The sequence below is a fragment of the Mytilus galloprovincialis genome, chromosome 1 (assembly GCF_965363235.1).
Source record: "Mytilus galloprovincialis chromosome 1, xbMytGall1.hap1.1, whole genome shotgun sequence".
Classification (NCBI taxonomy): domain Eukaryota; kingdom Metazoa; phylum Mollusca; class Bivalvia; order Mytilida; family Mytilidae; genus Mytilus; species Mytilus galloprovincialis.
This window is the reverse complement of record NC_134838.1, coordinates 112722231-112960440: the sequence shown is the minus strand read 5'-3', so window position 1 is coordinate 112960440 and position 238210 is coordinate 112722231. Positions and strand designations below refer to the sequence as shown.

General features: G+C 32.5%; 2 protein-coding genes and 1 long non-coding RNA gene across 3 annotated transcripts in view; all 3 read right to left on the bottom strand.

The window, feature by feature from the left end:
• Nucleotides 1–7226: 7226 nt before the first annotated feature.
• LOC143052083 (receptor-type tyrosine-protein phosphatase epsilon-like) lies at nucleotides 7227–116724 on the bottom strand. Its single transcript, XM_076225052.1, has 23 exons — nucleotides 116559–116724; nucleotides 106204–106383; nucleotides 105225–105401; nucleotides 78408–78605; nucleotides 74278–74484; nucleotides 72990–73101; nucleotides 65427–65527; nucleotides 58322–58527; nucleotides 57899–57986; nucleotides 52117–52193; nucleotides 33240–33276; nucleotides 32485–32582; nucleotides 30837–30962; nucleotides 24439–24587; nucleotides 23709–23844; nucleotides 22735–22884; nucleotides 22239–22338; nucleotides 21783–21856; nucleotides 18423–18554; nucleotides 17909–18040; nucleotides 13364–13515; nucleotides 11025–11160; nucleotides 7227–9183 (listed from the first exon to the last, which is right to left on the bottom strand). Exons 2-23 carry the CDS (start codon nucleotides 106292–106294, stop codon nucleotides 9109–9111), a joined length of 2754 nt encoding a protein of 917 aa, XP_076081167.1. The 5' UTR covers nucleotides 106295–106383; nucleotides 116559–116724; the 3' UTR covers nucleotides 7227–9108.
• A 4069-nt stretch (nucleotides 116725–120793) lies between these two features.
• On the bottom strand, nucleotides 120794–227200 carry LOC143055368 (uncharacterized). The gene is made up of 4 exons (XR_012972017.1): nucleotides 227102–227200; nucleotides 181014–181235; nucleotides 133786–133983; nucleotides 120794–120964 (listed from the first exon to the last, which is right to left on the bottom strand). It is a non-coding gene; the product is annotated as an uncharacterized LOC143055368 (long non-coding RNA).
• Nucleotides 227201–237721: 10521 nt separating this feature from the next.
• The window catches only part of LOC143055273 (membrane cofactor protein-like), a 15298-nt gene continuing 14809 nt past the window's right edge, over nucleotides 237722–238210 (bottom strand). Inside the window, exon 6 of the mRNA XM_076228442.1 lies at nucleotides 237722–237944. Within this exon, the coding sequence (XP_076084557.1) occupies nucleotides 237895–237944 (50 nt within the window). The 3' untranslated portion in view covers nucleotides 237722–237894. The remainder of the gene's footprint in view (nucleotides 237945–238210) is intronic.

Here is a 238210-nt window from a genome sequence, read left to right as displayed (position 1 = left end):
TCATGCCGATTATAAGATGCACAGTTTTCAATGCTTTCAACATCTTTCTGTTTGAACCCGTCGACCTGGAACTTATCAATTATTGGTATTATCAATTTTATTTCGAAAACAAAAGTCCCTGGAAAGGAGTATTTTTTAATCAACAGCATTGTCCTTAATGAGTTATAATTAAAGTCGAATTCTTTGATTCGCTGTTTTACGTCATTCCGGCTAACAAATTGAAAACTGTACATGCTGTACCTATACGCCTTATTTTAAGTCCAGAATTATATTATTCGTATTGTCATCTTAGAAAGTCATACTGATTAAAATACTACAATCGGGAACAATGTGACAATGATTGAATTTAGTAGTGTCAACCCTGTGATTACGACCCGTGTATATAGCAAAATCCTAAATACAGCGTTTGGTGGTGCGCCTGTCAGATGCGGAACGTACAGATAAGGTAATAGGTAACAGGTGAATATACTATTGGTATCGGTATCGGATTCGACCCGGAACTTCTTAATTATTGGCAATATTAATTATGTGGGAAACAAAGGGGTCTGGAGTGGTGTAATTTTTAATCAACAGCATTGTACTATATTAGTTAGATATAAAGTTGAATTCTTTGATTCATCGTTTTTACGTGATGACGGCTGATAAATTGGACCTCGTAATTTTAGTATTATAGATGTGACTTGTAAAAATACCTGCAACGTCTTGTCATTCCTTTTTGCTCAATACTTATCTGCTTTCTATCGATCCTAATAATTTAGCACTTTTCAGCTGATTTTTATAGTTTGTTCTTATGTTGTACTGTTACACCACTGTCCCAGGTAATCGGACGGATTGGTGCCAACAAACAAATGTAATTCCGCATCAAACTGTATATGCCTGTCTCAAATCTTGAACTGACATTAAGTGGTTGGTTGTCGTAATTTGCTGTATATCATGTTTATTTTTCCTACATTGTTTTGTGTATAATAAAAAATGTTAGTTTTCTCGTTTGAATTGCTTTACATTTGTTATTTTGGAACCTCTGAAAGATAATTATGCAATATGTATTTTGCTCATTGATGAAAGATTTATAGTCTGCAGTCAAAATCAAACTTATTGACTTTTTATAGATATAACAAGACTCATGCTAATGAAATCAATCTCTAATAATGAAAATGAGAGATAACAATGATAAATTTTGGCTTTTGTATTGCTACTTGAACAAATATCAACATTTCCTATCTTGTAAAGCCTATGATCAACATAGAAAAAGCTGTTCCCACAGTATTGTATATTTATGTTTAAAAAGGTAACTTTATTTGTTTAGTAGATCTAATATCATCCATTGTTCACCTTATAAGTCTTTGTCAATATGCACTTTTTAATGTTTGTGCAGATTTTATCTTTGTTTTGAATAAAGAGATACTTAGCATCAGTGAAGGTTCATCCTATCCAGTATTACAGACAAAATTTCACATCAAATTTCTTTGCACACATGATAATAAGCATCGCTGGAAGTTAACCAATCACATTTTCATCCCTGTTTCCAAGCTTGAATATCCATGTCACCTCAAGATTAATAAATGCTTTACATGTATGAAACGTAGGATACATTGTTCGTATGCAACCATGTGATACTATATATATATATAGGTAAGTTTGGTGGTATTACAACTATATGTATTTTTCTAAAAATAAAACAAAAAAACGTTGAAAATTATTATATTGATACTCGGACTAATGTCCCTTATTTTTCGTGTCTGTTAATATCAATAAAGGTAAAAAAAAATAATTAAGATGTGTGAAGCCAGAATTAAATCAGCAGAAAACACGTAATATGCACATTCGTTAATTATCCATTTTTAGATGGTGACGTTCCCTTGTTGCCATCTTACGGTGTTAATATATCTCAACTTGTACGATTCGCTCGTGTATGTAACAATGTTTTAGATTTTAACGAGAGAAATTTATGTATTACTGAAAAATTATTACACCAGGGTTTTCGATATCACAAACTAGTCAAAACATTTACTAAATTTTATCATCGGTATAAGGACTCATTCGTAAATATAGCTCAACATGCAGACTTCTTATACGTTTAGGTATTTCACATCCAATTTTTTATGGAAATATTCTTTATAAAGCACAAAGGTGTCAGTATTCACCTCAAAAACTAACAAAACCTTTGAATAGACTTATTAAGAAGGGATATAGTTACGATACTGTTGTCAGGTCATTAGAGATTGCATATTTTGGCGTTAATATTGATTCACTTATAGGGTATTTGCATCGGAACTAAACACATTTATTCAAAAACCAGTTGTTGGCATGCCACAGGTTATGTTCTTTTCATATATGTTATGATGGTATGACGGGACGGATTGTGTCTGATGTTCATATGATGAAATCAAAATCTTTCAGTTAGTTTAATTGAAGTCTGGAGCTGGCATGTCAGTTAACTGCTAGTAGTCTGTTGTTACTTATGTATTATTGTCTTTTGTTTATTTTCTTTGGTTACATCTTCTGACATCAGACTCGATCTTCTCTTAAACTGAATTGTAATGTGCGTATTGTTATGCGTTTACTTTTCTACATTGGCTAGAGGTATAGGGGGAGGGTTGAGATCTCACAAACATACTTAACCCCACCGCATTTTTGCGCCTGTCCCAAGTCAGGAGCCTCTGGCCTTTGTTAGTCTTGTATTATTTTAATTTTAGTTTCTTGTGTACAATTTGGAAATTAGTATGGCGTTCATTATCACTGAACTAGTATATATTTGTTAAGGGGCCAGTTAGAGGACGCATCCGGGTGCGGGAATTTCTCGCTACATTGAAGACCTGTTGGTGACCTTCTGCTGTTGTGTTTTCTATGGTCGGGTTGTTGTCTCTTTGATACATTCCCCATTTCCATTCTCAATTTTACATGTATTAATAACAGATTCCAATGGACCTGCAGTTTCGTATCTGTTAGTCAACAATAAGTTTCAGCAAAACAACTTGTTCTCTTTAAGTCTCTTCATCCTTTTTCATCATTTATCTGGTATCACTTATGCTCCAATTTCTTTCATTAATTCCGTTCGTTGACTGAAATCTATTTTAACAAATGAGTGCTTATATTAATTAGTTATTTGCCTCTTCCTTCATCGGACCTTAGCCCCAAGATGCAGCACTACTTGTTTACTGATTACCTGTTCTTCTTATTGTAGCATAAATCTTTTTACGGAATGTTGATTTTTTTATCCAAAGTCACAAGACTCGTCGTTCATTTATGCATCTTTAAACTAAATTAGCGCTCAAAAAATGAAATTTTATTCCCTTATTCCCTCAATAATTAAAGTAGGTAATCAGTGGGTTTTTGGCTAATTTAGCCTCAACGCTTGACTTTGAAGTAGTTTGGATTACATTGTTATACTACTTACAGTGACTTTTGTTTTATCCTCTTCCCTTTCTTATAGACATACAGCTAAAGTAGTATTCATTATACTGACAACTGTGACTCAGATCAGAGATTGATTTTCTTTTTAATTTAGATAAGAGATTATTGTGATAGCTGTTATACTTATAAGCAAAATCATTCAGCTTGAAAAAAAAATTTATCCTCATGTTTTCAATCAAACTTTTCAAACAGTTTAAGGATAGTTTTGCGATCTTTAAAATCATAAGATATAATTAAAAGGCCATGTTTTTGTTAAAAAGACTCATTATATTGTATCAGATGTGTTTTTGTTTAAGCGTAAACAAGAGCGGGGTGTTACTGTCACTGTGAGACGCGTGACAATTATATCAGTGACACAAATTATTGATATAAAGAAAAATTAAAATGATGTACGCTCCCACTATTATTGCATTTTTTTCAGATCTCTCAAAGAATCCAAATCATTTTTGTGAAGTGTCGTTCCCTTTGAAATAATAAACAAACAGCTCAAGGGAATAATGATTATTCAATTAAAAGTAATTTTATAAATTACATGAAAGGGTTTGTGTTGCTCAGTCGTTGTATTGATTTGTTTTTGTACGTTTTTTATCTTTCGTCGTAATAATTTTTTACCATGGTGTTGTGTGTTTTTATTGGAATTATACATATTATTTTTAAATGCCTAAATTGGTGACTTCTTTTTTGGTTTTACAAACACGATAAGTATCCCATGTGTTTCTGTAAAATATTGACATTTGTAAAAAACAATTTCTTTAATCTATAACAGTGAATATTTGCATCTCATTTTCTCATATATCCCAGCAAACTTGACACTTAGGATGCTACCGAAACTAGGAAACTTGATACTTAGGATACTACCGAAACTAGGAAGTATCCTCTAAATTGTTTCATCGAAATTGTCTACTTCAAACTACAATGAATTACAAATATGCAGATTTCCAATTGTCAAGCATCAGTAGTATAACATTATCACTATGGTATGGGGTTCATTTAGCTTAGTTAATACGTTACGTTAATTCATGTTCACACAATGTGGACTTCATTACCAAGGGAGTGATCCTTGCATAAAACTGATCCATCAGAGATATATGAAGAACGACTAACATGGACTCCTTAAAGTCATATAAACGAGTGACTTATGAAAAATTATGTTTATTCAATTCTTGAACCAATGGATGTATAAATCATAAACTTAGTCTTATGTGCACGATTGTATCACTTTTTACGCAACTATATCGTATAATTGTCATTTTTTTCTCTCTGTTTGTTATGAAGTGAAAATATGGCAGTTACTTAAATTTCGTGTTTTGAAGCCGAAGTTTACCGAAGCATGGATATTGAGCACGTGTTTAACATGTGCAATCAGGAAATAGCTTATTTTAATGACAGATCCATGCGTATTGCGATCACCGGAGGTCACTTTGCATACGGAAAATATGTCTTGATCCATTGCAATTAGACCAATTTGATTACGTTGATTTTTAATCTTTTAATGCATTTGTGAGATATGTACATTGGTTGACTATAGTAGCCTCAAGTTTATGCAAACTAAAAAATAAAATGAATAAAAAACAGATTCGTCAACGAATTATTGCTATCATTCCTACAAGCTGCAAACATAAACCGAATACACCTCAAAATTTAAGCATGCAATTAATTTAACAGTATAAAGATGGGTAAATAGAAATGAAACTTATTACTAAAAAAAGGGAATACTAGAAGTTCGCTGAAATTGATGCGTAAAATGAGTTGAATCTGAATGTTACAATACTAAAATGATACCTACGATTAAACAAATATTACAGATAAATAATCGTTTATAACAATTGTAATAATTAGATATAAGAAGATGTGGTATGAATGCCAATGAGACAACTCCCGATCCATGTCACAGTTTGCAAAAGTAATCCATAATAGTTCAAAGTACGCTCTTCAACATGGAGCATTGGTTTAAACGTTTCGTCCCCGAGGGGATCACCAGCCCAGTAGTCTGGCGTACTAAATTATAATCCAGGTACCTTTGATAACTATTTACACCACTGGGTCGATGCCACTGCTGGTTGACGTTTCGTCCCCGAGGGTATCACCAGCCAAGAAGTCAACACTTCGGTGTTGACATGAATATCAATAATGTGGTCATTTTTATAAATTTCCTGTGTACAAAAATTAGAATTTTTCGAAAAAAAATAAGGTTTTACTTATCGCAGGCATTGATTACCTTAGTCGTATTTGGCACACATTTTGGAATTTTGGATCATCAATGCTCTTCTAATTTGTACTTGTTTGGCTTGATAAATATTTTGATCGTCACTGATGAGTCTTATGTAGACGAAACGCGTGTCTAGCGTAATAAATTATAATCCTGGTACCTTTGATAACTATTTACACCAAACAGCAAGCTATCAAGGGTTCAACAATTCGTTTCAAATTTTATTTTTTTAAGTTTAAGGCACTCGTGCTTATTTTGCACTTTTTAAAGAATTGTTGGACCCTTTTATTACCTGAATTAGTTACTTACAACCGAAGGCTCCACCTTTCCGACAATTGTGGACTTTTCAAATCCCGTTTGCTGATTACACGTTTGCCGTTTCAACTTATTGATACATCAATAGCTTGCAAATATTTATGTACATCATGCAAAAATCCATCAAGAAAAGCGTTTCGGACACACTAAAAGTTTTATTTCCATTGATCTCTTAATAATGTTTGCTTTCATTATAATTTGAATGATTTCTTAAGTTATTCATATCATGCGAATTTATGCACTCAACACAGCCAGTCTAGGTGGAACGAAATGTTGGTATAATTTAAAATTGTTGCATTTTGAGTGTATGTACTAGTAGCGTTATCATATGCATTGTCTTATAGAATCAACAAATAACGCCAAAAAATAATCGTTAGTGTTGAGAAAAGTATCTTTTATGTTTAGTTTTCTAGTAAACAATCATCCATATAGCTTTCTTTGAATTGAGACACCTCACACAATCTTATACGACTGATGATGGTTTATTAGATGTCACAAGACAAAGGAATATGCTGTTTTGAGAGAGCGATTCAGTAATCACGTATGATATTGTATGGCCTTCATCTCTTTACAGGTATCTATACACGACAAGTATGTACCCACAATGTCAAGTTTTAAATCGCTCTACCCAAGTTTATGGAGTTTTTTCTTACGTTGTATTCTTTCACCATTGTTCAGGTTAAGGGTTGGTTAAAGGCTAACAGATGGTTAACTCAAATTATTTACGTGTCTGCGCCTATGCATGTATATTGTAATTTGGCGGTTTATACTGAAGGCGGGCTGTTATTAATCAGGGATATGGTTCTTCTTGGTTTTAATTGTTTTACATTTTGACATCGTAGGGACTTAAAAATATAAGTATACAGTATGGGATTTGCTGATCATTGAAGACCGTTCGTTGATTGTACACATTTACACGTAAGTAGTCATACCATATTTGCATACACGTATCTTTTATCATAGAGCTGCAATCAGCAACATCATAAGCTTGGTTACTTGACTTTTATTGATATAAGGGAAGACACATAAATGAGTTTCGTTACTTGGGACAGTCGGAGAAACATGTTGATGTATATTTAAATCCGTTGTTCTTGTGATGATTTGGTCTTGTATCGTTGTTTTGTTTTATACTATTGTTTGTCCGTTTGTCTTTTTCTTTTTAAGACAAAGCGAGTATTTGTGACTTATGAAATTGAATGTCCCCCTCGTTTCCATTTGAATGGAACATAAAAAAAAACAACATTGAAATCGGATATAATAAAAGATATTGTAAGGATTTTTTGCAGGTCTACATGTTATTATGGTATAAAAATGATTTTACACATCAAAAATGTAATTTTCTTCACATAAAAAAAGTACATAAATTTGTATTTTGTAAATTTTTTTATTAATTATCAAAGTAAGTACTGATTAAGTCGTTTAAGCAGATAAGTTTACTCGAAAAATCATTCATTGCATTCCCTTGTGTGTAAATGATTGCGAATGAAATATTGCATATCTTATGAATATTGTTCAATTCAATGGAAATTAACAAAGCAACTATGTTGGGATACAATATGAATCTTATAACTAGCTAAACACTATAGTACGTCATTCTGGTTATATGTATAAAATCGCATACAAAAAAATGAGTGAGTAAACATGTGATTTTGTTTAGTGAGGGAATGTAAAATTACTTTTTGGCAAGGACAGAAAACTTTCATTTGTCTAGGTTTACGGTGCAAAGTTTGTTTCTCAATTTTTCTAAAGGAAAAATCATAGCTGGATTGTAAAATATATTAATAGGATGTCATTGCACGTATTGGATATACAATTGGGTAGAGTTTTAAGCTTCAAATATTTTTATATGTTGATATTTTGTTAGGATGCCCATATTGTTAAAAAAAAGTGTGTGTCGGATAGTTGGAAACAATAAACGGGTTATAAATTTCATGAGCAATACTAGTTGAAACATATATGCTTAAAGTGGATTAGGAAACAAGTTTTTCGACTAATAATAATCCCTTTACACTTTGCGGATACGAGTGCTGCCTTGTAGCGGCATTAGCCTGCTCTTTGTCGAAATCTGAAAGGGTGTCATTAACGTGCAAGTGAAATGGCTCTCTTTCAACACGGGTCAGCCATTTATCGTCCCCTTCCGACGGACTATCATCGTTTCTTCAAGACCATACTCACAAATGGTATCCATAAGTATACTTTTCCCCATTTTAGTAAATAAGTATTATTCAAAGAAAGTATCCGTAATAACAAAAAATTGACTTAAAAGAACTAATTTAATATAATGAATATGCTACAAAATTACTTTGAATGAATATAATCTTATTAACATCTCGATTTATATTCATAAAAGATTATACGTGCTGAAATGAGCAATATACTTCAAATAATTGAAATAACAAAACACTCTTATTTTTTAACCGAATTGTAAAACTTGTCTCTTTAAATACGCAATATAACCTACGATATTTGAAGAAAAAAAGTAGACTTCCCTTCAACTATAAAATTACATGACTAATATCACTCTGATTTGTGTGTTGATTTTGTATGGAAGTTTTAATAGAGGAGAAGCCCTTTCATTTACAATTGATTTCATGAAATGTTTGTATATTGCCTAATGTAATATTATCGCAGCACATCATTTATGACTTTTGACACGTTTGAACATTATTTTCCAATTATCTTTGAGGCACAATTTAAAGTTTCATGTAAATTGCACATGTTTGCAAATTAGCTTTCAACAGCAATGTGTAGCCCAGAAAAACATGTACTGGTATGACAGCATATAAAAATGTAAAATATCTTCTTTAAGGTACATTTTTTAGATTTTGTAATGTTCACTTTTATTTCAGTTCAAGAACTAAGTATGTAATTATGAAAATGGACGACATCTATAAGCTAAGCGATGTGTCACACAAACGTTGAAGTTATACGTTTATGTCACTTTTCCTCGTTCGTTTGTGAGGAATCTTTTCAACAGAATTAGAGTTCTATTGGTTTTGCATTCAATTATAGATGAATGAGCTATTTAAGCTTGCCCTAAATGAATAATTATGACACTGATGATAGAAAAAATAGTACGAATTAAGGTAGCAAATCATTGCACTTATGAAGATATATACATAAAAGTAGAATCAATATTATGCACGTTCTAAGATTTACAAGTTCGAAGTTCACTGGAAATTTGAGTAAGTCTCAAACTCCGTCAGGTATTCTATAACTGCTTCGTATATGAACTGAAACTGTTCCTGAAAAAGAAAGTAAACTAAATAAACATATGGCCTCATTACTACCTGTTAAAAGTCTTCAATTAGTTAATGTTTCAAATTTTTAAAGCTTATAACCAATAAACCAAATAATAGTATTATTCACGTATTTGTTCGTACTTTCTGCATATACCCTTTTTTTTTTATCAGGAACGCTCAATTCTAAATATTTGAAAGACAAGGCATAAATACGTAAAGAGATTAGTGACCAAAAAGGACACCAAAATACCTATTTATTAATCATGTCAGTACTGTATGTTTTATTCCAAGGTCTGTTATGCTGGTTTCGAATCAAAAGCAAATAAGGCCGTGTTCACATTGACCTAAACTCGGTGTTGTGTAAGTGTAACTCACACGTAAACTAAACAAAATTACGTTCCCATTAATAAAACTCAATGTTTACATGTAGTGTAAATCATGTTTTGTCTACATGCAGTCGATACTCGATGTAGGCCTTGTGTAGATTAAGTGTACACAAAACTAGGCATTTAAAACATTAGTTTCACCATGCATATTTAAGGAAGAAACGATTTTTTTTAATAAAATTGATATTTATAGCAATTCTTTATGAAGTTCTTTACAGAAATATTTGTCTCAACTTGATATATTTATTTGTTTTGTTTAGAAATAAAACTTAACGTAGCTTTATTAAGCCCTTATCAAGACTCAAATCAGCATCATTGCCAAACACATAATTCATTTGAAAATTAAGGTCTTTCCGAATCGACTTGACTTACACAGAAATATTTGCCACTGGTCTTTACTCAAACAACGATTCACTCATAAATGCATTACTTAAAAAGTGTGAGGTAAATGTATTGTTTGTCTAGTATCTGGGATCCGTGAAATTACACTTAAAAAGTAAAAAAAAAGAAACATTACCCCTTCCTTTGCCAAATACTTCTTGGAGAAGAAATACCATTTGAACAAACAGAAAAGATAGAAATATAGTGATCCCTAATATATCCTTCTTCGTCTGTAAGCACGCTGTTGCAGCCTACGTTTTCTAATGTTTAATCGAGACATCTTTAGTATCTTTAAACTACTGCAAATCATCAAAATGGCTTTCATAAAGAAGCAACCACTTAACTTAAAAAAAAGGGGGGGGCATTTTGTTTAATTATCAGAATTTTGCCGCTCAAACGTTTTATTCCGGTTTTTTTTTCGATGCTGGTAATCAACTTTTTTCTCTTCAACATTTAACACTATAATGTGTGGGGAAACTCTTGATTCAGAATATTTTTTATCATCTGTAGAACCAGAATTGTTTTCTTTATCCAAATTGGGGTTCGGAATATTTCCATCCCCCCTATTTAGAGTCAAATGGTCGTTCCCTTGCTGCTAGAAAAGTTGTCCGAAAACGTTTCATTCGATTCTACGTAATAAACATTTTTAAATGACATAGAGTTTACAAATGTGAACAAATCTTATGTACAGGTAATTAAACAAGGTGTATAGATGTGAACAAATTTAATGTGAAACCAATGTCCAGTTCATTAAACTAATTGTAAACAAGTTTACTGTACATGGAATTTGGTGTGAACACGGCCTAATATTCAAAAGAAGTGTTTAGACATAAACAAATAACGTAGATAACTTCTGTCTTGAAAGCAAAGAGAACAACAAAAAAGGATAAAACCGCGTTTATTAATTCAAACAGTGTTTTCTTTAAATTCATTCTTTTTGTTCAAATTATGAACTTTGTATAACTTGATTCATATGTCAATTACAATTTGAGTTTGTGTCGTATTTGTTTTTACGAATAAGGAAGATATGTTTCAATGAAACTAGCTAACTTAATAGTATATGTTAGTTATACTCACGTAGTTTGGAATGATCTGTGGTCTTCTATTTCTCATCTGTTTGATAATGTGTTGTATGTCGACATCTTGTTCTATTCTCAGTCGTTCTATAACAGTCGCCAACACACAGTATAGTCCACTCTTGTCACAACCATTTCTAAGCGTATAAAATTAAAATCAAACTTTTTAAAAGACTGTAGAAAGGATGTTTTAAAGGTGAAAATACTACAGAAAAGGTTGTTCGTGATGCATGTTTTTACCATTTTAAGAATCTGAATACTGATGAAAATGATGTTGATGTTTATTTTGTCTGAAAAAAATAGTTTGTATGATACTGTTATAAATCAGTCAATGAGTGGACAAGAAATTGTTTATGCAATTAAATCTTTTTACAAAAAACACAAAGCATGTGATGACCGTATGCTATTGAATGATTTTTTTAATCATGCTACGAGTAAACTTAGGCCTGTCTTTGTTAACATTTTTGATTTGATCCCGAGTCTTGGTCACAGGGTTTTATCTGCCCATTTTATGAAAAGTAAAGTGATCGTGCAAATGTTGATAATTATCAAAGGATTTCCACTGTGACCATATTTATAATTTAAAATGTCTGAATTATTGTATCTAATTAGTATAGATTGTCTGTTTTTTTGCGAGATACGTTGAATTTGCCGATGTAGAATTTGAAACCCGTTTTTTTCAAAAGTAAGGATTTAGTATAAATGGTTAAATATTTCACAGTGATATCTTACCATAGCTTTGTTTAACCTTGTTTATTTACTTTTGACCTCAAATATTTATCCCTATAAATAACTTTACGATATGCATTCAGGTATCGCATCTCAAATTTATTCGTTCATAGTGTGATAATCTACGTTTTTTGATTGAGTTAAGCCATTAAATTGATTTTTTATCGTATGTTTTTCTATGTTGTAATATTATATTATTGTGTCAGTAAAAGGGAGTAGGTTTGGTACCATTAAAACATTTAGTCCGGCTGCATATGTTTGCACCTGTCCCAAGTCAGGTTTCTGATGTATAGTAGTTGTTGTTTGTTTATGTAATTTATTTGGATTGAGAGTTGTTTCATTGGCACTCACACTACATCTTCCTATACTTAGTTAATTGACTAGATGTAAGGAAAAGAAATTGGACCCTTAGAGAGAAACCCAATCTTGCGTATGATAATATCCCCAGGGTAATCGTCCCTTACTGAATCAATCTGATTTTTCTTATCAACTTGCTTATCGGTTATTTTATCATTACCATACAACTTAAACTTACTTACACAAATAAAAATGCAAGAAGATACTAGATGATTTTGTAAAAAAAAATCTGATTTTGGCCAAAAAGGATTTTTGTTTTCTGATATCTGTAGGCCATTATATTTTTTAAACTTTGAAGGTTATAAATAAACTGTTATCACAGATATATGTCTCGCCTGTTTGTAATTTTGATGAGATAAATTAAAAAAGCTAACTTTAACATGTAAGTTATGCAAATATTCAAAGTCGATAAACCATGACTGAAGGTACATGGCTAAACAATTTCCATGAAAATGAGATGTACCAATGCTATTACAACTTCATACACACCATTGACAAGTCATCCCCTTTAAACAAACCTAAACATAAACATTAACTTGTAAATTATGTTAAGGTTTCAAAGTCAATGAACCATGATGAGGTTGAGGGGCTATGTAATCTCCATGGAAACGATAATTACAAATGTTAATAAATTTGCATAAAAATATCATTGACTTAGCATTAGCAGTTCATCTCAAACTGATCTAGACACAAACTAATACATGTAAACTCAGCAAAAGTTTCAAAGTGAAAAGACCATGACTAAGGTAGCAGAGCCAAATAATCTCCATGGAATTGAGATATACCAATGCTTACACAACTGCATTACCAATATCATTGACAAAACTCTAGTGGTTCTCCATAAAATGACCTAATTACAAACGAAAACATGTTAACTAAGTAAACGTTTCAGAGCCAACAGACGATGATGAGGGGCAGGGTAATTTAGTTTTCACGGAAATGTGTGACTGCTAATACAACTGCATACCAAATATTATTGACAAACCGCTTGTGATTCACCATAAAATATACATAATCACAAACATAAGCATTGCTGACTCCGACGCCAACGCCACCAGAAACCTAAATCTTGCTTTTTGACTCCGTCAAGTCAAGACAAATATTGATGGTTAAAGAATAAAATTGAAAGAATTAAAGAACATTGTTTCTTGCAATGTTTGAAAAGTCATAAATATAACGATGACATTTTTCCGAATTTGCATTTTAACAGATACTTCATGCTTTCCCGCTAATGTATTGCCTATAATAACTTACAAACAGTGAACGAGGACAGGACCAGCTCCTCTGTTATTACTATGTTCATCTTCTGTAGCAGACAGGAATGACAACATGTCGTTTGCAGATCCAGGAACTATCATATTTTCTTCCCAAAACTTCGCTTTAAATAATTTTACCTGTCTCACCTTCTGAAAATATTTTGTATATATATATATCACAGAGGTAATTCATTCAATGAATAAAGTTTTTTCGAGGTCAGTTAGATGCTTTAAAACGAAAGGATGAGTTAAAATTATAAGAATCATTATTTCGTCCATTTAAGTGCACATAACACGAAATTGCCAATCGTTTCATAGTTTGTGAACTTTCACCATAAAAATATTAATGCAATGATTAATGATGTTAATTAAATCACCGTTATTATCAGGGTTTTATATGTTCACCTTTGCAAACTTTTGATACCAGGTGTTCTTAATGAGAATACTTTTTAACCTAAACTGCACCTACGGGAAGTCGTTTTATGTACTGGTCAAATAAAACGTTTACAATGTCGAAAAATCTCATGTATACAAATTAACTGTTTAAGAATATGCGTATAGGCGAAAAAGATTTTCGGGTAGAATGGCGTCGCAAAAATAACCGGTTTGAAGCACATAAGCACATTAGAAAGTTAGAAACATAATACCAGAAGAAAATTTTATCTTAATTTTTAATACAACAAATGGAAGTTGTTAACGATGTTTACTGGCTATACAGCCTTTGCACGACGTCGGTGTTGAATCAAGGTGAATTATATATGTTTACTATAATTCAGTTTAGTATCACTACAAACCATTAAAGTCTGAAATGGCCTATATCTGTACTCGACTGTACTGATTTTTACTCGACCAGTCTGAATTGGTCTGACTTTTACTTGACATTACTCGACCCCAGTCTGAACCGTACTTGACTGTACTGAATCGTACTTGACCCTTATCTTTGCCGTTGAAAATAGTCTGAACTATTACTCGACCAGTCTGAAACAGTCTGAACCCCATTCTCGACATGTACTCGACCTATTTTTCCAGTCTAAACCATACTTAACCCAAGGATTGAACAATACTCGATCAGTCTGAACCATACTAGACCAAAAAACCTCTACTTTTTTAACTGTTAAAATAAATTACTTTTTAACTGACATATATAACAACAGCCAACAAAATTTATAAAAAAATTAACCTTATAAAAGAAATATGTCTCTGATTATATTTAGGATAAAAAAAAATATATTATATATAAGTTCTATCAAAAAGGGATACAATTAAATAAATAAATAAAATTGTTTTTCTGATTAGTGGTGAAATATAAAGTATAACCTCTGCTTGGGGGAAAACTCATAAATAAGATCACACCTGGTCAGAGGTATTAAATTCAAAATAACATTGATTCAAAATTGCAACATCCTGTTTAAATTAAATAACAAGGCCTTTCGAATATAAATGTATGTACTAGATAAGTAATACACGAATTTAAGAAAATAGGGCTTTCTTTTTACCTGTAAAACACACATGTACTGAGGTAATTAGAATATATTAAAGTGCTTTATGTATGCCATGTTAATTTGACAAAAAAATACTTAAATTAATTGAAATTTTTTTTTACTGTTACTTTGGAAAACATTTCCTTTTTTAAAAAGGTTATCAAGGATTGCTATGGAAATTATATTATCATGATTATATTAAATTCTTGGTTTAATAAAACAAAACAATTAAGCTCTCATTTTTTTAAAAATTTATTAAGTTGTTTTCTATACTATTTTATATATATCTTAATAAAAAAAACATTCACTGCATTATTACCTGAACTCAACTGACGCCATAAATCTATACTAGGCTTAAGTTAATGGTGAAAATAATCCATAAAATACTTATGAAATATTCATAACATTTTGAATATTATTGAAAATATGAGTCACAATTAATTTTTTTAGATTATTTGATCAGCTTGTTTTATTTATATTTTAAAAGTTGATATATATATTATTATGTAAGAGTTGAAGATTATTGTGAAATTTTAATTTCAATACTGTATTGAATACATTTTTAATTTCAAGTTGTTGTTCAAATTTCATTTTTATTAAAAAAAATCCTAAATTGATAAAATTCAGTTGATAGATACAAAGAATAGGTCTAGGTTGGTTAAGACTTGGTCGAGTATGGTTCAGACTGGGTCGAGTACGGTTCAGACTAGGTCGAGTACTGTTCAGACTAGGTCGAGTACGGTTCAGACTCGTATAAAATGGTTAAGTACTGGTCAAGTACACATTCAGACTGTTAAGTATGGTTCAGACTACAGTCGAGTATTATCAAGTAAATATCAGACGAATTAAGACTGGTCGAGTAAAAATCAGTACGGTCGAGTACAGATATAGGCCATTTCAGACTTTTAATGGTTTGTAGTGTATAATAATACAGTAATTCTCTTCAACTATGTACTTGTTCGGCTTTATAACTATTTTGATCTGATAATTATAGGGATATAAGAAAGCAAGTTATAATTTGTGTTAATGACGATAAAGGAGAAATTTCTCATAAAATATTAGATAAACTTAAAAAGAAACAAAATTGGATCGCTGATTTATGTTCTCTTCGAAAAGCTTTACCCAAAAGTTGGATCAAAACATTAAAGAGTAATATATCAAAACATACTAAATTCTACATAAACAAGACATTGAAATATTTTGTAATGGATTGTATTACAATCTAGACAAAATTAAGTTTAAAGAAATTTATAATATTATAATCAGGTCAAATAAAGAGCTTCCAGTAGGTTTTTGCTCATGGAAAAACCAACTATCAGGCGAAAATGTTATTTATTTCATTAAGAAAATTTATCTTTTACCTTTCTTTTTTTAAAAGATAATAGATTACAAATGTTCAGATGGAAACTACTGCATAATATTTTAGCTATTAACCATAATCTGTATCGCTGGCAGGTAGTTAATAGTAAAAACTGTGAGCTATTTTTCAAATCTGATAGCTATAATCATTTGTTCTTTGAATGCACATGGGTAAAAAAATATTGGACATTACTACACAAAATATTTATGTATCTTAATATTGGTCAACATGTTTTTTTGTCTGAAAAATCTTTAAATGGGGTATAAAATTGAAGACGTTGATAATATGTACTTAAACGTATTATAACGATATCTCCAGGCAATTTTTATGTAGCAAAACCAATTGTCATCCAGCTCAAGCGTTTGCCGTGCGTATACCTTTACGCTACACGCACGTAATACATACGTTACAAGCGCTTTGAAAACGCTACAGATAAGTTTCGGTACGATTATGGCACGTTGTATACGCTTTAGGCTCGTTCGACTTTAACTAAAACGTATGCGGGTGTGTTTGTCACAAACGCCCCATAACTAAATCTCCCACACACACCTAGAGCACGGATTACCGTCCTAGATACGACCGGGACGCGTCTCAAATACGTTCAAGAGACTTTTTTCCTTCGTAGCGTCCATTCCATCTGCGTTAGACATACGTCATGCATTAGCCATCATAAGGTACTTGAACGCTATACGCTGGTGTGTGACGCCGGTATCATGTAAACGAATCGCGCGTCTGGCGTATCAAATTATAATCCTGGTACTGTGAAAATACTTTAATTCGTGGGTATCAATTTTTGTGGTTTGAGAAATATCTACATGTTCGTGGGTTTTTTAATTCGTGGATTTAAGTTTTTTAGAAAGAAAACAAAAGAAAAATTGAAGCCTTTTGAAACGACGGTTACACTTAGTCTGGATTTAAGGAAATTTCAAAGTAAACATTGACCCGTGTAAATCGTAGTGACATCACTAATTAACCTAAGATAAAGTGATCAACAGATTAAAGACCATCAAATCTGTTAATTACGTCATAAACATGTCAACTAAAGAAAACGTGCCATAAACCACATCGAGTAATGGCAGAACCATATTAAGTTATGACAAAACTATATCAAGTCAATACGAAACCATATCATGTAATATCGCAATATCATTATGTAATGACTATGCCATATTGAGTTATATCAAAACATCATTACGTAATGTCCAAATCATATTATGTAAAGACAAACTATCATCAAGTAATAATAGAACAACATAACGTTATATCAGAGTTCCACATAAGACAGTTGTGGCGTTCCATATCGGTCCTACGGAGTATTGGATATTAACTTTTCATGAATATAAAAAAGAAGATGTGGTATGATTGCCAATGAGACAACTATCTACAAAAGATGAAGGCCATACTGGTATATCATTAGAATTATTAGTTTTTAAAAAAATGTCCAAATATAGAACGTTCAAACATATGAATGGTTTTGTTGTTGTGAATACCCCTTTAAAAATAGATTAAATCACAATTACAAAAATTATCAGTAGAATGAAAATGCTAAACAATAATGTAATTTAACAGCTTTCCTCAACAAAAAAGGTATAAAAAATCAAATGAAAACATTAAAAAAGTTGAAATGCATATACACATTCTTAATGTAATAAATATGATATAACTTGCTTTGCATCTTCATATGATTCATAATTGGACGTACCTGGTTTTTGTATTTGCATGTAAGATCCAAACAAGTATACATGTTTCCATCACTTGTATTCGTTCTCGTTATGTTAAATGGACCAAACGTCACATCTTTATTACCTTCTGGCCAGTATACATTTGATAATTTCTGATTTAAAAAAAAATACCACGCTTAGTGTTATTTTCCTTCAAATGACATTTTTGAAAAATAATCTGTGATTGATTTGTCTAAAAATGACTAAATTAAACGCTCAAATTAATAGTTAGAAATAGTAAAATAAAGTAGATTTTCATTTGTTTTTACTTGCAATAACAAATATATTATTATCAAGCAATTTCATCTTTTAAAAGTTAAATAGTTATCAAAGATACCAGGCTTATAATTTGATACACCAGATGCGCGTTTCGTCCACATCAGGCTCATCAGTGACGCTCAGATCAAAATAGCCAGAAAGCCAAACAAGTATAAAGTAGAAGAGTATTGATGACTCTTGAGCATTGAGGATGTTAACGAAAATATGACAACATACCCCTTTTTGAATCTCCTTGTTAAGCATGACAATAGTTGGAATTTCGTAGTCATATACAAGTCTCCACAAATCAACAACAGTCGTCTCCAAAGGCATTTGTGTCACAATAAATGTCTGATTGTTTCTGTATCCCTATAATAATTAAAAATACATATATATTGTTTAAGGATGTACTTAGGTGAGGTTAAGAAAAAATGAAGAAATTAAGAAATTAAAAAGGATACTATAAGCTGGTAGAGCATCAATTAAGGATAAAGATAAGCTAAAAATATTGATAGGTCATGGACTTCCTTTTCGAGATATTTGAGATTTAAAATATGGCGGGAAAAGGCTGATTCGGACTTTTACCTTATATTTGCATTGGTATTATTTGGGTCTCAAAACAAAAGAAAAAAAATTAAGAATCTTCTAAAATTTTGGTAAATGACCTTTCATGAGCTATTTAGTCTTATATGAAAAAATAAATGGGTGTTATGGGGCAAAATATTATACATTGTATTGTATGGAAAAACACCAAGGAGTCCGAACATTTGACACACATTTCAAAACCTTACCTAAGTACATCCTTAAGTAGGTGTGTTAGCGTTCAGGTTTTAATATTTAGACAATGAAAACTTTTACGTTCATTACCATTTCTGTAGACCTGTGTTTCTCATTAGCGAATTAATTCTTAAATTTGGTGCAAATTCGCACGTCTAAAAACCTAGCAAGTGACAGCTAATTGTTTGTTCACATCAGAACTGGGTTGAAATTTTGAAACAAATTCACTTACAAAGCCCTTTATAAACAGGCCACTAACGTAGCACTTCTATATTTTAATGAGCTCTATGCAATAAGTTCAGATACATTAGAATTTTTTTTTCTAGATAGAGACGAGGAACTTTGTAAATGTATTTTGAATGTTGAAGTTCATTCAGAATCACCTCATACTTTTATAAACGTGTTTTATTCAAAACATTACAGGCCCCGAATTCATGTATCCCGTATCGATTAGGATAATAAATGTTAAATACAAGTGTAAAGGGGAAATATTTTGATTTTTGCTACAAGTTTTTCATATGATTACCTAATGAGCTACAAATGATCATATAAGCGTTATAAATGATTGTGATACTTTTTCATTTGCATTAATTTGCTTCTATGACCGTACCGATTATGTTGGTATTACTCAAGTTATTTCACTTGACTGGGCGGAATCTAGCCGGTTCGCTCATAATAAACCAGTCCATCTTAACATAGGTGTTTTAGGATAAACTCATCAATAAAGTGTGCAATCATTGTTTTGTAAATTCATTTGATGACAGTGATAGGTGATTAGAAATCAGTAATAGTTATAACGGCAATCATCCTTATCACACACATCTTCAAATAGACTGTCCTTATGCAAATTAAAACATAAACTCCGCCCGATCAGTTGAAATAACATTGGTAATAACTAGCTCTGTTATCTTAGTTAATTTTTCAAATTCACATTTTTCCAAACGAAAAACAATAAAGTTATTAAAAAGGACAACATCATAAGGAAAGGTTCGTCTTGTTTACGAAAATTATTTAAGACTTCAATCGGCACACGATTCTGTTTTACATTTATTTTGAATTCATAAAGCATAATCTACAAAATATTTCTTCAATAGAAAATCTTTTATAATTGAATATTTGGTTTCATTACAGAAAGTTGCCGATCTCGGCCTTAATAATTCATTAACACGGTACATGCAGTACATGCAAAATACGTGAAGTTATAGACATGCAATACAACAATGTTTAATTATGTTTACATATTATTCGTGTGTTTCCATTTGTAATTCTAAGCTTTGTAATAAAAGTTGATTAATGAATTGATGTATCCATTTTCCTTTTAGAATCAATTAACACTATGTTACTTTCAAGTTTGTTTACAGTTTCTATCATCAAGTTTTTTCCCTCGCACTTGCGCTTTGCGGTTGCCTAAATACTAGAAAGAAGAATCATAGGCATAGTCGATGTATACTGAAAACCAATCGGCGAATTAGAGAATGGGGAGACTAAAGTCCAACAAAAGCAATATAGAGATTTAACTGTTTTTTAATTCTATGTATCGTATAACTATATGCTTGCGTTCAAATTATTGATTCTTACTTTTCAGCACTAATGAATCTACAATTTAGGCTTTAACGCTAAGACCTAGTCAGTTTACAAACCGGTCTGCTAAGATAGAAGTAATTATTTACATCTTTTTGTTCACGTGTTAAATGGCGCTACACAAAAATTAGGTTGTATTCAATTTACCTTAGTTTTAACAGTTTGATTTCGAAGCAAAAGAATCGAATTTATATTTTGTGGGTAAATTTCTACCAACCGTGGTCGAATGTCAGAAAAAAAAATATTCATAATGAAAAGAATTTTTGAAAGTAAGGTTTAGTGCTATAAAACCAGGTTTAATACACCCTTTTCTACATTTGAAAATGCCTGTCCTAAGTCAAGAATATGACTGTTGTTGTCCATTCGTTTGATGTTAAGCGATATATTGTGTTTTATCCTTTGACATTGCCATTTGATTTAGGACTTTCCGTTTTGAATTTTCTTCGGAGTTTAGTATTTTTGTGATTTTACTTTATACGATTGAGAAAATATATCGCTTAAAAGTCTTATAGAGGAATTATTGCAGAATTCGTTTACAAAAAGTATAATAATACAATCCGAGCATGCCGTGTTTTGTAGGTATATATATATATTGTCCGTTTGATGTACTTTTTAAATCGGTGTAAGAATAATCAAAACTGAAAGGGTTATTGAGTATATAATAATTTCATTTCTTTCCCTCAAAAGTGTTTACCTTAAGGAAGATAAACCGAGGAGTGATGTACCTAAATTTGAAATATAAAGTAAACTGAAAAAAAAAAAAAAAAATTTTCAATCTTTAACACACCCCTCCAAATTTCGTGTTCTACTGTATTAATTTTTGTAGACAAGTCGCATCTAAACAGAATCAGATTAATCTGTGGCTTAGCGGCTTATCCAACTTTCCGCCCTGCTGTTATGGTAAAAACCTAAATATGATCCTCATTAAATTGGATCCCATCATAGTCACTAAGAAGGCTAATTTTGGTTCATGTATATGTTTTGGAGTTTAGTGTGACGTTAATTTTCTTTGAACATGTACACAATGTTATTTAGGGGCCAGCTGAAGACCACCTCTGAGTGTGGGATTATTCTCGCTGCGTTGAAGACCCATTGGTGGCCTTCGGCTGTTTTCTGCTCTTGCGGAATTTTTCAAAAGGATTAAACGGATATTTGTAAATTTTATTTTATTTGTATAATCCGCAAAAAATAGTATAATCTTATCAAAGTCTAATATCTACATTAAAAAGAAATACTTACTGGTAGAAATACTGCATTTATATACTCATTACGTCCATCTACAGCTGTCGATAACAGTGGCATCTCTGATCCAACTTTAAATATAACAAGCTAATATTGACATTCAATCTTTAAACCATGACATTTTAATGTGTTCTATCTTTTTTTTCATTCTCAGTTCAGACAATAAGCATATTCGTCACGTTATTTAGTAGACTTGATTTTCAATAACTCATATAATGTTAAGATTCATTAAAAGTTAACTTTGGCTGAAATTAATATGTAAAATTGGTTATAAGCATCCTTTACATTTAACAAGAAACACTAATACAGATAGATTTAATGTTAATACATTTTTATACGTTTAAATATTTTATCGTATGTGTATTACCAAGCCGCAAGCACATTTAAGTACGTTACATGTATTAAAACTAAATAACTTCTTATGATGTGATATTAATTTTTTTTTATTTGCACCTGGGATAATATTGCTATATCTGTTCTTTCCTCTGTTCTCTTCAGATTTCCCCTTACTAAAAGCTTCTTCGTCATGTCGACTTGATATAGAATTCGTTAGCTATAACATAAATGACATAATTTCATAACAAGAAGATCAACTACTTTTTTTTTAAATCAATATAACTTGGTCTCCTGTTCCTTTAATACATAATCAATTATTGAAGCAACTTATCTGACTTCTAGTATATGAACCACTTTTTCAAGGTAATATTTTGATGGTTAAATTTTATTTAGGTAAGACTAAATTTAACCAGAAATATGTATTTAAAGGTGGTGCATATTTCGGCTAACTTGTCAAGATCAACTATAATTGTTAACGCACATTTATTATAATAACGATAAACTAGATAGATTTACTTTAAAGGTGCAAATACAAACTGAACTTAGCATTAAAATTTATTTCTACAATAAATTATCTTTGTAATACATCCATGCAGGGTTGTGGTAGTTTTACCTCATATTCTATTTGCAGCTTGTGCTTTTTCTTGTTATTGTCAAATCGCATCAGGTCTTTATAATTGTTAGGAAAATCCCTGCAAGGAATTCCTGAGTTTGGACACATAAGGGCTTCTAGAACAGCTTCATGCAAGAACAAGTACTGATTCTATAATTTTAGAAGAAAAAAACATTCTTTAGACATGTAATTTACAGTAAACGCATCATCTGAACAAGAATAATGAGTAGATTGATCAGTTTGATCTGGGTCTGTTTTCTAAACATTTTTCTGAAGTGAAACATTAAAGCAGTTTTAAACAAAATGGATTGCATTATGCTATAAAGGTTTCTACATTAAAAGTGCATCTACTGATTACGACTTAAATTAACATTGTCGTGGCTACATAAGGAACAAATAAGGAGTCTACATTTTGCTACCGATTAGATGTCTTCTAGAGAAATCAACAGAATGGAAAGAACAATTACGTTTTCTTTCTTTCTTTAAAAACATGATTAAATATTTATTTCAAATAATGGCTTGTTACAATATCCAGGTTCTTCCTGATGTTGCCTGTTATATTCTACTTTTCTCTCAAGGAAGTAATTAGTTTTAAAAAATCAAATTACATCGAATATATATTATACATAATTTCACTCATAATGTTTATTCATATGTTTTCTTATGGTTGCTAAAACATTACTTATAATTGTCAAACATACTCTTCTATTGAACTCATTAGGAAAAATTGAGAAAACATTGACATTGAACACAAGATACAAAAACTATTGTTTACAGTTTTCCACCTACATAAAAGCTTCTTTGTAGGTAGAATATATTGTAGTTATTTCCATCTAAAAACTTTAAGTTTCTTATTTAACAATTACACCTTGCTAGCTTGTTTCACTTGAACAGACGTATGATATCATGCTGTTGACCTTATTATCAATTTGATCATATTATGTTATGTAGTTTTTTTATTCCATTTTACTAACCGCTGTTTGTACCATATTCACTCTCTGATTTCTCAATATTTCAACACTTCGGAATACTTCAACATAGTTTCTCTGCTTGGCTTCATTTACTATATAATCCAATGCAATATATGTACCGGTACGACCTACCCCTGCACTGAAAGGCAACATACAAAATTTCCAATATTTCCATATATTTAGATTTTGTGTCATGAAAATTCTTTCTTTTTTCGTTATTTACATGCATTTGAAATCGATTTACTGACCAGCTTGCTGTCCAAAAACGAATCAATCCTACACTACTTTACGATAACTCGCATTTATTCGGGAGTTCAGGTTAAAGCAGTAGAAACAGTTGTATTTAAGGAGGTGTTGGCTTGTTTTTTAAGTGCAGTTGTAAAACTTCCAATATGGTTTGGCAGTTACATTTCTCATAGTTCAACTTAGCGTTTTAGATATTGGTTCATGAAGTCATCGTTGAAAGTCTTCAATAATCTATTAAGACGAAGAACAGCAGTTTAACGCTTGATTTTATTCTATTGGTTTTTTAACAGTTTTGCATTCTGGTTTACCCACATTTATATCAAATATTTTTTTTTTATATCAATCAAAATTTTATGTGTTTACAATAATTTAGTAACTGGCATATTGGAACACACATACCAAAACTCTCGATATACTAATTGGACTAATTTTGAATCCAATTATTAGTGGTTTGGTTAGATAAAAACTCTATGGTTATAATGTTTACCTGCAATGAACAACTAGTGGTCCTTTAGCTTCAGTTCTTGTAGTGTTGACCTTATATCGAAAATGGACTAAGGATGAAGCATATTTTGGGACATCTTTGTCTGGCCAGGCAGTAAAGTGGAATTGACATACAGTTTTTGTCTCGTTTTCCTGTGAATATTTAGAAACTATTAGTATACATGTAGTAACTAACTTAAAACAACCTGTTATGGCCAGCTAGTCAAAATAAATAACTCGTTTCAAGAATATGTCAACTCTCATCTACAGATTTGTGTTAACTAATATAACTATTGGAGAATTTATAAGAAGGGGAGTGGTAAATGACAATTTACGCGCGACATTTATGATATCGTTTACTCTTGGATAAAATCATATCTCAAATTTACGTTTGATCACCATCCCGCCCATGTCCGTAAGTAAAATGTAGTTGGATACGAAAGTCCAAACGGTAAACATTTCAAGACCTTACCTAAATTGATTTTTTTTTGCATTTTTTTTTAGGCAAAGTGAGTTCCATGGAAAATTGCATTATCTTTATTTACAAAAGTGTACCTTTTATTGGGTGAATAAAGAAAACGTGTAGAATTTCACAAAGTTTATCTCCGAGATTTGAATAAAATTACTCGATTACAAAGTTTTATAAATATTTCATGAAGATTGAGAAAATTCTTAGTCTTAATTATTATGGCTCAGCATAAATTCACAGTTTACAGTATTCAAACTGTATTGAAAGTCCTAAATACAAAATAATAGGTTCCATGTCACTGCTGGCGGAGTATGTATTCCCCGAAGGTACCACCAGCCCAGATGTCATTACTTCTGTGTTGACATGCATAATCATTGATATGATGTAATTGTAATGTAGCTGTTCAGGGGCGGATCCAGCCATTTTAAAAAGGGGAGGGTTCCCAACCCAGAGTAAAGGGGGGGTGGGGGGTTACAGCTATATGCTCCCCTTCAAATGCATTGATCGGCCAAAAAAAGGGGGTTCCAACCCCCGGAACCCCCCCCTCTGGATCCGCGCCTGCTGTTGACAAAACTTTGAATTATTGAAATACGTAGGCTTTGCTACATCCGGAATAAATTACATTGGCTGTATTTGGAAAATTTGTTAGGAATTTGTGTGCACTTCATTACTTGATTTGCCATTTTAATTTTTTTTATTTTAGCGTCACTGATGAGTCTTTTATAGACGAAACGCATGTCTGGCTCAAATACAAAATTTCAATCCTGGTATCTATGATGAGTTTATTCATAATATATGCAGATGTGTAATTTAAATTGTTTAGAAGTGCTTTTATTTACTCTTCACAGTCATGCAAACTTGTAGATCATTGGTAAATATTGTTGTTGGGGTGTTTTGTCCTGTTGATAATTCGAAAGTAAGCTGTATCTCTGACTGCGGTATTAGAACTTAAGCTAGAAATACAAAAATACCCTCTATACAACTAACAGTAGTATGTTCTATCCTAAATATGTACGTAATGTTCCATACTCAGAGAAACAGCAGAAAAGTTTAGTAAATTTAAGGCCCCCAGTTTGAAAAAAAAGACAAATGCCTATTCCTGTGTCATAAAACAGTTAATTTAACCTGTAAATACTATGATTTTATTATTTTAAGGGTATTTTGTATAGAAAACAATGCATGTGTTTGGAAGTTATGCAACAAACAGTTGTTAGCAGACAGTTCTATAAAAATCTAACCACACAACAGTTGTTTCTGTCTTTTATACCGTCTTCCAAATTAACAAAGAGTGTTACAACTTAATACTGCCTTTTAAAAAACCATTAGCATCGACTTCTGCATTCTCCGTTTAATCTTTTACAATCACATGTTATTTATTTAACGCAGGACTCATGTGCTTGCTGCAGTGATGTCCAGACGAGTTCCCATATAGTTAAGTCGTTTTTTGAAACAATAATTTAGTTGCTAATATGAATCACCTCAAACTTTGCTGAGTTCAAGTTAAGAGTCGAAGTAAACATTAAAAAAGATTTCAGAAAATCAAAAATGGTCTGCATTTGGCGGCATTTTTTTACGACCGCCAGGATTTTCATAAAAACAGTTTTAAATAAACAGCTGCGCCATGAGCGCATGATACGCCCGACGTCTTATATGAAATAATCATAAATAGTTTCTGAGAAAGTTTTAAGCACTAACCATAAATTGTTTTTGAGATACGACGGGAAATGTTAAACCTCCTCCCCCCTCTCTGTTTTTTTTTTTTTTTTACAAAATACTTAATATCACTAAAATAAAATGTTGAATCAAAACCAAAAAGTACATAGTGTGTAAACTTTTAAGCAATAATCATAAAATGTTTATGAGATACGGCGCAAGCAAAAAAGAACTCGCCTTTTTTATAAAATACTCCATAACTCAAAAATAAAATTTTGAATCATCACCAAAATGTATAGAGATCTTTAGATTAATATAAGAAAGAAGTGTGTAGAGTTTAAAGCAATAATTATAAATCATTTTTGAGATACGGCGCGACATGTAAAAAAAACCTCCCCCTCTTTTACAAAATACTCAGTAACTCAAACATAAAATTTTGAATCATCCCCAAAAAGTATACAGATATTAATATTAATATAACTAAGATGTGTGAAGTTTTAAGCAATAATTAAGAATCGTTTTTGAGATACGGTGCGACATGTAATAAAAAACACATCCCTGTTTTAGTTACAAAGTGCCGTAACTCACTCAAAAAGTTTTAATCTTATTTTCACCAAAAAGTATGCAGATCATTTGACCATCATAAGAAACAACTGTATTAAGTTTCATGAAATTTGGATGAGTCGTTCTCAAGTGACGGTGCGACATGTTTACGTCAGATTTCCAAAAACATTAATAGAACACATTGTATACCCAATTGAATTTAGTGGTCTCTTATGAATTGATGCTGCAAACTTTATTCAATTTGAAGATTTGTGAGAGAATGAAATACAATCGGAAAAATCTGAGACACGGTTTTGGAGATCAAACTGTGTTGTGCAAGAATTTACAAAATATTTTGGGATGCTATGAATAACAAAGAAGCTAAATTCATTCAAGTATGGCAACTAATTACATAACAATTAATTATGTAATAATTATGTCATAATGAAATTATCACAATTTGAAAGATTAATCTTTCTTCTTTCTTTTGGTACCTCATTTATAAAATTTAAAAAAAGATGAGTGGAATTACATCAGATTTAAGATGTCAGATTGGGGATGAAAAATCTTTGTATTATGCTATCTTAAGTTTAAACTTTATAAACTTTATTAAGTTCGGGACATACATGTATAAATGTTCAAATATCGCGCACATCCCTATGTTTTTGACATTAGAATACAAAAGTAGTGCTATTAGCTTTCCATTCTATGGTAAAAAACATATATAACTGCAACAGAAATGCAACCTAGAAGATCGTTTTATTGGATAGAACTTAGAAGAGTAATCTTTGGAATATTATATATGCTCCATTTACATTCATTCGCCCCAATAAATAACATACTATACAATGAATCCAATAAAATACAAAAACTACTCATTATACATATTGAGTGTAATTAGATGAGCTGATTGACAATGATTCAGCTAAATTATAAATGACGTGTATGCATACATTTTTACAAGAGTTATTAAAAGTAAATGCAGTAAGAGTTGCCGATTGATATATTTTACACGTTTTATAATGAAACATGAAACATGAAAACTTAATTAAACGCCTATTTCTACATATACAATATGTGTTCAATGGCGTTGTACATAAATGACATATAAAATACAAAAATACTATATAAAAATACAATATGTATGTACTATACCAAAAATTTAAAATATATACTGTGATACAAAAGAAAAAAGTCAGAAAAGTTCAAAATGATTTTCGAAATACAATATTTTTAAACGACATTTAAAAGTATCCAAAGATTCAGAGTTTCTTACATTAGTACCTAGTTCATTCCACAATTTTGGCCCAATAGTACTAAAGCTTCTATCTGAAAAAGTTTTTTTTTGCTATATCGGACTGCATAACAACCAATAGATGACTCTGACGACCTTAATGAACGTTTCGACAATTGAGGATTTAACAAATTGATCAAATATGACGGTGCATTACCTACATGACAGTTGTACATATATGTTAAGATTTTGAATGTAATTCTGGCTTTGATCTAAAGCCAGTGTAAGTCAAACAATGCCTGCTTGGCACTATCATACTTAGAACGTTTTAACACAAGTTTGGCACACATATTCTGTATACGTTGCAAGTTAAATAAATCAGTTTGTGAAATTCCAAAAAAGTATAACATTGCAATAGTCTAAATGTGATATAACCAAAGATAAGACCAAAGCTTCAGTTGCTTCTTTCGATAGATAGGATCTTATGCACTTTATTTTGTAGTAGTTCATCATTGCTGTCTTACATTTTTTAGTAATACGGTCTTTGAAGTTGAGAGTCTCATCCAGAAAAGCCCCTAAGTACCGTATACATATATAATATATATAATCATGGTTTGTGTAATTACTAACGAAGTACCAAATAGGACAACCTTTACTTTCACCTATAACACTAGTTTAAAACGCAACGGATTTTCCTAGTACTATTGTTGAAAACCATCTTCAAGAGAAAGTTCTGGTTTTTTTTCAAAGTTGAAATATATAAAGATATATATAAGTTGTCGATATTTTCGTAATTGAAGAACAGGGATGTGTCTGTTATGAAAATGCATGGGAAAATCCACGAATTTTGACAAACAGAACAAAATAATAAAATATTACTAAGACAACCTCCTTCAAATCAAAGCGCTTTCAATCACAACAGTAACAACAACTTCTAAAACCAATTACGACATTTTATCTTGTTGATAAAGATCCAAAGCAAGTATCAATTTTGGGGAATATCATAAACGAAACGTTGAAATAGTTAGTTTTCGCTGACAAAGTCCACATCTAGAATTCTGAATATAAGTAATATACCGGACAAGATGTTCAGTATCGAAGTGGTCGTTGAAATAAGATGATATCGATTGTTCGTTCTTTTACGAGATTAAATTAAAGTTTCCATATTATTATTTGAACAAGAGGCTCTCATGAGCCTGAATCGCTCGACTGTTATGTTTTGGTTTAAATCTTTCATCAGTGATTATTTTTGCTTTTCAATATATATTAATGAGTGGCTTAAAAATGCCATTTAAATGTTCATTGGATCTGTCATATTTTCTTTTAAAGCAAATAAATGCTTTTTACCCAAATGCTTTATTTAAGCCAAAGTTTCTATGTTTCTGGACATACACGGAAATAAAATACAAAACTTATACAAGCTTTATTTCAGAAGATATTTAAGGGTATACAACAATAACAAAATTGTGTAAAATTGTCCTTTAAGGGCCAATACTACTTAAGGGGGTCAATTGACAATTTTCATTACATGAAATTTTTTTTGTAGATCTTACTTTGCAGAACGTATTTGCTCTCTACAGTCAATATTATTCAATATAATAACCAAAACCTGCAACATTTCCTATAAAAATTAAATTTAGTGGTAACCATGGATTGTTCGGTTAGTCTTAAAATTTTAGGGGTGATAGATCTTGTCTTTTTAAACATGTTAACCCCATGCCAATTTGCTTTTGACTAAATGCTTTAGTTTCAGAGATATCAGCCAAAATAATTCCTTATGACCCCTATGTTCTATTTTGAGCCATGGCGGCCACGTTTGTTGATGGATCAAAGCTTTGGACACAATTTATAAACTAGATAACCTTTAGGACCATTTAATTAAAATTTGAAAGTAGTTGGCTCGGTAGCCTCAGAGGAGAGGATTTTTAAATTTTAGCAAATTTGATGAACAAATTGTGTAAAATCGTCTTTAAAGGAAATCACTTCTTAAGGGGTCAATTGTCACTTTTGGTAATTCAACCTTCTTGTTGATCTTACATTGCTTAACATTATTGTTGTTTACAGTTTTAATCTATCTATAATAATATTCAAGATAATAACAAAAAACGGCAAAATTACCTTAAAACTGCCAATATAGTGGCAGCAACCCAACAATACGTTGCTCGATTCGTCTGAAAATTTCAGGGCTGATAGATTCTGACCAATTAAACAGTTTTAAATAAAAGCATAAGATTTTGAGATATATGCCAATGACTACATTTGACGGCTATGCTCTATTTTTAGCAATGGCGGCCATGTGTGTCGATGGATCCAAAGTTCGGATATAATTCATAAACTAGATACCCTAAAGAACATTTAGTTAAATTTTGAAGGTATTTGGCCCAGTAGTTTTAGAGGAGACGACGGACGCCAATTGATGGCATAAAACTCACATGGGGCCCTTTGGGCCCCGGTGAGCTAACAATATAATCTTAAAAAACAATATAATTTTAATTCAAAGTACCTTTCGTAATTTTAATCTTCTGATCGTGAAATCTGAATACACATCGTTTTTAACCAAAAGTATAGATATCGCTCCAAATGCTGTCATCTGCTGTTCATGATCTGGCCAATACTGAATACATTTTTGCTAAAAATGTATATATATTACTTTTTGAGAAAAAATAACGAAATGAGCATCTGGTGCAGTTAATTTTGCATCGTTAATATTATTTGAACTAAGGGATAATGTTAAAAAGCTAAGAAGGTTGACAACAAGTTTTTTTCGGAATTTCATTTCTCTTGTTTGAACACGACAAGGATAGTTGGTGTCATTGTATTAGGAAGACAGTTATTTATGAATATCAAATAACAACACAAAAAGTAACATTTTTCATATGCAAGAGTTACATCTATGACCGGGCTCAACTATGTGTTCTTTCAATCGATCTGTTTACTATACTCAGATATGTGTCCAATGATATCGGGAGAGGTAAAACTGTTACCCTTTGTTCATACTTGAATCTTTGTCATTTACTCTATATACATGTATGTGCCATTGCGTCATAAAACACAAATACAATATATGAGGCCATGTATTTATTCAAACCTTGTCTTGTTTATACAGTTGGCTTCGAGTTACTTGATGCCTCTTGGGACATACACATATACAGAAGAATGCAGCGGGCTTATAGCTCAACTTTACTCTATATACTTTGGACCGTTGTGTAACAATACAAAAAAAAATAATATAAAGTGCCTGACTCATTTCAGCACATGACACATAATACTAAGCAACAACAACAAAAAGTAAGACAAAAAGAAAAGAGAAAAAAAACAACAAATCTAGTTAACAGTAAACGGGTTGGCCCTCAAAACTTCTTTATTTATTTGACAAACATAAAGAAAAAAGTTTATGACCAATGTGTCGATATTAAAGGAAAAGGTACAGTTGTCACTTTTTTCTCTATACTTGATAATAAAACTAACTGATGATTGCTAAAAGATACAAAGCATAGTTGTTTTCTTTAACTTCATAATGCAAGACATTGTACGTGCCTTTGTAGATGCGTGAACAGAGGGGTTATGGGCTAAAATAAAAATCGGTTTAATAATCTTTTCTAGCATATAAATATTTTTATACTTCCGCTTTCCCGGTTCACTTCACCTTTTGTCTTTGATCCCAAACCATAATTTCAAGACTCCTTAAGTCCTGTCGAACCCCTATATATATAGTTTACATGTATCACATTTTAAGTTTCAATGCCTTAACCCATGGATGTCGATTTAATTCGAATATCAAATTTTTCATAATCACAAATTACTGGAAAAGGTTTTGATATCGTTGACGATAACGGAGGATACAAGCTGGTTCTCGGCGGACTACTACACTTTGTTCATCGTTTGAGTGAAAAGCAATACAAGCGGATTTCAGTTAACAAAGGACAGATAATGACTTTTTGAAAAGGACACAGATTTGAAAAAAATGACATAAATTTGTGACGTACTATAGGATTCGATACAGTTTGAGGAAAGAACACACATTTGAGGGCGGAGTTTAGAGGCTTACATATATATTTATATACAAACTGGCAATTTAACAATTGTTCTTTTTGTTTAATACATACTTTGTTTTGTTTATGCTATTGTCATTAGTCTTTTGTTTAAATTACCTTTCCATTTTCAAACACATTCGTCAGCATTACAATTTTACCACAGTCAAACTGCCAAACCATTCTCCAAAAATCATCGACAGTTTTATCAAGAGGACCTACAAGAATTGCTTGATATTAATTTGTTTTTTTATAAACGGGGTTTTAAAAATTGAACTGTTGCATACTAGTGTCTTGCATAAAATGATAAAATGTGGTATGATTGCTAATGAGACAGCTTTCGGCTAAAGATAAAATAACATATTAAAGTTAACAACAATATAGGTCAATCATATGGCCATCAAAATGAATAAACCCATACCGCAGAGTCAGCTATATTCGGCCCCGATATGACAAATTTAAAACAATCGAACGAAGAACCTATCGGCATGTTGTATGTGCACTAAATAAGGAACCGACAAAACAAATATGATATACATCCACAAGCGACAACTACTAAATAATAGACTCCTGACTTGCAACAGGCACACACATACCTTTTTGGGGGTAAAAGAGGGCGCCTAACTCTTCCCTGTCATGGGACAGGGGTGTAACATATGAACAAACTATACAAATCATTAGAAAAGGACCTAACTCGTCACATCGATACAAAGCAGAAAAAAACAAATAACAAAAATACAGAGCGGACGTGGCAGGGTATTTTCATATCACTAAAACTAAAAAGACACTTAGTTCAGACTTTAGAGTATTCTTAATAACTAACAAAAAATCATAATTATTATAATACATATGATAGTGTCAGATACTTTTCTTACCTTGTGCAGCTATATATTTGCGTACTTGTGCATATCCCTAAAAAAAACATGTTAGCTATTTCATATTATAAAAATCATTTTGTTGGTTTATCAAGATGTCTTTATATTTGTTCTAATCAAAAATAACAAGACAGTGTAGACTACCATAATTTGTAATTTAAAACTTACAGTTTACAAGCAGCGAATGTAAAAACTGATGATACGCTAAAAGTCTTTGTTATTTTTTAATCGTTTGTAATAATTTTGCAATTCCACCTGTGTGTTTTGTAAGTTATACATTTGTTATATGTACTTTTGTAATTTGTATATTTGTGATGTGTATCTTTTTTACTTTTGTACATTTACTATATTCAGTTATATATATTTATCCTGCAATTGGGTGTTCTACTATACAGATACAGCCCTACAGATATCGCTATGCTGTATCTGTATACTATACAGATATCGCTTTAAAGCTCCGCCCACTACCGGACTGAGCATTGGATGAACCTGCGTGACCTCAGAAAGTGTATTGCAGTTGCATTCCAATGACGTGCTCATTGCGAATTTACGATTACTTTTATACGTTCTGTTTGTTTTCAAACATTTCTTGAGCGCATTGAAAATCACACCAATTTTATGATAGCATACACACGGCAGTCTTTTCTACGATGACAACTTGAAAGTGTATGATTGTGTAACAAAAACAATCATGTCAATTTCAGCATGCATGTTTAGTGAATGTCGAGTCTGAAGCGTAGGACAACTCGTACACTCCTGTTTCAAATTGGACAATGTTTTGTTATTTGTTTTTACTGTTGAAATTAGTTGTTATGTTAATAAAATAGATAATTATTCACCTTGAGCGATGTATTAATTATTGTTGACCATTCGGGATTCTTTTTTTGCGAATCCGTCTTCAGCTGAATGTGTGACTACTGTATCGTATTACTACACGGGCCTCAAGGGATGTCAAATCGAAAATAAATTTATGCAAAATATGTGTTTTTGTGTGTTTCAAAACACAAATAATATACAGAATTAATTGCAGGTTAAAGACAATAACTATTTAGTGTCTTTATATATCAGCTGTATTTGTACTCGGCTCGAAACAGGTGTAGTAGCTCGCTAAAAGCTCGCATACACCTTGTTTCCTAGTCCTTGTACAAATAGAGCTGATATTTAAAGACACTAAACAGTTATTGTCTATGTATATTTCTTAATTTTTAGTCGACGTACACATATTTTCATTCCACAAATAATTGTATTTCGGCATTAAGCTCACATGAATAAACCGGCAACATTTTTTTATTACGATACCAGTCGATCACAGATGGTTCCACCGTTGATACTGTCATTGCTAGATAACTCAGTATTTAACAAAGTTGGGACAACCGTTGAATATGTTTGTAAATAGGATATATTTTCAGCACTATTTGCTATACAATGGTGTCCAGTTTTGTGTGTTGTTGAAGCCGGAATGAACCACCTTTAAATTGGTATATTACAAATTCAGAATAACAAATAAACAAAGCGAAAATGTAAAAATTGCAGAAATACGTATTGTATTACATAAATAATGCAATAAAGCGAATAGTTCTACATCAATTGTGCTTTGAAAAAATATCCGTAATAATCCAACGATTTTATCATTCACTGTCTTAATATATAAGAACTCAGGGAAAATGAAAGTCACTTGGCTGTAACTTGTCCGTTGTAGAAATTTTGCTTGGCTGTTGATGTTTCATAATCATGTGTCGACTATATAAGACAACACTCCCGAATCTCTGACACCATATTTAGCGGAGCTATTTGCTCACTATCAAATACAGTTTTAATAAAATTGAGAATGGAAAGAGGGAATGTGTCACAGTGACATCATTTCGACCACAGAGAAGAAACAGCCGAAGGCCAAAAATAGGTCTTCAACACACAGCCAAAGAAATCCCGCACCCGGAGGTACCGGATAATAAAAGAATTTTAATGTAAATTCTAGTTAGGAATTGTTAAGAAACCTTGCAGAAGCCGAAAATGTACACCTTACAATCATAACAACAGACAGTTGTTCTAAAACTTAACGAATCCACGATATGGACTACAAAACTAAATCTTCATCCATGAAATGAGGCAAAGTCGAGTTCAGGTGAAAATATTAATACTTTGAAATGCTTTTTATTGAGGATCTTGACCAATCTAGTTTTTCTCAATACCAAAAACAAATAATAATTATCATATAATTGAAAAATAATTTGAACGTCTTCGTAGCATCAGATCTGTCACGATCCTTTTCACGATCTTCAAAAAGCGGTACGTGATCTTTTACGATCCGAAAAATAAATTTTGGGTAAATATTTCTTTTTTACCAAGTTTCAGATTATGTTGAAAAAAAGTAAGTTTGAGAACCATTTTATTCATTCAAATAGAATGCTCTTATTCGGATAAAAGCTGTTTATTTTATTTGTATTTCTGAATAAAATTATGTTTGTTAAAAAACTTTATGTAATTGAAATGCCGAGAAGCAATCTGCCTTTTGTTGTTTTGTGAAAACTATGTACTTTTAAAACTGGATTTTCTCACATACTGATCATAATGTTAAACCATTTTGACACACAGATTAATTGTGTTGTAAAATAGTCTGTGTAATTAATTAAATTACATTATTGAATGACCTTTCATATGTCTTCTCGATTAAATTTCTTTCACGATCAGTTACCAGAGCTTTCACAATCGTCTCGCAATACTTGATCACCGTTAGATATTCTTTTCGATCATTTCTCTCGTTAAACAGAATGAAACCAGTGATGTTACAATATTGAGTCCGATGTTTACGGTAAAGCGTTCTTTTCCAGAACGGAATATACACCATTTTAAGAAGGATATAATCTATAATGATGAAAAAAAAAGATGTGAAAATGTGGATTTAGTAATAATTATCTAATGTAACTAAAGGATAATGTGCTAAAAACTGTCTTTGCCGCGTAGATACCAAGTTCGTTATAGGATTAGACGAACTCTACGTGTGTTCATTTTTTTTATACTTAAGTGAGAGCTTTTTTTTTCTCACCGTGTAGGAGGTCTCCCTGTGACTTTGAGATGAAGAAGAGCAATAAAAGCACGTTTTTTTTGCTTTTTGTGGTTTTTATTTATTGTGCATGTTCTGATTTTGCCATTGATGGATACTCAATACCGTTTGTATTTCTATTTAAAATCATAAGATATTTATATGGGAACAATTTAGTTATATATAATTATTAGATAAAAATTAAATGATATGATTTTCAAAAGTTCCAAAAAAAGATTGTAGTTCAAATAAATGACAGTTTGTTCGTCCAGTCATGTTAACCTCTTATACCGATTTCAAACTTCAGTGTCACGTCTTGGAAGAAAAAAAAATCTATTTGTTAACAATATCATCATCATAATCACAAAGAAAAAACCGGTCCCACGACCAATTCATCTGAAAGACACGTACCATGTCAGACGCTATACCTCCTGTGAGTTCAATTACAGTTTTGATAAGCTAATTTTAAACAGTATGACATAATTTTACAGAGCTAACGACAATCAATCGTAGATATTATCTGCTAACTACATTTAAAACATGCATGCAGTAAATGAAAATTGAATAGACACATCTATTCTCGTTATTATATATAATTAACAAATTAATTTATCCAACTTTTCGTTGTGATAAGGATTGTTAGATAATCAGTAAACAAACATGCAAATCGAATTTATGTTGGTATTCCTGTTCTCAGTTGTCAGGTATTCCATTCATAAATTGAACATGCATAATGTGACGATGTTGGTGTATATTCGCAATTCTAACATGACGTCCTTCAAACGCTTTGAGTACACACCCCAAAAAATATAGTCAGGGCTGTTCCAATCGCACTCCCACATCATATGCTTTTTATGAATGAGATACCCGACGTCATAGAACATTGACGTATGAATATGAATGGGCGTCAAGTTGGTTACCTATTACCTATTCCCTATTCGTTACCTATTCCCTATTCCCTATTCGTTGCCTATTCGTTACCTATTCCCTATTCCCTATTCGTTGCCTATTCGTTACCTATTCCCTATTCCCTATTCGTTGCCTATTCGTTACCTATTCCCTATTCCCTATTCGTTGCCTATTCGTTACCTATTCCCTATTCCCTATTCGTTGCCTATTCGTTACTTATTCCCTATTCCCTATTCGTTACCTATTCGTTACTTATTTGATTTTTAATATCCTTCCCCCTTTTTAATTATGGCATGGAATAGTTTAATATGGCTGCCGTTACCATGGAAACGGCACAATTGTGAAAAAAATCAGTTTTTGGTTTTTGGTAAACTGTTTGGATATGCTTCAACTCAGAATCATCATATTTATAACAATGTAGGTGCTGACTATATACAGGTGTTGGATGATTTTGGCGATCATTGGAACTACTATGTTGCCATGGAAACTACACCAAAATTTTCAAAATTCTAAAAATGCTCAAAACTTCATGAAACTTCACAGTAATGATGAGCAACATTGGAGTTGGAATTTCCAAAATAGGTCTTGTTACCATGGAAACAATGCAAAAAGGTCAAAAATTTCAAAAATAAGAATTTTCAGCAAACTGGATGAAACTTTACAGGAATGGTAACTGGCATAGGCAGAGTTGGATTTTGAAGTTGGAATTTTCAAAATGGCCGCCCTAACCATGGAAACAGCAAAAATATCAAAAATTTTAAAATGTTCAAACTTAATGAAACTTTGCAAAAATGTTACTAGACATCTGTAGATGCTCTCTTTGACTTTGGAATTGTCAAAATGGCTGCCGCTCACCTGGCAATAGGGGGAAGGGTGTCATCCGTTATTGCTAGCAATTACAAATCTAGTTGTTAATACGCTTATATCTGGTAATAGTTCTAAAATTGTTGAGGTAAAATGATCTTTTTATGACCTATTTATATGTGTTTGTGCTCAACCGATCCTTTTACTTGATGTTCGATACGCATTTGTTCCTTATTTGTTTTTTATACGTTCTACCTTTTAACTGCTTTATGTCCGTATGTTTGAAGATGGATCTTGGTTCGACGGGATGAAATCACCGTGTTAGCGCTTGCAAAAAAAAGAAGATGTGGTATGATTGCCAATGAGACAACACTCCACAATAGACCAACATGACACAGAAATTATCAACTATAGGTCACTGTACGGCCTTCCACAATGAGCATAGCCTAAACCGTGTAGTCACCTATAAAAGGCCCAGACATGACAACCTCACACAATTCAAACAACAAAACTGACGGCCGTATTTCATATACCAAAAAATAAACGGAAATATGTAACACAAAAACAAACGATAACTACTTAATTTCAGGCTCTTGTCTAGGGACAGGCACATACTAACATAATGTGGTGGGGTTAAACATGTAAGCAGGGTCTACATCGTTTCGGAGCATGCTATTACCTTGTTGAATTCGTTCCATAACTCGCTTATAATTCGCTTGTAATACGTGTATCATACGTTGCACCTTTTAAAACATGATTTTTAATTGTTTTGTTGTCTCTGGTGGTAGATTTGGGTTCTTAAAGGTGATATAACTCTATAAGCGCATTTGTACCCGTTCCAGCGCTCGGATAATACCCTGTTACTTATTCGTTCCTGATTCGCTTTTAATGCGCGGGGTATACGTTGCACATTGAAATAAATCGTTTTTTAATTGTGTTTATGTCTCTGGTGGTAAGAATGTGTTCTTAGAGATGAAATGACCCTATTAGCACGCATGTACCCGTTCCAGCGCTCGGTTAATACCCTGTTACCTATTCGTTACCTATTCGTTACCTATTCACTTATAATACGTTTGTTGTACGTTGCACCTTTTAGAAAAGGATTTTTAATTAAGTTCATATCTCTGGTGGTAGTAATGTGTTCTTTTAGATGAAATACCCCTATTAGCGCGTATGTACTCGTTCCAGCGCTCGGATAATACCCTGTTACTGATTCGTTCCCTATTCGCTTTTAATGCGCGGGTTATACGCTGCACCTTGAAATAAATCGTTTTTCAATTGTGCCCATGTCTCTGGTGGTAACAATGTGTTCTTAGAGATGAAATGACTCTATTAGCACGCATGTACCCGTTCCAGCGCTCGCTTTATACCCTGTTACCTATTCGTTACCTATTCACGTATAATACGTTTGTTGTACGTTGCACCTTTCAGAAAAGGATTTTCAATGGTGTCCGTGTCTCTGGTGGTAACAATGTGTTCTTAGAGATGAAATGATCCTATTAGCGCGTATGTACCCGTTCCAGCGCTCGATAATTACCCTGTTACCTATTCGTTACCTATTCACTTATAATACGTTTGTTGTACGTTGCACCTTTTAGAAAAGGATTTTTAATTCAGTTCATGTCTCTGGTGGTAATAATGTGTTCTTTTAGATGAAATACCACTATTAGCGCGTATGTACTCGTTCCAGCGCTCAGTTAATACCCTGCTACTTATTCGTTCCTTATTTGCTTTTAATGCACGAGGTATACGTTGCACCTTGAAATAAATCGTTTTTTTTAATTGTGTTCATGTCTCTGGTGGTAACAATGTGTTCTTCGAGATGAAATGACCCTTTTAGAGCGCATGAACCCGTTCCAGCGCTCGCTTAATACCCTGTTACCTATTCGTTACCTATTCACTTATAATACGTTTGTTGTATGTTGCACCTTTTAGAAAAGGATTTTTAATTGTCTCCATGTCTTTTGTGGTAACAATGTGTTCTTAGAGATGAAATTACCCTATTAGCGCGCATGTACCCGTTCCAGCGCTCGGTAAATACCCTGTTACCTATTCGTAACCTATTCGTTACCTATTCACTTATAATACGTTTGTTGTACGTTGCACTTTTCAGAAAAGGATTTTCAATGGTGTCCGTGTCTCTGGTGGTAACAATGTGTTCTTAGAGATGAAATGACCCTATTAGCGCGCATGTACCCGTTCCAGCGCTCGATAAATACCCTGTTACCTATTCGTTACCTATTCACTTATAATACGTTTGTTGTACGTTGCACCTTTTAGAAAAGGATTTTTAATTCAGTTCATATCTGTGGTGGTAATAATGTGTTCTTTTAGATGAAATACCCCTATTAGCGCGTATGTACTCGTTCCAGCGCTCAGTTAATACCCTGCTTCTTATTCGTTCCTTATTTGCTTTTAATGCACGAGGTATACGTTGCACCTTGAAATAAATCGTTTTTTAATTGTGTTCATGTCTCTGGTGGTAACAATGTGTTCTTAGAGATGAAATGACTCTATTAGAGCGCATGAACCCGTTCCAGCGCTCGTTTAATACCCTGTTCCCTATTCGTTACCTATCGTTACCTATTCACTTATAATACGTTTGTTGTTTGTTCCACCTTTTAGAAAAGGATTTTTAATTATCTCCATGTCTCTTGTGGTAACAATGTGTTCTTAGAGATGAAATGACCCTATTAGCGTGCATGTACCCGTTCCAGCGCTCGATAAATACCCTGTTACCTATTCGTTACCTATTCACTTATATTACGTTTGTTGTACGTTGCATCTTTTAGAAAAGGATTTTTAATTCAGTTCATATCTCTGGTGGTAATAATGTGTTCTTTTAGATGAAATACCCCTATTAGCGCGTATGTACTCGTTCCAGCGCTCAGTTAATACCCTGCTTCTTATTCGTTCCTTATTTGCTTTTAATGCACGAGGTATACGTTGCACCTTGAAATAAATCGTTTTTTAATTGTGTTCATGTCTCTGGTGGTAACAATGTGTTCTTAGAGATGAAATGACCCTATTAGAGCGCATGAACCCGTTCCAGCGCTCGTTTAATACCCTGTTACCTATTCGTTACCTATTCACTTATATTACGTTTGTTGTATGTTGCACCTTTTAGAAAAGGATTTTTAATTGTCTCCATGTCTCTTGTGGTAACAATGTGTTCTTAGAGATGAAATTACCCTATTAGCGTGCATGTACCCGTTCCAGCGCTCGATAAATACCCTGTTACCTATTCTTTACCTATTCACTTATATTACGTTTGTTGTACGTTGCATCTTTTAGAAAAGGATTTTTAATTCAGTTCATATCTCTGGTGGTAATAATGTGTTCTTTTAGATGAAATACCCCTATTAGCGCGTATGTACTCGTTCCAGCGCTCAGTTAATACCCTGCTTCTTATTCGTTCCTTATTTGCTTTTAATGCACGAGGTATACGTTGCACCTTGAAATAAATCGTTTTTTAATTGTGTTCATGTCTCTGGTGGTAACAATGTGTTCTTAGAGATGAAATGACCCTATTAGAGCGCATGAACCCGTTCCAGCGCTCGTTTAATACCCTGTTACCTATTCGTTACCTATTCGTTACCTATTCACTTATAATACGTTTGTTGTATGTTGCACCTTTTAGAAAAGGATTTTTAATTGTCTCCATGTCTCTTGTGGTAACAATGTGTTCTTAGAGATGAAATGACCCTATTAGAGCGCATGAACCCGTTCCAGCGCTCGTTTAATACCCTGTTACCTATTCGTTACCTATTCGTTACCTATTCACTTATAATACGTTTGTTGTATGTTGCACCTTTTAGAAAAGGATTTTTAATTGTCTCCATGTCTCTTGTGGTAACAATGTGTTCTTAGAGATGAAATGACCCTATTAGCGTGCATGTACCCGTTCCAGCGCTAGATAAATACCCTGTTACCTATTCGTTACCTATTCACTTATAATACGTTTGTTGTACGTTGCACCTTTCAGAAAAGGATTTTCCACCAGACATGAACACAATTAAAACACGATTTATTTCAAGTTGCAGCGTATACCCCGCGCATTAAAAGCGAATAGGTAACGAATAGGTAACAAGATTATTTACCGAGCACTGGAATGGGTACATGAGCGCTAATAGGGTAATTTCATCTCTAAGAACACATTGTTATCACCTGAGACATGGACATAATTGAAACTCCTTTTCTAACAGGTGAAACGTATAAAAAAATGTATTATAAGCGAATAGGTAACGAATAGGCAACAGGGTATTAACCGAGCGCTGGAACGGGTACATGCGCGCTAATAGGGTCATTTCATCTCTAAGAACACATTCTTACCACCAGAGACCTGAACACAATTAAAAAACGATTTATTTCAAGGTGCACCGTATACCCCGCGCATTAAAAGCGAATAAGTAACGAATAGGTAACAGGTTATTTACCGAGCGCTGGAACGGGTACATGCGCTCTAATGGGGTCATTTCATCTCTAAGAACACATTGTTACCACCAGAGATATGAATTTAATTGAAAATCCTTTTCTAAAAGGTGCAACGTAGAACAAACGTACTATAAGTGAATAGGTAACGAATAGGTAACGAATAGGTAACAGGGTATTAACCGATCGCTGGAACGAGTACATATGCGCTTATAGGGGTATTTCATCTATAAGAACACATTATTACCACCAGAGATATGAACACAATTGGAAATCCTTTTCTAAAAGGTGCAACGTACAACAAACTTTTTAAAAGCGAATTAGTAACGAATATTTAACAGGGTATTATCCGACCGCTGGAACGGATACAAATGCACTTATAGAGTTATATCACCTCTAAGATCCAAAATCTTTCACCAGAGACAACAAAACAATTGAAAATCATGTTTTAAAAGGTGCAACGTAAGATACACGTATTATAAGCGAATTATAAGCGAGTGATGGAACGAATTAAACAAGGTAATAGCATGCTCCGAAACGATGTACACCCTGCTTACATGTTTAACTCTACCACATTATGTAAGTATGTGCCTGTCCCTAGACAAGAGCCTGAAATTAAGTAGTTATCGTTTGTTTTTGTGTTACATATTTCCGTTTACTTTTTTGTATATGAAATACGGCCGTCAGTTTTGTTGTTTGAATTGTATGAGGTTGTCATGTCTGGGCCATTTATAGGTGACTACACGGTTTGGGCTATGCTCATTGTTCAAGGCCGTACAGTGAACTATAGTTGATAATTTCTGTGTCATTTTGGTCTAATGTGGAGTGTTGTCTCATTGGCAATCATACCACATCTTCGTTTTTTCGCAAGCGCTAACACGGTGATTTCATCCCGTCGAACCAAGATCCATCTTCAAACATACGGACATAAAGCAGTTAAAAGGTAGAACGTATAAAAAACAAGTAAGGAACAAATGCGTATCGAACATGAAGTAAAAGGATCGGTTGAGCACAAACACATATAAATAGGTCATAAAAAGATCATTTTACCTCAACCAATTCAGAACTATTACCATATGTAAGACTATTAACAACTAGATTTGTAATTGCTAGCAATAACGGAAGGCACCCCTTCCCCCTATTACCGGGTGAGCGGCAGCCATTTTGACAATTCCAAAGTCAAAGAGAGCATCTACAGATGTCTAGTAACATTTTTGCAAAGTTTCATTAAGTTTGAACATTTTGAATTTTTGATATTTTTGCTGTTTCCATGGTTACGGCGGCCATTTTGAAAATTCTAACTTCAAAATCCAACTCTGCCTATGCCAGTTACCATTCCTGTAAAGTTTCATCCAGTTTGCTGAAAATTCTTATTTTTGAAATTTTTGACCTTTTTGCATTGTTTCCATGGTAACAAAACCTATTTTGGAAATTCCAACTCCAATGTTGCTCATCATTACTGTGAAGTTTCATGAAGTTTTGAGCATTTTTAGAATTTTGAAAATTTTGGTGTAGTTTCCATGGCAACATAGTAGTTCCAATGATCGCCAAAATCATCCAACACCTGTATATAGTGGGCACCTACATTGTTTTAAAATATGATGATTCTGAGTTGAAGCATATCCAAACAGTTTACCAAAAACCAAAAACTGATTTTTTTCACCATTGTGCCGTTTCCATGGTAACGGCAGCCATATTAAACTATTCCATGCCATAATTAAAAAGGGGGAAGGATATTAAAAAACAAATAAGTAACGAATAGGTAACGAATAGGGAATAGGGAATAGGTAACGAATAGGGAATAGGGAATAGGTAACGAATAGGGAATAGGGAATAGGTAACGAATAGGCAACGAATAGGGAATAGGGAATAGGTAACAAATAGGGAATAGGGAATAGGTAACCAACTTGACGCCCATAGAATATGAGCATTTTACGGGAAAATACACGCTTACCAAAACAAAAATCATGACAACAAGGAAACAAACGATGCTAAATGTGATATAAGTCGATTCTTTCAAAACATATAAGACATTATAAGTATATTATAATTTAAATTCACCCAAAACTATCTAAAAACGTAATTGTAAAAACTTTAAGCATGTCACTAATTCAGTTTACTCCGTTCTTTTACACCAATTTAATATTTAACCATCATTATAAACATAAATTGAAAAATGTGAAGCCCAATATTTCAAAAACAAACATTACATTCACTCTGTGGTATAAGTTTTAACCCTTGTTTTTTTTCTGAAAAAAACACCTTTCCATCAGTTATTGAATACATTTTATATATTTTATTCATCATGTGATTATCATTTTTGTTGTTGTTTTCTTTTTTCCTATCTGTTTCATAAAACGTCATCATTACGTCATATATTATTTGACGTCATTCGACGTCGTAATTGATTTGACGGCATGATAGCGCTATCAAATTTTATGTCCGTAACTCTTTTAGATTTGGAAGGACACATATATACTTAGTCTTGTACTTAATGTTTGCACTACGTTGGTATTTAATAAATAAATAAGTCTACAATTGATTTACTGGCACAAATTGTAAAATTGGCATAAAATAGCATTCTTTTTTTTTATGCACTATTAGCTATTATAAACTTTAGTTTTAGTTTATGTGCAAAAATGTATAGATACTATGGAGTTATTGAAAACCCGTTAGGAGCAGGAATCAGCCAAATAATGAGAAAAGTCTTTAGCGTAAAGTCAGCTACAGAAGCGAACCCCGACAAATTTATAACAATTTAATTTATTAGAAACATATGTGACAGACATGATCCAACGACAACCACTGAATTACAGACTCATGACTTAGGACGTAAACAAAAGGGTATGTTATCTTTATTTTTCCGGTCATTTTTTGTTTGACTAGTGTTGTTACCTTTGAAATATTTGTTGCTGAAAACTAATGTGTAACATAATCTATTTTGTGTTATAGTTTTTTGTATCCTGCCTTTCAACCTTTCAGAACAAGTGTTCTTATTATATATATAATTTTATAACGCGTGGATTGTGATGACCCGAAGTTACACCACATTGGTACTGTATTTATACCAATAAAAGATCAGAGTTTCACATTTTTAACGACAAATTTTTAAATTCCTTTACATTTATTCAATGAAGTAACACCTTGCGATGTTTAAATTTGGGACCAGTAAACATTTTTAAAACTCATATAATGATCTATCATGGCTTTTACAGAAGATTCCAACGAGTATGAAGCTACAGGTAGATTCTTTGGTTAGCTTCCTTGTTAACTCAACCATGAAATGATTATTACCTCAAAATTGGGAGGAGTATAGCACCAATTCATCATCCAATGAAACACTCATATCAATGGCCTGTTTATAATATTATGTTTCATACAAACAGGTTTGCAAATTAAATTTCATTTCTTATAGTTTTTCATTGAATTAAAAAATTCTATGTATTACAATAAATTAGAAGCGGAGTTACGGTTTATGTTTTGTTCAAGGATGGTGTACCCTTGTGTTGATTCAATGCTAAACAAATGGAAATTTTATAGAAAATCAACAGCATTTCCTTTGCACTTTCATAGTTGACAATTTAGTACTTGATATATGGAGGATTTTTTGCAAGCAGTGCTAGCAATGATTTCATTAAAACAAGTTTATAAATTTAGATATTGGTTTAAACAAATATATATATATGGACCAATTCAAGTACACCTTCTAGGGTGCGCTCGAATTTCGTGACTTCGGACGATTTATTTTAATTTACATTTACGGTTGTCTAGGACTAGCACATCATAGAAAATCAAGTGTCTGAGTAATCTATGCTTAAAATTTTATAACAAAAATATCTGTGGATTTTCTACAAAAATCTTGGTTTATTTGCCACAAAATCCCGGTTAACTTTTAAATGCAATAAAACTACAAATAATATTGCTTGATCGAATTGTAAATGTACAAAATGGTCCATCTCTATTATTCATTATCTTTTCTGTTTTTATATTATTGCAGTTTGAAACATTCGTAATTCAAAGGCTACAGAAGGGGTCATTAACCTTATACATACACATAACTGGATTTATAAATGAACTGAGTAATTGATTGAAATAAAATTGACAAATCAAACACACCTACAACATGCGTGTGAATTAGCTTATAATTATCACTACATTTTAAATTTAGATTGAAAACTTATTTTTAAACTGACTTGTAAAACTAGTTTTACACTATTTAATTATGTCACTAGTTCTGATTTGTTCTCTGCTTAACTATTAACTCCACCCAAATGATTGTTGTACCTTACCTTATAAGGTCCAATAATGATTTCATGGTTGAGCTAGCAAGGAAGCTAACCAAAGAATCTACCTATAGCTTCATACTCGTTGGAATCTGCTGTAACAAAAATCTATGTTTTCCTTATTATGCTTCACGTGCTATATACGGTGTTTTTTTTTTTTGGGGGGGGGGGGGGGTGTCGAAAGATGTAATAAAATATCTTTTCTAAATATGTGTAAATATTAGATTGAAGTACGCATATAAATTCGGAAGGGCCCTCTAAGTTATTATTCTATACATATATACATATTGGTGTTTAGAAATAGTATAAATATACTATTGAACAATAGTAATAAAAGAAATTAAGCAGTTATTAACGAAAATATTAGAACCGAACCAAAAAAATAAGAAACAGAAAAAACAAACATGTAAAAATATAGCTAATAGCGCACACCATCCACAGATTACAACATCTGAATGAAAAATACAGGTATGCAAAGATATATTACAGTTAAGAAGGAATTTAAGGGTGATAATTAGTAAGCATGCACCAGGTAAAAATGTGTTTTTGATTTGGATTTGTCATTCGTTAAGCATCAATGTGTTACGATAATGAATATGACAAATAAATTTTGATATGAATAGATATAGGAACATGTGGTATGAGTGCCAATGAGACAACTCTTCATCCGAGTCACAATTTATATAAAAGTAAACCACAATAGGTCAAAGTACATGCTTCAACACGGAGCCTTGGCTGACACCGAACAGCAAGCTAGAACGGGCCCCAAACAATTCTAGTGTAAACAAAAAACCGGAAAAAACAACGGTATAATCTATATAAAAAACGAGAAACACTTATGAACCACACCAACACACGACAACTACTGCACATCAGCATATCATAGAAAAAAATAACAGTAGTAAACACAAGAAATATTTCAAGTGAGGACACTAGCGTCGGTGCAACCATCATCTACACAGGTACGGGAACAAGACGATTACAGTGTATCACTGATGGAGGATATTTACGGAGACAGATACATTTTACAGTAGACATAGCAAAACATTTCACAGCATTGACATATTTTTGGCATTTTTAAACATTTCTATTAAAAAAAAGGATATAAAGTGTGCATGTGTAAACACCATTAATCATGTGTCTTTCTTAAGAAATTAAGGCTGAAAATTAATTGCGTCATAGTATAGTTATCAAAGGTACCAGGATTATAATTTACCTAGTACGCCAGACGCGCGTTTCGTCTACATAAGACTCATCAGTGACGCTCATATCAAAATATTAAGCCAATAAAATGGTTTTGTGTTTAGGTGTGGCGATATTTATGTTAAGGCACATACACCCTTTATAACATTACACCAACTTGAGCATAGTTAATATAATAACACAGCACTATTTAACGCAGATTGTTTCGTATAACTTGCTAATCGTTTGCTTTAAAAAGCTTACATATGCTTTGTTATACCAAAGTATGAGAGCTTACTTCTTACGAATCAAAAATAAGTGCACAAACACTTGCTATTGAAACGGGGTGATACACAGTTTACATAAAGCACTAGCAACTGAAAGTTTCTGTAAATTTTGCGGAGATAACACAGAATAGTGTTCGCGTTTCCTTTTATAATGTCCCCAATATAAAAATCTTCGGGAGAATTTACGTTTAAGTTTTGGTTAAAGTTAATGTTATCAAATCAGTATCATATTTAATTAATCAAAATAAAATTGCTGAGCCAACCAAATTTGTAAATATATGAGATAATCATTCGAATATTTGAAAAAAAGGAGATGTCAGATGTGGTATGATTGGCAATAAGACAACCCTCCACCACAGTTCACATGAAGTGGATGTAAGTGCATTGTAATTACAGGCAACCACCATTTAAAGTTCAAAACAATGCTTAGTGTCAGTAAGTCTACAATAAATAATGGAAGAACTATACAAAAAAAAGACGTGTAGTTATAGATACAGCATATAATAAATTTTCTCTTATTTTGCATTATGTTTTATTTACATTATTTGTCATGTTGTATATGTGTCATGCTTGTTGAAGTACACTTGGAATACGCAGTGACATCTTTTTTATGTGTGCTTTATCCAATGAAATATTTGATTTGATTTTATATCATGTCATATAAATAACGTTATTTAAAAAAAACCAAAAAAAAACCATCTATACTATATGGTTGAAAATTCTTTAATTATTTGAGTTAACATGATGTTATACAAGACTGAATAACAATTTACTGTTTTTGGTATTTTTTACTGAAATTGACCCGTTTCTTGACAATGTTTTGAAATTTAGCTACGCTCAAATGCTTATTTCATATATTTACAAATTTGGTTGGCATCAGCCATTTTTTTTTTATTTATCAAATATGATACTGATTTGATAACCATGATAACATTGACTTAAACCAATTTTAAAAACTTAAAAACATAAATTATCCCGAAGGTTTTTATATTGGGGACATTATAAAAGGAAATGAGTAATATTCTGCGTTATCTCCGCAAAAATTACAGAAACTTTCAGTTGCTAGTGCTTTATGTAAACTGGGTATCACGCCTTTTACAAATAGCAAGTGCTTATTTTTGATTCGGAAGAAGAAAGCTCTCATATTTTGGTAAAACAAAGCATAGGTATGCTTTTTAAAGTCAAACGATTAGCACGTTATACAAAACAATCAGAGTTAAATAGTGCTGTGTTATAAGGTTAACTATGCTCAATGATATAATGTCATAAGGGATGTAACATGTGCCCCAACATAAATATCGCCACACCTAAAAACAAAACCATTTTATTGGCTTAACTATGACGCAATTAATTTTCAGACTTAATTTCTTTAGAAAGACACATTTAAGATTAGTGATGTTTACACATACACACTTTATATCCTTTTTTAAAAATAAATGTTTAAAGATGCCACAAATATGTCAATGCTGTGAAATGTTTTGCTATGTTTACTGTAAAATGTATCTGTCTCTGTAAATATCCTCGGTCAGTAATACACTGTAATCGTCTTGTTCCCTTTTCTGTGTAGATGATGGTTGCACTGACGCTAGTGTCATCACTTTCTAATATTTCTTGTGTTTACTACTACTTTTATTCTGTTCGATCTATGTTGTACTGCTGTTCATTAGTTGTCGTTTGTTGGTGCGGTTCATAAGTGTTTCTCGTTTTTTATATCGATTAGACCGTTTGTTTTTCCGCTTGTGTTTTTTTTTTACACTAGAATTGTTAAAGGCCTTTCATAGCTTGCTGTTCGGTGTCAGCCGAGGGTCCGTGTTGAAGCATGTACTTTGGCCTATCATCTTTTATAAATTGTGACTCGGATGGAGAGTTGTCTTATTGGCACTAATACCACATCTTCTTATATCTATTCATATCAGATTTCATTTGCCATCTTCATTATCATATCACATTGATGCTTGACGAATGACAAATCCAAATCAAACACACATTTTTACCTGCATGCTTACTAATTACCACCATAAAATGTAATATCTTTGCATACCTGTATTTTTATTCAGGTGTTGGAATCTGTGGATGGTGTGCGCTATTAGCTGCTATATTTTTACATGTTTGTTTTTTCTGTTTCTTATTTTTTTGGTTCGGTTCTAAAATGTTTGTTAATAACTGCCTAATTTCTTTGGTTACTATTGTTCAATGGTATATGTATACTATTTGTAAACATCAATATGTATGTATTTATAGAATAAATAATTAGAGGGCCCTTCCGAATTTATATGCATATTTCAATCTAAAATTTACACATATTTAGAAAAGATATTTTATAACATCTTTCGATTTTTATACCTGCCCCAAAAAAAATTATATAGCACGTGAGGTATACTAAAGAAAACATAGATTTTTGTTTAGAGCAGCATGATAGATCATTATATGAGTTTTAAAAATGTTTACTGGTCTCAAATTAAAAGATCGTAATCTGTTTCTTCATTGAATACATATAAATGGATTTAAAAATTTGCCGTTAAAAATGTGAAACTCTGATCTTCTATTGGTATACATACAGTTCCAATGTGGTGTAACTTCGAGTCATCACAATCTACGCGTTATAAAATTATATATATAATAAGAACACTTGCTCTGAAAGGTTGAAAGGCAGGATACAAAAAAATATAACACAAAATATATTAAGTTAGACATAAGTTTTCAGCATTTGTTTAAAATATGTATTTATTGTTGCAAGAACTAAAACCAATAAGAAAATAGATTTGTTTGTATTGCTTAATGATCATTTGTTGATGTTGGTTTTTTCCACTTTAGTTTCATACTATGATTCTTTTTTTATCTTATCAATAAAGCATAAAACTCGTTCATTCTAAAATTTGATAGCGCCGCTATCATGCCTTCAAATCAATAACGACGTCGAATGATATATTAATATTAATATATGAAGTAATGATGACGTTTTATGAAAAAGATAGATTAAAAGAAAACAACAACAAAAATAATACCCCACATGATGAATAAAATATATAAAATGTATTCAATAATTGAAGGAAAGGAGTTTTTTGCTGAAATATTACGAAAGGGAAAATAATATGTTTTTTTTCACACAAAGGACATATATTTCCTTCCCGCAGTAAGCCCCGGATTTACAGTTTGAACATTTTTGTCATACATGATCTTGGTAAACCATGGTGAACTTAAAATTGAATAGATTGCATATCATCGTTAGATATTTAAGTATTTTTTATCTTTTTTTTTAAATCAATGTCCACCAGCCCTCATTTTATGTTAATGCATAATGTAATAGTGTAATCTATATGAAAAAAAAACAATTTAAAGCATGACTTACTGTTCACTTAAACTTTCAAGTAATAAGATAAATACAAATGATAATTTGTCTATATTCTATTTTTATCAAACACAGGATCTTTGAATTATTGATAATCCCTGAAATCATATTAGGGAACTTGTAGAATAATTAAATAAATGTTCAGTGATTATGTAAGATCACTGGTCATTTTCAGGGATTATATATAATCACTATTGATTTTAGTGATTCTACATAATCCCTGAAAAAAATCAGGGATTCTTCATAATCCCTGATTATACAAATCACTTAAACATATACAAAACCAAAAGAAAAGTTAATTTCATCCTGGTTGTATTGTTACATGTATAGTTGACACTTTTCATCAGATGATACTTTGGAAATATTACATGAACACTCTGTTGTATTCTTTATTTACATAAAGACAGATTTGTGAAAATAGACCATATTTTTGTTTCATAAAAAGAATTGGATAAATTAGATACACATATCTTTAATAGTATTTTAGTCTATATTTTGTTGCTGGTAATTTTTGCCATTACATTTTCTTTATATTTTTTATCGCATTTTTTGTATTTTCTGTCTCAATTTTTCTAATTAAAAATCGTCTTACCAGAATAAAAGATGCATTTATATAATCCGAGTTGTGGGATTCTTTTGGCTTGTCAAGTATAACACGTGTTTCATCATCTGTAAATGAATAATTACTGAAGTTTTTACAATATTAAAATATCATATCTTCCTTCATAAAGAAAACGTAAGCCTCGGTCACACCTTACCGGATAGCACGAACGGACGCCTAACGGATGAAAATAAAAGTTGTCCGTTGACAAATTGTTATCCGTTGGGAGTCCGTTGATGTACTGACCGAATAAAACGGACGGATAACGGATGCATAGCGGACATACAATGTACACCGGATATGCAACGTACGAGAGACGGACACGTACCGGACAGAACTGATGTCGATCGTACATCCAACGGACGAGTACCACATAAAACGGACACATAACGGAGGCGGACCGGATAAAACGGATGAACAAGATATACGGAAAAATCAAAGGCGACAATAATAATACATGTAAATCGCATATATATTCAAAATGTTTCTGTGTAACTGGTTTTGGTTTATTCTTCAAAATTCCGCCAAAGGGCAGTGTCTGGCCTGAATAAGAACTGCTTGATTGTGAAGACGTGCCTATACTCTAAGATCGATTATGAATAATAAGAATTCATGTACCTTCAGAAATCTGACATACCAATAATTGGCATTTCTGACGCAAAATTTTCAATTGACATTTATCCGTTTCAGATCCGTTCATCATCCGTTTTATCCCTTATACGTCAGATAGAAGTCCGTTTCTCATCCGTTCAACATCCGTCAACATCCGTTAAACGTCCGGTAGAAGTCCGTTGGTGAATTTATCTTCCAGACCTCCAACGGATGTATAACTGACATGTAACGGATACAAAACAGAAACGAAATGGACGAGTACCGTACAAAACGGACGCCTAACGGACGTTCAACGGACATTTTATCCGTTAGACGTTCGTTCAAAGTTTTGAACATGCTCAAAATATTCCACCGGACAGAACGGACGCCGACGGATAAAACGTACGCTTAACGGACATGCCACGGATATGGACGGACGTCTAACGGATAAGAACGGACGTCTAACGGACATGAACGGAGTGAAAAAAAAGTTATCCGTTAGGCATCCGTTCGAGCTATCCGGTAAGGTGTCTTTAGGCTGATATGCTACCTGTACTTGTAATAAATGATATAGGTTGCATTTCCGTAAATATGGACAATGCAATTCCCCGTAGGAACTACCTTTGCGGTTCAAACTGCCACTTTTACTATGAATTTTCGTTAAAAAACTATATCCTAGAATAGAAAGTTGATATGCACTACTATTTAATTAAAAGGTCAATAGTTATCAAAGGTACCAGGATTATGATATAATACGCCAGACGCGAGTTTCGTCTATATAAGACTCATCAGTGACGCCCAGATCAAAATAGTTATCAAAGCCAAACTTATGTGCCACAGGGACTCGGTTAATAAAACATACCTTTTCTATATATGCACATAGTTTACTTTGTATGCAAATTAGTTTTTCTATAAATACACATAATTTACTTTATATGCATATACTTTTTCCATGCATGTACATTCTTTTCCTATATGTGTACATTTTCTACTTTATATGCACATATTTTACTTTATATGCACATTCTTGTCCTATATAGGAACATATTAGCTCTTCGTAATTGCACATATTTTACTTTATATGCACTCAGTTTACTTTATGTGTACACACGTTTTCTATATGATAATTGCCATTCATATGATACTTTACCGAAAGTGCAATTTATAGAAAATAAAAAAAGACGTTTCAAACATTTCGGATGAAGACTTAAATCATTTAATACTGGACCTAGTTAATACATTGCTTGGTGGTCACGAAAGTATGATTCAAGATTTCACGATTTATTGATAACGGTCAGACACATTATGTCATACATGTGTAGCATGAGGACTCAGATGAAGCTATAAACGAGATCGAAGACATATGCCTTTTAGGGGACTTTAATGTCAGGACAGGTTGTGATGAAGATTTTGTAATTATAGATGTAAATGAACATGTTGATAATAACTTGTCTGAATTTATCGAAAATCCTAATTATTTTCTAGCAGCTCTGTCTATCCCAACTAATCGAAAACATATGGATAAACTGTATGGTAAAAATAGATATGGGAATATGATGTTAAATTTTTGCAAAGGCAACGCTTTTTTTTTAATACTAAATGGAAGACTGGGAAGGGATTAAAATATTGGGCGATTCACATGTATTTTTTTAAGTAAATTATATTTTATTGATAGTTTTGACATTTGTTAGTGGATAAATCAAATACCGGTACCTTATACTGACCTCGTTAACCGTAAGTAGAATATATTAATTAATTTAGAACATACAAACAACTTTTCGTCCAATCAAATTGCTTGAATTTGCCTTCTAATTTTCATAGTACATACTTTTTCCGTGTACGGGCGCGCTACGTTTGCGCGCATTTGGTGATTGAAATGTTAAACGTTTGCGCGCAGCTTTTGATAACATTTGCGCGCAATTATCTCACAGGTAAACGCAGGTAAAAAATGGTATATAATGAAATATAAATAATATAAAAATTCATTAATTTTGAATATATATTTTAATCATATATTGTTCATATTGTATTCTACGAAAAAATATAAAGTGTGCATGATAAATTCTGTTACAACTTAAGGCATGTATGTAACTTCATTGCGAATTTGTTAGGGTGAACAACACCCCGAATAGTGATCTCTTTGAAATTCGTAAATAATCTAAGTTAGTTTGTCAAGTTTTGTCAAGTAACAAACATTTGAAGTTTTTTTTTAGTAGCAAATCGGGGGGAGGGTACATTATTATAATGGATATTATCTGCGTTTTTCCTTTGATCTTTTTCATGATAATTTTCGTATCACTCGAGTAGAGTGAGAATGACAATTATCGCTAGTTTCTAAGGTCCTTAGCAACAGCGTATAAATCCATATAGAGTGTCGGCCAATCAGACAAGTTTAGCCGGAACTATAATAAAAAAAGTTATTGGATGACTTCGCTGAAATGTCAACAGAAATATTCAATATTAGGTCAATGTCAGGAAAATATGAACTTTTTCAATTTGTATGAGGCTGAGAAATTTGGGGTGGGCAAGGTTCTACCGAGCTTTTCCCCAGTTTTGCGCCCAATACAAAAAAAGTTTATATTTTTATGACATTGACCTAATATTGTTTTTGTACTGCAACCTAAATTAATACATTGATAGCTTTCTAAATCGTAACACAAATGTCAAACTTGTCTTAATCAACTTCTACCTCCTCGTGAGTGAGTAGGTGACTTAGACTAACGGAACGGGTACTTTTACTTAAAAATAATTGAATAGATTTATAGATAAATAAGAGTTATTGCCTAAGCTTGTTGTCTCATTGGCAATCATACCACATCTTCTTTTTTATATATTACCTGGGTTTACCTGTGAAATAAATGCGCGCAAATATAGTGGTAATGCATGCAGACGTAATGCACCGCCGTGTACTTATAAACTACGCATGAATGACCACAAGGGTAAGATTTCATTGTATCGCAATAAAGATGTTGAAATAAAAATTGCTACTGGCTATTTAAAAAAAAATTGGTGTTCCAAATTAAACTAAATAGTTTGTAATTAGTACTCAAATTAATTTTTAAACACCCCACTACTTAATCTTTGGATCTAACAATGTTTTTGACAATAAAAGTTTCTTTCAATTAAATAAAAAGTACCAAATATAGTTATTTATAACGTGATAAGAGTACAATGCCATCTAAAATTGTAATCATTTATCTTCCATGTTATTACTTTGTACCCAAAAATAGAGTGAACCATGAAACCTTGTGAAGGGAAATTAAAGCAATTTGATCTATTTCGTCATGAATTGATTGATTATTGATTGCTTAATGTCCAGTGACAGATATTTCATGCATGTAAACTATTCACTAAACTTCCTATGTTTACATACCAGGGGCAGGTCCATTCATTTTTAAAAGGGGTTCCAACCAAAAATAAAAGAGGAGGGAGTCCAAGTGTATGTTCTTATTCTTATTCAAAGCATTGATCATCCAAATAAATAAGCGTTTTCCAACACCCTCTTTTGGGGTCTGCCACTGCAAACTATCTATATGTTTTAAAATTTATCATGTATAGTAAAACACAGCTGTATACCAATAAAACATACACCACGACTACAATCTTTTCATTCTACAGTCAATATCTTACAATGATAATAGTGATTAGATTTACAAAATTACGTAAATAAGCTACATCTAGTTAGCCAAAACATATCAATAGACTAATTACAGGATTACTCAAGTTGTAAATATTTGCTAAATTGGATATTGTATAGAAAGGTTTATACTATGAATATATTATAATTCATAAATGTATATATTACAGATAGAATAAACTAACAAGTACTTACCAAGTGTCGGTTATTGTATAGAAAGGAATATACTATGAAATTTTCATTTATAAATTATAATATATCCAACTAATTGTTAGTTAATTACAAATATACTACACTATAAACATATAAAAATTAAACATGTCATATGATACCACACATCTAAGTGAATGATAAATTCAGCACAACATTGTGTCAATAGGAAAAGCCTGCATTCAGGTACAGGATCCTTTAAAGTTACAGAAATTTAAGAATGTCCGATTTTCTTGTTTTTTAATGTTAGCCAGATAATAAAAATCCTGTGGTTTTATCCATGGTGTGCCATTAAAAAGTTGAGCCCATGTTTCTTTCCATATTTGATAACATTTATTTGAAATGTCATCTTTAAATATCTTATTAAAAAGCCTTGTTATTTTTTTATCTTTTTTTAAAAGAAAAAAGGAACCAATTGTAAATGTATGAAAAAAAAACACAGCTAATTATTTCCCGCCTACAGTTTTATATCTCAAAATCAAGCACTTCATCTTTTTCTTTTTTTTTTAACTCGCATAAACGTTTTATTCCTAACTGTTCCTCTATACAATTATCTTAGTCCGCCGGGAAACAGGCTAAGGGTCCCCATTTAAAAAATTACCCATCTTTCAAGAGAAAGTAGAAGGCTTACAATGTAGTCCTCGTTTTACCTTGAATTTACAATTACTTTCAAAAATATATCCACATAATGTTAGAAGCAGCTAATATTTCAATACCTTAATTTCAATATAGTAAGAAATAAAAATCTCTCACATGATATTTTTACTTACAATTGATGCATGAAATAATGCAACCATATTGCTGATTGTGGCCAAGAATGGTTAAATGTGTCTCATTTGTTTCAGGAGAATATTTTAGTAAAAGATTTATAAAATTACGAGAAAGTATTAAATTTGACTTTAAAGGACAATAACTCCTTATGGGGTCAATTGACACTTTTTGGTGTGTTTGATTTATATGTTGATCTTCTTATTTTGCTTACAATTTTAACAGTTTATCTTTATCTATAATATTATTCAAGATAATAATTAAAAACTGCAAAATTTTCTTGAAATTTCTAATTCAGAGATATAAGACAAAATCTACATTTTACCACTATGTCACACATTTTTTACACTTGATACCCTAATGATGATTGTGGCTAAGTTTGGTTACATTTGGCCCAGTAGAAGATTGTTGTAAAAATTAACGACGACGAACGACGACGACGTCATTCGCCAAATGGTGAGTAAAGCTCACTTGGCCTTTTACATATTTGTACTACAGCATTAAAGAAAAGTAAAAAGCAGAATGTTAAATTTAAAAAAAAAAAAACACTTAATCTTAAATACTTACAAGCATACATATCTTTATACTTATTTTTCAGTCTATTCCCTGGTTTTAAGGCAGCTTCAGTGGACTTTTGAAGTCCACTCTTCAGATTCTGAAAATGAAAAAAAATATAATACTGACACTATACAAACATTGTATCGTCTTTTGACTTTAGTGACTCCCGGTATCCACTGTATAAAATACTGTTTTGATGACTGTCTTATGGTGGTTTTATCAACCTGAATACTTCTTAACTGCATGTTGGGAAGGCCCCCCTCAATTGTTAATAATAACTTGTTTTTGGTATCTATATACATGTATTTTAAATATTGTTATTTATTACACAATGAAAGCTAAAATAAGACAAAAAGTAACAATAGATGCTTTAAATATAGAAATTTTATTTGAAGCGAATATACCATTACTAAACTTTTATGAAATACTTACTTGAAATTCTATTTCTATGTTCCCTTCTTTGCCTCTTCCCATTTCGACATATTTATAAAAGTTGTTAACCTCGATTGCGCCCATAGGTAGCTGTGAACCAACATTGAAAGCATAATAACCGCCGGTCTCAGTATCTTCCTTTATCTCATTGCAGTAAGCGTTGTTTACTGATACCTCATTTTCTGTTTTAGTCTCTTTTTGTAAAACTATGAAAGTAAATAATAAAACAAAAAGCGAATGTAAATTCTTTATAAGGATGCGTGTACTGATAACTTGTGTTTGTATCAATGCTTTAATGGTTATGTGTTTTAATTGCCCTTCTGTTTTAACTGGTAATAAAGTAAGTTAGCAAACATTTTCAGAACGGTTTAATACCTTAAGTATAGATTACCTTAGCTGTATTGCGGAAAAAATTTGTAGGAATTTGATCCGCAAGGCTCCTCAATTTCGTACATTATTTGTCCTTTTTAACTTTTTAGGATTCGATCGTCGCCGATGAGTCTTTTGTAGACGAAACGCGCGTCGGGCGTAAATACAGAATTTTATCTTGGTATCTATGATGAGTTTATTTACAACCACTGGGTCGATGCCACTGCTGGTGGAGTTTTAATTCCCCGAAGGTATTACCAGTCAAGTAGTCAGACCTTCTGTGCTGACACGAATTATCATTGATATGGTCATATTCATAAATTAACTGTTTACAAAACTTGAAATACTAAGGGTTTTCTATCTCAGGAATAGATTACCATAGCTGAATTTGGCAAAACTTTTAGGATTTCGGCCCTCAATGCTCATCAACTTCGTACATTATTTGGCCTTTTTAACTTTTTAGCTCAAAAACAAAAGCATTTAGAGCAACTCTGAGTTGGGTAAAATTGTTTATCAGGTCAAGATCTATCCGCCCTATAATTTTCAGATGAATCAGACAACCCATTGTTGGGTTGCTGCCCCTGAATTTGTAATTTTAAGGAAATTTTGCTGTTTTTGGTCATTATCTTGAATATTATTATAGATAGAGATAAAACTGTAAACAGCAATAATGTTCAGCAAAGTAAGATTTACAAATAAGTCATCATGACTGAAATGGTCAGTTGACCCTTAAGGAGGTATTGCCCTTTTTGGTCAACTTTTATCCATTTTTAGTAAATCTTAGTAATCTTTTTTACAAAATTCTTCTCTTCTGAAACTACTGGGCCAAATTAATCCCAACTTGGCCACAATCATCTTTGGGGCTTAAGTTAAAAAATGTGTCCGGTGACTTTCCCGCCCAACCAAGAAGGCCGCCACGGTTAAAAATAGAACATAGGGTTAAATGCAGTTTTTGGTTTATGACTCAAAAACCAGACATTTAAGGCAAATCTGACGGGGTTGAATTGTTTATCAGGCCAAGATCTATCTGCCCTGAATTTTTCAGAGGGATCGGACAACCGGTTGTTGGATTGCTGTCTCTGAATTGGTAATTTTAAGGAAATTTTGCCTTTTTTTGTTATTATCTTGAATATTATTAAAGATAGAAATAAACTGTAGACAGCAATAATGTACAACAAAGTAAGACCTAAAATGAGTCAACATGACCAAAATGGTCAATTGACCACCTTAGGAGTTATTGTCCTTTATAGTCAATTTTTAACACTTTTCATAAAATTTGTAAATTCTTACTAACATTTTCCACTGAAACTAAACTGGGCAAAGCTCATTATAAATACAGATAATTGTAAGCAGCAAGACTGTTCAGTAAAGTAAGATGTACAAACACATCACCATCACCAAAACACAATTTTGTCATGAATCCATCTGCGTCCTTTGTTTAATATTCACGTAGACTAAGGTGAGCGACACAGGCTCTTTAGAGCCTCTAGTTTGGATTCGAACGTCACTGCTGAGTCTTTTGTAAACTAAACGCACTTCTGGTATCTATGATGAGTTTATTTTTAATACATTCCTATCTAGTATGGTCTAGTGTGGATTGTACGAGTTTGTAAGGTATATGTTGCAATTGAGAAGGGAGAATTGTGTGCTGCTTCTGGTGAAAAATGTATGGTTTTGAAATTGCAGCTCGTTTTAAATTTATTTTTATCTCAATTTACACTTTCCACATAACACTCGACATTGTGGGTAGATGTGCAATTAAGCAATATTGAAAAGGACAAGGTGAAACAAAGAACGTGTATTGTTTCAAAGAGTTATAATGAAGGAATACATTTTTTTCAGATGAAATTTAAGGAATGAAATTATGTGTGAATTATTCAATTGAAAACTGAATCCCAATATTTTCCCAGAGATATGAACACAACGACGCATAATAAATTCGAATTTAAAGAGTGTACTATTAAATGACACTGGTATCTAAATAGTTATCAACGGTAAAAGGATTATATTTTTAAGCTAGAATCGCGTTTCGTTTACATAAGACTCATCAGTGACGCTCAGATCAAAATAGTTTTTAAGTCAAAAAAGTTAAAGAGCATTGAGAACCCAAAATTCCATAACGTTTTGCCAAAGACGACTAAGGTAATCTATATAAAAAAAGATGTGGTATGATTGCCAATGAGATAACTCTCCACAAGTGACCATAATAACACCGAAATTACAAACTATAGGTCACTGTACGGCCTTCAACAATAAGCAAAGCCCATACCGCATAGTCAACTATAAAAGACCTTGAAATGACAATGTTAAACAATTGAAGTGAGAAAACTAACGGCCTTATTTATGTGCAAAAAATGAACGAAAAACAAATATGTAACACATAAACAAACGACAAACACTGAATTACAGGCTGCTGACTTGGGACAGGCATATACTTACATAATGTGGCGGGGATAAACATGTTAGCGGGATCACAAGCCTCCCCTAACCTGGGACAGTGGTATAACAGTACAACATAAGAACGAATGCCTAGTAACTTGTTCACGTCCATAGCGTCGAGCGAAAAGCACCACTGAGTCAATTGTTAGATATGTTTAACCGGTAAATCATTGAGAGAGATAAATTACTTTCCTAAATTTATTTAAAGATAATATATTGTTATGCCGGATCCCCGTAGTTATTCAGTGTTATTTTTAATATGCATGTTCGTTGTTGTTATGATCCCTGATCATAAGTTGGTTATCGAATGTGTTTGATAAGTCAGGAAAGGCTTATTCTTGTACATATAAAACTATTAATTTGTATGATTTAAACCTGTGTTTTATTGTTTTTGAGACAGATAACGTTTATTTTCGTACTGTTGGAAAATGAAAGTAGGCCATAGATTTTTATTTACGGCTGTGACAATGACAATCCCAATACTAAAATAAGGCTTAAGCATAGATATATACTTTAATTCAGTCACGGACGCGCGATATCACGGGTGTGTTCTAGTATACTTTAAATTAAAACAAAAAGTCGAATTTGTTTGATAGACTTTTTTGTACTTGAATGGCGTAGTTTTATTATACAAAATGTATACGTGATATTTCTTGTGGAAGAATTTCCGTTATCTTCTCAAACTCTTCTGGAATGTGCTGCTATTAAAATATAGTCTTCCTGTGCTCTAATAGACGAAATTTGTCGACACTCAGTTCCATATCGTTAAAACGTTAGCCACCGCAAGGCGAACGTATGAGAAAAACCCGTGGTAACAGAATGGGTTACACACGTTCACCGTAAGGATTACGACTACGACAAAATTATAACATCAATTTGCCCGTTATATCCCAAGAATGTTGATATTGTTTGAATTGAAGCGTTCCGCAGACTCAATATGAGAGTTATTTCCCCGTATGCATTGGATATAAGTGATATGCATTTGTGACTGGCCGTAGTGCCTAATAAGTGATAGAGACTTAGGGTTTATTGATTTGAGGTCTTTGTTTTTAAAACACTTGTTCCTCTGTGTAGTATGTTTTACTTTTGTTCACTATTATCAAAATATGCCGTTGTATGTGTGTCCAAAAAGGGTAGTGTACATGACTTAATTAATTGCATTTAAGTTTTTGTTAACAGACTCTGATCATTCTGAATTTGAATAAGAATAATAGAAACGATTAATTTGAATTAAAAATTAGTTTAAAAAGAGATTTTAACTTAATCCTTTTTTTTTACGAAACCAAATACCCTCTCTTAAAAAAAAACCCAAAACACACACACTTAAAACAAATGACTTGTTGGTGAATAATCACGGCTCTGCTGCCACCCATTAGTTATGATTTTGAATTATAGTTCATAATAGGACCTAATCCGGATGCGCAGTAACTGAGTAGAACGTCAGACCAATTTATTTGAATTCTTTCAAAATCCTATCATTTCATTAAAAAAAATTAATACAACAGGTGCTATTGTATTTAGATATTGACTTTAATGATTCCTATTCTCAAAAGTAAAAGGTAACTGTATTAAGCTAGGTCAACATATGGAAATGTTTAATGAATAATATTTTACAAGGAAACTATGAAGACAATTTCACACAAGGAAGCTATTAAACCAAGAGTTCCAAGTGTCGAAATTGAAATCATCCCGTCGTAAGTTTTACATACGCCACCATGAGTTTGTTGACGGTTATGGGACATTGTAACTACAATCTCGTCCCTTTTTAACGAATGTGACCTACCGTTTTCGCTGGATTTGTACTATCATGAGCAACATGATGGTTGCTAGATGTGGAGAAAGATATGCTTACACTTGCGGACCACCCGAGATCACCCAAAGTGTTTTGAAGAGGTTCGTGTTAATCAGTTTTAAGTGTTCTATGTTGTGTTTTTGTTAAACTGTTTGCTTTTCCTATCTTTTTAGCCATTTATTGTTTGATAACCTTAAAAGAAATAATAATTGGCTCACTGCATCTCATAAACTTTTGCAAACAACATATTTTAAGTCATATCAAAGACTCCAAGGATCAGATTGTCTTTTAATAACTGCCTGCACTATAACGATCGGATTGAAATGCTTTTTGACCGATAATTCCACGACTAAAATTTGTAACCTTGATTGTTAAATGTTAAGAAATCTCACAGTTATTGTTTTGAATGTGACTTCAAATCTACAAAACAATATCTAGTCTGAAAGACAAAGAACATTCATCGTATCACTGGCTGTCACACTCAAATATTATTAGTTGCATGGTGTCAGTGACCTAATACGATATATATATACACATGGAAAAAAGTATTGCAACACCAAATTGAAATTGAAATTAAAATAACACTTTTTATTTTTTTGTGATATAATTTGGTAAAATAGAACTTGTTAAACATTATTTAAGTATCACCTGAGTTTAATCAATAAATATCGACTCGATAAGTTTTTATCTGCACATGCAGCTACTGTATCCGTAAACAGCAAAACAGATGTTTTCATCCTCATTGTTTTCAACACTTTAAATGACCAAGTTTTTAAAATTATGTGATTGAGACCTTGTAATGGGTCCTCGACAACTCTAAACTGCAGCAAGATGGCAGATTATCAGCATAAGAGAAGCAGGGATGTCGCTGAAACAACTGCACGTATTTTTGGTCATCACCATTCCACTATAAGTCGTTTTGAGAATAAAAATAAGGCACTAAACGATGTTAAAGACCTTCCGAGATAAAGAAGGCCCCCTATACCATTTGCTAGGGAAAATCAAGCATAATGAAGGTTGGTCAGAAGGAAACCCATTGCATACAATACAATCCTAAAAAGAGAGTGGTGGGCATACAGGAGCCTTTTAACAAGAACTGTTCGAGATCGACTCATCGCTACTGGTTATCGTGCGATAAGACCATTTCGGAGACCTTTGCTTACGAACAGACACACAGTTTTCCGTATCCAATGTAGTGCAGAGCTCGCTAAAGTTGAAAATTAGCATCGTGGAGGAAGATCCATTGTTTCAATGGAATTCGGTTCATCTTCCTTGGACGGATCGTAGCCCGGATTTGAACCATATCGAGCATATATGGGACACTATTGGTCGGAACGTGCGCGAAAGGACACCCCAGTTCAAACACATCATTAAATAAACAATGCCCTTCATCATAAATGGTTGCTGCTACCTTAGCAACAAATTAGTCGATTTTTGGCAGGAATCAGAAGACGTTTAGATGCGGTTATCCGTTTGAATGGAGGCTGCGCACAAAGTACTAATTCTTTGGCGTATAACGATCAACCATGATGTGAACAGTCATCTGAAGATTAATTTTGAAATGTCTGACATTGTAAAGTTCGACTACAGTAAAAGTTGTAAAATGCATTTTTTGTACAAAAAACACTTCATTTTGTTATTAAAATTGTGGTTATATAAATCATTTTTTTTTCAAACATTTTTTGTTCGTTTCAATGCCAATGTTATCATAAACTATGTTTCAATAATATTATACAAATATTTTATTATATTTCATCCAAAAAAAGAGGCTGATTTTTCAAATTTTAAAAAATCAAGGTGTTGCAATACTTTTTTCCATGTGTATATATATATATATATGTTTAGTAAATTCCAATTGGCGCTTGCCGGGTTATATTAAGGACAGGCCTAGCAAAATATTCACTCCATATGGAATTTACTGACCCCATTTATATCGTTTTAAGTCACTAGTACACCGTGTAACGAATTTATCTTACCGACTATCTTCACATGTGGCATTTAGACTAACAACCTATCAAAGTGATAAAGTCTTCAATACTTAGTTTTAAGAACTTACTTCCATTTGTCTATACAAAAACAAATGACAACGTGTTACTTTTGTTTTCAAAGTGAAGTAACTCCTTACTATGGATGCTAATCCTATATGGCAACTAACCATATATTTTGTAGGAGACCCTATATCAAATATATATATAGTCACCACGTGTAGTTCATTAACAAATCATATCCCCACAACTCTATAGGAGGTAAGATAACACAGTATACCAGGAAAACAACGGGGGTGTACATTATAATTATCTTTTAAAATTTCAATTCATCAATAGACATTTTGATGATACGATTTGAGTATAACAAAAACATTCAAACACATTCAAAACAAGTACGTATAAGCTTAATGCCCGCACTTTTATGTTATACTCCTTATATTGAACATTTTACAAAAACTATTCATTTATTCACAGGTCCTATGTCGTTCCGTATTTCAGTGATAAAATTGTACTGTACCTCTTTCCTGGACATGGGAATATAGATGGCTGTCAGTAAGCTCCAATTTAGAATGATTATGCTGCGTGTCGGCTTTGTTCTTCGGAGGAGGAATCTTTTGTCTGCGAACAAGTAACAAAAAAAAAAGATGTATATAATTTAGATGTAGAGAATACTTACATGTTGTGGATTCGATAGGGATATTAGGGAGTCAGTCGTAAGTTGCTAACTCCTTTTTAATCCTTTAACTCTTATAAATAACAATTTTTAACTCATTTCTTGGGAAACTAGTCACTATCAAGCTTTCGCCCCATTTTAATCACTTGCATGACATTGAGATAATCTTATTGTAACTTAAATCTAAAAATATACTGATTATGATTAAGTTCCTGACCAAATGAGTATTTGGACAATACGCGTATGGTCATGACCATATAAGTACAATCTCGTTTAGTTATGTTGAAAATACCGCGGAAGTTACGACGTTGCATTTTACCAATTGTATCTAAGCTCTAAGCTGGTGTCAGTGCGAGTCGTAGCATAAGAACCTCTGAGTATACATGAATTACATGTGAATTATTATGGTTGTGTTCTTTCTATATTATGATTGTTGATTTAACCAACAGGTTATAAACTGATCTAAACAATTATACCATCAAGGTATTTTCTAAATAAGTTTTAGCTGCTCTCAAAGAAGCATGGCTCGTCTGATGAACTCAAAAGTGATACAAGTGAACCGAAACCTTTTTCGTTGTCATATTGTCTGAAACTTAGCATATATGTTGTCTTGCCATAGCTAGAGTCAAAATAAAACTGTTTTTCTCTCTCGACCATTTCGACCTGTCGTATTGGGCATTTGTCGTTTTTCCTGGCCTTTGTAGACTAGTGGTTATTTTATTTCTTACGATTTGGACTTTACTAATGTGTCCATGTTCTTATTTATACAATATATTTTTAACAGAAGAGTAGAGGAGTAGCACCTTGGAACAGCTGCAACTGTAAAATGGTATAGTTATTAAAATAATAAAATAAAAGCATATACTAATTGAATAATTGAACAAAAACATATGTAATAAGTATATAATTTCAATTTGAGAAAATTTAGTTAAAACTCAAAAATAAATTAATAAATAAAACAAGGTTAAAATGACATAACTGCATATATGTATGAGTAGAACAGTTGTTTTCTTGTTTAACGGTTCATTTAGATATTTTTTAATGCTATAATCCTGGTACCTTTGATAACCAACTAACTTATTTTTTGTGTCGACATTATTGTGTTTCGTGCGAAAAAACAATTAAGACAATGCAAAAAATGCTTTTCTTATTATTTTAACCCGTGAGTTAAATGTTTTATTATTTCATTATTCATATACAAATGATTATCAAATGATATATAAGTCAAATTCACTTTTAAAGTTTCTTAATTGATGACACCTTGAAGTGTGCCATTAGCAGTAAAGGTAACTGATAAACATTGATAATATTAATTACCAGGACCATATGAATTCATTCGAATAGGGTTTAGATACTCATATGGTCCGGAACAAATATAATATTGATTATTTTCATTATAGAGAATGACAGAAAAAAAGGAAATCGCCTAAAAATAAAACAAAATGTACTAAACCTTTACATTTTAAAGGTAATAGTTGTAAAAGGGGTAGAATGAAACAACAAGCTGTTATATGAATTTCAAAAAATATTACCCTTGTAAGAAGAAAGACCTTATTGTCCCCCATTACTTCAAGTTAAATGTAGTTTTTTGATAAGTGAGGAGAACGTTTTTGATTCTCTATGTAAGACTGCAAAGTTCCAATTACTTTGTCATTTTAGTAGCCCCCTCCATGGTTTCTTGGAGAATTTTTGAAAGGTCATAACCGGAATTTAATAGAACAATAATACTTCAAGTATAAACAGGGTAATTTTACAAACTACCTGGTTAGAATAGATTATTAAAGATGGGACCAATTACTCAGACAATCATCTACACAATATAGTTCAGACTCATTCAAAATTAACAAAAATAAATAAATACCCTTTGCACATACTACACATTTAATAAATTTGAGAATGAAAATGGGGAATATGTCAAAGTGACAACATCCCGACCAAAGAGCAGTTATAACATTATTTTCATCTCGGTACAATATTCCATTAAAAAGATGGTAAATTTATTAAGGGACTTCATTCGTTGGTACTGGACTAGTATTCTGTAACTTGGAATTCAGTTAGTTGTAAAACTTCTCACATGAAAATAATGCCCCCCCCCCCACCCCCCCAAAAAAAAACGATATCAGATTTATATTAGTATACTTCCCGTTTACTTTCATTAATGCCATATGTCTGCAACATAATTAATAGTTATCCCACAAGGACGCGGCGTGTCAGTGTTATATCACCCCGATGGCCGGAGGCCAGAGGGTGATCTAACACTGATACACCAAGTCCGATTGGGATAACTATTTTACATCCAAGCTGTTTTAGATTAGTCGAAAAACCATTTTCAATTCATAAAATCTAGTTTAGAACGCCAAACAACCATTATAATATACTTTAAATATTACTATATGATGTATACCATTTATGACCCCCGAACACGATGAGTAGATATCAAACAATGTCAACTCGCCCCACTTGCCAATCGGCCCACACTATATCGCCACTTTATGCAAAAATCGCCCCACTCTTGTTTACCGACTCGCCCCACTTTTGAAAGTGTAAAATCAAATTGAACAATCAGTCTGACAACTCACTTATTAACGAAAAAAGTTTAAACCCCACTGAATAAAGGACTGCCAACGCAGCCCACTTATAAAAAGATCTTGCTTCCTTTAAGTATGTTAAATTACTGTTAGTTCGTATCTAGTCGTTCTGGTGTAGTAGTATGTGTCGTGGCTTGATATGCTAAAGGTCTTGTGTTCGAATCCCAGCCGGTACACTGGATTTTTCTACGTGAATTTTGATAGATAGTCTTTTCCGTATAATTAATTATAAGTTTGATAGTGCTTTGACATTCCCGTCAAAATTTTATAGAACAACGGAAAGCATGCATAACAAAGAAACTCAAACTAGGGTGATCTGGTAGGGGTGATCCGGCTCAGATCACCCCTGTTAGAACAAAGGAGCTTGGATGTAATCTAAATTACATCCCAGCTCCTTTTTTCTAACAGGGGTGATCTGAGCCGTAAATTATATCCCAGCTCCTTTGTTCTAACAGGGTTGATATGAGCCGGATCACCCCAGTTTGAGTTTCTTTGTTATGCATGCTTTCCTTTGATGAAGTCAAAAAAAATCTAGAATGTGAAATTAAAGTTTGACCTTGACTTTTATTGCAAGGTCAAGAATACGGGATCTCACAATTAAAGGACCCTAGATCTTTATTGTATATGATTAATGAGTTAATAAAAGAGGGAGGGGAGAAAGTTCTTCTCTAATGACAATGTACAATTTAAACCAAGATTTCTGTGTTACGGAATGTCACAACTAACAATTTAGTAAAAATATGTTGTCGATATTCAAAAAATGGTGAATATGAGGCGGATAGCTATGGTCAAATGTTCATCCGAATCCTGAAGATATAACGAGCAATTTGGTAAATAAATTTGTCTATTATTTTTGCAGTCGCGAAGGAGTAGTGGACACACGAAATCCAGCTTTTTGGAGAGACAATTCTAACGGTTAAGCAGTGTCAGTTTTAAAAGCGTATGGACTGTTCGATATCATATACAAATAAAATTAGAATGTATATGGGGAATGTGTCAAATGACAACAAACCGACCAAATAGCAGAAAACAGCCGCCGAAGGCCATCAATGGGTGGGTCTTCGCCAAAGTGTGAAAATCTCGCTCACCGAGGTGTGCTTCACTGGACCCTAAACAAAAATGAAAACTAGTTTACTGATAATTTACGTCATACTACACTTAAGAAATAATTCATGGGGGCTTGAATATATCGTGATTTTAACACGGGCTGGCCTTTTATGACAAGTATTTTACTTAAAATATCGGCATAAAGGGACAACCCATAGTAAAATCACGATATATTCAAACCCCAATGAATTATTTCGATTCTAATAGGACAAATACGGCAATTCGTTTGCATCGAAGCTCTCTAGGTGGAGGCAAATATGTTCCGTTCCAATAAATAAACGCAATATTAGATTGGCGTAAAAGAACAGAGCAAATTGACCTATTTACAATAACGTATTTAAATAGTTGTGGATGAATTAAAATGATAAATTACTTATATGTCATCTATGTTTTAGAAAAAAGGACTTTTACCACATTTTAGAATTGTTCACTCTAATTAAAAACCGATCTCTCATCGCTCCTGTTTCTGATATGTCGCGTGGGAGATCTAACGAAACCCGCTTTGAGGTCACATGTGAGTGACCTCGTAGGTGTGTCTTTTTCGACCAATGAAATTGAGTCTTCCACGATCTTGGAAGTTTAACGTAAGGCAAAGGGATGTAACTCATTTTATTTACGACGAAATCGCCAGTCATAATAATTCATACACTTTTTTGATTGGCTTATTAATAGGTCGTCAACTCATTTGCATATCTTTATAAATTCATGACTTTTAGTTCACTCACATGTGACCTCAAAGCCGGTTTCGTTAGATCTCCCACGCGACATATCAGAAACAGGAGCGATAAGAGATCGGTTTTTAATTAGATTGAGAATTGTTTGTTTACGTTTCCATATTGTGATGTATTTCGGTTTCACAAGCGTGTTTTTCGCCGTAAAATGCTTATATTATTCCGTCATCGTTCTATGGCGTCGGGAAGCTCATTCATAAAAAAGCATATGATGTGGTAATACGATCGGAACAGTCCAGGAAATATATTCATATTTTACTAAGGGTGTGTACTCAGAGCGTTTGAACGGACGTTATGTTAGAATGCGAAATATATAAATGAACTAAAATTATAAATAAAACAAAGGCCAGAGGATCCTGATTTGGAACAGGAGCAAAAATGCAGAGGGGTGAAGCATGTTTTGTGAGATCTCAACCCTTTCCCTATACCTGTAGCCAATATAGAAAAACAAACACCAAGTATTTAAGTGACATCTTGCGATACAATAATAATGCGCAAGAACAAAATATAGATTGAACAAATGATAATCAGAACAAAAGCAAAAGGTTTTTCAACAGAAAATTTGAAAGACCTAATAATCATTAAAAACTAACTGTCCAGAAAACAATTGAAAGTCTTTTCACCCTAAAAGATCATATTGCTTGCAACCCTAATACAAAAAGACTCTGGTAATCATGTATACATATGAACAAAAAGTAATACTTTTTACTTATGACCTTGACCTAACTTTCAAGGTCGTAAATTATGCAGCTCAAACCAGAAGACAATAGGTCTGTATGTTATATGGTTAATGAATTTTATATAAACCAACGCTTAATTTTAGATATAACAGAAGATAAATTACCAATTAAGTGTCATCGTACCCTTTCAACCAAAATACATGTCTTAAGATTTAGTACAAATGAGCTGCCGATATCTTACACGCTTTTTAAAAGAAGTGAAAATAAGCTAACATCAAATTTAAAAAAAATGACATTGACCTTTGACCTTCACATGATTTTTTTTTGGACCATGGACCTTAAGTCAAAATAACCTATGTCTATATCACTTATGATTTACCAGTAACAAGCGACATCAATTTTTTAACATGTTTACAGGGAAAGTTGTCTCATATGGAGCCTTCGGATATCTGTGGTCCTAATAATGAAGGCATAATGATAAATTTGGTAAAATTGTTTGTCGGTTTCTATAATGGTTACGAAGGAGTAGTGGACACAAGATCAACTGTGTTCGGTGAGATAACTATCATAAGAAAAAAATGTTCGGATAAGCATGATCAGTTTAAAAAGCGTGCAAACTGTTCATTAGTATATACCAAAAATATAGGAAACATCTTAAAAAAAAATGATACTGCCCATGAAAAAAAAATTAGGCGGAAAAAACTAATAATTATAACGCATGCAAAATTTCCTTCAGAGGCAAAGTGGACAAATGGTGGAAAGATCTAATAATGATAAAAACAATATCAATAGGTCTTTCTACAGAAAACTACATAGAAACCATATATATCTTGAATCATTATAAAGTAACCGCTGTATGAGCCGGAAGTTGTATTTTGTAGGACAGAATTAGCACATAATATTTCTTGTTTCAAACAAAAGTAAAGAGTACAGAAAGTATAGATTTTTTTTTTAAATGTGAAATGTGAGCTATCATCTGACACAGAAAATTTTGTAGAACGTAAGTTGGCAATTATTTTTTTTTATTATTATTATAAAGGGAAATATATATAAACCATAAATGTTTCGAAACAGTATGATGTAAGTTTCAGAAGAGAATATTTGTTGATTTGAAGTAGCCAATTATCTCCATTATTTGAAATGAAATACATACAAAGACATAAATGTTTAGAGTCAGTGTTAAACAAGTTTGTATTTAAAAAGTCAGCTGACTTTTTGAAACATGAAGTAGCTGATAATATTCCTTCGATAGAAAAAAAAACATATATAAATTGACTATGTTTGAATATTGGAAAAAAAAATATCGTCTGACACTTTTTTTAAATATTGTTTTTTATGTACATTTTTTTGTAATGAATAAACAGCAGACTATGCATGAATTTTCTTTAGAAAAATTTAAAGGTACCAGTGAGTAAACTACATAGATAACAATAACTATCATTTTTTTAATGGGAAAATAGAACTAAACACTTGTTTCCTTAAAGGAGTCATCTCCCGGCGTATGTTTTTTTTCTTTTGATCTTTTATTCTCTGTAATCGTGAAATATATCGACAAAATATTTGTTTACCAAAATTGTTCTTTTTCTCCTAAGGATGCTTCGGTTAGGGTTTACCAAGTTGTATCTTATGAGAGTTACTTCCCTTTTTAAAACAAGCATAGCTGATATGGTGAATTTACACCATATCATAACACTTTTTGATATGAACTCTATAAGGAGGAAATGTAGGTCGATCTGAAAGATTCGTATGGTAAACGTTGCCTTTTACATGAGTTTCTCTCCCTATATATCTGAAATCCGCATTACTCCTCAAGCAGAACTTCGAAGTATACGGGTATTTCGATTTCAGATCGGTTACCTATGAACTTGAACGTTAAAATCTACTTGGTTCAATGAATAAATCATTTAGTCTTTTGCATTTGGTTAGAAAACAAATGGCCTTATAAAATTTCAACCGGGTTTGACAATATTTCAACAGGAAGTTTACATTTTTACACATATTCATTCAAACTATAGTGCAAGCATTTATAATTGCAATTTTGTCACATAAGACTAAAATGTTATTTTAATTTTTTGCGATATTGAGAAGAAAATTACAAAAAGCGAGTTTAAATTATTGCTATTATACTCATGTGTCATTTCTCGCGATAATAAAAACATGGCAATCTTTTCAATTTACATCGAATACAACAAACCTACACCTGGGACCCAATGATATAGCCAGATTTTTCTTTGTTCAGTTTCAAAAAAACGCAGAACATTTCACTTATAAAACATGGAATTTCAGCACTGATAAACTCACCTTCTCATAAAAATTACAATGACAATTACTATGATGATAATAACGAGAGCAGTTCCAATACCACCACCTACTGCGGGGCCAACCACATTTGATTGCTTGGCATTTTTTACAGCTAGAAAGATAAAATTATAATAATTCGCCAACATATTGTTTTTTCCTTTGAAATTTGATTTATTTTTCAGTTATCCAGTTGAGAAAAACGAATTGATATTTTTTTTTAAACATATTCTTTGTACGCATTACGAGTGTCTTCTCGTTTATTATCATGTTATTGTACAAAGAATTTCAATTAGTAAATTATAAGTTGGATAATGTTTCAATTTCTCCAAAAACCGGGTAGGATATATTTTGGTAATAGGATACGATTTTTGTCCTTTGTTTTCTCAACGGATACACAATTTTTGTATCCTGTTCAGATTGAATTAATATCTAAATTAACTCTTTGATAAACATTTAATTCAAAAATGTGTTTCAGCAAATAAGCATCACATTCAAATGTGTTGTTAATTAGTTAATATTTTTACTTCAATATTTCTATATTAAATCATGATAAAATGATGAATAGTTTTGGTAAATCTAAAAATATTGTCACTTTCAACATTTATTCATTTGTATAAAAAGAAATTGAGTGTCGCAGGAATGCAATACATATCACGGATATGTAGGTGAAGGTCATCAATCTTTGTTTGTTGAATTAATTATTTCAATTCAATTTGTTATCAAGAAAATGCCAATACATGTGTCATCTGACAATAAAGAATAATTAACTGCTTACATCTATTTTATTTTAACGTTGGTGAATAGTTGTCCCATTGCAAATCATTCCACATATCTTTACATTTTATAGATTGGTTAAATAAAACAATGGTAATATTGTTGGAACTTTACTAATTGTTATTATCTAGAAATACACAGTTTTAAACAGTAATGCAACAACAGTATTTAAGATGTCTACATACAAGAACACTTCGAGAGAAAAATTCAAAAGTATACTAATGAAACGCAAATATTAAGACAGAAATAGATCCATATTTCATAGTTATAATCCATGCTCATTATTACTTTCATACAATCCTGTCTAAACTATTAGTTTCAACAAACGATGATAAACGTACCCACTGACGCAACAAAAACATTTTCTTTGAACATCAAATGAAAAAAAGAATCCAACAATGATTATCTATATATATTATTTAATTAAACTGAACAAGTATAGTTAAACAATGACAATATTTTCAAAATTATATAAATTTACTCATGGAGAAATGTTTGATATTTATTTAGTTACCTTGACATACTGGTATATCCCCTTTCCATTTTCCACTGGTCATATTATTTTCGTCGACAACACAATCAATTTCGACAGCTGTCTGATTCTGTAACTCAAAGCCATTAACACAGTCAAAGTTGATATGATCAGGATATCGGTATTCCGTTTTGGTCAGGTCCCAAATTATGTTGTTATCAGAAACATTAGGTAAAAGACAAAGAACACCTACAACATGCAAGATGTTGAAATCAAAATAATAAATGAAACCAAGGACTTATTTATAAGGTTCATCATAACAAATGGACAAAATGTCCGTATTCATCTTAAAAACTTACCAGTGCAATTTGGAAAGTTTTAAAGTCTGGCATCCACTAGATATATATATATATATATATATATAAGAAAGATCAAATCTTTTATGGATTATGCTGGGCATTTTCCTTCGTTCCTGCTGAAGGTGTAAAATAAACTAAGTTGGGATACAACTTTGAGATGCTCCCTCTCGGGTAACAACTGGTTTGTATTATATTGATTTTCCTTAATAACAATGAACACTAGATATCTACACAACTATAGGTGAGTTAAAAGGTTTACGTGAGTGGACAGTATCAAATGCAATTCAGATGTTTGTTTATTTTTACACCTTATGCAGGAGGAAGAATATGCCCTATCATAGTCCAAACACAAATTTATCTTTTTGATATGCAAAATAAATTTAACTTTTATATATCTTGTGGATGCAAGGCCTTATAACTGTCCAACCTGCACAGTTGAGTCTGTACAGAAAGTAGTTTTTCATCATGTGTCGATTCATTAGGACGAACATTAACGATAACAAATACTTTTATTCAATCATTTCCTTACATATAAGTACCTAAGTAGTCCAGTTTGCATACTTAGAGATTTCTGTATATTAAGCCTAACTTTACCAGGGCAAATTATGCTCACGATAGTTTTAAATGCGTATATTTAGATATCCAATACAATTGATTTTACCTGATAAGCATCACTGTATATAGATAATCATTATCGTATATCCGGTTCACTGATAAACACGAGTGACTAACAGGATTTTGTTAGGAAGACGAAGTTGACCTTAAAACGATCGCAGTGACTTTTTATGTCCAAAAATAGGCAAATCGGACATATTTTGACTATATTTAATGACTACTTTAGTTAGGGATTGATTGTAATTAGTGTGGGTTTTTTTTGGTTCAGATAAACATTAATTTTACCTGCTGAAGCCATGCGTAAAATGCAATCGGCAGTTCTTTTCGAAAAAAAAATACTTGTTTAATCGAATAAAACGTCTTAATAGTAAACTTTCCCTTTTTTCCTCATAATAGGCTTTTAAAAAATATTTACAACTGTGTATTCGGAAAATTCTGTGGAAATAGAAGAAATGGCAATTTTTACTTGTCATACCTTTACGTTCATTGATAAAACATATATTTGACTCGTCCAGTGTCTAGTTTGAAGGTCATTTAAGTATCAGATAAAATACAAAGGTAACAAAGAAACAGGCCGGTAACAACCGTTGCCGGATAGTTTTTCTGCCTGCACGAGTAGTCAGGTCCAGGTCCGAGGCGATAGCCGGGGACATTGGCCTGACTACAAGTGCAGAAAAACTATTCGGCTGGTTGTTATCGGCCTGTTTCTTTTGTTACTTTCGTTTTTTATCTGACTTGTACGACGTTTCAATAAAGTAATAATACATTTTGCAAGACTAAACATTTGAGAAACTAAGATTGCCATAAAGCTGTAAATGTAAGTTATAGTATAAAAACAATATGTTTTCATTTCCCTTCAACCGAGATTTTCAAGAAAATAAATCAGGAATCTAATAATTTGATAAAAAAAGAACCATTTCAAGTAAAAGATGAATGTTGTACACATTTAAGACTTTTAAAATGCAACTTCGTAAGAAAGTAAGATATTAAAGAAATATTTTAGTGGTAAGTAGGATAACGTTTGATTTTTATGGATGAAACGGAAAGCGGGGAGGGCGGGAGGGCTTATTCATTTTAAAATAAGCTTTATTTTTGTTGAAAAAATGCAGGATGTGCCATTCCATCCCCCTATCCCCCCTTAAAAAAAATCGTTAAAATCGCGCGTTTGTTTCAAAATACATGAATTTAATATTCAATGATGGGGGGTTCCGGGGGTTGGAACAACCCTTTTTTGGGATGATCAATGCATTTAAATTGGGACATACAGTTGGACCTCCCCCCTGTTTTGTCCTGGATTTGGACCTGGATCTGCCACTGATATAAATTCAATAACAATATAAATGTATCAAAAGAATGAATTTCCTAATTCATTAGTGAATGAAATTTTTATGAAAAAATGAATTTTGTCTTAATATAATATATATTCAGGCATATACTTTAATTTTTTTTTAATTCATGCTCGTCTCTAGATCTGCAAGTGTTGATCGTGATTAAACATGTGTTACTATATGACCCAATCGCAGCTTTCCGTCCAAAATTGATGACATAAGTTGAATGATTTTTTCTAGATTTGCTGCTTATTTGGACGTGTATTACATGCACACTTTTTGTTTATTGGATCAATCGTCTATTGGTGAGTTGATAGAGATTTTATCTTTTGATAAGATTTTATTTTTATTTACTTATTTCCTGTCTTATTTTTATTGAAATATACACGTCAGTATCATCATTTCTTTACTTTCAGCATTGTCCAAAATACTATTCATGTCCATATATTGAAGAAAACATTTATTGACCGAATATTTTGCTCCATAAAGGGGGCGGTATGTTCTTTTTTGAGTATATTAATTTTTTACTTTTCATCGCCATCACCCAAATGTTTTTGTTTAAATTAGCACTATTTACGGTATTCGCAAAATCAGGAATCGTGCAAAACATTAATTTGTCATCTGCTTGAACATAATAATTTTTTTATGCCCCACCTACGATAGTAGAGGGGCATTATGTTTTCTGGTCTGTGCGTCCGTCCGTCCGTCTGTCCGTTCGTTCGTCCGTCCGTCTGTCCGTTCGTTCGTCCGTCCGTCTGTCCGTTCGTCCGTCCGTCTGTCCCGCTTCAGGTTAAAGTTTTTGGTCAAGGTAGTTTTTGATGAAGTTTAAGTCCAATCGACTTCAAACTTAGTACACATGTCCCCTATGATATGATCTTTCTAATTTTAATGCCAAATTAGAGTTTTTACCCCAATTTCACGGTCCACTGAACATGGAAAATGATAGTGCGAGTGGGGCATTCGTGTACTGAGGACACATTCTTGTTTTCTCATAAAATTTGGGATCAAAATATCTTTTTAAGGAGAAAACCATACCCCCGCCCCTTTTGAAGTTAAATGTCTACATGTAATCCCTTAGTGTACTTATATGAATAGTATTTTACTGGAAATGTTTGAAAAAAGATATTGATGCTAACGTAAATATTTTGTTAAAAAAAAGACAGGAAATTAGTCGGTGAACCAAAAAGTTCAAATCTAATTGAACTTTGAAGTGCCAATGAACTCACTGGTCATGCACGAGTGGTTCTATTCATAAAAAGTGTCGATGTAACAACTAAAAAGAGTCCGTGTATCATATAAAAATAGTCCGTGTATCATATAAAAAGAGTCCGTGTAACACCCGTTATTGTACTGTTTTTTTCTATAGATCTCTGTGTGTGTGTGGGGGGGGGGGGGGGGGGGGTGGCACGCGTACTGTAGAATTTGCTCCGATATATTAAATACAAATGTATATTACAGATCAGCATAACTGAAATCTCGAATTAACAAAAATAAAAATTGTATTAAACATGTATTAAAAAACGAAATCAAAACGTTATATATTTATTATATTTTAATATTTAAAAAAAAAATCGTATTAATATCCTGTTTTTAGCTTTTTATTAGTACATGGAATTTATTTTTGCTCACTGAAATTATCAGATGTAATTGTAATGTTGGAAGATAAGTTTTTAGAATGTTTACTACAAAAGTCGTCAAAGATACTAGAGAGAAATTATTTTAAAAAAAGTCTTTTGAAAATATATGTAAATGTAAATGTATAAAAAAATGACCTTTCTCAGATAGTCAATGAAATAAATATTTATTTTAAATCGATTGACTATTTGCTATTTTCAAGAACTTGATTAATATAATACATCTTTCTAAATACCTTCGCATCTTTGTGAACCATAATTCCAGACAGTGCCTTGGGATCCATCTTTGACTATGCATTTAGCGCTACCTGGTCCTTCTAAATTATAGCCATGTTCACACCAAAACTTAACGCTATCCCCGTAATGGTACGTTGCTAACTCCTGAATTTGTCTCGTTGCATGTTCCGGTATTCGTGGATAAGGACATCTTAATGCTACAAAGATAATTATAAACTTAAAGCACTCGCCTCGAATAGGTAAACCGTATATACCAAGTACACATTAAACACTATAGGTTTTTGACATCCATTATATACTTTCTTCTTATTTTCAGCAGAGCCTGAATTATTTCACTTGACTCGGCGGAGTTTAACCAGTTCGCTTATTTTAGACCAGTTCATCTATGGAAAGGTGTTTTAAGATAAACTCATTAATTAAGTGTCAAGTTATGGTCATTAATCCGGTTAAAATTTTCTTGAAAGCGAAATTTAAAAACATGTAAAAATTGTCACATTTTGGAATTTGTGGATATGAAAGTATAAAAGAGGGACGAAAGATACCAGAGGGACAGTCAAACTCATAAATCGAAATAAACTGACAACACCATGGCTAAAAATGAAAAGGAAAAACAGACAAACAATTGTACACATGACACAACATAGAAAACTAAAGAATAAACAATACGAACCCCACCAAAAACTAGGGGTGATCTCAGGTGCTCCGGAAAGATAAGCAGATCCTGCTCCACATGTGGCACGCGTCGTGTTGCTTATGAGATAACACATCCGGTAAATAGTCTAATTCGGTAGGTCAAATTTATGAAAAAGAAGGGGATTGTAGTTATGTCCAGTGCACGATGAATAATCAATATTGTAGACATCGCGATATCTACAATGCTAATACGATTTTGTGTCAACATCGTATACATTGTTTGAACCCATATATATTGTTCACATCGTTGTCATCGTTAACATCGCGATGTATACAATCTTGGAAATATATTGTGTTTACATAGTTTACATTGCCTTAACTATTATCTATTGTTTACATCGTTAACATCGCGGTATCTACAATGTTTACACGAAGTTGTGTCAACACTTTTTATATTGTTTGAACTCTTATATATAGTGTTTACATCGTTGACATCGTAAACATCGTGATGTATACAATGTTAAAAAGTGTTTACATTGTTTACATCGCCATATAAACTATGTTAACACTAGTTTGTGTCAAATTAGAGCTATAACATCACATTTGTCTTAAAGATTTGTTGTTGATAAAAAACAAAAAATGCAAACTGCATACATGTAATCGACAAACTGTATTGAATAATATTTAATGAATAATTTTTGTTTTTTAATATTGTCAACATCACAATGTGAACGATGTAAACAGAAATGTATTGACTCTATATTCAACATAAACACGATGTTGACACAACATTGTTTACATCACGATGTATACCAGTGGCGGATCCAGGGGGGGGGGGGGTTCCGGGGGTGCGCACCCCCCTTTATTTTTGCCGATCAATGCATTTGTATCGGGACATATGTTTTGCACCCCCTCCCCCTGCACCCCCCTTTGCCCTGGGTTAGCACCCCCCTTTCGAAAATTCCTGCATCCGCCCCTGTATACGATGTGAACGATGTTAACACAAAGGTAAAGACTTGGTTCGCAACATCTATACAATGTTGACGATGTAAAAACGATCTTGTAAACATCACGATGTATACGATATGAACGATGTAAACACAAACTTAAAGACTTTTTTACATAAATAAGGCCGTTAGTTTTTTCGTTTGAATTGTTTTACATTGTCTTATCGAGGCCTTTTATAGCTGACTATGCGGTATGGGCTTTGCTCATTGTTTAAGGCCGTACGGTGACCTATAGTTGTTAATGTCTGTGTCCATTTGGTCTTTTGTGGATAGTTGTCTCATTGGCAATCATACCACATCTTCTTTTTTATATTGGTTCACAACATCTACTAGTATACAATGTTGACATTATAAAAACGATATTGTCAACATCACGATGTATACGATGTCAACGATGTAAACATAAAGTTATAGAGTCGATATACAACGTAAACACGATGACGACACGACATTGTTAGCATTACGATTATACGACGTGAACGATATAAACACAACAGTACACAACACATATAGATAGGATACAATGTAAACACATTAACAACACTATAAAGTTGACATTGCGATGTTGACAATATTGACAAAACATCGTGCAGTTATTCCATAATGCCCGTGTCACACTGTCCCGATTTTTTCGCCGATGGCAACACGATTATAGAAATTTTCAAAATCGGAACTGATCGTATTCAGATCGGGCTATTCGTAGTGCCATCTTTACCATCGTAGAACCATCGGCCACTTTTTCTAGCCTTCGGGGACAACTTCGGGAAGGGTTCTAAATTTTTTAACATGTTAAAAAATCCCCGAAGGTGCGTCCGATGTTGAAGGTTCGTATTGAGTTCGTATCACCATCCTCACCATCGTAATGTCACCGGGAATGCATCTTTGAACATCGTATTGCATTCGTGTTTCCATCGTTTCCATCAGGCAGTTTTGACATTACGATGTCTTCACGAATGAATCACGAAGCTACCCGAAGGTCTTACGATGGCAACACGACTTCGTGAAGACCTCGTAATCCCGTCGTGTTGCCATCGAATAAAAGTGAGAAGGCGACAAGATGGAACTACGACAGCAATAAATCCAACTAAATGTAAGTTAATTTTCGCGCTAAAATACATTTAAAGTGCCATGCGCGATATGCACTGGTCATTCAATACGACAGTTAATTAAGAAAGACGTTCACCAAACATGGAGCTCATATCATATGATTCTATGAGAACAAAAAAGGCGACAGCGTTGTTTTTATTAATTCCAATGGAACAAGAAGAGCAGCTATTTCAGGCTCATGACTTACTTTTACAAGTAAAATATTATTTTTTGTCAATTTTTCATATCAAGTAACATAATGAAAATCATAAACGCGCCTCGTACACCAACACTGCAGGTACACGTATATAGGGAACCCAACTTTTTCTTCATTATTCTGATTTTTTATGTATCGTCTGAGTTGTTGTCACACGAATGTTTACTCCATAAACGTTTTGTTTTCTATATGTCATATTTTGCCGCATTTGTTGCTTTCCCCACATCCTTCCTTTTGTCTATATTATTATGATATTCTCCTGGAAAGAGCTCTTTTTGAATAAAAGGGATCAACGAACCCATTACCTTACCTTTAAGATAGATCAGTAAACATGGGCATAATTATGGGTGATTATTTAGACTAGTGCACACATTTTACAGTTCAAACAAGACAATGCCGATCGTGGCATCCCCTCATATGTAACAAATTGGTGACAAATATGGACACTATATTTGTATATGGCACATGCAGAAAATGGTAAATTGAATATGCATATTTGATACATAAACTATTTTTTTAGAAATCAACGAAAACATTCAGTAACTGGAAATACCTTTAATATTGTCTTTAGAACCAGCAGGTAAAAAAATGAGCAACCAATTTCCTGTGTATTATGCTATTTCAAGGAGAAAAAAACAAGTCCATCTGCATGACCTTGGCCTTTGGCCTTGAACGTAAAAAATGTCAGATCATTACAAGGAGGAACAATATACCAAATGTGGTTAAAATCTTTTGAAGCATATTGGTTTTAGAGTGTCCACAAGGGTGATATTATAGGATTAAACACATTTTTCTAGAGGTTATTGATGTGTAAACCGGGGCGATTAACTCACAAACTGAATAAAAGTCCGAAGGACTTTTATGTCAAGTTTGTGAGTAAGAGACCCGGTTTACACATCAATAACCTCTAGAAAAAATGTGTTTAATCCTTATAATTCTTCAGCCAAACATACGCGATTATTAATTTACATGATTTGTTTGATGGCTGCTATATTTTCCATCAAAAGCACAATGGCATGTCGTTACTAAGGAGTACGCCGCCATCTTGACTTTCTAAAAACAATAAATGTCCGACAAATGCAACAGAATCTAAAATGAAATAGCACCTACCTCAAAAAACTTCATTTTAATTAAATATTATCCGAATTTGAAGCGTACACGTAACGAAATAGTCTTTCCCTTGAACATTTTCATTCGTATGACGTCGTGTTTTGCCATGACGTAAATTCGCCAAATCCTTCATGAAATTTCGCGGAATTTTATTTAAATCTTATTTTTATATATTTTCGAAGCTTTTGTGCATTTATTTTATTTCTTTTTTTTTTTTTTTGTTTTTATGCATTAGAATAGAAACAACTGTTATGCAATTGTTGTATAATCTCAATTTGCTGAAAATCCCAGTATCCCTGCAAAAATGTGTATCGCGCATGAATAGATTTCGAAAGTAGTTTCGGAAACATGGTTTATCGAAGTGTAAACCAAGAGAAAAAATCTAATTGACCAATCCAATTCAAGTATTTATAGATATGCAAATGATATAAGAATTATAACAATTTTATCTACACGCAACACATAAATGTACAATATAATATATATTCAATATTGATCAAACAATTTAAAACGCGGGATGCCTTCATCATATAATTTAAATACATCGTAAGCTGTACACGACGTCTTTTAGACCTCGTATGGCCATCGCACCATCGTGTAGCCTTCGTAATCCATCGTGTAGCCATCGTGACCCATCGTGTAGGCTTCGTCTGAGATATAAAGCTTAAATACCCGCCTTCGGTTAACCTTTGTATGTCCATCTTTTGCTATCGTATATAATTTCGGCACCATCGTATAGACTTCGTTATTAATCGTACTTGCTTCGGTCACTTTTTGGTATTTTAACGAGATCGGGACCAACTTCGTACGAACTTACAATTTTCGCATTCGGGTGTCTATCGTATATAAAAATCGGGACAGTGTGACGCGGGCATAACGGTCAACCAACTCGTGATGGCGTCCGAAAAATTAACGAAGAGATGATTTCAACTTCACCATTTGGACTCTTGATTTTTGTGAGCAACAACCCTCTATCAAGAAAATCATGATAGGAAATGCAAGCACGGGAATATCGTATCAATTGGGAGATATATACACCGTATGCAGGTGCTAATGGAATGTTGCTATTGGAAATCTGAAATCATCTCTTTTGTCGTAAAGTTTTGTTTTCAATCGACCCTAATTGTCAATTTCTAGATGTAAGTCAAGGTATGAGGCCGACTTAACTGTATATGTTGTATCCTTTATCTCTAGTTCAATGGGATAGATGCGTTCGACAAAGTCACCACACAAATTTTGAATTATTTAGTGAAAGAACATCATCTATATAGCGGAAAGTAGAGTAAAATTACAGACTGTCTACCCTCTTGGTCTTAATGATAATATCATGGGAATTGGTAATATATCAAGAACCGATTCCGTTAAAATTTTCGATATAGTTTCTAAAACTGTTAGTAAAAACCGTTCTTACGGTCGTAGACAAAATCGCAATCAAATAAAATTTCGGACCAATCATACCAATATTTCGGACCTAATTTCTATTTCAAAAAAAACAACGGCAGACATTTTCTGTTAACAAAGCTATGTTCATTACCGGTTGATAAGTTAAATAAAATTTTGGAGGATTGCAACACAATTTCATATAGCAGTCCTAAGTATGAAATTGTTCAAATTATTATGGCATATTGTTATTCGTAACTGTTTCCCAAAATTGATCGCCCGGTATATTTAACGACCATTCTGTTAAAAAACAAATTCCTGGATATTTTGATAATACAGAGCTCCCTCTTATTCGTTATATTTGCAGGAAATCTACCATGAAATTTGTCTTTAATTATAGCCAATTGCGTAAAGATGTTAATATCAGTGAAAATACACCTCCTTCATGTAATTGTAGTAATTCCGAATACATTTATGGACCCATTTCCCATGTTATAACAGGAGATCTTAACATCGTTCAAGACCGAGAGTTAAACTCATTCCCCAGTAAAGGACCTAAATATCGTGCCCCGTCAATTATTAATTGAATTGAGTGTCGTAATATCATCCACGACTCACTTCGTACTTACTGTTTGCATTGGATAAAACGGGAAAAAACTGACAAAAAATCTTTGGACTCTTTTTTTAATTCAGTAATGAATATAGTTGATATACGTATTCAACATTTTAAAGAACATTTTACTATTAACAATAACCTCAATTAACCTATTTCTCGTATCAAACATAAACTAAAAGAACTAGCCAAGGAATTTGTTTTTGTCCCGGCCGATAAAGCTGCTAATAATATAAAAATAATAAACTTAACATTGAGGTTCTGAAAAAAGAAATCACCAATTCACCAACATTCCAACTGACTCCATTTTCATAAAATGACATCTGTAACAAACATATACTTTTAGCTACCGCTTAACAAGCAGAACCAAATACAATGAAAGTCCCAACTATGTATTGGCTTTCGAAGCTACACAAAACACCTTACAAATATAGATTTATTTCGTCTTCAAGCCATTGTTCCACTACTAAATTGTCTATTCTTCTTACCAGTACATTTGGTACAATCAAAAACAGGATAATAAATTGTTCAAATACGGCCTAATTCGAAAATAGTGGAATTAATTACTTTTGGAGTGTCAAGAACTCGTTGGAAGTACTTGATAAATTGCATGCTTATATTGGTGATTTTGAATCTGTTCAAAGTTTTGATTTTTCTACCCTGTATACCACATTGCCTCACATTCTCATTAAGAAAAAATTCACACACCTAATTAAATGGGCATTTAAAAAGTCAGAATGTTAATATATATGTTCAAACTCTTTTAGGTAACTTTTTAGTAGCAATACACAAAAAAACTATGTCAATTGAACATGCATGCTTTGCTACTTTCTCTGCCCTTGTATATTTACTAGATAACATTTTTGTTCGCTTTGGAGATTTCGTATATCGTTAGGTTATCGGAATTTCAAAGGGGACTTACTGTGCACCATTTACTGTTTTTGTATTGCTATGAGTTACAATTTATTACAAAAATCAGCAAAGACCCATCGAAACAACATCTGATAAACAAATCTAATAATACTTTTAGATATTTGGATTATATTTTGGCTGTCAATAATGACGACTTCAGTATGTATACTAAAGAAATTTATCCTGTCGAACTTACTTTGAATAAAGCTAATACTAACAACGGCCACCGCCCTTTCCTCGATCTTGATATCTATATCACTAACGGAAAGCTTAATACTAAAATTTATGATAAAAGAGATGATTTTTCATTTCCTATCGTTAATTATCCATTTTTAAATGGTGACGTTCCCTTGTCACCATCTTACGGTGTTTATATATCTCAACTTGTACGATTCGCTCGTGTATGTAACAATGTTTTAGATTTTAACGAGAGAAATTTATGTATTACTGAAAAATTATTACACCAGGGTTTTCGATATCACAAACTAGTCAAAACATTTACTAAATTTTATCATCGGTATAAGGACATCATTCGTAAATATAGCTCAACATGCAGACTTCTTATACGTTCAGGTATTTCACATCCAATTTTTTATGGAAATATTCTTTATAAAGCACAAAATGTCAGTATTCACCTCAGAAGCTAACAAAACCTTTAAACAGACTTACACAGGCTATGTTCTTCTCATATATGTTATGATGGTACGATACTAAACCCCTAACACGAAGGATTGGGCCTGATATTCATATGATCAAATCATAATCTTTCAATCAGTTTAATTGAAGTCTGGAGCTGGCATGTCAGTTAACTGCTAGTAGTCTGTTGTTATTTATGTATTATTGTCATTTTGTTTATTTTCTTTGATTACATTTTCTGACATCAGACTCGGACTTCTCTTAAACTGCATTTTAATGTGCCTTAATTGGCCTTTGTTAGTCTTGTATAATATTTAAATTTTAGTTTCTTGTGTACAATTTGCAGTTTAGTATGGCGTTCATTGAACTAGTATATATTTGTTTAGGGTCCAGCTGAAGGACCCCTCCGGATGCGGGAATTTCTCGCTACATTGAAGACCTGTTGGTGACCTTCTGCTGTAGTTTTTTCTATGGTCGGGTTGTTGTCTCTTTGACACATTCCCCATTTCCATTCTCAATTTTATTAAATGATATTGCTAACTTCTTATCTTTCGTCCTTAGAAGTTCCTGTATGAAGTCAGCCTCATTATAATACAGAAATAAGTCGGCAAGGAGAGGGGCACAATTCGTTTCCATTGGAATGTCGATAGTCTGTTAAAAAAACACTTCCTCCGAACGTAACAGATATGTTGTCAATCAAGAAATCAAGCATCTTGATAATGTCAGTTTTAGAGAATGATTTGTTTGAATCAGAGTGATCCTTTACAAAGTAGGATTTATCCCTTCCTACGACAAAATACTTATAAAACAGAAGATGTGGTATGATTACCAATGAGACAGCTGTCCACAAGAGACACATTAATAACTATAGGTCACCGTACGGCCTTCAACAATGAGCAAAGCTCATACCGCATAGTCAGCTATAAAAGACCCCAATATGGCAATGTAAAACAATTCAAATGAGAAAACTAACTGCCTCATTAATGTACAAAAAAATGAACGAAAAACAAATAAGTATCACATAAACAAACAACAACCACTGAATTACAGGCTCCTGACTTGGGACTGGCACATACATAAATAATGTGGCGGGATTAAACATGTTGGCGGGATCCCAACCCTCCCCCAACCGAGAACATAGGTATAACAGTACAACATAAGAACGAACTATAAAAATCAGTTAAAAAGGCTTAACTCATCAGATGGACAAAAATACAATTGGACGTGGCCAAGTACTTGTACATCCCGACAACAAAAATACACTAGGTACAGATCTGAGACTACTTGCAGTTATCTGACAGCTATTTCAAAGCCACTAACAACTAATTAAAAAAGCATGCATCTTAGACTAAACTATTAATCCGTACACATCCAACATTCATTGGATTCAGTGCATATACGTCATGAACAGTCAGAGAAAAACATGACCTTGTGTAATGCCAAATTACAGGTATCGACAGATTGTATCTTCGTTGGCCATTCTTTTTTATGAAACAAAGCAATACCAACTCTTTCCATTTGTCATTTAGTTTGGAATGTGGAATACTTGTTTAACGTGTAGAAAAGTCAAATGTTTTAATACTATTACAAGATAAAAGAGAGTTAAATTGTATGTACTTTAAAACATCTTTAGAATTTTTAAGTATCCACATCCGATTCACGCCACCTCTAGAATAGGAAGTTTCACAATAACTTTGAAGCCCGTATAACTATTACGACAGCAGTTGTAAAATCTGCATGTGTCGTCATTCTATACAGTTTTGGGAACACACATCTTCAAATGGAGTGTCCTGATACAAATTGAAACGTATGATCTGACCGATCAGTTGAAAACTTATTGGTCATACATACAATTGAAAACATATGTCGAGTTTATTTCGATTACAAAACTGTAAAATGGTTCCGACACCCTCGTTTAACTCAGATACTGTGATAATTTATAATCATTTTTTCTTGTCTGATTTCCTAATGATTTATCAAGATTCAAAGATTAAGTTCCTATTTGACAAAGAACAGTTTTCAAAGTTACACCACAAAAACACAAAACACACAAAAGCATTCTTCAGAACCACAATATGTTTACACAGCAAATGATCTTGAAATCAAATCTCCATATGCATTGAAATATACTAAACACACTGAAAAAAATCAAGTTTAAAACTCTTACAAAAGCCACGATTTACAGTTGACGGATTAAAAATATTCATTTTCAGATATAGCTTTCAACTTTCCGACCATCTAGAGTACTCCTCATTGAATAAAAAACATAAGTTTAGTGACGGGCAATATGTATGAAGAAATACAAAATAAAGAGTTATACAAAAAAATATGTATGTCAGTTCAAGTAACCATAAAACAAGAACCGTTAGACACATTCTTAATATTATTTAGAAATAAGATAGGTACTCGTATTATTTATTTATTGATAAAGAAATACAGCAGTTATATAGTTTCATTGGAATATTATCCAACTTGGCAGATGTAACAGGAACGTACCTAGTTAGTTTGCTATGTTTTAAAACACTCAGACTGTAAACTTCTAATGTATGTAGATAATACAACTGTATGTTTTCCCATAAGACACACTTTAATAACCCTTAAAAACTCGGGTAGAGAACTTATATCGTGTATTTATTGGCTTATCGATAATAATCTTTCATCCGATGTGGTAGAAGCGAATGATTTCATTGTTCAAATAAGGGGAAACAAAAACAAATGGGTCAAATTATAAGCGGGTAATAACATGAAACATCTACTTTTAAGCGACTTCTTTACACACAGAGCCAAATATAATAAAAGTTCCAATTATGTACTGGCTTCCGGAGCTGCACAAAACACCTTACAAATATAGATTTAAGCCATTGTTCAACTACTGAACTGTCTATTCTTCTTACGAGTACACTTGGTATAATCAAATACCTGATAATGAATTGTTCAAATAATGCCCATATTGGTGATTTTTTAATTTGTTCAAAGTTTTGATTTTTTTTACCCTATTTACCACTTTGTCTCATTTTCTTATTAACACCTAATTAAATGGAATTCAAAAAGTCAGAAAGCAAATATATATGTTCAAATTTTTATGTCATTTTTTAGTAACAACTAACAAATGAGCTATGTCAATTGAACATGATATGTAGTGTTATGGCCTTATATTTTTTATATTTGTCTACTTATTTCATTTTCATGATTAGTGTTTTATTTCTGTAATGTTTATCCTGTCCCTTCTATACCTGTATATGCCTTTTAATAGCTCCGGACACATTTATCGTCCTTCTTTCGTATAGTCCCTAATGTGGATAGTGGTTTACATTTTGTTCTTACACTTTTCAATGTTATCCTCATATATTTTATGTATAATATAGTGATATGGAGTGAGAATAACAAGTAAAACAGTTTATAGTCTTTTTTTACGTTAAGGTAAATGAGTGATTTGGCCTTGTTTAAAAATGTCAAAAATTATTATTTCTAGATCTGAGTCTGTCAGACTAAAATTGTCCTTAATTTGAGTGACATTGTTTTTTTAATTTTCTATAATTTTGATATGATGTGTCCAGAAAATTAAAACACTACACTTCAAAAATATTTTTTGGATAGAGCAGATGCTTATATTTGTTAAAATAGTGTTGTTGCTTACTGTTATAGATAAATTCACTAAGTCATAATTGTTTTCTCGGACCAATATTTTTTATATGTCTGTCTTGTTTTACTGTCGTCATTTTGTCGGGCTTTTCAATATAGTGTTTATACGAATTCTTAAACTGTTTTATAAATTGTTTATATATTCCGTTATTGTAACTCTTAATTCAATTTTTTTAACAACCCTTTAGGAAAGTTGCAAAGGAAAAGTTTAATCACCAAAACAATACATACCTACTGGAATGAAAAAAATTAATAAAGACTCTGAGAGATGCTCCAGCTTAAAATACATGTCTTGTAAAAATAAGACAAAAACAAAAACATAAATATAGAGACCTCATCAAATTACCAATTAGGACCAGATTTGCAACTGACAAATACATCTTGCAGACAAATAGAGCTAAATTAAATCAAAATGAGGTATCCGCCATCTTCAGAGTCTGCAGCAAAGAGTATGAAACCATTTTACATTTTCTGTTTTTATGTTCAACTTTAGAAACTGAAAGAATGTCTCTTGAAATCTCTCCGAGAAAAATATATCAAAGGACTAGAACTACTAAATATTAATATGCATAATATAGATGTAGACTTCATTCATGTTATTATCAATCAATATCATCTAGTGAACTATTTTTGTGTTTTTACTTTTTACTTTGGAACCTCTCTTACCAGTGAACTATGAGCTTTTATTAACACCCATATAGAGCCTGCTTGTAGAACATTAATATATAAGCTCCATTTGCACAGATACAAACTTTAAGTCAGAAAAGATCTAGAAAAAATAATTTAAGATCATAACCATATTTAATAAAAAAAAAAGTTGTGTGTGGGCTGCAAATCTCATATTTTCTAAGGACTCATTTTTAGATTTTAGTGACGAGAACGTGTGTGATATTGGTGTAAAGATATACCGACAATTGTAAATAGTGTAATCGTTATACATATTCTATTGGTGATTAAATATTGTAATTTATAACATTCTACTGGTGGAGGGATATAATTAACTTCATACTGAAGGTGACTGTGCCTATATTGGCAGAAAATATACAGATACAGATTGGTAATGACTTTCGGCCTCGTTTTTACCCTTTTCATTAACATTTTATAAATCATGATTTTAAAAAATGGAAAGAAAACATTAAACACCAATCCCTCAAGGATATGCACGTGCTCTAGAAGACCTCATTTCAAAACTAAACTCAACCGCCGTCAATCTAAATTCCCTATTAAAATTTAGCAATTTTTAAAATTGTATCAAAGGTGGCAATGCTGCTGCAGCCAGATTATTCAAAGAAATGCACTTGGATTTCCACAAATATTTTCTTGCAATTTCAGAAAATAACAAACCTGTTCGAGATTATCTTATGATAATACTGCAAGATCAACAGTGAACGGGATAGCTTGTTCGCTTTCCTTTTCCTGTGACATTACATGAAAAACCCAACGTCATATTTACCTGGTTACATACACAAAGCCAAAGTGTGGTATACAATATGTAATACAAACAGGACGGGAGTTTTTTTAACCGAACATAGAAACATCTATACCGCTTCCGAAAACCTAAGAAATTCAAAAGTGTAATTAATCAACATTCCGGTGAACACCCCCACAATAACAAATTCATTAGATTTCAACCGCTCGAAACGATCCAGAAACAACAAGGGCAATCGCATAAACAATTTGAAGATTCCCGTAAAATTATCAAACTGTCTTGGATTAAGCTACTTCAAACAGCCTATCCCCTTGGTCTAAATGACAATATACGTAGCCAAGGGAACATATCTACATTTTCTTTTATTGATATTATGAATACTATGGATAAAAGACAACGAAATAATAGGTATCATGGGCAAACGTATCACTCAAAATGAACGAATCAAACATCGTATACAATATACACTTTGTAATCTCCCATCTATATTTAAAAACAATGGTAGGCATCAATTATTATGTAAACTGGGTCAAATACCCAATAGTAAATTACACGATATATTCTAGGAGTGTGACACCATCTCTTTTCTTCAGCCCACTGTATGAATATTTGTGTATAATTGCAACATTTTGACACCATATGCTGTTCCCGCGTATCGACAAACCTGAAGATCATAAACGTCATTTTCTGAAAATTAAATATATTAGCAGAGGTATTGATTTTAACAACTTATCTAGACAGTGTATATTTAAGAAATAATTCATGGAAGATATAGATTGTTGGAAACTTAGACATGGCCGGGGCCGTGATATTCGAATTTTATCCTCAGCGTTAGTGAGGGATAAAATTAACGAATATCACAGCCCCGGTCATGTGTAAATTAACAACAATATATGGCTTCCATGAACTATTTCGATTCTAATAGGACAAATACAGTCATTTAAAAACTGAAGCGAGGGTTGGTATGCTGTGTGTGTTGCTGTTCCTTTTTACTCCCTGTTAGATAAAGCTCAAACACTCAAATAAATCTGTAGCATGCATGGATTATTTCGTGAATAACCGCTAGAAAAAAATCTGTTTCATTCTTTTAATTCTCAAACCCAACAGTAGCCATTTTTAATTTACATGTTTTTCTCGTAAGCTATCGTGAAATCCAAAGTTGACATTTCGTAACTAAGGAGCCGCCGTGTTAACTTGCTGAAATCAGTAAATATGCGAATAATGCAATAGAATAGAGAAAAAATACAAAACCTACCTCAAAAATCAATTTTAATAAACATTATAGGAATTTCGACAGTTAACTTTCAACTCTAGCGTTTTCATTGATATGACGTCATGTTTTGAAATGACTTAAATGCGACAAAAACATCAATAGACTTTCGCTGAATTTTATTTTATTTTTATTTTTGTTGATTTCTCCGAGCTTTTGTGTATTACATCTTATCACGGTGTTGTTTACAAAGCGAAAGAAGCACGTCATATTAGAATTAATGACTTAACCGTTCAAAACTGTATACATCCCTATTTTGATAACATTTATGTCATACACTTAAAAAAAAACAAGCAGAAGTTAAATTTAAATTATACGTCGGTTACACAAGACGTGAATGTAGAAAAATCTCTTGATTCTTATTTAAATAAATGTATGAAGGTGGTAGATAATAGAATATTACATTTTGAAAATAATTAAGAAGTAAATAAAAGAGTACATAATACGCATATTTTCAGAATAAGAAATACACTTCAAGAACTTTCAAAGCGGTTTGTGTTTGTCCCGGCCGACAAAGCAGCCAGTAATATGGTGGTGCTATGACGTAAATACTACACGTGCGTTCTTGAGAATGAAATTTTAAATTCTTCATTCAAGTCCATGCGCTCCACAGAGAGTTATAGTAAACAAAAAATACCATAACCACATCAAATGTTAAGGCTTCTTCTGAACATTTGAAGGTCCCTACTATGTAATGGTTACCTAAACTACAAACATTTAAATATCGATTTATCCCGGCCTGTAGTAAGTGTTCTACAACAAATATGTCAGTGGTTTTAAAAGGACATTAACTACCATCAAAGAGCTTATCATAAACTATTGTAATAAAATATATGAACATAGTTGAATTAACTATTTTTGGAGTGTACATTTTTTTCTAATGTTTTAGACAAATTACGTGCTTTTGATGTCCTTTTGACTCTGTTGACACTTTTGATTTTTTATACTCTTTACACTTCACTTCCACACTATCTTATCAAACAAAAGTTTTCTTATTTAATTGATTGGTCGTTTGGTAAATTTGAATGCAAATATATTTGCTGCAACTCATTTAAAGCCTTCTTCTCTAATGAGAAAGGTAAATATGTTATATACACTTTCTGGAGGTGTTATGAGAAGATTGAAGCTGTTAATTGTCTCCTTGATAATATTTATGTACGTGTCGGCAACAAAGTTTATCGAAAAGTTGTAGGTATGCCTATGGGCACTATTGCGCCCCTTTAATAGCAGACTTGTTTTTTTGTACTGTTATGAATCACAGTTTATGACCAAACTCAGTAAAGACCCGTCGAATTCGCATTGAATTGATAAATTCAACAACACTTACCGTTATCTTGATGATAGTTTTTCGTTAAATAATAAAACACTTTCTCTTTATACTGCTGAAATTTACCCAAAGGAACTTACTTTAAATAAATCAAATTTAAACGGTAATAACTGTCCTTTCCTAGATTTAGATATGTTTGTCTTAAATGGGAAACTCCACACTAAAATTTACGATAAAAGGGACGATGTTTTGTTCCCTATTGTTAATTTTCCATTTTTAGATTGTGATGTTCCTTTGGCACCATCTGATGGTGTTTATATTTCACAGATCGTTCGCTATGCCCGTGTCTGTTTTGAATGTTTTTATTTTAACGAACGTAATCTATGTAATACTGGTAAATTATTAAGCCAGGGATTTCGTTACCATAAATTACTTAAAACCTTTACTAAATTTTTCCGTAGATATCAAATTTGGTTTTGAAATTAAGTTGTACCTTATTTTTAACGGGATAGCACATCTTCAATTTTACGGAAATGTTGTTAACCGTGCGGCCGAAAATTTAGAAACGATCCTTGTAAACTTGTCAATCCGTTAAATAAACTTATTCTAAAAGGTTATCCATTCAACACTGTAATAGGATCATTGAATATTGTTTTTATTGGTATACATATTGATTTTGTTATCAGTAAATTAAAAGCAAACTAAATATTACTTGTATGTTATATGCATATACACATTCATGTATCTACAATCTGTCGAAACATGTATCCTGGCATTGCACAAAGTCATGTTTTTTCTCTGACTGTTTATGACGTCTTTACACGAACTCCATTGGATGTTGGATGTGTACGGATTGATGATTTAGTCTTAGCCGCATGATTTTTTATTAGTTGTTAGAGGCTTTTAACTAGCTATCAGTTAACTGCGAGTACTCTCAGATCTGTACCTATTGTGTTTTTGTTGTTAGGATGTACAAGTACCCGTCAACGTCCACTTGTATTTTTGTCCATTTGATGAGTTAAGTCCTTTTCGACTGATATTTATAGTTCGTTTTTATGTTGTACTGTTATACCATTGTCCCCGGTTAGGGTAGGGTTGAGATCCTGATAGCATGCTTAACCTCGCCACATTCTGTATGTTTGTGCCTGTACCAAGTCAGGAGCCTGTAATTTAGTGGTTGTCGTTGTATATATGTTGCATATTTGTTTTTCGTTCAATTTTTAACATAAATTAGGCCATTAGTTTTCTCGTTGGAATTGTTTTACATTGTAATTTCTGTGTTAATTCGGTCTCTTGTGGAGAGTTGTCTCAATCATACCACATCTTTTTTTTTATAATTTGATATTATAACTGCCCTTGAATTTTTAATATATAACATTTTTGTTGAAATATCTATGCTATAAGTTCGGGGTTAAAAACTGTATTTGAAAATTTTAAGGATTTTGTAAATTAAAATGAAAAACTTAAATGAAATGATTTCTTCCGTACAGTACATAGTGGAGGGCAACGTGACATTCGGACATAAACAATATTTTAATACACCATCTTACACACGGCTAAATTTTATATCTTTGGAAAGGGGAAAAAAGAGGGACGAAAGATACCAAAGGGACAGTCAAACTCATAAATCTAAAACAAACTGACAAAGCCATGGCTAAAAATGAAAAAGACAAACAGAAAAACAATAGTACACATGACACAACACGTGTAGAATTCATTTCGGTCGTACAAGTAAAATATGGTGCACTCTTTTTTTAAATCTGGGTCCAAGGTCATACGAACTTAATTACTTTTTTTAAAGCTGCGAGGTTATGCAATCGGGTTTTGTTTACTTTATACAATATAATAATGATATTGTTTCGTTAATTTGAAATTACATACACTAGATACAAGAGCGATAATTGACGTCATTTTGACGTTTCTACTCTGATATGAGTAGAACAATACTTTTGGCAAGATATGACTGATTACGAATAATCTTGACCTTAAACGTACTATTTTATATTGCAACTGTGGTTCTAGCATCAATCTTCAAAGGAGATAAGGATATATTTTTAAAGATACAAGTTCAATAGTGAGATATATATCGAAATACAAGGGTGTCAAAACTAGACGTTTTTGTCGCATCAACATTAAAGAGGACCTTCTGTTTGTGTTAAACATACCAACTACCGTTTGGCAGGTTATTTGTCATTATTTTCCGTTAGATAATTTTTAGAGTACACCAATAGGTTTTGATTAAAATTAATTGCATAACAGTGTGGTCGACAGTAAAACGTTTGTAGGTTGTAACTTGTTTGTCAACGGCTATGATTTTATGCTCACCAAGTCTGTCAGAGGCCTTCCAGTGGGGATTAAAATATTCACTTGTTACACATTCCGATACATATAAAAATTAAACTTTCTTTTTACAAAGCTTGAAAGGAATTTGTTTTAAATATTTATTATAATCATCACATACAACCGTGTCATCTATAAGAATAATAATGTTCAGAGATGATATTATTTAATAATAATAAAAAAATAGGTTTATCCATTGTAAAAAAAAACTTAAGTTGATGGGGTTAATTCACAAAATATCTCATTGATTAAGAGCACAACTACTTCTACGGTGTGATCATTTAAGAATGGTAAATTAAAAGCAAACTAAATATTACTTGTATGTTATATGCATATACACATTCATGTATCTACAATCTGTCGAAACATGTATCCTGGCATTGCACAAAGTCATGTTTTTTCTCTGACTGTTTATGACGTCTTTACACGAACTCCATTGGATGTTGGATGTGTACGGATTGATGATTTAGTCTTAGCCGCATGATTTTTTATTAGTTGTTAGAGGCTTTTAACTAGCTATCAGTTAACTGCGAGTACTCTCAGATCTGTACCTATTGTGTTTTTGTTGTTAGGATGTACAAGTACCCGTCAACGTCCACTTGTATTTTTGTCCATTTGATGAGTTAAGTCCTTTTCGACTGATATTTATAGTTCGTTTTTATGTTGTACTGTTATACCATTGTCCCCGGTTAGGGTAGGGTTGAGATCCTGATAGCATGCTTAACCTCGCCACATTCTGTATGTTTGTGCCTGTACCAAGGAATTTGTTTTAAATATTTATTATAATCATCACATACAACCGTGTCATCTATAAGAATAATAATGTTCAGAGATGATATTATTTAATAATAATAAAAAAATAGGTTTATCCATTGTAAAAAAAAACTTAAGTTGATGGGGTTAATTCACAAAATATCTCATTGATTAAGAGCACAACTACTTCTACGGTGTGATCATTTAAGAATGGCCTACTATTTATTCAATGCGTATACATGTGGGTTTTGTTTGTGAAGAGTTCTGGATAATTAAAAAATCATTTGATTCTTTGTTTAATACCATAAAACGATTCATTCTTTCAGATATTTGTCACTTTGCATTATCTTCAAGTCCAACACAATTGCTCACGTTTCTTATATTCTTGTGATGTATTCTTTTGTTGAAAAAAAAATGTATAGCTATAGATAGATATAGGAAGATGTGGTATGAGTGCCAATGAGACAACTCTCCTCCCAAGTAATAATTCATAAAAATAAACCATTATAGGTCAAGGTACGACCTGCAACACGGAGCCTTGGCTCACACCGAACAGCAAGTTATAGAGGGCCCCAAAACTACTAGTGTAAAACCATTCAAACGGGAAAACCAACGAGAAACGAAAAACACATATGAACTACATAAACAGACGACATCATGCATTGTAACTTTTAAAGCCAATTAAGTAAAAAAAAATAATCTGAAAGAACGTGCGATATCATATTAGGAAAATTGATGGTCAAACCATAACAAAAAATCAAGTAAAGAATTTTAAGTATTCAACCTTTATAGCTTGCTGTTCGGTGTGAGCCAAGACTCCGTGTTGAAGGCCATTTTTATTTATTTTCAAATTACAAAGGTTATTCCTGATTAGTATTTTTAATTATTTTATTTAGGCGTTTAGAACCTTTGGTGACTTCACAGTTTAAATTTCTATGATAAGTACGTCGTGAGCAGTGGGCATCACAGACGAACGTTCACCTAATTTTCCCCAGTTAATGAATGGCCATAGCTACACTGTTATGAATTTTATTCTATTTGAATTAAGAGTTTTCATGTCCATTATGAAAAAGCTTGTGCAACCTTTATTACTATTTATTCCAATAGAAAACTCTTTAAAAAAACGTTTCTGACAATAATACTATATTAGCTTTAAACAAAATCAAGATATATACTCTAATATACTTTTCATTGACAGAACATGTTATACCCTAATACCTGTTTCAATTTTTAAAGAATTCGACAATAAGACTTTAATTTTAGTTAGCTTACCCTGTGTGCATGTTTCCTGACATAAAATGGGTAGAACCTGTTTTAAACTATTCTGATAACAAATTGAAAGCATTTCAGATTACTGCAAATGTAGAATTAAGTAGTTTAAATCATTCCAACATTCCAAAATATACATTCCTCTTTCTCCATTCCAGCTCTTACTGTATGTTTATTTGTCAGTAAAAGTTCACAATTTATGCCTCAAAAGGTCATTGTAGATTTTTTTTCACTACAATGTCATGTATAATCATATGTCTTACATAATTAAGCTAATAAACGAAATAGAAGTGTTGAAGATGGTACACTACAGGTTGATAACTCTGTAAAATCAGCTGAACGTTCTAATCAGGTTATAATTAAGAAAATATAAAGCTTCTCAATGATCAAAGTTAGTGTTTGGTAAACTGCTATTTATCCAACCAAAGTTTTACGATGATTTGTCTGGTTTAAGTTTTTCTTTTAAAATTTTGTATTTTATCAAAGGGTCAAAGTAATTGTTTTGTCAAAAATTCAAGAAAATTAAACGTGCCGAATTAAATTTACTTAAGGTTTGGTACCACCTTAGACAAAGCCAACAAATGTTTTATAGAAATGACTGCTCACAACTGTTTTAGTACACCTTCAAAGCACAATTCAATATTATAAATACAAAAGACCATAGTATTTACAGATTACTATTTTATCAGCAATCAAAGACGGGCTTCAAATTTATTTTGAAACTGCCTTTTCTAGCGGTGGCGTGAATCAGATGTGGATACTTAAAAGTTCCATACAATCTAACTCTCTTTCATCTTGCAAAACTTTTGACTTTTCTTCACTTTACACATGTATTCCACATGCAGAACTAAAAGACAAATGGAAAGAGTTAATATTGCTTTGTTTCATAAAGTATCTTGTTTCAGGGAGGGATAAATCCTACCTTGTAAAGGATCACTCTCATTCAAACCAAAAATTCTGTGAAACTGACATTATCAAGATGCTTCATGTTTTGATTGACAACATATGTGTTACGTTCGGATGACGTGTTTTTCAACAGACTGTCAGCATTCCAATTGGAACTTGCCGACTTGTTTCTTTATTATTATGAGGCTGACTTCATACAAGAACTTATAAGGAAGAAAGATAATAAGTTAGCAATATCCTTTAACTCTTCTTTCCGCTATATAGATGACGTTCTTTCACTAAATAATTCAAAATTTTAAGACTTGTTGAACACATATATCCCATCGAACTAGAGATAAAGGATACAACAGATACATTTAAGTCGGCCTCATATCTTGACTTACATCTAGAAATTGACAATGATGGTCGGTTAAAAACTAAACTTAACGATAAAAGAGATGATTTCAGCTTTCCAATTGTGAACTATCCATTTTCTAAGTAGCAACATTCTGACAGCACCTGCATACGGGGAATATATCTCCCAATTGATACGATATTCTCGTGCATGCATTTCCTTTCATGATTGTCTTGATAGAGGGTTGCTGCTCATAAGGAAGCTACTAAACCAAGAGTTCCAAATGATGAAGTTAAAGTCATCTCTTTGTAAATTTTAGGGACGCCATCACGAGTTGGTTGACCGTTATGGGATAACCGTTTCACAAATAATCGGATATGTTCCTTACGTCGTAACTATAATCCTCTTCCTTTTCATTAATGTGACCTACCGAATTAGACTATTTAAAGGATTTGTTATAACATAAGCAACACGACGGGTGCCACACGTGGAGCAGGATCTGCTTACTCTTCCGGAGCACCTGCGATCACCCCTAGTTTTTAGTTTTCTATGTTGTGTCATGTGTTCTATTGTTTGACTGTTGTCTTCTTTAATTTTTAGCCAGGCGTTGTCAGTTTTTATTCGATTTATGAGTTTGACTATCCCTCTGGTATCTTTCGTCCCTCTTTTAAGTTATTTGTTCAATGTCCATGGAGTTTGCATTTTCCTCTGTTTGTTTTTACTTTGGCTTCAAATCTGCTAAATTGTTCTGTGGACACTGTAAATATGGTATATTTAGGATAGAACAAACTGTTGTTAATATCAGTGATGTATTTTTGCATTTCTAGCTTGTATTTTATATGCTGTAATTTCCTTAAAAAAAACTGCCATGCCAATGCCAAGATAGAATGTCATTCTTGTTAACAGGTAACAATATAACCAAGAAGATGTGGCATGATTGCCAATGAGACAACTATCCACAAAAGACCAACATGACACAGACATTAACACTTATAGGTCACCGTACGGCCTTCAACAATGAGCAAAGCTCATACCGCATAGTCAGCTATTATAGGCCCCGATAAGACAATGTAAATCAATTCAAACGAGAAAACTAACGGCCTTATTTATGTAAAAAATGAACGAAACACAAATATGTAACACATAAACAAACGACAACCACTGAATTACAGGCTCAGTATGCTTCAAATTGGTGTACACAAATAATCATCCTCTGTTAAATTAGCGAAATCTGCAGAGTCACTACTGTTGTTATGGGTTATCGGCAGTACACAAGCACCGAAAAGTTAATGCTCTTCAATAATCTACGAGTTTAAATAGCAGCGCAGAGAAAATATAAGCACTTCTAAGTAATTTAAATTACAAATATGCATATATTATTAATTTCTTATGCATTCCGAGATTTAAGTAAAGTATTCATACAGTAAACTGTGAATAAATACTGACTCATCACAGCCAAGGATTTTCTCAATCTTCATGAAAAATGTTGTAAACTTTTAATTATCTTTTTGTTTTTTTTAATTAAAATCTCTTGTATAGACCAGATTTAGTGAAATTATATATGTTCTTTTTTCACCCAATTTAAATGTAGACAAAACATATCTTTAACAATAAACTGTGATTATTCACACACGAATAACAACTTCAATACTTCAATCAAGGTATAATCTTTGTGGTAATTATGTATAACAGATACATTTTGAAACAACTTAGCTACGTGAATATCATTAGTGTAGACCAAGTTTGAGAACGATAGAAAAATGTTCATTTTAAGACTTTTCAGATCTTCTTACATTGTGAAATATGTATAGTTTTAAAATTAAAATACATACATGTTGTATTAATAGATTATCGTTGATCATCTCAACGAAATTGATTTTCTCGTTTGAACCGGGACGGCGAAAGCGAGAAAGGCAATCGAGTTGAAATGACCAATGATAATCTGTTTATCGCTATTTTACCTATGACGACGATGTCAATTTCATGTCAATTTCGTTAGCAACGCCACGTGCCTGCTTAGTTTTTAGCGATATTTTCCATCTAGAGCTAGTAGCATGATATGAAAAGTTATTACAAAAAAAAGATCAAAGGAAAAATGCACACTAGAGCGATAACCTAAACTATTGTTTTCAGAGCAGAGGAATAAAACCTAAATTTAATAAACCCCGATGGTTTATCAACTGATTATATGAAATATTATTAATATACAATATAATCCTACACATGCATACGTTAAACTAATAGAATAAAGGGCTAAATACACCTAATGATTCTGTAAATAATTTATTTTAAAATATTAGACGTTTATCACGTTAATATAGAGTATCTATATTTTAAGAAACCCTATATCGTTCAAATTTAATTATTGTAAAACAGAAATGTAAAATTTTTAATTTCTAATATGCAGATTTTTCTGATTTAAAAATGAGATGTATAAATTTGCATCTCATACAAAAAAGCGTTATTTACCTCCAAAGCTATATTGGCTTTAATCGATGCCAATTTTGTTTTGTACTTTACTCTTCACAAATTATTCAATTTTCTTACAAAATCCAATTCAAAAGAAACCAAATCCTCTTCCCCATCGAATTTGAACAAAATATCAAACGTTTGACTAACCAAGGCTGAAACTCAAATATAAATAATAATTCAGTCCTTCAATTTTTATCCGAATAATTGTGCTAAATAATACAGATTAATAAAAGCCATTTTTGTAAAGTCACACGCTTCAGTAAATTGGAATATTTTCACCCACCCCTTTTTCACCGTATGTCAAAGTTTTATTTGTTGTCTCTCATCTTTTTTGGGAAGCACATACTTATGTAAACGGAGAATTTAGGGTCTCAAATGAATGTGGTTATGTATTCGCTGACTTATGTAACCAAAACTCTTATTCTATTAATAAATCGCATATAAAATGTCTGTAATATACAGCTCACAAACATATACATAGATATAGGAAGAGGTGGTATGAGTGCCAATGAGACAACTCTCCAAATAACAATGTATAAAAGTAAACCATTATAGGTCAAGGTCCGGCCTTCACCACGGAGCCTTGTCTCACTACAAGCAACAAAATTACTAGTGTAACACCATTCAAACGGGAATGTATGAATAAATTAATAAACCTTTGACGGAGGGTTTCTATTATTTGATTTTGTTGTTATGTACGCAGCATTATTAATTTTTTTTATTGATTAATGTTTTACAGCTTAGGGACGACATCAAAAGATCAATGTAAGATAAAAAACTTAATTCAAATAGTTTGGGGGTGGGGGGTTGAACTAATGCAAGACTTGGTTATCCGACATTGATTTTTACATATATCCATATGGGTCAACCAATTTTTCCCAAATTAAGTTAAGAGAGGGGTGGGGGTCGGTTAAAAAAACTATGTGAATTAAGTTTTCTATCCTTCATTGAACTTTTGATGTCGTCCCTTACTGATACATAACTGGTTCATTGAGAACATCAAATGATATTTTAACAAATGTACATCAAACTCGGAAAAGTGAAAAATAAAAATTTGGGATTACCATTTTCAAAATCCGAAACGGTGCAGTTGTTTTCAATTCTGCCCGTACAGGAATGATTTTGAAAAATTATGTATGCATATATAAAAGATATTTGAACAAAATTGATACTTCTTTTTTATGATATCAAGACATTTTATTCCACTCCTCAAACTTACAAGATGATGGGGTAAATATTTATTTTCTAATAAGATTTTGTTTACTTTAAACTTGATTTCTTATATCTTTTAAACCTTAAATACATTTTTTGTATTAATAAAAGTTATATTTTGGGGATTAATAAAGAATTTTGAGGTGTAGTACCACCAAATCACAGTACGACACATCAAGCATACGAAAAGGGTTAACAAAAATCACATGAATTTTGCCGTTATAAAAAAATTGATGCTACATTTAATTGCAGTAAACTATGTCTGTGTCATAAACATATAACTTGTGGCTCAAACTTTGCTTTACTTATGCCAAGTTATTCTTTATTTGAAATAAAGATAATTTCTGCAAAAAATTTGAAAAGTGGAGTCAATAAACTTTTGTATGGATAGTTCATTCAGCTTAAATACTTCACGTATTATAATTTATTTATTTTATCATTTTTATCATAAATGAGTGAAAGTGAACCTAAAATATGTATTAATTGGCATACATTAGGTAAACATTGATCAAAGATGACAAAATCAACTGTTCGTAGGGAGATGAGGTAAATATTTGATAATTTTTTGTTCACACTATATTCAATCATGAGGGATATTATTTGGAGTTTTAGAAGAAATGTTGCTCGAATCGCTGTAGATGTCGTCTGACATTATACTTGATTTTTCTCAAACTATTGAACTGAATGTTATTAAACTAGTCAGTAATGCTTGAAATAGAATATTACAAAGAAAACTTTCAGTTTATCTAACAAAAAGTATTCTTGGGTCCAGAAAAATGACAAAAATGGCGAAAAGTTTGAAAATAAGAAAATTGAATGATTGAAGGTTTCTAGTGTATGACATTCCTAGTTATCAGTTGAAACATGTGGGGTAGAGGTAGAGGTAATGATTTCGATATTCAAATATAAACAAGAAGATGTGGTATGATTGCCAATGAGACAACTATCCACAAAAGACCAAAATGACACAGACATTAACAACTATAGGTCACCGTACGGCCTTCAACAATGAGCAAAGCGCATACCGCATAGTCAGCTATAAAAGGCCCCGATAAGACAATGTAAACAATTTAAACGAGAAAACTAACGGCCTTATTTATGTAACAAAAATGAACGAAAATCAAATATGTAACACATAAACAAACGACAACCACTGAATTAAAGGCTCCTGACTTGGGACAGGCACATACATAAATAATGCGGCGGGGTTAAACATGTCAGCGGGATCCCAACCCTCCCCCTAACCTGGGACAGTGGTATAACAGTACAACATAAGAAAGAACTATAAAAAGGCTTAACTCATCAGATGGACAAACATACAAGTGGACGTGGCCCGGTTGCATTTCTGTGAATATAGACAATGCAATTTCCCATAAGAACTCCCTTTGCGGCTAAAACTGTGCCACTTTCACTATGAAGTTTCGAAAAAATGAAATCCTAGAATGGAAAGTTAATATGCACTTCTATTTTATTAAAAGGTCAAAACATAGGGTTGTGCGGCATATTTTCAACATTGAATAATTTTAAAATGGATCAACTAATTGTTTTCTGAAATGTTATTCAGAGATATCCCTATTAGAAGTACACCAATCATTCATGGTCCCATTTATTTCTATGTTAAATTCCTCAATTTCAAGCAGGCACACCTCGTTCATTTTAAGCATGTCACACTTTATGGTGTCTTGTACTGAAAAAATCAGCATACCTTTAATGGCATATAAGAAAGAACTGGTTCCCGGAACTTCGGATGTATCAAAACAGGTACTTGAGATCTGACAAACAGACAAAATGTACTGTCGTTTTAAAATTTGGTGCAGTTTTTTTAATATTTAAAATTGTAAGTCCACAAATGTTCTACAATTATCACTAGCCCGTCAGCTTTCATTTGATGCCAAAAATACCTAAATATCCTACATGTTTTGAAAGTAACACTTACGCGTAGGAACTATTTTGTGTTAAATATGTACTACTTCTAATATGTGCTTTCTGGCCGGGCCCGAAATAGTGGTGTTACACCTATTGATAATTTTTATCCATGTCAGCTTTGCTTTGACTGCTGAAATATTTGAGATATAAGATAAAAGATATTTTCGGTTGTTCAAATCCCCAGATATAAATCGTAAAACTAAAACCCTGAGAATCGTTTAGGTAAATTCTGGAACCATTTTGGTCCCGTAGTTCGAGAAGATCTGGTCTGTAACCTGCTTCCAAATGCCAAATCATTTATCAAATCATTTGGTGAAGGAGAAATAGATACCGTCAATCGAAAAATATTGAAACGAGAAAAGCTTATTTTGATACAATGAATTAAAAATAATGTATACGTACGTTTGCATATAGGCGGGGAGGTAGACCAATAACGTGTCTGACTACATACTGCAATCAATTCTTCTCCATCAAAACCATGTTTACATGACATTCTAATTGTTTCATTGTAATCATAGATAGATTTTTCTGGCACAACACTAACTGAAATATTTTTGATTATTGGGCCACATTTTACACCTACAAGATATCAAAATAATTATTGTTCATGAATCGTATACATTTTATTTTTTTTAATTAGTATAATTCAGTGTAAATTAAATTCATGTCATATTCTGTTCGTACATTTGTACTTCTGATAATACGGACACTAAATACACAGAGTTCCTCCTGTTCAACCTCTATTGTAACGGGAAATGAAATTCTATTATTTTCGCTCAGAATGCTCTTGATTGTATTTTATAAGCAAGCTAGAAATGCGACGACCCCTTTCATATGATTTGAGATGTACGCATGTATTGAATACCAATCATCTACTCAATATTCAGCTTTAAATGATACTTAAATTATCCCTTTTTTAACAGCATTTTGTATTATTTAGTGAGTATTCCGTTTAACGTATGTTTGGTGGTACTATGTTTATTTGTATGTGAACTACTTTTAATAAAAAAAAATAACGAAAATCAAGTCCAGCGATGAAGTTCTTGCTTTCAATTCTTGGCTCAATGACCCTAGTTTTTGTAAGTAAATGCTTTTTCTTTTTGTTTGTTGATTTTTGTGTAGATTTTTTCGGTACACCTTATCAGTCTATGATTACCCCTAATATCACAAAATTCAAGAGAACAGTACTTTTTCGATGTAAAAGCATAATTAATTTATCTAGAAGAAATAAATCAGGGATTCGAAAAGAATTTCAGAGAAACGCATAAATTACAAAAAGATCACGACGGGATATGTCGACAGGGTAATCGTTTCCTGATGTGCATGTATCAAACCAATTCTTCAATCTAACATAAATTAAATCAGTAGTGTATGTACGTACGATCGCAAACAGGTGCAACTTCCGACCAATTTCCAGTCTGCGTACAAATTGCAGACACATCGAAGCCAGTAAAACCAGGGTAACATTTCATTTTAATTGTTTCATTGTAATCATATATCTGGTGTTCAGGTTTAACATCCACTGTAGAAATATTTCTGGTTATTGGACCACACTGTACACCTACAAAATCGAAGTAATTTGTTCAGAAATCTTATATTCATATTTCGAAATGCGTTCTTCCTGTTCTAGTGTTCATCATTTTCCCTAGTGCCGACACTGTAGGAATTAAAGTCCCGTTTAAAATCAGTTTGCCATATAAAGAGATGATCGTCATTTTGAATATACCAAAGTAGGTATACGCTGTTGCCTACGTAACATGTCTAATTTACAAAGTTACAAAATATTAGAAATTATAATTATTATAAATTAAGGAATTTATCTCCCTCATGCAAAGCTCTGATTCCTTTCACGGATTTGGCTATACATTTTGGACCTTTTGGATTATAGCTCTTCATCTTTTTTATAAGCTTCGGATTTCAAATATTTTGGCCACGAGCATCACTGAAGAGACATGTATTGTCGAAATGCGCATCTGGTGCAATAAAATTGGTACCGTTAATTTTATTACAACCCTTGTTTTAAAAAAAAAGAGACAAATAAAGGGAACCGTAGTATACCGCTATTAGAAATTCATAAATCGATTGAAAAAAAAAACAAATCTGGGTTACAAACTAAAACTGAGGGGAGCACACCAAGTATAAGAGGAGAAGTACAACATCACAGAAACACAACACTAAAATGTTACACACAGAAACTATATTATTATAACAATGGCAATTTTCCTGACTCAGTACAGGACATTTAAAAATAAAATGGTGGGTTGAACCTGGTTTGGTGGATAGCCAAACCTCCCGCTTTAATAAAAAGATACCAGATGGACATTTAAACTCATAGGTCGATGGTTGATATTAGTCTCTGATGCATGTTTATTTTTATTATTAATTGTTTTTGGCTTTTAATTAGCTATCAGTAACTGCGAGTACTCTCAAATCGTACTTTCTTGTTAGTACTTTTGATACTGTTTACAATGCTTTTTTTGTTATTTCATATTAATATGGATCTTGCCTATATGCCAGCTTTGATTATTTGAAATATCTACAAATTTTTTACTTCTTCGTACTACATTTGTATGAACCTCAAGATTATTTTCCTTAAATCTGCACAAGGAAGTTTTGGCTAGATCTAATTGTATAGTTTTATTGTTGATATTCACCCCAATGTGTATCTAGTGTTAAATTAGGTATTATAACTTTCTTGGTATTCCTAATTATTGGAAGAACTTATATACAAATAAGTATTGTACCTAAAATGACTAAGTTATTTTTCATTGACCTGTATTTATTATGCAAACCGGTTTTTTTTCAAAAGTGATTATTTTCGAAGGGTTAAATATTTCGCGGTGGTGTCTTGCCATGGCTTTGTTTGGACTTGTTTGTTTGCTTTTTGGCCTTGAATGTTGGTCCCTAATATTTCATTAATTATGCATTTGCATTCGGGTATCGCAGATCAAATGTTCGTTCATACTGTGTTAATTTACGTTTTTTTATTGAGTAAAGCCTTTTAATTGATATTTTATCGTGTGTTTTTCTATGTTGTGATGTTATGCTATTGTTTCAGAAAACGGAGAAGGTTTGGTACCATTAAAAAGTTTAATCCCGTTGCATATATTTGCACCTGTCCTAAGTCAGGAATCTGATTACAGTAGTCGTTTCTTTATGTAATGTATATGTGTTTCTCGTTTCTCGTTTTTTATATAGATTATAAAAAGAAAATGTGGTATGATTGCCAATGAGACAACTGTCCACAAAAAACCAAAATGACACAGACATTAACAACTATAGGTCACCGTACGGTTTTCAACAATGAGCAAAGCCCAATCCGCATAGTCAGCTATAAAAGGCCCCGATATGACAATGTAAAACAATTCAAACGAGAAAACCAACGGCCTTATTTATATAAAAGAATGAACGAAAAACAAATATGTCACACATAAACAAACGACAACCACCGAATTACAGGCACACACATAAATACTGTGGCGGGGTTAAACATGTTGATTTTTTCCGTTTGAATGGGTTTACACTAGTAATTTTGGGGCCCTTTAAAGCTTGTTGTTCGGTGTGAGCCAAGGCTTCGTGGTGAAGGCCGTACATAGACCTATACTGGTCTATACCTATACCTATATGCGATTTATCAATAGAATCAAAGTTTTGGTTACATAAGTCAGCAAATACATAACCGCTATGCCATAATATTTCACAGTTAGTTTTTGTCAAACACGAAAGTAGCCGCATCCGTGTTCACCCGCAACCTTTATATATGTTACGTATTATCATCAAACACAACTTACATTTAAATATTAAGAATGAACACGAATGCGGCCATTTACATTTAGGACAAAGAAACGTCTAAAATTTAACTAAAATGCTAAAATTGTGAAGATTTCAGTAATTTAGCATGACTTAAGGTAGCACTACAGTCTAACAATGATTTTTTGAAGATATTTTTTTTTATCACATAATTTTGAAGAAAGTATTATTCTGCACAGTTTGTAAAAATCCCAAAGTCATTATTATATCACAACAGGGAGTAAATTGATAATGAACTTGTGTAAATAAAATCACATGGCAATTAATCTAAACATATAGGCATTTGGGAGGGGCTAATGTGTCAATCATCTGTTGATACCAGTGTCCAGCTGTGAATCCCTGACCACAAGATAAAAGTTGTAGTCTTATCTCATTGTTTTGCAACAAAAATCATTCATATAACATGGAAGTGAACAAAGAAAAAGATGAAAACTAAAGGGAAAAAATCTACCAAAAATGAAAAATAAAAAATACCACGGAAAAGAGTGGGAAAGTATTTTTGAAAGCCCCTGTATAAATTTCTTCTCTTTTGTCTTCTACATTTAAATACAGTTTTATGCATTTTAAATAATTTTCAGTTTATGTGTAATTTTCCAGTTCCATTAAATTAAAAAATCATGTGGGGAAAGTGTATTTTCAAGAAGAGGGTGGTCTTGATCTTTACAGGAACATGTTTTTTATGCACACTTTTAATGTTCTAGCTAATTTCAGACAGTTTATTTCTTTTTTAAAATTCAAATGAAAATTAGTCTTTATATATAGAGAATAATTGGATGTTAAACATTGATTAAATCATATTATTCTCTTATATTAGACTGTTTGGAAAGGGGCGGAGCTTTGTCTATATTCAACTACTACATCACAGATGTTGGTCAAATCTGTGACGTCAAACTCCCGCCAAATGCCAAGTTAGTGTTGGAAAGTTCACATAAATGCAAAATGTACAGCATTAGAGCATCAAAGACACAAAGTGTGTGTTTCTATTGATATAATAATGGTATCAGAACACTCCTGGGATGTTCCTAGTGGAATGTTTGTTTTTATATTGACTTTATAGGGGTTCTAAGGGGGGAAATTCAATTTTTAGGTCATTTCTCAGAACATTTTTTTATGAGAATTGTAAAGAAACAATTAATATAGAAACTTTATGGGTGCCCCCTTTGGCTTGACCTTGATATAAATGATTAAAGGGTGTATTTTCTACAATACTGTGTCCCAGTTTTTGGATAATTTTTTTCTAATGAATTTATAGGTCTCCAAAGATAAAAGGTGAAATGAGGTTTGGCACCCAGCAGTTAAATCAATACATCTTCTTACTGGAGGCATATATCAAAAATCTAAGACATAGTTTTGGAGATTGTATATAGTTGATTAAAGGGATGAAAACAATTTTTTACTATCATCTGACATTAATGTGCCATTTTCATCAAAGTTGGAAGAACACTTTTTTGGCAATTATTAATCAAACCAAAAATAGATTATATATAGATTGATTCAGTTTTAAAATGAGTTAAAGATTTTTAAAATCCATTGAGTAGTTTTGGAGAAATTAATCTTTAAAGACTGTTGATTGGAGTCAGAAAATTCTGACTGTAGTGCTACTTTAATGATGTTTGTACCCGATATGTGTGCATTATGTTGTCAAAATTGCCCATATTTATGTAGCAGAAGTATCTTTCTTTCCAATAAATAGCTAAAAGTGTACATTATATCAATTTTGTAAACTTGTACATTTTTGAAAGTATTCAGATATATTTTTCAGATTAACAAACATTCGAATTAATTAAGTCGTATTAACGAAAACGCATGTCTAATGCAAATTGGATAGTGCGAATAAGCTAATGCGAATAAGCTGATTCGAATTCGATTCAAATTAGAAAAAGAAGAGTTGGTTAACAAATCAAATGTTGGTGTGAACATTTTCTTAATGGTTTTTCGATTTAAATTATAATCAATTAACTGATATTTCAAATTAAACGTCATCGACTTTCGGAAAAATAATCGAATTTGACGCGGATTTTAATTCGCATTAAAACTTACGTTCGGATGTTAAACGTTTCGAATGGAAAGGACAAGGTATAATATAGGGCGTGTTTGGCCCCCTTCCGAAATAAGCTTATTTATAGATCATTGATAGCCTATGTATAGAAACTAGACAAAACAATGATTTTTTTGTGTTCTGGTGAAAGGAAGGTTGCCTATCAACGTTTTTATTACATAGCCAAATCATCACTTATGCATTGCTTAAGGTGGTATGGGAGTCTAAAATAAAAATGATAGAATTTGTTCTTACTTTGCCAAAACGTTGTATCTATTGATACATGTTGAAAAATATAATAAAAATGATAGGTCACCGCGCATTTTCTCAAGCTACAGGACGGGACAAAATGACACATTTTGTATGGATTATACCGGAAAAAACACCATTTTGTGATTAGAAACTAAACAAAATGATAGAATTGTTAAATACTTCAGGAAAAGATAGCTTTCAGACACTGCTTTGAGAATATCAAAAGAAAAGATAGGGTCACCGTACGTTTTTTCCGGCTAAAATACAAAATAGGAAAATTCCATACAGAATCCTTCAGAAAATGCACTTTTTTAGAGTTACCTCTCCTTAAAATGCTAATTTAAAAAAAAGATAAAACCAACCAAAAATAATTAACATTTGCAAAAATATCAATATTTAGAAGTTATATTCTTATAAATTGGTACTTTTAAATGAAAATGTACATTAAACATCTGCATTCCTGCATCAAATTTTGCTAACATGATGAAAAATCTGGACCTTTGATTCTCTGTTTTTTACAATCCAAGATGGAGGAAGACACCCATACCACCTTAAAATGTAATTGTTTGTTAAACAATAACTTCAAGTTGCAAATGAATAGTGAATTCAATTTAATTTCATTAAATGCTAAGCAATAACTTAGCAACAAAAATATTGCCAAGCAACGGTTCAAAATTTAGCATTTTTTTTAAATTTATGACATGAGCATCAACGTAGACCACCATGATATTTAATCAAATGAAAGATACATAAGAGGAGTGTTTGTGGTTGGAAATTTCAGGATGGTTTACGTTGGTGCTGATGTAAAATCTCCAAATGAATACATTGTAGATTTGTTTACACTTTTCGTCGTTCATTTCCTTTTAAAGGTCGAAGTTTTCACAAATTTGAGCACATAGCACTATAAAAATATGGTGCTATGTGGACGAACAGATACTGCATACATTTCATCGCGGGATGGGTTCCAACTTTAAATTGCAGAAGTTCTGGGAAAGGGGGTCTAAAATTGGCCCTTGTCATACCTTGTCTGAAGAAGTTTGAATTAGTTAAGGCGAATCGGGATTGAATAACGTGTGAACGCAGCATAGGATGTCTCAAATCGAAAACGTAACTGTAAGTATCAAGGGACAATCATAGATAGCAATACTTATGATTTCTATATCATGTCTATTTGGATATTTTATTTTCACACAAGAAGCTATATATCAAAATGTTCGAGAAAGGATACGATTGTTTTCCCTTCTTGTATTTTTTTCATTGTTTTACGGTGTTGTTCATTTGAAACTTATAACGGTATGTTTTTGTATTTTGTGCTCATTGTCTGCGCCTTAAAGGGGCACAAGCTGTCAAAATCGTGTTCACTGATTTGACTCAAATTCTCATATTTGTGATTTATAAAACACTAAAACGTTTATTCAAATTACAAGAACTCTAAAATAAACAGTTAACACAACATTACTCGATAATAAATTTCCGAATGTCGTGTGTATTTTAGTCTAAACGCAATCTAATTAACTTTTGAGATGACCACCAGAGACTGCCGATTGTCGTATAACTCGGTATAAACATAAAAATAAATGAACAAATATCCCGTGCAATTGTATTTTTTCTAGGTCTGTTTGTTTTCATATGTTAGGTTAAATAAAAAGTTAATAACAAGTATCGTTATTACCTGTATAAGAAAGTTTTCTTAATGACCAAATTAGTCAACGAAATGGTTCACCTTTGTTTTACTTTCAATAATGGCATATTTTTTTTCCTTTTAATGGTCGACCACGATTTATGCATACGTAACCAATCTTTATCTATGGGGTTAAATTAACGGTCAGATTAAATACGGATCCATTGAGATACATTATACAATTATGTGAATAATTAATCAGCAATGTTTCTTTACTTATTTTGACAAAAATTTACCAAATTGGTTGCTAAAACGAATTATTATTTTATCATTCAACATATATTAATGATTCAACCAAACAAAATCATATTTAATTTTTATTACTCTTAGCTAGTGCCCTTTTAATAGAACGCATTTTTGTTCGTTTCCTAGCCTTTACACTTTTAACAGTAGGATGAAAAGTTAATTTGATAATTTGACAATTACACTACATTTTCTTATTCTATATGTATGCAAGTACTCAATATTAAATAACAATGCGTCGTTACAAACAACGTTACATAGTTTAGCGTGTCAGATGCTCAATAAACAACTGTGTTCTAATAATAAGATTTAATCATTCAGCATTAAATCAATTTTATAAATTGAGAGTATCGTCTGCTAAACTAGAGTTAACTTTTCTTTAATTTTGACGGACTTAAGCGTCTTTTGTTAACCTACATTTTTCATAAGCGGTTTTCCCGCTTTCATTTGGTATAAAAATTGCATGCTTTTCGTGATTTGTTCATTGCGTGATTTGAACTCTGAAAGAACACAAAAACACACCCTATCTCATCCCTTAGAATATTTTTCTGCTGTTTGATGTATATTTTCAGATATTGTCAAAAGAAGCGTCATGGTTTGGACAGAATGTTACCTGAATACATAGTTTTACTGAAGGGCTGAATTTATCACAGTTTGCGTCTGGTAGCCCAGTTGCCGTTTGGAGAAAACATATGATGGTTGCCCTTCAATGTTTTTATCTTGGATATTGTCGATGAATGTAAATTCGTTGGCCGGTTGATACATAGTTGAACTGTCCTAATAAATCCATCACAAAAAATTGCCAAAATTCTAAATTACTATTTTTTGTTTTTTTTTTTATTAATATATATCAGTTTGTCTTACAATTTGTTTACATTTGTATAACGAAGGTAATCTGGAGTCGTTGGAAATATTACGAGGGATTTCAATGAATTTGGGTTATCTTTTATCTGGTATATCGAATTCCTTTATTGACTTCTGTTAGTTTCTTTCGAATATTTATATCTGCTCGGCAATTAAAACCAGTGTTATAAGGTATATTGAACCCCCGTGAAGTGACCACAGGATCAATATATCATATGTCAAATTGACCCTGAGATGAAAATGTCTTGTTGATAATTAACTCCTCAGTAAAGTTTTCCTTAATTTAATTAAACCTGCATTTACTATTAAACTTCTTTATTTGTGTAAACAGTTTTTTATGAGTTTAAATGTTTAAAACAGGGGTTCCACTTTACAATGGCTAACTTAATATGGTAAAGCATCTTTTTCAAAAGTTGTATTGATTTCATAACAAATACTTATTGAAGCCTTGTTCCTAAAAGTTATGCCAATGTGGATTTCTTAAAACTATTATTAGGGTGGGAGGGCTTAATATTCTTTAGTCGGGAAGTCAAAGTACAATGGTTAAAATCGTAAAACATTTTGTCTTACATGTTTAAAATAACTACTCTGAATATCTATAATTATTTTTATGGGATGGGGAATTTGCCATAGTATGAATTAGAGGTGTAATTATTCTAAATACTTATTGACTCATTATTACTAGATATAAGTCTATAAAGATTTGTTCCATTTTTTAAATGGTGTCAAAATACCCTGTCTAAATTAAAATGTTAAAACAACTGTACGAAATGTGTTCATACTAACATATAACAGCAGAGAGATCAATTATAGTCTTTTATAGACTAAACGCGCGTGTGGCGTAAATGCCAAATTTAATCCTGGTATCTATGATGTATTTCCCTTAGGTGTAACCTAACAATGTCATGTATGTAATTTAAAGATTATTCAAATTTCTTACTTACTAGAATTCTTTAATTACGCTAGAATAAATTGTAGTGTACCAATATTTATTTGTCGTACAAAAATGATTAAATTATCTTTATATCTCTTTCAACGTTTCATACTTGACAGAGGCGGTAGCTTTTTTTTCTCGGAAACTTTTATAACAGAATAAGACATATTATTGGGAATGTGCTATAAGACTCATACATTTTGATAACTCCTTCGCATTTTCGGTCTGTTTAAGTACAGGGGCTGAACGCAAACGGCGATCATTACATTTTATAAAGGTACAGCTTTAACTGAAATATATTACAGCTCAAACCAAGAGTCCAATAAAACAGTTAAAATTAGTGCCATAAAGAACTGGAGAATAATTTGAATTGCATACTAATACCATCTGATTCTTGTTAATTATCAGGTACGAATATTTCCTGTTTTTTTCACATATTTCCATTGCACCCTTTTGAAACATTTGGAAAAAATTATACTTATATTATAAGAAGATCTTTTTTGATTTATTGATTAATAAAACAAACTATTGCAACTATCTTTACTCACTTGCCTTGAATGATATATGACTTTAAATTATGTATACTTTATGTACAAACATAAAAAATGTGTTAAATTGAATTTCGATAAATTTGGTTAACGCATAACATTGAGAATGGAAATTTGGAATGTGTAAAAGCGAAAACAACCCGACCAGAGATGGAGGCCACCAATGGGTCTTCAATGTAGCGAGAAACTACCACACCCTAGTTCAGTGATAATGGACGCCACACTATACTCCGAATTATGCACAAGAAACTAACATTACAAATCATACAAGACTAACAAAGGCCAATGTAGAAAAAATAAACGCACAACAATACGCACAGTAAAATTCATGTATTGTAGTTGTAACAATTATTCTCCTCATGTGTATTGTCAACTGTTTTAAAACCCCGCTTTTAAAAAAAAGGTGTATACTGTTTTATCTCTGTCTGTCCATCCGTCCGTCAGTCCGTCAGTCCCATAAATATTTTCGTCCCATTTTTCTCAGGAATTGCACTACCAGGATTGCTGAAATTTTGTTTCAGAATTTAAATATATCAGCTATACCGTGTGATGCGTTCTCAGATTCATCACTCGACATCTTCTTGTTTACCGAATACTTGTATCATTTTACACCTGATAGCCAAGTTGAAACTTTTCGTCACCTTTTTCTCAGGAACAATACTAAAAGGATTTCTTAAATTTGGTTTCAGGCTTCATATAAGTCCGCTATATTGTGTGGTGCGTTTTCAGATTCATCACTCAACAACTTCCTGTTTACAGAACACTTGTATCATTTTACACATGATAGCCAAGTTGAAAATTTTCGTCACATTTTTCTCGGGAAATATACTAAAAGGATTTCTAATATTTGGTTTCAGGCTTGATATAAGTCCGCTATACCGTGTGATGCGTTTTCAGATTCATCACTCGACAACTTCCTGTTAACCGAACACTTGCATATTTTTACACTATTAATATTATCCACTTGCGGCGGAGTATCATCAGTGAGCAGTAGCTCGCGGTTTCACTTGTTTTTTTTCTCTTTCCATGATGTCGATATTGAAATGATTTTTTTTTTATCATTAAGTATAAGATTTCTTGAAGTTAACAATTTTTTTTTAATGGGAAATAGGTTTAACCACATGTGCATGAACCATTTGTTTCATTTTCTGTTCTTGCTATTTCATTTTTTAATTTGAAAATATATCATATTTTAACGGTTAATTGATACATTATTTCACATTGTTAAATTATCATCAATTTTAGAACCTCAAATATTCGGAAAGTATACTAGTTTCCTTGGCATACATGTATATTGACACATTATTGCTTAAATGATTATGATAGTTTGTGTCCGATTTAGGTAGAGAGATTTGAACAAACTTACTTGTGCAGTTAGGTCTTTGTTCTTGCCAGAAACCATTTGCATTACATTTTATAGAGACTCGAGTTCCTGAGAATCCTTCTTTACATGACAATGACAAGATTTCATTGAAATAATATGTATCGCTGGATGGTGTAACTATCACATTTTTTGACACATTCAATTGTTTGCAAACATTGGCTGAAGTAAAAAAAAAAAACAGACAACAATTTGAACACAACTGCATTTTAATTTTAAAATTTCACCAAAGATTCCCACAATATATTTGTTCCATTATTATGATTGTGTGAACAAACGACATGTTTTATTAAAAACCTTATGTTATGTCTTACATTCAAACACCCGTTAACAATCTCGTTTCAAATGTAAATAAACGTTTATACTTATACATGTAGCTTTTGATACTATTTTATTTAATTTGAAACATTTCCTTTTTTGTATTCAGATTTATTTTTTAAAGTCAAATGTTGAACTTTTATATAAGTTTCCTTAAAATACATAATAACACAATCATATTAAAAAAGGTTAATCATAGTTCGTGAGTGGTAGAGAAGTTTTTACAAACACTTACGTGTGCAGATATTTTTATGTGGAGGCCAGGAACCGTTTGGGTTGCATTTTACATCAGTTGGTGATCCACTGTATCCATGTTTACACGACAATGTCAAAACCTCATTAAAATAATGTTTTTCTGAAGTAGGTGTAACAAGAACAAATTCCGCCACATTTAACGGGCTGCATGTAATGGCTGAAAGGAAAACAGATACGATAACTTAAATGATATTGTAACTGAACTTATAACTGGACAACCTAAAATTTCAATTCTGATACATAATTCAAAAGCAAACAGACGCCATGTCAATATACGAAAACTAACCAAAATATAAATAAAAGTATATAATAACACCACAGAAAACCAAGGACTTAGTAACACGAACCCTACTATAAAATTACAGTAATTTAAGGTGCTTCGGGACGCACTTGTCACGTGCGGGATTCGAACTCACAATCCCATTGTTGTAAAACAATATGAGTCAAAGTGAGTTCTATCAAATATAGTTAATTATAACATGTTTGACAAATCATGAATCGTTTCACACGAAACCCTACAACGGCCTAATTTATGACAAAACAAATAAAAAGATAAAAGTACATGCAGTGTTTGTTTACCCTTGTTTTATATTTCGTTTTATATCTGGTGTATGTTCAACTATAAATAATTCCTATAATATATAAGGAGTGTAGCATATAATTACCAATAAGACACCAGAGTCTAAATGACGAAGATGTAAGATGGATTGATTGGATAGATTTTAACGTCGCTTACAGCAATGTTGTGCTAAATGAAGGCGGAGTCTGACAAAAACATCTCTCGGTAGGAAAACTGAGAAACCTAGTCAATGAAGATTGAAGTCGAGCACACCTGTCACATACGGGATTTGAACTCAAAACCTCATTGTTGACATACAAGTGGTATAGCAGTTCGACTACGTAGACCACTCGTTCACTGAGGCCTGTATAAATGTTAATAAACTATGAGTCAAAGTAAGGTCTTCAACAATTAGAAAACCCAATACGTATAATTTTATTTATAACATATATGACAAATCATGAAACCAAAACCCCCAACGGCCTAATTTATGGCAAAACAAATAAAAAAAAACATGGACATTCAGTTACCAGCATTAGCCACAAAGTCCTAATTCTGTACAAATTAAGAAAGGATATGACAAGGTTAAACAAAGTAAATTCATTTGTGATCGATCTCTCGTCCTCTAATATGGGTCAATTGTGTAAAACAAACTGTTCAAAATTGTTAGACTCTTTGAATTGCACAGAACCCCCCCAAAAAAACATTAAAGATAACACCAAAGTGCTAATATAAGAATACTTACAGTAACTAATATAAGATATAATTGGCAATAACAACTTATAGATAAATTATTTTCTTTCAAAATTAATTAGCAATACATTTAGTGTAAAGATGTCATAAACCCGGCAGTGGCGATTCCAGAAATTTGTCAAGGGGAAAAGGGGGATGGCCTCTGAATGCCCTCAGAGATGCCCACTTCAGTCATGCTTTAATGGCTCCTTATATACTCAGTCAAAAATGGGGGGAGGGGGGGGGGGCACCCAGACCCTTTCATGGATCCGCCTATAACCGTGTTTGAAAGCATGGTGTTATACAATTCAAAAGCACATAATATTGATAGATTTCAATTGTAGGACCATATGATGACAAAGTATATAGCAATACACACTTTATTAAGTTTTGATTGATCAAAATCATTCTACGAGGTAAAATCGATATCCTCTAAACATTTATTCTGTTTCTTTTACTTGTTTTCTTACAACCGTCAAATATGAAGGCTATGTTATTGTATAATTTAGGTTATGGGTGGAAAATGAAAAATAAAATCTATGTTCTGTGAGCCTATCTCTGTCGTCATTAAAAAATATACTTTTTTCTTTTCTGTATACCACACTATCATATTTTTCAGAAAACAGTATTGTTTTTGATAAAAGTTTTACGACCACTCAAATTATAATGGCAGTAACGATATATACGTTACGATCGTATAAGTCAGTTGGTTTCTTATGGAGTGTTGAGAGTACTGATATTCGCAGTTAAAAAAAACATAAAAATACACAAAACATTTTTCATTGAGTTGTTACACGATAACTTCCTTGATCTGTTTAAAAATAATCCCTCAAATATGTGGATGTATAAAGTAAAAGTGTTATCAATTCCAACCATTATTTTGATTTTATCGACGATAATTTCGTAATGACAATCAATCGTTATCGACCAATCAACAAGGGTATTATGATACTGTGTTGGTCAATTATTGCGTCTGGTTCATCTTGTTATAAGTTGCTTATTCATAGTTAAAGAGAACACCACAATTCTTTTTTTTCGAACGAAGTCACATCTGGTACGTTTCTGCATCATTTGTTTAATTTTACTCTATTGTGTAATAAAGCCCATCTCATAAAAGAGTCTGTGATAAAAGACCATAGTGTGTTTATCGACTGATATTAGACAGTTAATTATTTTCAGAATTAACTGTGAATAATAGTCCTTCTGAATAAGAAAAAGGTTAACTCAGCAACAAACTCATGTAACTTGTATCGTCAGGAGTGTTTGGAGGTAAATCACATGTTTCGTGTATTAAAGATTTCCAATAAAATGACTTTACTCGACATAACCGACCTAACTCAACGTATTTTGTCCTATTGCATTGAAGCATGACAGAGGGGAGAATCAACTGCATGAATGTTTTGCTCTTTTAACACGTATTTTTTGCTGGAATATACTTTATGTAAAAATCAACCCCAACTATTTTTTAAAATCTTTGAATATTTTGTTATTAAACTTTGAAAGATTTTATTGAAACAAGTATTATAATGAAATAAGTAAGTTAGCAACTTGTAATCAAATACACCCATCATTTCTTGTCATTTCACTTGACCCATATTTTAGTACTTCTCAAATTATGAATTTTAAAAACTACCAAGACAAAGGTTTATTAACTTTTGCCAAGTATATCGAAAAAACAAAGTCATGGTCAAAAGCACGAAAGACAACTCAAATGAACCGTATGATAGGTAAAGATACGTATATATACGTGGTCTTATGACAGTGAAGTATTGGCGGGAATCTCAATAGTCACGTGATATATAAAAATCATGATTTCTTTCGTTTTTCTTCATCTTAGAAATACTTTATATTGATAAAACAAAATCATGACAATGACAAGATTTCATTGAAATAATATGTATCGCTGGATGGTGTAACTATCACATTTTTTGACACATTCAATTGTTTGCAAATATTGGCTGAAGTAAAAAAAAAAACAGACAACAATTTGAACACAACTGCATTTTAATTTTAAAATTTCACCAAAGATTCCCACAATATATTTGTTCCATTATTATGATTGTGTGAACAAAAGAAACATGTTTTATTAAAAACCTTATGTTATGTCTTACATTCAAACACCCGTTAACAATCTCGTTTCAAATGTAAATAAACGTTTATACTTATACATGTAGCTTTTGATACTATTTTATTTAATTTGAAACATTTCCTTTTTTGTATTCAGATTTATTTTTTAAAGTCAAATGTTGAACTTTTATATAAGTTTCCTTAAAATACATAATAACACAATCATATTAAAAAAGGTTAATCATAGTTCGTGAGTGGTAGAGAAGTTTTTACAAACACTTACGTGTGCAGATATTTTTATGTGGAGGCCAGGAACCGTTTGGGTTGCATTTTACATCAGTTGGTGATCCACTGTATCCATGTTTACACGACAATGTCAAAACCTCATTAAAATAATGTTTTTCTGAAGTAGGTGTAACAAGAACAAATTCCGCCACATTTAACGGGCTGCATGTAATGGCTGAAAGGAAAACAGATACGATAACTTAAATGATATTGTAACTGAACTTATAACTGGACAACCTAAAATTTCAATTCTGATACATAATTCAAAAGCAAACAGACGCCATGTCAATATACGAAAACTAACCAAAATATAAATAAAAGTATATAATAACACCACAGAAAACCAAGGACTTAGTAACACGAACCCTACTATAAAATTACAGTGATTTAAGGTGCTTCGGGACGCACTTGTCACGTGCGGGATTCGAACTCACAATCCCATTGTTGTAAAACAATATGAGTCAAAGTGAGTTCTATCAAATATAGTTAATTATAACATGTTTGACAAATCATGAATCGTTTCACACGAAACCCTACAACGGCCTAATTTATGACAAAACAAATAAAAAGATAAAAGTACATGCAGTGTTTGTTTACCCTTGTTTTATATTTCGTTTTATATCTGGTGTATGTTCAACTATAAATAATTCCTATAATATATAAGGAGTGTAGCATATAATTACCAATAAGACACCAGAGTCTAAATGACGAAGATGTAAGATGGATTGATTGGATAGATTTTAACGTCGCTTACAGCAATGTTGTGCTAAATGAAGGCGGAGTCTGACAAAAACATCTCTCGGTAGGAAAACTGAGAAACCTAGTCAATGAAGATTGAAGTCGAGCACACCTGTCACATACGGGATTTGAACTCAAAACCTCATTGTTGACATACAAGTGGTATAGCAGTTCGACTACGTAGACCACTCGTTCACTGAGGCCTGTATAAATGTTAATAAACTATGAGTCAAAGTAAGGTCTTCAACAATTAGAAAACCCAATACGTATAATTTTATTTAAAACATATATGACAAATCATGAAACCAAAACCCCCAACGGCCTAATTTATGGCAAAACAAATAAAAAAAAACATGGACATTCAGTTACCAGCATTAGCCACAAAGTCCTAATTCTGTACAAATTAAGAAAGGATATGACAAGGTTAAACAAAGTAAATTCATTTGTGATCGATCTCTCGTCCTCTAATATGGGTCAATTGTGTAAAACAAACTGTTCAAAATTGTTAGACTCTTTGAATTGCACAGAACCCCCCCAAAAAAACATTAAAGATAACACCAAAGTGCTAATATAAGAATACTTACAGTAACTAATATAAGATATAATTGGCAATAACAACTTATAGATAAATTATTTTCTTTCAAAATTAATTAGCAATACATTTAGTGTAAAGATGTCATAAACCCGGCAGTGGCGATTCCAGAAATTTGTCAAGGGGAAAAGGGGGATGGCCTCTGAATGCCCTCAGAGATGCCCACTTCAGTCATGCTTTAATGGCTCCTTATATACTCAGTCAAAAATGGGGGGAGGGGGGGGGGCACCCAGACCCTTTCATGGATCCGCCTATAACCGTGTTTGAAAGCATGGTGTTATACAATTCAAAAGCACATAATATTGATAGATTTCAATTGTAGGACCATATGATGACAAAGTATATAGCAATACACACTTTATTAAGTTTTGATTGATCAAAATCATTCTACGAGGTAAAATCGATATCCTCTAAACATTTATTCTGTTTCTTTTACTTGTTTTCTTACAACCGTCAAATATGAAGGCTATGTTATTGTATAATTTAGGTTATGGGTGGAAAATGAAAAATAAAATCTATGTTCTGTGAGCCTATCTCTGTCGTCATTAAAAAATATACTTTTTTCTTTTCTGTATACCACACTATCATATTTTTCAGAAAACAGTATTGTTTTTGATAAAAGTTTTACGACCACTCAAATTATAATGGCAGTAACGATATATACGTTACGATCGTATAAGTCAGTTGTTTTCTTATGGAGTGTTGAGAGTACTGATATTCGCAGTTAAAAAAAACATAAAAATACACAAAACATTTTTCATTGAGTTGTTACACGATAACTTCCTTGATCTGTTTAAAAATAATCCCTCAAATATGTGGATGTATAAAGTAAAAGTGTTATCAATTCCAACCATAATTTTGATTTTATCGACGATAATTTCGTAATGACAATCAATCGTTATCGACCAATCAACAAGGGTATTATGATACTGTGTTGGTCAATTATTGCGTCTGGTTCATCTTGTTATAAGTTGCTTATTCATAGTTAAAGAGAACACCACAATTCTTTTTTTTCGAACGAAGTCACATCTGGTACGTTTCTGCATCATTTGTTTAATTTTACTCTATTGTGTAATAAAGCCCATCTCATAAAAGAGTCTGTGATAAAAGACCATAGTGTGTTTATCGACTGATATTAGACAGTTAATTATTTTCAGAATTAACTGTGAATAATAGTCCTTCTGAATAAGAAAAAGGTTAACTCAGCAACAAACTCATGTAACTTGTATCGTCAGGAGTGTTTGGAGGTAAATCACATGTTTCGTGTATTAAAGATTTCCAATAAAATGACTTTACTCGACATAACCGACCTAACTCAACGTATTTTGTCCTATTGCATTGAAGCATGACAGAGGGGAGAATCAACTGCATGAATGTTTTGCTCTTTTAACACGTATTTTTTGCTGGAATATACTTTATGTAAACATCAACCCCAACTATTTTTTAAAATCTTTGAATATTTTGTTATTAAACTTTGAAAGATTTTATTGAAACAAGTATTATAATGAAATAAGTAAGTTAGCAACTTGTAATCAAATACACCCATCATTTCTTGTCATTTCACTTGACCCATATTTTAGTACTTCTCAAATTATGAATTTTAAAAACTACCAAGACAAAATTTAGCATGAAAATATCAAAATAATGAATTCCGAAGCGAGAAGGTTGTCTTTTTGTTTTTGTTTTTAAAGTTTTAAGTTTAAAGTAGATTCCAACACACCCCAATGTAAAAGGTGTACTCGACTATTTTTTCAATATTATTTTTCTATAATTGAATTAAAGATAATTTGATGTGGGCAGAAATTCATATCATTGATATATTTATCAAATGGTACTTTTCCGTCTTTACCTATTCTCATGTATGGGACGGGGTTTTTGTCCTTGTATACCTAAACGTGAATTCGAGGATACAGGTGTAGAGGGCATACTCCCCCCTTGGGAACTACACCCTCTTTCAAATATCTTGGATTCGACCATTTTTACAAATTGTGTGGCACGAAAAAAAAACTTAAATCATTGTCGTTTGACTTTGATAAATACTTTTTAAAAACAACAATGTCTGAACATTAGACATTTCGCATGAGATTTAAAAGTTTAAGACTACATTCTAAATTTGATTTTTTCAGTGATTTAGTATCTCACTTAACATGTTAACACAGAAATGTGATACTGACGTGTAGTCTTGCTTTTCTAGACTGTGTATACATTTCTTATACTTTATTGGTGATATGTACCAAAACAAGGTGTGGTATAATTGTCAATGCGACAACTCTTCACAAGAGACCAAAATGACACAGAAATTTTAAGAACTAAAGACCACCGTATGGCTTTCAACAACGAGCAAAGCCCATACATCATAGACAGCTATAAGATGGCACAACATGAAAAATGTAAAACAAATAAAACGAAAAAAACTAACGGCCAAATAAATGTTAAAAAAAATGAACGAAAAAACAACAACAAACGTTAAGCACTGAATCACAGGCTCCTGACTTTGGACAGGCACATCCATACTAGGACAACGGTGTTACAGTACCACATAATTGTTCAATATTATAAACTGGACATCTATTCTCTATTCATAAGTTGTAGTTGATTTTAAGATGGTGTTCAGCAGCAATGGATACTATCAGATCGGTGCATGGAGTTAATTATTGGAAATACTATAAATTGCTGTTTTTATGCTTCGTTTCAGTCTCACAAATCAATTCCTTTCTTACTGTTATAATTGTCACATGATTATTTGATAAACATACTTCAATGATCTCTATTGGCTTTACTTGACATTTATATGTAGCATAGATATGCATGCGTAAAATAAGTTCTCTAAATTGCCTTAAATATCAGATAAGAATTAAGCCTCAAATTATAATACTAACGACGAAGAAACCTCGAGCTATATGTGTACTTACGACGGAGAATAAGCCTCAAGCTATATTACTGAGTAAACCAATACCTGCTCTTACTCATGAATGCATCATGCTTGGTGGATAAGCCGAAAAATACAGTTTTAAAGTCATTCGTTAAGGGGGTCCAACAAAATAATTAAACCCGAATTCGAGGCTAGCCTGCTACCAGTCAATCCCATGTACATTGTACTGGTATTTAATTATGACTATAAAGTGTTTTTTCAGTCACTGATTATCCTGTCCATGGATCCGTCGCAGAGTTGTCACTTTTATACATATACCTCCAAAGCGAGAAAAAAATGAAACTAAAATGTTTCGTTAACTCAATCAATATATGTGATAGCTTTAGAATCCACTTCCTTGATAAGTAAGAATTAAAGTAAAAAAAAGAAGAAAATTCCCATTAAGACTGAAGTGACATTATTGTTGTCTCAAAAATGTAACAAGTATGTAAATAGCATTCTCATCCTTTTTTAATCAGAGATACTTGGGGACAGGATATTTTAGCCAATTACTATGTACTATTAACTGATAGTTTACTATCCACAGTGACCAATGTTTATATGCATATTATTATTCATCAGTTGTTAATCAGGTACACCTTCCAAATTACAATATATGTAATGATTTGGTGTACACATTTATTTACATACATATTATCAATTACAAGATTTTCTTTTTTTTTAATGTTCGTTGACTTTCCTTTGAAAAAAAAGTGCATGTCAACTATCAAAATTTAAAAATGTACAAGACCTGTTTAAATTTCTTTAAATATACACATCCCGCTGTCGTACATTTTCCCAGTTGAAAAAAAATTCGGAGATTGTAAATTAAGGAGATTAACTACAAAAGAAGAGAACGTTTGAAATGATGCTTAATAAAGTATGATGCAATCCCAGTTATCAACTTGAACAGAGACACATTCTAATCAACACTTTCAGTTATTTTTTTATGAAATTGCTAAAAAAAATAAATTATTTAATAATAAATACCCACGTAAATAAAGGCAACAGTAGTATACCGCTGTTCAAAACTCATAAATCCATGGACAAAAAACAAAATCGGGATAACAAACTAAAACCGAGGGAAACGCATTAAATATAAGAGGAGAACAACGACATAACACTAAAATGTAACACATATAGACAAAATCCCACGAGAATAACAAATATAACATATATATATAACATCAAAACCAAATACATGAATTTGGGATAGACAAGTACCGTGACACGTCTTATCGCAATGTGAATTTACACTCAAAAATAAGAGAAAACAAACGACACAACGTTATAATGTAATACACACAGAAACGAACTATAATATAACAATGACCATATTCCTGACTTGGTACAGGGCATTTTTAAAGGAAAAAATGGTGGGTTGAACCTGGTTTTGTGGCATGCCAAACCTCGCACTTTTATGGCCATGTGAAATATAACATCAAAATGACAACACAGGACTACAATATAAATAAATTGGAGAACACAATTGACAAAGAATCACACGAACAACAGCCAACAAAAGGCAACAAGTTCAAAATTTTAATACGCCAGAAGTGTATTTTGTCCACACAAGACCTATGTGTGACGCACAGATACAAAAGTTTGAAAGCCGAAACGAGTACAAAGTTGAACAGCATCGAGGACCAAAAGATCAAAAAGGATGTGCCAAAAACGGCAAGGGTTTTCCGTTAAGTTACCAGAAAATCCCTATAATTTAGAGTAATTTATACTTTTGCAAACAGTAAATTTAATAAAATGAATATTCAAAAGATGTACATGATAAAGCTGAAGTATTAACTAATTACAGGAAACAACTGAAATACATTTACATAACCAGACATTTGAAACACAAAAGTAGACACATCCGAATACGTTTAAACCTCTACGCCAAGTGACGTCCTATTTGAAACTGAAAAATGACGAAAAAATGACGTCATTAGAATTAGTAAAACAGAGCATCAAAAAATGAAAAATGACGAAAAAATGACGTCATTAGAATTAGGATTAATTTAAGATTATATATTTGAACTAAATACTGATATTGCATTTAATAACAAAGCACATTTTAATTCTTATTAATATAAAACTGAGGTAGCAATTAACTATATTATAAAACTATGTCAGGTTTGTTATGAATCTAACTTCAAACGTAAAATATCGTACTGATTACTTTGAACGAAATCAAATCTGATAAATGAAGGCGGTGATTAATTTTCTTTACCATAACACAGAAATATAATAGAAAAGACGTCAACACATTTGACAAAATCCGATGAGAATTACAAATATAACATTAAACATTTAAACTAAATACATGAATTTGGGATGTATAAGTACCGTACCACGTCTTATAGTAATGCGAGTTCACACTCGGCAAAACAGTCACAATCGGGAATAAGTCACGTTTGGTAATTAAAAGATTAGACGACATTATGACAAAACACAATCTACCATGTGGTAAAAATGTCCTTAGCTAGTTTGGTCAACGAAACATCGTATGGATCCACCAAATCGTGATGGTGTCCATAAAATTTACGGAGTGTCAATTTTAATCTGTCCTCCTCGTAAATAAGATATTATAAAACATTAAAAAAAAAACGAAAAGAAGAAGGGACACCAAAATGAAAACGACAAACAAGGGCAATAAAATTATCAAATAATAAAAGGTTTATTAACTTTTGCCAAGTATATCGAAAAAACAAAGTCATGGTCAAAAGCACGAAAGACAACTCAAATGAACCGTATGATAGGTAAAGATACGTATATATACGTGGTCTTATGACAGTGAAGTATTGGCGGGAATCTCAATAGTCACGTGATATATAAAAATCATGATTTCTTTCGTTTTTCTTCATCTTAGAAATACTTTATATTGATAAAACAAAATTATGAATGGGTATTATAATTTAGGAATACTTAGTTAAAACTTGAGTGACGCGTTTAACAAAATTAATTGGTTAGTATTAACCGGTCCCATTACGTACGTACGTCGAGTTAGGTACGTATTATTAGTTACATAGTGTGCTAGTGACCTAATACGGTATATATGGGGTCAGTAAATTCCATATGGGGTGAGAGCGAAGCTCGAATCCCCATATGGAATTTACTGACCCCATATATTCCGTATTACGTCACTAGCACACTATGTAACGAATTTATCTTACCGACTATCTTAACGTGTGAAATTAAGACTAGTGATTCTCAAAATGAGCAAGTCGTCAATACTGTTAGCATTAAGAAAATACTTCCATTGATCGTACAAAAACAGATGCCAACAATAACGACTTGTAAGGTTTAAATGTGTTTTATGAATTTATTTCAATCTTAATCATCAATTTCTTCGTCTGGTGGAACTTTTAACTTTTTTTCTCAGTACCATTTTGTTTTTATAAAGGGACATAACACCATTACTAACTGTGTATGAAATAAGCCCCGCCCCCTTCTTACCTAATATGGAATATTAAGGGACGTAACTCCACTACTAACCGTGTATGAGATAAACCCCGCCTCCCTACTGACCTAATATCAAATATACACGGTTTGCACGCGGACGCTTTTAACCAATCATATTCCTTGAAATGTATAGGAGGTAGGATAAGTCATTTTATTGGAAATCTCTAATGTAACTGATTTCCCGATCGTTACAGATTCTTACATGCCTAATAAACTATTTATTAAAGTTCCTTGGCTCAAAATTAGAGAACTTAACAACTGAATGATTCCTTTTGTAAATTTATTTGGGTGTAAGCCGCGCTTCATGTAAAATGTAATTCGGTCAACGCTTTAACAACGTAATTAACCCTTTATAACTATTTAGAGAAACATTAAATACATTTTTGTGCTGGATTATGAAAACAAGATTTCTTTTCATATTTTCTTGCACTATATTGTGGAAGCAGGTGTCCTCATGAAGGTTACATTTCATTTTGAAATGATGATTAATTTTAGAATGATGCGAAATTGATGTTAGAAATAAAAATAATGTATTATAATTAAACATTCATGTAATGTAATTATGATGTGTTATATTCATGAAAATCGGAGGACCGGAAGGTAAGATTAATCTCCTCATTTTACTGTCATTTCACCAATTAACAAAAATCATAAGGTTGCATTTTTGTAAATAGCAACAATGCAATTTCTCATAGTAACTCATTTTACGGCTTAAACTGTATGACTTTTTTTTTAAACTAGGAAGTTTTGAACAAAAGTATATCCTAGAATGGAAAGTTCATATGCACTAATATTTTTTTTCAAAGTCAAAATATAGGGCTGTGCGGCATAGTTTCAACGTTTATATTCCCACTTCTTCTAAGAGTTTCAACTTACACTTAAATTATGTCATACCCTTACCTTGACTTAAGGGTTCCCACATAATTTAATTTCATATGTCTATTTAATGGTAACATTCCCAAGTTATGTCTTTACGAGATGAAACAACGAGATCAGGTATGAAAAACCAGTACATTAACAAAATTAATTTTTCTATGAATATTATATATCTCCACAAAAGAGGCGTGATTTGAGAAACAGCTGTATCTACAAAGGGCAACATATACTAACATTTATTCAAATGAATAACTCTCTAAAAACACTTTTTTCTCTCACAACAATACTTATTTATAAGAATTATAGCTTTAAAGAAATCACTGCATATACTGTCAGTTTTTTTAAACAGTACATTTTTTACCGTCACACCTGTTTCAATTTTTTTAAGAATTTTAAAACAAGACTTAAATCATTACCAGCTTACCCTATGTGCAATTTTCTGACATGAAATGTCTAGAACCTGTTTGAAATTATTCTGATAACAAATTGAAAGCATTTCAGAAAACTATAAATGTAATGATTAGCAGTTAATCATTCCAACATTCAAGATAGCATAAAGTATCCAATCCTGCTTCTGTCTCCTGTCCACATCTTATTGTATGCCTATTTTACAATTAAAGTTTACAACTTCTACCTCAAATGGTCAGTTTAGAAATCTTGTCACAAAAGTAGCATCACTAACCATATATCTAACACAATTAAGTTACTATATGAACTAGAAGTGTTTAAACAAAGCCATATTTGCAAAATTTCTATGTATGAAGATACCAGTATAATGCATCAATTCACAAAAGTTTTTATAGGAATGACTACTAACATCTGGGTTTTGCACAGTTTTTGTTTTCTATACAAAAGACCTTTAAAATAATAAAATCATCGCATTTACCAGTAAAATTATTTGTTTTATGAACCAGAGGGTAGGCATTTTTCTCTTGTTTTTTTTTTTTTTTTGTTCCTGGGGGCTCAAATTTCCTAAATTATTCTGCAATATGGAATTTAGAATATATTTGGGATAGAACACACTATAGTTAGTTTTATTGAGGTATTTTTGTATTCTGGATTGTTTGTTTTTATGCCATAGTCACAAAAAAGCGGCTTAAATTTGGGTTGCGAACAGGACACTCAATTAAAAAATTTAAGGAAGGATCTTTGATTTGCAATGACTGTATAATCACAGGCAAATTTCATTCACATCAATTTCACGTGAATTTAAATTCATGTGAATCTCACGTGAAATTCACATGAATTTCACCTCAAACGAGCTTATACGTGAAACTTACGTGAAATCACGTAAATTTGTTTCATGTGAAATTCACATGAATTTTCAAAATAGAGTATTTCATATAACATCTAAATTTTCAAATTTAATTAAATTTATGAAAAATATCAAATTTTTTACGTAAATTTTACGTGAAATTTTCAGTGAAATCTTTTACATCAGATTCATGTGAATCTCAATTCACGTGAAATTCATATAAAATGTTCACGTGAGTTTCAGGTATAAGCTCGATTGAGGTGAATCTCACGTGAAATTTTTCGTTTGAATTTTATGTGAGATTCATGTGAAATTTATGTGAGCAAATTTTGCCTGTGTAAGCCAAATAAATTGAATTCAAGTATGGGTTTAGAGTCAATATTTATACACAAAAAAATACATATTGCACAAGCTCTAATGAGCACTTCAAATAGACCATACCACGATATAGACACACAGTCGTAATGACATTTCAGCTAGTTTAATGTATACGAAATATATAAAGTATCTGTTATTAAGACAAAAAATACATTGTTATCTGATCGTACAGTGGCAAATATTTCATGATTATTTGTGACGGAGGGAAGAGTTTTCAAACACGAATTTAAAGTTGTATGCGTTGTCATTGATAAACTATGACCATAGAGGGACGACAAGAAGACAAATAGCAAAATACAAAATATAAAATCATTTTCTATAGCTTGTATATTCTTAGTAGGCAATCTTTTTTGTGGGTTGGTTGTAACATATTAATCTCATGCACCAACCTTTGAAAGAGACTAAAACACTTCTCTTTGTATATACATATTATAATGCATCAAATCCCGTTAATAGGCGTTTGAATATCAGATTTTTTTAAAGTTTGTTGGCCATGCAAATTATGTACATTGGTAAGCATTGGTATTGTTCTCCAAATTCACGATTTTGCACGAGTTGACAAATCTTGACGTACCATTTCGTTTACTATTCCAGACAGATCAACCCTACAACCTTCTCGTACATTGTTTTAGAAATTATTACAACATTGATAAAATAGTTCGTGATAAGATTACGAGTTCAGACTAAAATAACCATTGACAACAAAAAGCACTGCAGTGGCAGAAAAAAACAAAAAACAACTAGTTATAAACTTTATACAATAAAAGAGCTATTTTCGATTTATAACTGTTACGCTAAGAGCCGAATGTTTGAAACCAATGATGCAAAAGGACAGAAACAGTTGAGCAAAAATGTCTAACAAATTAGTCAAATCAGTCGAAAGTCAATTTTACCTGATTGATAGGCAATTTTTTTTATATTTTGTTGGACAGTTGGGCTATCAACAATTATAAAATCTAGTTCTGGTGATCAAATTTTTAATCGTTTTTTCAGATTCCAGATTACTCTAAATGTCGGATAACTAATGGTGCTAAATATGTTATAAAACTTAATTCTCAGCTTCACGGTACTATTACCTCATATCACAAACTAGGTGAGATTAAACATAACTAATTTCTTCTCTTGTTATCCCATACATCCAAATTATTACAAATAAATTAAAACATTTATATTTTTCCGTGTTTTGATTCAAGTAATTATCAAATTTTGATAATTGGTTTCATTTGTTTAGTGCAATGAAAGGTTCAAAAGGAACACAAAAAATTTAAAGAATATTTCTTACTGAATAGATGAGAATGGCCATGAATTACAGAACAAAGAAATGAAGAATCCCAACCCCACCATGCCCTCGTAACAATATGTTATTAAACTCATTAGGCAGAACATTTTCAGGTTTCATGCAATATTTAATAGAAGCGCGGACGTCAAAGAAATCACTTTTTTGTTTTACTATACACTTACGATGATACCCAGTGCGTAACTTGCGATCAACTTAGTAGTCCTGAACGATGCCTTTGTGAAAAGGCGTAACGGGAACGTAAAACCACAAATTAACGGATCGTAAACAGAAACGATGATCGTAAGTTAAGAAAGCGTTGTGAAACGGTGCCCTATAGTCGCGGTTTTACGATCGTGTACATGAAATGTCTCATTCCAATGTAAAACTCGGTGTACAATTTCGGATCATCATGTGTTAGTATAACCCGTATCTAATTAATGATGGATAAAAAATTGCTTTCACTAGTCCAGTAGCTACCAAACCCATTTTTCTGCCAATACATCATTACACAATCTCCTCTCTTATTAAATCGCGGCAAATAATCTTCCATCAGTGTTGACTGTGCATTTTTTCCACCGTAAATACTGTATTACATCGACTTTCGAACTCGGCATGAGAAACAATGTACTCCAGCTTACGTCAATAACTTCTCGTAGTTAAATTACCCGATTGTTCTTCGATTTGAATTGTTTAAACTTTGTACAAGTCGGGATCCAACGGTTTGTCGGCAAACGCTTTTTCCTTACTCTTAAAATCTTCACAAGGGGTCGCTTTCACCTGTTTTTCTTGACTTGTTCTCATTAATTGAAAACTGGCCATAATTCTGAAATGTTGATCAAGTGTTTTCAATTATCCGTCAGTACTCTTGATGATTCTTCAGTACATCCAGGCTGTGAAAGTTGTTTCAACACCTGTACAGTAGTATAAGTAAATCTCCCTGTTACACTCTGATATCTCGTTTGAAATTAGACGAGATAAAGCAGTTACAAGTTGAGGTTTCTATTCCTCTCTTCAGCAACATCTAAAATTAGTCGACAGTATATCTTTTGTTCATACACATTCACTGCCAATTGCAATTTCCTGCACTGTCTAGCGCTCTTCTCAGAGATCTACTCAACAATCGTTTCTCCGATCTTTGGGTCCATCTCTTCCAAAGTTTCAATTAAGTCGGTAGCTTCGGTAATAGTTCGATTTTCTGAACTAAAGTGTTTCTCGTTGTCGTCACCCTTTTTACCTGTGGTTTTGATTTTTACGAAGGAACAGGGTAACACCACATTAATTTAGCACCTATCAATCCATATGTTTTTTATCATGTCCTGTCCTTTTCCTCGTATTAACTTGAAGTATTAAATAAAAAATCATTCAGAAGTCACTGGAATTTTAAAGTAAAAAGTAAACAGTATAGAGAACTGTTGAGTGTTATGTACGTATTTGATTGTAAGTTAATTATTTTCTGTGACGGTAAATAATTATATGTATTTCATGGATCATCTTCGATATGTTTAAGTTACCTTGACAAACTGGTGCGGTATGACTCCAACTTCCCATTTGCTGACGACCAGAGATATTTTCACATGTTGATGATTTAGATCCAACCAATTTGTAACCAGGTTCACACTGGAAACTAGCGACTGCTTTTAATTTATAGTTTACCAAATCTATAGGCCATGTCGTATGTGGATTAAGTTCAAGGTCTGGACACATATATGCTGCAAAACAAAGTTTCAAAATATGAGAAGGTCTGCCCGTTGGTGTTTTGGAGGACATGTAATCAAAATAAGTACCATTATAAATGTGTATGCAATACAGGTATCATCAAGATACTAGTGTGTATGATATGCTAATGCATGTGTCATACATGCAATATAAACCATTGGTTTCAATTTTAATGACAATAAATAGGGACAACAGATACCAGAGTCAAACTGAGAGATTGAAAATAAACTGACATTGCCATGGCCAAAACTAGAAAATAAGACAAACAGACAAATAACAATACAGAAGACACAACATAAAAAACTAAAGACTAAGCAACAAGAACCCCACAAAAAACTGGGGGGATCTCAGGTGCTCCAAATGGGTAGGCAGATTCTGCCCCACATGTGTCACCCGTCGTGTTGCTAATGTTATTACAAATCCGGTAAATAGCCTAATTCGGTAGGTAACATTCGTGCGAAGGAAAGGGGATTGTAGTTACGACACAAGGGAACATATCCGATATCATCTGTGAAACGGTTATTCAATAACGGTCAACCAACTCGTGATGGCGTCCCTAATAATTACGAAGGGATGATTTCAACTTCACCATTTTGAAACTCTTGATATAATAGCTTCCTTGTGAGATGCAATCCTCTATCAAGGAAATCATAATAGGAAATACAAGCCCGGGAATATTGTATCAATTGAAAGATATATACTCCGTATGCAGGCGCTGCTGGAATGTTGCTTCAAAGAAATGAAAAAAGCTCAAATCACGACCCTCATTGTCAGTTTCTAGATGTAAGTTAAGATATGAGGCAGACTAATTTGTCTCTGTAGTATCCTTTATCTCTACTTCGATGGGATAGATTAGTCATTAAACTAGAGGCTTTGCAGTTTTATGGCTTTGACAATACTTTTATTAGTCACCAAAATTTGTATTATTTTGTGAGAGAACATCATCTTTATAGCAGAACGTAAAGTTAAAGGCTATTGCTAATTTCTTATCTTTCTTCCTAAGTTCCTGTATGAAATCAGCCTCATAATAATAAAGAAAGAAGTCAGCAAGAAGAGGGGCGCAATAGTTTCTATTGGAATTCCAACAGTTTGTTAAAAAAATAAAAAAATCACGTCCTCCAAACGTAACAAATATGTTTTAAATCAAGAAATCAAGCATCGTGCTGATGTCAGTTTCAGAGAATTTTAGAAAGACTCCTATATTTACATTTATGCAACTTTGAATAGTAGAATAGTAAACGTATAACTTATCACGTTTTACTTTTACTTTTCTCTGTATTCTTTGTACTTCATTAGATGTAAGATTACATGCAATATCAAAACTCACTTTTAGCATCAATACTAGTATATATATAGTTGATATATAAATGCATAAAAAAGGTCACAATAATAATTACGAAAAATAAGATCGCACGATTTGAAGTTCAGCATATAAAAAGTAGACTCTATAAAACAACTAATCATCAATTGTTATGAAAATCGGAAGTTCTAAAACTGACAATAACGTACAAGCACATAAAAAATAAGAGTTTAACGATTCAAGCGAAGATGACGACGCGAGACAAATATGTACAACTTATTATAGTATGAAATCCGTTATGCCTAACGTCCAGAAATGAATTACAATCGGAAGTCGTAAATGTGTACTTATATTAAAATTACAAACTTTCACATTTGTATAGTTCAAATCAACTGCCATGGAATATCAACATAAACTGAATTATTTAAATAAGTGGTTATTCATTTGTAGACGGAATAATACAATTATAACAAAATACGTTTTGTTTGCTATTATGACAATCCTTGAGCTACATAAGAGAGGCTAAATATACCAATGGGACATTCAAACTCATTAGTCAAAAATAAACCGAAAACACAATGGCTACATACGAAAAGGACCAACAGACAAACATAGTTTTTTTCGTCTTTCCAGAAAAAAAGAAGGAAATAAAGAGAAAATGATTTACTATATAAGATATCAGTATTAGATAAAAAAAAAAAAAAAAAAAAAAAAAAAAAAAAACTTGCCATCAGTATACCAAGAAAGGGAAGGGATCGAACTAGAATTAAAAATATTGAGGGGAAAAAAAGATTAAAGGGATAATAAATAACAAGACCTAAGGCAAAATGGCAAGTAGAAGGGGAAAAGGGAAGTAACTATTTTTGTAATTTGAAAAAAAACTATTACACAGAAAAAATATTCCCCACCTTTTTCTGAGAACGAGAATGAGATAACAGATTCCAGTCTATTAGAAATGAACAAAAACAGTTTTATAAAAAAATATATACTAGTTGTAAACCATTGTTACTTGGAACACCCATGAACACCTTTCTTTAATATGATAATTCTATTATTACAAAACCGAATGAGGAAGATTTAGGTTCCTGTAATGGACCTTTAACAATGCAGGAATTTCTGTCTTCTCTTAAACTTATGAAGAACTCAAAATCATCTGGTATAGATGGATTTACTGTTGAGTTTTATAAAGTCTTTTGGATTGATATTAAGATACCAATGGTAAGATGTTTAAATGAGGCTTAAGAATATGGAAAGTTCTCTATCACACAAAGGCAGGGACTCATTACTTCTATACCAAAGGAGGGTAAGCCAAAATTTTATCTAAAGAACTGGCGACCTATCACCATTTTATGTGTAGACTATAAGATAGCTAAAGCAAGTATAGCTTACAAAAAGTTCTGGTAAATATAATTAGTCAAACACAAACAGGATTTCTTTAAGGTAGGTGTATAGGCGAATGTTCTAGATTTATTTATGATCGGATGGAAAAGATGGAGGAAGACGACATTCCTACACTGTGTTGGCGGTCTTAAGATGCCTAATATTTACTATTTTTGTTATAGTGTAAAAATATCTTGGCTGTATAAATTATTAGACCCCCAAAATTACTCTCCTTTGAAAAAAGTTATGCTACTTAGTTATGTACAAAAATTGGGGGGGGCACCATTTTACATTTAAGTAAGGAAGGATTGCTTTATTTAGCAAAACAAGTCAATCCCTTTTGGCATGATATCCTGGTAAATTTTTCAAAATTGAAAAATAAGTTAAAAGTTAAAAACGATACAGATATTCTGGCCCTATCCATGTGGCTAAATCCCAACATTAAAATGGATGGCAAGATGATTTTGAAGGGTAGATATATTGAAAATTGCATATTTTTTATCAATGATCTTGTGTCTGATAATAATACATTATTTTCATATGAAGAGTTTGTAAAAAAGTATAATATCAACACTAATTTTGAGTTTTATGGTATTTTAAGTGCTATTCAAAAAAGATGGAAAAGTATGATAGAAGGTAGTTTAAAAATAGGTAATATTGAAAATAAATTAGTAGATAAAGTTAAAAAAGAACCAAAATCTTCTAGAGGATAATAAAGTATTATCTTTACCTTCCCGTAATAAATGGGAAATAGACCTATACATGAAGATTAGAGATTGGAATGCTATTTATTCCATGCCCTTCATTATAACCAAAAATTTGTTTTTACAAAATTTTCAATTAAGGATTGTTCATAGGATTCTACCATGTAATTCCTTTTTATTTAAATGTAAATTAAAAGAAATTGGCTTAGAAAATATGACAGTCATCTTCTTGCCTTTCAGTGCAAACGAGATCATTTAAGGTGTGTCTGAGGATTTTGTCAACAGTAAAACAGTTAATAATATCTTGTTGTTACTTAAATACTATATATACAAATGTAGTATGAGCATATTGCCCACAAAATATGGTGGGATAGAATATTAAAAGTATTGGATTAAAACAGAAAAATACTCTGTATGTTTCTTGACCCCTACACAAAAAAAATTGGATCAGAAGTGGCTCTGTTTAGAAGCAGCATTTAACTAACAAAATTAATTGTAATATTTATATTTATTATACCATTATGATTTAATCGATACAAGTGTTAATCAAATTTTTATACTTTGTGTCTAATACTGTATTATGTAATTTCACATGTTTCATCTTGAAAATTAAATAATTACAAAAAAAACACCAGACAAACATAGTAAAAAAAATACAACATAGAAAACTAGAATGAGGAAGACGAGCCCAACTAAAACTGAACGTGATCTCATGTGCTCCGGAAGAGTTATCAGATCCCTCTCGACATTTGCATTCGTAGTGTTGCTTATGTTAACACAAACCCGCTAATAAGTCTAATTCGGTAGTTCACTTCCTCAAAAAGGAGGTGGGATTATAGTAACGACATAAGGAACATTTATTATTAGATTTTTTTATAAGTTGTTATTGGCCTTGAACTAGCTGTCATTAACTGCGAGTACTCTCAGATCTGTAAGAGGGTAGTAATAACCTTTACCATCAGGCGTCAAACGACCATTTTCGGCTACCGTTAGCGTCAAATTTATTAAAATTTTACCGTGATTCATCAAAATATCCTTATCGTGATTCGTCAGAGGTCTCAAATAACTATCGTTACCGTTATTTTTGGAAAACAATTAACGAGATTCGTTAAGAGGATGTCCATGGAAAAACCAGGCAGTGGATGGCACATGACATATTTTGTTTTCAAAATTTTTTCATCTATTTCATATCACAAATTCATTCTTTCTCAAAGTTAAATTTTGTTTTTTTATTAACTGCAACAAATAAAGAGACAAATATTACATAGAAAGCACTGAAAATTCATTGAAAAGGGGAGATAACTCTTCATTTTGTACAAAATTTTGTTGCGTTGTTAGTGATCTTTAAAATCATTTTCTGAGCCATCCACTGTTGATTCAAAAATATCTTTGACATATATATCCTTTGTATGTTGTAAACATTGCATTGGAACCAAAAATTCAATGGGAAAAAAATTATGTTGTGCCACCCATATCATAGGTTTTGCCTGATATTTACAGCCTCTTAAATTCATTCGATTTTTTTCATCGTCTTAAAGAAAGTTCATATTTTAGCGTCATGCCCCAAAAATTACCGTTGACGTCATTTTGCAAGAATTTTTACCGTTATTCGTCATGAAGGTACCCCCATTACCACCCTCCTGTATAAAGTGTCTTTTTAAATTTGTTGTTGGAATATACAAGTACTCGACCACGTTCACTCTGTACATCTGTCAGATGTATTTCTATGTGTATCTATCTGATGAGTTAAGCCTTTTTCAACTGTTTTAATAGTTTGTTCTTATGTTGTACTGTTACAACAGTGTCCAAGATTATGTTGAGGGATGGGATCCCACTAACATATTTAGCACCACAACATTCTATGTAAATATGTGTGCCTTTCTCAAGTCAGGAGTAATTCGGTGGTAGTCGTTTGCTATGTGTTACATATTTTTTTTCGTTTATTTTTTGTACTTAATTTAGACCGTTAGTTTTCTCGCTTGAATGGTTTTACATTTGTCATTTTCGGGTCTTAAATAGCTGACTATGAGGTATTAAGCTTTTATCATTGTTGGAGGCGTAAGGGGATCTGTAGTTGTTAATTTCTTTATCATTTGGTCTCTTGCGGAGAGTTGTCTTATTGGAAAACATACCACATTTTCTGATTTATATATATCCGCTATCATATGTGAAACGAAAATTCGAGAACGGTCACTTAACTCGTGATAGCGTCCATAAAAAATATGAAATGATGATTTTAACTTCAACTTGAAACTCTTGTTTTGATAGCCTCTTTTTGGGCAGTAACCTTTTATCATTACTGAAATTAAGGTTGGTAAATACAAGCTTTAGAATATCGTATTAACTTTGACATATATACGCCGTATATGTACAGGCGCTGCTGGAATGTTGTTTCACAGAAACGCAAATATAACAATTAGAACGCTTCAATCATCGTGTCGTAAAGCATCGTTTCCAACCAACCCTTGTTGTCAATTTATAGATGCAAGTCAAAATATGAGAACTGTATCTGTTGTATCCTTTATTTGAAATTCGTTCAACGTAGTCACTAATATTTGATTTATTTAGTCAACTAAAATCGTCTTAATTGTTAAAAGTAAAGTCTAGGATTACTTCTTTCCTTTCTTCTTAAGAAGTTCCTGTATGGAATCAGCCTCATATGAATAACGGAACAAGTCAGCATGAATAAGCTTAAGGGCATAGTTGGTTAACATGGGAATGCCGATTGATTGTGTGAAAACGCGTCCTCCATACGTAACAAATAAGTTGTCATTCAAGAAATAAAATATCTGGATAATGTTAGTTTCAGAGAATTTTGTGTTTGAATCAGAGTGAATTTTAAGTGAGATATATATTTCTTGAGAAAAAAATACTTGTTTCTTCGTTGGCCGTTCATTAAAAAGTGAAATGTTTTGAAACAATTGCAAGAGGAAAAAGTCTTAAATTTTATATACACTAACAGCACTTTGGAATGTTTTCGTACCCATATCTGATTCACGTCATCTCTAGAATAAGTGTTTCATTTTGAATATAAAAAAAGAAGATGTGGTATGATTGCCAATGAGACAACTCTCCACAAGAGACCAAAATGACACAGAATTTAACAACGATAGGTCACCGTACGGCCTTCAATAAATTTTATACACAAAAACGATGTTGTTTGGGATTTTATCTACGGACTAAGACAATACTTTTCGTGGATTGCATTATTTGAGTCTTGAAAAATTGACGTTGCATGGCTAATAATAGATGCATTCATTTTCTTTATTCTGGTTTGGTCAACTATATCACAGTCTTGATCCAGTGGGAAAGAATATCTTCTTAGATATAAGAAGATGAGGTATGAGTGCCAGTGAAACAACTCTCCATCAAATTCACAATTTATAAAAGTAAACCATTATAGGTCAAAGTGTAGTCTTCAACACTGAGCCTTGGCTCACACCGAATAGTCTTCTTTCTCGAGTATATCTATATTTCTAACATAATCCTCCACAAAATACATCAGTATTTTACAGTTCCAATTGCTAGATGTAGGCTGGCGATATTTCAGGCCTTTGAATAACTAATTTCGTAGAGAATTGTTTTTGACAGTGTTAGAGTCAACAGTAAAAATGCGGTCCGCCGGATTATAGATGAACGGGGAACTAGCACAGGTGCAATCAGGAGATTCAGACTTTGAATATTGAATACGAGTTTGTAATTGAATATTTCAGTTTCAATTGGTTTGGTATAGGTTTAAGAAATGATGGTTTCAAACTGATCCTAAGAATATTGACGTATTTTCTATTAAACTGGTTTATGATGATAGATATTGCCAAAGTTGATGACATCGTGACCTTGGTTGGTAAGGAAAATTTAAGAAAGGATCTTTTCCTTTTTATTTTTTTTCCAATGTGAACTGATTCGAAAAGCCTGTGAAATGTTGCAATATCTTACATAATAACTGTACCTTCATATTTGTTTGAATGAGGGTTTTAAACAGTAGTTTCCGAACACAATTTGCATGTAATCAAAATATTAAAGCATAATTTATTTGTATTCCTTTCTAATAAGTTTGTATATGTATAAATACACATTCAATGATTTTCTATAGTGAGATTGTTTATCTATACATAACATGAAACATATTTATCATAAGGTTAAATCCTAACTATCGTACTGCATGTCGAAACTTTTATTTTGGGATTGAACCAATCATGATATCTTTGACTGTTAATTGCGTTTAGACATTAAAACCGTTACATGTAAATGTATTTTATATGATTTCAGTCTCTAGTGCACAATGTTTTTTATGTTTTATTTAATTGATTTGAGTTTTAAGCTAGCTTTTGATAGCTGCGAGTACTCTCAAATCATACTTACGTGATAATATAACATGTTAATTAGGGAATTTTCGTTTTGAATTCTCCTCGGAGCACAGTATTTTTGTGATTTTACTTTTTTTTTTACACACAATTCTTAAATGCATTTTTGTTATTCCATGTTTACCTATTTTGTGTTATATCCATTAAATATTTATTATGTATCACCTTTGAACATCAAAATTTTCTTCATTTAAACTGTAAACCTAACAACAAAATTATTTTCATTTACCTGTCTATATTATTGTAAATAGTGGATTTTTGTTCAAGGTTATTGTTGCTAATATTGTTTAACATGTCACAGCGGTATAATACTGTTACTTTAACTACTTGCCACTTATTTTATTGATTTTGTATTTACACTTTTTTTTGTTTGTATTTACATTGTATCATAGACCTTTAATATATTTGTTCGTTCAGTGTATGTGCACTTATGTTGATATGTCTTTTGATTGCGTTAGCCATTTCAATTGATATTTTAGCTGTATTAGGCACAACTTAGAACTTTTAGCCTCAATGCTCTTCAACTTTGTACTTGTATTGGCTTTCGAAACTATTATTCTGAGCGTCACTAATCAGTCTTGTGTAGACGAAATGCGCGTCTGGCGTTTTAAATTATACACCTGGTACCTTTATGATATCTAATATTTGTGTGTTTCTCTGTCGTAAATGTTCTCCCATTTATTTGTATTGTAGTCCTGTCATGTAATGTTAATTATATTTATCATTGCCATAAAAGCTGGAGGTTTGGCTAACCACAAAACCAGGTTCAACCAAACCATTTTTTTCTTAAAAAGTCCTTTACCAAATCAGAAAAATGGCCATTGTTATATTATATATCGTTTCTGTGTGTGTTACGTTTTAGTGATGTGTTTCTGTTGTGTCGTAGTTCTCTAATATTTGATGGGTTCCCTCAGTTTTAACCTGGATTTGTTTTTTCTCAATCGATTTATGAATTTTGAACAGCTGTAAACTACTGTTGCCTTTATTTATAGTGTGTCTTTCTATGTTGTGATGTTACACTTTTATTTCACATAAGGGTGAAGGTTGCTACCTATTAAAACGTTTAAACCCGCTGCAATTGTTTGCACCTGTCCTTAGTCAGAAATCTGAAGTTCAGTAGTTGTCGTTTGTTGATGTGGTTCATAAATGTTTCTCGTTTCTCTTTTTTTAATATAGGTTTGACCGTTTGAATTGTTTTACACTAGTTTTTGTGGGGCCCTTTATAGCTTGTTGTGTGAGGCAAGGCTCCTTGTTGAAGACCGTACTTTTACCTATAATGATTTACTTTTATAGATTTTATAAGCTGTTAGTGTTCAAACTTGCTTTTAGTTGTTTCCAATACCTCAAACAGTATCTTACTGTTAAGGTAAACAAACTTTACTAGTTTGAATCTTATTTTTAAATAATTTCATAAACGTTGTGAATGTGAATATACTTTTAGAAACAGACGCGCATGGCTCCGTAGTGGACGCGGGTTTTAAAAAAAAAGGTACTTTTACTTGTCGACCTTTCACAACACGCGGGAAATCCGACTAACGAGGTATTAATTTGGCCTGGCCTAATAGAAATTTAATAATATATACGTGTAATGAGACTCCACAAATCGAGTCGTCTTTTACTCCTACTGTTATGTTAATTTAGGATTGTGAGAGTTGAGCAGTAAAACACCATGCATTTGAAATGTCACTTATACCTTGAAAATCAAATTGAGAGGACATTGAACAATTATACGAAATATTACGTAAAGATAAGTATAGTTTGGAGTACGTATAGGTTGCACTTTGTAAATACAGCTGTTTCTCAAATCACGGCTCTTTTGGGGAAAATTTAGAATATTTATAGAAAATTAATTTTGTTTATATGCTGGTTCCTAGTTCTGATCTGTGGGTAGCATCTCATAGAGACATAACTTGTGAAAGTTACCAGAAAATATACATGTGAATATTGTTTATAATGAAGTATGTGGTAACCCTACAGTCGAGGTAGGGGTAGTTAAGAAATTTAGTTTCAGTTTAAACTCTTAGAAGTTCGGGGCATATAAACGTTGAAAATATGCCGCACAGCCCTATATTTTGACCTTTGAAAAAATAGTAGTGCATACGAACTTTCCAATCTAGGATATGATTTTTTTCAAAACTTCATATAAAAGTGGTACCGTTTTAGCCGCAAAGGGAGTTCCTGTGGAAAAATGCATAGGGTCTTTGCATCGGAACTAAACACATTTATTCAAAACCAGTTGTTGGCATGACACGGGTTATGTTCTTCTCATATATGTTATGATGGTATGATACTAAACCCCTAACGGGAAGGATTGTACCTGATGTTCATATGATGAAATCATAATCTTTCAGTCAGTTTAATTGAAGTCTGGAGCTGGCATGTCAGTTAACTGCTAGTAGTCTGTTGTTATTTATGTATTATTGTCATTTTGTTTATTTTCTTTGGTTACATCTTCTGACATCAAACTCGGACTTCTCTTGAACTGAATTTTAATGTGCGTATTGTTATGCGTTTACTTTTCTACATTGGCTAGAGGTATAGGGGGAGGGTTGAGATCTCACAAACATGTTTAACCCCGCCGCATTTTTGCGCCTGATTCAGTCAGGAGCCTCTGGCCTTTGTTAGTCTTGTATTATTTTAATTTTAGTTTCTTGTGTACAATTTGGAAATTAGTATGGCGTTCATTATCACTGAACTAGTATATATTTGTTTAGGGGCCAGCTGAAGGACGTCTCCGGGTGCGGGAATTTTTCGCTACATTGAAGACCTGTTGGTGACCTTCTGCTGTTATTTTTTTCTATGGTCGGGTTGTTGTCTCTTTGGCACATTTGATTTTTTTTTTTTTTTTATTCAACAATATATTGCTTGCTGTTAACAATTTACTTCACTAGTCCAGCATTCTAGTGAAGGGTATCTTTATTTTAACAAGAAAGCCAGGATTTCTCTCTGTTTAACAATAAAACATTACAATTTATCTAATCTATGTTATAAATATTTCATTTTCAACCGTAAATAAATAAGTATATATGAAATTTTAATTTATCAATATGTGTATCTAGCTTGTTGGGAAAGAAAAAGTTTCCGGAAATAGTTCACACTTGCAGTTATCGATTTTATATTATTGTATTAATATCTCTTCCTGGTTTGGAAATTACCAGTTTAAAATAGTGATTTATGATTAATATAATTAGGAATTCACAGGTATGTATTAATGTTTCGATTCTGGAAAAAAGATAGTATGTAAATATTTTTTTCCTTGTTTTATTGTCAATATGTACAGAAATGCAACCTTTATATAGGAAAAGATATCATCAAATCAATTCTGATTTCAAATTACATTTTGTTTTGTTTTCTAAACAACTAAAGGGGCATTAACTGTCATATTCATGTTCACCGATTTGACTCAAATTATCATATTTGAGTTATAACAATGTAAAACATTTCTTCAAATTTTGAAGAGTCTAAAAGGTGTTATACCACCAAATCAGGGTACCACATCCGGTTGTATATAGGTCGAAAAAAATATTCCCTTAAATTTGACAGTTGTAGGTATTAATCCTACATTTTATTACATTTCTGTGTCATAAACATATGTCTTGGGTATTTCAAAGCACCATTATTTTTTTATTTGGGGTTTCTGTAGAATATTTTGTAAACTTGAGGTTACATGGTTACTAAATCTTGTACACAGGTTAAATAAGGGGATATTTGGTTAACTTCCAGTGATGATTATTTTCTTAAAAGCAATGAAATGTTATGTGAAATTTTTTTCTATATGACTTGGCAGGATAAAACGTTATTTCTTTATTTGAAACAAAGATAAATTCAGCACATTTTTTGTAAAAGTTTTAAAATTTTAACAAAGACTAACAGGGGGAAATTAATGGTGGTATTACACCTGATATGGGAAGCTGTACATGCACCTTCGACCTTGTGGGTAATCTCATGTGTTAAAATTTCTTGCTATTAAAGTGAAATATTTAAAAAAAAAAAAAAAAAAAAAAAAAAAAAAAAAGAAATGTTCTGAGTGGATTGAGTCTCCAAAACACATTTTATGAGAAAATTTCCTTGAAATAGGACTCTACCATGATTATTCAGTTGACAGAACAAGCCATACTAAGTGTTTTTTTGGAGCTTTTTCACCTTAATTCTTATATTCTGCTATGATAGAGCATTTTCCTAGGAAATACTTTAATAGACATATAGTTATAAGTAAATGAAATTATTTACAATGCTTTAACAACAAATTATTCACTAAAAGAAAAGCCTTTTATGTCCCTCTCTGGAACGCGGCATAAATTAATTGTTTTACGTAAGGACTTATTGAAACCTCCTTGGAGACAATAATCCTCATTCTGCTGGAATACTTCAACTACTCATTTCTTATAACATTTCTATCATGACGAGTACAAGTTACCCCATTATTTTTATTTATTGGCCTGAAAAGTTGAAATTTTGCGGAAATGAGAGGAAAACATTGACCAAAGGAGACCTTATAAAGAAGACAAAGAGATCCATCAGTGGTATGTATCTTCCTAAAATCATCTTGTGTATCATATTTAACTGTTTGTAGGCAGATGAGATAAATATTTGATCATTTGTTGGTCCACACTACCTTCTATCTTGATGTGGCTTGGTTTAGATTTGTCGAAGAAACTTTGCTCGAAAAACTGTAGACGTCGTCTTTCATTATACTAAATTTTTCTCAAACCATTGAACTGATTATGACAAAACTTGACAGTAATGCTTGAAATAACAAGTTTTACAAAGGAAAAAGTCACATTCAGTTTATTAAACAATAATGACTTCTAATATAAACCGTTTACAGAGCATGGGTTCGATAATATGTATGGTCATATAAGCGATATAACCATATATAAAGATACAAAAAGGTAAACAAAATCATGCTACTAGATATTTATAGGTCTGTTTAATTTCAAATAATAAATTAAAAATATAGGTTAATCATCGTTTTTACCTGTATGAGAATAATTTTTGTATGTCGATTCAGTCAATCAAATGATTTACCATTGTTTCACTTTCAAAATAACTTCACTTCATCGAATTAAATTTGCGACCACGTGGTAGTGCAAACATTTATAAATGAATAATTTCTAGTTTTGTACACGAATTGCCTAAATATGTTATAAAAATTGAGAATGGAAATAGGGAATGTGTCAAAGAGACAACAACCCGACCATAGAACAAACAACAAAAACTGGACCCTAAACAAATATATATACTAGTTCGGTGGTAATGAACGCCATACTAAACTCCAAATTATACACACAAGAAACTAAAATTAAAAATAATACAAGACTAACAAAGGCCAGAGGCTCCTGATTATAAATTTTATTTTGATAATTTCAGAAGAATATTTAGATCAGACTCAATTTGAGGGGCTCAAAAGTTAGTATAGATAGATTTATCTATTCGAAATGATTTACTTGATAATTAGGAGTTGAAAACAATAAGAGACGGAATACTGTGTATGTACAAATGCTTAGAATTACTCAGCGAAGAAATGCAAATCGGCGCAAACAAATACCCGTAATTGAAGCTCAACCACTTGAGAAACAACGCGGAAGGACGATTCGTGATGTAGCCTCACCGGAAAATCTAGATCATGATATTATAGAATTTGGGGAAGTTGTAAGTAAAGTCCCACTACCTGTTCCTCTCGAAATGCAGGCTCCTTTGTCATTTCAAAGACAACATGTCATGCAAGAACCTGCAAGCGAAATTTTCGCAATTTGAGATACCAGCTCCTGTGTCGATGCCTAATTAAAATGGTGAGATAAGTATTGATCATATGATGATACCTAATCAGTCAATACGTTTTTCCAAATTTGAAATAAAAGAATATGGAATAGAGAACTTATAAATTTGTCATTATTCAGTTATCAAAATTTTATCAGTCAAATTTACAGACTGCAAAATGTTATAAGATGTGATAACACAGCCGTGTTAAGAACAGACAAAATTAGCGAGGTTTAATCTATTCAAAATATTGATTCATAGACTGATACATTTGTTAATCATATGACGATATCTATTCAATATTTTTTTTTCAAATTTAACTAGTGAAATGACTTCGTATATATCAAATATTAGAGACACAGGTGTGTGTTTTGTGAAGATTTATTGTTACTCCCATTCATATTTGAAATGCGGAATGTCCCATCTTTTCGCTCTCTGTCCAGAAGAAGTAAATAGCAATCAGACCTATCCTCGTGTTCAAAATGCAGCCCTATATAAAAAACAAATCCAACAACATCAAGACCTGCTAGAAATTTTGCACCTCATACACATTTTCAAAAAGCAACTTATTCAGGATTTAGACATAGAGAATGCAAATTCACTGCTTTCAGAATGGCTGCACCACAAACATTTATCAATTAAATTTATAATTTTCAGAATATCTAATTAAACTTTTGGACGTATGGTGTTTTGGCAAATCCCCAATCAATGTAAAGTGTTACTCCTTTTTAAGTATCCAAATGGAAACCGAAGCAATGATCTTATATATAAGGGATTCTCTTGAGGTTTTAAGTTAAAATATGTTAGACCATGATGTAGGATTGAATAAAAAGATCATGAGATCGCCTGTGAAAAGTCATGATTGAAGTAAAAAATTGGCGCATAGCTAGTTAAATGTTTTTTACAAGACCTCTACCTAACTTATGCTGCTCGCCTTTGTGTGTGATTAGAAATTGGTGGATTTATAGGTTACAATACACCATTAAATTTTATGGGCGCAGCCATTTTATGAGCATAACATGGTATTCAGAATTAAGAGTATGGCTAATCCTGATTGGTCGATATGTGCGCCCGTTATTTTTTATTATTAGAGACTTCGTGCACTCTGCTTTATACAAAAGGCAAAATAAAAATTATTCCGTAGCCCTAAAGGCACTGAGATGACTTTTCAACGCTAGGACAAGACACATATTTTTAAGGGCAAAATTAATAGGCATGGGAGATAAGTACAAAATACGCTAAGAAAAGCAACGCGAACCTATATTTTTTGGACCAAAAAATACTGTCCTAATAATTTTTCTTTGATTCTAGCAAGGTTTCGTTAAGAAAATCAACTTTCTAAAGTCTGTATCTCGAAAAAGGCTACCATTGTCGCCTATGGGGAAATTAATTGTTTATTTCAATCTATAATTATAACGACCTTATCTTTTCCGCCATTTTTTGTTTTTTAGTGCAAACGACTTTAATTATAAAAATATTACGACCGTAGAGTATTCGGCTGTAGGCTATGCTATTGATATGATTGAAAGATTGGTTTTAAATGTTAAAAATGGTAAAAAAATCAATAAGTTTGCTTTCAGATTACTCCTATCTATTCAGGGGAATTTAACATATGTTGGTTTAAACTTATATCAATATTAATTCATGATAGATAAATCATTGCCTATTGGTTTTTTAGATTTAAATTGTTTATTTGAAAAATGTTCAACTCGTATTCAGTGGAGTGTCATTAATGAGTCTAATTCAGATACTCTTTACCGTTATTTGAATGATTGTTTTATTTGCCGATAAAGGCAACACTCAGGATTGCACAAAAAGGCCAAACATCAAAACTTAATTAATAGTCACGATAAGGTGCGATGTTTAACGCTGATGTGACAGTTGGATTATGACAAAAATTGTTGATAAAAAACGGCGAAAGATTATAAAAGGACATTCAAACTCATATGTCGAAAATCAACAGATAACGCCGTGGATAAAAAGAAAGAGACTAATAGACAAACAATAGTACACTAAACACAACAGAGAAATATAATATCTGAGTAACACAAACCCCACCAAAAACTATGAGTGTGCATGTATAAGATGCTCCGTAGGAATTAACAGATCCTTCTCCACATATGGTACCCGTCGTGTTGCTCAGGTTATCATTGTATGCAAATACTACTTGTCAGATTTGTATAGATTATTCATAGAAACCAAATTTGGTATGGTAGAAGGAAACTACAATAAATAATTCAAAGATATACTATGAAAAGTAATATGCTTTCAGATAAGAAAAAAATAGGTCACCGAACTGGTTTTCTAACCTCTTGATAAAAATGTGTAAAAAGCGTTTTAATTGTTTGAAATGATAATACTACTTTATGAGTCACAACGGCACGTAATACTTAAGGAATAACAGTACTGTAGTTAAAGAGTTGCCAACGGTCGCAAATGCAGTTTTACGGGCGACGCGTAGCGAAGACAGTAAAACGGAGATTTGTGACCGTCAAATCAAAATTGACGGTGGCAACTCTTCAACTACAGTACTGTTATTCCGATTCTAATGCATTACAAAAAGAAATAATACGATTAAACTTGAAAAAATGTCTAAATTTGACAAATAAGAAAAGATCCGCGAAACTTTATAACTGATTTTGGCGCAAAGACGTCATGGGTAAACGTGACGTTATACAAATGAAAACTTACAAACTGGAGGTTTTTACGTTACCTGTACGATTTAAATTCGGATAAAATTACATTAAAACGGCGAATTCGAGGTAGGGGTTGTTTTCTTTTCGATTATATATAGCAGTATTCGAACATTTGTGGATTCAATCAATTCAAAATGGCGGGTCCCTCCTTATAAGTTACGCCTGGTCAACTGTGGATTTGAAGGCAACTTTTAGCCAATGAAAAAAATGTTACATAAAAATTGCACAAAAATGTCCACTGCTGCTGTGATAAGAACAGGGTCTAAATTTGTTTAACTGCAACTAGAAAAATAATATGGGGACGAAGTCCCCAATAACAGTAGAAAATTCAATAAAAAAAAAAAAAAAAAAAAATCGGGAAAACTTTCCCGAAATTTTTATTGTACTATTGAACTAAAATTCGTTCAATTATTTTTATGTTATGTTTTTAATTCCCGCATCTTCGCATAGGAAATCTACAATGTACTTCCTTTTCCGGTCTTGTTTGCATGAAATTTTGATTAAATTATATATTTATCAGTCTAGTATAAAATAGGAAGGAACGCAATATCAATTTCATTTTTAATAATTCCTTGATATGAAAAAACGTTACCTTATGAAAGCGTTTCTTTTGTTTACATTGAATATGACGTCATAACTTAAAGAATGTCACAGCTAAATCCCTAACAACAGAACCAAAATCGGGAACGTTACGATATTTCCGTTTCTTTCATCAACATGTTTGAATAAAAAAAAATAATACATACAGACTTCGTCCCCATTCACAGGTTATGCCTGCCTCATATTATTGAATGTTCGGTATGTATAAGCTAACTAAAAAATAATATGAGGCAGGCATAACCTGTAAATGGGGACGAAGTCTGTATGAATTTTTTTTTTTTGTAACTTAAATATTTGTTAAAAAAAAGAAACGGAAATACCGTAACTTTTCCGATGTTGGTTCTGTTGTTAGGGATTTTAGTTGTGACGTTATTTAAGGTATGACGTCATATGCAATGTAAACAAAGAAAATCATCAGGTAACGTTTTTTTCATATCAAGGAATTATTATGCCAGCTATGCTGGCACTTATGGTAGAAGCATCGTTTCGGGACAAAGAACGATAACTCTCTCTACACGACCCATCTGAAAAGTTTCGTCACTCTCGTTAAATCTCGTACGATTTTTTTTCTAATGGCTGCCAAAATTCTCGTTTAATCGCGATCTTGAAAAAACAGGCAGAACGGAACAAATTCGATGTTAAATACGACATAAATTTTAATTTGTTAAAAACAAACAAAGAATTATGAAATGTTGTAACTTGCGTACTTTATTTAAATTTGATAGTACCTCGGAAATAACCAAAGTTTGGACGAACACGTAACCTTTAACCTATCTCTCGTGATGTTGATCGTCTGCTTCATCTTTCCCTTGTCTTGTCACTGACAGCGGCAGTATAATTTCTAAATAATTACAGGTATTGCATTTACAAACCACAAATCATAATGAATGATCATATGTATAGTGCTAAAGTTCCGTCCAGCCATAAGAACACAGAAAAACCATCTAAAAGCAATAATCGTAGATCATACACAGAGGTAGTTAATCCGGTGCTCTAGTTGACCATGACTACTTTAATTCACAAAAGGCTGAGAAGCTTTCAGAATCAAACAAAACAAATTTTGCTGATTCTGAACTTACTTTGGCAAACCTAGATTTACTGCCCTCAACAAATCTGGTCATTAATAATGACACATTTTTATCTTATACAGTCCCAGGAGATGGAAACTGTTTTTTTTTCACTCTTTAAGTTTAATTATCAATGGAGACTTGAGTCTGACTGATTCACATAGGTTAATTGTATGCTCCCATATTGTCCAAAATTGGATTTTATGGGAATTATAATAACCCATGATAAAACCATGACTCTTGATAAGTATATACAAGGCATGTTATTTGGGAAAATGTGGGCTACATGCAGTGAAATCCAGGCTGCTGCTACATTATTTGGATGTAATATAGATATTTTGGTACCGCAGTCGCCTGTATATTTTATGCGTCAGTTTCAACCCGACCAAAATGTTTTAATTCTTCCAAATGTAGATATACTCTTAGCAGGTGCACATTTCAACCCTTTATAAAAACTAACACCTATGCCTATGGCTACAGCAACCACACCTCAACAAATTAATATTCATAACCAAAAGTACCAACCAAAAACCAAAAACTTGAAAAGAAAGTGTACCTTTGAAAAATCAGCTACAAAACAAAAAAGCAAGAAATTACCTAAAAATGACTCTGAAATAGTACATGGAATAGATGAAGGAAAAACACAAACAGAAGATGATAATGAATACATTTATACTGCCGAGCCGTGTTCTCCCCACAAAAAACAAATAGCATCCGAGAATATTAATGGTTCATTAGTCTAAGATGATAATGAATACATTTATATTGCTGAGACGTGTTCTCCCCACAAAATTCAAATAGCATCTGAGAATATTAATGGTTCATTAGGCTTAGATGATAATGAAAAACCTGATGAAAACAGTATTTTAGATAGACTCACTGTTAATTCAAAATCTTCTTTAAACAATCAGTATGATCCTCTTGCTGATCAAATATATACAAAATGCAGAAAGCTTGGAATACAATATGAATATCCAGCTAATTTAGAAAGTAAAAAAAAATTAACAAACAGAAAGCGTCGTTTGCAATACAAAATCAAAAAACAGCTACAACTTTAAAATATTGATGAAAAAGATATTCCTAATCCGCCACCTCTTCATGAAAATCAACAGTTTAATAAATTATGGATTGTATTCGTAGTTTTGAAATTAAACAAATGTCTTATTGCTTTAAATTTTGTAATATTTGCAAAGAAAGAAAAATTCACGTAACAAAATTTCAGTAGTTTTGATACTCATGCTGACTTGTACTACAAAATTATTTGACCGCATGGACCAAAACTGACCATATGTGAACTTTAATTTGTTAATCTATATACTATGTATACCCGCATAGTAAATCAGCCATACGTTTGTGTTAGGATTCAATGTACAATACAATGGACAGCAATATTGCAATACAATAACAACAAATTTTTGTGCGAATAAATTAAGGGTGCCAGCATGTCCTCCTTTTATTCAAAATATTGATACCTAACAAAATTTTAGTAGTTTTGATACCTCATGCTGACTTGTACAACAAAATTATTTGACCGCATTGACCAAAACTGACCATATGTGCACTTTGATTTGTAACTATATATACCCGCATAGTAAATAAGCCATATTTTTTAAGTCTGGATTCAATGTATAATACAATGGACAGTAATTTTGCAATATAATAACAACAAATTTAAGTTCGCACAAATTAAGGGTCCCAACATGTCCTCCGTTTATTCAAAATATTGATACGTAACCAAATTTCAGTAGTTTTGATACCTCATGTTGACTTGTACAACAAAATAATTTGACCGCATTGACCAAAACTGACCATATGTGCACTTTAATTTGTAAATCTATATACCTGCATAGTAAATCAGCCTTATATTTTATGTCAGGATTCAATGTACAATACAATGGACAGCAATATTGCAGTACAATAACAACAAATTTTTGTGCGAATAAATTTAGGGTGCCAGCATGTCCTCCTTTTATTCAAAATATTGATACGTATAAACAAAATCTCAGTAGTTTTGATACCTCATGCTGACTTGTATTACAAAATTATTTGACTGCATCAACTAAAACTGACCATATGTGCACTTTAATTTGTAAATCTATATATACCCGCATAGAAAATCAGCCATATTTTTAAGTCAGGATTCAATGTATAATACAATGGACAGCAATAATAAAATACAATAACAGCACATTTTTGCTCGCATAAATTTAGGGTGCCAGCATGTCCTCCTTTTATTCAAAATATTGATACCTAACAAAATTTCAGTAGTTTTGATACCTCATGCTGACTTGTACAACAAAATTATTTGATCGCATTGACCAAAACTGACCATATGTGCACTTTGATTTGTAAATATGTATACCCGCATAGTAAATAAACCATATTTTTGTGTTAGGATTCAATGTATAATACAATGGACAGTAATTTTGCAATATAATAACAACAAATTTTAGTTCGCATAAATTAAGGGTACCAGCATGTCCTCCTTTTATTCAAAATATTGATACGTAAAAAAAATTTCAGTAGTTTTGGTACCTTATGTTGACTTGTACAACAAAATGATTTGACCGCATTGACCAAAACTGACCATATGTGCACTTTTATTTGTAAATCTATATACCTGCAGAGTAAATCAGCCCTATATATTATGTCAGGATTCAATGTATAATACAATGGACAGCAATAATAAAATACAATAACAGCACATTTTTGCTCGCATAAATTTAGGGTGCCAGCATGTCCTCCTTTTATTCAAAATATTGATACGTAACAAAATTTCAGTAGTTTTGATACCCCATGCTGACTTGTATTACAAAATTATTTGCCTGCATCAACTAAAACTGACCATATGTGCACTTTAATTTGTAAATCTATATATACCCGCATAGAAAATAAGCCATATTTTTTAAGTCTGGATTCAATGTATAATACAATGGACAGTAATTTTGCAATATAATATTAACAACACATTTTAGTTCGCACAAATTAAGGGTGCCAGCATGTCCTCCTTTATTCAAAATATTGATACGTAAAAAAAATTCAGTAGTTTTGGTACCTCATGTTGACTTGTACTACAAGATAATTTGACTGCATCAACTAAAACTGACAATATGTGCACTTTAATTTGTAAATCTATATACCCGCATAGAAAATCAGCCATATTTTTTAAGTCGGGATTCAATGTATAATACAATGGACAGCAATATTTAAATACAATAACAGCAAATTTTTGTTCGCATAAATTTAGGGTGCCACCATGTCCTCCTTTTATTCAAAATATTGATACAGTCCTTGGATGGTGTAAACTTCCCACTAACACCATACACCATTACACCATACACCATACCCCATTACACCATACACCTTTTACCATTACACCATACACGTTACACCTTTGCACCATACACCTTACACTCTACACCATACACCATTCCCCATTCTATCTACACGATCCGAAACTACCCATAATGCAATTAAATTTTAAATATTAAGATTTTTATTATGTTTATGCTTACAATCCGAAAAAATGAAATAAAAAAAACTTCGTTTGCAAACAATGAAAGGTCGTACACTATCATTCACACCATTCCCGATCGCACGTTACACAATCACACCATTCCTCATACACCATTACACCATTCCCTTTACACCATACACTATAGCACCGTACACCTTACACCATTGCACCATATGCCATACACCATTACACCATACACGTTGTTTTAGGAAGTTTACACCATCCAAGGGCTGTACGTAACAAAATTTCAGTAGTTTTGATACTCATGCTGACTTGTACTACAAAATTATTTGACCGCATTGACCAAAACTGACCATATGTGCACTTTAATTTGTTACTCTATATACTATGTATACCCGCATAGTAAATCAGCCATATTTTTGTGTTAGGATTCAATGTACAATACAATGGACAGCAATATTGCAATACAGTAACAACAAGTTTTTGTGCGCATAAATTTAGGGTGCACCCATGTCCTCCTTTTATTCAAAATATTGATACGTAACAAAATTTCAGTAGTTTTGATACCTCATGCTGACTTGTACAACAAAATTAATTGACCGCATTGACCAAAACTGACCATATGTGCACTTTAATTTGTAAATATATATACCCGCATAGTAAATAAATCATATTTTTTTATGTCAGGATTCAATGTATAGTACAATGGACAGTAATTTTGCAATATAATAACAACAAATTTTAGTTGGCTTTAACTTAGGGTGCCAGCATGACCTCCTTTTTTCAAAATATTGATACGTTACAGAATTTCAGTAGTTTTGATACCTCATGTTGATTTCTACAACAAAATGATTTGACCGCATTGACCAAAACTGACCATATGTGCACTTTAATTTGTTAATCTATATACCATGTCTACCCGCATAGTAAATCAGCCATATTTTTGCGTAAGTTTCAATGTACAGTACAATACAATGGACAGCAATATTGCAATACAATAACAACAAATTTTTGTTTGCATAAATTTAGGGTGCCAGCCATTTGCCAGCAAGTCCTCCTTTTATTCAAAATATAGATACGTAACAAAATTTCAGTAGTTTTGATACCTCATGCTGACTTAATTATACAACAAAATTATTTGACCGCATCGACCAAAAACTGACCTGCATATGTGCACTTTAATTTAAATATCTATATTTATCCGCATAGTAAATCATCAATATTTTTTAATGTCTGGATTCAATGTATAAAATAAATGACTGCTGTTGGGATGGCGCCTTTATGTCTTCTCCAGGCACTCCTCATGTTGCCATGTTAGTAGGATGGCCAATCATGAATGTAAGCAATAAGGAAAACAATTAATGCCACTTTTTTCCCGCATAATTAAGAATGTCAGCGTTTCATCTCTGTACTATTCATAATATCATGAATTTGAACAGTCACTAGGGTGTGTAAACAAAAACTATTTGGCAGTGGCTATTTGACCGGCACCGGCAAAATAGCAAATTTGCTATTTGACCGGCACCGGCAAAATAGCAAATTTGCTATTTAGCCGGCTCTGATTAAATTATATCTAACTGGAATTAAAATTTAAGAATTAAATATCAAAATTTTCTATTTAAAAACATTTTTTACTGTTGCTCATATAAACACTTAAACTCTTATTTAAAAAAATATGGTAAATCTATTATGAATAGAAGTGAAATAATAAGATAAATTAAACAGTAAAATATAAATATGATAATAGTCACTTTGTAGCTATACTACATTCCGGAAACTAGTATACTCTTTTCATTTACGGAACCAGCATTGTGATTGTGTTGCCGATGCAATCGCAGAATGGTCTTTCGGTACCATGAGAAGACTTGAGAAATACAATTATAATCAAGCGATTATCTGGCTTGGTCTTAAAAATAACAATTTCATCAGACACATTTTTTTCAGTATAAGAAGGAAATGTCCCTTGATTTTTAGAATTATATTTGAGAATGAAAAGGTGAAAAAAGACTAAAACAAAGAGAAATGTAATTGTATTTATTTAAGTATTTTCTCATTTTGAAAAATAGCATGCAAGTTGCACAGACGCTGCTCCTTATTATCCAATCTAGCTCAACCCAATACACATTAGAAGTTTGTTTTTCTCTAATCATTTTAATTTTCTTGAAATTATTATATGATATTTATGAGGTCATGTTTAATAAGTTCCAGGAAATTGCGAGAATGCAGAATTTTTCACTATTAACACCAGAGCTTCAAGGGGCCTTCAGGGGCCCCAAGACCCTCGCCATATGACTTACCCCAGCTTTGAGTACACATCATTTTGGCCTAGCTACACCCCTGGCTTGTTACAGCGTAGATAAAGAGGAGAAAAACAACCCTATCTACATATGTAACATATGCACACAAGATGTAGATTCAAAGGAAGCCAGTGTAATGTGTAGTTCCTGTTTTGAGTGGCAACATTTATCTTGTGCTAGACTAAACAACTTCCAAAGGCAAAGACTTGGTTTTGTAACAATTGCAAATGTTAAATCATGTGTCCATTTGAAATTCATAGCAAACAATTATTAATATTGTCTGTCATATCTGTTTTATGATGTAGTTTTGCATAACACTATTTTTATCACTGGCAGAATATTTAAACCATAGAATTTACACAGATTTAAATTTGAAAATCAACATTTTGTTATAAATATTTTAGAAAAAATATATTTAATAATGTATTTACAAATGTGTTTTCATACTTTTAATTAATATCATAAAGTTATAAATTATTTATTAATGAAAATCTTTTATTTTTTATTGTAATATATTTTAATGCTTAAATTGATATTGTGATAAAATGATTTTAAATTATTATCAAGCTTTTTTATTCTCCACTAATCACATCACTGAACAGTTTTATTTAGTGCCGGCTAAATAGCAAATTTGGTATTTAGCCGGAGCCGGTCAAATAGCAAAGGAGTAGGTCCAGTAAGACCCCTTTTTGGCCCCAAAATATAGCACTTTTGCAAAATTGTTAAAATGTAAACTTTTAGTTATTTATTGGATAGTAGAATGGTGCTGCTACATAAATATGGGCTGTTTTTGACAATACAATGCACATATATTGGGTACTAGCACCATTAAGGCATGCTAAATTACTGAAATCTTAACAATTCCAGCATTTTACTTAAATTTTAGACGGTTTCCGTGTAAAACGAAAGTGGCCGCATTCGTGTTCATCCAAAATATTGAAATGGAAGTTGTATTTAATGATAATACATAACATATATAAAGATTGAGGATGAACACGGATGCGGCCACTTTCGTTTTTCACAAAAAACATCTGAAAAATGACATTTTTTCGCATATTTGGTAGATTTTTCATATTTGACCTTTAATCGGATCGTTTTTAATGACTAATAAAGTTGAAATCTTTCACATAAACTAATAGAATCATATGAAATAGACACTTAAGTGTTTAAAAAGTGGTCAAAATTTTTCGTCAGATAAAACTGAAATTTGAGGCCAAAATCGGTCCTTACTGGACCTACTCCTTTGCTATTTTACCGGTGCCGGTCAAATAGCCACTGCCAAACTATTTAGGCCGCATCATCCAAGTACATGTACCAATACTGACATGTCTGAATTCATTTGTGCTTTTTAATAAAAAAATGTATATGAGGTTTTCTTCTGGGAATAGTATACTGTTAATTTATTATGTCGGTTGTTTGATTTTTATTTGTAGTTAAACGTCAACAGGTCAAGTGACAACTATTTTATTCATGTGCACAAATCTCTCGACAAATCTGACGAATTTGACGAGATTGTTGGTAGTTTTACCCCATCGTATCCGGACACTGTACAACAGTACAATTTTCGTTAGAATATTCCGCGGAAAAAGAATAGTAAATCCAATCCAAACAAGTAGAATAACAACGAAATATCCATACCTGTATAATAAGCGGAAGAAGGGATCCCGTAGACCGCCCTACGTCACGATTCATGAATTATGCATATTCTATTTATAGGCTATTTATAAACGATTCTGAAAATACTTATTCTAAAAATAGAATATTCTCAACATGTACAACTATTAAAAAAAAAACAATTCAAAATCATTAACTTTCATGAAACACGGTGAATTTGCTTTATTTATTTTTTTATCACATGAAAAAAAAAGGAAAATGTACCGCATTACAGTAGCATATCATGCATATATCATTGTGCAAATATATATACTGATTTCTTTTTAAAATACACATGATACATTTCATATAGATATGATCAACAGTAGTATTTAGTGCCTTAATTATGTTGTAAAGACCTGCAAATGTCACATGCACGTGGTCCCATGGCTTTGGATATACTATGGAGTTACTAATATTTTTATTATCCGTTTAAAGGAGTACTTTTATGTAGGCAAATTGAAAAAAAAATGTAGCTTACACATGTTAAACATGTTACTCGTACTAAGGCTTTACAGGAGTGTCACGTTAGAGGGTGTTTAAACTGGTCTGCGTTTAAAGAAACGAATCTGTAATCTGACCCCCTGTTGTCTGACCATTCTACTATAGCTGGACGTTCTATAGGAACCATTGTTACTTGTTTACAATATTATATAAAGCTACTGTTAGCATGGTTAGGGCGTTCTACAGGATCCCCTGGTCGTTCTACATGATCCCCTGTAGTCTGAACCTCATATATCTACTACAGAACGTTCTATAGGATCCCTTATATTGCTTGTTTATCATGTATACACTAAAGGACGTTCTACAGGATCCCTTGTTGTCTGAATATTATATATCTACTATAGTATAGAACGTTCTCTATAGGAACAAGTTTTTGGTCAGGATTCTTCTGAAAAAGCTCATACCAAATTTATGAAATATATTTTTGGTGTAAACAGAAAGTCAAGTAATATAGCTGTAATGTCAGAGCTATATTGGTAGATTTCCTATGTATTTTACTATAATTTTATCAATGTTAAAATATTGTCATAGACTGGAACGTTTGAAAGAAGGATTATTATTTGATGCATTTATATGTTGTAAACATACAGTTACATAGTTCTTATGTAAATACATGGTATTCTATAGTATAGATTATATTCAGAAAGAGATTGAATTACCAAATTTTGACCAATCAATTGTTTTTTATGTCAGTATGTTAAAAATAAACTATGTAAAAGTTCTTTCATATTTTGGAATAAACTGAAGCATCAAACCATTAACTCCGAAAAAGGGATAAAATTGTTTTAAGAAAGAAAAATATTTAGAATTAAACTGTCAATTGTTCTTGAACAATTGAGAGGTCTTTCCTTTTGGAATGTAAAATACATGTTCCAACAGACATAGAATGTATTGAAAAGGTCAAGGTCAACCTTAAAAAGCTCAAAAACACACTAAAAATCCTTTATGTAAGGTTAAAAACACTAAATTCGCTATCTGGAACATGACCTTGACCTTTGACCTTTTGACCTTTGTCAAGGTCATTAGTCCCAAATGTCATTGTTGAAGACCCTATGGGTCTAGGACCTTTGGTTATATAGAAAAAGCTGATTTTGTCTTTTCAGAAACCTAAAACAGGCTTTATGCCCCTTAAAAAAAGGTCAAATCTCTTCGGTCAAAATGTAACAAAGTTGCGCCATGTTGACCCAAACATTTTCCACTATTTAAAACTTCTGTAAGTATAATGGTTTCTGAGATTATCCCATAACAAGGTGTTAGGTCAAAGGTCAAGGTCAACATACAAATTTGACCTTGAGGTATTTTTCAAAGATACATGAATTGATGATGATTGGTGAAGATCCTAGGTGTCTACGACTTACGGTTTCTGAGTTTTGGTGGTCCACCGACAACGGTTAATTTTCATAGGGGCATAACCCTACCAATGAGTCGTTGAATCTTTTCGATCCAAATGTAACGAAGAACCGGGGTCAGGTCCTGAACAAATTTCACCCTTCTTTTTTTTTCTACCTATTACGGTTACGGTGTTGGAACGATAACAAGGTTTTTTGGTTTCGGAGGGATTACTCCGAACCGACAAAATATTTCGACTAATAGGGTGAGTTCTGGATAGACATTCATGACACCGATACAAAGTGTGAACAAGAAAGCGACACTTCTGACGGTTACGGAGGCTAACTGCGTCAAAGTTTGGCGGAAGAATAATAATAATAAATATAAATCAATTGCTTTAAAAAAGCAATTGTAGGGGGTCTTTCCCCCTGTAAAATTAATTGAATTGGGGGGTGTTTGTTTGTTTGTTTGTTTGTTTGTTTGTTTGTTTGTTTGTTTGTTTGTTTGTTTCTGTATGGGATCTATATTATTGTTACCGGAGAAGTTTCATGTTTAGTTTGGAAAGTTTTTCTTTTATTTTAGGTACAGCGCGCGCGCCACATCACGTGACACGGGTTTATAATAACGAAAAGATAGTCTTTTTATTTCTTTTTAGGTGGGGACGTTAAACAGACAACATCTATAGAGATGGAATGTACACAATGTAATTTCTTTTGTCATTGTAGGAAATTGACATTTTGATGACAGTTCACAAGTAGTGCATGTTTTGGATTTAATTGATCCGGTGTAACTTTAAAACACATTTATTGATTATTTTCTGATAATGTACATTTTTCAGCACCTGTTTGTAACACAGATTAGTATTTCAAACTCGGAGCGGACATTTTATTGTAGGTTTTTACTGAGATTTACGGACCTAGCAAGCTATTTTTACGGCATTGCCATTTGTTTTCTCTAGGAAAAGCTTTGAGAGATATCTGCACCAAGTTTTTTTATAAACGTTTAGTACATGTATGCCCTGCTGACTGCAAATTTTGAGGTCGATTGTACTTGTAGTTTCAGAGAACATGTGGATTTTTTTTCAGAAGTGACGTAAGAACAATATTAAATTTCAATTTTTCTTGAATAATTGAGAGTTTGTTCCTTCAATAAACTGTCATGATTAAACAGTCATACAGATTGATTGATTGATTGATTGATAAGTTGGTTAGTTGGTTGGTTGGTTGGTTGATTGGTTGGTTGGTTAAACACGTTGGATAGGGTCAATTGAAACACGGAAAAAGAAACAAAGAAGATCTTGGACCCTATATTAAACACATGAGACGGAAACATGATTGATTGATCATGATCATGATTGATTTATTAGTTGATTGATTGATTAATTGATTAGTTGGTTGGTTGGTTGGTTGGTTGGTTGGTTAAACACGTTGGATAGGGTCAATTGAAACACGGAAAAAGAAACAAAGAAGATCTTGGACCCTATATTAAACACATGAGACGGAAACATGATTGATTGATCATGATCATGATTGATTGATTGGTTGATTGATTGATTAATTGATTAGTTGGTTGGTTGGTTGGTTAAACACGTTGGATAGGGTCAATTGAAACAAGGAAAAAGAAACAATGAAGATCTTGGACCCTATATTAAACACATGAGACGGAAACATGATTGATTGATCATGATCATGATTGATTGATTGATTGATTGATTGATTGATTAGTTGGTTGGTTGGTTGGTTGGTTGGTTAAACACATTGGATAGGGTCAATTGAAACACGGAAAAAGACACAAAGAAGATCTTGGACCCTATATTAAACACATGAGACAAAAACATGATTGGTTGATCATGATCATGATTGATTGATTGGTTGATTGGTTGGTTGGTTGGTTGAACCCTATAAGAAACACATGAGACGGAAACATGATTGATTGATTGATTGATCATGATCATTATTGGTTGATTGATCATGATCATGATTGATTGATTGATTGATTGATTGATTGATTGATTGATTGATTGGTTGGTTGGTTGGTTGGTTGGTTGGTTGGTTGGTTGGTTGGTTGAAATTCAAACACACATAAAACTGTTTAAATAGTGCCAAAACCACATAATTTGATGACCTTGACCTTTGACCTTGTAACCTTCGTCAAGGTCATTGCTCCACAAGGTCATTGCAAAAGACCCTATGGGTCAAGGACCTTTTGTTTAAGAGTTTTGCCTAAAAATGGCCTTTTAAAAACCATCGATGGGAGTTATGTCCCTTACATGATGGTAAAATCAATATAGTCATAATGTAAAAAAAGTTGCCCCTTGAAGTACCAAGCATTTTTCACTGCTTAATTTTTTTGTATCTATAACCGTTCAAGAGTTATAGGGAAATCAAAGACATATGAAAATCTAAAATATGACCTTGACCTTTGACCTTGACCTAATTCTCTAAGTTAGGAATCAGGGGACTCAAATAAAAACATTCCAGGGTTATACGGTTAACGGTTTATGAGTTAAAAAAACATACCGACAAATTTATTCCGAAAAGATAGATAACTCCTATAAAATTTCTTCGAATCGCTTCGATCCAAATACGCCAAAAATTACTGAGGATGTAACGAACAATTTTGTAAAATAAATTTGTCATAATCTTTAACGGTTGCGAAGGAGATGCCATAACAAGGAAAACAGTGTTTGGGGAGATAACTCCTACAAAGAAAAGTATTCGTTTACGCAGGGTAAATTTCAAAAGCGCATAAACTGTTCGATATCATATACAAAATATCTAAGCGACATATTGCGAAACAAATGTTTATCGCAAGAACAAAATTAGGCGGAAGAAAAAAAAAAAAATAATCAGAAGAAAAACAATAGGTCTTTCCACAGAAAAGTGGAAAGACCTAATAATAATAATAATAAACAGAAGAAATACAGTAAGGTCTTTCCCTTTTGTAAAAGGAAAGACCTTAATTACAGGACTTCAAAACAGTCAATTTGTAAATTAAGAATAATTGCTCATTTAAAAATTGAGACAAACAGATATTCAAAAAAACATATAGAAAGATCTGAGCGTCTTTGTTCTAATTGCTCATTCGGTAAAGTTGAAGACGAGCTTCATGTTTTATTAGAATGCCCTCTTTATGATATTCAAAGGGACGATTTTTTCCAAGACATTTCTAACAATTGTTATTATTTTATAAATTTAAATAAATCTTCTAAATTTTTATGGCTCTTGACCCAAGAAAATGTTACTCTATGGAAAAACTGGGCTGTTATATTGGTGACTGTTTTGAATTAAGGAGATAAGGTATGAACACTGACACTAAGTCAAGTAAACAATTTGAGAATAAATACATATATAATGTAATTTTATTATTCTTTTATTCACAATATATATGTGGTTTTTGGCTTGATTCTGACCAATGCTTATATTCCAAATATATATGTATATGCCTCTATAATTGTTGTTGTTACCAATTATGTAAATCAATTGTATCTGATTTTATGCCCTTTATGGGCCCTGTAATTTTGGGAAAAAATATATATAGGATCCCATATTGTTTGTTTATAATGTATATACTAAAGGGCGTGTTCTCCAGATCCCCTGTTGTCTGAACATTATATATAAACTATAGCACGTTCTATAGGATACCCTTTTGTTTGTTTTTGATGTATCTACTAGGCTAAGAGAACGTTCTACCGGATCCCCTGTTGTTTGTTTTTCAAGTGTATACTATAGGGCGTTCTACAGGATCCCATAGGCGGTCTACAGGATCCCTTGTTTTCTCAACATTATATATCTACTATATGACGTTCTATATGATCCCCTGTTGTTTGTTGTTCAGGTTTTATAGTATAGGGCGTTCTACAGTATCCCCTGGGCAGTCTGCAGGATCCCCTGTTTTCTCAACATTATTTATCTACCATAAGACGTTCTATAGGATCCCCTGTTGTTTATTTTTCAAATCTATACTATAGGGCGTTCTACATGATCCCCTGGACGGTCTACAGGGTGCCCTGTTGCTTATGAAAATTATGCATTTAAGATAGGACCTTCTAAAGGTTCCCCTGTTGTTTATTTTTCAAGTATATACTATAGGGCGTTCTACAGAATACCTGAGCGATCGATCAACAGGATACCCTGTTTATAAAAATTATGCATTTAAGATAATACTTTCAATAGGTTCCCCTGTTGTTTGTTTATCGTGTATATACTATAAGGCTTTCTATAGGATCCCTTGGTTGGTCTAAAGGATCTTCTCTTTTCTCGACATTATTTATCTACTATAAGACGTTCTATAGGGTCCCCTGTTGTTTGTTTTTCAAGTGTATACTATAGGGCGTTTTACAGGATCCCCTAGGCGGTCTACAAGATACCCTGTTTTCTCAACATTATATATCTACTATATGACGTTCTATAGGGCCCTCTGTTGTTTGTTGTTCATGTTTATACTATAGGGCGTTCTACAGTACCCCCTGGGCAGTCTGCAGGATCCCCTGTTTTCTCAACATTATTTATCTACTATAAGACGTTCTATAGTATCCCCTGTTGTTTATTTTTTCAAGTCTATACTATAGGGCGTTCTACAGTATCCCCTCTTTTGTTAACAAATTATGCATCTGAGATAGGAAATTCTATAGGTCCCCCTGTTATTTGTTTATCATGTATATACTATAGGGCTTTTAAGATGCCTTGGGCGGTCTGCAGGATCCCCTGTTGTCTTAACATTATATATCTTCTTTAGGACGTTCTATAAGACCCCCTGTTGATTGTTTTTCATGTTTATATTATAAAATTTATATAGGATCCCTTGGTCGGTCTGTCGGATCCCGTTTTTTCTCAACATTATATATCAACTATAGAACGTTCTATAAGGCCCCCGGTTGTTTGTTGTTCATTTTATACTATAGGGCGTTCTACAGGATCCCCTAGGCGGTCTACAGGATCCCCTGTTTTCTCAACATTATATATCTACTATATGACGTTCTATAGGGCCCCCTGTTGTTTGTTGTTCATGTTTATACTATAGGGCGTTCTGCAGGATCCCCTGGACGGTCTGCAGGATCCCTAGTTTTCTCAACATTATTTATTTACTATAAGACGTTCTACAGGATCCTCTGTTGTTTGTTTTTAAGTGTATACTATAGGGCGTTCTACAGGATCCCTTAGGCGGTCTACAGGATCCCCTGTTTTCTCAACATAATATATCTACTATAGGACGTTCTATAGGGTCCCCTGTTGTTTGTTGTTCATGTTTATACTATAGGGCGTTCTACAGTATCCCCTGGGCGGTCTGCATGATCCCCAGTTTTCTCAACATTATTCATTTACTATAAGACGTTCTACAGGATCCCCTGTTGTTTGTTTTTCAAGTGTTTACTATAGGGCGTTCTACAGGATCCCCTAGGCGGTCTACAGGATCCCCTGTTTTCTCAACATAATATATCTACTATATGACGTTCTTTAGGGTCCCCTGTTGTTTGTTGTTCATGTTTATACTATAGGGCCCTCTACAGTATCCCCTGGGCGGTCTACAGGATCCCCTGTTTTCTCAACATTATATATCCACTATAAGATGTTCTATAGGATCCCCTGTTGTTTGTTGTTCATTCACTGGGCGGTCTACACGATCCCCTGTTGTCTGGACATTATATATATACTAAAGGACGTTCTATAAGACCCCTATTGATTGTTTTGAATGTTTATACTATATGTCGTTCTACAGGATCCCCAGGGCGGTCTACGGGATCCACTTTTGTTAAAAATTATGCATCTGAGAAAGGAAATTCTATAAGTCCCCCTGTAGTTTGTTTTTCATGTATATACTATAAGGCTTTTATGATCCCTTGGGCGGTCTTCAGGATCTCCTGTTTTCTCAACGTTATATATCTAAACAAGAGGCTCTGAAGAGCCTGAATCGCTCGCCTGAATTTTTTTGGTTTAATCTCTCATCAATGATTATTTTGGCTTTTCAATTTATTTTAATGTTCTTTAAATCGTCCTATTCTCTTCAAAAGCCAAAAAAAAATCATTTTCTCCTATGTTCTATTTTAGCCATAGGAGCTATGTTTCTTGACATACAAGGAAATGAAATATAAAATTTAGATTAGATACTCTGAAACTCTGAAACTCATTTAGCCTAAGTTTGGCTGAAATTGATACAGCAGTTTTAAAGGAGAAGATTTTTAAAAGTAAGTCAACATGATGAACAAATTGTGAAAAAAAAGTCTTTAAAGGGCAATAACTCCTTAAGAGGTCAATTGACAATTTTGGTCAAATTGACTTATTTGTAGATCTTACTTTGCTGATCATTTTTGCTGTTTACAGTTTATCTTTATCTATAATAATATTCAAGATAATGACCAAAAACTGCAAAATTTCCTTAAAATTACCAATTAAGTGGCAGCAACCCAACAAAGGTTTGTTTGATTCATCTGAAAATTTCAGGGCTGATAGATCTTGACCTAATGAACATTTTAACCCCAATCAGATTTGCTCTAAATGCTTTCGTTTTTTGAGATATAAGCCAAAAACTGCATTTGACCCCTATGTTCTATTTTAAGTAACGGCGGCCATGTTTTTTGACGGATCAAAAATCTAAGCACACACTTTGTGCAGGATAATCTAAGGAACAATCATGCTAAGTTTCATCCAAATCCATTCAGTAGTTTCAGAGGAGAAGATTTTTTAAAGTTAGCAAATATGATGAACAAATTGTGAAAAATTGTCATTAAAGGACAATAACCCCTTAAAGGGTCAATTGACAATTTTGGTCATATTAACTTATTTGTAGATCTTACTTTGCTGATCATTTTTGCTGTTTACAGTTTATCTTTATCTATAATAATATTCAAGATAATGACCAAAAACTGCAAAATTTCCTTAAAATTACCAATTAAGTGGCAGCAACCCAACAATGGTTTGTTTGATTCATCTGAAAATTTCAGGGCTGATAGATCTTGACCTAATGAACATTTTAACCCCCATGTCAGATTTGCTCTAAATGCTTTCGTTTTTGAGATATAAGCCAAAAACTGCATTTGACCCCTATGTTCTATTTTAAGTAACGGCGGCCATGTTTTTTAACGGATCAAAAATCGAAGCGCACACTTTGTGCAGGATACTCTAAGGAACAATCATGCTAAGTTTCATTCAAATCCATTCAGTAGTTTCAGAGGAGAAGATGTTTGAAAAATTGTTAACGACGACAGACGACGACGACGACGACGACGACGACGACGTCGACGACGACGGACGCCAAGTGATAAGAAAAGCTCACATGGCCTTTTAGGCCAGGTGAGCTAAAAAGGACGTTCTATAGGGTCCCCTGTTGGTGTTGTTCGTGTTTATTTTATAGGGCGCTCTACAGTATCCTCTTTTGTCTAAACATTATATATCTACTATAGAACGTTTTATAGGATGCCATATATTGTTTGTTTAATATGTATATACTAAAGGGCGTTCTACAGGATCCCCTGTTGTTTGAACATTATATACTTGCTATAGAACGTTCTATATGATCCCCTATTGTTTGTTTATCGTGTATATACTAAGGGGCGTTCTACAGGATCCCCTGGGCGGTCTACAGGATCCCCTGTTGTTTGAATATTATATATCTACTATGGGACGTTCTATAGGTTAGACTGTTGTTTGTTTTTTATGTATATATTAGAGGAAGTTATATATATGCGCCCATGGGCGGTCGATATGATCCCCTGTGGTTTAATAGTTTTGTATCTGTATAGGGCGTTCTATAGGATCCCCGGGGCGGTCTATAGGCTCCCATTGTTTGGTTATCATGTATTCACTAGATTTATCTACTAGAGAGCGTTCTATGGGATCCCTTGTTGGGTCTATAGGATCACCTGTTGTGTTATAATCGTGTATTTGCTATAGGGCGTTCTATAGGATCCCCTGGGCGGTCTATAGGACCCCGTATTGTTTACTAATCGCATATTTGCAATAGGGAATTCTTTTGGATCCCCGGGTCGGTCCATAGGATCCTCTGTTGTTTGTTTAACATGTTTCTTCTAGAGGGTGTTCCATAAAATCCCAGGGTCGGTCTATAGGAGCCCTGTAGTGTTTTGATCATGTATCTATTTGAGGGCGTTATATATATATGCTCCCATAGGCGTTCTTTATGATATCTTGTTGTTTAATAATTGTGTATTTGCTATTATAGGGCGTTCTAAAGGATCGCCAGGGCGGTCTATATGATCCCCTGTTGTTTGTTCATAATATATCTATAACAGGTTGTTCTATACGTTCCCCTGGGCTGTTTATAGGATACCCTGTTGGTTGTTCATCATGTATCTATAACAGGTTGTTCTATAAGATCCCCTTTTGTTTAATAATCCTGTATATTCTATAGTGCGTTCTATAGGATCCCCGGGTCTGTCTATAGGATCCCCTATTGTTTATACCTTGGCGGTCTATATGATCCCCTTTTGTTTAATAATCGCGCATATTCTATAGTGCGTTCTATAGGATCCCTGTGTCTATCTATAGGATCCCCTATTGTTTAATAACCTTGCATCTGCTATAGGGCGTTCTATGTTATCCCTTTCAAAGGTCGAGGGGGCATATTGTTATCGGTTGTTTTTTTTCTTTTTCTTTTCTTTTTCCCCATAATTTTATTGTCCCGACAAATTCTCGGAAAAGGATAGACACATTCATCTTTATGGAATTATGGCATAATGTAAACCATTATATAAAGTTGTGCTCTTTTTAATAAGGGGATGGTCCAAGATCGTCTCGATTACTATAAACACTGGTCAACAGTATTTTTTTTTTATGTTTTTTGTATATAATTCTAGTATTCCTGAGCATAGAACCATGATATTCAATATACAAAGTAGGTGTCAACAATTTGTATGATCCTCAGAACTACATGTACCTAGCAGTAGTTAGTTGTGTTTTTTTAGTATAAATTTTATTTCAAAATTGCTGACGGTAACCTAGCAATGGCAAGGTCGTCTGGCAACTTGACAACAGTATGACATCCGCCTTTGCTCGCAATGGCAATTCTATTTGTTTTCGTATTCTTATGGATTTGTACAGACAGGAGAAAAGAAATTGACCCGTCTTTTAATATCCCTTTCCGATATATTGATGATGTACTGCCTATTAATGATAATAGATTCAATGAGTATATATGACAAGCCGTTTTACTATTTATGCTAACTTCAAGATAGCTCATATAATATATCAGATATTTCAAATGATATATAAAATATCTCTCTCATATATAATATACAAGATATCTCATATAATATATAATATATAAGATATTTTATATAATTTACCCTTTATAAGATATCTTATCAACTTTAAAAGATAGCTTTTATACTTTATAAGATATCTTATTAATTCAATAAGATATATTATACACTTAAGAAGATATATTATAAACGAAATGAAAAAAAAGAAACGAACAATATCAATATAATATGCCCCCTTTGAAAGGGATAACAAAGAACGTCCTATAGCAGATGCACGACTATTAAACAAGAGGGGATCCTAAGACCGACCCGGGGATCCTATAAACCGCCCAGGGTATCGTATAGAACACCCTGATATAGATACATGAACAACGAACAGGGGATCCTAAAGACCACCCTGGGGATCCTATAAAACGCCCTATAGCAGATACACGAATATTGCACAACAGGTGATCCTATAGACCCAACAGGGGATCCCATAGAACGCTCCCTATTAGATACATGATTACTTAACAACGGGATCCTATAGAACACCCTATAGCAGATACACAATTATTAAACCACAGGGAATCCTATAGACCGCCCAGGGGATCCTGTAGAACGCCCTCCAATAGATACATTATGAACAAACAACAGGGCTCCTATAGACCGACCTAGAGATTCTATGGACCGACCGGGGGATCTTAAAGAACGCCCTATAGCAGATGCACGATTATTAAACAATACCAACCAACATGGGAACATATAGACGGCCCAGAGGATCTTACAGAACGTCGTATACTAGAAACATAATGAACAAACAGCAGGTTATTCTAAAGACCGCCCCGGAGATCCTATAGAACGCCCTTCAGCATGCAAATACACGACTATTACACAACGGGGGATCCTATAAAACGCCTTCTAGTATATACGTAAAGTAGATACATGTTTAAAACAACAGGGGAACCTATAGAAGGTTCTATCCTAGATGCATACAAATCAAACAGGGGATCCTGAAGAATATATAATGCTCAGACAACAGGAGATCATGTAGATGGGCCTATAGTATAAACATGAAAAACAATCAACAGGGGATCCTATAGAACTTCCTATGATTGATATATAATGTTGAGAAAACAGGGCATCCTGCAGACCGCCCAAGGGATCATAAACGTCCTATTATATATACATAATAAACAAAGAACAGGGGAACCTATAGAATTTCCTATCTCAGATGCATACTTTTTTTTAACAAAAGGGGATTCTGTAGACCGGCCTATAGTATAAATATGAAAAACAAAGACCAGTGGAACCTATCTCAGATGCATATTTTTTTACCAAAAGGGGATTCTGTAGACCGCCCAGGGAATCCTGTAGAACGCCCGATAGTATAAACATAAAAAAAAAAACAATCAACAGGACATCCTGTAGACCGCCCCAGGGGATCTGGTAGAACGCCCTTTAGTATATACATAACAAACAATCAATATAGGGGATCCTATAGAATGTTCTATAGTAAATATATAATGTTCAGACAAAAGGGGATGCTGTAGACTGCCTAGTGGATCCTATTGAACGCCTTTTAGTATATAAATGATTAACAAACAACATGGGATCCTATAGAACGTCTTATAGTAGATAAATAATGTTGAGAAAACAGGTGATCCTTTAGAACGCCCTATAGTATAAACATGAAAAACAATCAACAGTGGGTTTTATAGAACGTCCTATAGTAAATATATTATGTTGAAAAACAGGGATTCCTGAAGACCACCCATAGTTTCCCGCAGACCGACATAGGGATCATTTAGAAAGCCCTATAGTATAAACATGAAAAACAATCAACAGGGGATACTATAGAACGTCCTATGATAGATATATAATGTTGAGAAAACAGGGGATCCTGCAGACGGCCCAATGGATCATAAACGCCCTATAATATATACAAAATAAACAAAGAACAGGGGAACCTATATAATTTCCTATCTCAGATGCATATTTTTTTTTTAACAAAAAGGGATTCTGTAGACCGCCCAGGGGATCCTGTAGAACGCCCTATAGTATAAACATGAAAAACAATCAACAGTGGGTTTTATAGAACGTCCTATAGTAAATATATTATGTTGAAAAACAGGGATTCCTGCAGACCAGACATAGTTTCCCGCAGACCGACATAGGGATCATTTAGAAAGCCCTATAGTATAAACATGAAAAACAATCAACAGGGGATACTATAGAACGTCCTATGATAGATATATAATGTTGAGAAAACAGGGGATCCTGCAGACGGCCCAATGGATCATAAACGCCCTATAATATATACAAAATAAACAAAGAACAGGGGAACCTATATAATTTCCTATCTCAGATGCATATTTTTTTTTAACAAAAAGGGATTCTGTAGACCGCCCAGGGGATCCTGTAGAACGCCCTATAGTATAAACATGAAAAACAATCAACAGTGGGTTTTATAGAACGTCCTATAGTAAATATATTATGTTGAAAAACAGGGATTCCTGCAGACCAGACATAGTTTCCCGCAGACCGACATAGGGATCATTTAGAAAGCCCTATAGTATAAACATGAAAAACAATCAACAGGGGATACTATAGAACGTCCTATGATAGATATATAATGTTGAGAAAACAGGGGATCCTGCAGACGGCCCAATGGATCATAAACGCCCTATAATATATACATAATAAACAAAGAACAGGGGAACCTATATAATTTCCTATCTCAGATGCATATTTTTTTTAACAAAAGGGGATTCTATAGACCGCCCAGGGGATCCTTTTTCTTTTTTTTTTAAATAATAACAATATAGGGATCCTATAGAACGTCTTATAGTAGATATATAATGTAAAGACAACAGGGGATCCTGTAGACCGCCCATGGTATCCAGTAGAACGCCCTTTAGTATAAACATGATAAAAAAACAACTGGGGATCCTGTAGAATGTTCTATAGTAAATATATAATGTACGGACAAAAGGGGATCCTGTAGACTGCCTAGGGGATCCTATTGAACGCCATTTACAAAAATGTAGTATTTAAATGATTAACAAACAACATGGGATCCTAAAGAACGTCTTATAGTAGATATATTATGTTGAGAAAACAGGGGATCCTGTAGAACGCCCAGGGGATCCAGTAGAACGCCCTTTAGTATATAAATAATAAACAAACAATATAGGGATCCTATAGAACGTCTCATAGTAGATACATAATGTAAAGACAACAGGGGATCCTGTAGAACGCCCAGGGGATCCAGTAGAACGCCCTTTAGTATATAAATAATAAACAAACAATATAGGGATTCTATAGAACGTCTCATAGTAGATATATAATGTAAAGACAACAGGGGATCCTGTAGACCGCCCATGGTATCCTGTAGAACGCCCTTTAGTATAAACATGATAAACAAACAACTGGGGATCCTGTAGAATGTTCTATAGTAAATATATAATGTTCAGACAAAAGGGGATCCTGTAGACTGCCTAGGGGATCCTATTGAACGCCTTTTAATATATAAATGATTTACAAACAACATGGGATCCTATCGAACGTCTGATAGTAGATATATTATGTTGAGAAAACAGGGGATCCTGTAGACCACCCAGGGGATCCAGTAGAACGCCCTTTAGTATATATATAATAAACAAACAATATAGGGATCCTATAGAACGTCCTATAGTAGATATATAATGTAAAGACAACAAGGGATCCTGTAGACCGCCCATGGTATCCTGTAGAACGCCCTTTAGTATAAACATGATAAACAAACAACTGGGGATCCTGTAGAATGTTCTATAGTAAATATATAATGTTCAGACAAAAGGGGATCCTGTAGACTGCCTAGGGGATCCTATTGAACGCCCTTTAGTATATAATTGATTAACAAACAACATGGGATCCTATAGAACGTCTTATAGTAGATATATTATGTTGAGAAAACAGGGGATCCTGTAGAACGCCCTTTAGTATATACTTGATTAACAAACAATAGGGGATCCTATAGAACGTCTTATAGTAGATATATTATGTTGAGAAAACAGGGGATCCTGTAGACCGCCCAGGGGATCCAGTAGAACGCCATTTCGTATATAAATAAGAAACAAATAATATTGGGATCCTATAGAACGTCTTATAGTAGATATATAATGTAAAGACAACAGGGAATCCTGTAGACCGCTCATGGTATCCTGTAGAACGCCCTTTATGCCCGCGTCACACTGTCCCGATTTTTATATACGATGGACACCCGAATGCGAAAGTTGTAAGTTCGTACGAAGTTGGTCCCGATCTCTTTAAAATACCAAAAAGTGACCGAAGCAAGTACGATGAATAACGAAGTCTTATACGATGGTGCCGAAGTTATATACGATAGCAAAAGATGGACATACGAAGGTTAACCGAAGACGGGTATTTTAGCTTCATATCTCAGCCGAAGCCTACACGATGGATCACGAAGGCTACACGATGGATTACGAAGGCTACACGATGGATGACGATGACGGCGCGATGGCCATACGATGTCTAAAAGACGTCGTGTACAGTTTACGATGCATTTAAATTATATGCCATAATTATGTTATATTAGTGTCCATATTGGTCCCCAATATGTTACATGCGAGGGGATGCCACGCTCGACATTGCCTTGTTTGAACTGTAAAATGTGTGCACTAGTCTGAATAATCACCCATAATTATGCCCATGTTTACTAATCTATCTTAAAGGTAAGGCAATGGGTTCGTTGATCCCTTTTATTCAAAAGAGCTCTTTCCAGGAGAATATCATAATAATATAGACAAAATGAAGGATGTGGGGAAAGCAACAAATGCGGCAAAATATGACATATAGAAAACAAAATAGTTATAGAGTAAACATTCGTGTGACGATACATAAAAAATCAGAATAATGAAGAAAAAGTTGGTTTCCCTATATACATGTACCTGCAGTGTTGGTGTACGAGGCGCGTTTATGATTTTCATTATGTTACTTGTTATGAAAAGATGACAAAAAATAATATTATACTTGTAAAAGTAAATCCTGAGCTTGTAAATGGACGTCAAGTTGGTTACTTATTCCCTATTCCCTATTCGTTACCTAATAGGGAATAGGTAACGAATAGGTAACGAATAGGGAATAGGGAATTAGTAACGAATAGGTAACGAATAGGGAATAAGTAACGAATAGGTAACGAATAGAGAATAGGGAATAAGTAACGAATAGGTAACGAATAGGTAACGAATAGGGAATAGGGAATAGGTAACGAATAGGGAATAAGTAACGAATAGGTAACGAATAGGGAATAGGGAATAGGTAACGAATAGGGAATAGGGAATATGTATATAACGAATAGGTAACGAATAGGGAATAGATAACGAATAGGTAACGAATAGGGAATAGGGACGTATTAGACTGACCAGTGCATATCGCGCATGGCACTTTAAATGTATTTTAGCGCGAAAATTAACTTACATTTAGCTGGATGTATTGCCGTCGTAGTTCCATCTTGTCGCCTTCGTACTTTTATTCGATGGCAACAGGACGGGATTACGAGGTCTTCACGAAGTCGTGTTGTCATCGTAAGACCTTCGGGTAGCTTCGTGATTTATTCGTGTAGACATCGTAATGTCAAAACTGCCCGATGGAAACGATGGAAACACGAATGCAATACGATGTTCAAAGATGGTATCCCGGTGACATTACGATGGTGAGGATGGTGATACGAACTCAATACGAACCCTCAACATCGGACGCACCTTCGGGGATTTTTTAACATGTTAAAAAATTTAGAACCCTTCCCGAAGTTGTCCCCGAAGGCTAGAAAAAATGGCCGATGGTTCTACGATGGTTAAAGATGGCACTACGAATAGCCCGATCTGGATACGATCAGTCCCGATTTTGAAATTTTCCATAATCGTGTTGACATCGGCGTAAAAATCGGGACAGTGTGACGCGGGCATTAGTATAAACATGATAAACAAACAACTGGGGATCCTGTAGAATGTTCTATAGTAAATATATAATGTTCAGACAAAAGGGGATCCTGTAGACTGCCTAGGAGATCCTATTGAACGCCCTTTAGTATATAAATGATTAACAAACAACATGGGATCCTATAGAACGTCTTATAGTAGATATATTATGTTGAGAAAATAGGGGATCCTGTAGACCGCCCAGGGGATCCAGTAGAACGCCCTTTAGTATATAAATAATAAACCAACAATATAGGGATCCTATAGAACGTCTCATAGTAGATATATAATGTAAAGACAACAGGGGATCCTGTTGACCGCCCATTGTATCCTGTAGAACGCCCTTTAGTATAAACATGATAAACAAACAACTGGGGATCCTGTAGAATGTTCTATAGTAAATATATAATGTTCAGACAAAAGGGAATCCTGTAGACTGCCTAGGGGATCCTATTGAACGCCCTTTAGTATATAAATGATTAACAAACAACATGGGATCCTATAGAACGTCTCATAGCAGAAAAATAATGTTGAGAAAACAGGTGATTTTTTAGAACGCCCTAAAGTATAAACATGAAAAAACAATTAACAGGGGGTCTTATAGAACGCCATTTAGTACATATATAATGTAAAGACAACAGGGTATCCTTTAGACCGCCCAAGGGATCCTTCAGAACGCCCTTTAGTATATACTTGATTAACAAACAATAGGGGATCCTATAGAACGTCTTATAGTAGATATATTATGTTGAGAAAACAGGGAATCCTGTAGAACGCCCTATAGTATATAAATGAAAAACAAACAACGGGGGATACTTTAGAACGTCTTATAGTAGATATAGATTTTTAAACAAATGGGGATTCTGTAGACCGCCAAGTGGATCCTGTAGAAAGCCCTATAATATAAACATAAAAAACAATCAACAGGGCATCCTGTAGACCGCCCAAGGGATCCAGTAGAACGCCCTTTAGTATATTAATAATAAACAAACAATATAGGGATCATATAGAACGTCCTATAGTAGATATATAATGTTCAGACAACAAGGGATCCTGAAGACCGCCCAGGGGATCCAGTAGAACGCCCTTTAGTATATAAATAATACACAAACAATATAGGGATCCTATAGAGCGTCCTATAGCAGATATATAATGTAAAGACAACTAGGGATCCTATAGAACGCCCTATAGTATAAACATGAAAAACCATCAACAGGGGGTCTTATATAACGACCTTTAGTAGATATATAATGTTCAGACAACGAGGGATCCTGAAGACCGCCCAGGGGATCCTGTAGAACACCCTTTAGTATATACTTGATTAACAAACAATAGGGGATCCTATAGAACGTCTCATAGTAGATATTTTATGTTGAGAAAACAGGGGATCCCGTAGACCGACCAGGGGATCGTGTAGAACGCCCTATAGTATATACTTGTAAAACAAACAACGGGGGATACTTTAGAACGTCTTGTAGTAGATACATAATGTTGAGAAAGCAGGGGATCACACAGACCGACCAAGGGATCTCGTAAAAATTCCTCTATTAGATACTTCAAAAACAAACAATAGAGTATTCTATAGAACGTTCTATACTTTATATATAATGTTCAGACAACAGGGGATCCTGTAGAACGTCCTTTGCTATATACATGATAAACAAACAATATAGGAGATCCTATAGAATGTTCTATAACTATAAATATAAGGTTCAGACAACAGGTGATCATGTAGACCGCCCAGAAGATCCCGTAGAACGCCTAATAGAACATGTAGCTTCATAATAAACAAATAACAGGGGAAACGAAGACCAGCACCCCCACCCCCACCCCCACTATCACCACCCCTCACACCCTGTAAAGGTAATGTCTCGTTTCTAAGAACGTGTTAGCTACATGTTTGTTTTCAATTTGCCTACATCAAAGTACTCTATTAAGCAGATAATAAAAATATTATTAACTCCATAGTATATTCAAAGCCATGGGATCACGTGCATGGGACATTTGCAAGTCTTTACAACATAATTAAGGCACCACTACTGTGTGTCATATATACTAGTATGTGAAATATCATATATATCTTAAAAAGGAATATGTATTTGCTTAATGAGGGCATAATGATATATGCTACTGTAATGCGGAACATTTTCCTATTTAAGACACCATTTCACGTTCAACGTCATGAACGTTGCACGAAAAATAAAGACTTTAAGGTGAACCTTTTGTGACTGAGTCACTGTCCTCTTGTATATATGAAGTCTTTGTTTTACTTAATATTCCCTATTTAGTGTGTACACATTTATGATATAAATAATTTACAGCTTTTAAAAAAGTATATAAAGATATTCTGAACTTTAAAAATGCAAATAAAGGAACAACATCATTGGTCTTACCGCCTTATCATTTCTTATCACAGAAACAAAATTATATCAATTTCGTTCTTGTCCATGTTGACGATCCCTGTCTAGTGTTTGTTTTTTTTTTGTTTTGTTTTTAAATACTGAGCACGCAAAATAAGCATTTGAATCACGAATCACGTATAAAATTTACATAAGCAGAACATGTTGAACACCTCGCTGTTTTGCACGACTGAACGTAAAATAAAAAGTAAAAACACGTTGAACGTGAAATAAAAAAAACCAATCACGTACCACGAAAATAACCCTCTACCACTCTCCATGAAAGTTAATGATTTTGAATCGTTTTTTTAAGATAGTTTTACATGTTAAGAAAATTCTATTTTTGGCATTAGTATTTTCCAAATCGTTTAAAAATAGCCTATAAATAGAATATGCATAATTCATGAATCGTGACGTAGGGCGGTCTACGGGATCCCTTCTTCCGCTTACCGTTTAGGTATTTTGGTATAAATGCATAAAGTAAAATTAGGAAGAGACAGGTAAATAACGGGGAAAGAAGTAACGTCGACAAAGATGTTGATATCCCATGATATGAGAATGTTGCTCCGATGCGTTGGATTACCTTTCTATCCGCCTTTTAATTAGAAAAATTTGAAAGCTCTATGTAATTGACTAATGTATATAAGAATATATAGAATAAAAAAAAGAAAGAATTGTGTTGTTATGAATAATGTCTAGTAGAGTATAGCGAGTAAAGAAATTTGCTATCAGAGGCCTTCTGGGGAAGAACAATGCGAATGTTGTTTATACATATTTTAATAAAGCTGAAGTCTGATATGAAAAGTCGCAAAAACATCAATAACATTTTATAAGCAGACATGTCCCAAGGTCTGGTCAATAGCAGACTTGTCCACATGTCTGGTCAGAAGCAGACCTGTCAACAGGTCTGGTCAGGAGCAGACCTGTCCAAGGTCTGGTCTGGGGCAGACCTGTCCTCAGGACTGGTCAAAAGCAGACTTGTCCACAGGTCTGGTCTGGAGCAGACACGTCGATAGGTCTACAGAAGTCATGAAAAAGCGGACCGTAGGTCTGGTCCACCGTAGACGAAGTTAACTTGCTGGTCTGCTTAAAAATTCTCAAGTTAACTTAAAAAGCAGTCAACAAGTTAACTTTAAGTTAACTTTTGTCAAGGTTAGGACCGCACCCATCTGTAACTGTTGTTCATAACACTTACACTTAAAATTGCAAAATAAATCACAAATCACAAATCACATGATGTATACGGAAAAACTGTCTGCGAATAATTATAAGAAAGACGATATAATAGACCACTTTCGAGTTCATCCGTCACCGGAAAAAACTCGTCAATTATATGCGCCTTTATGACGTCATTTACCAGATAGGGGGGTCGTCTGTATCCCTCCACTATTTACGTTTATCAAGCGTCTTAGTGATCGTCATTGTGCAGGATAATTCGTACAATATAGAATTATAGTTTTCCAACCACTCGCTCAACATTGGAATGGAAGTGACGACGCCCCTAAACGCACAAATGACGTTCACGTATATAATTGAAATATTGACAAAATAAAAGATTAATTTTCGTTATAAAGTATATGTATGAACTTGTATACGTTTTTTATTTGAAAAATCAGCTATTGAGTTAAAAAAAAACAAAAATGTTTTTATTTTTTATTCAATTTGAAGTTTTATAAGACTTTAAGAATCGTTGTTAAGAAGAAATATACATATGTATTTTAATACGGTAAAAACTGTGCTTATTCGTAAAAAAAATCAATATTTGGACTTTTCCGTAAATTATTATTTTCCCCGCGATTTTCCGCTAACACTTTCGTGACAAGTTGTAGTAAGCCTACACTATGACTGTTGAATTTTTTTTGGTGGCAGATACCCAACAGTATGCTGTTTCGGAAGCAATTTTGTACAAAAACTACAAATTCTGTCACCTAATAGGGGTCTAATTTTGGTACGCTTTTTGGACTCGTCACTAAGGAAACATTTTCCTTAGATACGAGATGTAATGATGTGATCGAAAAAAAAAATTCTCTAACATGTTTTTTATGGTATAACAAATCAATTAAGAGCACTTTAAACAAAATCTAAATTTTTGCACATTCCATGTTTGTACAGTATGAAGCTCTATGCTTATTGGCACGGCCTCTTTAACTAGCCATCAGTGATCACTTGACTTATCGAATGTATCGAATGCAGCGAGGAGACCGTTACATTTCAGCGAAGACCAATTCCTACATATTCTCACTCTAAACATAACAGATCGATAGACAAACAATATCGTAATGGATATAGAAATAAGTTAATAATAAATTACACACCACAGTAAGGAATATGACAATAATGCCATTCTTTAGGTGAACTCTTAGTATAACACCACGTACGATTTTCTCCGTCAGGATTCCGACAGAAATTGCTATCTAATTGTGAAAATGTTGGATTAGGTCCTGTTATCCAAGCAAGACAATCTGTGTCTGTTTCTGCAACATTTACAGATCCTTTATAATGGGCTCCTTTGTCCAATCCATTGATGCAGTCGATATCTGTATAAAATTTAAAGCATATATTATAATTTATATTTTTTTCAATTAAGTAGTTTCGATTATTACAAATGGTCATTGTTTGGTTTTTAGGTCTCCTGGTTCACAAGCCCACATGTTCTTATGCAATTATCACTGGTGGTAAGCGGATGGTCGTAACTTAAAGTTACGACCATCCGAAGATGGGAGACAACTCTTTGGATACATTTTTCTTTTCCGATTTTCGTGCAGTAAAAAACTGTTTCAGTAAAACCGCTTGTCTCATATAAACTAATCGTCAGTGCGTTGATATTGAAACAAAATTTGATACATAAAAACATTCCAATTTTCGTAAAATGATCATTCAATAATTCGAGCATGATGGTCGTAACTAAAAAAACAAAAATGTTCAGGATGGTCGTAACTTAAAATTGTGATGGTCGTAACTCTTTATTAAATTGGACCTAGTAAGACAAGTCAATAGTTTTAAACGTGTCTTTTGTTATATGAATATATTATATGATATATTTGTGAAGTTGATTTCACTAAATGATAAAAACTAAAAGAGGTGAAGAGAGGGATACCTGTAAAGTGCGAAAGGAAAGAAAATTGGAACGAATCGAAAAAAAAACCAATACAAAATGAAATGACCAGTCACTGTTACTTAAAATATAATGTATAAAATCAACCAAGAGGCAACTAATTATAAGCTGCTACGTTTAATAACAATATAAATTCTCAAAAGTGGAGAATTCATTTTAACACACAGCTCTGGTTATGATCATTCTTAGTTACGAATTAAGAAAAGGCGATTTTAACAAATTTGACATCACATGAAATAACAATATCCTGATTTATTTTCTTTATATTTTGCATGTATTGAAAAGATAAACTTTTTAAAAACTAGTATGTACCTACTAGGTGGAATTTGAAAGAAAAATCTACAATTTAAAATTGATACTTTAAGTCGAAAGAGCATAAGTAAGGAGTCAAAATAATGTTATGGGTATCGTTATCGAGACAAGACCATATCCGCGAATTCGCAGGTCCGTAATCGAATTAAACAACATACATCTAATTCTTAGCCTGGATTTTGAGAAGTCGTATTGTCATTTTGTATATAGTCAAGCTGATTATAAGGTGCAAATTCGAAGTTCAGGTATAATTATTACCCGTGGTTTTAGAAAATTTTGAATACTCCTATTGGTACCATGCTATCCGTTATACATCTTTGTCTTTCTTATGGAAAATACCATGAACCCTGGACCACACGTTTTGTATTCCCAATTCATAAAGGGAATGATGCATCCGATCTTAATAACTATCGATAAATTACAATTACTGATTCATTGGGGAAGCTTTTTTAATTAGATACTTGATACACGTCTTTGTAAATCCTTAGATAAATATCATATCATTGATGAGAGCCAAATTGGGTTTACCAAAAAAAAAAAAAAAAAAAAAAAAAATAAAAACACGACCATCTGACCATATGTTCATTCTAAAAACTATTATAAATAAGTATTGTAATACAAAAGAAGGTAGAATGTTTGCCTGCTTTGATGATTTCCAGAAGGATTTTGGTACTGTCATTCTCCCAGGGATAAAACTTAAGCTATTGAATATAGTTAGAGAGTATGATAAGAGATATCTTTAGAACTAAAGTTGGAGTAAAACAGGGAGACAATTTGAGTCCAAATTTGTTTAAATTTTTATAAATGAACTTCCTGATTGTGTTAAAAGTTCCCCTGATCCAGCTGTTGTTTATTCACGACCAGACTATTCTTTACTATACATATGCTGATAATCTTGCCATTTTTTCAACTTCAGCAAAAGGACTTCAAAGTAAACTTGATGGATTAAGATCGGTGTTTGAAAATTAATCCCAATAAAACCAAGCCATAGTATTTAACAAGACAGGTAGACATATCAAACATGATTTTTATTTTAAGAACAGGCGTTAAAAGCCTACCATAAACTACGCAAGGACTTTCTGTCACTGAATCCAAGTTTAAAAAACAGCCTTCATGTTTTTGAGCATACAATAAAACCTATTTTCTTATATACTACTAAAATTTGGGGATATTTCAACCCTTTACAAAAAAAAAAAAAAAAAAAAAAAAAAAAAACCATGACTACAAATGTAGATCAGGCTTATCCTAAGATTCTTTCAGAAAGACTACGCATTGAATTTTGTAAACATTTACTTGGTGTTACCAAAAGAGAAACACATTTTGCCAATCTTTCTGAACTCGGTAGATTCACTCTGTATTTTGTCATTGCAACGTCTATGATCAGATACTGACACAGGCTTGACAATTTGGGATCATCTTTCCACTACTAGAGGAGGCATATTTAGATTCAAAATTACTACACGAGTTAAAAAAAATTCTTCACAGTATGGATCCTAAAACTTCTTTCTAAAGAATATTAAAGGGGTCAGCAATTTACATTGTTTACTATATGCTGATGATAATGTATTTTTTTTTTAATTTCAGCAAAAGGACTTCAGCAAACAGTATTCATACATAGCTTGTAGCCAGGATAATATTTAAAAGATAGGACTTTATGCTTCAACTCAGCGTGCTGGTCTTTTAAATCTGAGTACATTCATACAGTATAAACATATAACATAAATATTATTTTCAACCTGCATATGTATGTGATAGTTGCCGCAGTACATTTAGTTGTACCTTGTAATATTATCTTAGCTACAAGTCTGGCTATAAACTACTAATATTTGATCTTACTCTTAAATTCAAAGCGTGTATCATTGTAAAATATATATCTGCATATATGTATGTTATATTTGCCGCAGTACATTAAGTTCTACCTTGTTATATTATCCTGGCTACAAGCCTGTCTACAAACTACTGATATTTGATCTTACTCTTAAATTCAACGCGTGTCGCATTGTAAAATATCTCAACCTTATTCATACTTTCTAGGTTAACACAATGTTCATTGCGACACCATGGATTAAGTTTTTATTCTGAACCAATACCTAGAATAATTATCAATGATATACCGCAAGATCGTCATGCAATCGATAAAAAATAAAGACAACACAATAAAAACACCAGGCATTTGTGGATTTTCATTAATCATGATTCACCAAAATATTTGAAAGCCAATGGTTTATAAAAACTGCAATAGCTGATTAAAAATTAAAGAAGATTGTCGAAAATTGTGCGTTCAATAATTTTATCTGCCGACATGATTGCAGGAAATAAAAAGTCGTAAATAAAAAAAAATCTGAAAGCAAATATTCAACAATTTTATGCCTTAACGTACAGTAAAAATATATTAATACTCAACCCTAACATACTATTTGACTTAATATGAATTGATTAGTTTTCACTGTTTCTCCTAAATGATGGTCGTTTGGAACATATCAAAAATGTATGATTGATAATTCTTTAACTTAATTTCTGCATACCATTATCAGAGTAACAAATAAAATAATATTTTTTGTAGTAAACTTTATATAACAACTGAGTTTATTAACATGGTTATGCATGTGCACAGTACTTTTAAAATAGCTTGATAAAAGTTCGTCTAAATACTTGAGTTACGGTCATCTTTCAAAGTTACGACCATCTTGTGTCGGTTACGACCATCATCCAAAATACTCTAGTTGACATTACGACCATCACAAGTTAAAGTTACGACCATCATGCTAGAATTTTTTAATGACTATTTTACGAAAATTGGAATGATTTTATGTGTCAAATTTGGTTTCAATAAGAATGCACTCACGATATGTGTATATGAGACAAGCGGTTTGACTCAAATGAACCTTTTACTGCACGAAAATCGGAAAAGAAAAACTTATCCCTAGAGTTGTCTCCCATATTCAGATGGTCGTAACTTTTAGTTACGACCATCCGCTTACCACCAGTGAATTATATGGCGTCCGTCGTCTATCGTCTTAAACTATTTCATTACAAGAACCTTTTCCTCTGAAACTACTTGGCGCAATACCTTCAAACTTTAGGGTATCTACTTTGTAAAATGTATTAGACGATTTCTTCCCTCAACAAACATAGTCGCAATAGCTAAAAATAAAACAGAGTGGACAAATGCTGTATTTGGCTTATATATATAAAAAAAAAAAAAAAAAAAAAGACCAACTAAATCATCATGAGCAAATCTGTCGCAAAAGTTAATTGTAAATTATATCCCTACGGAGTTGCTGCCAAAATTTTTTAAAATCCAAAATAACGTTACACCTATGACGTTGCTAAATTTTACTACAACGTCGACGAATGCCATTGAAAACCTTGTACACTTGTAAACGTTACGCTGCACACATCTGTCATCTTCAATAAATCAAGTTCAAAATATACTGAATTGATGCAAATTTTGTTTGGCATATACTAATGTACAAACTACTTAATTCTATGGAACGCCACAGCTGCCTTATGATAATAATAACAATATCATTAAGGGAAGAGATATATCACGAAGAAAATGTTTTATACTATATAACGGCATTTGACCATAAAACTCTGTCACTTTGCTATATCACTAAGGTACATTTATATACTATAACGGCATTTGACTATGATACTCTGTCAATTTTCTATATCACTAAGGTACATTTATATACTATAACGGCATTTGACTATAATACTCTGTCAATTTTCTATATCACTAAGGTACATTTATATACTATAACGGCATTTGACTATAATACTATAGCTATATCACTAAGGTACATTTATATACTATAACGGCATTTGGCTATAATACTCTGTCAATTTGCTATATCACTAAGATAAATTTATATACTATAAAGACACTTTGATACAACATGGAGTTAGCTTTTCATATTATTCTGTCATTTAACTTTGTTATGAAGATAATATTTCATACTATGAAGAAATCTTTATATAACATGAAGCTACATTTTCATATTTTAATAAACTATATATATATTATGTGATATTGCTACGTCATAAAGATACATTTCAAACTATAAAGACATTGTAATATAGCATAAAGCAAATTTTTCATACTACTTTGTCACCTCAGTATGTTATAACAATACATTTGTATACTATACAATCATCTCGCTATATAGCATGGAACAATTTTTTCCTACTATTATGTCATAAACTATCTTATAAACAAATTTTAATATCAAGCTAATAATTCTTATATCACGATTGTAAAAAAAAAAGACTGTAAAGGAAATTGTTTTGCGGACCCTAGGAAATCGCTTTCAAGATGAATGAATTTATCGACTTTAGCGATGTGGAGCTGAAAAGACGCGAAAGGCGACACATACAGTAATAATATAATAAATTCTTTTTTTTAAAGAGGATAACTCAAGCCAGGAATTTCGTAACCACAAATTTCTTAAAACTTTTACTAATTTCTTCCATAGATATAATTCAAGATTTGGTTTTGAAGTTTGGGTGTGCCTTTAGAAAACGTTTTTCAAACGGGATAGAACATCCTCATTTTTACGGATGTTGTTTACCGTGCCATGAAATTTAGAAACAATTCTGGTAAACTTATCGATCCTTTAAATACTAGTAAACTTATTCTAAAAGGTTACCAATTCAACACTGTAATTAGATCAGTAAATATTGTTTTTTTTATTGGTATTATTAATGATTTTGTTATCAGTAAATTAAAAGCAAACTAAATATTTCTATAATGTTATATACATATACATGTACACATTCATTGATCTACAATCTGTCGATACCTGTATCATTGTATCATGGCATTGTACAAGGTTATGTTTTCTCTTACCGTGTATGACGTCTTTACACCGGCTTAATCCATTGGATGTTGAATATTTACTGATTGACAGTTCAGTCTAAGATGCATAACTTTTTTTATTAGTTGTTACTGACTTTGACCTAGCTGTCAGTAACTACGAGTACTCTCAGATCTGTGCTTAGCGTCTTTTTGTTGTTGGGATGTACAAGTACCCGGCCACGTCTACTTGTATTTGCAGTATTTCTATTTTTTCAATCCATCTAACGAGTTAAGCCTTTTTCAACTGATTTTTAGAATTCGTTTTTATATATTGTAGTGAATTGTACTGTTATACCACTGTCCAAGGTAAGGTGAAGGTTGAGATCCCGCTAACATGTTTAACCGTGCCATATTCTTTATGTATGTTTCTGTCCCAAGTCAGGGGCCCGTATCTTAGTAGTTGTCGCTTGTTTATGTGTTACATCTTTATTTTTCTTTCTTTTTTTATACATAAACTAGGCCGTTAGATTTCTCGTTTGAGTTGTTTTACATTGTCATTTTGACCATTTCTGCGTTTTTATAGCTGACTATGCGGTATGGGATTTGCTCATTGTTGAAGGACGTACGGTGACCTATAATTTCTGTGTTATTTGGTCTCTAGTAGAAAGTTGTCTCATTGACAATCACACCACATCTCCGACTTCTTTATATCAGATAGTTACAATAAGCGAATCTTCCTTGAGGCCCTCACATACAAGTTACAATACAATCAAACTCAGATATTTACACATAGTTAATTTACAGGTTGGTATCCCTTAAAAATAAACAAACTAAACTAGAGGTTCTCAAGAGCCTGTGTCGCTCACCTTAGTCTATGTGCATATTAACAATGGACACAGATACATTCATTACAAAATGGTGTTTTGGTGATGGTAATGGGTTTGTAGATCTTTCTTTACTGAACATTCTTGTTGCTACAATTATCTCTTTCTATAATGAACGTGGCCCAGTAATTACAGTGGAAAATATTTCCTAAAAATTTACAAAAATTTACAAAACTTTATGAAAATTGTCAACAATTGACTATAAAAGGCAATAACTCCTTAAGGGGTCAATTGACAGTTTTGGTTATGTTGACTTATTTGTAGATCTTATTTTGCTGAACATTATTGCTGTTTGCAATTTATCTCTATCTATAATAATATTCAAGATAATAACCAAAATCTGCAAAATTTCTTTAAAATTACTAATTCGGGGACAGCAACCCAACAACAGGTTGTCCGATTTGTCTGAAAATTTCAGGACAGATAGATCTTGACCTGATAAACAATTTAACCCCCATGTTAGATTTGCTCTAAATGCTTTGGTTTCAGAGATATTAGCCAAAATCTACCTTTCACCCCTATGTTCTATTTTAGCCATGGCGGCCATCTTGGTTCGTAAGCCGGGTCACGCCACACATTTTTTAAACAAGATACCCGAATAATGATTGTGGCCAAGTTTGGTTAAATTTGGCCCAGTAGTTTCAGAGGAGGAGATTTGTAAAAGATTACAAAAATTTACGAAAAAATGGTCAAAATTTACTATAAAGGACAATAACTCCTCAAGGGGTCAACTGATAATTTTGGTTATGTTGCCTTATTTGTAGATCTTACTTTGCTGAACATTATTGCTGTTTACGTTTTATCTCTTTCTATAATAATTTTCAAGATAATAACCAAAATCTGCAAAATTTCCTTCAGATTACTTATTTCGGGGCAGCAACCCAACAATCGGATGTCTGATTCATTTGAAAGTTTCAGGGCAGATAGATTTTCACTTGATGAACAATTTTACCCCATGTCAGATTTGCTCTAAATGCTTTGGTTTCAGAGATATAAGCCAAAATCTACATTTTACACCTTTGTTCTATTTTTAGCCATGACAGCCATCTTGGTTTGTTGGCCGGGTCACGCCACATGTTGTTTAATCTAAATACCCCAAAGATGATTATGACCAAGTTTGGATTAATTTGGCCCAGTAGTTTCAGAGGAGAAGATTTTTGTAATGGATTACTAAGATTTACGAAAAATTGATTATAAAGGGTAATAACTCCTAAAGGGATCAACTGACCATTTCGGTCATGTTGACTTATTTGTGAATCTTACTTTGCTGAACATTATTGCTGTTTACAGTTTATCTCTATCTATAATAATATTCAAGATAATAGCCCAAAAACAGTATAATTTCCTTAAAATTACCAATTCCAGGGCAGCAACCCAACAACGGGTTGTCCGATTCGTCTGCAATTTTCAGGGCAGATAGATCTTGACCTGTTAAACAATTTTACCCCCATGTCAGATTTGCTCTTAGTGCTTTGGTTTCAGAGTTATAAGCCAAAAACTACATTTTACCCCTATGTTCTATTTTTAGCCATGGCGGCCATCTTGGTTCGTAAGCCGGGTCACGCCACACATTTTTTTAAACTAGACACTCCAATGATAATTGTGGCCAAGTTTGGTTTAATTTGGCCCAGTAGTTTCAGAGGAGAAGTTTTTTTGTAAAAGCTAACGACGACGAACGACGACGATGGACGCAAAGTGATGAGAAAAGCCCACTTGGCCCTTCGGGCCAGGTGAACTAAACCTGAATATCATACAAGCTTAAAACAAAAAGATGGCCTATATTCTTTTCCCCAAATTTGAACATGAAAGCAAAATTCGCGTATGCGAAAGTGATTTTTTTCCATGTTGTTTTGGTTTCATATAAGGTGTGTTGAAAAATTGACTACCAAAGTGACAAGAGGGAAAACTTGAGGACAGCCATGAACACCCATATTTTTGGCTATAAAAAAAACTTTTTATTGAACAAGAAATGACATTTATTTTTTAATCTTATATATTTCTGATATTTTCGCCTACCTCTTATGTTGTTCCAGTCGCTGTTACATTTTCTCTAATGTTAATGGATTTGTGCTGTTACCAGAAAAAAAATTAATAATCAACTTCGAATGTTACTTATTATATACGTGTCAGTGCAGTTAAGCAGGGAGAGCATGTCTGATATGTGTAGGAAAAATGCGTACTGGAAGGATGAAATGTCGTCTTTGCAGACTGTTTTTTGTGCACTTGAATCGTATAAAATCCAACTAAACATGTATGCCTTGTATGAAACATGCTCATATTCAAACCATCATAACTTACTCCTGTTCCGATATGAATGTAATATTTGTTACTGGACCTTAAACACTAGCTCATCATTTTCATCCATTTTTTTTCAATTAACAATCCAGTCTAAAACTTAAAATTCAACGGGATATAGTATATATATAGGAAGATGTGGTGTGAGTGCCAATGATACAACTCTTCAACACGGAACCTTGGCTCACACTGAACAACAAGCTATAAAGGGCCCCAAAATTACTAGTGTAAACCATTCAAACGGGAAAACCAACGTTCTAATCTATATAATCTATATAAAAAAATGATGTTTCTCATCGGTGTTTATTATTATATATTTGATTAATTTTTATTTTGTTTCGTTTATTTCGGTTACTTTCGTTCGTTTCTATTTCGTTTCAACCTTTACAGGTTCCCGATAGTAGCGTTCCTGTCTGATGTAGGTGTGGGGATTATCGTTAGGTTTGGGTTCATAAATCAAAGATTAACACCTGAACACTTCTTTTTTAAAACTACTTCAAATAATAAAATATCGAAACATAAATGCCTCCGGGTGCGGGAGTTTCTCACTGCATTGAAGACCCATTAGTTGCTTTCGGCTGTTGTCTGCTCTATGGTCGGGTTGTTGTCTCTGACACATTCCCAATTTTCAATCTCAATTTTATTTCAGTTGGAAAAGGTTACATTTTTTCAGCTAAATAATATGTGAAAAGGTAGATTATATATGAAATACATATATATGATATGACAAAAAAAAAGTTCCCTTTACTTGTTACTTAAAAAGCCTGGTATTTTTTTTCACAGTCGAAATTGCATAGCTATGTTTCTATCCACAAATAGTCCCTTTTCGACACTTTGATAGTCATTTTTTAACACACCAGATGAAACCAACCAAAATGTAAAAAGGTTACACTTTCACATACGCAAATGTTTAAAACCATGATTATATGGAAAGGGTAGCGTACATCAACCCCAGTGGCACCCCTTATCAATTGAGTATTGAAGTGCACCCCACCCCCTTTCTGGCCCGACGATGTCTTTGTAAAACGCTAGGAAAATTCGTTAAATGTAGATAGAAAAGTAAAGTTTAATCGACTTTCAGCATTGATATGTTAACTTCATTTTACAGATCACTATGATTTTAACAATACTAATGTCATTTCAAACATCTACCGATCTGGACTATCTCTCAGGTTTTAGTTAATAATAAGATTCAAGAATACGGCTAAATTATCATGGGTACAGGGAAAATTGATACAAGTTACGGATAACACAGTTTTCGCCGTACCTTTCAACATGATTTGCAAACAAATGCTTTAAGTAAACTATCTAAAAAAAAACAGGTTGCTTTAATAATAGTTAAAATATGGCGAAAAGAATGTAAGCCTGCACCTTTTTGTTTTAAGCTTGTATGTTATTTAGTTTTTGTTTGTTCATTTTTTAGGGGTACCAACCTATATGCGTTGTCTTTTGTGTCGCCCTAAGTCTTTTCAACCACTCCCCTCCCCCCTTTCCAGTCTTCATTGTATGAAACATTATCTTCATAACAAAGTGAAATGTCAGAATAATATGAAACGCTAACTCCATGTGGTATCAAAGTGTCTTTATAGTATATACATTTATCTTAGTGATCTAGCAAATTGACAGAGTGTTATAGTCAAATGCCTTTATACATGTAGTATATAAATGTACCTAAGTGATCTAGCAAATTGACAGAGTATTATAGTCAAATTCCGTTATAGTATATAAATGTATCTTAGTGATATAGCAAATTGACAGAGTATTATAGTCAAATGCCGTTATGTATATAAATGTACGTTAGTGATCTAGCAAATTGACAGAGTATTATAGTCAAATGCCGTTATAGTATATAAATGTATCTTAGTGATATAGCAAATTGAAAGAGTATTATAGCCAAATGCCGTTATAGTATATAAATGTACCTTAGTGATATAGCAAATTGACAGAGTATTATAGTCAAATGTCGTAATAGTATATAAATGTACCTTATTGCTATAGCAAATTGACAGAGTATTATTGTCAAATGTCGTTATAGTATATAAATGTACCTTAGTGCTATAGCAAATTGAAAGAGTGTTATAGTCAAATGTCGTTATAGTATATAAATGTACCTTATTGCTATAGCAAATTGACAGAGTATTATAGTCAAATGCCGTTATAGTATATAAATGTACCTTAGTGATATAGCAAATAAACAGAGTATTATAACCAAATGCCGTTATATAATAGATAAGACCGTACGTTTTTTCGTTTAAATAATTGCTTTGCATTTTTTATTTCGGGGCATAATTTTGTTGACTATTTGGTAAGGGTTTTTGCTTATTGTGAAAGTCTACGTCATGTGGTCTCATTGGCAATTATACCAATTACGTCTGTTTCTTTTTCAATGATCCTCAAATTTCCAGCAAAACTATAAAACACGTAACGTTGTTCGGGTTACGAAAATGAATCAGCGAAATCTTTCCTTTATTCATAAAAAAGATACCCAATCAAAATGCATCGATTTTAATTTATTTAAACAGGTCTTTTTAAAAATAAAAATTAATTCTTTTAAATATTCCAACGTTGATAACTTAATCAGGATCAATTATTTATCAGAATATGAAAGCATACATCCAGTTGCCTCCAAACGTACAAGAAGAGATTTTTATATGTCAAATACTATTGATATAAGGAAAGAAAACGTTAACGAACAGTGGCCGGTAACAAGATTCTTTATAAAGAGAGGTCGTTAGGATTGAATTAAAGGAAGATAAGATAATTCATTGAAAAATATTACGTTGCAACTTCAGGAGGCAAATCGGTCTTAATATTTTTCAATGAATCATACAAACGTTTAAATGAACGATAAAATACGCACAACAATCAACTAAACATTTAACATAATGCAAATTATTCTGGCCTCAGACCACAATTATTCCTCCCCATTGCTACAATGCATCTTTGATAAAAGTCAATTTGAATTACAAAATTTGCACCGCTCCAAACATGAAATAAATTAAACTGCTTATAGACCATTATTATTCTAACAAAATATGCTTTTCAGAGCCCTATTTACATGCCAATAATAGGATTTGAATCTTAAGTAAATGACGAAGGCTAATTTCTATCCAACTTTCATTTCGGCCAAATCACTAATTTCACTTTCAGCTATATTTTTCTCCCACATTTTTGACTTATTTCAATATACATGTATCTGTAACTGATAGGACCACTCAAATAGTAAACATTTAAAAGAAAACAGTCGAAAGAATACTCCATATATATGTAGGACTCAAATTTATGGCGGGTTCCAAATCTATGGTAGATTCATTACAAACGTCCAACAAGTCAAATCTATAGTATATTTTTGTTTTCTCCTAATATGTGGCAGATCATAACGTCACAATTGAATAACGCCATATTACATCGTCGTAGCCGCTTACATCGGCGGAACCCATAGATTTGAACACCATTCCAGATGAAGGTATTTCCCTCGACAACAATATACGGATATTTTAAAGGAAGATGTGACCTATTATCCAAAATAGGGACATAGTGTACTGTTTCGGCCGAAGGCTATAACGAATAAGGACATCGCTGATATATAATTTCTTATTCAGTTGAATTATTAATTAGAATAAAAAAAAGTTCTAAGTTCACGTATTGTTTTTTCTTTTAAAGCAACATGTTCTATTATAAGACAATAACAATCAAAATCAAGGAGTACACAAATACTCACAAAACCAAAGGACATTTACAATAACAGTTATAAATAATAATTAAGAAACAACACGGACTCCACTAAAAACCGGGAGTAAAATCAGGTGCTCCGGTAGGGTAACCATTTCCTGCACCGTATACGGCACCCGTCGTGTTATTTCTTTGTTCAGTTCGGTAATGATGGAAGGTTATTATGACTGAGGAAGAATATCAGATATGATTTCTGACACACTTTTGTCATAATGGCCAATCAGCTCATGATGGCGACCGTAAAATTTCTTGAGTGATGATCTTAATTTAATTGATCCATAGCTCTGTCTTAGCAACTTTTTAGAAAGCAGTATTCCTCGTTCAACAAAATCAACGTACTTTGAGCTAGCTCTAGAGTAACTTATCAATTAAGACACATATACTCCATATGCTGGTGCCGCTTGGATGTTGCTACACAGAAATGGAAAATTGACTATAGGAAAATTTAAATCATCGCGTTTGTCATACATTTTGGTATTCAACCTACCATCAGTAGTCAGTTCGAGAAAAAGGTCTAAATATGAAGCAGATTTATTTTGTCGATACTATCTTTAATTTCAAGTTCACTTGGATATATTAAATGTAAGTGATCACTGAATCGATTATAATTAAGAGACAGTACAATATCATCAATATACCGAAATGTGAAATTAAAAGACTGGGCTAATTTCTTTTCTCCTTTCTGTACAAGCCCTTGGATACATTCTGCTTCATAGGAATATAAAAACAAATCTGCAAGTAGAGGAGCGCAATTGGTAACTATTGGGATTCCAATAGTTTGTTGAAAGACCAAACCTCCAAATTCAACAAAAATGTTGTCAATTAAAAAATCCAGCATGGCAGTGATATCCTCGTCAGTATATTTTTTCCTTGACTCTGTATGATTTTCCACAAAGTAAGCTGAATTCCAGCCCAAAACTATATATTTAAAACGTCTAGTCCCCTTTTTGTTAAAGAAAAATTAGCTGAAGAGCTCTTTCAGTCGAGCTTTAAGTTTAGTATGTGGATAGTGGTATAAAGAGTTGAAAAATCAAAGTTTTTAATGTTTGATACAATGTTTTAATGATTGAGATTGTAAATTCACCAATAACTCTTTTGAATTTTTCAGTATCCACATCTGATAAACACCACTTCTTGAATATGACGTTTCGGAATATTTCTGAAGTCCTTCTTTGACTGCAGTGAGTATGGCAATAAAAACTTTAGAAAGGGATGTAGTGGAACACTTTTGAAGAACCTGCAATATACCTTTCCTAATAAGGATTCTTGTGAAGCTTAGGAATCCAATATAAGAATGGAAGATCCTGGTCTTCATCCTTTGGATTAACACCAAAAGAGATTAGAACCGATTTGTGGTTTTCCTGGATCTCCTGCTTCGTAAGCGTACTTAGTGTATATGTAGGATTTCCAAGTGGGTTATTTATCCCCAGTTCCTTAATCAGGCAGTCAATGTAAGTGAATGTGTAGCTAATTCCGGTAACAAAAAATCATTCTTAAATTTTGGTCATTTTTTTTTTAGTTTTCTTAAAACAAACTTAGCGAGTTAGAGTTGTACTTAGAACAATTTGCTATAGGTCCTTCTGGTATTTTTTGTGAGATGTTCACGAATACTCATAGTTACACATTCACTTGTTAATAATCGAATAAATGGCGTTGTTACTGTGTGTATAACTGAGGCAATTGTACAAAAGCAAATATTCATAAGAAGATTATTCAAGGATCAAACAAATCCATTTGATATTTAACAGACCAACAAAAGATAGTCTTATCTTTAAAGTTTACATGTTTATAACAACTAAACACAACCGAGAAGCTATAAAGCAAGCTGGAAACGATTATAAATTTGAGATCAATAATTGTTTCAAAGTTTCCAGCACCTTCATGTGACCTTCTCAACTATGTGTTATATATTAAATTGAATGTTCATGCATTATTGTCTTTATATTTTAGATTCTAAATTGAGAGTACTTGAATACAACGTCACGTACATAACAACATCACAGTTATTAGAAACACCAACTAGTTATCAAGCAAAATTATTTTTTATTATTTAATTTTGTCAGTATATGAAAAAGTTCTGAGACCAAAACGTATCAATGTACATTCCTTTAAATTATTGGTTTCTGATTGGTCTGCACGCGAGTGTGAAATTCAAATAACTGTCTCTCACTGAGACATGAGATAGAGTAAATTATATCACTTTTATTAGCCAATCAAACTCATTTTTAAATCCTAATTAAAAAGAGGGAGATATATATATTATCTTGATAATTATCGGGCAATTTGTCCTACTTCAAGTTAAGAAAAGGGTTTAGAGCAAATTATCAATGCAAAACTCAGATATGTCTCTAATGTCGTAACTACAATCTCGTTCCCTTTTCCGGAATATAACCTACCGAATTTTACTGAGTACCGGGTTTGTTACATCGTAACACGATATATGTCGCATGTGAAGCTGGATCAGCCTTTGGTGGGTACATGTTGTTCAGACTTTAGTTTTCTATTTTGTGTTTTGTGTACTATTATTTGTATATGTGTCCTTATTTTCTTTTATTAGCCATAGAATGGTCAATTTATTTTCGACTTCCGATGAGCTTGAATATCCGTCTTGTATTTTTTGCCTATGTTTTAATGAATTATTTAACAAATAGGGATTATAGCAGATCCACATGGAGAATTTCATCAAGGTTATTCTGTTCAAGACAGTATTTTATCATAGATGCTCTAGTTATTTTATTTTGTTTTTTTCGTTGTTTTTAAAAGTTCCCTTTGAAACTTTGTTTTCCTAGGGTAGTTGATAAATGTGCGCATTTTATCGCTCATTAAAATGCTTGCGGGATACATTTAGGGCGATTCTAATTTATTTATGAAGAACACCATATCCAGAAATCAACGCCACTTTGCTTATTTGAATATTATACTAAAGAAATCGGATACGGGTCACGGAAATTACATTAAAATGATAGGGAATTTTGAAAAAATGTCTGTTTTAATTTTAATTTAAGTGATAGACTGGTTGCCGGGGCAGAAAATGAATATACACAACAATATACACCATTTAAACGAAACATAATGACTGTTGTTGCAAAAATACAGGTTCCTGAGCTTTTTGCAACAACAGTCATTATGTTTCGTTTAAATGTGTATATTGTTGTGTATATTCATTTTCTGCCCCGGCAACCAGTCTATCACTTAAATTAAAATTAAAACAGACATTTTTTCAAAATTCCCTATCATTTTAATGTAATTTCCGTGACCCGTATCCGATTTCTTTAGTATAATATTCAAATAAGCAAAGTGGCGTTGATTTCTGGATATGGTGTTCTTCATAAATAAATTAGAATCGCCCTAAATGTATCCCGCAAGCATTTTAATGAGCGATAAAATGCGCACATTTATCAACTACCCTAGGAAAACAAAGTTTCAAAGGTACTTTTAAAAACAACGAAAAAAACAAAATAAAATAACTAGAGCATCTATGATCAAATACTGTCTTGAACAGAATAACCTTGATGAAATCCTCCATGTGGATCTGCTATAATCCCTATTTGTTAAATAATTCATTAAAACATAGGCAAAAAATACAAGATGGATATTTAAGCTCATCGGAAGTCGAAAATAAATTGACCATTCTATGGCTAATAAAAGAAAATAAGGACACATATACAAATAATAGTACACAAAACACAAAATAGAAAACTAAAGTCTGAACAACATGTACCCACCAAAGGCTGATCCAGCTTCACATGCGACATATATCGTGTTACGCATGTATGTAACAAACCCGGTACTCAGTAAAATTCGGTAGGTTATATTCCGGAAAAGGGAACGAGATTGTAGTTACGACATTAGGGACATATCTGAGTTTTGCATTGATAATTTGCTCTAAACCCTTTTCTTAACTTGAAGTAGGATAAATTGCACGATAATTATCAAGATAATATATATATCTCCCTCTTTTTAATTAGGATTTAAAAATGAGTTTGATTGGCTAATAAAAGTGATATAATTTACTCTATCTCATGTCTCAGTGAGAGACAGTTATTTGAATTTCACACTCGCGTGCAGACCAATCAGAAACCAATAATTTAAAGGAATGTACATTGATACGTTTTGGTCTCAGAACTTTTTCATATACTGACAAAATTAAATAATAAAAAATAATTTTGCTTGATAACTAGTTGGTGTTTCTAATAACTGTGATGTTGTTATGTACGTGACGTTGTATTCAAGTACTCTCAATTTAGAATCTAAAATATAAAGACAATAATGCATGAACATTCAATTTAATATATAACACATAGTTGAGAAGGTCACATGAAGGTGCTGGAAACTTTGAAACAATTATTGATCTCAAATTTATAATCGTTTCCAGCTTGCTTTATAGCTTCTCGGTTGTGTTTAGTTGTTATAAACATGTAAACTTTAAAGATAAGACTATTTTTTGTTGGTCTGTTAAATATCAAATGGATTTGTTTGATCCTTGAATAATCTTCTTATGAATATTTGCTTTTGTACAATTGCCTCAGTTATTAGCTACACATTCACTTACATTGACTGCCTGATTAAGGAACTGGGGATAAATAACCCACTTGGAAATCCTACATATACACTAAGTACGCTTACGAAGCAGGAGATCCTGGAAAACCACAAATCGGTTCTAATCTCTTTTGGTGTTAATCCAAAGGATGAAGACCAGGATCTTCCATCCTTATATTGGATTCCTAAGCTTCACAAGAATCCTTATTAGGAAAGGTATATTGCAGGTTCTTCAAAAGTGTTCCACTACATCCCTTTCTAAAGTTTTTATTGCCATACTCACTGCAGTCAAAGAAGGACTTCAGAAATATTCCGAAACGTCATATTCAAGAAGTGGTGTTTATCAGATGTGGATACTGAAAAATTCAAAAGAGTTATTGGTGAATTTACAATCTCAATCATCAAAACATTGTATCAAATATTAAAAACTTTGATTTTTCAACTCTTTATACCACTATCCACATACTAAACTTAAAGCTCGACTGAAAGAGCTCTTCCGCTAATTTGTCTTTAACAAAAAGGGCACTAGACGTTTTAAATATATAGTTTTGGGCTGGAATTCAGCTTACTTTGTGGAAAATCATACAGAGTCAAGGAAAAAATATACCGACGAGGATATCACTGCCATGTTGGATTTTTTAATTGACAACATTTTTGTTGAATTTGGAGGTTTGGTCTTTCAACAAACTATTGGAATCCCAATAGTTACCAATTGTGCTCCTCTACTTGCAGATTTGTTTTTATATTCCTATGAAGCAGAATGTATCCAAGGGCTTGTACAGAAAGGAGAAAAGAAATTAGCCCAGTCTTTTAATTTCACATTTCGGTATATTGATGATATTGTACTGTCTCTTAATTATAATCGATTCAGTGATCACTTACATTTAATATATCCAAGTGAACTTGAAATTAAAGATAGTATCGACACAGATAAATCTGCTTCATATTTAGACCTTTTTCTCGAACTCACTACTGATGGTAGGTTGAATACCAAAATGTATGACAAACGCGATGATTTTAATTTTCCTATAGTCAATTTTTCATTTCTGTGTAGCAACATCCAAGCGGCACCAGCATATGGAGTATATGTGTCTTAATTGATAAGTTACTCTAGAGCTAGCTCAAAGTACGTTGATTTTGTTGAACGAGGAATACTGCTTTCTAAAAAGTTGCTAAGACAGAGCTATGGATCAATTAAATTAAGATCATCACTCAAGAAATTTTACGGTCGCCATCATGAGCTGATTGGCCATTATGACAAAAGTGTGTCAGAAATCATATCTGATATTCTTCCTCAGTCATAATAACCTTCCATCATTACCGAAATGAACAAAGAAATAACACGACGGGTGCCGTAATCGGTGCAGGAAATGGTTACCCTACCGGAGCACCTGATTTTACTCCCGGTTTTTAGTGGAGTCCGTGTTGTTTCTTAATTATTATTTATAACTGTTATTGTAAATGTCCTTTGGTTTTGTGAGTATTTGTGTACTCCTTGATTTTGATTGTTATTGTCTTATAATAGAACATGTTGCTTTAAAAAAAAAACAATACGTGAACTTAGAACTTTTTTTTATTCTAATTAATAATTCAACTGAATAAGAAATTATATACATGTATCAGCGATGTCCTTATTCGTTATGGCCTTCGGCCGAAACAGTACACTATGTCCCTATTTTGGATAATAGGTCACATCTTCCTTTAAAATATCCGTAATTGTTGTCGAGGGAAATACCTTCATCTGGAATGGTGTTCAAATCTATGGGTTACGCCAATGTAAGCGGCTACGACGATGTAATATGGCGTTATTCAATTGTGACGTTATGATCTCTGCCACATATTAGGAGAAAACAAAAATATACTATAGATTTGACTTGTTGGACGTTTGTAATGAATCTACCATAGATTTGGAACCCGCCATAAATTTGAGTCCTACATATATATGGAGTATTCTGTCTACTGTTTTCTTTTAAATGTTTACTATTTGAGTGGTCCTATCAGTAACAGATACATGTATATTGAAATAAGTCAAAAATGTGGGAGAAAAATATAGCTGAAAGTGAAATTAGTGATTTGGCCGAAATGAAAGTTGGATAGAAATTAGCCTTCGTCATTTACTTGAGATTCAAATCCTATTATTGGCATGTAAATAGGGCTCTGAAAAGCATATTTTGTTAGAATAATAATGGTCTATAAGCAATTAAATTTATTTCATGTTTGGAGCGGTGCAAATTTTGTAATTCAATTTGACTTTTATCAAAGATGCATTGTAGCAATGGGGAGGAATAATTGTGGTCTGAGGCCAGAATAATTTGCATTATGTTAAATGTTTAGTTGATTGTTGTGCGTATTTTATCGTTCATTTAAACGTTTGTATGATTCATTGAAAAATATTAAGACCGATTTGCCTCCTGAAGTTGCAACGTAATATTTTTCAATGAATTATCTTATCTTCCTTTAATTCAATCCTAACGACCTCTCTTTATAAAGAATCTTGTTACCGGCCACTGTTCGTTAACGTTTTCTTTCCTTATATCAATAGTATTTGACATATAAAAATCTCTTCTTGTACGTTTGGAGGCAACTGGATGTATGCTTTCATATTCTGATAAATAATTGATCCTGATTAAGTTATCAACGTTGGAATATTTAAAAGAATTAATTTTTATTTTTAAAAAGACCTGTTTAAATAAATTAAAATCGATGCATTTTCATTGGGTATCTTTTTATGAATAAAGGAAAGATTTCGCTGATTCATTTTCGTAACCCGAACAACGTTACGTGTTTTATAGTTTTGCTGGAAATTTGAGGATCATTGAAAAAGAAACAGACGTAATTGGTATAATTGCCAATGAGACCACATGACGTAGACTTTCACAATAAGCAAAAACCCTTACCAAATAGTCAACAAAATTATGCCCCGAAATAAAAAATGCAAAGCAATTATTTAAACTAAAAAACGTACGGTCTTATCTATTATATAACGGCATTTGGTTATAATACTCTGTTAATTTGCTATATCACTAAGGTACATTTATATACTATAACGGCATTTGACTATAATACTCTGTCAATTTGCTATAGCAATAAGGTACATTTATATACTATAACGACATTTGACTATAATACTCTGTCAATTTGCTATAGCACTAAGGTACATTTATATACTATAACGACATTTGACTATAATACTCTGTCAATTTGCTATAGCAATAAGGTACATTTATATACTATTACGACATTTGACTATAATACTCTGTCAATTTGCTATATCACTAAGGTACATTTATATACTATAACGGCATTTGGCTATAATACTCTTTCAATTTGCTATATCACTAAGATACATTTATATACTATAACGGCATTTGACTATAATACTCTGTCAATTTGCTAGATCACTAAGGTACATTTATATACATAACGGCATTTGACTATAATACTCTGTCAATTTGCTATATCACTAAGATACATTTATATACTATAACGGCATTTGACTATAATACTCTGTCAATTTGCTAGATCACTAGGTACATTTATATACTACATGTATAAAGGCATTTGACTATAACACTCTGTCAATTTGCTATATCACTAAGATAAATGTATATACTATAAAGACACTTTGATACCACATGGAGTTAGCGTTTCATATTATTCTGACATTTCACTTTGTTATGAAGATAATGTTTCATATAATGAAGACTGGAAAGGGGGGGAGTGGTTGAAAAGACTTAGGGCGACACAAAAGACAACGCATATAGGTTGGTACCCCTAAAAAATGAACAAACAAAAACTAAATAACATACAAGCTTAAAACAAAAAGGTGCAGGCTTACATTCTTTTCGCCATATTTTAACTATTATTAAAGCAACCTGTTTTTTTAGATAGTTTACTTAAAGCATTTGTTTGCAAATCATGTTGAAAGGTACGGCGAAAACTGTGTTATCCGTAACTTGTATCAATTTCCCCTGTACCCATGATAATTTAGCCGTATTCTTGAATCTTATTATTAACTAAAAGCTGAGAGATAGTCCAGATCGGTAGATGTTTGAAATGACATTATTGTTAAAATCATAGTGATCTGTAAAATGAAGTTAACATATCAATGCTGAAAGTCGATTAAACTTTACTTTTCTATCTACATTTAACGAATTTTCCTAGCGTTTTACAAAGACATCGTCGGGCCAGAAAGGGGGTGGGGTGCACTTCAATACTCAATTGATAAGGGGTGCCGCTGGGGTTGATGTACGCTACCCTTTCCATATAATCATGGTTTTAAACATTTGCGTATGTGAAAGTGTAACCTTTTTACATTTTGGTTGGTTTCATCTGGTGTGTTAAAAAATGACTATCAAAGTGTCGAAAAGGGACTATTTGTGGATAGAAACATAGCTATGCAATTTCGACTGTGAAAAAAAATACCAGGCTTTTTAAGTAACAAGTAAAGGGAACTTTTTTTTTGTCATATCATATATATGTATTTCATATATAATCTACCTTTTCACATATTATTTAGCTGAAAAAATGTAACCTTTTCCAACTGAAATAAAATTGAGATTGAAAATTGGGAATGTGTCAGAGACAACAACCCGACCATAGAGCAGACAACAGCCGAAAGCAACTAATGGGTTTTCAATGCAGTGAGAAACTCCTGCACCCGGAGGCATTTATGTTTCGATATTTTATTATTTGAAGTAGTTTTAAAAAAGAAGTGTTCAGGTGTTAATCTTTGATTTATGAACCCAAACCTAACGATAATCCCCACACCAACATCAGACAGGAACGCTACTATCGGGAACCTGTAAAGGTTGAAACGAAATAGAAACGAACGAAAGTAACCGAAATAAACGAAACAAAATAAAAATTAATCAAATATATAATAATAAACACCGATGAGAAACATCATTTTTTTTTATATAGATTATATAGATTAGAACGTTGGTTTTCCCGTTTGAATGGTTTACACTAGTAATTTTGGGACCCTTTATACTTGTTGTTCAGTGTGAGCCAAGGTTCCGTGTTGAAGAGTTGTATCAATGGCACTCACACCACATCTTCCTATATATATACTATATCCCGTTGAATTTTAAGTTTTAGACTGGATTGTTAATTGAAAAAAAATGGATGAAAATGATGAGCTAGTGTTTAAGGTCCAGTAACAAATATTACATTCATATCGGAACAGGAGTAAGTTATGATGGTTTGAATATGAGCATGTTTCATACAAGGCATACATGTTTAGTTGGATTTTATACGATTCAAGTGCACAAAAAACAGTTTGCAAAGACGACATTTCATCCTTCCAGTACGCATTTTTCCTACACATATCAGACATGCTCTCCCTGCTTAACTGCACTGACACGTATATAATAAGTAACATTCGAAGTTGATTATTATTTTTTTTCTGGTAACAGCACAAATCCATTAACATTAGAGAAAATGTAACAGCGACTGGAACAACATAAGAGGTAGGCGAAAATATCAGAAATATATAAGATTAAAAAATAAATGTCATTTCTTGTTCAATAAAAAGTTTTTTTTATAGCCAAAAATATGGGTGTTCATGGCTGTCCTCAAGTTTTCCCTCTTGTCACTTTGGTAGTCAATTTTTCAACACACCTTATATGAAACCAAAACAACATGGAAAAAAATCACTTTCGCATACGCGAATTTTGCTTTCATGTTCAAATTTGGGGAAAAGAATATAGGCCATCTTTTTGTTTTAAGCTTGTATGATATTCAGGTTTAGTTCACCTGGCCCGAAGGGCCAAGTGGGCTTTTCTCATCACTTTGCGTCCATCGTCGTCGTTCGTCGTCGTTAGCTTTTACAAAAAACGTCTCCTCTGAAACTACTGGGCCAAATTAAACCAAACTTGGCCACAATTATCATTGGAGTGTCTAGTTTAAAAAAAATGTGTAGCGTGACCCGGCTTACGAACCAAGATGGCCGCCATGGCTAAAAATAGAACATAGGGGTAAAATGTAGTTTTTGGCTTATAACTCTGAAACCAAAGCATTAAGAGCAAATCTAAACGGGCTAAAATGGCTGAAACGTCAAATTTGCAAACTTCGTGTTGAAAATTGGCTTACAAGGTCATTACAAAAACAGGTTGCCGGGGTGAAATATGAAACTTGAAATTCCAAAGAATAAGCAAGTCCAAACCTTGTATGTGTAGTCGTTGAACTCTAGGTTCCCACGTAAAATTAAAATGTCACTATTTCAAGAAGAATAAACTCACGAAAGCATCAAAAATTCACTAAATTCGCGTTCATTGTTTTGATTTTGACCGCCTGACAACTTTACGGAAATATCAAAGTGATTTTAAATAAGGACTCTGTGACGGGCAACTTATAATATCCGTGTTTTAAAGATTTTAATGATATCAAGCCTATCAAGCTAGTCCAGTTCAAAGTACTATCACGTGGTACAATTCTCATTTACATATTATGAATATTAATTAGCAAAACCACTACTAATTTCTGGCTATGCGGAAACGCCGGAAAATTATTTAGATTTCGTAACTTGAAAACTATTGAGATGCATCTGAAGACGGAAATTAGACCTACGTACAAACAACATTAGGCAACTTTTATTTACACTCTTTGAATTATCATATATCCCCTTAATTCACTACGTAAGATCATTCTTTATAGAATTTTGTGTTACCGGCCTGGTAGCCAATAACATGAATAACAAGAAACTTCTCTTAAAGTTTTCGTAAATCATCGTTTAAGGTAGCAAAAGAGTGCGCCAATAATCTTTAGAGTGTAACCAGAACTATTCTTTCCTTGGCCTTTTCTCTTTTTCTTTCATTTAACATTGTTCAGGAACACCCTCGAGTCGGTCATTAACGTATCACGATACGGTCTGATTAGTCAGATGCTAGACGTCAGGTTCGGGTAAATCTGTTAGTGGTATTTCATTGGTTATAAATACTATTTAATGGCTGCTTCGTGGCTGTTTCCGGAATGATTATGGGGGAAATGAAGGTCATATTAACGTCTGATTGGCTATTAATGAGTGGTATGCATTATGTGTCACCGCGTCCGTATGTGCGGTCGGATAAAAATCATGATAATAGGTCATCGGTATAAATTGTAATGAAGTGTTCATTTGCTATCGTAAAGAGCTATAATGTTTATTAACGAAGCACTGTCAATTTACTGCAATCAATTAAATCAATACAATTATGTGATAATAAAATCATAATATCTTGAAATTATGTTGCAATTTTGGTACGAGGCTGTATGTTTATGTATCATTGATCTACTTTCAAAATAGAACAGTAATACACACAATCTACACTTTAAACTGTGTATTAAAACGATTGAATGATTGAGATACTTTAGTGTTAGTTTTCTTCGTAAGCATATATTTTAAATAATAAATACACAAAACTTATGCACTAAGTATAAAAATAATAACCATTTATTTTTCATTGCTTGTACATATTGATTAGAAAATATTAAAATCACGGAATTTACCGGAGATGTCATTTCGTTTCCCGCGCTTTCATCGCTTCATTGATTTTTGGTGTAAATAAACAAAACCATAAAAACAACTGACTGATTAGAAGAATACAAAACTCACAAGGTGAGCAATATGGTTTCTTGTGTGCAAAAAAGCCTTCACCAAGCATCACGGTATAGTTATCGACAAGGGTTACAGTGATCTATAGATCCAGCTTTTGCAAGTTTACTGTTGACATCCCATACTTTGTATTGTGCACTGCTATCACTGAGAAACAATTATGAGTTACCAAGCTTGACAATGCATGGTAATAAAAAATCAAAGCTAAGTGTACAGAAAAAATAAGAAAAAAATGTCCTTAGGTGAACGACATTATATCGAACATCTAGACTAACCCCCTCTAGCTGAACGTCCTCGACTATAAAGGGATCCGACTATAGATGATATTATTATTGAAGGCAGCAAATTATATGATCGCATCTTATTTCCTTCAAACCCAAAATACTTGCAACACAGCGAGCTCCCAAAAGATGTTCGCATGTGGGGTAGACAGTTTGATGTATACTCGTACATGATAATTCTTTTGAGTTGTCAGAGACGGATTTAGAGGGCGGTCCAGGAGGCCCCCCCCCCCCTTTTCTTGGAAAATTTGGTTGTTGGACCTGGGACTATTATAGTATAAGCAGTCATTGTCCATTGATATATCAACAGCACTGCATTTGATATGTCTGATTTCAAGTTATTCACATCATCAGGTCTTTTTTTTTCAGTAGTCAGGCTTTTACAATCCCTTTACATCACCACCTGACTATGGTGTTAAGGGGTTTAATATATACAACAAAAAATTGACTACATTTTTTTTCTTCTACTGTGAATATATATTATTTGAATATTAACATTATAATAAAAAGGGGAAAAGAAAACACACACACATACACACACACATTCTTGCAATTGCATTAACAAAACATATATATCAACTTGTGTATTGCAAAGAAAAATGTTATCCTTGTAAAGATCTGCTCTTTATAAATTAAGTTTCATTTTTTTTTATTTTATATGATTTGAATCAAAAGTAATTATTACTAATCAGTAAAAATGTAATCTACTGGGGCCCAGAATTTTTGAAAATAAGGTGTGGTACTATTTTTCTTTGCTATATAATGTTCATTTTCCTGATATTTTCTTATTTTTGCTAATAGTCCTATAATACTTGGTTTCTTTTCATACAACTTACATTTGTATATATAGTTCTTTGCAATAATAATGATCAAATTCAACAGTAAACTCTCATTTTGAAGACCAAGAAAAATATGCTTCTTAGATAATGTAAAGTTCACAAAATATATTTTCAATTTTTGTGAAAAAGATTGCCATATAAAATGTGTTATTGGACATTCATAGAATAAATGCTCCATGGTTTCATCAGAAATCTTACAAAAAGTACAAAGCTTTGAATCTTTAAGTTTAACTTTATACAAGAAAGTATTTGTTGCAATTATTCTGTGTAAAAATTTGTATTGAAAAGTCCCTAAATAAGTGTCTTTACATGATTTTCTTAAAATAATATAATATTTTGACCAATCTGCAATTTCAATACCTAGTAATTGCTCCCATTGTAAGAACTTTTCTGTTGGCAGTTGCACATTTCTGTCAACAAGATCTTTGTATACAAACTTTGCCTTTTTGTTACACAATAATCTTTCCAAAAAATTATCAATACAGTTAAAAGTTTCAAAATTTACATGAGCAATGTTTTCTTTAATATGTTCTCTCATATACTTTGGAATCTTTGCAATGAGACCATAATACTTTAAAATATTATTTGTTTGAAGTCTTGGTCCTATCTGATCAAAATTACAAAAGTCCTTAGTCTCTAAGTTAATAAGGTCAAACAAAGACTGCACTCCCCTTCTCTGCCAATGAATAAAGTACGGAAAATCTACTAAAGGTGCAAAATTTAAAATATCTAATGACAAAATATCTTGAACAGAGATATTGGTAGCAGGCCTTGCTACATGAAAGCTAAAAAATACATCCTTCCAAAAAAGATTACTAAGACTATCAGAGATTTCTCTGAGTTTCTCCTTTTCAAAATGCAATACTCTTTCTCCACCATACTGTTCAAGGCTTTTTAATAACAATGATTGCCAACTACCATATAAATTGGATGAAAACCTCTTTATCCAGCCAATATTAAGGTATATATTAAAATAATGGATATTAATCATATGTAAACCTCCTTGTGGAATATCTCCAATTAAAGTACTTCGTCTAATTCGATCAGGTTTTCCATTCCATATGAATTGAAAGAATAAAGTATTCAATTCATTTAATTTTGACTCTGGCAAGTTGGGTAGTGCAGTCAACAGGTGAATTAATTTTGGAAGTGCCAAAGTCTTAATAACAGTAATCTTTCCCATTAGGGTTAATTTTCTGTGCTGCCAACTCTTAAGAATGCCTGACACTTCCTTTATTTTTTTTGGAGAAATTAATTTCTGGCATACTGTCAAGATCTAAAGAGAATTCAATTCCCAAAAGCTTAAAATTTGAAGAGCACCACTGAAGTTTTAAATCAGGACAAAGAATCAGATCTGAATACTTTTTATTCCCAACCCACACAGCTTTAGTTTTAGAAGAATTAATTTTTAACCCAGATACTTTTTGGAAAGAGTCAAAACAATTTAAAGTCTCTCTCAAAGAGGTTTCAGTTCCATCTAAAACAAGGAAAGTGTCATCAGCATATTGACTCAAAAGGGATTCATTTTCATGAACAAAAGATCCCTTTATTTTGGGGTTTGACCTTATTTTCATAGAAAGTAGCTCAACGCCTATAATAAAAAGGTAAGGGGAGAGGGGTCACCTTGTCTACAGCTTCTCTCCAAATTAAAGAAGCTTGAAAGATGGCCATTATTTATAACACAACTTGATGCTTTCAAATAAAATACTTCAAACCATTTGCATATAGATGGTCCAAAATTGAAACTCTTCAATGCTTTTTTCAAAAAAGACCATTCAATAGAGTCAAAAGCCTTTTCAAAATCTACTAGTAGTAAAAGACCAGTTTTGCTATGTTTTTCTAAATCGTGCATCAAATCATACAATAAACGTGTATTCTCACTCATAAATCTATCCTTTATAAAGCCTTTCTGACAGTCACTGATAATAGATGGTAAAACAGGTTTTATTATATTAGCAATCACAGCAGAAGCAATCTTGGTGTCAGTATTCCTAAGGCTAATTGGGCGCCAATTAGCTAAATAACGTCTATCCTTATCTTCTTTTGGAATACATGTAATGACACTTTGATACTGAAATTTAGAAAATTCCCCATTTTCATAGCCAAAATGTAACGATCTAAAAAGAAAAGGTCCAATATCTCGCCAAAAGACTTTGTAAAATTCTACAGTATACCCATCTGAGCCTGGACTCTTTCCATTTGACATAGATTTAAGTGATTCTGCACATTCTTTAAAAGAAATATTACCCTCACACAAATCCTTCTCATCTTCTGTGAGTTTAACATTGTGCTTGAAAAAAGATTCATCATCACATTCCAGATTTTTACTTGAGTATAATGTTTAAAAAAAATCATTTCTTCTTGTAAAACTCTAGATTGATCTGAGATATGTTTTCCTTTTTCGTCTATGAGCTCAGTTATCGTTTTTTTAATAAAATTTTTCTTTTCCAATTTACAAAAAAACTCTGAACACTTTTCCCCATTCTCTTGCCAGTTAGCGTGGGATCTTAAAAAAACACCTTCAATTTTTTTTTCTCTAATATTTTCTAATTCTAACTTTTTCTGGTTTAAAGCTGCATGAATTTGACCATCAGGAGATATGTTCATACAATTTTCCAAATTTTGAATGTCATTTTCAAGTAAAAGTGTTGCAGCTTTTTCCTCTCTCGCTTTTTGAATACTGTAACCAATAGTCAAAGATCTAATTTTCATTTTTATCAACTCAAAAAATACTTGATCATTGCATGAGAGTTTAACATTTAAAGGATCGTCTATGTTGCCTGATTCATAATATTCTAAAATACTCTCATTTATACATGTTTTAACTTTTTTGATATAGTCTAAATCTCGTAACAGTTGGGAGTTAAATTTCCAATATCCCTTTCCCCACTTTGCTAAACTGGCAGAAAAGGTGAAAGTAATAGCAGAATGATCTGTCTTATACCCAGGAATAATGCTAGTATTTTTCATGAGTGAAAACAGATCCTCTGTGACTAGAAAAAAATCAAGCCGACTTTGTTTTATGGGTAAGCATTGACGCCATGTATATTTTCTATCGTTTGGATAACAAGTCCGCCAAGGATCTAATGACTCAAGACTTTCTACTATTTCTTCAATCTTTTTTCGTGAGTTTGGGTTTCTATTATGAATAATATTGTAAGTGTCTATGTTTGTATCTTGTACAACATTCCAGTCCCCACATAATAAAAAGCTAGTATTTGAAAATGTTGCCATTTTCTTATATATGTCATTAAAAAATGAAGGTTCATCAGTATTAAGTCCATACAAACAAACAAAAGTAATGCGTTGACTTGACAAGGATAAATCTAAAATAATATAACGACCATCTATATCAATAATAGAATTATGCACTTCAAAATTAAGACCTATTTTAAACATAATACTGACACCTGCACTTTTGTTACTATGATGACTGAAAAAACATTTATTTCCCCATTCCTCTTCCCATTTTTTTTCAATATCTTTATTACTATGGGTTTCTTGAAAGCAAATTACTGAAGCATTTTTGCCCTTCGCCCAATCAAAAACATCTGTTCTCTTTTTTGAATTAGAAAAAAGACCCCTTACATTCATAGACAACACTGTTACAATATTATCCATTGTCATATAAAACAAAACAAAATTTCAAAATTGAGCAGATACATTGTAACTTAAAAACAAATACACAATCATAGTTTATACAATCATACACACATTCAACAATAAGATGACACTTTGGCATAGGTACCTGTAAAGTCATTTTTGTACAACAAAATTTCATTTACAGTATGGCATTTTAATTATTTACGATATAAAGATAATTGTATTCTAAAGACAATGTATTAATTAGTATATTTAGTTGAGAGATTCATGACAAGTAAAAAGAATAAAAGATTTTTGTTATCTCCCTTTGATTTGTAAAATATTTTGAAATATCTCCCTTTATAAATATACATTGATCTTCAAATTAAGGAAGGTTTACACAAACAAAATAAATAGAATTATATAAAAAAAAAAAAGTACTTTGAATCAAATATGAATTAAAATTATTTAAATCAAATTCAGAGAGAGTCATATAAGTAAATAGATTGATAATAATGCACAGCCCAGATTTTTTTAATTGTATTACTATCTTTCAAATTTTTTACAGTGATGGAATATTAAGCAATGTATCAAATAAAGAAATGAATGTCTAATGACCTTTTTTGTTTTTGTTTTTCAGTTTTTGTTCAATATTGTCAAATAAGTCAAATCTAATTCTACTTCCATCCTGTTGCTTGGCATAGACATTGCAATTATAAAACCAGACGTTTTCAAAATGTTCACAATTTTTTAATCTTGTCATACGTCCTAGGTTACGCTGTGTAATATCATCATGGAACTTGATGTCATTTTTTAGTCCTCTCTTCTGTCTCATAATTTTAATTTTCAGTTCAGTATTGCGCACTTTAACAATGATAGGTTTTATGTGTCCCTCTTTCCCTGGAATTCTGTGTATTGCCTGTACATCATCAGGTTTAATATCTACCTTCAACTCTTTGTTCACCATATTAACAAACTCATCTCTCAATACCTCATGGGGCCTTTCTGGGTAGATAAGCATTCTGATGTTATGCTTTCTACTATACTGTTCATTATAGTTTCCAAGCTCTATGGCATCAATTGCTCTATTGTTGTTATCACTTACTTGTTCCTCTAATTTCTCTATAGATTTATCTTTTGCCCTCACACGTTCTCTCAGGTTTTCATTGTCTATCATCAGAGAATCCATCTGATCTTGTAACTTTCCAGTTGTCTCCCTTACTTTTGCTTCAATTTTCTCGGACAAATTCTTTTCAAAAGTTAATAATAACTGTTTAACAATGTTGGTAACAATATCTTTTAAGTCTTTTTGTTGAACCAAACAATTAATTGCACTACTTAAATCATCTTTAGTAACTGTTACCTGAAGGGCCTTTTTGATTTCACTAAGAGTAGTTTGAATACTAGTCATACTATCAATACATTCCAAACTTTCATCTGCTACATCTGAATGAGTTCGTTTGTTCTGCTTTGGTGGTTTTTCTTGTGAAGATTCTTTAGCTCCAGGCTTTTTAGCTGCCAACATTGTTTGTACAGTTTTAACACCTTTCTGATTACTATCCCCAGGCATACTTTCTATATTTTAAACAACAGTTCAAAATACAATATTAGTAAATTCCACTGAATCCAAAATGTTGTTTTCACTAATACAAGTCCATCCAACAAGGAAATTTCAAAATAACTTGATTTCTATAAAGTCCAAACAATTCTGAATATAATGATATAACTTTCAATAGAATTTTTCATCAAAAACCAGCTTAAAAATGCCAAATACTGCAGAGCTGAAGTTCAACTCCTTTCTATCTTGGCGGCCATCTTAACTTTCATCTTAACATCATCAGGTCTTACAATTAGTACATTTTTTCGTGATGATATAATTACTATTTGGTTAATTATGTAGGGAATCACTGAAGCATGACGGGAGAAGTCTCCCCCTTAATTGTCCCAGCTGACCTGAAAATCTGTCCCTCTTCAACCATTGAAGTGATACAACAATTACTTTTCCATTGTGACATCAGCAGAGGCGGATTTAGCCCCCCCCCCCCCCCCCCCCATTTTGGGGAAAAAAATTGTTTGCTTATATAGGAAATCACTGAAGCATGACTAAAGTGGGCATCCTCTAATATATTTGACTAGGAACATTTGTGATGTACATTTAGTAATGGCAGACATGTACATTTTGTAGCAATAAGGTGTATTCAAAGCACAATAATTAATAATAAATGAACTCAGATGGAATTTTCATCAGTGGATGGAAGCATACTGATAAGTCAATTAAATCAGGAGATTAATCATTGTTTTATATAATTAGAAGTCAAGAATTTTTATATTTTACTTATTTGGGTAGATACATGTAACATAACATTTATTTTGTCTTAATACCTGTACGCTCAGCATTCTTCATGAAAACTATCACACTGATTTTAAATCATTTTAGGAAAGCACTGTGTAAGCAAACATTTCAGTAGGCAAAGAGTCTTTAGGCTGACTGTAATAGTCTGTATATTATCTGAAAAGCTTAGTTCTCTTGTCAACTCCATATTCAAACATTTTAATAGATGTCTCCCCAATTTGGTGTATTTCTTTTATCTTAAAATTTTAGCATTTTTCAAAGTCATGTTCATTTATTTTTCGACCCAGCCCAGAAACATGCGGTTACCTTTAATATGGCTGATTAAGGGAAAGGTGGCCTGGCTCACCTCTAACAAAGGCAATATTTATTGTCAATGCAGACATTTAACCTGTTCAACACCAAATGCTGTCAAGTTTGGGCCCCTGGCCATGGCTCTTCTTTTTTTTTATTATTCATCTTACATGTATATTTCCTTTGAATTTGTTTGCTTATTTGTTCTATGGTCTATAAAAAACCATCTATATATGTACTACATTTCATGCTCCCACAAAAATATTTAAAATGTATACATTTTACTTTTTACTAGCTTCTCTCATGTGATAGCGGTACCTTTTTGGTCACTATTTATGTGTTGCGTTTAAATATGAATTGTAACACTTTATAGTGACTGAACAGGTAAACCAGATACTTCTCAAGAAACAGAAAAAAAAACTACTTGCATTGGAACAGCACCAGACTATGTATGAACAAAAACTCAGATTGGAATAGCATGGAGGATATGTTAATACGTCCTTGTGAATAAGCAAAGAAAGCTTTTAATAAAAGTGCATTTTTAAAATTTATTAGGTTTTTCATTCATTTTCTGTTCAAATTTCAACATAATATGTCAAAAAAGCTAATCTAACTTTACTGAAACTTCAGTGGTGGATCCAGAAATTTTCATAAGCAGGGGCCCACTGACTGCCTAAGAAGGGGCCCGCTCCAGTCATGCTCCAGTGATTCCCTATATAAACAACCAAATTTTTCTAACAAAAGGGGCAGCCCAGGCCCCCCTGAAAACCCTCTAACTCAGCCTCTGACTCTAAATAAAACAATATGACAAGTGTTTCATTCACCAAATAACTGGTGCATTTTTGTGATAAATTCCATGCGTAATTTTATGAATGAAAGGGGAAAGAAGATCCAGATGTGTTGTACCCGCACATGACAATTGCAAACTGACCCATTTTTTTTATGACAACCAATCAAATTATACTGACATTATCAGAGAGTAAACATCAAATGAAAAAAGCACAAATAACTGATAAATATTATCAGGTATTACAGATTTAAATACATGTATATGTTTTAAATTTATTACAAAATTGTTTTCTCAATCTTGTACATAATAGATATAACTGATTCTCATATTGAAGTACCAAAGACAACTGTCTATCCAAGTCACAATTTATAAAAGTAAACCATTATAGGTTGTAGTATGGTCTTCGACGCAAAGCCTGGTTCCCACCAAACAGCAATTCTATTTAGTCCATATCAATCACCAGAGGTAGATTTAAGTAGGCAGTCAACCGGCCCCCACTTATGAAAATTTCTGGATCCGCCACTGATCATGACAATACACATTAACAAGTAAAACTAACTAATAATCCTGACTATATGTATTACATGAATTGGTTGCCATCAGAAATGAAAATATAAATATTCAAAGTAACAAAATATAAAGCATTATGAAAGGCTAATAGTAATATGAAGCCCTCATCTTCAGAAATTAGGGGCAGATCCAGCCATTTTAAAAAAGGGAGGTTCCAACCAGGACAAAAGGGGGGGGGGGGGGTTCCAACTATATGTCCCAATTTAAATGCATTGATCGGCCAAACCCACCCCCCCCCCCCTGAATCTGCCATTGGAACTTCAAAAAAAAATTGTCAAGATTACAAACCACAACGTGATATATTAAAAAATATAAGACAGGTGACAACATGTTGAAGAAAATTATATGCAATTAATATTTCATTCCAAATCCCATTACCATAAAACCATCTTTTTCAAGTATTACTACATCTGGAAATTAGTAATAACAACATTTAACTTGTACTGTCAAAACTAATTGCATCTTCGAAGACAAAAGTCAGATATTAAAGATATCAATCACTTCTATACATGTAAGAATAAGATGTATCATTCTCAAATTTGAAAGGCCTTCTGTAGTAGTCCATTTTGTCAAGTAGTAATCCTCAAAGTACATACCCGGCCACGTCCACTTGTATTTTTGTCCATCTGATGAGTTAAACCTATTTCAACTAATTTTTATAGTTCGTTCTTATGTTGTACTATTATACCACTGTCCCAGGTTAGGGGGAGGGTTGGGATCCTGCTAAAATGTATAACCCCGCCACATTATTAATGTATGTGCCTATCCCAAGTCAGCAGCCTGTAATTCAGTGGTTGTCGTTTGTTTATGTGTTACATATTTGTTTTTCGTTAATTTTTTTACATAAATAAGGCCGTTAGTTTTCTCGTTTGAATTGTTTTACATTGTCTTATCGGGGCCTATTATAGCTGACTATGCGGTATGGGATTTGCTCATTGTTGAAGGCCGTACGGTGACCTATAGTTGTTAATGTCTGTGTCATTTTGGTCTTTTGTGGATAGTTGTCTCATTGGCAATCATACCACATCTTCTTTTTTATATGTAGGTTATATGCTCTTTTATCAAGTTGATTATAGACACAGTATGCATTTCATTATAAATATCATTCCCCATTTTTTAAGTCTACTTCCATTAATATAAACCTGGTCCCCCAATAATACAACTAAAATCACAAATTAGTAGAAAAAAAGGGCTATGCATTCATATTGCTCGGAGTGCAATTGAATATTCCAATAAAAATAACATACTCACAAACCACTGATCTCAATATAATCAGCTAAAATACGGCAAGCTTTTTAGAAAAGCTATTACTTGTATTCTGATAACACTTACTGACTTTCCGTCATGTCCGTCAACATTTTCTTTCTTTGATTTAGTCATTACCGAATAAAACATCTCTCGTGCGTTTTTAAGGTAACAGGATTTTTCTTACATATTCTAATAAAAACCGAATTATCCCCATCCCCCTCCCCAACACGCAAACACTAAGGGACAAGTTTTACATGACCAGATAATTATCGGTGCAGTTTCGATGGTTATCCTTCTATAAATAAAGGAAAAATTTTCATTGATTTTCGTAACCCAGAACAACGATGTTTATCAGTTTTGATGGAAATTTGAGGATTATTTAAACAGAAACAGATTTGGTATTATTGCCAATGAGACCGCTTTAAAAATCAGCATAAACCATTACACATAGTCAGCAATGTTAGGCAAAAAAAATAAAAATGTAAAACAATCCAAACAAGGAAACTCACGGTCTGATTTATGAACAAAACAATAAACTAAAAAAAATATAATATACAGCAACAAACGATAACCATTGAATTGGGGGCTTGTGATAGTATTCAAAACGTTTTTGTGAAAAGTTGAAAATAAATGTATACTATAAAGTGTTTTGAAATTTGTTGGAAATAAACTGACTGAATTTTAATGTGCGTATTGTTATGCGTTTACTTTTTAACATTGGCTAGAGGTATAGGGGGAGGGTTGAGATCTCATAAACATGTTTAACCCCGCCGCATTTTGCGCCTGTCCCATGTCAGGAGCATCTGACCTTTGTTAGTCTTGTATCACTTTAATTTCTTATGTACAATTTGGAAATTAATATTGCGTTCATTATCACTGAACTAGTATATATTTGTTTAGGGGCCAGCTGGAGGACGCCTCCGGGTGCGGGAATTTCACGCTATATTGAAGACCTGTTGGTTAAGGAAGTATTTTATAGTTTGGGGGACAATTTGATGATCATTATATATGTAGGACTCAAATCTATGGCGGGTTCCCAATCAATGGCAGATTTCTAATCTGTGGCAAATAAAGGCAACAGTAGTATACCGCTGTTCAAAACTCATAAATCCATGGACAAATGTGACGTTACAAACGCAAAACAATCAAATCTATGGCAAATGTTTGTTTTCACCGAATCTATGGCAGATCTTGAAATAGCGTAATCTCCCGGCGAAAAAGAGTAACATTTAACGTTACAATTGAATAACGCGCGATATTGCTTCATCGCGGTCACTAGTGATGTCGGAATCCATATAATTGAACACCATTCCAGATGAAGATATTTCCCTATACAATAAATTACGGATGATTTAAAGGATGATGTGACCTATTATACAGAATACGTACAAAATGTGCTGTACTGGCCAAATCCCGCGATGAAAAACGGCACCGCTGTTTTCAGTACTGATATTTTATAACAAGAGGCTCTCAAGAGCCTGTGTCGCTCACCTGATTCTACTTGGGATTTTGACATAATAAAAAGAAATGTAAAAAATTGTAACAGATACTTATGATATTGTTTTAGGCCAAATTTGGTTTCATATTGTTATGTTTGATATGATTTCATTCAGTAGTTCTCTAAAACAAAGAAACAACAATTGGTCAGCGCCGCATAAGGAACACATATGCCATGTTTGGTTTCATTCCATTCAGTGGTTCCCTAGAAGAAGACATTTGTATGTATTTCCCATAGGGTCCTATGTTAAACTAAGTCTCCCGCTGGCAGCCATCTTGGATGATGGATCGGTTACAAAGTAACAACACTTGGTCAGCACCTCATAAGGAACATTCATGCCATGTTCTCTTTCATTCCAAAAAGACGACGACGACGGACGACAAGTGATGAGAAAAGCCCACTTTGAACGTCTACGGCTGACAAAGTTTATAAAGTAATGGATACCAGTTTGATTTAAATCGTCATGAAAAAAAAATTTAAACGATGAAAAAAATATTAAGTGAAAAAGCTGCTTACTTGTTTGTTAAAGGACTAAAGTGTTGGTTTAATGCACGAGTTAAACAGATAAAATGCATTAAAATAGAAAAAATTGTTATTTTTACGGGCGTATCGTTTTAATCTTGAAGTCTGTATAAAGGTATATAAGTTAATAATTTATAGAATGTAATGGTTGTCATCACGATTTGGTTAACCAATATGTGGGCGTTTTTCAATAAAAGCGTTCCTTTCAGACCTAAAAAAAAATGGAAAATCAACTTGTCTAAAATTTAATTTCAAGAGTTATTTTGAAGACCTGTTTGTAAACAAAAAGTGCAATCTTAGATACTCTTTAAAATGATATTATTTTCATAATTTGTGTACTGTTTCGTAATGTATTTATAAAGGTTACTCGGGGAACACGTGCATTTGTATACTTTTAGCACGTGTGTTAAATCAAAACATGTTTATGTTTAATTTGATTGGACAATCAGTAAGTTATTACCGGTTTGATTTATATCAATCATGATAACTTCAGGCTAGAATTTTAGCGCTAAAATTATAATAAGAAGGTCTAAAATTGTCATTCGAGGTTCGCCTATCCGACAGTAAAGGTTCGTTTCCTACCCACCCACCCTTTTTTTAAGACTTCATAGGAATGTAAATAGTATGCTATGTAGAAAATAGTTGATAAGATACATGTATGTATTACTGTAAAGATTTTTTTCTTCAACTTATAGAACATTTTTCTATTGTAGATTGTGTTGATATGTGATGGCAGCGGTCGATGACAGAAAATTGGACATTTGTTTATTGTTTATAATAAAATAAGATTTCTGTGCTGTCGGGGCGAGCTGATAACCAAATAACTGTATTGAGTTTTACTTTATAAATGCTTTATGTTCGTTTGAAGTATTGAATAAGAACATACGGGGACTTTTGTCCCTTACGAAACTGCTTCTAAACACACATATTATTGCAATTTTAAATGTTTCCTATAGACATATATAGTTTGTTTACTTTATATACTAAAAAAATATCATTTTTTTTCTGAATTTGAGAACCATTTTTTATCGAAAAAGATTAGATAGTACTTCACATATGAAGGTACAACTCATATTACGTAGTGGACATTTTGATGCGTTTCGTAGTTGACAAAACCGTTTCGTAGTGGACAAAATGTTTCGTAGTTGACATCAACCCTATTCTATGTTTATAAAAACATAATAAAAATTACATGAAACTATAACCCTTGTTGTTTGATTTGCACGAATATAACTGAAAAAAGAGTAAAAAAAAGACTGCATGGTAGTGGTAGTGTCCACTACGAAACGTTTTTCTCCCATACTTGCTTCGTAGGTGACCGTTTCGTAGGGGACATATTCGCATGTTTTATTTTTTCCCCACAACCCCTATAGTGCAATAGTAACAAGACTGACTGTATTCATCAAAGCATGTATTAAGCTGTACACTGATATTTTTTTCATAATTTTAAAACCAGATACTAAAGGAGATTTGACCTGTTTCGTAGTGGACATTTACAAAAATACGGTATCACTCTGGTCCATTTGGTCCGAGACCACAATTATTTCGCAGTGCATTTCTTTTAGAACATAAATGAAAATTAAAAAAAATCCCACCTACGCTTTCTCAAAGAAACTTTTACAGTGTGTTGTACTACTTTTGGGACAAATTATATCAAAATTATAGAAAACTTCATCGTCTGTAACTCAAAATATTGACAATTTTATGTTGAGGGCGTCTTGAAATCTTTTGACAGCTTCCGAAGTGCTAATTTTAAACCTTTTTCAGCTGGACCAAATCACTACTTTCCTTTAAAATTCTGGACCAAAATTTTTTTACAGCGTAATTTTACCCCCGTACTTGCAATTTGAGCCATTAAACATGGAGAAATAAATTTGGAAGCGGTATAAAAATTAATGGCAAGTAACCCACAGTCAACACTAGGGACTATATTTGTCAACGAAAATCAAGGGACGACAATGGACGAAAATCAAGGGACGACAATGGACGAAAATCAAGGGACGACAATGGTGGTCTCGGACCATTTGATGTGCTCAATTTTTCTTATCAACAATTTAATTGCCGTTATAAAAGCATCACTTCTTTTGTAAGACCCTAATGTTTATATCTCTTGCAAACAAAAATTACATTGATTTTATAAAACTGTTTATTAGCAAATTTTAATGACTTCGTTTCGTAGTGGACATTTTGTCAGGGACACACCTTCTGAAATTAAAACTCCTATGTTAAAAGCTGTTTATTAAAATATGCCATAGATTTGAGATGATCAACGTCATATTTGCCATAGATTAGGAATCTGCCACATATTTTGAACCCATCATAGTTTGGGTTCTATATATATAAGACAGTATCTATACTATTAAACGAGAAGACCTCATTTTGGGTGTCGCTTCTCTTCTTTCCACAATAAATTAATCAACACGCCTTTGTGTCCTATAGGTACAGTGCATAGTCGCATTTGTCATCCATTCATATGATTATTCAGATTGAGTTATTTTGGGAGAAAAACGAGAAAAAAGGCATCCGGATATTGTCCCGTCATTGGACGAAATTTTAAGTCAGATTAGACTTCCGGTTTGCGTTTTTCTGTATACTTTGAACATACATATACAAAGAATAAAGTGTATTTTCAGAATTCTATCTGCTATCATTTTCAAGTTTACTATCTACGGCGGTCACAGAGTTTATTAAATAGAGAGAGTCTGTATACCATATCAATGACCACCATGGATCGATTAGTAAACTTAGAATTTACTATCTACGGCGGTCACAGAGTTTCTTAAATAGAGAGAGTCTGTATACTCATGTGTGTATACTATACCAATGACCACCATGAATCGATTAGTAAACTTAGAATTGAAAGTAAATACACTATATTTATATAGTTACTGTAATGAATGTTCATAATATACAGATAAGCGCTAAAAATATTCATGTGAACTTTTGATACCTTTTCTAAAATTCTCCAGTCATTAAATCTTTTACAAAATTCATTGATTACAAAAAAAAGAAGATGTGGTATGATTGCCATGTTGAGACAACTCTAGATAAGCGCTAAAAATATTCATGTGAACTTTTGATACCTTTTCTAAAATTCTGCAGTCATTAAATCTTTTACAAAATTCATTGATTACAAAAAAAAAAGAAGATGTGGTATGATTGCCATGTTGAGACAACTCTCTACAAGAGACCAATATGACACAGAAATTAACAACTATTAGTCACCGTACGACCTTCAACAACGAGCAAAGTCCGTACTCCATACTCAGCTTTAAAAGGCCCCGAACTGACAATGTAAAACAATTCAAACCAGAAAACTAGCGGCCTTATTTATGCACAAAAAATGAACGAAAAACGCATATGTAACACATAAACAAACGACAACCACTGAATTACAGGCTCCTTACTTAAATGTTCATAGCATACTAAATGTATGTTCATATTGAAATTGATAGAAAACCAAAAATTGGGAATTTTGGAAATAATGACCTATGACTTATGATACTTTTGCTGAAATTCTCCAGTCATTCAATATTTTACAAAATTCTTCCAACAACACTTTACATACTTTAAACTACGCTCTGAATGACCGCGATTTCGCGGGTGTGTTCTAGTTTTATTTAAATAAGAAATATTGGAATATTCATAAATAAATCCTACTTTGTAAAGGATTCCTCTGATTCAAACAAATTTTTTTTCTGAAACTGATATTATCAAGATGCTTAATTTCTTGATTTACAATTACAACATATTTGCTACGTTCGGAGGACGTGTTTTTCAACAGACTGTCGGCATTCCAATGGGAACAAACTGTGCCCCTCTACTTGCCGACTTGTTTCTTTATTATTATGAGGCTGACTTCATGCAGGAACTTCTTAGGAACAAAGATAAGAAGCTAGCAATATCCTTTAACTCTACTTTCCGCTATATAGATGATGTTCTTTCACTAAATAATTCTAAATTTGGTGGCTATATTGAACGAATCTATCCCATCGAACTAGAGATAAAGGATACTACAGATACAGTTAAGTCGGCATCATATCTTTTTTTTTAACGTAATAATATCTTTATTGCATATTTGCTGTAACAATTTACTAAGTTTACAGCTTGTAACTTAGTATCCCTCATGTTAGTTTTAATACCTAATAGTTTACGGAAGCACTAATTGGTAAGATACAACTTATTCATAATATTAGTATCTATAGTACAAACTATTTCACAATTATATAAAATAAATATTGTGAATACACATACAGATCTCTGTTAAAGAATTTCTTTCCTTTTTTTATACTTTAACTTTTCCGGAATCTTTTCCGTTATCGATTTTATCAAATGATCCGTGTTCCATTGAAAGAAATTGGGCATAGTTAGTGTTGGTTCAGCAAGCATGTGCGTTATCGCATTATCGATTGTGTCTCAATATTCTTATATAAACAGGATTTAACTTATTTTATAAAATTTGGTAAGTATGCAATTTTTGTTTAAGTTTCTACGGATCTATTGTATGTCGTCCTGTAAATGTATTACACAAGTTAAGTCATTCATTTTAGCATGCACAATTCACAATTTGTCTACACTAGAATAAATTATTAAATAATCGTGATTACACATGTTTATTTCTTTTTCCCCCTTTAATGTTTATGAATAAATCAACAATATGTACCATGTCGTTACTTATGCATGGTTGAACATTTTTACAAACATATCTGTAACACATGCCGACATGCATGGTTGAACCTGTGAATAAACATGACCATATATGGCTTGTAAACAATTAACCATTGTGTTAACAATGTTTTGTACTTTTTATAGAATAATGTTTCAAAAATTTAAAATTGATTTAATTCTGATTTCTGTTATAATCTTCAATGAATCTATTTGTTTTTAGAATTGTCTTTCTATTATTTTTGTTATTAAAATTGCTCATTTCAATAATATCTGAAATTTCTTTTTGGAAAATTTTTTAAATGTATTTTTTATTTGTTTTCTTTTCTGAGACATAATATGCATCATATCTTGACTTACATCTAGAAATTGACAATGAGGGTCGGTTGAAAACACAACTTTACGACAAACGAGATGATTTCAGCTGTCCAATTGTGTACTTTTCATTTCTAAGTAGCAACATTCCAGCAGCACCGGCATACGGGGTATATATCTCCAAATTGATACGATATTCCCGTGCTTGCATTTCCTATCATGATTTTCTTGATAGAGGGTTGCTGCTCACAAGGAAGCTATTAAACCAAGAGTTCCAAATTGTGAAGTTGAAATCATCCCTTCGTAAATTTTACGGACGCCATCACGAGTTGGTTGACCATTATGGAATAACCGTTTCAAAAATGATATCGGATATGTTCCTTATGTCGTAACTACAATCCCCTTCCCTTTCCTGAATGTGACCTACCGAATTAGACTATTTACCGGATTTGTTATCACATAAGCAACACGACGGGTGCCACATGTGGAGCAGAATCTGCTTACCCTTCCGGAGCACCTGAGATCACCCCTAGTTTTTGGTGGGGTTCCTGTTGTTTATTCTTTAGTTTTCTATGTTGTGTCATGTGTACTATTGTTTGTCTGTTTATCTTTTTCGTTTGTAGCCATGGCGTTGTCAGTTTGTTTTAGATTTATGAGTTTGACTGTCCCTTTGGTATCTTTCGTCCCTCTTTCATACCATTTATTCCGTTTAAATGCAGTTTTATTAACGGAATAAACTATACTGATAGATCGATAAACAGTTGTTTATTGTTTAAAATATGAGGATCAGCATATATTAGGATCAGTATATATACATGTATAATAGTCCTTTTAATTAACAGAATAAACTGTAATGATAGATCAATATATAGCTAATGATTGTATAAGTTTTGGTTGGTATTAGTGGAACAGTATGTATGAAATACTATTTCATAGTTTTGGAGGAAATTTGAGAATCAATATACATGAAATACTATTTCTTAGTTTGAGATACTGTATTCAAAGTTTTTTTTGCAGAAATTTGCAGTAATTGTTAGAAATATGCAATAAACAATATTTTCTTTAATATTTTAGTGTCTATAAAGGTCTTGTTTTACTATTCTGAATTAATAGGGCTTGGTATTATAGTAGGGTATTAGATGATATAGCCAAAGTGCATATATGCTCGCCATGTTTAACCGACAGTACTGGGTAATTTGTCAATCCGTCAGAGTGTCGATTGTTCCGGCTAGACGTAAGAATATTTTAAAGAATCTCTATTTTCCGGACATCAATAGAATTTTCATGTGCGCGGAACGTGTCTAGGATGAGGTATGCAATGAACGTTTTGAGAATTGGAGATCGAGGTTTATGTTTAAAGATGTCTTAAAAGAAACTAGAGAATATGATTGCTTTAAAAACAAATTTCCATAGTAAAGACTATAGCACAGAACAATAGCATATGCATGTAAACTGATAGGAATAAAGCTTGAAATCAAACTGAAATTGCTAATTTTCCCATTATCTTTACCTGTATTAACTGATGGAAGCAACAAATCACGGAAAATGACTAAATCAAACGGAGATCTTGGAACATGCACTGATTTTCCTGGATTAGGAATAGGATAGCAAGGTTGGGGTAGCCTCTATTTTATTTTTCCATTTTAGTGAAAATAAATGTGTTCTAAGGTTGTTTTTTCTTTCGTAAACACAATTTTAATTTTGAGTCTGGTCACGCTTGCCCTTTTTTTCTCTATTATTTCGTTTGTGTTAAAAATCACCAAACATTTTAAATAAAAATCGTGCAAAATGCCAAAAGGAAACGATTAATTTAGGAATCATTGATATCCATTGAAGCCATCAATCAGTGGATTGACTCTTAACCTTATAGAAAACTCACAGGTAGAACAACTTAAAAAGGATCTCGACTCATTTTTGTCATCTCCGTTCCTTAAGAAAAAACAAGAGTGCACACACTGACATTTCTCGCCTTCTTTACTAATCATTGATATTATGTTGATAGTCCTAAGAATAAAGCTTTATTACAACTGTCACATAAACTTAACATTAACCAAGATAGCTAAACAAATACCAATGAACCATGAAAATGAGGTCAAGGTCAGATGAACCATGTCAGGCAGACATGTACAGCTAACAAAGCTTCCATACAACAAATATAGTTGACCTACTACTTATAGTTTAAGAAAAATAGACCAAAACACAAACACTTAACACTGAGCAATGAACCGTGCAATTGAGGTCATGGTCAAATAAAACCTGCGGGACTGACATATAGATCATAATATATTTCCATACACCAAATATAGTTGACCTTTGGCATATAATATTAGATAAAAAGACCAAAACTTATAAACTTAACTTTGACCACTGAACCATGAAAATGAGGTCAAGGTCAGATGACATCTGCCCGCTAAACATGTTCACCTTACAATCCTTCCATACAACAAATATAGTAGACCTATTGCATAAAGTATGAGAAAAACAGACCAAAACACAAAAACTTAACTATAACCACTGAACCATGAAAATGAAGTCAAGGTTAGATGACACCTGCCAGTTGGACATGTACACCTTCTAGTCCTTCCATACACCAAATATACTGGCCCTATTGCTTATAGTGTCTGAGATATGGACTTGACCACCAAAACTTAACCTTGTTCACTGATCCATGAAATGAGGTCGAGGTCAAGTTAAAACTGTCTGACGGGCATGAGGACCTTGCTTCCTATTACTTATAAAAATTTAACATAACAAAAATTCTGAACTTTTTTTTCAAGTGGTCACTGAACCATGAAAATGAGGTCAAGGACATTGGACATGTGACTGACGAAAACTTCGTAACATGAGGCATCTATATACAAAATATGAAGCATCCAGATCTTTCGCCTTCTAAAATATAAACCTTTTAAGAAGTTAGCTAACGCCGCCGCCGTAGCCGCCGCCGCCGGATCACTATCCCTATGTCGATCTTTCTGCAACAAAAGTTGCAGGCTCGACAAAAAACGAATAAGCTGTTTACTTTCATTGTAGTAAATTCTATTGAATTTTGAATTTTTTGTTGAATGAATGGAAACAATTTGCACATTTTTTTGCCAAGACTAGAATGGGCTTTTAGTCAAAAGAGTATTTGCTGCATATCAATAAATGTTGATATGTTCTTCTTTTTATTTAATTCGACAAGCTGAGTTTTTTTTGTGGGGAATCGAAGTTTTTCATGAAACGGTCAGTAGGTAAATTAATCAAAGTTGATTCTGCATGAATTTATTCCAATACCAATTCTGATTTTATTATTTGATTTTTGTTTCGTTATAACTATTTTCCAGAGCATTTTATCTTAAGTTTATAATAACTAAATAAATAACTTCTGCATGCGAGGGAATTATTTGTCACTAAGTTTTCCATTGGATGCTACAATAACCACACACCCATAAAAAAAATCAGTTTTCAGTTTTATGTAAGGCCTGACTAATAGCATAATAATAGAGAAAAGTTATTCTTCCGGATAGCCGGTAGAATAGACATTTTTATATATTTCGGCTAGTCGAAATTTTTTCGTGTAATCGTGTCACGATCGTAAATGAGTTAATGTCACGAGTTCTTACTAATTTAAACGGATAAAGCATTTCGAGCCACACTAATTTATAAATAAAGGGGATGCCAAAAAAAATCCTTAAATCCGTAATAAATTCAAATGTCTTAAGAGCTGTCAATAATTCTAAGAGTAATATAATATTGCTTGTAGTTACACTCTTAGTTACTGATACAGTCTAAAGATAATATTAAGTGCTAAGAGAGCTTCATGTTACCAGCCTTTGATCTGTTGAATAAACAATAAATGAAAACAAGCAATATATACAGCAAAAAACGAAATCCAAGGATTACAGGTTGTTAAATTGGGACAGGAACATGCAGAATGAGGCGAGGTTTGATTGGAATTAAAGGGTGACGTGGTTTTAATTCTGTATGTCTCTGTTTATCAGTGGGTTATTCATGCTTTTTTCTTGACCAACGACCAACTTAATCGTAAAATTGTTTTGGCTGAAACTGACCCATGTCTTTCATGAACAAATTTTTTGGCCGAAAATCAAATGTATACTGTACACTGATACAACATTATTTTTAAAACATAGATGATAATTTAACTCTAAAAGATGTCATCTTATATATAATTACTTACCGAATTTATACTGTTGACTGTTAAGCATCGAAGAAATGAAAATTAAGAAAATAAAACACCACATTTTTTAACTGAACAATACAAGGAAGTTGTTGTATAATCTCTTTGTTTGCTATCACTACTGTTATCTTTGTTTTGAAGTTGATATAATATATGGGTGTTATCTTTTAACCGTGCAACGTTCATGACATTTATCAACTTTACCTGTTTCTACTATTATGGTGAAGTTACATTACTTAGATTACTTTTATCTTATCAATGCATGACAAACCAGGGTTTCTTATCCTTATGAGGTTTAAAACGAAAGAAAAGGTTCGTTATTTGAACAACAGATTACAACGGGGGAACTATGGTTGCACACACTACCATTTTGACATTTTATTGTAGCATCAATCGAAAAGCTTATAACAAGTAAACTAGGCCTACGGATTGTATCGGTTTATTATTTCAAATTATTTGTTAAGGAAGCGTTTTCCAACTTTAATCTTGGCATTTCCAACATTTTTCTTAGAAATATCAACTTTAATCTTGGAATCATCAACATTAAACTTGGAAATTCCAACTTAAATCATGGAGTTATAATCTTTTTATCTTGGAAATGACTGATATTTTACTTCTAGCCAATAGCTTAATGTGTTTCTCCGTATACATAATCTACTTTTAATTATTTTAGCGGCCTAAATCTTTGTAAAATGTTAAACCAAAAAAAGGACGTGAATCTTTAGTCAAGAATATCGCTACGAAGCCTAATATCCATGAAAGGGGGAGATTAGGTGTAACTTCCTATAAATGGCATTCGTGGATATGTCAAAAATATGGGTCATATTTTTTCGAGATTCTATATAATTTTTAATGATACTCTATATTGATATGCGTTGTTCTCTCATTACTTTATGTTGATTCGGGATAATGTATGTTTTACATATCTTATATAAATATACTATTGGAAATCAATGTTAATTGGCTATCGTGGTATTTGATTCAACAAGGAGCTTTATATTTACATAAATATAAGTCACCGAATCTATGCATCTTGAAATTAGAATATTGTTTATAAGTTAAGACGAGAGTCCAGTGAGCCAAAATTCACCATTCACAGATTGATAAAAGTCGGAAAAATGGGTGTAAGACTAAAGAGGGACGGAAGATTTAGGTTAGAATTTCCAAGTTAATGTTGATAATTTTAAGATTAATGTTGATAATTCCAAGATTAAAGTTTATCATTTCGAGTTTAGACTTGGATATTCAAGATTAAAGTCGACAATTTGAAGGAAATTAATCACGGCCCTTATACGTTTCTGTACTGTTATGATAGATGCAATCAATTACATAGGCAATTATATTTCACAGAAATAGAAAACACATGTATTTTTTCATTATTGTTTAATAATTGAGAAATGCATCTGTTTATTAGTTTTAATTATGCGGACCCACTCCACAGTAAGACAGCAATTTACGTCAGATTTTGTTAACTTATCGAAATGGCATTTTTTTGTGTGGTGCTTTTTATCTACATGCATATATATGATCGAGTACGGCATAAATTGTAATTGGGTTACCGTAACCTGAGATCGCCTATTGTATTGGTGGTGTTGTGATCCGTCAGTTTGTCTTCAACTTATTAGAGACTTTCCGTTTTGAAATTTCCTCGGAGTTCATATTTTGTTTATTTGTTGTTATTTTAATTTTTTATTAGTTTGAATAACCTTTCTGCTTCTCTGTTAAAAACAATTGTTTTCTAAATCTTATCAAAAATTAAGATAACAAAATTACCGAACGTTTGAAATTGTTGATGTTATTTTAATTTCTATACTATGTTGGCAAGTTATTATATTATGTAATCACAATTTTTACGACATGAATTATAATATAGCAAATCCTTATTTCATATTGGACGACTTTGCTGTATTTGGCATAACTTTTTGGAATTTTGGATCCTCAATGCTCTTCAACTTTGTACCTGTTTGGCTTTATAAATATTTTGACATGAGCGTCACTGATGAGTCTTATGTAGACACAACGCGCGTCTGACGTACTGGATTATAATCCTGGTACCTTTAATAACTATTTACACCACTGGGTCGATGCCACTGGTGGTGAACGTTTCGTCCCCGAGGGTATCGCCAGCCCGGTAGTCAGCATTTCGGTGTTGACATGAATATCAATTATGTGGTCATTTTTATAAATTTCCTGTTTACAAAACTGTGAATTTTTCGAAAAACTAAGGATTTTCTTATCCCAGGAATGGATTACCTTAGCCGTATTTGGCACAACTTTTTGAAATTTTGGATCCTCAATGCTCTTCAACGTAAATCTTCTTATGTAGACGAAATGCGCGTCTGGCGTACTGGACTATAATTCTGGTACCTTTGATAACTATTTGCTCTCAGCAGAGCCATAGAAAAGCAATACATTAACGGCTGTTTCACGGACTTTTTATAAGTTGCCACCGGACTCTTTTTATGAATTTAATCACCCGTGCATGATCAGTGAGTTCATGGACACCTCATATTTCAATGAGATTTGAGCTATTTGTTTCAACGACATTTTTTCTTTTTTTTTTTAAAATATTTACTTTAGCATCACTAATGGGTTTTTTTCAAACAATTCAAGTAATTAATTGGCTATTCATATCAGTACACTACGGGATTGACTATTTAACTTCAAAAAGTTTGCAAGAGTTGCATTCATTTGTACTATGTTGAATTCAAAAATATCAATGTGTTGATTGTCTATTACTTTATTTAAATATAAGGACTTTGTAAGCTAAATGTACTAATTTTATTAGATATTATTAATTTTTATGACATTAGATAAATATGTTATTTATATAGCATCATAAATTGTAATTGAACTATGGTCATTGTTTTTTTTTTTGGTTTTTTTTCATATTCACAATCACACATTTTATTATCAATCACCTGTTACATCAAGCCTCAGTTGCACAGGGAAGCAACTAAGGGGGCCCCAATTTTTACAGTCTCATTTGTTGGGGGAAAAAGCAAATGAGAAAAAAAAAACTCCCACTATAAATTATTAACATCAACCTTTATAAATATTATCTATCCTTGTACAAATGACACAATGTACATGTACCTGCAATCATTATCGATCTATATATCTATACCTCTCACCATATATAATTATTTGAATAAAGTATGTTTTTTTATCTTTATTTATTTCTCACAAAGGCTACCTGTATTTATTAAGCAGTTTCAATTTTATCGTACATCAAGTCTTTTGTTATGTTAATTTCAATTACATTAAATTTCTGGTCGAGTGATAATTTACCACGTGCGATTTGATAAAGGGTTATGTAGTTTATTCATAAAAAAAATTGGATTAATGATATTGATTCCCAATAAGAATTTATTTCAAAGATATGGTGAGTAAATATTTGTTTATAATATGAAACTATTGATACAACATGTCTTGTTACAAATAAATGGTATACATGAATAACATACACAATAGAAATTACATATGATCATTGTTTCTTTAAATAATTTGTTAAATATAATAGTGCTTTTGAAAAAGAAACAATTACATTTACAAAATTATCCACAAAAGACTATTTTTAATTTATTGATTTATAGAGAGAAAATGTAAATTTAGGCATTTTTTAGCAAGCTTATTAAGTAAAATGCATGTAACATATACATTTGTAACTCTCGTGGAGAGTTGCCTCATTGGCAATCATACCACATCTTTTTTTATATAATTAAATATTCCAAATAATAAAAAAAAGTGAGTTTACCTTACATTAATGGACCAAAGGCTAGATACATTAAACAAAAAAAGGTTTTTCAAAATGCTTCTTACTGGATTAACTCCCTTTGTACCATATACATTCAATATATATGGCACCTTAAATTGTAATTGAACTATCGGCCTAGCCAAGATCAGATGTGCATTTTGTGTTTCACATGAAGTCAAAAATGAGTATCACCTCAGGGAAAAACTCTTTTGATATTTTGGTTCAAAAATGGTTTAAATTATGAAAAATTGCTATCGTTAGGCTAACACTGGAAGCATTTATATAATTACATGCAGTTTTTGGAAGAAATATTTAATATTTTTATTAAATAAATGGTGTTTAAAAACTGTATAATTTTCTTTAATGGTTGGCATCAAGACATGGTCACCAGTGTCAGATTTTTGGTCAATGACAAAGACAACAAAATATGTTTAGAATTATTGAATATCAAACATTTTAATCGAAAAAAAAATGACAAGAACATGTTTAACTCACAGTTATTTCAAACAACAGTAGCTTTCTTTGATCATTAATCTTATCTGATAAAACTGTGTCTAAAATTATCTATAGATAACAAAACTTCCAAAAAAAAACTTTCTTTTGGTGTATAGAACATTAAAATAACTTGATGCATATTCTTACAATAAACAATCAAACTTAGCAATACAATTTATATGTTTTGTCTACGGACAAGACATTGTATTCATATTTAATGAAATGCATTATTAAAACCTAATTTTGATATAGCTGAAAGTGTTCTCTTGTAAAAAAAAGTATACATTTTATCAGGTTTATCTATCAAATGATGCTAAACTTCGAGGAAAATGGAAACAAATACATTTTGATAATGTCTACGGACAAGACATTTTATTGATATTCAATTAAATGCTTTCAAAGATGATTGTTAAAGTTAAGATTAAAAGTTACTAATTAAATCTTAAGCTGTGTTTTTAAAATTTTGGAAAATATAAAAATGTACCCATAATTCTTTACATATCTCAATAATTTATTGATTAAGCCAAACTGAAGACACATTCTTTTAACTGAAATCCATATATCTGACTGCTTAAAACAATCAAACTATTATTAAAACTCAATTTTGACATAGTTGAATGTGTTCTCTTAAAAAAATAACATACATTTAACTATGAAATTAGATGAAATCAAGGAAATTGGATACAAATATATTGTGGTTATGTCTACGGACAAGACAATTTCAGTTAAAAAAAAAATCTGTTAGAATTAATTGTGACTATATTCATGTTGAAAATACTGAGTTTTAATTTGAATAGATAACTTTCATCACCTATAAATAAGATTTAAGTTCCATAGCAGACAAATAATTGAATTTAATACTTGTTATGTACAAGTGTCTTGTCCGTAGACACTTCCTCATCTGCTGTTAATACTGAAATGCAAAAGATAAAGTTAGAGAGAGAGAAATACTTTTTCTTCATTTGATTTAGTTAATCTTTTAAGGTATGCATCAACTGGAATAAATAAAATTGAAGTAAAATAAGGTATGCTTTTTATGACTGATAATCTGACACTTTTTAAAATCCACTCCTGTAAAGTAATTTTACAAAAATTGAGAACACTTAAATTACCATTTATTTATTAAAAATAAGATATTTCTAAGTTTAAACAACACATAGGACTAATTAAGACCCATAAAGCCAAGCAATATTGATAAAAAGACATGTCTACGGACAAGACATGTGTCTACGGACAAGACATTCTGACATATTTTTGAATTTTTTCCTCTATTAATAGATGGTAGAAAAAAATGTTAGTAGTGTTTTCATATCTACAAAAGAACAGGAACTTAGCAATGCAACATTAATGTAATTATGCTTCCAGTTTACTAGGGAATGCGTGTCTACGGACAAGACATTTTTTCACTTTATTTGTATATCCAACTTTGATGGCATAATATCTCCAGCTAGGGTACTGCAATTTTGATAAATGAGGTAGTTTTTGATAATGTATATACTAGAAGAGAAAACAAAACACATAATAGCATAAATTTGATTTATTTTTCTCTTTTATGACTACACTGAGCAAGCTAAAAACAAAAGTACAAAATTGCATAACAAGCGCATAGTATTCAACTTTTTATCATAACTTTGTAACCACTGAAGATTTTTTGTTGCAACAACCAGTAAAAGAAAGAAGAATAAATTGTCTATAACAGTGAACCAATAATGTAGTTCAAATTAAGTTCACTTATTAACTATCAATTGATAAAAACAGGTAAATTTTAAATGAAACAACATAACGTGTAATTTTGCCCAATTTCAGCATGTATTCTAGTGTTTTTCTTCAAAACGGTAACACCTATACATGATATTTGTTATTCATTGTGAAACCCTACATTCTTTTCTTCAGTTCAAAGATGTATTACTTATGTAAAGTTTATTTTCTTGTCTTTACAAGCCTATAACATAGACCCAATATGAAATGCACATCTGATCTTGGCTAGGCCGTATGGTCATTGTTACTTTGAATTAATTTGCTAAATATTATAGTAACTTTTGTTATTTTTGGGCCCTTCATAGCTTGCTGGTCGGTGTGAGCCAAGGCTCCGTGTTTAACGCCGTACCTTGACCTATAATGGTTTACTTTTATAAATTGTTATTTGGATGGAGAGTTGTCTCATTAGCCCTCATACCACATATTTCTATACATACTACAATGAGACCTCATCAAGTTTATTAGCTAAAATGCATAATTAAGTATTCCGATTGATAAAACAAAGTGAAATATTTTTAACTTTTAATAGACCGAAGGCTGGATAGCTTTAAAAGAATGTACTTTTTATGATTTTCGGAAAATATTTTTTACTGGATTTTCTACCTTGAAATAATCCACAAACTGTTTCTTAAAAGATTTATGTGTTGATGCGTTTCTAAAGCTTAAACCCTTGATTATTCAATAAATCAACATTCACTATCTTTCTTTTTGCATTTAAAAGTTTCAGAGTGTTAAAATTTGTCATTTGTATAGAAAAATACTGCCTCAAACATAAAAAAAATTGTTCCGCGGTAGCATCTCCTGGCTGAAAGACAATTGAACCAGATGAAATATTTTTTTATACGCGCACAAAGTTTCAATCAAATCAGTTGACCCCCCTTTTTTTACGACTGTTCTGCATGTTTTTATGGTAGACTTGGTGTTAGATATTTTTTTACAAAAATAAGTGCAAACCGAAAAAAAGGGTAAAAATCGTCATTCAATATCATTTTCTTCAATAAGAATCGTTTGACGATTTCGGCCAATAGTGTAATTTGTATGCCTTGTCTTTCTTATCTTCTTTTGTTTTGAAGTGTTTAAGGCAAAGACACTGACAGTTCTAAAAAGAATTCACTAAAGGGCAATAACCCTAATAAGGAGTCAACTTTAAAACATATGACTTATTTGTAGATCTTGTCTTGTTGATCATTTCTGATAATTAAAAGTCCTTTCTACTATAGTTTTCAAGATAAAAGGAAAAATTGAAAAAGTAAATAAGTCAACAAATTGAAATCGTCTGACATGTATGTAAATGAACTGAAGGTAGATCTTAACCTTGTAAATATTTCTTCCTGTAATAAAACTCTATATATGCAACGATCCAATGAATATTCATGGCAACGAATGAAAGAACGAATTTTGTTGTACAGTAATCATTCACTTGGTACAATATATCAAAACAGTCACAGACACACTGAAAACGGAAGATTGAGCAAATTTAATCTACAAATAAACGGCGATAAATATTGTGCTCCGGAATGGACAGAGGTTCTTTCTGGACAGAGAAGAGATCAATCATGTATAAATTGCTTTAAATCTGCAAAGCATTCGTACTTATATGAATAAAATAGATTTTATAATTATATTCAATTGAGTTAAAGAGTTACAGGTAGAAACGATGATAAAATTTTGTTGCAGGTATATAAGCTTCTGTTTGGAGATCTTGGAAAACTCATAAAAACGAGAAACACGGAAATATGAAAATGTGACATTTTACGTTATCAACTTGTATTTTGTTTGTGAAGAATGTCAGCTTCATCGCAAATGTCTGACAAAAGAAGTCGTAGTTAAACCGATTTTGTAAAAGGAATTTAACTCATGTCATTGGGCAAGTTTACATGCAAAGTATGCCTGATGGAGATATTAATGTAACAAAATTATGAGATTTTAAGAATTATCAAGATTATTTACACCAAATTTGGCATAATCTAATGGGTATCTTAAAAAAGAGCTGGCTTAGTTGCCTATAAAAGAGGGACGAAGGATACCAAAGGGACAGTCAAACTCATAAATCTAAACCAAACTGACAACGCCATGGCTAAAAATGAAAAAGACAAACAAACAACAGCACACACGACACAACATAGAAAACTAAAGAATAAACAACACGAACCCCACCAAAAAACTAGGGGTGATCTCTGGTGCTCCGGAAGGGTAAGCAGATCCTGCTCCACATGCGGCACCCGTCGAGTTGCTTATGTGATAACAAATCCGGTAAATAGTCTAACTCGGTAGGTCACATTCAGGAAAGGGAAGGGTATTGTAGTTACGACGTAAGGAACATATCCGATATCATTTGTGATACGGTTATTCCATAACGGTCAACCAACTCGTCATGGCATCCGTAAAATTTACGAAGGGATGATTTCAACTTCACCATTTGGAACTCTTGGTTTAATAGCTTCCTTGTGAGCAGCAACCCTCTATCAAGAAAATCATGATAGGAAATGCAAGCACGGGAATATCGTATCAATTGGGAGATATATACCCCGTATGCCGGTGCTGCTGGAATGTTGCTACTTAGAGATGGAAAGTTCACAATTGGAAAGCTGAAATCATCTCTTTTGTCGTAAAGTTTTGTTTTCAACCGACCCTCGTTGTCAATTTTTAGATGTAAGTCAAGATATGAGGCCGACTTAACTGTATCTGTAGTATCCTTTATCTCTAGCTCGATTGGATAGATGCGTTCCACATAGTCACCAAATTTTGAATTATTTAGTGAAAGAACATCATCTATATAGTGAAAAGTAGAGTTAAAGGATAGTGCTAACTTCTCTTATCTTTCTTCCTAAGAAGTTCGAAACCCGTCTTTGATTGCTGATAAAATAGATGTTAATGATTTAGAAACAGGTTTCGTGGAGCACTTGGAAGACCCAGCAATATACCGTTGTTTGTAAGGACACTTATGTAGTTTAGGTATCCAATACAGTGATGGCAGATCCAGTTCTTCATCTTTGGTTGAAATTCCAAAGAAACACAGAACAGACCTATGATTATCCAGGATTTCCTCTTTGGTAAGTGTCGTGAGGGTATATGTTGAGTTTCCAAGTGAATTGTCAATACCTAATTCGTTTATCAAGCAGTTAATGTAATGGGTTTTACATACAAAAACGATGCGGGGACAACAACATATTTGTCATGGAGGTAGGATAGGTGTTTTTCAACATTTGGGTCTTTAAAGATTGACGTAGCATGGGCATTGACAGACCCATTCAGTTTCTTAATTCTGATTTGTATCAACGACCTCACTGCCTTAATCCATTCGGAAAGAGTGTATACGTCTTCCTTCTCGCGCTTAGCCCATTGTCTGGTATAATCCTCAACTGAATCCATCAAAATTTTAAAGTTGAATTTCCAATTGATGTATTTAGGCTCACGATATTTTGGACCTTTAGATAACACATTTCGTAGAGAAGTGTTATTAACAATGTTGAGGTCACCGGTAATAACGTGGCCAGCGGGATTATATGTGAATTGGGAACTAGCACAAGTGCAATCGGGAGGTTTAGACTTGAAGTCGTCAATATCGAGATCCTGCAAAACGTGTTTGTAATTGAAAATTTTAGTTGCAATAGGTTTGGTATAGGTATAAGAAATGATTGGTACAGACTGGTCTATGAAATAAGGAGGTATTTTCGATTGAACTAATTTATGATGAAGGATATTACCTAAGTTGACGCCATCGATACCTTTGTTGGCAAAGGAAAGATTAAGGAAAGATCTTTTTTTCTTTTTCATCTTTGCCAATGCGGACTGGCTTGAAAAGTCTGTGACTTGCAATATCCGAAATTATAGCTGTAATTTTGTATAGGTTTGAATGAGGGTTTGTAACAGTGGATTCCAAACATAAATTGAACAGAGAATGAAGTTTTAAAAGGGGTAATGCATAAAGTTTCGTGCGAATGTGATGAATACCTAACGGCTTTTGTATAAATGGCAGCAAGTCATTAATAGATACATCATGCAGAGAAGGTGATGTATAATGACGATGACCATGACTGCGTCTAGGCCGAGGAGTCAAGTTGAAAATATTCATCACATTCACCGAGTTACACGAATTTTCTCAAAAACGTATTTCTCAATTTTGGATTGATATCATTGTCTTGCATGCTTATATGATATCTTGAATTATGTCTTTAACTTAATTCAAGATATCATATAAGCATGCAATTTGATATCTTGAATTATGTCTTTAACTTTTAAACAAAAATATCAAGTTAGTAAATAGCTGTTAGAATGACAAAAAAAAATCAGTGAATACCAGTAATCACTGAAACAACCAGTAAATACATATAATTACTAAATTGACTAGTAATTACAGGTATTCACTGATATGTTAAGTAATTACGTGTAATTCCTAATTTCGCCTATTTACTATAACAGATACACCATTGAACAAGGTTAGAAAAACTATGTCAATAATATCACTTTCACCTTAATTTATGTATTTCTATCAAGCCGGATATGATATTTATCGTACAATTTTTCAAAAGTCACATGGGGCACTTTTCAATAAAACAATTGAGTATGCTATCTGAGTGACACCAGGTCAATCACGAGACAAACAAAAATAATTGACATTTTTTTTCATACATAACTATACAAAACGTCATTGATTACATGTATTTTTACTCTTATTGATATTCTTAACAAGTATCAAAATATTTAAAACAGATGCTTTTCGTGTTCCATGGTAGAGCAAACACTATAAAGTGAATTTATGACCATTTTACGGATACAATCTTCATGTCAATTCACTGTACGTTTCCTCGTTGTTTGATCTTTGTCTTGCCACTGAAAATTGATGAAATAACTGTATATAACAACTATTGACTGTCGCACTAAGTAACATATATAAATAAAGACTTTACTGATTTAGTATGTTAGTTTGTAATTGGAAATTTCACAAAAAGGAAATGTAACACTTAAATCAACGCTATAGTTAATGTTAAAATTACGATTCGGTCCCAGTGCTTAAAACATATCGATCCTTATTGGGATGATTTGGCATACATAAATAAAATCCAAAAATAAGTAAGAAATGAACGAGGTGGTTAAAT

What these genes read in the sequence shown, in the direction of transcription:
- LOC143052083 (XM_076225052.1), bottom strand. Translation starts at nt 106,294, where the DNA reads ATGAAATGTTACCCTGGTTTTACTGGCTTCGATGTGTCTGCAATTTGT. An exon ending in AGCTGCAAATAGAATATGAG is followed by an intron (nt 22,339 to 22,734) that starts GTAAAACTACCA and finishes TTTATGTTATAG; the next exon opens with CTAACGAATTCTATATCAAG. An exon ending in TAAATGCAGTATTTCTACCA is followed by an intron (nt 18,555 to 21,782) that starts GTAAGTATTTCT and finishes TAATTATTATAG; the next exon opens with GGATACAGAAACAATCAGAC.